The sequence below is a fragment of the Gouania willdenowi genome, chromosome 13, assembly GCF_900634775.1.
Source record: "Gouania willdenowi chromosome 13, fGouWil2.1, whole genome shotgun sequence".
Classification (NCBI taxonomy): domain Eukaryota; kingdom Metazoa; phylum Chordata; class Actinopteri; order Blenniiformes; family Gobiesocidae; genus Gouania; species Gouania willdenowi.
Window position 1 is genome coordinate 32,974,161 of NC_041056.1, and position 288,358 is coordinate 33,262,518.

Below are 288,358 nucleotides of genomic sequence, written 5' to 3' on the forward strand. Positions count from 1 at the left end.
CGGTCTCATCCGGGACGGGGACGAGTCTGCCTTCAGATGGGAGGTGGAACAGCTGGCTCTTTGGTGCAGTCAGAACCATCTGGAACTGAACCCGTTCAAGACCGTGGAGATGACAGTGGACTTCAGAAGAAATCCCCCCCCACTCCCCCCCCTTACCATTTTAAATAGGGAATTGGCTACCGTGGACTCCTTCAGGTTCTTGGGATCCACAATCTCACAGGACCTGAAGTGGACCTCCCACATAGACTCAACCAGGAAAAAGGCACAGCAGAGGATGTACTTCCTGCGTCAGCTGAGGAAGTTCAACCTGCCCCAGGAGCTGCTGATCATATTCTACACCTCCATCATTCAGTCTGTTCTGTGCACCTCCATCACTGTCTGGTTTGGATCTTCAACCAAACTAGACAGACACAGACTACAAAGGATAGTCAGGACTGCAGAAAAGATCATTGGTGTCGATCTGCCCTCCATCCAAGACTTATACCTGTCCAGGGTCAGAAAACGGGCAGGTAATATCACTGCAGACCCCTCTCACCCTGCACACAATCTGTTTAAACTCCTCCCCTCTGGCAGACGCTACAGATCACTGTACGCCAAAACAACCCGCCATAAAAACAGTTTCTTCCCCCAGGCTGTCACTCTGATCAACTCTAAACAGTCAAAGAGTGTCAGTCCTGTTTCTGTGAAAAAACCCTGGAACCAAACATAACGACCCTGGATCAATCTGACACTGAGAATGTTCATGTACATACCTTTAATTTAAATGTTCTCCTGCACTACTTATCAATGCTCTACTGCACTATTTTCCTTTTATTATTAATATATTTTATTATTATCTTTCTTTTCTATTATTTTCCTTCTTTTTATCTTATTTTTTTATTTTTATTTTTTATTTATTTATTTATTTATTTATTTTTTATATATTATTATTATTATTATTATTATTATTATTATTATTATTATTATTATTATTATTATTATCTTTTTATTTTATCGAGTTTGCACATTCTAGTCTAACTACTGTTTATATTTATACTTATGTTAATACTTATTATCATCTTTTCTAGTTGATTGTTTATTATTGAATGTTTTCACTATTGGAGAGAGCACAGTTGAGTCAAATTCCTCGTCTGTACAACATACACTTGGCGAATAAAGATGATTCTGATTCTGATTCTGATTCTGATCCTCTAGGATAATGTTAAAAGATATTAAAAAGTGATCTGATAGCAGAGGATTTTCAGGGTAGACTTTGATAGCTCTTTTATTTGATTTTATGTTAAAATCATTGTGAAATTTGGGTCGGTGGACAGACACCGTCTCCATAAAATAATATTCATCACCATCACAACAGTTGTCATGGCGATGAACGCAGCTATCATAATAGCAGTGGGAGGGAGACTGTCCTAAGGCAAGCGCAGAGGGGCGTGGAGGACTCCACCTCTGTAACATGGTCTCATTCATGAGATGTCATAACAGTGACTGTGCCATGTTTTCTGATAGTAGAGATGCTCCCGCCAAAGTAGGATGGGTTCCATCTCTTCCTGTCAGGTTCGGTTTTCCCCAGAAGGATCTCCAATTATCATTGAAGCCCACCTCGTTTTCTGGACACCACCTCGATAGCCAGCAGTTAATTGATGACATGCGGCTGTACATGTCATCACTGGTCAGATTTGGTAAGGGACCAGAGAAAATTTGTTCATTCCGACATTGTTTTAGCATAAGCACAAATTGATTCAATGTTCACTTTAGTTGCTTCCGACTGACGACATGAACATGTTGGTGTCCTGAGTGGCTTTTTGACCTTTGACTATGCTTACCACGGACAGTAACCCAGTCATTGCTGGCCGGGGGGGGAAGCTACGCTAGAGCTAGCACGGTCCGCACCGGCTAGGTTCTGCTTGGTAGCTTCGGGTTTGGTATCAGGGGTGCGGAACCGCTTCTCCAGATTGTTGATCCTCGCCTCCATATCTAACAGTACGCTACACTTTATGCAACTACCATTGTCCCTAAAGGAGGACGAGGAGTAACTAAACATCTGACACACCGGGCAGGAGAGCGGAGGAGAGGAGAGAGAAGCCATAGGTGCTAAATTCAAGCTATGCTAAGCTAAGCTAAAGACAAAAAGGAAGTTTAAAGGAGATTACACTGCCTCTAAGAGGCGAGGTTGCTTTTTACTTAACCTTCGTACGTTTAACTGTACGGTAAAAAATTAAAACAAGTGTTTTCAAGGCTAGAATATCAATGACAACAAGTTTGATTAGCGTTAGCAGAACACAGTAGTAGAACGCTGCAAGCAGCGTAGAGCGTAAACAGGAAATGATCAATACGTCACCACGTCACGTCCTGACATTATGAATATGATTTTTGCATGTAATAGTGTATTTATATGGACTTTGAGACTGCTGCTAAGACATTCATTCAATCAAAATCACTTGATGTTTTAATGTTGTTTACATGATTTGCTTATTAATGACCTCCTTTCTGTTGCAGACAAGGAGAGCTGAGGTAAAGGTAGCACTGCCTTAGGCCACAGTGTTTTAAGTGGGAGCCCCCTGCCTCTGTCATCAAGGCATCAACATCTGAGACAAACACTTACAACAAAAGACATGTCCCCAGCTAAATGATGGCGAGTTGGTTGAAATGAAATATTGACAAATAAATGTATTCTGTATAATTTCTAGTTAATTAACACTAGCATTAGGAGGCCACAGTGCAGGGAGAGCCGCTGGCATGGAGGTTAGGACATCAGTCTTAAGGTAGAAATCAATGTTAAAACAGGCCAAAACCATGTTAAAAAAGGACCCTTTGTTTTACGCCGGAATGCATCATGTCACTCAAGTCTCACTCTTGTCATTTTCTGAAACTTAGCAGCTCTGGTCAAGAGGGATAAACTCATCCTTGGCTGACAACGAGTCTGACAAAGGTTTCGATTATTTTCACTGTTAAAGCATTGATATGGTATTGGTCTCCAAGGCAGAAAAGCTGACTTAGCTGCTAAAGCTAATGCTGCATGTACATGAGCTGAAAATTCAGGTTTTTCCTGGCTTTTCAAACAGTGATCAATGAGCTGATCAGTGCGGTTTAGTGCTGTTTAGTGCCCATCTTGTGCACTTCCTTAAAATTTGTGAATTTAAATAAAAATAATAGCTTAATTGATAAATAGAAAATAATCATGGGCCTGGTTAGTGAATGGTTTACCTTGTAAATTTACTTTTTCAAAGTGAAAACAACATCGTTTTCACACGCTGAAATCTCGCTTGTCCCATCAATAATGATAGATTTTGTTTTTAAGAGCTTTTCAACAATTCAAAGACACTTTACAGTTGCTAAAACAATTACACAAATCAAAAAAGAAACTAACAATAATAAAGGTAAATACAGAAAAGAAAATACATTACAATCACAAGTTAAAAGCTTGGGAGAAGGAATGTGAAAACAGAGGAGGTCAGTCACTTTGATACTGCTTCTCTCATAGGTTTTACAAAAGTGCTCAGATATGTGCATCATTCCCGGATAGAGTCCGAATTCCGCCCGCTGGAGACCCAGGTAGTCGGTGTAGGGGTATTCCAGAAAGCGGGTTATGTTCAAACTCTGAGTATGTTTGTGCTGAAATGAGGGAAACTCTGAGTATCCCATTCCTGAAGGCCTCCTGTATTAGCCTCTCTGCATTGGCTTCCCATAAAATATAGAATAGAATTCAAGATTCTTCTTCTCACTTATAAAGCCCTAAATGGACAGGCACCAGTCTATCTCAAGGAGCTTGTAGTGCCATACAATCCCTCCAGAACACTACGCTCTCAAAATGCTGGACTACTCGTTGTTCCATTTGTCTCTAAAAGTAGTATAGGAGGAAGAGCTTTCAGTTATCAGGCCCCACTTTTCTGGAACCATCTACCAACCACGGTTCGGGGGGCAGACACCCTCTCTACCTTTAAGGTTAGGCTCAAAACATTCCTCTTTGGTAAAGCTTTTAGTTAGGAATCAGCTTATAGCTCATAGTTAAGATGCAATAGGCATAGACTGCCGGGGGGGTCTGGCATGCTCGGTTGGAGAGAAGTTGGAGAGGGCGTTAAGAGAGAGGTCATTTAGGATAGAGAGGGACTGGAGAGGGTCCCATTCCTCTCTCGAACACTCCCTCTATGTCTGCTTCTTCCCTTGTGTGTTTGCTCCTGTACTCCTTCTGGCTTTTGTCTTGCAGGTCCGTGGGATCCTCAGTGTGGAGTTACAGAGTCTCAACAACTCTGTCTCCACCCTTTCCTCTGCACAAACCCAACACAGCATAACGTGGATGGCTGTTCATCATAGGAAAGGGATCCACACAAGGTTCCTGCTGCTTAACAGAAGGTTTTCCTTGCCGCCATGATGAATTCATGTTGGGTGTGGGATACATATGTATGTGTATATACGTATATATGCATATGTGTGTATCCATAAAATGAAGAGTCCGTCCTTAAGACTGCTCTACTGTAAAGTGTCTTGAGATACCATTGGTTATGATTTGGCGTTATACAAATAAAAGATTGATTGATTGATTGAAGGTATGTTCTTCTCTTCTCATCTTTATAACATTGTGGATACAGAGCATTTAGGGAAAGAAACTGAGAGGTTGATCTGCATTAAAACTTATTTTGCAAAGTTCCTTGGATACAAACCTGTGGCAAATGTAAAGTGGTAAATGTCAATTTAAATTAATAAAATTTTAAGGCCTGACATAGACTTTACATCGTTTTGTACTGTGATACAGGTGGATGTATATTCACCACATATTGAAAGTTACGGTGGAACAGTAGGTAAGGCGATGCATTTGAGAGTGTAGGGATGGGGGTTTGAATCCAAGTTTAGTAATTTTTATATGATTAAAAATCAATATAAATGACCACACGTCAAGTGGCCGTTGCTGCCTTTATAGCCACTACAGCAGGAGGGCTGTACACTTACCCAGCTTACTGGAGCCAAATGAAAGTGGAAATTAGGCACTGGCTACAATCTGGCGTGTTTGCATTCATTTTTTTTTTATTATTCATGTATGTCAATTAACATGCACTGTCCCAATCAAATAAATAAATAAATTACTCATTAAATACACCTTTTAAATTATAATTCAATTTTGAGTGAACTCATCCTTTAGAAACTCCGTAAGTTGCGCATTTAAACCGTAAGAATAAGTAGAGCTGACTATGAAAAGTGCTGTAATCCTATGGTTGTAGAATAAGAGATCAACCCCTTCAATGCAGCAGCTCTCTGCTGCTGCCCCTGCTCCTCAGACACATTTCATTCGTTATGTCACTGGCGCTATGAAGCAACCAAAAAGCGTGACTAATCATTGGCAATTTAAGCCACCATCAGTGGCTGCGTCACTAAATACACCACTGACAAAGCGCCGTGATATGGACTTTGGTGACGTCATGAGTATTAAATATAGCTTTGATGCAGAGAATTTGCCTCAAAGCTTTTTGTAATCGAATAATTTGAATCAGAATCAGAATCAGAATCAACTTTATTGGCCAGGGGTGAATGAATACACACGAGGAATTTCTTTTGGTGACCTGTGCTCTCTCAGGTAGTGTAACATTAAATAATAACAATCAACTAGAATAAAGAAAAGTAAATAAAATAAAGAAAAATAAATGAAAAAAGAAGTATAAACATAAATATAAGAGTAGTGAGACTAATATGTGCAAACTAAATAAAAATAACAAGATAATAATAATAATAATAATAATAATAATAATAATAATAATAATAATAATAATAATAATAATGAAATAAAATAAAAATACAATAATAATAATAATAAGATAATAGTGCAGTAGTGCATTGATGAGTAGTGCAAATAGGTGAACATTTATGAAAAAAATTATGTCCATGAACATTTCGCAGTGACAGGTTGATCCAGGGTTGTTATGTTTAGTTCCATGGTTATTTCACAGAACCAGGTCTGACACTCTTTGACTGTTTAGTGTTGATCAGAGTGACAGCCTGGGGGAAGAAACTGTTTTTATGGCGGGTAGTTTTTGCATACAGTGATCTGTAGCGTCTGCCGGAGGGGAGGAGTTTAAACAGATTGTGTGCAGGGTGTGAGGGGTCTGCAGTGATGCTACCTGCCCGTTTCCTTGACCCTGGACAGGTATAAGTCTTGGATGGAGGGCAGATCAACACCAATGATCTTTTCTGCAGTCCTGATTATCCGTTGTAGTCTGTGTCTGTCTAGTTTGGTTGAAGATCCAAACCAGACAGTGACGGAGGTGCACAGAACAGACTGAATGATGGAGGTGTAGAACATTATCAGCAGCTCCTGGGGCAGGTTTAACTTCCTCAGCTGTTGCAGGAAGTACATCCTCTGCTGTGCCTTTTTCCTGGTTGAGTCTATGTGGGAGGACTACTTCAGGTCCTGAGAGATTGTGGATCCCAGGAACCTGAAGGAGTCCACTGTAGCCACTTTGCTGTTCAGAATGGTAAGGGGGGTGAGTGGGGGGGGATTTCTCCTGAAGTCCACTGTCATCTCCACAGTCTTGAGTGGGTTCAGTTCCAGGTGGTTCTGACTGCACCAGAGAGCCAGCTGTTCCACCTCCCGTCTGAAGGCAGACTCGTCCCCATCCCTGATGAGACCGATGACGGTGGTGTCGTCTGCAAACTTCAGGAGTTTCACAGAGGGGTCCCCTGAGGTGCAGTCATTGGTGTAGAGGGAGAATAGCAGTGGGGAGAGAACACACCCCTGAGGGGCGCCAGTGCTGAGTGACCGGGTGCTGGATGTGATGCCTCCCAGCCTTACTTGCTGCTTCCTGTCAGTCAGGAAGTTGGAAGTTGGAAGTTGGGAGGCCGGCACTGTGAGCTGGGTGAGTTTCTGGTGAAGGATGTCCGGGATGATGGTGTTGAACGCAGAGCTGAAATCCACAAACAGGATCCTAGCGTAGGTCCCTGGGGAGTCGAGGTGATGCAGGATGTAGTTCAGTCCCATGTTGACTGCATCCTCGACAGACCTGTTTGCCCGATAGGCAAACTGCAGGGGGTCCAGCAGGGGACCTGTGATGTCCTTCAGGTGGCTCAGTACCAGCCTCTCAAAGGACTTCATGACTACGGACGTCAGGGCAATGGGTCGATAGTCATTAAGTCCTGTGATGGCAGGTTTCTTTGGGACTGGGATGATGTTGGAGCTTTTGAAGCAGGATGGTACTTCACACAGCTCCAGTGATGTATTGAAGATCCGTGAGAAGATGGGGGCCAGCTGCTCAGCACAGGCTTTCAGGCAGGAGGGAGATACTCCGTCTGGTCCTGGAGCCTTTTTGATCTTTAGTCTCTTGAATAGCTGGCACACATCTCTTTCATTGATCTTCAGGGTAGGTGGGGGGTCAGAGGGTGAGGTAGGGGGGGAAGTGGGGGGAGCAGGAAGGGCAGAGTCCAGGTGATGGGCTGATGCTAATGAGCTGGGGGGTGGGTGAGAAAACCTGCAGTAAAAGCTATTCAGGTCTTCAGCCAGTCTTTTGTTACCTGCAGGGTGGGGGGAGGGTTTCCTGTAGTTGGTAACCTCACGCAGGCCTTTCCACACTTCTGAAGGGACTTTGTTTGAGAAGCTTTGTTTTAGCTTCTCAGTGTAGCACCTCTTGGCTACTTTGATCTCCCTGGATAGTGTGTACTTTGCCTGCCTGAACAGGTCCCTGTCCCCACTCCTGTAGGCTTCCTCCTTAGCCTGACGCAGCATCCTGAGTTGAGGTGTGAACCAGGGTTTGTTGTTGTTGTATGTGCAGAAAGTCTTGGTCTGCACACACATGTCTTCACAGAAGCTGATGTAAGATGTCACAGTGTCAGTCAGTTCATCTAGGTTGTCTGATGCAGCTTCAAAAACACTCCAATCAGTGCATTTGAGTAATTAAATGAATCGTTTCAGCCCTATTTGAAACGATACGGCTTTCACCTTACGTTCTATTGCTTCGATACGGCTGCTGAGCTCTCCCATCGATTTTTAAAAGTGCTTTGATCGGCCGAAAGTGGCTTCAGCGGAAAGCCCTTGACCCTTCGAGTCCGAATATGTGTAATATTAATATATAAACATTAAAAACATTAAAGATCTCTGTAATAAAAATTACAAACACTGTCAGGTAGGAATTATCAACAGAGTGAACAAGCTTGTTTCCGTTTATATCCCTCTCGACCTATGACCCCCCCCCCCAAGGTTGCGCATGCGCAGTTCCTGTAAAAAGGCTTATTCGCTGCATCGTGCTCATCTTTAAGTTTAGTTGAAAGCATGTTATTTTGAGATTAGTCATATTCATGATTGTATTATATTATAAAGTTTTCAATTCTCAGATTTGTTAAAAAAAGTCTTAAGACACAAGTCATATTTGATACAAATCCACAACTATTAGAATTAGATATAATATACAATGACGCACCTGTCAGTCATTAGAAAAGATAAAGCCTTGATTATGCTTTAAATAACAACTGGAAACCTATTAAAATGAGATACTTCATTGGCCTGTCTTCCTTTGTTTCTGTCCACAGCATGATCTTATATTTACCTCTTTAAAAAAAAAAATTGGCTAATTTTACTGATGAATTATTGCTGTTACACATCACCCTGCATTTGCAAAAAGAAAATGATGCACAGAGATAATTTTATATAAATGTGTAGATTGTACCAACAGTTAGAAAAACAATTTTATTAAATACAAGTGGTCTTAGGCGCAGCACTCACCGCTAATTTGGGTTTCGCTAACGTGAGTTCGAATCCCAAGTTTGACAACATTTTTTTTTTTCAAAAATTAATTTTTTATGGTTAGGGATAGAGTTAGGGTTACGGTTAGAGATAGAGTCAGAGTTAGGGTTAGGGTTAGGGTTAGGCATAGAGTTACAGTTAGGGTTAAAGTTATGTTTAGGGTTAGGGCTAAAATATAAGGGATAGCTAAAAACAAATATGAGCTAAAATACAAATGACGAAACTTTAAGTCACATGGTGTACCTATCACGTGACCTAAACTGGCCAATGAGGGGCACTGCGTATCCGTAGAGTGGCAGTCTACGGATACGTTTAACGAACCCGTAGCCACGGCCAAATAAATTGAAGACTGCAAAGGTGCAACGGAGGATTGCCTCTGCAGAGATGTGATGAGCTGCTAGAACATGTGCAGGTAAGCGTCGCATACTTACCATACTTACAATAGCTTCCAAAAGCAGACCATTGAGAATAATCACTGATCAGAATGATCACTGATCCACAGACCCTCAACACTACAAAATGTAGTCTAAAGGTTTTGACAAATATTCTGCTTGATTAGCCAATTACAAGACATTTACCAAATTATCCGTCCATTAAATATATTAATTATATATAATATAATAGGCTCGTCTGTGGTAATAAATGTAGGCTATGTGAACTAGTCATGTGGTGCCATCTAGTGACATAAATCAAAATAGAATTTCAAAAGTCATCATTACAGCGCGTGTCTGTGAGTGCGTGTGTGTGCCTGCTAGTAGTGGCAACTGTTTATATATTATGTATTTGATAAATTCACAGTAATAATAAACAAATAATTGATAGTTAACTGTAATAATTACAGCACTTTGGTCAGCTGAAGTTGTTTTGTAAAATGTGCACAAATGCACATAATTTGTTTTATACATTTTGATATAGTTAATAAAGTTGTTATTTTAAGGGTTTGCCTCTCAAAAAAAGAAACTAACAGGTACGCTATGCTATAATAGTTAGGGGAAACCCCAATTACATCACAGAGAAAACATTAATATATATTGAGTACTGTATTGCCATTCTGCCCATCAAGCCCAATATTTCTGTTCAGGAACAGACAGAGCTCATACTGTCAACATGGCTTCAGCTTGGTTCAAAGATGTGCAACGTCGGATTTGTTTCGACTGCAATAGTACCGTTGATGAATTATTTCATAAAATTGTCCACCGCAGCTAGGCATGTGTGCGGCTGGACAGCCCTACCCCAATTCCTGGTTGGAGAGCCCACCCCCACTTCTGTGTGTGTGTGTGTGTGTGTGTGTGTGTCTGCACAGCAGGGTGACAGGGGAGACAACTGGCTGATCACTTGACTTATCATAAACAGTGCCACTTTTACGGTATAAATGGACAACTTACGGAGTTACTAAAGGATGAGTTCACTCAGAATGTAGGCTTATTCAAGAAGGTAACTGCTTGAATTTTGCACCGGTACGTTTAGGAAGCCTCCCGCTGCTCGTCTCACTGTAGCAGAAGGGAGGAGCTACTGCCTCGGGGGGGGTGCGGAGTGTTTACAAAAGTGACATAATCAAAAGGGACCTTTAAGGGGAGCGCTAAGCGCAAGTTACTTAGTTCTGCTTTAACTATGTCACGGGAATGCAGCTTCTTACACTATCTACCATAATTAACAATTAAACTTCACTTCAATGCCCCTTGTTAAGATATTTTTTAAACTCCATTGTTTACTTGTATTATGTCGCTTCACCATTTTTCAATGCGCAATGAAGGAAGAAGGGGGCGTTTACAGCGGGAAGCCCTCCGATGGTGTTTTGTACGTTGTCATGCAGTGACCGAGCCTGACCTGACGATGAGCATCATTTCTAAATATGCTTCTGAACCCAACCCGGCTCGGGTATCCATCCACTAATGAGCATCTCACCAACCTTTGGATAGATGCCAGTTTGTTTCACTTGTTATATAGGATTGTAGCTTGATCAGACTGTGGCTTTACGTTGTACATGGTATTCAATTCAATTCAACTTTATTTATATAGCGCAAAATACAACAAAGTCATCTCAAAGCACTGAACAAAATATAAAGTCCATAGTAAAAAAAGAAAGAACCCAACAAGATCTACATGAAGAAGCATTTAGCGACAGCGGGAAGAAAAAACTCCCTCTTTTGTATAGGAAGAAATGTCCATCAGAACCAGGTTCAGAGGTGGCAACCATCCGCTTCGACTGGTTGGGGTTAGTGAACAGAGGAGAAAAAATAGGATAGGATAGAAGGATAGTCCTATCGAGTGTCCCAGACTAGTTGAGCCATGAACCAATGATCAGTCCATTCGAGTGTTCCAGACTAGTTGAGCCATGAACCAATGATCAGTCCATCCGAGTGTTCCAGAGTAGTTGAGCCGCAAACCATTGATCAGTCCATCCGAGTGCTCCAGACTAGTTGAGCCATGAATCATTGATCAGTCCATCCGAGTGTTCCGGACTATTTGAGCCGCGAACCATTGATTGGTTCCAAAGGCGAGGAGCCTGGTGGCTGAATGATCTGCCTCCTGTTCTACATCTAGACACTTTAGGAACTTCCGGGAGACCAGCAGACTGAGAGCGGAGTGATCTGCCCGGATGATAGGGCACTAACAGGTCTCTAAGATATACAGGAGCTTGATCATGTAAAGCTTTGTATGCTAACAGGAGGATTGTAAACTCTATTCTAGATTTTACAGGAAGCCAATGAAGGGAAGCCAATACTGGAGAAATATGCTCTCTCCTGTTTGTACCTGTTAGTATTCTAGCTGCAGAATTCTGAATTAACTGGATACTTTTTAGTGAGTTACGAGGACATCCTGACAGTAGGGTGTTACAATAATCTAATGTAACAATTGCATGGATTAATTTTTCAGCATCAGTCTGGGCCAAGATATTCCTGATTTTAGAGATATTACGGAGGTGGAAGAAGGCTGTCCTTGTGATCTGTTTAATATGAGCGTTAAAAGATAAGTCAGTATCAAAGATAAAGCCTAAGTTTTTTTACTGTGGTGCTGGGTGATAGAGTAATGCCATCCAGAGACACTATTTATTCTGATAATTTCTCTCTGAGGTGTTTTGGACAAAATAAAATCACTTCGGTTTTACCCTGGTTAAGAAGGAGAAAGTTAGGACTCATTCAGGATGTGATGTCTTTAAGACAGGTCTTTTAAGAACTGATGAGTTTCATTAGATTTAATCGAGAGATAAAGCTGTGTATCATCTGCACAGCAATGGAAATTTATATTATGTTGTCTGATAATGTTACCTAGTGGAAGCATATATAATGTAAAGCGTATTGGTCCCAAACACTGACCAAACAAAGACGAACTAAACAAACAGTGACCAGACAAACACTGACTAAAACACTGACCCAACAAAACCTAAGCCTGAGGTTAAGGTTGTTTCTTTGAAAATCGCAGAGGAGGGCAGCAGCAGCACATGGCACTGTCTACAGGGGGGCCATCTTGAAAAAATAGACTTTGTATATAAAATTGTTTGACTACAGTTTGACCAATGTGGAAAGAAGTCAAAGAAAAAATAAAATAAAAATAAAAAAAACATTGTAACAAGGCAGTTTGAAAAAATTTGATTGCTTTCTGGAAGTCCCTTTTGAAATTTAATTTCTAACATTATAGGACATTCTTTTTTTTATATGCATGGATATTTTCCTCATTCATCAATAATAAATTGTGGCAAACTCTATGTACGTAGTACTTACGTGATGCGTACCAAAAAGGTTGGGAAACATTGCCGTAGATTGTAACTGCATCATTTTCCCTGGGCACTGGGTTATTCCAGCCTCAGTAGTGCATAGGAAGAAAAGCGCTTAAGTCCATGGGAGAATAGGCGTAGTGGCGCGTAAGGCCAGATTTTACGGAGGGCTTATCTGGGATGGGCCAGAATCTGTCACTGCGCAGCTTTTCCAACTTTTGTGCATGGGAGAATAGGGCCCATAAATAGGGTCTGATGAATTTTATATACCACCTAAAAAAGTAATCTTTTACTATTTACTCATGGGACAACTTCAGGAATTTTCTGTTGATAGAAAATCCATATTGTTATACAAGCTGTACACTGACAACATACTCATGGAATGCTATTTAAATTATATAATATTGTCAATTGAGAAGACATAATAAAACAATTCTTAAATACATGTCATATCTGTGTGTGCAAGTATGCGTTTTTTTTGGCTGCAATTATTATAAAGTGAATCATCACAATATAGTCTTTGTACATTAATAGAAATTTTTATCTCTCTTAGGAAGCCTGGGGAATAAACTCAAAACAGTTAAGGGCCTTTTTTCAGCACCATTGTATAGTACATTCTGTATATTGTACCAGGATATAAAAATGTACAGATATAGCTTTTCATAAAAAAAAAAAAAAACAACATCTGTTCTTGTTGTTCAATGGCATGATGCATGAAGAATAAAATAGCCTATCAAACTATAATGATTGTTACTGCGTTCTCTAATCTATTTACAGCACTTCTATACCTTATTTGTGCAGCTGCAAGTTGAAAAAAGTTTAAATAAAACACAAGTTGGATGATTTTACTTTCAAATTAACATAAACTGGGCTACTAGCCCAGCTGACCATTTTCAAAAATAGGAGAAGCATGCAAACCAATAAAAGGGGAGGGCTTGCATTGAAGTAGTAAGTATAAGCAAGAAAAGACCAAACACACCAGTCAGCAACCAGCTCCTTATAATGACAACTGATTTCTTGACATCCACCATGCATCATACAGGCTATAGTGTAACCACGCTTTGAACAATCCTTATGCCATCCAAAAAATCCCAATGCTCTCTAGACAGATTAAAGAGGCCAAAAAGTCAGTTTGAGAATGGGTGAAGAGAAGAAGATGCAGCAAAGGCAGTGAAGGGATGAGGTGATGACATAGTGCACATAGAAGAACTTCTGGGATGGACACAGATCCACCCTGTTTGTCAGAAGATTATTGCCAAGTGACACACACACACACACACACACACACACACACACACACACACACACACACACACACACACACACACACACACACAGTTACATAACTAACGCATGAAGGAGTGAGACACAGAAACCTGATTAAACATGCTCTCAATGGTGTCAATCCAATGGTTTCAGGTGCTTTTCCCTCCTGCTTTTAGATGCGGCTGGGAGTGTGTTTGTGTGTTTATAGTCGGATGTAAGTCCAAGCCTATAATAAACCATACTTTAGCGGTACACTCATGTTTCATTAGCCCATCCATCCTACACCACATCCTAAATCCAATCCTTTCATTCGCTCTTTGTTGGGATGCTTCACATCCATGATGAGGAACTTAGCTCGTAGAACAAAATGTAGGCGTCACTACTGTGCACTTGGCCGGATGACATTGGTGTTACTCTAAAAGGAGAAACAGTGGAGTGTTAGATATTTACAGATACATACCTGCACAGATTCACCTAAACCAGTGTTGGTCTATTCATCTTGTTATTGGAGCCCACAAGAACAAACAATTGATTGCCATACTCATTGATTGCAATCAATTTTGTATATTTCAAACAAATAAATGTGTGATTGCAGTAAGAAAATCAGATGTGAATCAGATGTGTGTGAACACACCGGAACAAAAGAATAACTGCATACTTTAGAGAACAACTAAAAACACACTGAACTGCAACTGAGCTCAGCCACAGCTGATTACAATTGCATTAAGTTTTTATTCCTTAAAAAGTACAGACCTGCTGTTTAAAACACAATTTTTTACAATGTACGTAGATTTGGGCTACATTGAAACAGACAGAGCATTTCTGCTTCACAGCTAGAAGATCCAGGGTTAAAGACCTAGGGTGGATATCTAGGTCCTTTTTTCTGTGAAGTTTGCATGTTCTTCCCGTGTATGTGTGGGTTTTTCCTGGGTACTCCAGTTTCCTACCACCACCTCAAAATATGTACGTTAGGGTAATTGCAGTCGCTAGATTGCCCGTAGTAGAGAAGAGGAATGTGAGTGGTTGTCTATGTGTGATAGACTGGTACTCTGTTCAGGGTGTAGCAGCTAGTGCCCGCTGAAAGCTAGCGATAGGCACCAACAGACTGCCACAACCCTGAAAAATGTAACAAGTGGCTCTGAAAATGGATGGATGGATGGAGGTCTTGAGAGAGCTATTTGCTTTTACCCATCATGAGATGTTTCTTGTGTGACACTTTGGTAATGATTCATGTTCCTATATGCCATCAGTTGGGACTGAACCAGCTGATGTAAATGTGCACTGATAAGGCGCAGGATCGCTTTCTATAACAGGTTAATTTCAGTTGGTGTCTTGGCTTTTTGTGTTCCCTCCCTTTCTTCATGTGTTCAATACTTTTTCCCTGTGTCATTTCACATCATTACATACAACTTCGTTAATGGATATCTATTTATAGCACCCTCCACCTGTGCTGCCGGCCGTACGGAGCAGGGTTCGGGGGGTGCCGCAGGGGTCTCCGGTTGTGCTGCTCGGCGTGTCCCTGGGGCCCGCAGTGCTGCGTGCCCGTCTGCGCCATCTACCCTCTCCGGTGGCCTGCCATGCCGATGGGCCGGGCTCCTACCAGACAGGGCCCCTACATGGGCATTTCACATCACTCACTCCCAGCTGGTCTGGCTCACCCACTTGTTGCACCACACTCACATACCCAACCCGGTCCCTGCTGGCTCTGAGCCTGCCGGCGGGTGCCCGCTGGCTGCCCGTTTGGCGTGGCTCTGGCCGTCTGCTGGGCGTGGGCCTTGGTTCCGCTGCTGGGGTCTCGGGTGGGGGGCTCTCTGGGCCCTCCCCTCGGGGGTTGAGTGCTTGGGTGTGGGTGGGTGTTTGGGCGGGATGCTGGCGGGGGTCCTTGGGGTTGAGGGTTGGGGTCGGTGGCGGGATGCGCTGGGTGCTCGGCTGCTTGGGGCTTCCTTGGAGGTGTGTGTGGGGGCGGTGGCTGCCTCTCAGCCTGGGATCTTGGGGGGGTCTGGGGCTGGCCTGGGGCTCCCTGGCCCCCACTTTTTCTGCTGGCATGGCTGCATCTGCGGGCCCGGGGCAGTTCCTGGGTTTGCGGTAGCGGTTTTTTGCACATATACTGGTATACGATGCACTGGCACGCCTTGGGATGTGGGATAAAACTCATGGCTTATGGCTTAACTTTAGACACGTTAATCCCAAATACCTGCTTTAAGTACTACCACTCATTCCCCCTGTTCACAGCCATCACCATTATAGCTAAGCTTCACACTTGTCACTATACTGGCTCGATTACACAACATAATAAGCACAATATATTCTTCAACTTCACATCTCACCCTCACTGTAAAACAATTTATTCTTCCCCACCCTTTCTATTTCCTACCTTGAGTCTCTCCTCCCTGCTCCCTTTCCCCTCCCCCTCCCCCTCCCTCTCCACTTAGGTGTAACACTGCTCTCCCTTTTTATATCCTCCCTATAATAAAAGATTTCTTACCCATCCTTAGGGAGGGCTGGTGATGATCACAAAAAAAAAAAAATGGATATCTATAGCTTGATTTCTTTGCACGTGTGCAATACATCGGTTGTGACTAGTGTTGTTCCGATACCTTTTTTTTTTTTTTTTTTTTTCCTATACCGATACCCAGTCGGTCGATACCGATACATGCCCATATCGCAATGTATATATATATTTGTGCATTTAGTTTTCTACATTATTAAATGTTTGTGCAGCAGACAGAGAAGTCTATCTGCCTTAAATTTAACTTCCTCAAATGTCAGTGCTTGTGCGCACTGATGTCTACATTTAACAAGCAAAACGCTCATTTAAATGGGGTGGGCTGCACCATTTCTGCTCGTGCACTAATCATTGCTGCAATCTTAGTGACGCAGCAGGTGAGGAAACTGCGTCACTAAAGGATTTACGAAAGCAACTGAATTACCACCCTTTATTTCAGATCTTTGTGAATTCAGCCCTCAGGCAGGCCACGCTCAGAAAGATCTCATCGGGACACATGAAAGTCATCAGAAAATGCTTTGATGCTTTCCTTACGAGAGAACTCATAGGGACACATCAAAGCAAATCATCTCCGAGGAAGACTGGCAGTTGACAGTCGAAACATGTCAGGAGATGAAAAACCTTGTCTGAATAAACAAAACCTTAACATATATTTGAAAAAAGAAAACAAAATGAACTTACTGGAATTATTAATTTTGCATGTATGAATTACATGGGCTGATACCAACATCTGGTGAAATTTTAATGTCAGTAGCACCTTTAGAAATATATTTACTGAGAAAAATGGTGACTTTTTGTTTAAAAAGTACCATAGTAAAAATAATAATAATTTTATATATAGTGAATGTCAAATTCCTAACAATTAAACAACAGTAATAATAAGCAATACATCGTGGAACAATTATAAAAGTTAAAAAGTGAGCCAGACATTATTCGGAAAAACCCTCAACAAAACTGGTATATAGTTTGGTCTGTAGACCTAAAAAAAATGGTTAAAGGCTAAATCACAACACACTATTTTGTTACATGAAAGACATTAACAACCAATATTATTAGGACCATACGATGTGGACAAAGCAAAGTACAGCAAACGTTTGTAGTTCAGATATTTGTTAGTATGTAAACTACCTAAAAAGACTGTTGATGGTCAGACCTACCTGGAGTCATTAAATGAGTACCATTCACCCGAGTTGGGATTGCGACAGAAGGCTGTGTAGTGACCACCCATTGTGGTGCCTGAGTGGTTGGACACTGCATACAGGTGATACACTGCATTTACTAGAACAGGAAAAGCACATATTTGAGTGGGGAATGACACAAAAAAAACATAGACTTTAGAAGACAGCTTTGTGTTCCATTAAGCAACCCTTATTTTTTTGTCCGGCTGTAGAAGAAAACCTGGAAGAGACGGTTTAAGAGGCGATTGCAAATCCAGAAGTTGTTTAATAGCTTCTTAGTTGTTTAATTATTTCTTTAATTATTATTGATAATTCTTCCTAATAGAAACATTCTTAAGACTTATAATGGGGTCATGCTGGGCTTTCTTCTTATACACAACAACCAGTGGAAGACAGCAAATATTCCAGGAACAATGAGGTTTGAAGGTTAACTTCAACCCTCTTTAGGCAGAAGTGACATTTTTTTTTTTTTACTTACTGCTGTTTTCAGATGCAAACTCCCGCAAGTCGAGGTCCTTCATGGGGAAATTAACTAAAGTGGAGAGTTTGCTGGTTCTTCGAGCTTCAGAGAAGCGTTTTAGGTCTGAAGAAGGTGAAAAGTCAAGGTACATGGTTTATATAATACACTAGCAGTTCCCTACCTGATGCCGATCACTATCAGAGCAAATGGCACTCTCATGGTACCACAAGAGATCACTACAGGCTAACTGGTGTGTCCTTTTAAACTTCATTTAAAATAAATATATATATATATATATATACATATATATATATATATATTTACCCACATTGCCTCGTATGAGTGAGTATGAATTGTGCATGAATGGTAGTGGTGGTCAGAGGGGCCGTAGGCGCGAAATGGCACCACACTTCTGTCAGTCTGCCCTAGGGCAGCTGTAGCTTACCACCACCAGTATGAGTGTGTAAGTCAATGCTGTGAATGAATAATGGTTTCTGTAACACGCTTTGAGTCTCCTTGAAGAAAGCGCTATAAATCCAAGCCATTATTATTATTAATTATTATCATTATTATTATTGATAACAATTGTAAAATATAGTGTTAGCAACAGGTAAACAAATAATTAGCAACATATACAGTATATATAAAGCTGTGTAAATAATAACTAAATTGAAAATAAATAAATAAAATGTATTTAAAAATGGAAGAGCTGCGTAGGGTTGTCACTGAAGAAGCAGTTTCATCACAGGGCTCCATCTTTTAAATTAACCTATCACAGATGATATGTAGGTGGTTTGACCTTCAGTCAATACATTGTCATAAATTTTAGTGCTGCTGTTGAAAAGATTTGTAGCCTTTGACTCTATGCTTGCTGGTTTTACTCTGAGTAAGAACTGGTTCCCTTCAAGTCACAAAAATTCTTCAACACTTATTGGTGTGTTAAACACAATTTTGCAGTTATCTGTGGACTTTAATTTTATTGCCTTAGGAATATGTAGTTAGGTACAGCCTGCAAACATTATGGTACATTTCATTGTTCAGCCCAGTTTGTTCCAGATGTATGTATTGTTTGCCAACTTTGCAAATGATGCACGCATCATGCAACATGCATGGCAACGTCATTCTGGCACAGTCGAACAGATGTGATCACCAGCTCAACTCGGTTCCCACAGACAAACACGTCATCACGTTCATTTACGACACACATGGCATTACGTCATCGTTAAGCGACTCTGGGTTTGTTATTGACAGAACATGCTGTTAATTTAAAATCTTCTGTTGCGTAGGGTAACTATACATCCAGATTTACCCATACACGTCCTCTTTTCACAGCTGGATTATATGAATGGACTGGGTTTCACAGGGCCCCTGAACGCAACAGGTAATTCTTTTTTTTTTGTCTGCACATGCTGTCAAATGTCAACACTACAAGAAGTGCAATCTATTTTTAGACAGCAATGCATTTTATTTGATTTTTTTTTGTTATTGCAATTAAATAAATTGCATTATTTTATTGCATAATTGTGACCATCACCAGCCCTCCCTAAGGAAGGGTAAGGAACACTTTTTTAAAGGGAGAATATAAAAAGAGAGGGCAGTGTTACACCTAGGTGAGGGGGTGGGGGGGAGGTGAAGGGGGAGGGGGAAGAGAGCAGGGAGGAGCGATTCAAGGAAGAGAAATGGAAGGGTGGGGAAGAGTTGATTACTGTAAAGTGAGATGTGAAGTTGTAGGTGTGAGGCTTAACTATAATGGTGGTGGCTGTGGGCAGAGGGAAGGAGTGAATGGTAATACCCATCCATCCATCCACTTTCATACCCACTTATTCCCGTTTAACAGGGTCGCGGGGGTCTGCCGGTGCCAATATCCGGCTTTCATAGGGCGCTGGGCGGGGGTACACCCTGGACAGGGCGCCAGTCCATCACAGAGTGGTAATACCTGAAACAGGTATTTGGGATCAACGTGTCTAAAGCTAAGACCACTACAAGTTTTATCCCTCAGGCCCACTACAAGTTTTATTCCACAGGCCAAGGCATGCTTGTGCATCGTAGACCGATGTATGTGCAAAAAACTGCCACTGTAAACCCAAGCGCTGCCCCGGACTCGAGGACGCAGCCAGAATAGCAGAAAGAGCGTGGGCCGCTCGCAACAGGTAATTCAAATTTGCTCTATCGGAGAAATACCATCAGTTAATGAAAGAAAAGAAGTTACTCTTCACAGCCAGTGTCGGTAAATTTATTTTTACTCACACGTGATAGAAAAAGTAAAGATGCCGCTTTGTTTTGTCGAAATCGACACGAGGAAAAGAGAGAGAACCAAGTGAGTGAGAAAAAAAGAGAAATTAAAAGAGTCCAAATAATGGTGAATTTAATTGAAAATGAAGACTCTTGGATGACAAAAACCACCATGAATGAAGGTCCAAAAGGATTTGAAAACAAAGAAGGAAACTCAGCCTATAACGGTAAGATCAGTTCAATTTCTGGATCAATATATGCTTTTGTACAGCTAGTCTTTGTGTACATTAATATAAGATTAAATGGATGCTTTTAATGTGTGAGATACTTTAGGACAGAGTATTTGTGTGTTTGTTTAAATTTTGTGTGTGTGTGAGAGAGTCCATCTGAGTATATTCAGTTTTTCTTTTGATGAAGATCCAATGTAATGAGAATGTAACGGCCCTTTGGTTGAAAGAACAAGATGCTGGAGTCTCGACTGATGCTTCTCAATGCCCTTTTATTCGATGTTGAGCATAGCAGAGCATCGTGAAAACTACAAGACAATACACAATATAAGTTAGTTAATTTTATAGTTTTGTACAGTGCAAACAATAAACAAACATACTTCATTTAATCATTTTAATCCTGTAAAACCAGACACAAGTAATTGTCAATCCTCATTATTGTGACCTTTAATTAAACATTCATATTTAAAAAATTAACAAAGTGAGACAACTCAAACCCACTTCACCTGCAGAAAGGGCCAAATAAACGATGTGTAACATACCTCATTCCGCTCACCAAGGGCGTTAAAAGGAATCATTCATTACGTAGGGACGTCTGCAGACGCACCGCTTTCACAGATCACGCCGTGTCTGAGCACACTCCTTGCGTTGACAGCTCAATCTGACAGCTCACGCTGACAGCCCGATCTCCCAATGCACCGCTCCTGTGGAGGACTGATCCCACTCTCTAAGTGCACTGCTGGTGCTCACAGTTCAGTGTCTCTATAGGCAATGCTGTGGCTGATCAATTACCCTCTCCTGCTGACGGCTGCATCTCCCACTGCTATCCATACACCGAAAAACGCCGCTCACCTGGGTAAACACCCCTTTTAATCCCCCCTGCATAAGTAAGCCTGCTGCTGGGTCAGAAATCCCATGCTGTTTAGGAGCACCGACAAGGGATCCTGATGCCCAGTGGAGACAACAGGTAACTGCAGTGATGAGTTGTCTCAAACACATGAAATTGACAGTCTGAACATAGGAGAAACAAGTCCAATCTACATCACAGCACAGCAGTGTTTAAGATTCCTAATAAGTGAGCCAGGGGTCATTTACAGACAATATCTAACTCCTCTTTCATTTCTTCTTCTTTAAGTCCATGCAGAGTGGACACGCCCCTCCCTGGACATTAAAACCATGAGCTGATCACAGTTTCCATTATCTGGTCTAGACCCATCACTTCCACAGACAACAGATAGAAAAAAGTTCAGAGTCAATATGGGACCATGGGATGCACTTATTTATTGAAATGCATATTAAATTATTATTTCATGTGTTGTAATTTTATTTTCTAGATGTTTTTCATTAATTCACTCATTAGAGACTTAAGGAAGAATTATTTGATGTTTCAAGGACAGAGTGTTATAATGCATAATAAAGGTGATTTACTTGAGTCACCTAATTTCAGATTGTTTTTAAGTCTTTGTATGAAGAGCCTTTAACAGGTGTTATGGCAATTATTATACTCGTCATCATATCATCAAATGTGTGTTCATGTGTACAATTTGTCATGTTTTAATACATGACTGCATTACTCTTTGCACTTTTGAACAGCTGAGTCATGCTAACACACAGATAAGAACCCCGGCCTGAAACTTCAAGGCCGAACTCACTCACATTCACATTACACACACACACACACCAACTGACGCACGCACACTATCAAGGACAGATACCAGTGGCACCAGCCTGTCCTCCACTTCCACTGTTGGGAGCATCTGACTCCCTCCTTTTCTTTTTCTCAGGATGCAGCTTTTTTCCCTATCTGTATAAAGCTTAAGCTGTGAAACTGATGGTCAGTCCTGTATATCCTGAGCCGGGGACAAGACCTTTTGGACCATCCTGCTTAGTACCTAGCCGCGTTTCCTTCCCACAGGATGGGACTCTCCTTTTTTTCTACTCCTTTTCATTTAGTTTTATAATAAATCCTTTTTTTAAAATCATCAAGCTTTGACTGGACATCATCATTCAACACAGAGGACAATTCATGTCACCAAATGAGGTCAACCGCAAATTTGCCGTGACACTGTCTAAAAAAGATTGCACTTCTTGTAGTGTTGACCTTTGACAGCATGTGTAGACAAAAAAAAATAAAATAAAATAAATTAGCGGTGAGTGTCTGCTATAATGTTTGTCTCACGTGCTGTTGTGACTGTGTGTTTGTATGATGCAACATCAGTTTTCTGCTTAAGTTCACACTGTGTTTTAAGCATTTTCCCTTTATATTTTTTGGCGGTTTATGTTTTAAATCGTTTATTTAGGTTAATAAGCACTTTACTAAATGTTTAGCATGTATATTGTGTTAGTCTGCTGTCCGATTGGACATGCTCAAAATACATGTTTGTTAGCACTGCCATTTATTGTGTTGATTGACAGGTGCATTACAACCTGCCTTAGATCTCTACCTAAGCTAAATTGACGCCATTTAAGGCTGTAGAGACCTTTATTTAGTTATGGTTTACTGCTTACATTATTTGTAATGCTACAGTAAATGTGTGTCAAAGTTATCGTCTTATTTGAGATTGTTTATTTAGATTATGCTCTGTGATAACCTGTGTATTAGAATTATACAGTATTGTTGTTACCATTGTTTCATCCATCCTCATGCCTGTTATTCACCTGTGCCTGCAACTATTAACTCAACATTTAAACTTCATCCCTTGAAGCTCTGGTTATTGTGTCCTGATGCCTCGGGGGCGAATGAAGCTTAAACACACAACAAACCAACCTATTATACAGTCCTTCAGTCAAATCAAACCAACATTTGGTCCTTTGAGCCGGATAGCTCACATTTCCCCCTGGACAACATGGAGTCTGACTACCAGTACTACGGAGCACGGCCTAAGCGTCAGACATGCCCACCAGCCCACTTCGATAACTACAAAGTCAACTACATCAGTCACAGGCAGTGAGACAGACATGAGCAAGAGGAAGAGTGGACATCTCACGAAGAGGAAGCGGCCAAGATGACCCCCTCCAAATCTCCTTATGCTCTCTCCATGGACCACCGCACAAGGGATGCTGCTCCAGATGAGGCGGACCTGTACTACCGAGAGTGGCAAAGTTACAGTCCAGAAACACAGCTAGCCCACCTACGGTATCCAGAAAGAGACCACCGGGAGAACCGAGAACCACCTTTACTTGGCAACACCACGTCTGTCCACATTGGTGATGAAGAGGACTGGCCTGACCCCCCACCTCCCAGCCTCCATGACAACATCACTCCGGTATACATTGAGGAAGAAGATGATTGGCCGGACCCCCCTGCCATGGGCAGACGACCTGGACTACGAGGAGAGTTTAGAGAAACCAATGATTGGGAGATTGGATCAGTTGATGGTGGAGCTACAGCTGATAAAGAACCTAGACATCACAAACCAGCACAGCTTCCTCTACCCAGAGCTTCAACCTACACTGCAGGCTACAGACTTCACCCTCCTCCACGCCACCTCCAGCCAGCTGCAGAGCCTACACATTTGAAGAGAACTCTCACCTCAGCAGCTTCTGCACCAATACCAGACTGTGGCCCAGCCTCCACCCCCCAGAGCTACTTTCCACACCACAGCTTACACCCCTCGACAGTCTCCAAGCTACTACCAGTATGCATACGCACAGCCTGCGTCACCCTATGATGCAGCTGCATTGTTTCAGCCCGTGAACCTTCCATTCTCCACTCCTCAAGCTGCATGGCCACAGAGACAGAGACAGTTCCAGTCTCTGTTCAACCATACCACGACCCAGCACCTGCAGCTGAACAAACATGTAGGGGCCCACGCCCAACTATCCCCAACTTCAGTCACCGTGATCCATGTGAATGGGCACGCTTGAAGATAGCCCTGGAGAACCTCCTACCGAAGAGGCAAAGTTGATAGCAGACTCCTAACTCAACTCCCCCACCCCATATAGGGACACTATGTTATCCCTCAATGAAAAATTTGGTCAGCCACATCAAATAGCCCTAAAGAAAATAACCAGTGTTCTAGATTCACCTGATGTTCGCCGTGGCGACACTGCAGCCTTCGAGCGGTTCGCCCTCCAAGTACAGTCACTGGTTGGCCTCCTGAAGACTTTGGGCACTGAAGGGGACATGGAACTTCGCTGTGGGTCTCATGTAGTGAGACTGCTAAGTACGCTACCCCCCGAGCAAAGAGCAGACTTCCGTCGATGCACTTTCAAGGAATGAGATGCTGTTCCAACCCTAATCGATCTCACCCAGTGGTTACAGTATAAATCCTGGTGTCAGGACTTTGACATGCAGACACCATCCAGAGGGCCGAAAGAGAAGCAAGCATACAGATCAGAGAACCATCAGAGACGAATGTCTGTGACTGTCCTACACAGTATGACAACATCAACTACTGCCAGCTGCTGCCAAAACGCAAAGATACCAGAGATGTGAAAATTACTGTTATGGCAATTTTTATATTCATCATAATATCGTCAAATGTGTGTTCATGTTTACAATTTGTCATGTTTTAATACATGATGACTCCATTACTCTTTGCACTTTTGAACAGCTGAATCATGTTTGATTAAACAGTACAGATCGTATTGTACTCAGTGCAACACAGAGTCTCTGCTGAAGGCCAAACTCAAACTCACATGCAGATACACACGAACACACACACTATCAAGGATAGATAAGAGTGATGCCCAATCTTCCTCATAATATACACGTCTTCATCATCCTCTAACGTTTCCACTGTTGGGCATCTGACTCCCTCCTTCTCCTCACCTCAGGGTGGAACTTTTTCTGTTATCTGTATAAAAGCTTAAACTGTGAAACTGTTAGTTAGAGTGCTAAGCCCTGAAGAAGTCAACCAAAAGGGAGAAGAGTGGTACATTCCACACCACATGGTGAGTCACAACAACAAGAACCGCATTGTATTCAACTGTTCTTATCAACAAAGAGGCCAAAACCTGAATGAATCGCTGCAGCCTGGACCAACACTCGGAGCTTCACTTCTGGGAGTGCTACTGCAATTCCCAGAATACACAGTCGCCCTAAGCGCAGACATAAAGGCGATGTTTCATCAAGTTCGCCTCCTCCCTGAAGACAGACCGCTCCCCCGGTTCGTGTGGCGTGATCTGACCAGAGACGATCCTCCAGCAGTGTTTGAGTGGCAGGTTTTACCATTCGGTACAACCTGCAGTCCATGCTGTGCCACATTTGCCTTGCAGCGCCATGTAGCCGACCATAGCCAGCCAGGAGACAACTCAATCTTCTCCATCGAGAGGTGCTTTTATGTAGACAACCTCCTGCAGAGTCTGCCTACGCCTGAAGATGCCAGACAAAGACAAAGTTGGTCGACAGACTTCGCAAGCTCCTAGCATCCGGTGAGTTCAACCTACGCCAGTGGGCCAGCAACGTGCCAAGAGTCATTGAACATCTACCCAAGGAGGCCAGGTCTGACAGCTTTGAGCTTTGGCTCACCCAAGACAAAGTGGACTCCCCCGAATCGACCCTAGGACTCAGCTGGCACTGTCAATCAGACACCATAGGCTACAAACATCGGCCCATAGAGTACGGCGTTCCCACAATGCAGAATATCTGCGTCTGAGCCAGTCAGTACGACCCTTTGGGGTTCATCCTACCCTACACCACCCGAGCCAAAATGCTGGTCAGACGCCTTTGGGAGAAGCAACGAAACTGGGATGATCCACTTCTTCCCCAAGACCTCCTACAAGTCTGGAATGACTGTGTAGAAGAACTACAGTTTCTGCCACAAGTTACTCTGTCACGACCATATGAGCCTGCTAACGTAGATCAATCCAGTTTCACCCATGATGTTCACATATTTACCGACACGTCGGAGCAAGCTTATAGCTCGGTGGTGTACTTGAGAACAGTGCACAGTCGAGGTCAAGTTCACCTGTCTTTCCTCCTGGCCAGGTCCAGAGTTGCGCCCAAGAGACTCCTCTCCATGCCCCGACTAGAACTGTGTGGAGCGGTCACAGGAGCCCAACTGGCTAAGCTCCTTGAGAGAGAGAAGTCTACCTTCTGTGGAGTCACTTCCACCACCTCTAGCGCGGTGGTGAAGCAGTATGTCACCTGGAAGGAGCTGCTAGTAGCTACAGCACAGGAGTACCATGGGGCGGCAGAGCAGACTACCATTTGTTCCGCTGAAGATTATCGCCGAGCAGAGGTCCTCATAGTTCAACAAACCCAGCATGAGAGCTTCCCCGATAAGTTGCGGCTCCTGAAAGTAGGCAAACCTGTCTCATCCAGTAGCAGGTTGCTCACTTTGTCACCAGAGATGGACGAGAAAGAGGGTCTCATCCGCGTCGGCGGCAGACTCCGTCGTGCTGTAGAGCTCAAGCAGACAGCAGTGCATCCAATTGTGCTAGATCCTGCCCACCCATTTACCAAGCTCCTAATTCAAAACTTTGACAGTCGATTGCACCATCCTGGACCGGAAAGGGTGTTCACGGAAATCCGGCGCTTGTACTGGAATTTGAGGGTCCGCGAAGCAGTACATCGTTTCCAACACAACTGCGCTGAATGTCAGGGATGGAATGCCAGACCTTCGTTCCCCAAAATGGCAGACCTGCCACCTGCCCACCTTCATCTCTTCAAGCCAGCCTTCTACTCGACAGGGATGGACTGTTTTGGGCCATTCCTCGTCAAAGTGGGGAGACGCACAGAGAAGAGATAGGGAATTATATTTAAGTGTCTCACCACTAGAGGTGTCCACTTAGACATTCTAAACACCATTGATGCCGACTCATTCTTAATGGCCTTCAGATGATTCATTGCCCGCCGAGGGACCCCAGCCGAGCTATATTCTGACAAGGGAACAAATTTTTGTGGTGGAGAAAGGGAGCTGCGGGAGACATTTGCTGCAATGTCCCAAGAACTGCCGCCAAACAAGCAATCAGTTTCCACTTCAACCCTCCAGCAGCACCTCAATTTGGAGGAGTCTGGGAACAGCCCTGTACACTACGGAGGGATCCCAGCCAGTCCCACAGGAGGTACTACTAAATGTGCTACTTGAAGCTTCCTCAATTCCAAGCCTTTGGGGTACGTCTCGTCTGTTGATGGGGGGGCCGGATGGATCCCTACCCCAGATTGTGTATCCAGAGACCAAGCTTTTGAGCCGCCATCGTTGGAGACACTCAAGTTTTGGCATATCGCTTCTGACCCGGGGTTTCCACTGGATACGTCTCCGCTGCGCCACAGCACCGATCCGGTTATTCACCGCTGTCCGCCGTCCAGTAATTCACACCGGTTGCGTTTTGAGTGCGCCGCGGTGCGCTCCGGTTGAACGACTGTGACTTCACGAGACAGAGCAGTTAACACGATATTTATATAATTGCGCGAGAAGGCGGTTAAATGTATGTGTTATAAACACAACAATAAACAGGTCTGTGTTCCTAGCGAAGGAGAACAAGAAGGTTGAACTCTCTGGATTTGTCATAGCCACATTTTTTTTATCAACAGCCAACAGAGAAGAGATAAAACTGCACCAGTAAAACATGAACTAAATCAAAGTTGCTGCAGTTTCCAGTACAGTTACAGTATGAGAGGAATCAATATAGTGGATGTGAATTTGTTTTTGCACATTATGACGTTTTTGGTGATGTAGGTACTTGAAATATAATCTGAAGTGTTTTATTTTGAAAAGTAACCCGATATTTTATTGCGGAGTACGTGCTTAATTTCCTGTTTAGCTTCATTTGCTCTGTGCTGATTGATGCGTTGTGCTCCGGTGTCCGCCAGAAATAGAAGCCCTGCGTATATCTGGCGGAGGGCACCGGACTACCGCATCTGAGAAGGAGCAGACACGCACCGCAGCGGACCCGGTGGAAATTAACACATAGACTAAAATGGAAACCTATCAGCTCCGGTGACGCGGCGGAGACGTAACGCAGCTGAGCCGCATCCAGTGGAAACTGGGGGTAAGAGTTGACGTTAACTCGCCCGTTCCACCATAACAGCATGAGCACTGATCATTTGCAGCTTCAGTGGAGAATAAACTCCGGTTAAGTTTAGTTTCTTCCTCTTTAAAGTCTATTGTGCAGTGTTCAAGTGTTGGTGTGCGTCATTGTTGGATGTAAGTACACTATTTGGTTGATTATTGAGTGAGTGTCTGCTATAACGTTTGTCTCACGTGCTGTTGTGACTGTGTGTTTGTATGATGCAACATCAGTTTTCTGCTTAAGTTCACACTGTGCTTTAAGCATTTTCCCTTTATATTTCTCAGCGGTTTATTATTTAAATCGTTTATGTAGGTTAATAAGCACTTTACCAAATGTATAGCATGTATATTGTGCTAGTCTGCTGTCTGTTTGGACATGCTCAACATACATGTTTGTTAGCACTGCCATTTATTGTGTTAATTGACAGGTGCATTACAGCCTGCCTTAGATCTCTACTTAAGCTAAATTGATGCCATTTAAGGCTGTAGAGACCTTTATTTAGTTATGGTTTACTGCTTACATTATTTGTAATGCTACAGTAAATCTGTGTCAAAGTTATCGTCTTATTTGAGATTGTTTATTTAGATTATGAGCTGTGATAACCTGTGTATTAGAATTATACAGTATTGTTGTTATGTGATATTGTGTATATTTATTGTGGTATTATTCTCATTATTATTTATTGTCTGTATTCTACAGAACGACACACATACACCTGTTCAGAGCTGTACCCATTGTTTCATCCATCCTCATGCCTGTTATTCACCTGTGCCTGCAACTATTAACGAAACATTTAAACTTCATCCCTTCAAGCTCTGGTTATTGTGTCCTGACTGACGCCCTGGGGGCGAATGAAGCTTAAACACACAACAAACCAACCTATTATACAGTCCTTCAGTTAAATCTAACCAACATTACTGGTATAGTAACCCATGTAAACCAAAAAATATGGAAATGGGACATTTTACTGCTGCAAATGTGTAACATATTACTGGTATTTTGAGAACACATTTATATGGGTAAATATATCAGTAATATGTATTTATACCCTCAGAAATACCCGGACCTGATGATGAGCTGCTACACTCTGTTACTGTCCCGCTGTCGGCTGAGCAAAGAGAAGTCCTGACGGTCACTTCTGACACCGCTATCATTACGGAATGCGGATGTTTATGTGCCGTAAAGCGTTGCGCAATACCAACGTCATTACGTTTTGCGCACCGGTTCAGTCGAGTTGTTTGTGCGTATACGCGGTCCACCGTGCCAATCTGGCACGCTGTTTGGCCCACCTCTTCCAGCGGGACCATCGGGCCATTACCCCCCCGCGGTGCAGTTCATACCTATGCAGGCCAGACAGTGGTCCTCCATGGTTTCACACATGCACAGGAACGGCCCTGGTTGCCAGTGTGAGTACACCCTGACTAGCTCAAAGGCTTGCACAGGTCCAGTTCTACAGCTCCATCATCCAGTCCATCCTCTGCTTCTCCATCCAGTGTCAATTTTGTTGACGAAATATTTTCATCATTATTTTTGTCACAAATATATTTTTGTCACAAATATATTTTTGTCACAAATATATTTTTGCGGCCGAAAACAAAACGAAAAGTAAAGAAATAACTGATTGAGACTAAAACTATGGCTAAATTGATTGACATTATCATCAACAAATAAAGGATGAGACAAAAATAGACTGTGACGAAAATCCAATCAGAAAACGGCAGAGATGTAGCCTAGAATCCATCTTAATCTCCTTGTATTATTCATACAGGCGAATAGTCTGGAAGCATTTGTTTGAGTTCTAGCGTGACAAGCGTTGTTCTTTTTCCCTAAACAGAGCCATAAGATATAAACGGCGTGTAGTACAGTAAAGACTTATGGTTTTGTTGGGGTGTCACCAATATATCCAGGTCTTTTAAAACAGAGAAGAGTGCAGTTACGAAGGTCAGATGCCATGTTTGTTTTGATACTGCTTTAGGGGATATGATGTTTTTTCTTGTTTGGCTCTCATTGGCTTGACCTGGTACTGCCTAAGTTTCTTCTTCTTCTTCTTCTTTTGGGGGTTTCATGGCAGTTGGCAAACTTCAAAAGTGCATAACCGCCACCCACTAGATTCTAGTTGGACCAGAATTTAAGAGAACCAAAACTTGCAGAAAATAAATAATTAAAAAAATAAAGTAAATAACCCTCCCCCCTCCCATTAGACCCACAGAAATTCACCACAGACATGTAGTGAATCTCCAGGAGACCAACAGAGCCCTACCCCTTCCCTTCACTAGCTTTGCTTTCACTCATGTTTTTAACTTCCTCCCATGCCAACTCCTTCATCTATGTCTGCTTCTTCCCTTGTGTGTTTGCTCCTGTACTCCTTCTGGCTTTTGTCTTGCAGGCCCGTGGGATCCTCAGTGTGGAGTTACAGAGTCTCAACAACTCTGTCTCCACCCTTTCAATCAATCAATCAATCAATCTTTATTTGTATAGCGCCAAATCATAACCAATGGTATCTCAAGGCACTTTACAGTAGAGCAGTCTTAGGGACGGACTCTTCATTTTGTGGATACACACATATGCATATATACGTATATACACATACATATGTATCCCACACCCAACATGAATTCATCATGGCGGCAAGGAAAACCTTCTGTTAAGCAGCAGGAACCTTGTGTGGATCCCATTCCTATGATGAACAGCCATCCACGTTATGCTGTGTTGGGTGTGTGCAGAGGAAAGGGTGGAGACAGAGCCGCTGAGTCTCTGTAACTCCACACTGAGGATCCCACGGACCTGCAAGACAAAAGCCAGAAGGAGTACAGGAGCAAACACACAAGGGAAGAAGCAGACATAGAGGGAGTGTTTGAAAGAGTAATGGGACCCTCTCTGGTCCCTCTCTAACCTAAATGACCTCTCTCTTAACGCCCTCTCCAACCTCTCTCCAACTGAGCATGCCAGACCCCCCCCCCCCCCCCCCCGGCAGTCTATGCCTATTGCATCTTAATTATGAGCTATGAGCTGGTTCCTAACTAAAAGCTTTACCAAAGAGGAATGTTTTGAGCCTAACCTTAAAGGTAGAGAGGGTGTCTGCCCCCCGAACCGTGGTTGGTAGATGGTTCCAGAGAAGTGGGGCCTGATAACTGAAAGCTCTTCCTCCTATACTACTTTTAGAGACGAATGGAACAACGAGTAGTCCAGCATTTTGAGAGCGTAGTGTTCTGGGGGGATTGTATGGCACTACAAGCTCCTTGAGATAGACTGGTGCCTGTCCATTTAGGGCTTTATAAGTGAGAAGAAGAATCTTGAATTCTATTCTATATCTTATGGGAAGCCAATGCAGAGAGGCTAATACAGGAGTAATGTGATCTCTTCTCCTAGTTTTAGTCAGTACACGTGCTGCAGCATTTTGAACCAGCTGAAGTGTCTTAAGCGACTTGCTCGGGCAGCCTGCTAAAAGAGAGTTACAATAATCCAGTCTAGAGGTAACAAAAGCATGGACTAGTTTTTCGGCGTCGCCCTGAGACAGGATAGATCTGATTTTAGCAATGTTACGGAGATGAAAGAAGGCAGTTCTTGAAGTTTGTTTTATGTGAGAGTTGAAGGATAAGTCCTGATCAAATAGAACCCCAAGGTTTCTAACAGTTGTGCTTTGTGCCAGAGTAATGCCATCTAGGGTAGTTAGGCTAGCATAGGTTTCTCTAAGGTGTCGCGGGCCCAGTACAATGACCTCAGTCTTGTCTGAGTTGAGAAGAAGAAAATTTTGGTCCATCCAGGCCCTAATGTCCTTTAGACAGGCCTCAAGTTTAGATAGCTGATTTGTCTCACCTGGCTTCATTGATACATACAGTTGGGTATCATCAGCATAGCAGTGGAAGTTAACAGAGTATTTTCTCATAACATTACCAAGGGGGATTGTTATGGTCAATTATTATATTCATCATCATATCGTCAAATGTATGTTCATGTGTACAATTTGTCATGTTTTAATACATGAAGACTCCATTACTCTTTACACTTTCGAACAGCTGAATCATGATTAAACAGTACAGATCGTATTATTCTCAGTGCAGCACAGTCTCTGCCAAGGCCAGAATCTCTGCTCGCATGCAGCACACACTATCATGGAGATAAGGGTGGCGCCACATCTTCCTCATAACATACACATCTTCATCATCCTCAAATCTTTCCACTATTGGGCATCTGACTCCCTCCCTTTTGTCTCTCACTGTTGGGACCTTTTCTTATCTGTATAAAACCTTAAGCTGAAACTGTTGGGGAGGGCACGGCACTTCCTTCGGACGTCCGCCTGGACGGACGCTAATTTTGTTTCACTTTGTTCCATCTTCTACCTTTTTTACTTAGCAGTAGAATAAACTTTTTTATATAAAATCATCAATGCTTCTCCTGGACTCCATCATTCAACCAGAGCAATGAATCATGTCTCTAAATGAGGTCAACTGTAAATTCAGCCGTAACAGGATCATATAGATACAGAAGAGGATTGGACCTAGCACAGAGCCCTGAGGAACCCCGTAGCTTACTTTAGTGTACACAGAAGACTTATTATTCACGTGTACAAACTGGTACCTATCAGATAGGTAGGACTTAAACCAGTTTAGAGCAGTCCCTGTGATTCCAAGTAATTTCTCTAATCTCTCTAGTAGAATATAGTGATCTATAGTGTCAAAAGCTGCACTAAGATCTAATAAAACCAGCACTGAGAGTCGTCCTTCATCTGAAGCCCAGAGTAGATCATTAGTTACTTTAACTAAAGCAGTCTCTGTGCTGAAGTCCTCGAACAGGCTGTTGTTTTGAAGAAATTCACAGAGCTGAGCTGCCACAACTTTCTCAAGAATCTTTGAAATAAAAGGAAGATTAGATATAGGCCTGTAGTTTGCTAAAGTGCTGGAATCAAGAGTAGGTTTTTTGAGAAGGGGTTTGATTACAGCTACTTTAAAGGACTGGCACGTAGCCTATTGATAGGGATATATTTATTGTCTCCAACAAAGATGGGCAGACTAGGGGAATAACTTCTTTAAACAGCTTAGTTGGGATCGGATCTGAAAGGCAGGTCGATGGTTTGGAGGATGAAATAATAGAGTTAAGTTCCTGAAGTCCTATATGTGTGAAACAGTTTAGGTTAGGCCTATTTACATTTAATGGTACAGCAGGCCCAGGTGAAGGCAGGGAGTGGCTAATTTTATCTCTAATCTTGTGAATTTTATCGTTAAAAAATGTCATAAAGTCCTCACAGCTGAGGGCTAGAGGAATCATGGGCTCAATAGAGCTCTGACTTTGTGTTAGCCTGGCTACAGTGCTGAAAAGGTACCTCAGATTATTTTTATTTTTTTCAATTAGTGAGGAATAGTATGCAGATCGACTATGTCGTAAGGCTGTCATGTATTTACTATGGCTTTCTTGCCAAAGTATTCGTTACTCCTCTGTTTTATTGGAGCGCCACATTCTCTCTAATTTACGGATTGTTTGTTTGAGTGTGTGAGTTTCAGAGCTAAACCACGGAGCTTTCCTCTGACGTTTAATAGTTTTTTCCCTCAATGGGGCAATTGAGTCCAAGGTGGATTTTAGTAGACTAGCAGAGCTATCGACAAGCAGATCCAGTTGAGAGGGGTTATAATTAATGTCATAGTTATTTATTGGATGGTGCACTGAGTGTAAGGCAGCAGGAATGGCCTCTTTAAATGTAGCCACAGCACTGTTGGACAGATTTCTACTCGTAACTATTTTATTGCACAGTGCGAGATCCTCTAGGATAATGTTAAAAGATATTAAAAAGTGATCTGATAGCAGAGGATTTTCAGGGTAGACTTTTAGTTCATTAATATCAAGGCCATATGTTAGAACAAGATCAAGAGTATGATTTAAATGATGAGTAGCTTCATTAATAGTTTGAAAAAAGCCAACTGTGTCTATTAGGGACATAAAGGCTGAGCTCAGGCTATCACTATCTTTGTCCACATGGATATTAAAATCTCCTACTATCAGTATTTTATCAGAACTGAGGACTAAGTTTGATATAAACTCAGAGAATTCTGATATAAATTCAGAATAAGGGCCTGGAGGACGGTAAATTATCGCAAATAAGACTGGCTGGCAGGTTTTTGATTCGATATGAGATAAATTTAGAACCAGGCTTTCAAAGGAAGTGTAATTGGCCTTTGGTTTAGGATAGATTAGGAGAGAGGAATGATAAATAGCTGCTACACCACCTCCACGGCCTATGTCTCGTGGCATATGAGTATTTAAATGACTGGGAGGAGTGGCTTCATTTAAACTAACATATTCATCTTGATACAGCCATGTTTCAGTTAAACAGAATAAATCAAAGTTATTTTCTGAGATAAGGTCATTTACTAGTAGAGATTTGGATCTCAGTGATCTAATATTTAATAGAGCACATCTAATGGTTTTATGTTTTGGTGTTTCTAGATTTGAGATTTTAATTTTTTTCAGATTTTTATAATTGATAGCTCTTTTATTTGATTTTATGTTAAAATCATTGTGAAATATGGGTCGGGGGACTGACACCGTCTCCATAAAATAATATTCATCACCATCACAACAGTTGTCATGGCGATGAACACAGCTATCATGATAGCAATGGGAGGGAAACTGTCCTAAGGCAAGCGCAGAGGGGCGTGGAGGACTCCCCCTCTGTAACATGGTCTCATTCATGAGATGTCATAAATGTGCCATGTTTTCTGATAGTAGAGATGCTCCCTCCAAAGTAGGATGGATTCCATCTCTTCCTATCAGGTTCGGTTTTCCCCAGAAGGATCTCCAATTATCAATGAAGCCCACCTCGTTTTCTGGACACCACCTCGATAGCCAGCGGTTAAATGATGACATGCGGCTATACATGTCATCACTGGTCAGATTTGGTAAGGGACCAGAGAAAATTACGGAGTCCGACATTGTTTTAGCATAAGCACAAACTGATTCAATGTTCACTTTGGTTGCTTCCGACTGGCGACGTCGGGAGTCATTAGTGCCGACATGGAGGACTATCCTATCAAACTTACGATTACTCTTTGCCAGCAACTTTAGATTTGATTCTATGTCGCCCGCTCTGGCCCCTGGGATGCACCTCACGATGCCCGCTGACTTCGCTAGCTTCACGTTTCTCACTATGGAGTCGCCAATTATCAGAGTTTGTTCCCCGGTGAGTGTGTTGTCCTCACGGAGGGGGGAGAACCTGTTTGAGACGTGAACATGGTGGTGTCCCGAGCGGCTTTTTGACCTTCGACTATGCTTACCACGGACAGTAACCCACTCATTGCTGGCCGGGGGGGAGGCTAAGCTAGAGCTAGCACGGTCCACACCGGCTAGGTCCTGCTTGCTAGCTTCGGTTTTGGTATCAGGGGTGCGGAACCGCTTCTCCAGATTGTTGATCCTCGCCTCCATATCTAACAGTACGCTACACTTTATGCAACTACCATTGTCCCTAAAGGAGGACGAGGAGTAACTAAACATCTGACACACCGGGCAGGAGAGCGGAGGGGAGGAGAGAGAAGCCATAGGTGCTAAATTTAAGCTAAGCTAAGCTAAGGACAAAAGGAGGTTTAAAGGAGATTGCACTGCCTATAAGAGGCGAGATTGCTTTTTGCTTAACCTTTGTACGTTTAACTGTACGGTAAAAAATTAAAACAAGTGTTTTCAAGGCTAAAATATCAATGACAACAAGTTTGATTAGAGTTAGCAGAACACAGTAGTAGAGCGCTGCAAGCAGCGGTAGAGTGTACACACCCAACACAGCATAACGTGGATTGCTGTTCATCATAGGAATGGGATCCACACAAGGTTCCTGCTGCTTAACAGAAGGTTTTCCTTGCCGCCATGATGAATTCATGTTGGGTGTGGGATACATATGTATGTGTATATACGTATATATGCAAATGAAGAGTCCGTCCTTAAGACTGCTCTACTGTAAAGTGTCTTGAGATACCATTGGTTATGATTTGGCGCTATACAAATAAAAGATTGATTAATTGATTGATTTGAATCTTTTTCGTCTTCTGTTTAGCCTGGTCAGAGCAGTTGATAATGTCCTATAAATAGTACTAGCCTATCCAATGAAATGTTCCACTGATGTCCTTTCTCTGATTGATTCCCATTAGCGGTTTTTTCCCTCTCCTCTCTCTGCTCTGCACTGCTTGCTTTGCTTCTGCTACCATCTTTTCCATTTTCTCTCTTTCTTCCTTTTTTTCATTTACTATTTTACAGCCTCAGCACAACTGATGTCAATAAATCTTTTTACTTTCTCCAATACCTCTGCTTTCTTTCTCACCTCACATTTCCTGTCCATTACACGGTGTTCACCCTAACAGTTACTACATTTCAGCTGCACGTCTTCACTACACTCCTCCAACCTGTGTTCTTCACTACACTTTGAACACCTCTGTTTTTCTATGCATACAGCCGCCACGTGTCCAAATCTCTGGCATTTGTAACACCTAAGTGGAGGGGGTACATACGCACTCACTAGATAGCCCAAACTCAATCATCATCGACTGACTGTTTTACCATTATTCCTTTTCTAGTTGCGCATAGCCTTTTTAACTACCTAATCTTTTCACGAAGCGGATCCTTTCAAATCCTTTCAACGCATGCGCAAAACGCGTCTACAGCCTATTTTGCGGGAGTTTGTGTACTTAAAAGGTTGAAACCCTGCGATTTAAAAAGAGTTAGAAATGTATGCTTTGAGTGAATTCCAATTCATTTTGGTTTTTATCTTTTCTGTTTGGTTTTTGAGTTTGTGATCTTTAACATTTTCACTATTTGTTTTGTACAAATTGCGTTGCAAATGAATTCTTATTGCACATTTTTGTTTACATTATTATGAGAGAAAGATGACAGTCTTTTTGTGTTATTTAGTACTGCTTTTGTATTGAAATAAAGACAGTTGTGTTGAAATTACATTTGTGTTTTATATATTACATATACACACAAAGTACAGTAGGTTTAGTTTCCCATGCCAGCCGTAAAAAATTGTCTAGTAAATCTGTTATTGATTTAGTCCACTAAAATAGTTTGGTATTATAGACTAAAATAAAGCTAAAATTATAACAAGTCAGATGACTATATCTTGACTAAAACTAAAAAGAATTTTAGTCAAAAGACTAAAACTAAATAAAAAAATTCTTGTCAAAATTAACTCATTCAGTGCCAGCCATTTTCCAACTGGCCACCCCCCTCAGTGCCAGCTGATTTTGAGCATTTTGACTGATCTTTAAAGACCTACAGAATATTTTGTACTTGACAATCTGAAATTTGACGCAAGATCTGAAGATTGAAGCCTCTACTTTCATCAGAAAAATAAAGTTTGTTCCTTTCTGGCTGGTTTTGTTCCTCCGTAATCAGCCGTTGAATAGAGCAAGTTTCACACAAATCTTCAGTTTCAGAGGAAAAAATCTTTCAGTGACTTTGAAGCTCTTTTTTTTTTTTGCTTTCGGGACATCCATAACACCTCAACATTTGTTTCCTTCTAAAAAAAAAAAAAATACTGAAACCAGGCTTTTGAATGCAAATTTATTATGCTATCTGGCTCACAGTTGTATGGTTTGTTTACTGTTTGTGGGCCGTCCTCCAAGTTCCTCCTTATTCTGCATACATGTAACTTGCTCTTCCTCCTTTACACACAGAATCAATCCCTTTGGATCGGTTTGATGATGGTTTCCCCTTACAATCCCGACAATATCAATAATCTACTCAGGTCCAGATGTTCTGTTTTAGTTTGAGCTGCTGTGAGCTGTTTGATACGTCACAATATCGCTCCGTAGCACCATTTTCTCACTCCCCTGCTCATGGTAGCATCAGTGGCTAATCTCTCATCTAAAGGTGCCCTGCTGCCACCTTAGGGGCACAAGTAGGTCACTACATCAACAGACGAGCTTTATATTTACAGGAGATCTACGGCACAGTGTCTCTAAGCGATCCCAGTGATGAAACGTAATTGATTGAAGTTTTCTCGTCAATGGCACTGAGCGTACAGATTTGAAATGACGAATTATCTCGTCGATGGCACTGAATGAGTTAACACCGCCTCCATCACCATCTGGTACACAGCAGCTACGGCCAAGGACAAGGCCAGACAGCAGTGCATCATCCACTCTGCAAAGAAGGTCATTGGTTGCAATCTTCCCTCCCTCCAGGACCTGTATGCCTTCAGGACTCTGAGGTGTGCAGGAAAGATTGTGATCAACCCCTCCCACCCCAGATATAAACTGTTTCAATCTCTCCCCTCTGGAAGGGTAGTACTGTATATATGCATATATATTTATCCTTTATTTATCCCCCATGCTTTATGGAAGAGCTTCGTCTCGGGCCCCTAACTATAGGGGCCCGAGGCGAAGCTCTTCCATTCGTCTATGAGCTAAAGTTAAAAATAAGACCAATGAAGTATTTCCTGACAGTCAAAACAGTGGAGAAGTGAGTTGTCACAGTTTTGAAACACGTTTTTCACAGTTTCGTTTTATTGTACCTATTTGTGTTTTTTCACAATGACATCCAAAAGGAAGAAGTTTACATTTCAAACAAGAGGAGCTAGCACATCAAGATACTACTGTTGCGTTCCTAGGTGTACAGCTTCCGGTAGATGTAGTTCTGCTTTGAGTTTTTTTACGTTCCCACAAGAGGGTGAGCTGCAAAATAAGTGGATCCTCAACATCTGGAGAGATAAACCCTAACCCCTAACCCTGACATGAAGGAGCGATCAAATGCACAAGGGCATCAGCGGAGCTGTCCCCGTTCTTTTTTAATGGAATAATGACTCCCTTCCTGCCCCTCGTCCTGGTGTTTGGGGGTGAAGAGAGCGACCAGACTCTCCCTCTAAGGACCCAGAGGAGGAAATGAATGTACCATGTCCTGACCACGAATACTGCTCGTCTGCTGCGCTGGGTGCATTGGACTTAGCCCTCAGTGTTATAGAAGAGGTCTGGGCAGAGAACGCTGTGCTCCAGTGACAGTTGGAGGAGATGGCCATCAGCAACAAGTTTGGCCTGGAACAGTTTGCTGCTTCAGATGAGCACATTAGGTTTTATACAATGTAAGAAATGCTGTCAAAACATACCTGTAGCTTTTAAAGTAGCATTAGCACCTAGCTAAACATAAAACAAGAGGAGCAACTCTGAATAAATGAGAAAAACTGTTTGTCAGTGAAAGGCCAATAGCTTATGCAAATGTACAAGATGTTCGCTGCTATTTACTGATGTTTTTGAGTTGCATGAGATTTAAAACTATAGTCATAATAGGGTTAGGAACCGTAAGTTCTTTCACAGTCTTCACTCAAACGCGGAAGTATTCCAAGGGTTTTGAGAAAACCCACGCAAATTTTACATCAAAATGTGCACGTTGGTCGTGCTATCATTTTTCTAAGCGATTCGTGAATTTTTCGCAGAATGAAAAATGCGATTTTAAGTCCTATTGAAATGAATGGGGAAATCAAATATTCAGAAAAACTGATTCCCCATTGAAATGAATGGGGTTACCATAGTAACTAGGTCACTGACAGCCCTAAAAGGTTCTCTCTGTGTAGTTTACAAGTTCTCTGAGTGGTTTACATGTTCTCTGAGTAGTTTAGCATACCTCGTGTGAAGGATTTCAGTCCACAAGTGCCTGACCATCATAAACCAGCAACGCAGTGACATTCTTGTACAAAAATCCAAAGAAAACAGCAATAAGGAACAGCTCCAGCAGAGCAGGCAGACGGTAGCCAAAACACGCTGGCGCCATCTTCCTACAGTTCACACTATCTTAAACAAACGTAAAATGCTACCCATGCTGCCAGCAACTTTACCTAAAATAGTGTTACATGTAGGGACAAACCATACCACCTGACGTTAATCGATACGGACCATGAATGAGTTTAGTTAGTTAGTTTCTCCACCATGTTTGATTCAAAACTATTCTTGGAATGTCATGATGTGGAGAGCTTCATCCATAGCTTTAATAGCCACTGTGAGGTCATTTTGGATCAGGTTGCACCTGTCAAATCTAATCTGGTGACTCATAAAGCAGCGTGTCCCTGGATTAATGATGGTATCCATGATATGAAGAGACTATCGAGGTGGTGTCCAGAAAACGAGGTGGGCTTCATTGATAATTGGAGATCCTTCTGGGGAAAACCGAACCTGACAGGAAGAGATGGAATCCATCCTACTTTGGAGGGAGCATCTCTACTATCAGAAAACATGGCACAGTCACTGTTATGACATCTCATGAATGAGACCATGTTACACAGGGGGAGTCCTCCACGCCCCTCTGCGCTTGCCTTAGGACAGTTTCCCTCCCATTGCTATTATGATAGCTGTGTTCATCGCCATGACAACTGTTGTGATGGTGATGAATATTATTTTATGGAGACGATGTCAGTCCCCCGACCCATATTTTACAATGATTTTAACATAAAATCAAATAAAAGAGCTATCAATTATAAAAATCTGAAAAAAATTAAAATCTCAAATCTAGAAACACCAAAACATAAAACCATTAGATGTGCTCTATTAAATATTAGATCACTGAGATCCAAATCTCTACTAGTAAATGACCTTATCTCAGAAAACAATTTTGATTTATTCTGTTTAACTGAAACATGGCTGTATCAAGATGAATATGTTAGTTTAAATGAAGCCACTCCTCCCAGTCATTTAAATACTCATATGCCACAAGACATAGGCCGTGGAGGTGGTGTAGCAGCTATTTATCATTCCTCTCTGCTAATCTATCCTAAACCAAAGGCCAATTACACTTCCTTTGAAAGCCTGGTTCTAAATTTATCTCATACCAAATCAAAAACCTGCCAGCCAGTCTTATTTGCGATAATTTACCATCCTCCAGGCCCTTATTCTGAATTTCTATCAGAATTCTCTGAGTTTATATCATATACTGATAGTAGGAGATTTTAATATCCATGTGGACAAAGATAGTGATAGCCTGAGCTCAGCCTTTATGTCCCTAATAGACTCAGTTGGCTTTTTTCAAACTATTAATGAAGCTAGTCATCGTTTAAATCATACTCTTGATCTTGTTCTAACATATGGCCTTGATATTAATGAACTAAAAGTCTACCCTGAAAATCCTCTGCTATCAGATCACTTTTTAATATCTTTTAACATTATCCTAGAGGATCTCGCACTGTGCAATAAAATAGTTACGAGTAGAAATCTGTCCAACAGTGCTGTGGCTAAATTTAAAGAGGCCATTCCTGCTGCCTTAAACTCAGTGCACCATCCAATAAATAACTATGATATTAATTATAACCCCTCTCAACTGGATCTGCTTGTCGATAGCTCTGCTAGTCTACTAAAATCCACCTTGGACTCAATTCCCCCATTGAGGGAAAAAACTATTAAACGTCAGAGGAAAGCTCCGTGGTTTAGCTCTGAAACTCACACACTCAAACAAACAACCCGTAAATTAGAGAGAATGTGGCGCTCCAATAAAACAGAGGAGTCACGAATACTCTGGCAAGAAAGCCATAGTAAATACATGACAGCCTTACGACATAGTCGATCTACATACTACTCCTCACTAATTGAAGAAAATAAAAATAATCCGAGGTACCTTTTCAGCACTGTAGCCAGGCTAACACAAAGTCAGAGCTCTATTGAGCCCATGATTCCTCTAGCCCTCAGCTGTGAGGACTTTATGACATTTTTTAACGATAAAATTCATAAGATTAGAGATAAAATTAGCCACTCCCTGCCTTCACCTGGGCCTGCTGTACCATTAAATGTAAATAGGCCTAACCTAAACTGTTTCACACTTATAGGACTTCAGGAACTTAACTCTATTATTTCATCCTCCAAACCATCGACCTGCCTTTCAGATCCGATCCCAACTAAGCTGTTTAAAGAAGTTATTCCCCTAGTCTGCCCATCTTTGTTGGAGACAATAAACATATCCCTATCAATAGGCTACGTGCCACAGTCCTTTAAAGTAGCTGTAATCAAACCCCTTCTCAAAAAACCTACTCTTGATTCCAGCACTTTAGCAAACTACAGGCCTATATCTAATCTTCCTTTTATTTCAAAGATTCTTGAGAAAGTTGTGGCGGCTCAGCTCTGTGAATTTCTTCAAAACAACAGCCTTTTCGAGGACTTCCAGTCAGGTTTTAGAGCTCAACACAGCACAGAGACTGCTTTAGTTCAAGTAACTAATGATCTACTCTGGGCTTCAGATGAAGGACGACTCTCAGTACTGGTTTTATTAGATCTTAGTGCAGCTTTTGACACTATCGATCACTATATTCTACTAGAGAGATTAGAGAAATTACTTGGAATCACAGGGACTGCCCTAAACTGGTTTAAGTCCTACCTATCTGATAGGTACCAGTTTGTACACGTGAATAATAGGTCTTCTGTGTACACTAAAGTTAGCTACGGGGTTCCTCAGGGCTCTGTGCTAGGTCCAATCCTCTTCTGTAGCAGTGTTAATTTTGGCAGAAAATTCTGATTTAGTCTTAGTCTTAGTCTTTTGAATAACACACCATTTAGTCTTAGTCTAGTTTTAGTCTTCTGAAATCTTTTAGTCTTAGTCTAGTTTTAGTAGACTAAACATTATAGATATTAGTCGACGACATCTACAGTGGACTTAGTCGACTAAATGTTTCTTTTTTCATGGAATGGTTAGGTATAAGGGTTTGCAATACAAAATATGCAATACAGACACAGATAACGGTTGTAATACAACATGTATTTTATTCTTAATGTCTCAACAGAACTCTCCTCCTTCAATATTGCATCAATCTCCAGTTTGATCTTCTGTGGACTATGTGCATCATTGATGCATGAGATCTAAAATGTGTTGAATTCAGGGGCTTATTTTGAACAAAATCCAAGTTAAATAACTGGTTGGGCTACAATGACACCCACACACACAATCTACTTATAGTAGGCCTAGATATTTCATTCAATTTGAGAATATTGAATATTTATAATCCTATTAATTCAGCGAGATAATCGCCTCAGACTCAGTTTTATCAATACAGTTCAAATGTGGATTCCTTTAGCTTCTATCGTACTCCAAGTTTAGCAGACACACAGGTGTTGATATGATAAAATAACCGTAGCTTACCTTCGCATGTATTTCTTGATGAGTCGTCTGTAAATGTCGCTTCAAGTTGGTGGTGTTTTTCCCGGAAATGTTTGCTCCACACGCTGTACAGGCGGTCTTGTTGTCCTTGTTGTCATATGTGAAGTGCGACCAAATGTCAATTCTTCGTTTTCGCCCTAGTCCTGACATGTCTATTGCGCACGAGACATGCAGTTTCCCTCGGACATGGTAGGCTAAACCGTTGTGTTACGTATTTCTCCTCTTAGCTGCTGCGTTTGTTTCGGGTTTGTTTACCTGTTGTTGCTGGCGTGCATTTGCCGCGGTATTTTAAAAATGGCTGCCTCCCTCCGCACAGATCAACCAATGAGATCAACGTATCCTCAAAAGATTCGCTCTGATTGGATTTCTTCCCAACTTGTCCCGCAAAAAGAGCAGTTCTGATTGGATCTCTTCTCCATTCGTCACGCCTTCGAGTTTCGTCTCGTTTTTATTCGTGGACTACAGTGTCAGTTATCCTTCGTCTCAGTCTTCGTCTTCATATCTGACTTTTATTTAGTTTTTATTTAGTTATCGTCCGTGAAAAAGGTTCGTTGACGAACATTTTTCGTCATAGTCTTAGTCTACGAAATTAACACTGTTCTGTAGCTATATGATCCCCCTTGGTAATGTTATGAGAAAATACTCTGTTAACTTTCACTGCTATGCTGATGATACCCAACTGTATGTATCAATGAAGCCAGGTGAGACAAATCAGCTATCTAAACTTGAGGCCTGTCTAAAGGACATTAGGGCCTGGATGGACCAAAATTTTCTCCTTCTCAACTCAGACAAGACTGAGGTCATTGTACTGGGCCCACGACACCTTAGAGAAACCTATGCTAGCCTAACTGCCCTCGATGGCATTACTCTGGCACGAAGCACAACTGTTAGAAACCTTGGGGTTCTATTTGATCAGGACTTATCCTTCAACTCTCACATAAAACAAACTTCAAGAACTGCCTTCTTTCATCTCCGTAACATTGCTAAAATCAGATCTATCCTGTCTCAGGGCGACGCCGAAAAACTAGTCCATGCTTTTGTTACCTCTAGACTGGATTATTGTAATTCTCTTTTAGCAGGCTGCCCGAGCAAGTCGCTTAAGACACTTCAGCTGGTTCAAAATGCTGCAGCACGTGTACTGACTAAAACTAGGAGAAGAGATCACATTACTCCTGTATTAGCCTCTCTGCATTGGCTTCCCATAAAATATAGAATAGAATTCAAGATTCTTCTTCTCACTTATAAAGCCCTAAATGGACAGGCACCAGTCTATCTCAAGGAGCTTGTAGTGCCATACAATCCCCCCAGAACACTACGCTCTCAAAATGCTGGACTACTCGTTGTTCCATTTGTCTCTAAAAGTAGTATAGGAGGAAGAGCTTTCAGTTATCAGGCCCCACTTCTCTGGAACCATCTACCAACCACGGTTCGGGGGGCAGACACCCTCTCTACCTTTAAGGTTAGGCTCAAAACATTCCTCTTTGGTAAAGCTTTTAGTTAGGAACCAGCTCATAGCTCATAATTAAGATGCAATAGGCATAGACTGCCGGGGGGGGGGTCTGGCATGCTCGGTTGGAGAGAGGTTGGAGAGGGCGTTAAGAGAGAGGTCATTTAGGTTAGAGAGGGACCGGAGAGGGTCCCATTCCTCTCTCGTTTGCTCCTGTTCTCCTTCTGGCTTTTGTCTTGCAGATCCGTGGGATCCTCAGTGTGGAGTTACAGAGTTTCAGCGGCTCTGTCTCCACCCTTTCCTCTGCACACACCCAACACAGCATAACGTGGATGGCTGTTCATCATAGAAATGGGATCCACACAAGGTTCCTGCTGCTTAACAGAAGGTTTTCCTTGCCGCCATGATGAATTCATGTTGGGTGTGGGATACATATGTATGTGTATATACGTATATATGCATATGTGTGTATCCATAAAATGAAGAGTCCGTCCTTAAGACTGCTCTACAGTAAAGTGTCTTGAGATACCATTGGTTATGATTTGGCGCTATACAAATAAAGATTGATTGATTGATTGATTGATTGACTATGTCGGAAAACTGAGTGTCTATGGAAGTCCACCAAACTCGAGGTCCACAGGTTGCACCTTCTTTCAATGAAATGATAAAAAATGCCAGATCTGACTACTTCCGTATACTGATCACCTTGAATAAGAAAAAAACCACAAGTGCTGTTTGACACCATCAACACTATTGTTTGCCCTGCTGCTCCTCTCACATCTGTGTTTTGTAAAGCTGACAGCAATGATTTTCAAAAGATTTTTATAGATAAAATCCAGGGTATTAAAGATCAGCTCCAAATGCTCTTGCCTTGCACATCTGTTGCTTTGGGCCTGTTCCGTACGAGTGGTCCTCTTTTAGTCCTGTAACACAGGCCGATGTCTCAGCTCTGGTAACCAGAATGAAGCCTTTTTTTTGTGCATCCGATGTTCTGCCCTGTAGACTTTTTGTAAAATTATTTGATGTAATTGGCCCCTGGGTTACCAATCTGATCAACCTATCACTTTCATCTGGTGTTTTTCCCTGTTCTTTTAAACATGCAAATGTGGAACCTCTTCTCAAAAAAACCTAATCTGGACCAGTCTTTGCGTGGTTCACCTCGTACTTTTTGGGGGAGCTTCAGTGTCTCTGCAAATCAGATCCTGTCTGACTTTGCCGATTTGCTGTGCAGGGTTCCCCAGGTTTCTGTTTTGGGCCCAATTTAGTTTTTAACTTTTTGTCCTTCCATTAGGAAAAAATATTCAGAGCTTTGATGATGTTTCATATCATTTGTTTGCTGATGATATTCAGCTTTACTGCTCTTTTAAGACCTCTGAAATCCAGAAATTAAGCTCACTGCTGAAATGTCTCGCACAAGTTAAAAAATGGCTCCGCGCAAATTCCCTCCAACTAAACTCAGACAAAATGGAGATGCTGGTGATTGCCTCTGATTCACGCTTTTGTGTCTTCTTGTTTAGACTACTGTAACCTTCCCACACCGGCAGACCACAAACCGATGCCAAACCGTAAACACTGCTTACTCTGACCCTCTCCGCCGCTGTGATTCTTCCTGCCTCCTTCCAACCTGGAACCACCATCATCTCTGGAATCCCTCAGCTTACTCCACCCTTCAGCCGGTTCTTCCCCACTCCTGTGCCAGGCTCCTTTGTTCGTCAGTAGTTTCCTGAACTTCCTGAACTTTTTTTATTTAATCTTAGTATTAGGTCTCCCTCAGTTTGCTCAGCACTTCCTTAGTTTCTCCACCACCCCACTTAGGGCGCTGGTAGGTTTTCTGTTTTGTGGAATAAATCAGTTAATTGTATTTGTGCCTCCTGTTGTGCTGTGTGCGCTTGAGCCTCAGTTCCGTCTTGTGACAGTACGGTTTGGCCCGAATGAGCTCAGCAGACCGCACAACAGATGAGGGCTCAGCTGCTCATCAGGCTGTATATAGCCATGACGCAATTCTAGGCCGGCATGAGGAGCTACTCAAGACTCTTGTGTCTAGCGTTAATGCTCTAATCAGCCAAATGTCTCACCTTACTGGTCAGCAGTCCGTGTTAGCATCTTCCCTAGCTGCGTCAGGTTGCCAGCCTACCCCCACTAATGCCCCCGAGACGACGGTTGTAGGCTCTCCCTCGGCTCTGGCCACAGTAGCCCGTGAACCCACGGTTCCGGTTCCTGAGCGCTATGCTGGGGATCTCGGCTCTTGCCAGGCTTTTCTGACTCAGGTTTCACTCGTCTTTGAGTTACAACCGACATCCTACGCGTCCGATAGGGCTAAAATCGCATATCTAATTGGCCTTCTACGGGGGCCTGCACGGGACTGGGGAACAGCTGTGTGGGAGAAACAGGGAGGGGTCTGCACCTCCTACTCCTGCTTCTCTGCGGAGATGAGGCACGTCTTCGATCACCCAGTTCAGGGGCGAGACGCTGGAGATTGCCTCATGGCCATGAGGCAGGGGGCCCGCAGTGTTGCAGAGTACTCCGAGGAATTCCAGGCCCTTGCAGCTACCTGTGGGTTCAATGATCCGGCTCTGAAAGATGAACTCGCCACCAAGGAGGAGGTGGGCAGCCTGGAGGCCCTAATCTCCCTCGCCATCCGGCTTGACAATCGCTTGAGGGAGAGGCGCAGAGAGCGCTCACACTGGAGGGACTCAGCACCCCCCCGCCGACTGAGTCCCACTCTCCAGTCTGCTACGCCCGCACCGTTCTCTGAGGCTGCCCCTGAGGCCATGGAGGTTGGTAGGATCAGTGGGGCATCGCTTACTCAGCAAGAGAGGGAGCAGAGGCGGGCTACTAACACCTGTTTCTACTGTGGGGGTTCCGGCCACTTCATTGCTTCCTGCCCCAAGAGACCAGCAAAAGAGAGGGCTCACTCGTGACGGGGAGTCTACGAGTGAGCCGGACTGCTTCCACCTCCCCTCATCTGCTACAGCTACCCACTACACTCAGCTACCAGAACCACTCACTTTCTGTGACCGTGCTGGTGGATTCTGGGGCCGAGGAGAACTTCCTTGACTCGGACCTCGCCAGGCAGCTCCACATCCCGTCGGTGCCACTGGATGCTCCCGTGGAGGCCCTTTCTCTCAACGGCCTCCCCCTGGCCACGATCCGCCAGAGAACAGTTCCTGTCACCCTCCGGTTAGCAGGTAATCACCATGAAACACTAACCTTTCATTTGATGGAACATTCTCGCCCTCAGTTGGTGCTAGGGCACCCCTGGTTGATTAAACATAACCCCTCTATTGATTGGTGCGGCAGCCAGGTTAAGTCCTGGAGTACTGGGTGTCATGCTAACTGTCTTCGTTCAGCCCCATCCCCTGCTCCTGTTCTCCAAACTAGACCTGAGAAATGCTTATCATTTAGTGAGAATAAGAGAGGGAGATGAGTGGAAGACGGGTTTTAAAACCCCCCTGGGACACTTTGAGTACTTAGTAATGCCCTTTGCCCTCACGAATGCCCCCGCCGTCTTCCAGAACTTAGTTAACAATGTGCTCCGGGATTTGATCAACCGCTTTGTGTTTGTCTACCTAGACGATATCCTGATTTATTCCAGGGACCAGGAGGAACACGTCCGCCATGTTCGCTTGGTTTTGGAGCGCCTGTGGAAGAACCGCCTTTTTGCTAAAGCGGAGAAGTGTGAGTTTCACATTACTACTGTATCATTCTTAGGTTTTGTCATCTCCCCAGGACGTGTTATGATGGACCTGGCCAAGCTATCAGCTGTCTCTGAGTGGCCCCAACCAAAGACCCGGAAACAGTTACAGCGTTTTTTGGGCTTCGCTAACTTTTACCGCCGCTTCATCCGTGATTACAGTAGGGTGGCAGCCCCTCTCACAGCCCTGACCTCCACCTCAATTCCCTTCCAGTGGACCCCCAAGGCCGAGCAAGCATTCCAGTCCCTCAAGGTACGCTTTACCTCTGCTCCTATCCTTGTTCAGCCAGATCCGAACCTTCAGTTTGTGGTCGAGGTGGATGCCTCTGACTCCGGGGTTGGGGCCGTACTCTCCCAGAGGACCCCATCGGACCAAAAGCTGCATCACTGTGCCTTCTTCTCTCGCCGTCTGACCCGAGCAGAACGGAACTACGATGTGGGGAACCGGGAACTGCTGGCGGTCAAGCTTGCTCTAGAGGAGTGGCGACACTGGCTGGAGGGGGCAGAGCACCCATTCATTGTCTGGACCGACCATAAGAACTTGGAGTACATTCGTTCAGCCAGGAGATTGAACTCTCGGCAGGCCCGCTGGGCGCTGTTTTTTGGTCGCTTCCAGTTTTCCCTCACGTATCGCCCGGGGTCCCGTAACATCAAGCCGGATGCCCTGTCTCGTCAATTCTCCTGCGATGAACCCTCTGGTGACCCTGAATCTATCCTTCCCCCTGCTTGTCTTGTCACCTCTCTAACCTGGCAAGTGGAGGATCAAGTCCGTCAAGCGCAGTCCCAACAGCCAATCCCAGGTAACTGCCCACCTAATGTTCTCTATGTTCCTGAGTCTGTGCGTACCCAGGTGCTCCAGTGGGCTCATACCTCTCGCTTCGCCTGCCACCCTGGGGGCTTCCGGACCACAGCCATCTTTCGGCAGAGGTTTTGGTGGCCCTCTCTCGAGAGGGACACTCGGGACTTTGTCGCCGCTTGCCCCACCTGCTCCCGGGGCAAGACCCCTTACAGACCCAGCTCGGGTCTCCTACAACCACTCCCGGTGCCCACTCGGCCTTGGTCACACATCGCAGTGGATTTCGTCACGGGGCTACCCCCCTCTGGAGGTAACACGGCCATCCTCACCATTGTTGATCGTTTTTCCAAAGCACCACACTTCGTCGCCCTTCCCAAACTCCCCTCAGCCAGGGAGACGGCATCCCTCCTAGTTGACCACGTCTTCCGGTTGCACGGGATACCAGCAGACATTGTCTCGGACCGGGGTCCACAGTTCATCTCCGGAGTCTGGAAGGCCTTCTGCACTGCCCTAGGGGCCACCCTCAGTCTCACCTCTGGCTTTCACCCTCAGTCTAATGGCCAAGCGGAGCAGGCCAATCAGTCCCTGGAGACGTACCTCCGGTGTCTGGTCTCCTCCAACCCCACTGCCTGCAGTGAGCATCTGGCCTGGGTGGAGTATGCACACAATTCACAGATAAACTCTTCTCTGGGGATGTCTCCTTTTCAGTGCACCCTCGGCTATCAACCTCCGTTGTTCCCCTCCCAGGAACAAGAACTCTCCGTTCCCTCTGTACAAACCTTCGTCAGCCAGATCAAATGGGTCTGGGACAGGGCCAGGGCCAGACTGATACAATCGACTGAGAGGATGGAGCGGCAGGCCAACCGCCGTCGCTGCCCGGCACCAACCAACTCTGTGGGCCAACGGGTCTGGCTGAGGGCCAAGGACCTCCCTCTGAAGGTTGAATCCAGAAAGCTAGCACCCCGGTTCATCGGTCCCTTCCCCGTGGAGAGGATCATCAGTCCGACAGCGGTACGTCTCACCCTTCCCCGAACTTTGAAAATTCACCCCACTTTCCATGTCTCGCAGGTCAGGTCCGCCAGGGACTCCCCCCTGGCTCCTCCTGTTCCCCCAGTTTCTCGTGGACTGGGAGGGTTACGGGCCTGAGGAGAGGAGCTGGGTCCCCCGCAGTCGGATCCTTTGCCCTGACCTGATCAGGGACCTCAAGCGGCGGCATCCTGAACGTTTTGGTCGTGCGCCTGGAGAAGCACGTAGGAGGGGGGGGTACTGTCATGCCCTCTACCTCTGGCATCTCCTGAATTGGTCCATTGGCACCATCTGGTGGTCTCCATGCCTCACTGTCCGGACTACTCACCTCTAATCTTCAGGATTGCCTCCAGCTGCGGCGGGGAGTGGCCTCCCCACCTGCAAGTATTCACACCACTACTTAAGACACCGGCAGACCACAAACCGACGCCAAACCGTAAACACTGCTTACTCTGACCCTCTCCGCCGCTGTGATTCTTCCTGCCTCCTTCCCACCTGGAACCACCATCACCTCTGGAATCCCTCAGCTTACTCCACCCTTCAGCCGGTTCTTCCCCACTCCTGTGCCAGGCTCCTTCATTCGTCAGTAGTTTCCTGAACTTCCTGAACTTTTTTTATTTAATCTTAGTATTAGGTCTCCCTCAGTTTGCTCAGCACTTCCTTAGTTTCTCCACCACCACACTTAGGGCGCTGGTAGGTTTTCTGTTGAATTCTGTTTTGTGGAATAAATCAGTTAATTGTATTTGTGCCTCCTGTTGTGCTGTCTGCGCTTGAGCCTCAGTTCCGTCTTGTGACAACAGAACAACATGCAACACAAACTAAAGCCCACAATAGAGGAGGTAACCATAAAAATGTCATTAAAATTAAAACTACAAACAGAATGAAAAACATTAAATGTGGACTATTAAATATCAGATCGCTTTCATCTAAATCTTTTTTAGTGAGTGATCTTATAACTTACTATCAACTAGGTTTATTATGTCTCACTGAGACTTGGCTCAAAAATGTACATTTTTGTTTGTTGTTATTCCCCGTGAGAGTGGTAGGGCAGGAGGAGTGGCAGCAGTTTTTCACTCAAGCTTATCAGTTACCCCAAAAACCAAACTTAACCAAAATTCATTTGAAAGCCTCTCCCTTGAAATTTGTAATCCCAAAAACAAGATAGAAAACCCCACTTTATTGGTTATAGTTTAATATCCTCCTGGTCCATATTCAGAGTTTCTCTCTGAATTCTCTGACTTTCTCACTGATCTGGTGCTGAGCACTGATGAAGCTATACTAGTAGGTGACTTTAACATTCATGTTGATGATGAAAACAACAGCCTAAATAAATGATTTACCTCATTATTAGATTTACACAAAATGTAAACAAACCAACTCATTATCTTAATCGTGCCCTGGACCTTGTTCTAACATGGTTTAGATATTGACCACCTGAAATTATATCCTCAAAATCCTATTCTTTCAGATCACTTCCTGTTGTCTTATGAATTCAAAACATCAGCCTGCTTAAATTTTGAGAGAAGAGTACACTATAGTAGATCACTGTCTGAAAAAGCGGTAGCTAGATATAAAGATTTAGTTCCATCACTGCTTACTTCTGATCCACATGATATCACAACAAAAAGTAGCTATCAATGTCTAACGACAGAGAAAATAGATGTTCTTGTCAACAGTGCAATGTTGTCACTCCACACAGCTTTAAATGCTGTTACTCCACTTATAAATCAGACGATATGTCATAAAAAGGTTCCTCCTTGATATAATTCTGAATTGCGTCTGTTAAAACAGGCATTCTGAAATTTGGAAAGGAAGTGGCTCTCTTCAAACATGGTAGAAGTTGCCTGGAGAAAGAGGTTTTTAACTTGTAAAACAGCTCTTCGCGAAGCTAAAACTTCCTATCACTCAACTTTAATTGAGGAAAACAAAAATAATCCTTGGTTTCTACTCAACACTGTAGCCAGGCTCACCAAAATCCACAGCTCTGTTGAACCCTCTATTCCTGTCAACCTGAGCAGTGATGACTTCATCAACTTCTTTACTGACAAGATTCTAACAATTAGAAAGAAAGCAAATGTCCCCCCTGCAGGAGTGCTCAATAATTTCTTCAAGAAAACAGCTCCTGAAATATCCCCAACATGCAGCTTTTCCAATTGGTCTATCTGAACTGACCTCAAAATTTAGTGCTTTTAAACCAACAACCTGTCTTATAGATCAAATCCCAACTCCATTATTTTTCCACTAATTAGCACTAATATGGTGAAATGGATTAACACATCCCTAGTAACAGGTTATGTGCCACAGGCCTTTAAAACCGCTGTAATCAAACCTCTCCCTAAAAAACTTACCCTTGGTCCAAGTGACTTATCCAATCATAGGCCAATATCCAATCACCTTTTTGTTTTCAAAATTCTTGAAAAAAAAATTCCAGGTCAACTATGTGATCATCTATATAGGAACAATTTATAAAAGATCTCTCAGTCTGGCTTTAGAGCCCATCACAGTACAGAGACTGCCTTAGTAAAAGTAAGTTTTAATAATCTCTCCTCAGCGCACGCCAGAGTTAATCATGGAGTTCCACAAGGTTAAATTTTGGGACCAATACTCTTTACATTATATCTGCTTCCACTAGGTAATATTATCAGAGAACATAATGTAAATTTCCATTGCAATGCGGATGACACACAGCTCTATCTGTCAATGACTTCAGATGAAACTCATCAGTGATTAAAACTCCAGACTTGTCTTAAAGACATCACATCCTGAATGAGCTGTAACTTTTTCCTTCTTAACCAGGATAAAACTGTGTTTTTATTTGGTCCAAAAAACCTCAGAGAGAAATTACCACAGCAAATAGTGTCTCTGGATGGCATTACTCTGTCACCCAGCACCACTGTAAAAAAACTTGGGCGTTGTCATTGATACTGACTTATTCATTAACTGTCATATTAAATCAATCTCAAGAACAGCCTTCTTCCACCTCTGTAATATCTCTAAAATCAGCTTTTCTCTCTCTCTCTCTCTCTCTCACACACACACACAACTGGAACCTTTTTTTCCATCTCCACTGTGTTTTCTGTCAACTGCATGTGTTGGCATCTGCTTGTCAGTCGTAGTATTTTCCATACTAAAACAATCGGCGCAAACAGTTCCAGATTTCATGAATTGCATTGCGACCCCTGCATTAATTTATTTGCATTTCCTCCTCCGATATTTTTGCTCCCCCTGGGGGATCCGCCTACTATGCATATTCATTAGAGGGAAACACTCTAAATGGAATGAGGGCGCATTCTGACGCACTGAAGACGAGCAGTCCTGATTCCCTGGGCTGTGTACTCCTTATTAGTGCGTGGAATGATGTTTGCACGCACTAATACGCACCTTTTGTGAATTCAGCCATGAATGTTCTGTTATCCAACAGAATGACAATATAATCATCAACTCCCTTCTGACCGTCTTCCTCTGTTTAAAAATCAATTGAAGATGAGGATGTACAATGCCTATTTCTTCCTCTCTCGTTCAGCCTGTGATTAACTGTTTACATTGCTTGCACTATTTTCTGGTGCTCTCCGCTATCAAAAGATGGATAGCTGAAGCTTGTAGTACCTGTTTCGGTTTGGAGGTGGAAACAGTAAAATAATGCTTAAAACTGCAGTATGTAAAATTGTGAGACTGAAATGGAAACAACTACGCTGTGTCCTCCCCTCCCTGTTTCAAATCCACTGGCATCCTCGTGAACATGCATAACTTTGGAGCTGTGCAGGTGCTTTCACGCTAAATTCAGAGACTATTTCTTACGTTATGGAGAAGGATTTTTTCTATGTTTTAGAGACTCTGACATGAAAAATTCCAAAATTTTTTACAATCTCTGTATTTCCACAGTGAGCTGGTTTAGGGCCAAGAGTTTAACAACTGATTAACATTTGACGCAAATCAAAGTTTGTATGTGCAAATTGGAGCATTTTCAAAAAATTTAATTTTCAAAAAGGTTTTGGCCAAAATGCAAGTTATGAAAAATCTATAGACAACTTTTGATGTCCCACTTCTCTAGATGATCTCCAGTGATTTTGAACCCGTCAGTGAAATGCACTAGGAGGAGTGCGTTAAAATACCATATTTGCCCCATATTAAATTATCTTCACTCTGTAGGGGGCACCAATGTCCATTTTTTCACATTGAGCTGGTTTAGGGCCGGGAGTTTAACAACTGAGTCACATTTGATGCAAATCAGACTTCAATGTGCAAATGGCAGCAATTTCCAAAAAATTTATATTTTGTCATTTTTGCCCAAAATTCAAGGCCCCGCCCTGCAAACACCGTAAAAGTTATCAAAAATCCTTGAATCACTTTCGGTGTCCCACTTCTCTAGATGATCTCCAGCGATTTTGAGCCCCGTCAGTGAAACGCCCTAGGAGAAATGTGTTAAATTACAACGTGAGCGAAAATAGCAATTTTGCAATTTTCAATTCAAGATTCAAGATTCTGGACTTCCTGTGTGTTTTTTGGTGTGGTCTTAATAATATATTTTTTTATTTGTCTTGTCATGGTCTACTTCTGTGTCAATTTTCATGATTCTACGATTAATTAATTTTTTTTGGCAATTCTTAGCTCGTAATGCATTTTTGTCGCACTTGGGGGCGCTGGCGCGTCAAATTTTTGCATTTTTAAAATGGGAAATAATTATAAATTAGAGAAGCGCGCGATTGAATTTTGTTTGAATTTTTGAAACTCTACATGTTCAGTGGGTGAAAAGTAGGTGAGTTGGTTCCAACACCAGGAAACAAAGAAGAAAGAAAGAAAGAAAGAAAGGAAGTCGCAAGCAGCGAAAAACGGCCCTCGCCTTTGCTGGCTTCGCGCACCGCTTTCCCGTGCTGCCTTTGCCGCGTGCCTTGCTGCACTGCTTTTACCAAATTGCACTGTCTTCAGTAATCAGCGCCGCCTTCGCTGTGCCGCCTTATAATGTGGAGGCATAGCTCATAGCTCATAGTTAAGATGCATTAGGCATAGACTGCCGGGGGGATCTGGCATGCTCGGTTGGAGAGGGCGTTAAGAGAGAGGTCATTTAGGATAGAGAGGGAGCGGAGAGGGTCCCATTCCTCTCTCTAACACTCCCTCTATGTCTGCTTCTTCCCTTGTGTGTTTGCTCCTGTACTCCTTCTGGCTTTTGTCTTGCAGGTCCGTGGGATCCTCAGTGTGGAATTACAGAGTCTCAACAACTCTGTTTCCACCCTTTCCTCTGCACATGATGAATTCATGTTGGGTGTGGGATACATACTGTATGTATGTGTATATACGTATATATGCATATGCGTGTATCCATAAAATGAAGAGTCCGTCCTTAAGACTGCTCTACTGTAAAGTTTCTTGAGATACCATTGGTTATGATTTGGCGCTATACAAATAAAAGATTGATTGATTGATTGATTGATTGATACTTACAACATGACAAGGGTCCCTGGTCACTGACGGGCAGGTGGCTTTTGCATAGGCTCCGCCCCTTCCCTCACTACAAAAGCAAGAGGCCCTTCACCAGCTTGTGGCGCTCTGGCCTAAAAATAATTCAACCCAATAACAATGTTTCCCCCTTTTTGAGTACCATAAACTATACTATATTTTCAGAAAGCGCGGTGGCATGCCTACAACATGACAAGAGTCCCAGGTCACTGACGGGCACATGGCGTTCGCATAGGCTCCGTCCTTTCCCTCGTAGTGTGGCCACTACGAGAGCAAGAGGCCCTTCACCAGCTCGTGGCGCTCGGGCCTAATAACACATAGAGAACTTTGTATGAATAACATCTCTGATTGGCTGTAAAAGTATGAAGTTCGTGGATTCCTTAAGCTTGAATACAGAGCCAAGAGAAGGTGTAGAGGTCCAATGTCCTCTCAGAACACTGAATTACAATATGCTGAAATGTTATTATGGATTTTTGACCAAATGATTCCAAAAAAACAGAGCAACAGAGCTCCTTTGTTATAGAGAAACAGGTGCTTACCTTGCTTGAATTCAGTGGAATGAACGTATAACTGGATGAACTAAATCTATTTTAAATGTAAAATACTTTTTTGCAGGCAGTGTGTTCTTCATGTGATAACTGAGAAAAATACCTTAACCTTTAAGGTTAAGGTGTTTTTAAAAGGTTTTTTTAAAGGTTAAAGCAGGGGTTCACAAAATTTTTAGCCTGCGACTACCAAAATAATGGTGAGAGCGACTGCTGACCCCAACCATAACAGGTGGTAATTGAAAACATGAACACAGGACTTGTGCATCCATTACCTCATACAAACACGGGCTTAAGCAGCAAAAATGATGAAGAGCAGCATGACAACCATAAATTGATCTACATGTTATCAGAATAATTAGTCAAGGTAGGTTTAATAGCCACAAACCGTTGCAGTGCATCAACATTTAAACACAATTGCACTGCAAAATTATATTATGATAATCACACCTAACGAGATGGGTGAGCAATATGCATGGAGCACAGCCAGTCAATTCTGAGTTTAATTTTAAAGACGACCAATCGGAGATCATCATCCACGTTAAGACATGATCCGTATTTATTTTTAATATATGTCAGTGCTGAAAACCCCACTCTACCCCAGCGTAGAGTGGGGTTTCGGTTTCAAGTGATGGACGGCAAACCGCAGCCTGGGCGGGGTTCATGCATCCCCACGAACGCCGGTGCATCCCTCACGAGCATGCCTGTCATGGCCCTCGCTTGACGGGAGAGGCAGAGTGCCTGAGGCGCGCGGCTAAAGCCGTCTGCTGGAGGGAAAGGGTGAGATTTAGAGCCCCCCTAAGTCCCCTCGGTGAGAAGTTTGCTGACCGCCAAGCCACGGGGTTGTGTGTGTTTGCAGCGGTATTTCTCCGCTCTCCTTTGTTGCCCTCTTTACTGGCCTTTCTGTTTTGTCTTTGGTTGGTATAAGCCAACACTTCATTCTAAAAATGTTGAGCCAAGCTTAATGCAGTGTGTTAATGTGAGCCAACTACTGCCTCACACACTCGTGCGTGTCTGTGGTGCAGTAAGGTGACATGCAAATTTTAGTGCCATAAATCTGGCGTTATCGCCTCGAGGAGGATTCTTGAATTCATCCTGCGAACCCCACTCGGTGGCTCGCGGCCCCTGAAATGGGAACCACTATGATAAAGCATGTCCACAAAAATGAGACCAACTGCTGATGCCCTCCATCACATCCTTCTAATGGATTGCACAGCAAAGGATACGAAGTACTAAAATCTTGGGGAACTTCTGTATTGTGAACTTTTTTATGCATCGTCTCCTGGCTTTACATCTGTAGCATGTCTGTGGAGAAGAAACGAGATAACAATTTAACCAAAAAATGTGCTGCATTTCCAAAACTACACCCTGGCCTCTATTTTGAGCAACACACGGCGCACCTAGAGGTCGAGTTCAGGTGCAGTCAGAAAAAGTGTTTTCTTCTTGGAAAGGGACCCGTAGGTATTGACACAGTTAAAACTCATTCAACCATCTCACGATGCACACAGCCGATGCACCCCGTGTGTATCGTGCGCCTGAGCACACTTGGGGGCGGATTCACTAAGATCTGAAATAAAGGGTAGTAAACCACATGCGTGCCTAAATCCTTTGGTGGCGCTGTCTACTCACCTGCTGTGGGGAATTCACTAAGATTGCGGCGCAAATTGGTGCATGTGCTGATGTGGATGAAACTTCCCTATTTAAATGAACATTTTGCTCGTTCAATGTGGAAAGGTGAGTGCACAGAAGCACAAAATTATATTTAAAGAAGTAAAATTGGAGGCAGGTGGACTTCACAAATGAAAGTGCCGTTTAATAAACTTTAAAACCTAATGCTATTTTTCCCCCTAATTTATTTCAGGTCCTGTAACTTTGCTCTTATCAGTCCATGGAAAACAGGAGCAGCTTTGGACAGAAGCGTCCTATTTATCTGTAGATGCAGTTCAATGCAATTGTAATTGGAGCAATAGAGAAATCAGTCCGCAGCACTTGAGGATGATCTATTGACAATCACCCAGCAGGTCTGAACTCCTGAGTAGCGCGTTGTCACGCAAACGCTTTGGGAACCTTGTGCCATCGCTGCATAAATTACGCAGCTGGTCAGCTGATTCTGGCTTGACGCTCTTTGCCATCAACGAGACACAAGAGTTTGATGGTCAAAACATGGAGAGGAAGACACAGCTCAGGTGCGTCCGGAGGGACATCCATGGAGCTGGAGCCTTTTTTTTTTCATCTCTACTGTGTACTGTGTCAACATTCACGGTAGAGATAATCTCTGTGCGTAAAGCTGCAGTATGTACCTGCCTGTCAGTCATACAGGCAGCGAGGAAACAGTCACCGCAAACAGTTCCAAATTTGATTAAATACATTGCGCACTGTTTTGTGCAATTTGTTTGCATTTCCTCCCATATTTTTTCTCCCTTTATGTGATCCGCCTACATTAGATATTCATCAGAAAGAAACACACTAAATAAAATGTGGGCGCAGTGTGACGCCCTGAACACGCGCTGTCCTGATTCCCTGGGGTTTGTACCCATGGAGTGATGTTTGCACACGTTTTAATACCCCAAAACCTTTAGTGAATCCGCCCCTTGGTGCTGAACTCCGTGCTCTCTGTGCTGTGTAACACAGTGTGTGTACTGTGGAGCTGGTTAGGGAGGGCAGCTCTGTGCTGTGTTTTCTGTATGTTGCACTAAGTGCAGTGTGGGGTGTTGGTGTTGGCGTGTGGGGTCTGTGGGCATTTTTGTGACTTGGTGTGGCTCGGGGACACTCAAGCAATAATCACTCCTTTACCTTGTGATTTTATTTACTCTCATTCACCTCTGCAGCCAGGCTGCACTGTGAGCTCTTTCACAAAGGCTGCTGCAGCCATTGTGGGGAAAAATTCCCTATCTTAGTGCATGGTGCGCCGTGCTGTCCTCCAACTGAACTACGCTGCAATTTCCATACCTGTCAAGTTTTGGATTTGAAAATATGGAAAATTTTCTGGCGCCCACTACCAGCCGTCTCACACATATATATATATATATATATATATATAGTTTTCTTAATCGCCAAAATAGATTACTCGATACATCTTGAATCTCGATATATCGCCCAGCCCTAATTCCTAAATTATAAAACAGCCTAAATTAAAACAAAAATAGGTATATAAATAAAGGCACATGTCTTTATTTATTATACTTACAGTTTATGTACAAGTCAACACATTATATATTTACTGTTAATTTCATTTTCAGTTTTTAAGTTAGTCATTAACATTTTATTTTCATTATATATTTTCTTTTAATTTCTCATGCTCAGTAATATGGTTCTCTGATATTCACGAATGACTTTTTAGACACATTTGTTGCAGACTTTACATTCTTTAATAGGGATGTAACGATTAATCATGAGGCAGTTAAAAATCGATTCATAGGTATCAAGGTTCACATCAATACTGTGAAAATTGAATCACAGTACTTTTTTTAAACAGCAGAGAGCGCTATATATATTTATCCTTCTCTTGTCCAGAAGTGTTGGCGGTGGGCGGAATCTGCTACTACTTTCTTTCTGGCCGCCTTATACTCTTATACATGTTCATAAATGATTCCTTACCCCTTTAGCACCGAAAGAATATCTGTAATATGACGTGAATATCTGTAAAAGTCAAGTTTTTCTATTAGCTCTGTCTGCTAGCGCATAGCATCTCTTCTTCAATGCTAGAATTTCTGACCACTGGGTTACCAGCGCCCTCTGCTGGTCCAAAACAAATATTTGACGTAAATACAGTGCAATGACTCTTTTTTTTTTTTTTTTTTAAGTCCAATTGTTAAGGCACAAAATACATTTTCAGTTGCACTTTTAAAAAGAAAAATAACTATTATGTAGTTTTGCATTGTTTACTATGGAACCAGAATTTAAATTAATAGGCTTCTTCTTCATTTGTATTATTTCTTTATTTATTTAATTCAAGATTTATTTTCAGTTAAATTGCATTGTTGTGAATAGTTTATCAAGGGATTCTTTTGACAATGAAAAATAAAAGGAAAATAGTACAGTATTTTCTATTTTTTCCCAAAAAAAATAATGGAATATTTTTCAGTCATCATTTGTCTACAGTCCCATTTTGTAAAATAAATCGTGAGAGAATCGTATCGTGAACCCAGTATTGTGAATCGAATTGTATCGGGAGATGAGTGAGTCGTTCCATCCCTATTCTTTAACACTTTTTGAAAGCAGTGTATATTTGTAGCACTTTCATCATTTCATCATTTTTCATGATGACTTACGTGGTTCCTTTTGCTGTGGTAGAAGCTAAAATCTCAGTTAGTCTAACAGAACGTGTAACTGTGTCACATCCTGCTGCTCTTTCGGAAGATAAGCTCTCTGTCTCATTTCACAACGTATTTACACCAGTTCTTTGTTTTTTTTTACCAGAATGTCTTCATTCATCCATCTCTCTGAGTTGTTTCCGGGTTTGTTGCCGCTGTCAGCACTAATCTCGCGAGATCTGCCACTCAGGCCATTTCAGGTGGCAGTTATCGCGAGGCTAGTGACGGCGTTCAGTTTAGTAAGGCATATTTTAATTATTACTACATTAAATTACGGGATATTTACGGGAAAATACTAATACGGGAAGATGGCAGGAAAGAGGGGTAAAATACGGGAGTTTCTCGGCCAAAACAGGATACTTGACAGGTATGGCAATATCTCTACACCACGCCTTATTTTTAGGGATATGGGACATACCTAAAACAGCGTGGGGAGCTAAGCGTGACTTTAGGTCTCCAAAATAGGGGCCCCTGTGTCAAAAACCCATGAACTTCATTGTTAAAAAGCACATATATGCTTTGCACCTACAGGTTTCTCATCCCCGTCCAGCATGTCTTCTTTGGTGAAGAGCCGCACACAGTCCATCAGACTCACCTCACCGCAGCCCATCTGAGTACAAACGGTAGCATTCACATTAGCATATTTGCGCATACACAACACAATATTCAAGTAATTGATTATTCAAATCAGTCAAGTTAGGCGCTGAAGGTGGACTAATTTGGTAACACTTTATTTGAAGGGGTATACATAAGGCTGACATTACGTAATCATAATCCAGGATAAAATTATCTCGATTCGTAGCACAGTCTTTGCCATCACAACTTGTCATTAAAAGCAAACAAAATGACCAACAATTGTTTTTGTCATGAATAAAATAAAATTAAAAAAAAAGATTAAAAAAGTTAAGAGAATTACAAATGATTTCTTAATGTTTAAAAACAGGGCGCGCAGTGGCTTAGTGGTTAGCACGTTTGCCACAGAGCTACAAAGTCCTAGGTTGAAGCCCTGGGGTGGACACTTAGGTCATTTCTGTGTGGAGTTTGCATGTTCTTCAGGTGCTCCCGTTTCTTCCCACAATCTAAAAACATGACCGTTTGCTGGATTGAAATTTTGAGATTGCTCCATAGGAGTGAATGGGAGTGTGAGTGATTGTCAGTGTGTGTCGTCCTGCGATAACTGGTTTCCTGTCCAGGGTGTACCACCACCTATATGTGTCAGAGGATGAATGGATGGATATTTGATAGTCAGGTCTGTTTAATGTCAGGTGGTTATAATGTAGAAATTGGTGATCAATGTCAAGTTGTCATGACAAAGATGCTAGGTCGCTATATTGCCCTGGTTAATTATAATTTGTCATGACAAAGACAATTGTTGGTCATTTTGTACGCTCCTAATGACAGGATGTCCTGACACTGCTTTGCCAAGAAATGCCAACATAGCTCCAAAGATGTCATTTAGTGAACGACACTTATTGACAGCCTTCATGCCACCTAATCAAGGCTAATGACAGGTGTCATGTCATAATAATGACAGCCTTAGGTATACCCCTTTAAATACTGTTACCACTAATTTTAAGTTTTTCCACGCCATGTTTAGAATAACTGAGAAGAAAACATCCAACTTACCAAGGTGTGAACAAGTGACCTCTGCGTCACTGTGCTGTGTGTGCTAAACATGTGTTTTCTAACCTTGGGAATAGGCAGAGAAAGATCCCAGAAAGGGTCGAAGACAGTGGAGCAGAAGCCACACTGGCTGCACGTCAGGGAGCTCTTCAGCTGTCCCACAAAAAGATCTAGTATACCAGCAAGCATGAAATCAAACAAAATAAAGCAGTGTAAGAAACAGCACAGATTGATTAGCCAATGAACAAACAAAACAACATTTCCATTTTCTACATACCTACTATCTTACTGTCTTCTCTCTCCAGATATTTGCTCCACATCTTCTTCCCTTTCTCCGCGACCCTGAGCATGAGGTAAAAGTGAGACATTTGAAAACTGGGGTGCAAGCCTTTTTGCATTACATAAGCATATACCGTAATTTCCGGACTATAAGCCGCAACTTTTTTTTAACCCTGTGGCTTAAACAATGATGCGGATTGTGGATTTTTCATGGTTTTATAAGCTTCATGCCGCCACAAAATTGAGCTTTGTCATCAGGTGATTCTTTTCTTTCAGCCTCCTTATCAAACCTCAAAGCCTTAAACAGGAAACCTAAAAACAACAAAAATCATGACGAATGGTTTGATACTGAATTCAAAAATCTTAGAAAGCAGTTAAGAAACTCCATGCTATTGAAGAGTCCATAAAAACCAATTCATTCTGGGTCAACTGGAGCACACTAAACAAACAAAAACATGAAAATCTACCAATACAAAATGGAGACGTGTGGATAAATTACTTATTTATTCAAACCAATAGAAAAAAACGAAGAGCAAAAACACATCCAAGATAAACTGCACAGCTTAGAATCCTCCATAAAAGACTACCAGAACCCATTAGACTACCTAATCACAACCAAAGAACTAGAAGATAAAATTAAATCTCTAGAAACCAAGGTTTGTAGCCTGTGGCACTGATGGCATCCTAAACGAAAAGATTAAAATATACGGACCCCAAATTCCAGTTAAAACTCCTTAACATCGTCTTCAACACCGGCATCTTTCCTGATGTTTGGAACCAAGGACTGATAACGCCGCTACATAAAAGCGGGGACAAACTTGACCAAACAATTAACGTGTGTCAACAGTAACCTGGGTAAAATCCTCTGCATGATCTTTAACCACCAGCTTCTTCACTTTATCACCGAAAAAACAGCAACACCTGCACATTCTGCCCAAATCCTCCCAAACCTGGGCCTTACAAGTGAACCAATCCAAAACTAAAATAATTATATTCCAAAAAGGACAGCCCCCAGTTCTCCAAATACAAATTACTCCTAAATACAGCCCTAGAACACAACAAAAATTACACCTATGGGACAAGACCAGAAGAGCGTTCTACGCTATCAAAAAAAAATCAAATTAGACATCCCAGTTTGGCTTAAAATATTAAACTCAGTTACTCATTTCTCTCTATGGTTGTGAAGTCTGGGGTCCACCCACGAGCCAAGACTTTAATAAATGGGATAAACACCAAATTGAGACTCTGCATGCAGAATTTTGCAAATCCATCCTCCGTGTCCAGCAAAAAACACCAAACAATGCATGCAGAGCAAAATTAGGACAATACTCTGTAATTATTCACATCTAGAAAAGAGCAATCAAATTTTACAAGCACCTCAAGGAAAGTGAGCCCATCACCCTCCACCTAAAAGCCCTCATCTACACAGAGACCATAGACGGATGCCCTCTCAGTCAGTTGGTTCTAGGACTCCGTACTCAAACACAAGAACCTCCATACAAAACCCCAACCAGACTGAACCACATCATAAGAAAGCAAAAGGAAAACTACCTGAACCACTGAAAAGAATCAACCGAAACCCAGAGCAAACTTGGTATGACCCTAAACAGGAAGTACACAATCGCAGAATACCGGAACACTGTGACCAACCCCACAGCTCAGGAAAATCATGACCTGGTACAGACTCAGCGAGCACAGCCTGGCCATAAAGAAATGCTGACAGACAGACAGACCTGGCTCCCACGAGAGGACATACTGTGCACCCACTGCACCCAGGGCCAGGTGGAGACCGAGCTGCACTTCCTCACCTCCTGCCCCAGCTACCAGGACCTCAGAGACACTTAATTCTCCCTGATCACTCCCACCCACAAAGACTTTCAGGAAATCTAATGACCTCCAGCCCCCATAGACCCTACAGTCCCATTACATTTATGGATATATAGATAGTCTGCCCATACATGCATGCATATATACACATGTACGTGTATATATTCACCTACATATGTATGGAGATCAGAACAGCCTGGATACAGGCTGTATCCAGGCTGTTCTGGATACAGCATGAAATATTCAAATCACCATGTTGGATTTGTTCAGAAGCGATCACGTCCGTATCCTGACTCAAGAGTCTGACTCGCTGTGATTGCTCTGCAGTAGTTCATGGCAAGAAGAGTGGACAAAGCGGTGTATCAGTCTGGTTCCAGTAAAAAAATGACCATAAAAAGCTGTAAATGTACTGATATGTAGATGTGGAGCAGTGAGGAGGTGACTTCATGTAGTAAAGGAAACTTCAGTTGAAACACGAACATTTCTGTGAAACCTAACTTGAGTACAGCAGCCCGCCTACCTGCCCGTTCTGATTGGCAGAGTCGTCTGAAGGGCACCCTCATCAGCCAATAGAGTGTGGCCTAAGTTAGGCTGCGGCATTTGTTTTGAAAAAAATATATTGGAATAACACACAACAAACATTGACGGTTATAACACAGAAACATGAGAATTGTCTTCACCTTTATTTTGATTGTAGTTTGTAATGGTGATTTGTCTGAATTATTCTGTTTCTGTTTGATCCACGAAGCGTTAAGGAGATAGGAGCTAATAACAGGTAAATATAGCCAGTAGAACTCCATAAACAATAATCAGGAATAAATAGTTGCTCCCTGGTAAACATAGTAGCTTTAACTACAGAACCTATGGTAAACTTGGTGATATTACAGCCTGCACAGGCAGTACGGGTACACATTTGCTCTGTCTCCGGGGTTTGATGGCGACCGTTTGGTGACATCTGTTCCGTTTGTAATAGCCATTTAAGCATTGAAATGGTAAATGATGAACAATGTGATGGTGTTAACAATAATGCAGAAAAATGTGGATTAATATTGAGACCGATCGGAAGTGACACGCAAGCATTAGTGTTAGCTCTGGTGATAAACATCTATCAAACAGATGATTTGTGCTCTACCCGTGAGGTTTATTACAGACAAACAACTAGTTAAACATGTTCACAGTGAGCCAAGCTCACTTCTTCTTCAACGCATCACCTATTTAACCTTACATCGGCCACCGAACATTGCAGGGTGTAGTAGAATTTACCCATTTGGTTCACCGTCAAGACCCTTTAGCTGCCTGCAGGAGTGCCCAAACACAAATTGTGTAAAACAATAGCTGCCCAGGAACAGAATTATCGGGACACAGATGGAACATAGGAAATAATGACAACATACACTATTTATGGTAAAAACTCACTTAGGTCATAGGGTGCTATTACATAACGGCTGTATATGTGTTTGCTGTGTCTTATATTTTTGACCATACACATCCAGTCTTTTCAAAGCTTGACTTAGGGAAATCTTAGATTAAAACAAATCATGGTTTAGTGAAAATGTAAACATTTCTGCCAGAGGGCTGCAGGATGCAGTATTTGGCCTACATTTAATTTAAGTTAGAGTTATTTTGGACCTGATAAATAAATAAATAAATAATGAAATTAACTATCTTTAAATGTTTATTTTCACTGAAACATTGCTGAGACAGACGTGTCCAATGCTTTGGAGATTGTGTTCCAAGTAAGAAATAAAAGCCTTCTATAGCTATTATTTCACTTTTTATACAAAGAAAAGGAAAATATAATTCAATTTATATTTTTTAACAAAGTAAATTTAGAAAAAATGTTAAGGGAAGATGTGAGGATCACTTTAAGTTAATGAATTCACGGTCTATGTTTAAAATTAAAAAAAAAAAAAAATGTTTTGCACCTATTGAGTTACAAGTTTATAAGTTAATGAATACCGCTGTTACTGAGTTGTTTCTATTGTTTTTTTTATATAATGCTGTTGGGGGATGTGCTTTGTTAAGCAGTTACTGCTTCAGCCGTATTGTATTGTCTATGTTTGAAGACAGTTAAGAGCAAATATCAATCAATCAATCAATACTTGGAGGAAATTATTGATTCAATTTTTGACAGGTAATTTGTAATTGTGCTAGATTATTAAAGAAAAAGTTACCCTCCAAACACTACTGTTGAAATCATTTTGCTATAGTTATTTTTAGGATTCCCATTTAATCTAGATACATGTTCCATTTATTCATTTGTATTGGAATAACTACTTAACATCAGAAAGATAAATAAGTGAATTGTGAAAATAAAATAGCCATGGACAGATGCTATGAAAATGTGGGCAAATTATGGATTGTTTTGATACATAATGAGAAGAATGATGGCCAGAGAGGTATTCCATAAAGCGGGTTATGTTCAAACTCTGAGTATGTTCAGGCTCAAATGAGGGAAACTCTGAGTATCCCGTTCCTAAGCGTGAGGTATGTTCTTCTCTATGTTACCATGGCAACATTGTCCGTGAACTAAACCTGGTCGCTGGCAGGTTTTATCAAAGAAACCCTGGGTTTCTACCTGACTCCGCCCACCTGAACACTTTAATAAACCTAAACACTTTTCTCTGAAACACATTAGTAACATCACACACCACATACCTGCTCACATCATTACTAATGTTGTCAATCAATCAATCAATCAATCAATCTTTTATTTGTATAGCGCCAAATCATAACCAATGGTATCTCAAGGCACTTTACAGTAGAGCAGTCTTAAGGACGGACTCTTCATTTTATGGATACACACATATGCATATATACGTATATACACATACAAATGTATCCCACACCCAACATGAATTCATCATGGCGGCAAGGAAAACCTTCTGTTAAGCAGCAGGAACCTTGTGTGGATCCCATTCCTATGATGAACAGCCATCCACGTTATGCTGTGTTGGGTGTGTGCAGAGGAAAGGGTGGAGACAGAGTTGTTGAGACTCTGTAACTCCACACTGAGGATCCCACGGACCTGCAAGACAAAAGCCAGAAGGAGTACAGGAGCAAACACACAAGGGAAGAAGCAGACATAGAGGGAGTGTTTGAGAGAGGAATGTTGTGTTGCTTTATGTTTTTATTTATTTTATTTTTTTTTGTGTGCAAACGGTAGTTTTCTTTCTAACACTGTGGATACATCTTTGAAGGTATGATGACGCAGTGAATTGTGACGCTGCGATGGGTCGCGGGTTCGCGTCCCGCTTCAGTATTTTTTATGACATTTTTTAGGACGTTGAGATGTATCTGGCGACAATATTACATTAAAAATCAATATAAATGATATATCATGCCGCATTTACTGTGTTTATATCCAGTGTAACAGGAGGGCTCTCTATGCAGGCATCCTATGCTGCTGCCACGTCTCCTTAAACACATTTTATTCATATTATTCACCACTGAAGAAAGAAAGTGATGAAGTGACCAAAAAGTGTGACTAATTACGGGTGATTTAAGCCACTATAGTCACTGAAGACTGAACGGACCTTTAGAACAGGCTCATATTCCTCAAACAACGGCTTATTTCACCCATCAGGGTGCATATATCACTATCTTCCGTTTGGTTGTCATGGCAGTTTGAGTATTCTTTGATCCATTGATGATGGCTTTTTATCGCGTGCGTGCACGTAAGTAACCCAAGGTTTACATACTCAGGGTTGATTAACCCACTTCAAAACAGCTTTAATGGAATCCGATACTCAGAGTTTCCCATCGCGGGGTATGTTGACCTAGAGTTTATGGATAGACTCAGAGTTTGTTAACCCTCCTTTATGGAATACCCCTATGATGGTTTGGGATAACCTTGTATTCTGGGTGAGTATGTGACTGCTGCAGGGGGTAATGGAAAGAGATAAGCTGAGGAGATTTACACAACAGAGATGTGGATAGGCTAACTGGTGATGAAAACAACCTTCCATGAAGAAGTTTGAAATACTCTAAAATGGTATATATTCACAAAACACATTTTGTAAAAATAAATAAATGACCAAATAAATAAATATATCACAAAAAGCTTAAGATTGCAGAAAAAAAAGGAAATGTTGTTAAAACCCACAGATCAGTATTTGAGAAGATTGTTCACTGATTGAGTGTCAAAACAAATAAAATTCTGTCCTCTGACCGGATATTTAATACATTTTAAAAGAATTTGAATACAGCCTGTCTTGTTTCATCAAAATTGGTATTGTTTCAGTCACACGAGTTGAGCCTTACTAATTGGTTTATGATTCATTAAACTGATGACTATTTTCAATTCTTTCCTCCTCATCTAACATATTAACCTCTTCCCTGATACTGTTGAAAAGAACAAAAATGTTTTGTTTGGTTTAAATGTTTCAAATGTTAAATGGTACACATTTTTGGAGATTTGATACCTCAAACAAAAAGGTCCACCAGAAAGGAGAATGTGGTGAGTAGGTAACATTATCATCAGGTGGAGGTGCAGACGAAGATGGAGCTGCTCGACGGAACAGCTCGGTTGTGGAGTAGTGTTTGTGTTTCTCGTCTGTGGCATTTTTGTTTTGAATTTTTGGAGGCAGACCCAGGAATACAGGAACAGATCAGAAAAGCGGAGTCAAGAGTACCAAACTCGTGAAAAAGGGAAGTAACAGTTTGGCAACGCAGGTGAAATGGTATACGTTATGTGAAAGACACAACTAAAATTTTGATTTTTGTGATGTGATAAGCTGTCCTTAAAAATCAGATGAGTATACAAAAATAAAAAGGTTAAAATCCAGGTCAGGAGAAGAACCAGCGAACAGGGAGAAGTAAACAGTAAACCCATTTCTTTACTGAATTTTGACACATGAAAGTCATTTTGAGACCAAAACTGTATCACTTTAAGGTATAATGGTTAAAAACATAAACGGATGATTGTGTGAAAACATTTAACACTGGTAAAGTTACTTAAACACTAAGGCTGACATAAAAACAGGTTACAGATAATATAGGGGGCTGCAAAGGCAGCCCCAAATTCATCATGTGCGTCCCTCCCTAGTTGTTACACCATTAGAGATACGTGTAATCAAAACACCTGATAAAACCTAGACTGACTGTGGCCAGATAGGACATATGGTAGCCAATCGGGGGTAAAACACTGCATGTTTAGTTGCCCTCAAATCGGAGGGCATCTGTGTCTTTGTCTCTTTAATTCTCCTCATACAGGTCTATGCAGCGGGTCCTAGATGGAGAAGCTGTGGAGTGAAGAAGTGGTAGACGGACCCAACCTTTGTGGAGGAGCTTACACACAGATCTAATCAATAATGACAAAAGGCATCTCCAGGGGGGTGCTCGATGAGTAAAAATTAGCAGATCTAATCATTGAAGGTTTGGACAATAATAAGGTAAATTGGGCAAGTTATGTTTAGAAATGGAAAATTTAATAGTGGTGGGTTTATATCCCACCACTAAGGGGGATTAGGAGTCTTACGACAGCCTTAGAAGGCTAGTAAATCTAAGGAACTATGGGGCATATCATGCCCTAGAAGTTAATTTCAGAATAAAAGACATGAGATCATCAAAGGATAAAGACATACATGCAAGAAGGAGTTTATAATTTTGTATCTAGCAGTGTTGTTTAATTAGAAGAAGGTTCATATTTTAGAAAATGATCAATTATTGCAGTTAATTAAAGATAATGTTTATTGCTAGTTTACTGCAAGACAAAATTATGTACAATATTATTATTATTATGTATTATTGTTTGATATCTGGGAGTCTACTCTGTCTGCACGATTGATTTGTTGGATGAGTGTATAAGGGTTGTTTAATGTGTGTAAAGTCTCTTAAAGTCCCCTGTTGATGGTCATTGTCTTTTGTTTGTTAGTTTTTGTGATGTTAAAGAGATTCGAAAAAATAAATAATTGAAAATGAGGCTGATGGGAAAATGAATAAATAGGAGATATGATGATGTCAGCATAAAAATAGATTAATAGATTACACTGAAAGAGATCAAAACAAGACTTAGTTAACTACAAATTGCTAGAGGGTCTAAATAGCAAGGATTCTATTTAGACCTAAAACTGTGAACTGAAACCAACTGTGAACTCTCTGTGGTTGAATTCCATGAAAAACCACACATCATTGTGCTGAAGAGAAATAAAAAGGGGGAGCAAAGCAAAACCAACTGAGAGAAAAATTACTGGGTTTCGACCTGACATATGACCTGTGCTGAGGAAAACACTTTGTGATTCTGGAAAGTCCTTCTCCAAGAACACATTTGATGCAACAGCAATTATACTGTATAGCTGTACTTACGGTTCTTCAACGGGGACAAGGTGAGATGTCCTGCTACTGTGCTCTGCTGGTGCTTTTTCATTCAAATTTGATGATAGCTGTGCTATTCTTATTGATGAATTCATGCTAGTTCAGTTGCCGTATTTTATCAAATCTGTTTACAAATAGATCACGAACACACCACTTTCGGCTGAGTTGGTAAAATATGATTATGGCTTCCATCCTAGTGATTTTTGCGTTACATCCTAAAATACTTTAGAAGGAAGTTACACAGTTGGATTTCTGTGTAAATTTGAATATTAGACATTTTTCCCAGGAAAACATAATTTCTGCAAGTATGGGTCACAAAATGACTTCTTATATGAAACCCTGATTGGTTTTGGGGTTTATTAGGTTAATGGATATTTGAATTTAAATTATGAACTTTAGTCACAATGAATTTTGACTGTAAACAGTGACCAAGTCAAAGATTAAATAAGAAATGATTAGACGCTCAAGGACAATGTTTAGAATACAGAGATTGATTCACTTGATATTGACTAAAATAAAAAAAAAGAAGAGCCTTTGATACTGTCAGATGGAATGACAAATTAAAAGGTTATCAAACTTTAAGTCAAATCTCCTGGTTGCAGTGGAGAGTGTATGTGCTTACATGAGATACATTTATATAGGAATAAAGTTTTTGATTTTTTTAGATTTTGTTCCCAGATTGGATAAACTTATCTGATCTTAAGCGGCCAGCTGTGAGGCTTGAGCATTGCTCTAAAATATAATGGTAGTACTACTTATAGCTATTACTCTTTATGTATGACCAGTTGGCCGTATCATTATCAGTAGAGAGGTAATGGGTTTAAAAAAAATCTTAGGAACAACACTTTGTTTAAACTTGTGTTTGTCTGCTCCATATCCCATAGTCTTATGCTGCGTTCATACCGAATGCATCACGAAATGTTCGTGTGACCAGATTACATACAAAATCAATGGATAGATGCGTCCCAGATGCGAAATATTTCCTGTGCGTCGGTGCGGTCTGGTCTGCACGTCAAGAACTTTGGCCGTGCGAGTGTGCTGCTGATTTTTCATCATATTCGCACATTCGCAGGAGGTAAAAACATTGAACTCCTGTGACTGTTTCGCATGACAAAACCCAATCAGAGTCTTTGTTGATGATGACGTCAGGACATCAACATGGACACCGGTCTGTTCACCCATTCAACCATGGAGTAGAAGCTGTGTGTGACCACCTGGAGCTGTATGACACGGCCTTAATAACCGGGACCGGACTAGGAAGGATTTAGCGTGGAGGAGAATCAGTGAGGAGGTGGTAGTAGCAGGTAAAAGTTCTCTCTGTAGTTTTCATCTTTGAAAGTCGGCACTGAGCTAAGATAGCATTAGCCGCTAATCACACCGGCTTTTTTCACTGGTGGTTTATGTTTATGAGAGACGAAAAAAGAGCGCAGCTCCTCACTTCAGCAGGCAGTGAAACTCACTGAGTTGGATGTGTTGCTGGTGGGCGGTGCTTCGCTTCAAATGTGCATAGGAAGCGAATGGAGACATTTTTTGATCCTGCGGAACGTTTCGTGCTGCAGACACGTCCGGTGCCGCAGAAGACGCATTCGGTGTGAACGCAGCATTATAACACCTCAGGCTATTTATTTTGTTTTGGTCTGCAAACCTTGGTTTGACACCAGTGAAGATAAAATAAGATAAATTAAAAAATTAAAAATTAAATAGTTAGAAGGGAGAAAACAAAATAAAGAACAAGTATACGTAAGTTTCAGGAGATAGGAGGAAACTATAGGAGTGACAGTTCTGGAAATTTGAGATAGGTCTGTTTACATCAAACTGAATAACATTATTGGGTAAAATACAGATATGATTAGAAAACAATAAAATAAAAAAAAACACCATTTATATTGAAATATTGATGAAACTACAGGAATGTTGGGATTTGTTTAAGACTTTAGTTCTGGACGGTTTCGTGTGTATGTATGGATATTCTCTTATGGATGATTGTTTTCAATCAAAGAGGGGAGATGTAAATATAAATAGTAATTGGCAATCAAGAAATAAGAACAATATCGATGAATATTCTCCATTTTACACTAGAGATTTGACAAGATGTATTACTGTGATCTAATATTATTGTCTTTGCATTTTCCTTGATAAAGTGTATTATGCAGTTTGGTAACCCTCCTTTAAGTAATAACCTGTATATATAGTTAAGTGATATCATAGACACGGAATTAAAACTGATAAATACAAGACAAAACAAGAAATTTATAAAATAATAATAGCTTTCCCATTTTATTTGGTTAATAAATGTATTCACTAAAATTGGCAAAGCATTTACTAAGTTAGTCTGATATTTGGTGGGATTTTTGTTGAACATTTTTTACAGTATGGATAAGTTTGAACATTGTCAGAAGGGTGCCATCATTTTTAAGACAGTTAATAACATACTTTGTTTTAGGTTTTTTTTCGAGACTTTGCAGCCTCGAAAGGGGTAAATATGTAGTGTATTAAAATACTTAACATTTTTATATTAAAAGGTTTATAAGCTTCTGAAGGTTAACACTTTCAACACATGTATGTCCTCAGCAGACCTGAGAGGCCTTCATTTTTGAGTAAGTGTATCATGGGAGTCCAGAGAATGAGGCCCAGTGTGTTATATCATTAATGGCTGTAGTATTTCTTACGTCTCCAGGTCATATGTCTTTTGTACCATCTGTTTTACATTTAAGCCTGAGGTGCACCAGGCACAGAGGGCCATGTAATTGAATGATTGATAGGTTGTCATTCTCTAATCTATTGCAAAGACAGCAGAACCATTCTTGAGCTAATGTTAAAGACAGAAACCAGATGTTGACATATCACGGAAGTATAAAGATACTTGCCCTTCTCGGAGGAGCACAGAGCTGCTTTCGACCCCGCACTCTCCGGACAAGCCATGGTGTCTGTATCTGACATTTTCATCATGTAATAATAAATGTTATATTTACAGTGTATCATAGAGATGTCAGCTGAGAATTATTCAACCTCTTCACATTCAACATTTGGATTTTATTAATGAGGAAAATATTCCTAATAAACCATCTGCCTTCTCTATTTCATTGCTCAAATATTGTCTTTTTTGTGTTATTTTTGTCTTTATGAAAACTATGACAATAAAAAATATTAAAACCAAAAGTCAATGAACAAATTAAATGACTATTTATAATATTTGGGTTAAGAAACGTATAAAAACTATGGACATTCTGTAAAACACTCGATTCTCACAGCACTGACAGCAGAGCCACAGCAGGGATAACTTTATCCTGGTTAGCTGTAGAGGCTAAAACACCATGGTTACTTGTCCTGGATAAACTTGGCTGGCTTTCGTTCAACTTGACTTGGGGATAAGTTTATCAAGGATAACCAATTTTTCCAGGATTTATCACCAATCCTGGTTTTGTGCAATACCCCCCAGATTGCTAGTCTTGTGAGCTTTTACTGAGATTAGAAAACAAAAATAAAGCTGCGAAATTAAAATAGAGGTGTCAAAATTTACAAGTTTTTGTCCTCCAATTTGATTAAAACAAAAAAGAAAGGATTCTAGGAAGAGTAGCCACAGTTAAACAGTGCAGTGTCTAATAGTAATCTAAATTCAACTTAATACGTTATCTACTTCATGTGTCCTAAATTAATGCACAGCTTGAATTATGGCTTTGTGGATATAAGCCGTATCTTCACCCCTCCTTTATTATACCAGTTATATTGCAAGGTATGTTTCTGTACTGTGTTTCAAATTTGTGCTCCATGTGCCCCCTTTTAACTTTGAGCACCTGCCCCTCCAAAGGTCTCTGCACGGCTCTGCTGTTGTTACTGTCCCGATCAGCTGGTGCTGCCGTCAGCTCCTCCCTGCCACAAGCACACACAGATTAGCTGTGATCCCTGCTGACTGCCGCTCTGAGCGAACTATCACTCCGCTTCCAGACTATATAATTAATTCACTTTGAATAAGCTTATCTTGGTTTACACGTCTGTTATCACTCTCTCTCTGACACCTGTGTGTGTGTATGGGGTGGACCCTGCACAGTCACGGGGATACATGAGGACAGAAAGTGATCCGTTCCTCCTCAGTATGTTTTTGGCTATAAACTGTTGCTTCTCCACCTCAGTCTGCCTTTTCCTCTTCATTTGCTGTGTAACTGTTGTGTCTAACTCTCTCATAAAGACTTGCTGGGACGTACGTCATTACACTTTTACTACCGAGGGTACCTGAACGACCCTTGACTTCAGTCAAGCAGCCAATAGTAACGCCAAAAACAGCTCATGGAGCACACGTGTTTGTAGAAAGATCTCTGATTGGCTGAAGTCTATATAAATGTCATTTTACAGAGCCAGGAGAAGGAGAATAGCTTCACTGTCATCTCAAAACACTTTGATTACAATATGCTCAAAGATTTAAAGCTTTAAACATGTTCATAAATGTAACGGACCCTGGTCGATGTCCAACGGCGGTAAAAACACTGTCGCACATTTGGATTTTATCACACTTATGACTCAAAACAAACCAAGGACCAAGGAAAATTTCTTCAAATCCTAGGCATTCTTCATCTTCACCTGCAGACCCCCTGATGACACTCTCATCATCCTCCCCAAATAACAGACACATTCTACAGAGACAACAGCAGCAGTGTTGGGAACGTTACTTTAAAAAAGTAATTAGTTATAGTTACTCACTACCTGTTCCAAAAAGTAACTGAGTTAGTAATTGAATTACTCTATAATAAAAGTAACTCAGTACCAAGGAAAGTAACTATTTGCGTTACTGTTTAAAAAAAAAAGTTGCTATTTGTCAAAGAATTCAGATTTTATAGATGCATGTGTCATGAGGTGCTTCATTAAATTTGAGTTGCTTACAACGGATGTCGACAAAGTCTTCACTCCTGGATATAATGAACACTTTACATACACGTTCTTGCCTTTGACCAGTAGTGTTTGTATCGCCTCCTTAAAAATTACGACTTTTCATCGGACTGCTCAACGCTCGCCATCTCTGCAGCTTCATCAAATTTGTAGTGTGTGTGTGTGTCGAGTGTGCAGGCACATGTGTAAAAACACTGGCTCTGATTGGCTAACATGACACATGATGCCGCCTTAGCCAATCATAATCGCTCATCTTGTTTTTAACCCACCTCCTCACTACAGCTGTGTATGTAGCCAGGGATGCTTTCGGATAAGAATTTATTCAATCAGTACATGTAATGCACCGCATTTAACGTTCAGTAATGTTAACGGCGTTGTAACGGCGTAAAAAATTATTAGTTAAATTACCCCGTTACTGAAAAAAAAAACGGAAGTACCAAACGCCATTATTTTAAACACCGTTATTCCAAACACAGTTCAGCAGTAAGTAAACAATAAACTTTACTTCTACATATGTTAAAAAACGTGAACAAAAACTCTGTTTTAACTCTGTCAGTGGTGACGCGCTTTCAGAGTGAGCTTGTGCATGCGAGGGATCGAGAACGAGCAGGGAGACAGGGAGACGTGTTTGGTAAAAAAAAAAAGTTTGTTTTTTTCCATTGGTCGAAGTTATTACAGGTTTACAGCTGCTACAGTTGACAGATTTTATTTGTTCCTTTTTCAGAGCACATAAGATCTTAATTTCTGCCAGGACATAAAGGAAATTTCAACCAAAAACTTAAAAAGCTCACCTACCCTAGCTTTAAAACTAGAAATAATTCAAATCAGTCATTTAACAGAATCAACTGAAAACCATCTTTCAAGGGATATGTTTATAACTATTCATACGACATAATTATTGATCAAGTGTTTCTGCTTTTGTCTTTTGAGTAAAGTTTATAAGTTTATATATCAATTTAGACAGATTAAGAGTAAACGTTGGGATAATTACTTTGAAGGGTGACTTAGCACAATGTGACTCATGTAATAATGTTTTCATAATGTTTACAGAAGCATAAGCACATGTGGACATAGCCCCACCATCTTGTCTTTTAACAGGAAAGTTACGACTCCCGCTTCCTTCTCCTAACCAATCAGTACTACACCTCAAATGTGTGTTTAACCAATCGGATAACCTCTTGACATGTTTATAAAAGGCCTCGCTCCCTTATCACAGGCTCTCTCTGGTGCTTTTGTCCTCTCTCATCCAGTCCTCTACTGTGCTTCTTGTCCCTGCTCCTCTTGCCTCTGTCTTCAGAACAATCAGAAGTTTTTCAGTTGAGTTATGCAGAATTTTTGAGAAATTATTTTCAAGGACTAACCTTAGTTTTATCTCCATTTTTTAATTAGCCAAGCAGTTTTTCCCTTTTTGGAGTCATTCCTTTTTATAGCTTTCAATGAGGAACCTTGAAACAAACTCTCGCATCTTTGATTTGAGAATTTGGTTGGTTAAATCTTCCCATCAAAGCTCAGGAGTTAGTGCCGTGCAAGGAGGTCCAGAACCGAAACCCACCCAGGCAGACGGTATCCAAACGAGCCCGTACAGTGAATGAGCAGAAAACATACTCGGAAAAGCGCCAGGAAAAGTTTTTTTCCCCACTCACTGCTGGTTACACAACGGAGCTGTCGTGAAAGCGCCTATTCGAGGAAGGGTAAAAACCGCACGCACACACAATTCTGGTAAAAAGGTGGTTTATAACATAACAAATTCTCACAATCAAATATTCTAGATTCATAGTCCATAATTTTAATTTTGTTAAAGTTTTATTATTTCATTACTTGGATTTCATACAATGGATCATGTGCTCCTGCTTTTTGGTCCCGTATTGGCTTTCTTTGTCTGCCTAAGACAGTTAAGTTTTTGGAGCTCTTTGGTCCTTAGTGCCCCACTGCCTTCAGACTCTTTCCAGTCTCGGGGCGGTTCTTTCTGGGATTTAGACATCCACTGATTCTTTTATACCGGTGACAACACTGCCTGTCGACATCAGCTCCCTCCTTCTTCTTCGGATTAGCAATCAACATTACCAACTGTCAACCTTTTTGGCCTCCCCGCCACTCCGCGCTGGGACATCGTGCCCAACACCCACAGAGGCTATAGCGGAAACTTGTAAGGTAAAACTAATGCACACAGCTTCAAATTAAAGCTTGATGATCAGGCCTTTATCCGGGGCTTTTTCAAAACTGTACACAGAAGAGCTCTATAACTACGAACAAAGATTTATTGAATAGAGTAGAAACAAAACAGAATTGTGTCTTTAAATCAGATTCAACAAAGCTGCATTTGCCATTCGTAAGGGTTCTATTATTAGGCTCATGAAGAAGAAGCAACTTTACTGTCTAAAGAAACTGTTGCTTTACTGATGGTGGGCCTGGGAGCAGAAATCCTTCACACATTATCCTGCAAACCTCTTCACTTACGTTAGGTAATCAAAGTCATCCACGGTGCCTCTGGGCCTGACTGTGACCCTATTGACCTCGTTGTGCAGGCCGTCCAATAGGAAGCGCAGGAACTCCTGAGCGTCCTGTTGGCTGCAGGAAACAAAACTATTGGAAAATAGTGTTTCTGGTATAGATTATTTCATCCTACTATCTGTATTAAAATAGTAGAAATAGTAGGAAAGCAAAGATCAGTTCAATAGTGTACAGCAAAGACAAAGATAAATGAAACTCACTTGTATCCAACAAATCTGGGGGCATATCTTTGAATCTGGGTTTTAAATTCAGACGGGCTGACTGCATCACTGCTGGATGACGTCCACATAGTTTGCATCAGCTGAGCAAATTCTGTTGACACACACATACTCGTTTTCTTTACATGCACAAACCAATATATAATTTACAACAGGAACTGTGATGATAGGGCTACAAATGGAAGATGTGGATTCATAATGAACCTTTGATATCTAAAGATAGTGTCATCATCACTGGCAGGGTAAGCAGAGATTGTTCTGCAACTGCATGAAAATACAAGCCACAGAAGGTGGGGGCATGACAAATATTGAGGAGGAGTATTTTTGGGATTTTTTGCACGCAAGTCTCAACTATAATCCATCTCCAATATCAGCGTTGGAGGTGAGCTTCTTACTGTTGCTTGAAACCTAAGTACACTTAGGTCACAGATAGTACAAGAAATATGATGCAGCAGAGAGACTGCAAACTTTTGCACCTGTTCCCTGCACTGCGCACCGTCAGTTCTGTCCATGGGGAATCAGCATAACAACGTGTTTGACAATGTCTTAGCTAAGTGCATGCTCTGTTAGCTGGTTAAAAACACAAAGATGATTTTTCATCATGCTGCTATGACTTTGTAGTTTGTCTCAGATCTAGGAGTCATCTAGTTTAGCACTGACTTAGCAGTGGCTACAAATGGCTTTAATTCAAGTTAAGATTTCCAATGATAAAAAAAAACCAAAATAAACAATAAATATCTGCTTCCTTGTAAAGGAAATACTTTGAACAAACACTAAATCTTTGTTGTTGTTTAGCACAATACATTTCCTGGAATAAAGTGTTTATACAGTACATTCCATTATATTCCTGTGACATAACACACAGATTCAGAAAAAAAATACAATCCATCCTGATTAACTCAGAAAAATCATGTCGTTAATAATGACATTTTTTAAAAATTATTTGACAACACAAGAAAACACATTTTCTTACTCAGATTTAACACAATTATTGAAATGTAATTTCTTCAGGAAGCAAAACATGCTCTGTGAGATACTGACCTTTCATCAAGATCAATAGGGAATGCGGTTGTGACTTGCTGCAACTGTAAGGAGTGTTTGTTTTGGACTATGGCAAGCCAGTGTGTAGTGTCACTCACCTTCCATAAGGGCTGTGTTTGTGCGGCTGTTGTTGTTAAGGTCTCTGCGGTGAGAGTTGTGCAAACAGTAGTCACGCAGGTTGTGTGTGTTGCTGAGACACTGCAGGATACTGTTCATAAAACACTATCAGAAAAACAAAGACGTTTGAATCACCCCAAAAATATGTAAACTTCCAAACTTCCTGTAAAGCCATTTCTATCAAATTTCTTTCAATTAATATTTGTTGTATAAAGTGAAATGCAACTCAGAATAATATTAATAAGCATGACACAAATGTGAGCATTATGTAGCAACTCACCGCTCATAATGTAATAACAGCTCGTAATGTAATACCTTAAATATAATAAAAGCTCATAATGTAATGATCAGCTCATAATGTAATAAAATAATTAGCGCATAATGTTATAACGTCTTTGCGCATAATGTAACAATGTAACAATCTTTTACTTCATGAATAACAATGCCTTTTGCTTTATTTGTATCTTTATTTTCTAGGTAAATAATGATTTTTTTTTTCACAATATGAAAAATGATATGTGAGCTGCAGTGACGTGTAGTCAGGGTAGGCCAGGTAGGCAGTGCCTACCCAAGGGTGAATTGATTATTTGTTTTCATTAAAATATATTTATAAATGATTTATTTTTCAATTTCTGATAGCCTACAGTACCTATAAGTTTGAGTGTCAGCATTTTGTGCGTTTCATAGACCAAATGACTAAACAGCGCTATTTCCTGGTACAGCTGCACAGTCTCACTCCACTGTAAGGCAGGAGGAGGCCACACCCTGTTCCAAAAGCACAATGCTGCTCTGCCTCTGGCCCCATAGTGTGTTTTTTTTGTGTTTGTGCATGCACAGTCAGTTCCCCAAGATGAAAACCATTTACGTAAAATGGCAGCTCTCTACGCTGCCTTTGGACGTAACCGTGCAATGCTAAATGCTATACGTAATTTCACAGTGCATTAGTGAATTGATCCAGCTGCCGCTGCTACGTTCTCTAGCTAGTGGGCGGGATAAAACTACAGGCAGGATGACAGCGCTTGAGACTGTCATCCTGCCTGTAGGATATTTTGAGGAAAAACGACAGCTTTTAAAAGATGGGAGACAAACACCTGAGCTACCAGACCTTCAGCAAAAGGAAGGTCAGAACATTGTTGGTGCTTTCCACAGTGAATGGTACAAAAGGAAGGATTGGCTTTGTGGATGCTCCTCACTCTCTTTTTAGGAGAGTATGGAGGCTATATTTAATAATAGTTTATGTTTCTTATTGGTGTTTTACGATGTTGATTTTGTTTGATTAACGCTTGCCAACAGAAACATATGAAATTGCCATTGGTGGTCTCAATTTTCAACGTGCCTACCCAACCCTAGTGGTCACGGCACATCACTGGTAATGGCTAATAATGTTATAAGCTCTTACATTATGTGCACATCTTTTTGCATTATGTGTCATTATGAGCCAATTAATACAATTTAAACTTTCATTACTTTTACATGTACATTGTGAGCCATTATTACATCATGGGGCAGATTCACTAAGATCTGAAATAAAGGGTAATAAACCACGTGCGTCCCTAAATCCTTTGGTGGCGCTGTTTCCTCACCTGCTGTGGGGAATCCACTAAGATTGCAGCGCAAATTGGTGAGCATGTAGACGTGGTGCATATTGCCCTATTTAAATGAACATTTTGCTCATTTAATGTGAAGAGGTAAGTGCACAAAAGCACAAAATGACAACTGAAGAAGTTAAATTGCAGGCAGGTGGGCTTCTCTATCTGTTGCACAAACACTCTGTAATGTAGAAAACCCTAATCCTAATGTTTTTGTTTTGTTTTGAGTTACAGCAGCAACAGAGAAATCAGTCAGCAGCACTTGAAGATGCTCTACTGAGCTGTGGGCATGTGGTCATTATAATTAAAAAAAAATTTTTTTCATATGTTATATTGTTTGTCAATTTTATTTGTTTGCCGTGATTTATTGCAGTTCCATTGCATGTTTTGCTTGCTGTGTTGTTGTTGAAACCTTTTTTTTTTTTAGTTAATTAGTGCAGGCCAACCCACTACCACTACCTTTTGGACAATTGGCTAAGCATGTCTACTGACAATTGAAGCAGCTGTGCAGGACCGGAAGCGGCTCACACGAGGGATTAAAAGGAAAATGGGCAGTGTGTGAGAGACGGCAGAGGCAAGACGATACCAGCGTGTGGTGGGCAGCGTCCATTGTTAGATGTGCTGTATTCAGTCTGTCTACGCAGTGGCGGAAAGAGGTTGAGCGGTGCCAGGACCGGAACCAAGTCGGAGCGTGGAGCACGGGGATGCGGGGAATGGTGTGACACTCAACCCCTGTTTACTGTATACTGGGGGGTCAGGATTCGAGCGCCGTGAGTCTCAGACCTGAAGAGGGACACGCAGAGCCAGAGCCATTTCTCCCCCACTGGCAGATGTGCTGTGTCCGCTAGGGCCGGATCTACGCGGCAGCAGAACAAGGACGGAACAGCGGAACCAGGACTCGAGGCTTGGAGCCCGGAGTAGCACGGTGGCGGCAGTGGTTGAGCGGCAGCGTCTCCCTGGCCGATCGATGGACACTGCAGAGCCTCTTCCTCCCTCCTGCCCAGGCTCAGTTCTCATCCTCCTTTTTATCCTTTGCACTGTAGACAGTTTTTCTTAGAATTAGGTTTATTTTCAGACAACCCATGTTGTATTTTAAACAATTTGTTATAATAAATCAATCAAACTATTAATCTTGGATTCACTGCTCACTCCTTTGGTATCGAACCTGTTTTGTATAATCGGGTCCTAGTCCCTGCACTAGGTGGCGTTGTTGGCATTCAACAGTTATAATTCATTAAACATCAACAAACTTTAATACACCACCCGGCCACAGAGCATTACCCAGCAGGTCTGAGCTACTGAGTAGCGCTCAGAGGGGAACCTTGAAAGTTATTCAGCTGGTCAGCTGATTCTGGCCTGACGCTCCTTGCCATCAATGCACCACGAGAGTTTGACGGTCAAAACAGGGAGAGTAAGACACAGGTGTGTCCGGTGCAGAGCATCCTCTCTGTACTGCAGCATGCCACACCGGACTCCACACGATCTGCCTCGGGTGTTCAGCTGTTTCTCTCCCTCACACACACTTTACGCTGCATTTTCATTCAGTAGCTGTTAATATTGACTATTGCTTTATTTAATTTATTTTCTTATACTAGAAAGGTTAACTGGAGAGCAGTCCTCACTCCCTGGTGTTTGTACACATTTTAATAACTTTTAGTGAATTCGTCCTTATGAGTTGCTACATATGCTAGAGCTGTTTGTTTCCCACAATGTTCACTGATGTGTCAACATGCCAGGAACACTTTGTTATGATGAAACTAGCTAGAGTTCTCTTATTCCACAGTTCACACTTTCATGTTTTAGCATACACACCTACAATCATGCACACACATGGGAGCCGTCTTGGTGCTTGTTGCTTGGCAGATACAAGGTCTGACCACTGCTCCTGTGTACTCAGATTTAACTGCCTTCAGTGCAATGCGGACATGATTTAATCAACCTTAATCAAGAAACTGTTGAGACCCCAGAGGTGCATGTGCAGGCACACAGGCTACTGTACTCACAGTGTTTCCTAAGTTCTTCAGTCCCACCAGGCCCCAGGCACTCTTTGAATTCTGTCGAGAAAAGACAACATTTTTTGATTTAACCCTCCTGTTGTCCTCATTTTCTGTATACATCCTGTGTCCTCCGGGTCAAAATGACCCGTCTTCACTAAACCCCCAATATAAGCAGCTTAATTGAATTTAAACACCAAATTTCATCTTGCTTGAAGAAAGAACTTGTCATTCACCACACAATGTGTGAGTTTTCCCTCATCGCTTGTATTTCTATAGCTTAAGAAAAGAAAAAAAAATGTGCAAAAAGGAGTTTTGAATGCATTTTTATTCATCCCAATGACTCATTTTCTTTCTCCAGTGAACAATTTAAGACAATGTACAATACAAAAACATGAAAAATAACATAACCCATTCGACTAATTAGCACGTGTAGGGCAGTATGCAAGTGCACAGCCTTTGCAGATATATTTCTTACACCTGCAGCACACAGTATGTGTTTTACAGTCCTTCTTTTGAGGGCAGAACTGACATCTCTTCCTCTTACTTGCCCTAGCTGGGGAAGTGGCTGTGGTAGCTGGATCCTCAGGTTGATCAGGAGCTCCTGCACTCTGAATAGCTTTCACAACTGCTGCTGAGGCTTCTGTGCGGTGGACATGCTTCCTTCTTTCAATGAGTGGAATTACAAGTGCCTTTCCTAGTTGCTCCAGGAACACCCTCCTCTTGTTCTGCTAACGAGACATCCAGGTCGGGTTGATCTCTCTCCAAATCACAAAGGCATTGTAGGAGGAAACATCAATGATGTTGTGGAAGATGACCAGGGGCCAGCGGGCAGTCATACTTCTGCAGCTGTATGTTCCAATCACCTTATCTAGGTTGTCCACACCTCCTTTGTTGCGGTTGTAGTCTAGGATGATGACTGGCTTCCTATCCTCACGATCGCTAATGTCAACCTCTGCGTGCAGTGTGCTCAGAAGAACTACATTCTTGTTTTTCTTTGGGAGGTAAGAAACCAGGGTGGTGGTGGGCGTGAAGGCAAACTTTGTTGAGAAGACCTCTGTCTCCTTTGACGCAAGCAGTGCAGGTGGGAGCTCAGGCTTGTTCTTTCGAACTGTACCAACCATCGTGATCTTCCTCTTCAGGAGCTGCTGTCCGAGTTCAGAAGAGGTGAAGAAATTGTCACATGTCACATTGTGACCCCTCAGTCCCTCTGTCACATCAAGCACAACTTGCATCCCCTGGTTCTTCTCTGGGCATCCACTGGTCGGCTTCCCGGTATAGACTTGCATTTTCCAAGCATAGCTTGATTTGGCATCGCAAGCCACCCATGACTTGATCCCATATTTTGCTGGCTTGCTGGGCATATACTGCCGGAAAGGACAACAACCTTTGGACAGAACACATTAGCATCAGTGATTAGTATCAGTGTCACAGAAAACAGTCAAACAAATCAATAGTGAAAATCACTTTTATTATAAATATGAAAATAGATTACCTCTAAATGTAACCAGTTGCTGATCCACTGTTACGTCAGGCCCTGGATTGTAGCGGTAGGGCAGCCGCTCCACCCACTTGTCCCAGACCTCTCTTATAGCTGCAAGTTTGTCTGTCACACGTCTTGCTGGTCTTGACTCACGGTCATCAAATCGTAGCAGTCTTGAGTAGGTGTGAAAGAGTTTGAGTGGCATTGTGGCTCGGAAAATTGGCCTTCCACTCTCTGCATCCCATAGACTAGCTGCAGCCTCACCTCGGGACCTGTATACACCGGCTAAGATTAGCAGCCCTAAGTAGGCCTGCAGGTCAGTCTCATCCATCTTTTTCCAGCTGTCTCCATATTTGTGAAAACCCTCCAGATTTGTCATCTCCAGGATTATTTTTTCTATTGCAGGTGTGATAAACAGGTAGAATGTAGAGACAATGTCATGGGCATGAGAAACGGCATACCTTGTGGGTCCTGGAGTCATCTTTATGACGTTTTGTTCTGCATGCCTGCCGTGTTGGTCATATGCTGCTGAGGACCATGTTATTTTGCCATTTTTTGAAAGGAAAGTCTCTCTTTCAGCTTCAGGGTTTTCTTCCTCTGAAGATGATTCATCATGCTCTGGGTTATATTCCTCCCCATCTTCTTCTTCTGATACATCCTCCACTTCCTCTTCTGAATCAGAGTTGTCTTGCTGGACATCTGAAAAAATCAGCTCTAGAGCCTCTCCAACGTTATAACGCACACTCATGGCTTCAGCACAGACAGAATTCGGGGTCGTGTCATCTGCAGCACCTTTATAACTTTCTGGAAATCCACAGAAAAAGAGCGCTGCAGTCTGCGAGAACGCCTTTGTGTTGTTGACGTCTGCTACTATCTTGTTCACGTTTACTACTAATTGATCTGAGACTGATCAAAGGCACAGCGGTCCGCGAGAAGCCCACCTGATTTGTCTTCTTTACTTCTGCTACTGATTGGAGACACAACTAAAACATTGTAACATTCTGTGGTGTGTAAATAACTCTGAGACCTTGATTTCAACTCTTTTTGCCTCATGGGTCATTTTGACCCGAAGACCACCTTTGTACCTTTTTTTGTACAGCTTACATGGAAATGTGAATAAAAGCTACATTTCACTTTCTCTACTGTTGGTGCCAATCTAGGAAAAGTCATAAAATTTCAAGTTAAAAAAACATCGTTTAGGGGATTTTTTTTTTTGGTTTTTAACACAGTGGCGGGTCATTTTGACCATAGGACAACAGGAGGGTTAAGAAGAAGAGTGGCATTGGATATTTTTTGAAGTTTTTACTTCAAGAGATCAATAAAAATATTTTTTTATCTAAATAATGTATTGACTTTAGCATTATTATGTATAGCAAAGATGTTTTTTTTAAAACATGTTCTTAAAAAACAAATAAACAAACAAACAGGGTGATATTGTTACATATCAACTGAGTAACCTTTGCCTTTTAATCTAGCTTTTAGATTTTCCAAAGTTTCTAAAATTAATCTACTGTATAAACAATACAGAATTCACAAAATCAATGTTATGAGGAGCACTTCTAGTCAAAAATGTCAAAAACGTTATGTTAAACTGCAATTTTTAAAAAAACAAAACATTTATGATTATAGTTTTACAAACCAAGTGGACCATGAGCTGGTTTTGGCATTACTATTGGCTGCTCGACAAAAGTCTAAGCGCATTCACAACCTGTAGGTTGAAGGTGCAATGGCAGACTGTCCAACAGAAAAAGTCTCGGTTGTGTCTTATACCCTTTCTCAGTTTCTCTCTTTGGCTTGCTTTTTCATGTAAGTCGTTCTGTCTTATACCATATCTTGGTATAAGACACAACAGCTTACATGGCAAAGCGAGCCAAAAACAGATGTGTGCGTTTACAATGATGTGGGTGAACGATAGGGAAACAGGAAGTAAGTCATGTTCAAAACAGGGAACGGAGGAGCGTGGTTGTTTCCATACCGGTCTCACAGATTCTACACTTTAAATGGTTAAAAAGAAAAAACAATCAAGGCCAGCGTCATCCTTTACATAACATTTTTACTTGTCATTTGATGATGAAGAGAGATTTTTTTAGCAAACTTATCGGTCTCCATTCGCTCACTGCGCATGAACATGTCATCAAGGCGTAGGTGTCACACGATGTCTTGGAAGCGATCACATCCTACAACCCTGGTCGACACATCACTATTCATGAACAGCTTTTCCACTCAAAGACTCGCTGCTGTTTCCTGCAGTACATTGCAACAAAACCTGACAAGTTTCTGGATCAAATTTTGGGCGGCTTGCGACTTGAAATCCAAGTACATCTGCAATATCCTCCCATATCTTGGCAAGGACCCCAGTCGTCCTAGTGGGGAGAGACTATCAGAGAGTGTAGTGATGAGGCTGATGGAACCATTCGTGAACAAGGGCCGAACTGTCACCACCGAAAATTTCTTTACATCGCTGTCACTTGCACAATGACTGCTTAGCCAGAAAACCACCAACCTTAGCACAGTTAAAAAGATTCGCAGAGAAATTCTTCTGTCAACTAGACAGACGGGCTGCATTCAATTCACCACTCAGGTATGTTGCAGGTCTTTTTTCATCAACGCCTGTGTGTCATTGTGTGTGCTGTGAAAATAACAATTTAACTTATTTATTAGGTATTTTCAACCACAGGTGCCACGCTGACAGTGTATGCGTCCAAACGGAAGAAGACCGTCTACGTTCTCAGCAGCATGCACAGCATGGTTGAGACTGAGGATACCACCAAAAGGAACCCAAACACCATCACCCAATACAACACCACAAAGTGCGGCGTAGATGTGATGGACCAGATGGTGCGGGAGTACAGTGTGTGTGCACAAGAACACGGCGATGGGCAGTCGCAGTGTTCTACAACATGATTGACATGGCAGCACTGAATGCATATGTGCTTTATCAAACATGCACCGGGAGGCAGGAGAGACAGATAGACTTCCTGTTGGAGCTTGCAACAGAGTTGGCTAACTATCATGTGGGTGCGAAGAAGGCATGCAAGGAGCAACTGCTTCAGCAACAACCTCCCACACCTGGTCCTGGGAAAAGGGCTAAGTGTCAGGTCAACCATCGATGCAAGAAAAAATGTGCCACTGTACGATGTGTTGACTGCTACAAATACACATGTGGCAAATGTAGAAAGAACATACCATGGCAGTGCCAGGTATGTTGCGACCAATGCTGAGTGAGGGAGTGAGTGCTGAAATGACACACACACACTCCTAATAATGCATACTTTTTTAAAATTGTAAATATTTGTTTTATTACTTGTATTTTGTAGTATTTTCCTGCTTTCCTAAACTATGATAAAAACAAACAAAAAACTAATCTCAGTTGTTCTTTTGTATATTTCTCATGTCACACAGTCCTCATCAATAAACCTCAGCAAGAACTCAAAAAAAAAGTGGCTCCCCCTCCTGTGGTGCCTTGTTTACATAAAAAAAGTGTCTGTTTGCAGCTTAGGAGAAGGTGTTAGGTAAAAACCATTCTGTGGGCTCCATCTACCTATAAAAGCAAGGAAAGGATGGTCTGTGTGTGTGTGTGTGCGTGCGTGTGGAGCAAATATCTCCCCAACGCGGTGCGAGTTCAACCTGAAACTTGGTTAACAAGTTCCAAATACCCTGAGTGTGTGTATCTATCTGTCATTTTGGAGAAATTTGGTCATTTCAAAATGTTTTTTTTAATTTTATTTCACTTCTGGACGACTCCGAAATGAAACTTATTGAACTTTTGACCTCAGGGTGTGAGGGGGCGATAGCGCACAACCTATATCTATTTCACTGCATAGCTCACTTCCGGTGCGTGCATGAGCTCCCGACTTCTCTTTTCTCTTTTGAGGAAAAATACTTTTTTACTGTTCTTTATTTGGTGATGACATTTCGAAACGTTTATTTTAATGTTAGTTTGACCGTACGCTATTCAGACCGGACAGACCTCACCCGGAAGTTATTGACGGCAATGGCTGCTGTGTTGAAAGCTGCACATTTCTCAGCAGCGTGTGTGTGAGAGAGAACCAACGGAGATTTGTGTCCAAGGTGGAGAGTCACACACACACACACACACACAGATCAGGTGCGCTTCACTATCGATCACCGTCCACGTGTGTGTGTGTGTAACGAACCACCATTTAGTCCGGTTACAGTCTGTGTCACGACACCCGTCCATTGTGTGGTAGTGATCGTAGTTATTGCGTCTCTTTTAACAACCTGCGACAGATTATGTAATAGATAACGCACGGAGATGGCTGGCTGGCGCGCGCACACACACACACACACACACACACACACACACACACACACACACACACACACACACACACACACACACACACACACAGTATTTCTAATAAAAATGTACTAAATGAGTAAAATAAAACTAAAAACTGAACAATATTTATACAAAAAATACACAAAACGACAACAGAAATGCATTAAAATATACAAAAAGGCTCCAGAAAAAAAAAAAAACATATGAAAATGACTCAAAATACAAAAAACTAAATATGTATACAAAAATACACAAAATAACAACAGAAATGCACAAAACCACACTAAAAAAGATACAAAAATACACAAAAAGATTCCAGAATCAAACTGCAATGGCAACAAAAAACAATAATTATACAAAAAATGCACAAAAAGACAACAAAGATACAAAAAGACAACAAAGATACAAAAATACACATAATGACTCCAAAAACATACATTACAGAAAAATACATCAAACAAAAAAAAATATAAAAATGAGTAACAAAAACACTAATTGTACAAAAAATGGACAAAAACACAACAGATAGATACAAAAATACGCAATTATACCCCTTATGCTCCCACATGAATGCATACTTCCGACGGGCACTGTACTAGTAGGTATAAATATAAAATGACCCATCAATGGGACTTCTAGTGTTAGGGGTTTGAGATGCTGTTCTGAATCTATTAACACATCATATATTATGTGCTGAATGAATTTGAACATTTTTGTGTTGGACAATCCCATTTTTGTGGCCCCCACAAAAATGGTCAAAGTTGCCCATCCCTGGTAGAAAAGTATGTCCCTGGAATTACTGAAGAAAAAGAGGCAGAAACTTTTTACAGGTAAAATCTTTGAGAACGATCGATATTTATTGCGTGAAAAATGTTTCCAGATGTTAAAAAATGTGGCAACATATGTATTTCAGAAATCCAGAATAATTCATTTGAGAAGTTATGCCCCCATTTTTTGCAGCAGTAAATTACATTATATAAGTGGTTACACAATTTGGTTGGAGGAAAATACATTCAAAGAATATCTGGTGGATAAAAAACTTATTATTCTCTCTGAAGAGAAGGATAATACATAATGACTACAAAACAGGAAGAAATAAATGAATGCTAACAATGCTCTTAATTTGTTGAGTTTCATTGATAATATTTTAAGTTGTGGTGCTTTCTCTTATTAAATAAATTGTCTCAGCTGGAGTCTGGGCGGCCAGCTTGGACTTCGTGAGAGGTCGAGCATGTGCAGATCAACTGGGATTAACTTAAAGCAGAATTCAGTGTTTACAAGATCAAAGAATTATTCAATTCTGATTTAAAATCAGAATAAACCAGCCACCTAATTCGGAATTTATTTTGCATTCAGAATTAGGTGTTTACAAGCTCAGTTTAAAAAGGAATTAACTTTTATTCTGAATTAATGGGGAATTAAAGCTCACATGTAAACGAGGTCTTAATGACAATAAAAGATGTAAGGCACAAAGGATACAGTTTAAAGAAACCACTTTCCATCTAACCAAAACAACTAGTTTATCTAAGTTATCCTACTTTTTGAAGCAGTGCTTGGATAGTAAGAATATAACACTAGCCCCTGATCGTATAGCTGACAACAATCCAAGACCATGCTCCAATTGTTTAAAAAATACAATTTGTCAGATGTTATCTTAACCTCAGAATAGTAGAATATGTATTGACTTGAAGTCCTCATTGTTTCTATTGAAAAGCAAATATAGGCTTTTGGTGTTTTGGAGCTTTGTTTAATCATGTCACTTATTGAAAGTGTAAAGAATTTCTTGATTTCTTATAACTAATTTATGTGTGAAAATGTTCAGAGGTCAGGTTGATCATGATTGATTCACTTGTGATACACAGAGAAGAGTGAAATTGCATTGTTCCATTGTGTGTTTCTCTGAGGGTTGCTGTATCGACACCCTGCTTTACATGAATAGCTAAATGGCAGCCAATGTGCCTGCTCCTTGCTGGGGTCACGGGTAAAAAACCCGTATGTGTGTATTTCATGTGAAGTTGGTATTGAGTCTTCCTACAGCCTGTGAGCTGATCGTGCTTTCCTCAACCTTTCCTCTAAGCTGTTCATCAAAGAACTGGGAAGGTGGAGGTTAGAATGAAAATCTTACAATTTATGGTGCTGTGAACCAATTCTGCTTACAGAATGACATGGTATCAGACCTGGTTGACAAGTTATTGCACAATGTGGAGGAAAATTGCCCAGATGTGAAAAATGTTGTGATTAATTTTGGAATAAATTGTCAGGAAGGAGCAGTCAGAAATCTTGAAGCAGGATTTCATGTGTTTATTGAAAATTGTGAGCGGTTCGTATTTGACCAATCCAAGCGCACTAATGATTGGGTTTTGATAAATGTGGCGGCTAAATTTGATAGTCATTCTCATGTTACGCCCACTGAGGTCAAACAAACATTTGCAAGGAAATAATTGTTTTTGAGATGAAAATCAGTGTCCTCACAGCTGAGATGTAGAAAAACAAACATGTCCTTTTTGGTAATGTGAAAACTTGAATTTAAGGAGCTTTTTTCAACTCTCTGTAGAAGAGAAAAATAGCATATGCTAGTTTTTTTCTGACATGGCATTGGAAATCTAGAATATCTGGCCAAAATCTGGATATCTGCCCACCCTACTTAAGAATTGCTATTTTTATTGTAAATACAATTGTTGTAATAATGGAAAAACAATCTTAGATAACGTGGCACTGCCCCTCAAGAAGTCACGTTAGAGTATTTCAAGCATTTCCATGAGCTTTTTCTCAAAAAATGAATAAATAAATTGTAAATTATATTATAATATACATAGCCCAGGGTCAGTCACCTCCAGCCCTGATTGTAGTTATTTTCAATATTTAATCCTGTATCTGTTATCTCCATCACCCCTCCTTATCCAAAGAATAACACTTCATTGGCTTCATCAGATACAGGCAAGACATTCTCAGTCAAAATCATTAGGTCATAACTTATGGTCATTCTTAAATAAAGAAGGCAATAGATAAAACATACACAAAATCTGACCCAGGAACTACTTTAGTAGGTTATACATTCACAAAATTAGTTGAGCAATCATCACACAATTAATTTGAAGGTGGCAATATCTACTGAATAAAGAAATACAATTTAGATTTATTACATGATTAACTTTTCTGGTATATCAGTTATTTATTTACGAGGGTTTAAGGTGTGTGCTATTTATTATTTTATTTTAGGTTGTAAGTATGTAATTAGAAAAGGGCAGAAAAGGTTTTTGTTCATATTTATTGTTTTTTCATTTTTTTTATTTTTAAATTTAATTGTTAGTGGTTGTAGATTTTGCCATATCTGATGAGTGGCTGACAAACATTCCAACATGTCGACCTTTTTAGATAGTAGGTCCAGAAAACAAACAACATTTTTAATCATTTTAAAAATATTCTTGTCGTACGCTCAGATCTGAACGTACTGTTGATGTGAATTATTATTCATGGTTTCTTTTTTAACATACTATAAAATGATATGTCCTTATATCCAATAGCTCTTATTTACTCATAACAACATATATTCAGGTTAACATTTTTTCTAAGTCTATTTGGGACAAGGACAAACAGTTTCAGAACATCTGATTTCAACTTAATCTAAATCTAACAACAACACAAGCATGTATGTAAACGATGAGACAAATCAGATGTAAACAACCTCAGTCAGATTATCACTAAAAGACAGTTTGAGAGCAAAATGCACAAAATTAACAAAAAATAATGACTAACCTTAATATACATTAAACAACTCATATACACATACCCAATAAATCAAATAAGCAGACACAATAGACCCTTGAATGATAAATATTAAATCAATAAATAATCTTGTACATAATCTGTATTGCTTTATATCAGCAGGAAATGTCATCTTCAACTAACGACAATAACTGATTGTTTGATTTCTCCCTGCATGTATGTCTTTATCTCTTGATGAGCTCATGTTTGCACCCTGAAGGCTCAAACATACTCGGGCGGACTCCGCGCACATTGGACTCAGAGCTTACATGAAATTTTCATTTCATTGAGTTACAATATGAAATTCTAAAAGGACAAGGATAAACACATTTCTTTTTTTAGGCATTATTAACAAGGTCTTAAGTGTTTGCGGGCATTAATTTTAAAATATTTACTGACAATTTAGCACCTTTCAGAACATATTTTCCAAAAGAAGTCCAAAAAAATCTCATTACCGCAATGGTCTCAAAACATCAAGATAATTAGAAAAAAGAATACATTTTCAATTTTTTTAAATTTGATTATTGACACAGTTATTGAAACTCTGACATGACATATTTAAATTAAGACTTTTATGTGATTTAGACTGATTTATCTCATTACCGCAACACCTTCCACAATCTGCAACCTAAAAGTTTTGTTATTTCAATGAAACTTATAGATATTTTCAAAATTATTTGACAAACCTAAAGCTCCTACTAGACTTCTATTCATTAAATTGACATTAAATCAACACCTGTTGCGGTAATGATACGTGGGTTTCGGTAATGAGGTTCAAAACGTGGATGGCTGTTCATCATAGCGGTTCATCATTCCTGCCGAACAAAAGGACAGGAGAATCCAAGAGCAGTTGTCCCCCTGTTATCACCTCTGCTACCTTACGATCAGAAGGGAAACAGTCAGTCAATGTTTACATGCTAAGTTTTCACACTCTGGGCTCCGACCCCCTGCAGATGCTGCCACATCCCGAACCCAAACCAATGGTTACACAGGACGTTGGAATAACCCCAGATCTCCCGCTCAAATGAGAACAAAGGACATGTGCTTGACTGAAAAGTTACAAATGAAAACATTATTGGAATGATTTCTACTGAAATTGAAATTGCAAATGTTGTCTGCACTCGTTTCATGTAATTCAATAACCAACAGAATGCTATTTTAAGTGTTTCATCATTTAAAAGTGCTTAAAAATACCAGAAAACATCACAAAAGTTAGTTTGAGGTATCTACTGCAACCCTATAGTTAAGAAGAGGTATAACATGATTTTTGACATTTATGTTTATGAGTAATTACAAGAAAAATTCATTAACCGGTTCTTAAAGTGTTCCTAGGATGGTTTCCAGTCGTGTTTGGTATCAAACTCTTTCGTAATACATGATATTTCAAGATATGATGTTGAAAAGATGTTTTCAAATATGTGGAATTAATTGTTAGGCATTCTTTTATGTTTAGAATCATCCCTTTGTCGTCTGTCTTTTGTCCCACATGCACACACCCAAAGGCAGCCAGCTGAGACGCTGGCAACTTTAAACCAAACAACGAAGTTCCCTCCTTAGGAGGGAACTCCCAAAGATAAGCTTTTAAAAGGAAGAACGCCGTTCCTAACTTCAGTTTTGGACGCGGGCGTTCATGCTCACACGTGTTCCCTCCTGTTTCCAGTCTTTCATTTCATTTTTCTTTTATTTGTAGTTGCATCAGTTAGACTTTTTAAGAACCTTGCTCGCAGTGAAAGCCTAAGACGCAAAGGAGCGTGCCTGAAAGCCGACCTTCCAACATCTGAATCGTGGACCAAACCGTGGTCCCTCTTAGTCTGAAACCGGCTGCGATCATCCCAGGAGGGGTTGTGGATCGGCCAATAGAATCACTGCTGTTTAACGAAACAGAACCCAACGGCGGCACGCCAGCGCAGCTATACTGCTACACAGACGTTGTTCCTGCAAACCCAGAACGTCTCCAGGTCCAACCAGACTGCATCTCAAGGTATGGACCAGTGAACAATGGACCAGCAGAACTGACTCACTTAAACTACAATACAACCTCATTCAATACATCCTCATACTTACACTTCACTCACAATCCACCACATGTTTGTTCGTCTCCCTCTCTTTGTTATGAGCTCTCTTTATTTTATTCTTTGATTTTATGATCTTATTATTCGAATATGTATCCTGCATTTTTATTCAATATTTAGTAGACTAGCTTTCTCCTAGCATAGTGATTTCACTTTATTACATATAATCCTCACTTTTATTAGCCTAGAAATGCATTTCATCATGATTTAATTATCCCATCTCAATTGATATTTTGACTGTGTTAATTGTTGACTTTTGAATAAAAGGTTAAACATAATCTTTGATTCCTCTGATTCATTAAAGCTGTGACTATGGTGTAGATTTGCTGTAGAATTCACTTTTCCCTGGTTTCACATTGATGAGTTTAGTCTAAAAACTTAGACATATTTCTCCTGTTAAAAGGAGTGGCACCCCGCAGAATTTGAAGTAATATTAATAATCATAATTAATATTCCTAGTTATATAACCCATTAATAATAACTCATCTTCCTACAATCTCCATCATTTGAGTGGTATATATGTTCACCAATCAGAATTGCAGAGGACCGCCTTCCTGGGCTGCTGGCCAATAACAGATGGTTACAGGACACACGCTTGTATGTGCTGCAGCAGTGTGCTAACAACTACATTAGAGCCCTAAAAAATCCACGTCAATGGAATCACGAAATCTAACAATGAAAACGGACTCTACTGTTAAAACTGGACAGAATCAGGTTAAAACGCCGTCACCGTGAGGAAAAGGATGCTTTTTTTATGCGAAAATGTTCTTCCCACTCTCATCCTGGCTGCTTCAAACACCACCTAAACACCGTCTAACCTGGCAAAAAACTATGCAAATCACCCCTCTCTCCTAAACCAGAGCATACCAGTGCCCGCTTCACTTTAAAAGTGTCTGTGAAGCTCCGTTCGTTTCTCATGCAGCGCTGCTATGCGCGGTGAGAACAGCAGCAAATTTAATCAGCTTCACCTGCTCAGTGCGTTTAAACATCTCATCAAAGCTACAGAAGATCTGTGGATAAAGTTGTTCTATTGTGGACTAGACCACCGATACCAGGGATTGTTGAGTCAAACATCGTAGATAAATGATTACTTCTGATACTTTAACATATTCTAGCCCTGGTGGTGAAAAAACACTTCTTACACGTGATGTGTCTTGCACATTTATTTTTGTTTAATTATTACGGTCTGAAATGATGTCATCAGGATGATTTAAATTAAGTTGATCAAAACTTACTCAATAAACCTGATCAGATCACTTTATTTTTGTATACATTTTTGTTTAATTATGAGTTTTTTATTTATTAGTGTTTTGTTTACTCACAGAAGTTAAAAACCAATATTTTCTGAAAAAATTGATTAACATTTCTAAAAAAAAACAAACTGTAATTTAAAGAATGTATGTGGAAAACATAATTTGGAAAAAAAACAATATGCATTTCAATGTATAAAATGTTTTTAAAAATCATAAATCAAATCAAAATTGCAATACCTGTCAAAAATATCGCAATTAGGTTTTTTGTCAAATTGTGCAGCCTACCTCTGACTACGTATGTCTCTCTGAATGCAATCTCAGGTATTGAACACAAGAGTATCTTCATCTACTCTAACGAGTGGTGACCCCGACGTGCCTGAGACCCTCAAAGATAACAAAGAGGTGCTGGGATAAGGTGCCAGTAAAAGAGGTGAGCAGTACCTGTTAATAGTTAATGTCCACGGAAGAAAAGCTCCAACCTACAGAATAAGCTAACACCTGCCAAATGTATACCTGATAACTGTAAAGATAATTAATATTATTTGTATATTTGTATTATTTTTGGAAATTTTGAATTTATGCGCACTAGTCCATCCACGTGTGCCTGCCTAACTTTCACTAAACTTATCTATTTTCAGTAGTTAGATGTAGTGGCAGGTGTGACATGAGTGAAGCTGCAGTAATCAGGTGACCTTCACTATGTAGCACCGTCTACGTAACATGTAAACACTTAGATCTGACTCAGAGCGTAACACTACAGTCACTACCATCCTATGGACGGGTGTCGTGACAGTGTTTGGAAATAACGGCGTTTAAAATAACGGCGTGATGTAACGGCGTTTGTTTTTCAGTAACGGGGTAATCTAACTAATTACTTTTTACACCATTACAACGCCATTACAACACCGTTACAATGCCGTTATCAGTGCGTTACATGCATTGATTGAATAAAATGTTATCAGAAAGCATCCCCGGCTTCTGACTCAGCTGTTGTGAGGAGGTGGGTTAAAAACAAGGTGAGCGATTGTGATTGGCTAAGGCGACGTGCCAGCACACACACACACAGAGCAGATTGGATGAAGCAGCAGAGATGGTGAGCGTGGAGCAGTCTGATGTAAACGTTGACATTTTTAAGGTGACGATACAAACACTACTTTAAATTAATTGTAGTCAAAGGCAAGAACGTGCATGCGAAGTGTTCATTATATCCAGGAGTGAAGACTTTGTCCACATCCGTTGTAAGCAACTCAAAATTAATGAAGCACCTCACGACACACGCATCTAAAAAATGTGAATTATTTGACTTAGAGGAACTTTTTTTTTTTTTTTTAATAGTAACGCAAATAGTTACTTTCCTTGGTAATGAGTTACTTTTATTATAGAGTAATTTAGTTACTAACGCAGTTACTTTTTTGAACAAATAGTGAGTAACTATAACTAATTACTTTTTTAAAGTAACGTTCCCAACACTGGTCGTGACACAGACTGTAACCGTACTAAATGGTGGTTCGTTATACACTCAACACTCACACGCCTGCACACGTCACGTAGACGGTGATTGATAGTGAAGCGCACCTGATTGACGTGTGGAGACAAAATGGAGACACGAGTGAGAGAGAGGCTCCAAGGATTTAGAAGATCACCTCAACATTAAAAGAACAGACTATGCAGAACAGACTGTGGGAAAAGTAAGGTAATTTTGACTTGTCCTCATTTGTTTATAAATATCATAAACTGCTGACTGAATAGGAGAATATCAGAACTTATGTTGGACTTATCTAGAGGACATGGAATGTACATGCAAGTCAGTCATTCCACCACTAGGGAGGGCTCCACCCCATCTGCCGGGGTATTCCCCTCCATAACAACAGGGACTAAAGAGGGACGAGCATCGCTGTTCATATGTTTTTTAATGTGTATTACTGTTTTGAGTTGCCCACCGACACGCCTTCCAATCAGGAAGCAGGGCCCAGGGACCCGAGAGTGGGCTCTCCTATCTCTGGGGCTGAGGTTGCCGAGGTGGTTAAAAAGCTCCTCGGTGGCAGGGCTCCGGGGGTGGATGAGATCCGCCCGGAGTTCCTCAAGGCCTTGGATGTTGTGGGGCTGTCATGGCTGACACGACTCTGCAACATCGCGTGGACATCGGGGGCAGTGCCTCTGGATTGGCAGACCAGGGTGGTGGTCCCCCTTTTTAAGAAGGGGGACCGGAGGGTGTGTTCCAATTATAGAGGGATCACACTCCTCAGCCTCCCCGGTAAGGTCTATTCAGGGGTTCTGGAGAGGAGGGTCCGCCGGATAGTTGAACCTCGGATTCAGGAGGAGCAATGTGGTTTTCGTCCTGGCCGTGGAACTGTGGACCAGCTCTACACCCTCAGCAGGGTCCTTGAGGGGTCATGGGAATTTGTCCAACCAGTCCACATGTGTTTTGTGGACCTGGAAAAGGCATTTGACTGTGTCCCTCAGGGATTCCTGTGGGGGGTCCTTCGGGAGTATGGGGTATCGAACCTCCTGATAGGAGCTGTTCGTTCCCTGTATGACCGGAGTCAGAGTCTGGTCCGCATTGCCGGCAGTAAGTCGAAATCGTTTCCGGTGAGGGTTGGACTCCGCCAGGGCTGCCCTTTGTCACCGATTCTGTTCATAACTTTTATGGACAGAATTTCTAGGCGCAGTCAGGGCGTTGAGGGGGTCCGGTTTGGGGGCCTCAGTATTGCATCACTGCTTTTTGCAGATGATGTGGTCCTGTTGGCTCCAACATACCGTGACCTTCAACTCTCACTGGATCGGTTCGCAGCCGAGTGTGAAGCGGCCGGAATGAGAATCAGCACCTCCAAATCCGAGTCCATGGTTCTCGACCGGAAAAAGGTGGAGTGCCTTCTCCGGGTTGGAGATGAGGTTCTGCCCCAGGTGGAGGAGTTCAAGTACCTCGGGGTCGTGTTCACGAGTGAGGGAAGGATGGAGCGAGAGATCGACAGGCGGATTCGTGCGGCATCTGCAGTGATGCGGAGTCTGCACCAGTCCGTCATTGTAAAAAGGGAGCTGAGCCAAAAAGCGAAGACTACCGACTGGTATTTCTTAACTCATGTGACACCCCTCATGAACTAATTGACACTTTTACGTCCGATTTATTGTTTAATGAAAGTAAAATCACTCTAACTAAAACTGTTAGAATATTTCCTAAGGAATGCATTCGTGAGAAAAAACACGCTTTTAGAAATGGTAATACTGAGTTACTTAAGGAAAAAAGATGTGAACTGTTGGGGCAGAATAATTAGTTATGCTTAATAATATAATTACTTATATATTTTAATCCTTAAGCCTTGGGGTGTAACTTTTCATTGTGTGATTTCTCATGTCTTCAACTTTAACTTGTCTTCACTCTGGGTCAGAACAGCCTGTCCAAAGTTCCAAAACAACCACAAGGACAGACACACACACTCACATAGCGCACCCCATACACATTCATTCATTCACACAAACACATAGTTCGCACATACCTCCGTTTCCATAGCAATCAGATAACGGGGAGCGAACTGTTTTGACTCGAGGAGTAAACTGTCTCTCTTTCCATCTCCTGCCCTCCCTCCTTCTCCCTGTCTCTATCCCTATCTCTCGGGGGGGGGAGGAGGGGGGGGGGGGAACTAAGGGGAGATATACGTGGCTTTAATATTGTGTCTCGTCACTCTGTCTTTGGATCGCCTGGCCAGGGGTTCACCATTTTTGTTTCCACTTTGTATTCTTTTATTTAGTTTAGAATAAAATCATTTTTTATTAATTCACCAACTCTTCAGTCTGGTTGTCATCACTTCCCAACGCAGAGGGTGTCATACAGCCAAAACGAGGTAACCTTCCTTTTTTTTCCACCGTAACAATTGGCGTCAGCGAACGGGATCCCTGTCCGGACCGTGTGCGCGGCCCGCGACCCGTTATGGGGGTGACGGACGCGTCAATAATCCTAAGCCAGCATTTAATGTGCAGGATACCTCTGTGAAGGCTCGCATCGGGTCGTCGCACGGTTGGCACGGGACAAAAACGGACCACGGTGGACCTCAAACAATTCGGCTAAAAAAGGTGAGAAGCTGGTTTTTTTGTTCACAAAGCCTTCATGCTTCTTTTTGTTTCTGTTTTATTTTGACACCTCTGCTGTGATACGTGATAAGGTGGCTCCGGTCCAGTTAAAGTTGAATAATATTAGACGTGCCCAAAAAGCCCTGACAGTCGAGTTTACCCCGGTTTGGCACCGGAGGTTGTGTTTTCCTTCAGTTTGGTACTGTTGTGTTTTCCCTCTGGTTTGGTACCGGAGGTTGTGTTTTCCTTCAGTTTGGTACTGTTGTGAATTATCTCCCAAACTCTTATTTTCAAGAGCGGTGGTTGAGCTCCGCTGATTCAGAGATTCTTTTTTATATCTTTGGAGACGGACGGCGGGTGAGTTTTCCTTCGGTTTGGCACCGAAGTTGAGTTTGTGACTAAGCGCACGGCCGTGCCATTTCTGCCTGATCAGCAGCTAGTAGACTGTCGGGGGACATAATGGGCAATAATCTAAGTGTGAACCCCGCTAAGCCGGAGGTGGACTGGACCGCACCACTGGTAGACCAGATGAAGAAAAAGTATGGTGAAGGTTGTTGTGACAAGCTACAGGTTTGGGTGGAATGCTTTGGCTTTCCAAACAGAGGCAGCTTGAGCGAACGCCAGCTCACACAGCTGAAAGACGCGCTATCGGAACATAAACAGCAACTTTTGAGCAAAACAAAGGTTAAAAGCAATTATGTGAAAGAAATGATGGCACATGAACGCTGTTTACACATTTGGCAGAAAGAAAGTGCACACAGGGCTGCTAGGGATAAAAAAGAAGCTGTTATAATGTCAAAACAGGAGAAAATTAACACTGACACATTTACACACACAAACAAGAACCCGTTCCTCACACACACCCAAACCACACCCCCTGCTTCATTGTATCCGGACGTCACGGCTCCACCCTCCACCACGTCACCACCTGCCTCTAACGTTTCTACCACGGCTCTCTGCCGCCCTCTGGTGGCAGAATTGGGTAACACAAGTAAAAATTTGAAAATTCCAAATTCACAGTGTAATGCTATTGGTCATCCGGCAGAGGGAGCCAAAGCTCCACCATACATTTACCCACAGGCCACAGCTGAAATCTCCAGCCAAACCATGACACACAATGGAGCCATAGAGACTTCATCTACTGCTTTTCCTCCAATTTCATACACTTTGCCAGCAATTCAAGTTCAACCACCATCATACAAACCCACGTTACATGACGATGATGCTGGCGTAGCACATTTGGCTCATTGGGCCCCACAGGCATGCCCACATGCTGTTCAACCTGTGCAAGAGCCGCAATCTACAACCAGTTCTTCAACGCAAAGTACACCCACCATCAACCACGGTTGCCACTGTGGACCGCTGACACGATCACGGGCGCAGGTGGACTCCACCTCTGATTTGGACTCTCCAATCCAGAACTTCCGCCTCCCAATGATCGAATACCCAGGCGCAACAGACAATGTTTTGGTTTACAGACACATGCTGCCTGAAATGCTTACAGCAGCAAAGGATGAGTTTCCACCCATCTCAAATGGAGGAGGGCCATTTGGGGATGCTCTCATCGCATTCTGTAAAGTTTGGCGACCAACTGGGTCAGAAATAAACAGACTTCTCAAGACTCTGCTGACTTCAACTGAATATGCCCGCATTCAAATCTTCATCGAAGCACCCCAAAATGCTGGGCTACGTCAGACGGTTTTGGGCTGGAACCCCAATGGAGAGTGGGAAAAGCACGTCCAAGCCACCGCCGCACTCCTCGCTCAGACTTTCAGCGTCCGCGTGGACATGAGCCAAATTCAGGCCTGCACGCAGTTACCTACTGAGCGGGTTGACGACTACAGCCGTAGGCTGACAGCCTGTGTCGACACCTTCAGCGGCCACGTCAAGCCGCCACAAGGCTACAACACACCTGATGAATCATCCTACGAGGCCCTAGCTAAAAGCTTCCTCGTATCGGGGCTCCGCCCCTCTCTCCGCTCCACAGTCGAAACAACATTGATTGGCGGATGGCAAAAGAATCGTTGGACTGACATTTTCAAATACGCCTTACATGCTGAGGACCTTGAAAACAAAGCAAAACAAGGCAATGATGGACTTATGCTGGCAAATGCCTTTCCTGCCCTCACGTTGTTCCGACAACACCAAGACCACACTTCTCAACGACGTGATGACCGTGGCAGGATAAAAGAAAACAGAGACAAGTGCTTCATCTGCGGCGCACCGGACCACTGGTCAGACACATGTCCCCACAGGAAAAAGCCCAAACACAACAACAAAAAACGCTACCCTGCCAAACGGAGAAGTGAAGGTCGCCCTCCAAGGGAGAACGACCAACAGGTAGATTGACTGGCGGACGCGGGTTTGGGAGAAGCCGTGAGCGTCCAACCGAAGGATACAACGCTTACTCCTCCGACTAACAATGCACCGGACACGTCATCCATTTTAGCCCCAGACACACATTCTATAGAACTGATTAACACAAAGAGACACGCGTTGCAACACCCGGATTTTCACACTGATGATGAGTTATTTAGGCTTTTTCCAGACCTAGCTGAAGAGGTGCAAGCTCAAAAAGCCCTCCAAAGAGATTTGTTGCATGAAAGGTTGTTTTTTGACTCGGAGGCCTCCCTTGATGGGCCGACATCGTGTCTGTTCATGAAGGCCGACGCCTACGAAAGGTTACCGGTAACCAAAATCATTATTAACGGTACTCCGCTTCAGTTTTTGATCGACACTGGCGAGACAAACTCGGTGATTAAACTTTCCGAACGCTGCCGTCTACAGCTCATCCCATCTTTCGTTTATTCGATTTGTGCTAATGGTGCTACTTCTCGCGAACCCGTGTCCACACCTGCTTATTGTATTTGGCCAGCAGGGAACACACACTTCTCCCATCAATTTGTGGTTTCAAACGACTGCCCAGTGAACCTACTGGGCAGAGACCTGCTTCTTAAACTTAAAGCAGTTCTCACCTGCACCGATGCCGGAATCGAGATCTCACGACCTTTAACCCCAGCACAAATGTTCCTCAGACTGTCAGACTCTGTAGAAGAGTCCGCTGGCACACTTTTTGTTTACAACTGGTGGGTTAGTTTTGATGATGCATGCACGCTTAAATTTTGGGCCGCACAACATGTGCCCAAGCACCTCACATTTAAGAAACCTGAGTACAGCCACTGCACAGTACACGTCTCACAACACCCAGACCATCCCTTTGCTGAGACCTTTTACGGGGACACCTGTATAAATGACACCTTAACCGCCGACTTTCTCTACTTTGACTCTCGACACGCTGCTGTTGCTGTACAGCTAACGGAAGACCAACTACCTTTGTTTGACGTACCCAACTCTTTTCCTCACATCACGGTGGCAAAAATTCCTAACCTTCAGTGGAAGGACTTGGGCCCTTTTGTTCTGCGCTGTCATCTAACCAATGACTGGCAACAAACTGAAGACCTTTTGACGTGGTATTCACCGGCCGCGAGTGCCTATCGGGTTAAGGTTCCCCCACTGATCATTGACTGCCTCCGTTCGGTTTTTGCCATCAGCCTGTCCACAGGCTATCGACTCACCTCGCTGACAGCACCGCAAACAGGGGACATCTCACCCCTGCTGTCTTCAGTGCCATCTGGCCTATGGGCCAAACACAAGTATGACATTGGCCTCATCAGAGACTGTGCTCCTGTGGTGATTACACCTAAGTCCTCCTACAGGCCCCACAGGAAACAGTACCCCCTTCGACGTGATGCCTTAGATGGTATCCAACCGGTCTTCGACTCTCTTTTAAAAGAAAAGGTGATTGTGCCATGTCCGACTCCCCAGTTCTGACCCCCATTTTTCCAGTGATGAAGATTCGCCCAGAAGGCCAACCGACCGAGTGGAGGTTTGTGCAGGACCTACAGGCTGTTAACTCAGCCATCATCCCTCCTGCTCCCCTTGTTCCAAACCCCCACACCATTCTTTCGCTGATTCCATCATCAGCGAAGTACTTTTCGGTTGTGGACCTGGCCAACGCATTCTTCAGTATCCCAGTACACCCGGACTCACAGTTCTGGTTTGCCTTCATGTTTAAGGGACACCAGTACACGTGGACCAGACTGCCACAAGGTCTCACGTGCAGCCCTCACATTTACTGTTCTGCCCTTGAGCAGAGCCTCTGTTCCCTTGTCCTCTCGCAGGGATCTTCCCTGCTTCAGTATGTTGATGACATACTCCTTGCAGCTCCCTCCAAGGAACAGTGTGAACATGACACTATATCTCTGCTGCTTCACCTTCATGAACATGGCCACAAGGCTACACTTTCCAAACTTCAGTTTGTCAAGGAGGCCGTCCAATTCATTGGTCACTCCATTTCACGTGACGGGAAAACATTGTCCAGCAAAAGAGTGGCTTCCATTGTCGCTCTCCCAAAACCTGCGACCAAGAAGCAAATGTTGTCCTTTTTGGGCATGTGCTCATTCTGCAGAAACTTCATTCCTGACTTTTCAAGCTACGAATGTCATTTGAGGGCAGTGGTGAAAAACTCACCCCCTAAGGCCCTTGTCTGGACCCCTGAAGCCCTCCGTGCCTTTGAGGGCTTAAAAACGGTTCTCCAGACATCCCCTACGCTGGGCATCCCTGATCTCCAACGCCCTTTCACACTGTTTGTGGATGAAAAGGGTGGTTGCATGACCTCCGTCCTGTGCCAGCTGCACGGGGACAAGCTGAAACCTTGTGGCTACTTCTCAAAGAAACTTGACCCAGTTGCAAGAGCCTTTCCGCCCTGTCTGCGCTCAGTCGCGGCTTGTGAGGCTGCTGTGTCCTCAGTTCGTGAAATCACTGGCTATGCTCCCCTGCATCTCCATGTGCCTCACTGTGTCACCTCCATTCTGAGAGACATGCAGACCTCACACGTCTCAGCGGCCCACTGGCTCAAGTACCACACTACCCTGTTGGGTCTTCCTGATGTGCATGTCCGCCGTTGTTCTACTTTGAACCCTGCTACTCTCCTACCTCTCCCGGAGGATGGAGAGCCTCACTCTTGCATTGCTGCTCTCTCTCAGGTCCTGGTTCCTCGCCCTGACCTCTCCTCTGTCCCTCTCGCTAACTCTGACTACATTTTCTACGTGGATGGCTCTGCATCCCGGGACCCTGACACCGGGACTAACAAAGTGGGCTTTGCTGTTGTTTCTGATTCAGCCACTGTTTCCTCTTCCTCGCTCCCTTCTCACTACTCCGCCCAAGCTGCCGAACTCTGTGCTCTCACCGAGGCGTGCCGCCGGGCCTCAGGTAAGTCCGCTACAATCTACACTGACTCTCGCTATGCCTTTGGGGTAGTGCATGACTTTGGGGCGCTCTGGAAACAGCGTGGGTTTCTCAAATCTGATGGCTCTCCTATCCTTCACTCTACCCTTGTGTCTGCTCTTCTCGATGCTATTCAGCTACCTTCCTCTGTTGCTGTTTGCAAATGTGCAGCTCACTCCTCTGCTACTGACAACGTCTCTCGTGGTAATGCACGCGCTGACGCGGCGGCCAAGTCTGCGGCCCGCACATGTGTTCCTCCCTCTTCTTCCTTTCTCTCCACTCCTCAACCGGTCGCCTCTCTGTCTGAACTCTCCGCCTTTGTCACACCAGCCGACCGCCACAAATGGCAGGCCTCAGACTGTCACCAGGTGAGTGGGGTTTGGTACGGCCCCGATTCAAAACCTTGCCTACCGACTGCTCTTTTCCCTGCTTATGCTAAATTGACACACGGTCAAGCCCATGTGTCAAAGGGTGGTATGATATCAGCTGTTCAGACAGTGTGGTACACAAAGGGATTTTCTTCCTTTGCAGCTGAGTTTTGTCAGAAATGTATGATCTGTGCTAAAAATAACCCAGGCAGAAAGAAACCTTTGACTAGCCAGACAGCCCATCCTCAGCCATCCATGCCCTTTCACCACTTGCAGATGGATTTTGTTGAGCTAACACCATGTGAAGGAAAGAAGCACTGTCTGGTCATCATAGACATGTTCTCTAAATGGGTAGAGGCCTTTCCAACCAAACACCAGACAGCCACAGCAGTAGCCAAAGCACTACTAACTGACATCATTCCTAGGTGGGGCATTCCATACAAAATCTCTTCTGATAACGGCACACATTTTGCCAGCCAAGTGATAACAGAGTTGGGACTAAGATTAGACATGGATCTTAGAAAACACTGCAGCTATCACCCTGAGTCCGCTGGGGCCGTAGAAAGAGCTAACGGTACTCTGAAAAACAAGTTGAACAAGTGCATGGACCAGACAGGGCTGAACTGGATCAAAGCTTTACCGCTTGTCCTCCTTCAAATGAGACAACAGGTTCATCCAAAGTCTAAACTTTCACCCTTTGAAATCCTTTTTGGACGCCCACCCAATGTGGGTTTATCCCCCTCGGTTTCGTCCTGGGCTGAGACAGCGCTCCAGGACGACAGTTTGATAAAATACTGTGCACAACTCTCTACGATTCTTACTCTCAACAGGTCCAGAGTACGAGCGGCCCTCCCACTGACTACCACCGAGAACCTCCATGATATCCTTCCAGGTGACTTTGTGATCGTGCACAACGCGAGACGAAAAAGGTGGACCGACCGAAGGTGGATCGGCCCTTTTCAGGTTCAACTGACGACACACACGGCTGTGAAGGTCGCAGAGCGAGCCACGTGGATTCACGCATCACACTGCAGGAAGGTGCCAACACCAGTCGACCCTGATCTTGAGGCGACTGGTCCAATGGAGGAAGTACCAACATCACCACTGATCGTGGAACAGCAGTAAGGAGCGTTTCCTCTTTTCTGGATTAGGAGCAGTGTTTTGAGGAGCCTTTGTTTGCCCTGAAAGTTGCAACGAAGGGCAGAAGAAAAGTCCCCGGGGTTACAAGCTAATCTTTCTAACGGGGCATATGGTCTGTTGAAACCTTTGAAATCCAACCTTGAGGACATCGTGGGAGATCACAAGCATTTTCCCGCTGTGATGAAGAGGTCACGAGCCCCTCTGTTTATGCCCCAGGAGCAGGCTGGAATTATGCCACTATTCTGTCGTTTCATGTCACTCTTGTTCTGGTCATCGATTGGCGCGATGGTCCTGTCCGCGGTTCCAGTACTCCTCTGGCTCCTGGCCTCCAGGGGGACAATCGAGGACACTGGACTTGAACCAATGAATGCAAGTGTTGTTCCTAATGTGAATGATTCTTTTTACAGGGTGACTAATGCAAGCAAAAATAGACGCTGGATAAACGATATCGTCCTGCACGACACTTTAGCCGCGACCAATGTTACTCATCCGTTTTTCACAAACACCTGGTACCGATACGCGCACTATCAAGCTAAAAGTAGGGGCCTATCCAACTGTTATGTTTGTTCTTACATGCCTGTGTCATCAACACATCCCCGCTTAACCGCGATACCAATGGATGCTTCCGACTCCTTTTGTTATTTGTCTTACTCTAACTTCGGCATGGGGGACCCCAACCGTTATTCTAAACAGCCAGTAAAAAAACTGACTATACTGCGCGATGATACATCTTCCGCTATGTATGTAGATTACACGCGAACCACACTTTTTCCCTTCTGTTTCGCCAGAAACGGAACTCGCAAACTAGGCCAGATTCCCGGTCACAATTGCAATTACACTATGGGCCCTGAATGCGACACCGCACATAATTCGCACACCTGTGCCCACGTTCATACACCCGGGACTAATGGCACGTTCAATTTAACAAAAGGGTTTTGGCTATGCGGTTACAGACTGTATACACACCTTTCCCCCAACTGGGATGGGGTGTGTGCACCCGTGCATGTGACTGATCACACATACGTAGTCTAAACTATTCCCCTTTCGTCACGACGTAAACGCGAATCACACACTCCTTTGGGTTTTGATCCACACGACGCAATCTGGGGCACGGACGTTCCCCCCGAACATAAACTGTGGACGACAGGCCAGAAGGTTACTCTTTCGCTGTTCCCCTGGGCGGGTGTGGGCAAAACACTGCTGCGCGTCGAAACCTAAGACTACAGGTTTAAGTCTTTCGTTAACGCATCATTTTTGGCCCTTACTGGCCTCTCGGGGGAGGTCACGAATATACGTTTAATGGTCCTGCAAAATAGAATGGTTCTAGACCTACAGACCGCGGCCAAAGGAGGCGTTTGCGCAATGGTAGGTGCATCTTGTTGCAGCTTTATCCCAGATAACACGGCAGACGGTCAGATCATAGCAGAGGCAGTCAAAAACATTTCCAGGCTACGCGATGCCATGAATAAGGATAGCTTGGCCGGACCGGATTGGTTTTCCACTCTACTTGCAGGCTGGCGCCCTCTCTTGGTTAAGATCGCTATTACACTGGTGTCAGTTCTTCTTCTTCTCTGTTGCGGTATACCGATCTTGCGTCGTATGGTAGAGGGTTTAGTGCAGAGCGCTTTCCCAAGCCGGCACGTCCGCATAACCGTTCCAGAGATGGAGATCCAGCCTGAGGTGTTTATGATGCATGTTTTTGATTCTGATGATGACTCTGCTCAGTGATGCCACCTACACATGTTGTTTTATTTGTTGTGCTATGCTATGCTGACTGACATTGTTTTTGCCATGTGTATTTTCGCTATTAGTGATATATATAGTCCATATTCATTGCCGTGATCGCCAATGATTTTAGTTGCTAAGGGTATTTGATTTTATTGTGATGGCCTCGTCTCACGTAATATTCATTATGTGTTTATGGGGTTCTTTGACTTTTCCTCCTTTTTCTTGCTCCAACTTTGGGGATGCCTGTGTCCCCTGAAAAAAAATAATGCTTATATCCATAGTGTTATAACGGTGTCAATGTCATTTGTCCTACGGACCATGAGGTTGCTAAAATTACACTAATTTTGATTAATGTTTTATGTGTTTTGGGCTGTGCTTTGCTAAAGATAAACAACTCACTAATTAATTTCGCTTTTTTTGTGTTGGACTTTGTCCAAAAAGAGTGGATTGTTGGGGCAGAATAATTAGTTATGCTTAATAATATAATTACTTATATATTTTAATCCTTAAGCCTTGGGGTGTAACTTTTCATTGTGTGATTTCTCATGTCTTCAACTTTAACTTGTCTTCACTCTGGGTCAGAACAGCCTGTCCAAAGTTCCAAAACAACCACAAGGACAGACACACACACTCACATAGCGCACCCCATACACATTCATTCATTCACACAAACACATAGTTCGCACACACCTCCGTTTCCATAGCAATCAGATAACGGGGAGCGAACTGTTTTGACTCGAGGAGTAAACTGTCTCTCTTTCCATCTCCTGCCCTCCCTCCTTCTCCCTGTCTCTATCCCTATCTCTCGGGGGGGGAGGAGGGAGGGGGGAACTAAGGGGAGATATACGTGGCTTTAATATTGTGTCTCGTCACTCTGTCTTTGGATCGCCTGGCCAGGGGTTCACCATTTTTGTTTCCACTTTGTATTCTTTTATTTAGTTTAGAATAAAATCATTTTTTATTAATTCACCAACTCTTCAGTCTGGTTGTCATCACTTCCCAACGCAGAGGGTGTCATACAGCCAAAACGAGGTAACCTTCCTTTTTTTTCCACCGTAACAGAACTAAGATCTAAACTGAGTAAAGCAAAAATAGAATACAAGGATAAAGTTGAATGTCATTATTTCTCAGGAAATGCTAAGAAAGCATGGGAAGGTCTAAATGTGATGATGGGTAGGGAAACTAACACCCCTCTCCATCTTTTGCAAATGATCTAAATGTCTTTTTCAGTCGTTTTGACAAGAATGATTTTAGTGTTGAACGTGATGGATGTAGATCCATTTCTGGATATGTCCCTATTACACTGAATGAACATGAGATTGTAGCCAGCCTGTCTAGTATTAAGCCCAACTCGGCCCCGGGGCCAGATGGCCTGAGAGGGAGAGTTCTAAAAGAAAATGTTCATGAACTTAAAGGTATTGTGTTGGAGTTATTCCAGTGCTTGCTTAATTCTTTAACAATGCCCAAATTATGGAAAATGTCTTATATTGTGCCCATCCTTAAAAAACCTGGAGCTACTGAATTAAAAGACTACAGGCCCATTGCACTTACTTCAATCTTAGGAAAATGTTTTGAGAGAGTTATAAGCAGACAAATCACAGCATCGGTTTCATACAGCTTAGATCATCTCCAGTTTGCTTACAAAAGTCAGAGGGGAACCGATGACGCAACTGTCAGTATGTTCCACACTCTGTCAAAGCACCTTCAAGCCCCCTCCCACTTTGCGAGGGTCTTGTTTATCAATTTTACTTCCGCCTTTAACAGCATGCAGATTCACATCCTGCTGCAGAGAGTTATCGATATAGGAGTAAACGGTGGTATTATCCACCTTGTTAGGGACTTCCCCTCTGACCGTCCTCAACAGGTTCTGGTTAATAATACTCGGTCCGACATCATTGTACCTAATACTGGTGCCCCGCAAGTGACTATTTTATCCCCATTACTTTTTTCCATATATACAAACGAATTCCAATTAGATCTGGGAAAGTTTCGTTTGTTTAAGTATGCAGATGATATGGCCCTGGTTGCCTTATTAAAGAAGGGGGACATAGTCGGAGAGGGAGCTTATAGAGCATATGTGTCATCTCTCCAGAAGTGGTGCGATGAAAGTTCCTTAGAGATCAATGTAACAAAAACACAGGAACTTGTTTTTCATGAAAATGACCCTGTGCAGCCCCTTATAATTAGGGGACAAATTGTAGAGGTAGTAGACAAGTTCAAATATTTAGGTACATATATTGATTGTAATCTAAATTTCAGTGAAAACACAGACTATATTTTTAAAACTTGTAACCAACGTCTCCATCTACTGCGCAAGCTCAACTCCTTTAGAGTGAGCAAGCACATTATGGAAACAGTTTATAAGAACCTGATAGAGGGCATTTTAACTTTTAATATGGCAATGGGGTATGGTAACCTAAACATAAAAGGAAGAAGCAAGCTGCAGAGAATAGTAAACCTTGTCTCAAAAATCATAGGGACAAAACAGAAACAAGTAAGTTGTATGTACGAGGAAGTGCTGAGGAAAAAAGCTGTCAAAATAGCAAACGACCCGTCCCATCCACTCAATAGGGAGTTTGAACTTCTCCCCTTGGGTAGACGTTACAAAGTGCCAAGGGCAAATCGTAATATTTTTAAAAATTCCTTTATCCCAAAAGCAATTGGGGTACTGAACACCATGTCCCGTTGATGTGTTGTATACTGCCACTGCTGTCCTGCTTCTTGCCCTGAAGATGTCTGTGTGTAAGTGTTGTTGTTGTTGCTGTTGTTGTTGTTGTTGTTATGCTGTTCTGCTTGTTGTTTTTATATGAGACCAAAGATAAATCTCCACACTGTGGACAATAAATAAATTAACTAACTAACTAACTAACTTAACTAACTAACTAACTAACTAACATCCTTTCTTAAGAAAAAGTGAATAGGAAAACTAAAAACCCTGCAAATGGATTTAAAAAAAACTAGAAATAGAGCACAAACAACTCTTTATGCTTGAAAGTTAAGGTAGAAGAGAAACTAGATAGAAGAAATAAGAAATCAAGAAATACAAAACAAATTGATATATACCAAACAAAAATATTATGAAGGTGACAGTAAATACTCAAAATTATTGGCTTATAAACTAAGAAAACAACAAGCAGATAACACAATTTGTAAGACTAATACAGTGCCCGTCGGGATTATGCATTCATGTGGGAGAAAAAGGGGTATATTTGCGGATGCAATTTTCCTGGTTTAATTCTATGGGACGTGCATAATTTCATCATCACTTTTATATTTTTTTGTTTGGTGTATATTTCTGTAACGTATGTTTCTTGGAGTCATTATGTGTATTTGTGTATCTTTCTGTTGTGTTTCTGTGCATTTTTTGTATAATTATAGTTATTTGTTGCCATTTTAGTGTGATTCTGTTGTCATTTTGTGTATTTTTTGTATAAATATTTAGTTTTGTGTATTTTAAGTCATTTTCATATTTTTGTTGTATTTTTCTGTAATGTATTTTTTTGGAGTCATGCATTTTTTATTCTTTCAGTTGTCTTTTTGTGCATTTTTTGTGTTTTATTTTACTCATTTAGTATATTTAAATAAATAAATACCATGTGTGTTCCGTGAAATGTTTGAGACGCTGATAACCAAACTCCATAGTGATTGTAGCGCCAATCAGATAAGACAAAACTGTGCAAAACAAAATGTAAAGCTCCAAACTACAGTAAATTAAAGTATTAACCACAATTCGGCTGCCTTTTTTTAAAAAACAAAAATAATTTTTTACCTTCGAACCAAGTGGTCAGAGCTTAGCTTCCATGCACGGCACCACAGAGAATCTGCAGTTTTCCAGATGGAATAGATATTGATGGTGTGCTATTACTCCAAAATAACAGATACACACACTTGGGGTATTTGGAAGGTCGAATTCGCACCGCGTCGGGGAGATATTTGCTCCACACACACATACACGCACACACACAGACGTTCCTTACTTTTTAGATAGATAGGGAACGCTAAACTAAGCATATCCATTACCAAACGAAAGTAGTGAAAGACTGCTTCAAAGAATTCTACGAAAAATTATACTCACAACCTCAAGTCAACAATGATCATAAAATGAAGACATTGTTCAAATCACTGAAATTACCAACTGTAACCAGGGCTCTACACTAACTTCTCCAGTGGTGGCACTAGTGCAACTAACTTTCTCAGTTGGTCGCACCAGCACAGAATTTGGTCGCACCCTTTTTTTCTTTTCTTTTTTTGAGCAGGGTTGGGGAGAGTGTACAGCATAGCCATGCAAACTAATGAATAATTGACTTAACTGAAAACTATAGTACTATAGTTTTGTATGAAATAAAGATTGACAATGATTCGAGATATAGTTGCTAAATGTTTTCAGGTTTTGATGTTAATATTAAGTTTTTCTGCAACAAGCAGTGGCTGAACTAACAGGTCGTTTATTTTATATAATTTTGAAAGAAGACGTAACAATTTTTTGCAAAGCATAACAACAGGTTACATGTATTCTGTTTTTTTATTTTGCAGAAAGGCTGTACTTGAATTAACTTAACAGTCGCATAACTTAGCATCTGCATTGTTTCACCCCATGGAATTCAATTCAGAGGGTCCAGCTTTTATAGTGGGGTCTCCTAACCCTCTTCCCCTGGGACAGGGATCTGCCACCTTTACTCTACAAGGAACCATTTTTCCTCATTTTGTCCTCCTGGAGGCGAAAAAAATACATTCTCAATGAAGACAATACATTGTATTAAATTCTATACAGTTGAAATTATATAGAATAATGTTTGATTTAATTTAATTTGATTCATATTGATCATGTAAATGGCAACTTAAAAACAATTTAAAATAAAATAAAATGACATCAAGAAATAAAACAGTATCTTGCATCTTCAAATTCTTATGTTAGTTATTTTTTAGTTATTGTATTTGAAAGTCCACAAAAAGTATCTTGAATTTGATAACACATGATCATGTGATCAACACATGATAATTGCTCATTTCTTGCCACACATAAAACATGCATATTTAACTGGCACATTGGTGGTTAAATTAATCTGTTCCCACACAATTAAAATCTCTATTTTGTTCCAGAATAGTGTTTTTGTTGGTTTAGTTATCTTACCAGGGATTTAAAACTTAAGGTTAGCCACAGGTGCAAGAAAAGTTGATGGTCTGTAGATGTTGCAGGAGGTGAAGTAGGAAGGTGGCGAGTCATTGCACAACTTGATTTATTTAAGCTTAACACATTGTTATATCTTGATTTTATTTGTCATTAATCATCAATAGCTTCTGTAAAAAAACAACTATTTATTTCAATAGTTTTTTTTTAAAGCTATAGGGAGCCATTGCAAAAGAGTCAAAGGGCCACATTAGGCCCCAGAGCCGCAGGTTGCATACCCCTGCCCTGAGAGAACCACAGCTGAACATCTGGCCTGGCATCATAGTTCATCAGTTCTGGTCCCTCCATGATGATTCTGATGAGCGTGTACGTTCTATCGCTGCACTCGGCACGTTCTTCCTTTTTACCGCTGCCCTCAATGTGAGCACGCACTCAGTGAAAGGCTTGCTATGCCTAGCTCCGTTCACGGACCGCACACACTCTGAAGGAGCACATTGGTGTTTATACTCAGCACATTTACCATTGCATTACCCGTAGCCAAGTTGTGTGAGTGTGCACCGTCTCCTCACCTGCAGTGTGGAGCGAGAGAGAAAGAGAGGTGCACTCTGTGAGACATGACGAAGCGCTCAGCCGCTCCGTCCAAAATAAGGTCACCCATTCGCACTTGCACGGATGCGACCAGATAACATTTTCACTCACACACACTGAAAAAAATACTCGCATATCCAACCATTTTGGTCGCAGTCTTGAGCCCTGGTAACACAAGATAAAAATAAGTGTAACTCCTTTCGATACACGGCAACACAGGAAAGTTCTTTTTTTGGAAAACGGGCGTTTATTGATGCCTCCTTCTTGCTTATACACACCATCCACACCGTGAGAACTTAGAAAAATACAGTACAATACAGTACGTCAGACATTGTTTTGCATCAATAAACACTTAGAAAGAAATCAAATTACAAAAATACAATACCTCGTTGGCTGCTTGTAACAAAAGGAGGTTCTAACAGGGATTTGCTTGAAGTTTCACACAACTCAATGAACTAATTTAAATCTTTAGAGGAGCTGAAGACAACGTGCTCATACCTCCTTCTTTCATGCATGTTCTCCCCTGTTATCAGTCCGTGGGGGCGTAACATTACATCACTCGTTCCGCCGGAGCTCCGCAAAACAGAACCGAGCTCCGCGAAGACAGAACTAAGCTCAGTGTTTGAGACCATGCGTAATACACAATCGGTAAACAACAAATAAACAAACAGAGAGCAGCTGATGCAGCGCGGAGACACTAGCTGCGTTCAGGAACGGCTCGGACCATGCAGCACCGTCTGGAGCTGCGTTCAGGAACGGCCCGGACAACGCGGCACCGTCAGAGGAGGAATTTACACTCACACATTTTGTAATAATATTTTATAACTTTGCTCATCATGAACTTATTTATTGATATTTATTTATTCCACGTATTTAAAGCATTTATATGACATGTACCCTATTTAAAGTACTCTCCTTTTCAGCAGCAGTTACAATAAGGCACTGACGTCACAAATAACGAAAGAAGAAATTTACACCGCTATAGCTTGATTGAAAGCTGGCAAGTCCCCAGGCCCAGACAGATTCACTTCAGAGTGGTATAAGAGCCTGAAGGAGGTTCTGATACTTATTCTAGTATGAACATTCAATTGGGTTTTATTAAAAGAGGAAATTCCAGCTTTATGGAACGAAGCCATCATTTCAGTTATTCCTAAAGGAGATAAAGATAAATTAGATTGTGCCAATTACAGACCAAGTAGTGTGCTAAATCTAGACTATAATTGTTTACTTCAATGATAGCAAAAAGACTAAAAAAATCTACCGGATATAATTAACATACACCAAACTGGTTTTGTTCTGTCACGTCAAACCCATGATAATATAAAAAGATCTCTACAAATAATTAGACATACAAATCAAAATAAAATCTAGGCTTTGTTAAAAAGTATAGATGCGGAAAAGGCTTTTGATTTAGTGCAATGGAATTTCTTATTTGAGGCTATGGAAAATTTTGGCATCGACAAAGTAATCATTGAGACACTAAAAGCCCTATATAATAGGCCATCAGCAAGACTTAAAATTAAAGGTAAACTGACTGACTAATTATCCCTACAGAGATCCACTAGACAGGGATGTCCACTAAGCCCACTTTTATTTGCAATTTTTATTGAGCCACTGGCACAAAGGATTAGAATGAACAACATGATTAAAGGTATACAAATGGCTTGCATACCTTTCATGCCAAACAGATTCTTTACCTGAGCTGCTGTCAGTATTACATGAATATGGTTCATATTCAGGTTATAAACTAAACAAACAAAAAACTCAGGTTCTCACCTTTCACTTCAATCCCCCTCAGTATCTTTGATCCAAATACCGGTTAAGCTGGGACAGGACATGTATAAAATGCAAGAATTTCTTTACCTATTGACTTATCCAAATTATATGAACTCAATTATGGACCTCTCACTAAAGACATTATAAAAGATATTAAGAGATGGAATATAATTCCTTACCTAAACATGAGTTCACATATTGGCTCAATAACAATGAATGTTTTACCAAGACTTCTATATTTACGCCCATTGAAAGTCCAGAACAGTTCTTTTTCGCAATGAGATAAAGTTATCTCCAGATTTATATGGTCAGGGAAAAACCAAGAGTAAAATTCACAACTTTACAACTACCTAAGGAAAAAGGAAGACAAGCTCTTCCATGTCTTAAAGACATAGAGCAGCCAAGATTAGATTAACTGGTGTAAACCAAGCTATAGATCCAGATTGAAGGAGATAGATAGCTCAATGGGAAATGGAATACCAGTTAGCACATTAATTGGAGACCCTTCATTACCAGTCATCTTGCGGACCCCAATAATCCTTGGATAAGTTGTTCCTTAAGGATGTGGAACGAAGTAATTAAAAGATAGCAACTAAGAACAAGAGCAGACATTTTTAGAAGGTTAGCCTATAGAGACAGTAATTTATCAAAAGTAACCCTAACCCTATCTAAATTATGTTTGGCTATTCAAAATGTAAAAACACATCATACTCTGAACATTAAAACAATGTGGGAAGCAGAGGGCAATATCACAATAACACTAGAGGAGTGGGACAGAATCTGTAGACAGCAATGGTCAATGACGAGTTCTCCCACCTGGAGAGAATTCAGTTGAAAGAACTTGACTCGTTTTTTTCGCACTCCAGCACAGACAATTAAATATTCAAATCAAACTGCCTGCTGGAGATTGTGTGGAGAGACTGTGGCAAATCACTTTCATATTTTCTTGAGCTGTCCCTCTGTGGCTCCATTTAGGCAAAGTGTTCACGTGGTCCTGGAGGCAATTTTTAAGAGAACTTTTCTTTTTGATTTTAAAATGATGTATCTATGTAATTTAGAACATATTGTGATGCCGGTGAATCCAGCCTTAACGTTGTTCTATGTTGCCATGTCTGGGTTGCCACGTTGGGTATTTCCGTGTGTGTTTGCCGCCCTGAATTAATGTATGTGATTGTGACGTTTCCTTTTGTTGTGTCCTCACTCTCGCGTTAGTTCGTGGTTGGCGGGAGTAGAAGGAGGATTAATAAGTGTGGGCGGGAGGAAAAGGAGTGTGTTAGTTCACGTGCTGACAGTGTGGATGGTGTTTAAGAGCACTGTGTGCGATTGTCCTGCTTCCCTTGTTCGGCAATAAAAGGCGAATTCTGACAAGACTTCAGTAACCCTTATTTCACGGCTCATCCACACTACATTGGTGTCAGAAGTGGGATGATGGAACGTGACGGAAGTCCAACAGAACTGCGGGAAGATGCCCGCCGCCGCCGAGAGAGAGCAGCCTGGGTCGCGGAGAAGTGGAGAACCCCATGTCTCCCCGACGGCTCCAGCGACAAGCGGCCACACCACCCTGAGTCACTAAGGCCCACTGTGGTTCGAGACCAGAAACCTGCAGAACGACAGAGCTACAGCCCCGAACCGCAACAGCCCGCCGCCACTACAGTCACACCCAAGGCTGCGGTCAAGTTGCCGAAATATGACGGCACAAACCAGCTGGAGTTATACCTCAAACAGGTTCGAATCGCTGCAGCACACAACGGATGGAGCGAAGGAGACACCACTACACATCTGGCCCTCGCACTGGAAGGCCAGGCACAGCAGCTGCTTCTGGACTTGGCCCCAGCAGAGGAGCGGAACTTGCTCGCACTGTATACGGCGTTAGAACGGCGGTTCGGACAGCGCTCATCAGAGACAGTAGAAAGAGAAAAGTTAAACAACCGCCGCCGCCGGGAAGGAGAAAGCCTGGGCGCCTTTGCGGCGGACATTCAGCTACACGTTCGCAGGGGTTACCCTTGTTTCCCCCACATGGCGCAGGAAGAGTTAGCTCTCCATGCGTTTCTGCAAGGACTCACCCCCGAACGGCTCCGCCATCATGTTCGCCTAGCGACGCCTCAGACACTGGAGGAGGCGCTCCGGGAGGCAGAGCGTGTTGAAGACGTCATCTCCACAGCACGGGCGGCACCAAGCATTCAACCCTGCGTCAGGATGGCTGACTATGACATTGAGGAGGTACGCCAAGCCCAGTCACCCACCCCGCAATTTCAGCAGCGACGTTCATCGACCAGACAGCGCCCACGCCGCTCATCTGACCGCTGCTATCGGTGTGATGAGCCTGGGCACGTCGCACGCGACTGCCCCGCCCCCGCACCGAGAGTCAGAACAGCCCCGCTGGAGGGAAACGACAGCGGGATGGCCCGATGAGGGGGTCGCCATCCCAGCCCACTATACCCCTCCAAGGCCGTTGCACGCTGGTGGGACGTTTTGGTCATACCAAGGGACTGTATTTGACCTGCCAGCTTGATGATCAGAGCTGTCAGGCGCTCATAGACACGGGGTCTACCATCTCCCTGGTGCGACCGGGCGTTTTAATGGGCACCAGCGGACCACTGACGAATGCATGGACCCCCACCCAGACCCAGCTGATGACAGTGACGGGAGAAAAGACGGGGCTCACGGCGAGGAAGCTGCTTCGGGTCCGGGTTGGTGGTCAGGAGGTGGTGCACGAGTTTTGGCTGGCTGACATTAAGGAGCATCATCGGAGCATCATCGGCCTGGACTTACTGTCACACTGGGGAGCCTGCATCAACGCCACCAAAGCATGCGTCACACTGAGGGGCGTGACCATCGGGCTGCAACGTGGAAGGAAGGCGGGCATAACCAAGAGAATTAACGCAGTCAGCAGTTCCACGCAAAACACCTGTAAAGCACCAGTGAGGATCCCCTCCGCGGAATCAACGAGAGCGGTGCAGGAGCTTTTACAACGCAGCTGCAATGGATTAAATCCCCGACAAAAGCAAGATTTGGAGGGCCTCCTAAAAGATTTTGTGGACATTTTCGCTGCCAAGGATGAGGACTGTACACAGACGGGGTTGGTCCACCACCACATTGACACAGGTTCAGCCCCGCCTGTTCGCTTACATCATCACAGATTGGCGTTCGCCAAGCGACAGGCAGCAGCGGACATGATCCGTCAGATGGCAGATGATGGAGTGATTGAGCCGTCTGACAGCCCGTGGGCAGCACCAGCCGTGCTGGTTAAAAAGAAAAATGGGAACTGGTGATTTTGTGTGGATTATCGACGTCTAAATAGTGTCACTAAGAAAGACTCTTATCCCCTCCCCTGGATCGATGACGCACTGGATTGGATTGCTGGTTCCAGTTGGTTCAGCTCCCTCGACCTGCGGAGTGGTTACTGGCAGGTGGAGTTGGCCCCTGACGCTAAACCGAAAACGGCTTTCACCATCGGTCAGGGACTGTGGCAGTTTCGGGTGATGCCGTTTGGGCTCTGCAACGCACCAGCAACGTTCGAGCGGCTGATGGAGCGGGTGCTGGCTGACGTACCCCGAGACCGGTGCGTCATTTACCTGGATGACCTGCTGGTGCACGCTGGAAGCTACGAGGGTGCTCTGGCTAACCTACGGGAGGTGTTCACTGCCATTCGCCGAGCCGGACTGAAGTTGAATCCAGCCAAGTGCAGCCTTTTGGCTAAAGAGACTGAGTTCCTGGGTCATGCGGTGAGCGCTGACGGGGTAGCCACTGACCCCGCTAAGGCCGCCACTGTCAGAGACTGGCCTGTTCCCACAAATGTCAGCGAGGTGCGGAGCTTCCTGGGACTGGCGTCCTATTATCGGCGTTTCATTCAAGGTTTTGCCACCATAGCCAGCCCTCTTCACCGCCTGACAAATAAAGGTCAGGCCTACCGGTGGGATGACGCGTGTGCTGCCGCATTTAACCAACTCAGAGCAGCTCTAACGGAGGCTCCGGTCCTGGCTTTTCCAGATCCCCGCCGACCTTTCATCCTCGACACGGACGCCAGCAACACGGGGGTTGGAGCGGTCCTGGCACAGCAAGGAGATGATGGAGAACGCGCAGTTGCTTACTTCAGCCGTGCTCTGAACCGAGGTGAAAGGAATTATTGTGTAACACGGAGCTGTTGGCGGTGGTCTCAGCGGTGCAACACTTCCGATCATACCTGCAGGGCAGCCGTTTCACTCTCCGGACTGACCACGCCTCCCTCACCTGGCTATTGAGCTTTAAACAGCTGGAGGGGCAGGTAGCACGGTGGCTCGAGACTCTGCAAGGTTCTGATTTTGACATTCAGCATCGGGCTGGCCATAACCACGGTAACGCTGATGCACTTTCCCAGCGGCCCTGTGTGACAGTAGAGTGCAGCTACTGTGACCGCCAGGAGGAGCGGGACCAAGTACCGACAGTGGCTGCCGCCGAGGCTACTGAGGAGTTTGCTACGCTGTCCCCGGCAGAGCTGAGACAGCAGCAGGAGAATGACACTACGCTGGCTGCGGTGAGGAGCTGGCTGGAGGCTGGACAGCGACCGGAGTGGGCTGCCATGTCTGCACAAAATCCGGAGCTGAAGTCCTACTATTCCCAATGGAACAGCATTGAACGTCACGATGAGATGCTGTATCGGCGGTGGCAGGCTCCGGAGCGAGGAGGCGACATCCTCCAGTTGCTGGTTCCCCGAGCGCTCCGTCGGCAAGTCCTTCGGCTGACCCACGGCTCAACGGCGGCGGGTCATTATGGGAACGCTAAAACTCTTCGTCGTCTCCGAGGACGGTTCTACTGGCCCGGCTGTCGCAGAGATGTTGAGCTGCACGTCCACTGCTGTGACAAGTGCACTGCTCGGAAGGGCCCTTCCCAGCGCTCCCGAGCACCGCTGCAGCAGTACCTGGTGGGAGCCCCGATGGAGCAAGTGGGAGTGGATATCCTCGGCCCGTTTCCCGTGACTGACGCCGGGCACCGCTATGTTCTCGTGGCCATGGATTATTTCACTAAGTGGCCGGAGGCATATGCGGTGCCGGATCAGAGTGCCATCACCACCGCAGAGAAGCTGGTTGAGGAGATGTTCACTCATTTCGGAGTCCCGGCGGAGCTCCACAGCGATCAGGGCCGAAACTTCAAATCCCAGGTCTTTAACGAGGTCTGTCGGCGGCTCGGGGTACACAAGACCAGAACCACACCTCTTCACCCCCAAAGTGACGGGTTGGTGGAGCGGTTTAACCGTACTCTTGCAACCCAGCTCGCTATTCTGACCAGTCATCATCAGCGGGACTGGGACCGGTATTTGCCGCTGGTCCTCTGGTCGTACCGCACTGCAGTCCAGGAGTCCAGTCAGTGCACACCGGCAGCCCTTATGTTCGGGCGGGAGCTACGGACACCGGTGGATTTAGTGTTCGGAGTCCCACCTGAACCGGAGATCGCTGGTGGAAAAGAAATGGATTATTATCGGCGGCTGAGGGATCGCCTTCACGAGATCCATGATTTCACCCGCCAGGCTCAGACCAGCGCTGGAGTGCGTCAAAAGAGGGCGTATGACACACGGTGCAGGGGACAGGTGTTTGCTGCGGGAGACAAGGTGTGGGTATACTGTCCCGCGCGGAAGAAGGGAGTTTGCCCTAAACTGAGCAGCCAGTGGCAGGGGCCCGGTGAGGTGATGGACAAACTGAATGATGTGGTGTACCGAGTGCGCATGCCGATCAGGGGACGAGTCGTGGTGTTGCATCGGGACAGACTTGCACCATACCACCCACAGGCTCCACAGACTGCCCAGGGAGAAGATGGACCGATTTCCGCTCTCTCGGGTGAGCCCCACTCAGTGGTGACACCCGAGGAGCGCGAGCGCCCTGTGCGGACCCGCAGGCGCCCTGGTTACCTAACGGATTATGTGGATTAATGGGGTCGCCGGGACGGCTGACCCTTTAGAAGGGGGCTATGTGATGCCGGTGAATCCAGCCTTAACGTTGTTCTATGTTGCCATGTCTGGGTTGCCACGTTGGGTGTTTCCGTGTGTGTTTGCCGCCCTGAATTAATGTATGTGATTGTGACGTTTCCTTTTGTTGTGTCCTCACTCTCGCGTTAGTTCGTGGTTGGCGGGAGTAGAAGGAGGATTAATAAGTGTGGGCGGGAGGAAAAGGAGTGTGTTAGTTCACGTGCTGACAGTGTGGATGGTGATTAAGAGCACTGTGTGCGATTGTCCTGCTTCCCTTGTTCGGCAATAAAAGGCGAATTCTGACAAGACTTCAGTAACCCTTATTTCAAGGCTCATCCATACTACAATATCAATTGTGCCAAGAGTGATAAATACCTGTTAAGGGTGTTGTTAGTGGCATGTAAGAAGACCTTGACTAGAAAATGGCTTAAGAAAGATGCACCAACCATAAATTGGTGGACTGATTTGGTCTACAATATATACACAATGGAAAGAATCACATTTAAACTAAGAAATCAATTTGACATATTTGAAGAGAGTTGGTCAAGATGGTTTATCCACGTGTCAACTTTCAGACCTGACTTTATATAAGATTAGTAATGTTTAAAAGTATAGTTTCAGACCTGATCAAAAATTGGTGCATAAAAACAGAGGTTATTAGCACATATTTTAAATCCTTTAAGTTGGTATTATTCAATACTGTGAAGCACACAGCAGAATCTTTGCCCTTTGTGTTCTGCTTTTCTCCAAAAATTAACAATGAAACATCCTAAAAGTGGACACAAATTTTTGATAAAAGTTTGAAATGTATTTTTCTATACTGCCACTAACTCTTTATTCACAGGAAATAAAGGACATTCTTAGAATAAGATAATATAATAGTTTTTACAGTAAAAGTGTTCCTAAAGAATATCTCTCAATAACTTTGTATAAAGTTTATCATGTTTGGTACCAGAATAACCAGGAAAATATGATCTCTGCTTTCATCTCGTTTTGAAAGTTATAATCGAACTGGTTTCTAAGTTATATTCAAATTTCTTGTTCCAAAAGGTTTCTCATTCATTAATTCCTTATCACACGTACAAGATAGCCACAACCCACAAAACATCCAAAGCAATCTAATTGGCTCTAATTGACTTTTATTTCCTTTGTAACCTCCAAGTGTTTCTTTTTTTTTATTAGACTTTATAAATAAGCTTACGTGCCCCAGAGAAGAAAAACCTCCTGTTCCAACTGCAAGAGTTGAAACCTTGAACCAACACAAGAACAAAGGTCTGCATGATCTGAGCTGAGTCTGAAGGCCAATAGAGCAAAGCACACTGCACTGAAGAAGTTCACGCAAGGTCATTTTTTCGACCGATGGTGAAGAACACAAGTCAGAACCAGTAGAAAACTGCTGACTGGGGGCGCTGTCGAGTGAACAATGGGGTAGGTCGTGTTTTGTCGAGCGGAGCAGAACAATATTTTAAAAAGTGTATTATAGGGCACAGTGTAACTAAGAAAGTTCCAGTCCGGGCTTGTTTGAAGTTGCTAACTCGATATAAAAAGCAGAAATGGCTGGAAAACCATCCCGAGGAAAGCAAACAACTCTTTTGCAAACAAGGTCTACTACTCCGGGTCTCGACTAACAAAGACTGCCCAGGTGAGGCAGACTCAGCGGCGACTACTTGATCGACACAGAGGCTGTCAAACACAAGCTTCTGTCCTCTCTGCGGAAAGATTTGATAGACACTCTTAAAAAAGAGGTCTGGAGTGTTTTGGAAAGCGAGATGGCAATTGTGAGGGCCGATATTAATGCAGCCAGGACCAAGCTAAGGGAATACAAGGAGAGTATTACAATCGAGTTGTCGTCGCTGAGCGTTACGGTGAAAGCAGTGGAGGAAAGCCTGTCTACGTGCACGGATGATATTACGCAGCTGCAGCAAGAGGTGCATCGCCTCACCGCAGTGGCTGATACCTTGGAAAGTAAATGTGAGGATTTGAAGGCGAGGTCAAGGAGAAATAATATCAGACTGCTGGGGGTTCCTAAAGACCGGGTGTGTTCTACATCCGTGTTTCTGCACTGCTCAAACAAGCCTTTGAATTGGAGGAGGCACCGCTGCTGGATAGGGCGCACCGCTTCCTTCCAGTGCCTGGACGGGGGAGCCCTCCGCCGTCATCGTGGCCCGCTTCCACTATTTCCAAGACTGTGCAAACATTCTTCGTCTTGAACGGGAAAAGCAACGGATTAAGATGAATGGTATGACGGTCTCAGCATTTCCTGACTACACAGCCAAAGCTCGTGCAGCATTCAATGACGTCAGACGGCATCTCCGGGGGATCGCGGGGGTGCGCTTCGGCATCCTCTATCCAGCCCATCATAGGATCGCCAGTAACAACGAGGAAAAAACGTCCTCCACTCCAGATGAAGCCCAGAGATACATAACTCAGAACATTAAATGACCCTGAACAGGTGACAAAAAACTGAATGACGGTGAATAACAAACATAAGGCTTAGATATAACAATATCACAGATTTCAACATATTCTGAGTTTATTCAAATCTTTAAAAAGAAAGATGCAATGCTCCTAAAAAAGTTTTACTCTGCAGTGTTTGACTAATCTTATTTTACATAGAGCATGTTTCAAATCAGTATTGCCCATTCTGGCTTTCAGAATCACTAAATAAGTGCCTTTCTTTTCTGAAATTTGTTCTGTTTTGTTGGCCAAGTTTCGTGTGTTCTTTCACCCTATGCACTTTAGTGCAGTTTTTTATTGCTGATGGTAGAAGTGTCGATGCGATCTCCATTGGTTCCTGGGAGATCAGCACATTTGGGGACTCATGTCACTGTGTGTTTTTATTGCTATTTTTTCATGTATTTATTCATTTCTTCTGCTCCTTTTCCATTTTAAAGACTCTGGGTTTGTTGGTTTGCATGAGTAGAGTAGCTTTTCAGGCTCCACTCGTTTTATTAGCTGGAATGTGGAAGGATTGCACCATCCTATAAAACGCAGCAGAGTTTTTGCACACCTGAAAACTTTGGGGCCTGACGTTATGTTTTTGCAGGAGACCCATCTCCATTCCAATGAACATTTAAAACTAAAATGGGGCTGGATTGACCAAATTTATCACTCTAACTACGGCAGTAGATCTCGAGGTGCGGCCATTTTAATCAGAAAGGGTGTCCCATTCGTACCAACTAAACCAATAGCTGATACTAAAGTTAGATATGTTATGGTTATGGGGAAGTTGTTTGGCACTGCGGTAATCTTAGTCAATATCTACGGCCCAAACTGGGACGATCCACAGATCTTCTCTAATTTTTTTACAAATATCCCCGATCCTTCCACTCATCATTTAATCTTAGGGGGCGACTTTAAATTGGTTTTGGAGCCAAATTTGGCCAGATCCAACCCAAAGTTTCCGATCACACTATCCAAATCTGCAAGTAAAGTTCTGTCATTCATGGACTCATAAATTATTAGACCCATGGAGACGTATTAACAACACAATTAAGCAGTACTCTTTTTTTTCCCCTGTCCATCGGTCATATTCAAGAACAGATTTTTTTCTTATTCATGAAAACATATTTTCCTTAGTAACTAAATGCCAGTACCATAGTATAGTGATCTCCGACCACTCCCCTGTCCAATTAGACTTGATTTTCCCAGACAATATTGCAACCCAACGTACATGGCGATTGGATCCATTGTTATTATCCTGTAAACCCTTCCAAAAATATATTTCAGATCAAATAGAGTTCTTTATTGATATCAATAGCACACCTGGCATGTCATACACTACTATCTGGGAATCGCTTAAGGCCTACCTTAGGGGACAAATAATTTCCTTTGCAGCACATAAAAAAAAAGAACACGATCTCCGCCTAGCAGATTTGTCTCAACAAATAAAAGTGATTGATAAAAAATATGCTATATCTCTAAGTCCAGACCTGTATAAAGATCGATTACTACTACATTCTGAATTCAACAACCTTTCCATTAAAAAAATAGAAAGACTATTACTTAAAACAAAGCAGACCTACTATGAACATAGTGATGGGGTTGGCCAATTGTTATCTCATCAAATTAGACAGTCCTCTGCTAACCGTACTATAATAGAGAGCCGCACTGAACAGGGAGCGATCTCCAATCATCCCACAACTATAAATGACCAATTTAGGAAATTATATTCTAATCTTTACACATCTCAGGTTTCGGCTGGCCCATCGGCGTTCCAGGCATTTTTTTATCCTCTCACAATTTCTAAAATAAGTACCGAAGATCAGTCTAAAATGGATTCCAAAATATCAAGCGAAGAAATTACACAAGCCATAAATTCCATGCAAAATGGTAAAGCTCCTGGGCCAGATGGGCTGCCTGTAGAATTCTACAAGACCTTTACTTCCAAATTGTCCCCTCTTCTATGTAAACTTTTTGAAGAGACATTCTCCAGTAAAAAAATTACCATACACCATGACCCAAGCAATTATCACAGTTTTGCCCAAAAAAGGAAAAGATCCTTCTGAGTGTGGCTCTTACCGGCCAATAAGCCTACTTTGCTGTGATAATAAAATTCTTACTAAAGTATTGGCTCACCATTTTGAAACAGTGATCCCTAAGATAATTAATCCAGACTAGGGATGTAACGATTCCCTCAACTCCCGATACGATTCGATTCACGATACTGGGTTCACGATATGATTCTCTCACGATTCATTTTACAAAATGGGACTGTAGACGAATGATGACTGAAAAATATTCCTTTATTTTTTTGGGGGGAAAAATACTGTACTATTTTCCTTTTATTTTTCATTGTCAAAAGAATCCCTTGATGAACTATTCAAAACAATGCAATTTAACTAAAAATAAATCTTGAATGAAATAAATAAAAGAATAATAAAAATGAAGAAGCCTATTCATTTAAATTCTGGTTCCATAGTAAACAATGCAAAACTGCATAATAGATATTTTTCTTTTTAAAAGTGCAACTGAAAATGTATTTTGTGACTTAACAATTGGACCTTAAAAAAAAAAAAACAGTCTGCACTGTATTTGCGTCAGATATTTGTTTGAACCAGCAGAGGGCGATGGTAACCCAGTGGTCGGTTGGCATGCAGCTCAGTGCAGTGAAGAAGAGATGCTATGCTAGCAGACAGAGTTAATAGAAAAACGTGACTTTTACAGATATTCACATAATATTACAGATATTATTTTGGTGCTAAAGGGGTAAGGAATCATACATGAATATGTTTAAGAGTAGAAGGCGGCCAGAAATAAAGTATTTCCAGATTTCGCCCGCCGCCAAGACTTTTGGATAGCGCCCTCTGCTGGTTTTTATACCCGGAAGACAATCGTTCTACAACATGCGCCGTCTGTTTAATATACTGTACTCCTCCCACTCCGTGTCAAGACAAGATGCAATACATAATACAATACATATGCAGATGACCTTTTAATATATTTATCAAACCCTATTCAGTTGCTTCCAATACTCATTGATATACTAGAATCATATAGTAAAATATCAGGATACAAATTAAATTTTTCTAAAAGCTTCCTTTTTCCTATTAATTGTTTGGCAGTGGCGATGGACTTCACCTCTTTTCCTTTCAAACGAGCCGAAGAATTTACTTATTTGGGAATCGAAATTTCACGTACATATAAAGATCTCTATCAACGCAACTTTAAGACCTTATTAGAACGCACCAAACTAGATCTAATAGGATGGTCAACATTGCCCATTTCACTAGCTGGGAGAGTGAACTCAGTTAAGATGACAGTCCTTCCCCGCTTTTTGTATGTTTTTCAAATAATTCCTTTTGTTTTTTGCCCAAGTCGGTGTTTAGTGAGATTGATACCTGATTTGTTTGTTTGTGTGGGGCAAAACAGTTCCCAGAATGAGAAGAAGGTTTCTGGAGATACCAGAACAGGCAGGGGGCCTGGGCCTGCCCAGTTCCAGTCACTATTATTGGGCCTCAAGATATCATATTGGATTTCCACGTGGCGTGAAATCCAATCTGAAATGGAATTAAATGGCGACTCAGCAATTTCCCCTATTTCATTATTAAGCTCTTCGCTTCCTGTGGTTTTGCGTCCTCCGGTCCTCAACCCTGTTCTAAAACATTCCCTTAAAATTTGGTTTCAATTTAGGAAACATTTTCACATTACCCATCTTTCATCATTCTCTCCTTTGTCGAATAATCACCTCTTTCTACCGTCTCAAATTGATTGTGCATTTCAAACATGGCATAAATCTGGTCTGGTTTTTTTAGGAGACCTTTTCTTCAAAGAAACTTTAATGTCATTCGAAACACTACAGAAAAAATATAATATCCCCAAATCCCATTTTTTTTTTAGATGTCTTCAAATTAGAAGTTTTGTTAAACACTTTAAACCCCCACAATCATGTAATAAAAGTACATTGGATGAAATACTAGCACTACATCCTTACACAAAGGGCAACATTTCAAAAATGTACATCGAAATTTAGAATATTAACCCACCATCTTGGGCTAAAACTAAATTATCCTGGGAGGGGGACCTGGGTACTGAAATTACAGAGAGGTCTTGGAAACTTAGCTTGGGACAGATTCACAGCTCCTCTATTTGTATTAGACATAGCCTAATTCAATTTAAAGTGTTGCACCGACTACACTATTCAAATGAAAAACTTTCCAAGTTCTATCCCAACGTTAGCTCTGCATGTTTAAGATGTAAATTAGGTCCGGCTACTTTGGGACATATGTTCTGCAATTGTGAGTCATTGGGCGACCGTGGCTCAGGTGGTAGTGGGTCGTCTTCTGATTGAGAGGTTGGGGGTACGATCCCAGTACCTGACTATGTGTTGAAGTGTCCTTGGGCAAGACACTGAACCCTAAGTTGCTCCCAGTGGTCGACTAGCGCCTTGCATGGCAGTCCTGTCCCACTGTTGTGTGAATGTGAGAGTGATTGGGTGAATGAGCTGATATGTAAAGCACTTTGAGACTGCTTCATTGTGGTGATAAAGCGCAATATAAAAAAAAAGAAAAATTGAAAAGTTTCTGGTCAAACATTTTTTAGGTTATTTCTCGTGTGCAGGAAAAAAATTCCACCTTCCCTGTTTGTGTCTATTTTTGGGATTCCTCCTCCTGAAATCACTGTTTCTAAATTACAGAAGGCACTTGCTTTTGCGACCTTAATAGCTAGGAGAGCCATTCTTCTTCACTGGAAATCGGATAAACCCCCATCGTTCAACAGCTGGATAAAGGAAATGCTCTCTGCTGCAGCTGGAGAAGCTGAGATATAGCAGAGAAAACTGCCCTGAAAAATTTTGGGTCATCTGGTCTCCTTTTTTTGACTGTGTTAAAAATCGGAGTCTATACTGAAGCTGTTATTGTCTACAAGATTAAAGGAGTTGCATTTATTTATTGATTTCCTTTAATTATTTTTTTTTATTTTTATTTTTTAGTCGTTTTTTATGTATATCCACTGTTTTGCATTTTACTTTTATCTGTGCTGTTGTGTATGTGTGACATGGGAGGGTGGGTGGGTGATTGGGAATATTTGTGTGTGTTCATACTTGTAAAATGAAAAATCTATAAATAAAGTCTTGAAAAAAAAAAAAAAACCTGCTGACTGAACAAGCTGTGAAACACGCTGAACAAGGAACAGGGCCATTGGTCCTACAACAAGCCAGACCAAGCTGTGCTCCTCAGACTTTTCTTCAACAACCATCTACCACAAGAGATGGACCACCGACCTCGGACCCATCAGAACCGAGGTATTCTGGATCTCAAATTCTAATCGGGCCTAAAGTAATCGCAGCCACATGGATCCACACTGATCTCTAACTTTAAAGTGTATATACATTTATCCTTAGCTTAGTGTGCGTAGCGCTCTTTTAGCTTTATTGTGTTTATGAAAATATTTCAATTTGTTATATGGAGAGTCTTGACAAGAGTTCACAACCCTGTATGACAAGGTATTAATAACTAAGTGATATGAAACACTTTAACTCGATTTCAGATGGCACCTCTTGGCAAATTACTGTAATATTTTTTAATAATTAATATTGTAATTCTTATCACTCCTTGTCTGAGCTCCTCCCCCTACACATACATATATATATATATTATTATTATTATTTTATTTATTTATTTTTTACTTTCTCTACATAAATACGGGTTGAACATGCAAAATTTTGTATATGTATGTGGTTGTGACGTGGGATGGGTTCTGCCCTTGCTGTGTTGTTCTTGTTGTCCTAAATGTTTTTTGTTTCTAAAATGAAACCCAACTAGTACAGTGCCCGTTGGAAGTATGTATTCATATAGTGGGAGCATAAGTAGAGTTGTCAATTATGGCCAAATAAGTATGTGTTTGAAGGTTGGATGTACATACTGTCAGTGACGTGCCGTGACCACTAGGGTTGGGTAGGCACGTTGCAAATCGAGACCACCAATGACAATTTCATATGTTTCTGCTGTCAAGTGTTAATTCAATTCAAATCAATTTTATTTGTATAAAGCAATTTCCAACAAAGTCATCTCAATGCGCTTATCAAAATATAAAATTCATAATAAGAAAGAAAAAACCCAATAAGATCCACATGAACAAGTGTTTAGCCATCTAACAAAATCAACATCATAAACACCATTAAAGAAACATAAACAATTATTTAATATAGCCTCCATACTCTCCCAACAAGATATATCTCATGACACAGCAGAACATCTGTTGTTTGTGTTGGAAACACAGAAACACCGAGAAAATGATAACTTAGAACATCCTCAGTGAGTAGCATCCACAAAGTCAATCCTTCCTTTTGAACCATTCACTGTGAAAAGTATGAAACATGTTCTGACCTTACCTTTGCTGAAGCTCTGGTAGCTCAGGTGTTGGTCTCCCATCTTTTAAAAGCTGTCGTTTTTCCTCAAAACAAAGTTTCTCTATCATCTCTGGCGCTGTCATCCACACTGTAGTGTTATCCCGCCCACTAGCTAGAGAAAGTAGCAGCAGCAGTCACGTGTCATCTATTCACTAATGTGCTGTGAACTTACGTATAGCATTTAGCATAGCGCAGTTACGTGCAAAGGCAGCTCTCTACGCTGCCTTTATGCGCAAACACGTAAAATCATCAAAAAAAGACTGTGAAGCCGTTCCAGGAAACGGCACTGTTTAGTAATTTGGGCTATGAAACGCACAAAATGCAGACACTTTCAAACTTATAGGTAGTGTAGGCAATTGGAAATGGAAAAATAAATAATTCATAATTCAAAAAATAAATAAATAAATAAATAAATTAATTAAATAATCAAAATATCAATTCACCCTCGGGTAGGCACTGCCTACCTTGCCTACCCTAATGGCACGTCACTGCTACCACGCTATGGGCTATGGCGGTTGTCGTGACACAGACTGTAACCGGACTAAATGGTGGTCCTTTATACACTCAACACTCACATACCTGCACGCATGTCACGTAAATAGTAATCAATAGTGAAGCGCACCTGATCGACGTGTGTGTGTGAGACTCTACCTGGGACTCTAATCTCCTCCCTTGGTTCTCTCACACACACGCTGCGGAAAAAATGTGCAGCTTTCAACAAAGCAGCATTGCTCATCAATAACTTCCGGGTCCCGTCATAACTTCCTGGTCTAAATAGCGAACGGGTAAACTAACATGAAAATAAACATTTTGAAACGTCATCACCAAAGAAGGAACAGTTAAAAAGTATGTTTCCTCAAAAGAGAAGTCCACAGGAGCTCTGGCACGCACCGGATGTGAGCTGTGCAGTGAAGTACCTATAGATGTGCGCTAGCGCCCCCTCACACTCTGAGGTCAAAAGCTGAATAGGTTTCACTTTTAGGTGAAGATGAATGTGCCGTCAAGCTGAAATAAAATTAAAATAAACATTTGGAAATGACCAAAATACTTAAAAATAACAGATGCACACACTCGGGGTATTAGGAAGCCGTTGACTAAGTTTCAGGTCGAATTCATACTGTGTCGGGGGATATTTGCTCCATCAACACACACACACACAGACCTTTTCTGCTTTATAGATAGAGAAAATACTAATAAAAATTTGAAAACTTTTTTGCTATGATTGAAAATATTTATTTTTGATTGAAGTAAACTTTTTTTTTTGATTGAAAATAAAGACACAAATCTACCTCCATACGCACGGAGGATATCCGTACGGAGGAGCATATCACCTCTGTGCACTGAAGGTGCAGCGCTCCTCCCCTGTTCCACGGGAAAGGAGCAGAGCACAGACCTGCAGCTCCTCCTGTGCTCCGCATTTTTCTTTATTTGACCAACTTTAAACACTGGTGAAAGTATTTATGGCGAGTGTCAGAACTGTGAAAAAGAGCAAGCGGTTTGGAAAATGAATGGATGCCCTACCTGCATTCAAGCTCCAACCACATGATTCCTCTCAGCTACATTGGTCATTATTCATGTTACAAGCAAATGATCAAATATTCAAATTAATCACTGATGTTTTCTCTAGATAAATTTGACAAAAATGCCACTAGTCCTAGACATGCTTCAACAAATGCTGCAAACCCATAGCAAGCAACTTTACCACTGTGTACTCCTGAAGGCATCTAAATCGATGCACTGCATATGTACTTAGGGCTCTATACTCCCATGCCCCTAGTCTTTCGCTGCGCACTATTCTCCCCCTGAAATGTGGGCATTTCCATTCAGATCTGGCTTTCCGCGCATTCTCTGGTGTGTGTAAGTCCTTTTCCTCTTGCACGCTTTTAACCCTGGAGTAAGTGCAGCGCCCCGATAAGGTGAAACATTATAATTGCTGCGTGATGAATTAAAACTCAGAGATGCAGACTTCTGTCCATGTTGGTCACAGTGATTCAACTATTTTCATATTATGTCCATCGTAAAGTCACAGTTTGATCCACTACAGAGTGAAACAAGCTGTCATATGAGGACGAGGATGAACGAGAACACTTATTTTAATGAGGCTCAGCTCATTTCCCTTTAAACAATTTATATTTAAAACTGCGTATTATGGAAGCCAATAGTTCTGTTTCACTGCAAACATTCCTCTGTATTAAAGCAGGAGTCTTTGCGGCCGGGTTATTTCCTCATATTGCATATTGCAAACTGAGCCAATTTAATGTGATCAAATTATCAGCTGTTCTTTGCCTATTCGGTATGAGTCCGGGACTATCCGTATGTGAAAGCATAGTGTTTTTTTTCTTTTGGGACCCCAAACAGATTGGAAATGTATGTCAGTTTTGAGTGTACATAACAGTTTTGAGTGGTTCATAGAATAATGGAAACAGAAATCAGCCACTTGGCACATTTAGCATTGGGGCTTCGACAGCTCCTACACCAAAAGGGCTAAAGAACGGATGCTAAGCATGCTTAAAAAAAACCCTATGTGGACATGTGCTTACAACTTTGACTTTGGTGATATTGTTTTTTTAAAGCCTCAGTTTAGGATCCCAGCTCTCTGGAGCAGTTTGTACCCACTGAAAATGTAAGGAGAATGTGGTGACAGTTTTTTTTACCATTGAATTCCGGGCGGAGGAATCTGACACCCCATTACTGCTCGGATCCCACGTAGATGAGCTAAACACTCTCCTGCTGCTGCTGCTGCTGCTGCTGCTGCTGCTGCTGCTAAAGGCTTCTGGCATGGAGCTCCGTGAAAGGGCCTCCTGAGTAGAACTCCTTGAGAGGCCTGAATAGCGAAAACTGCTGCCATTAGCGTCTGCCACTTCACTTCTCTGAGCACAGTATTTCCTTAGAGCACTTGTGGATGAGGATGGGGTAGATAAAGATGATGAGGTATCATTAAGGCCTAGGGAGGCCAGGTCACGGCTCAAGTCACTCTGGGACACAGATTTTCGTCGGCTGAGTGAAAAGCTCGAGGTGACTGGTGAAGACGAGAGGTAGCTGGAGTGGGCCGAGGAAGAGGAATAGGAATTGTAGCCAGAATACACTGAGCCCCCACTAAGCCCTGACCTACCATAGCTTTTGACAGGGGTTCTGCTGAGGCTTTCACTTCGACGATTGCTACTACTACTTCCTAGAATGTCACTGCGTGGGATGGTTCGGCCACGCTCAGGATCTGACGAGGTGATGTAGTTACGGGTACGAAGGGAAGAGCTGCTCAAATAGCTGGAGGAATAACTGGAGGAAGGAACGGAGGAGGTCTGAGATCTATAGGAGGACAGCCTGTCTCTCTCAATATAAGGGCTCAGGCCCGGGGTCAGTGATGAGTTGTAGGAGCTGTAATGGGAGGCATAGGAGGGACCAGCGTAGCGTTTGGCGGTGGAGGAGACACGAGACATTCTGCTGCTGGTGAGTTCTCAGCCAAAAGATTAAGACTCTGGAAGACTGCATCAACTGCACACACAGCAAAGAGAGGGGTGTTATATTAGTTCATCAGCAACAATTTAAAAAGTACTTACACCACAGCAACATGCCAATGTAACAGTTACAACTTTATAATCTCAGCTCGATGAATGCCAATATGCCTCTGAAGAAGGAAAATTAATGACAGTTAAGTGGTACTAATTTGTACTAAAAATGAAAATGTAGGATGTTAGTACCTTCTTACTGAATACAAGTCTGATGCACAATGGAAATCCCTGCTCCACACTATATCATCATCATCATCATCTAGAAACCCCAGCTATCTTGGGCACTATTACAAGACTGTCTTAAGATGGTCTTTCAACTTTCTTTGCATACTAATTCTGTCAGTCTGAGGACCATTATCTCTAAAGGCTACAATGATTTTATTGTGTGTGTCATTTTCTGAGGCTCAGTTAAATGAGACCTTAGATTATAGCTTTACCTATGTGTCAAACATTTCAAGGGGTACAGGTGGTTATGCAAGCCTGGGATTTAATGAGCAGCATGTAAATGTCAGCAAATGTTTCCATTAAAGCCTACTACTGCCTCTTGTACAATTGTTAGATTATAAACTCTTGAGGGCCAAGCTTTTGTTCAAGAAAGAAATAGTTAGCAATTACCGTAAATTCCGGGCTACAAAGCGCACTTTTATTTGGCCGCATCACAATAATTTAGCACATTTCTAAGAATAATCTACACAAATGCAGCAGCCTAACATAGGCCGCAGTCTATTGGCTGATGAGGGTACCCTTCAGACAACTCGGCCAATCAAAATGAGTTAGGTTTCACGGAAATGTCCGTGTTTCAACTGATACGTCTCCTTTATTACATGAAATCATCTCCTCACTGCCCCACGTCTACATATAAGTCCATTTACAGCTTTTTATGGTCGCTTTTTACTGGAACCAGACTGATACACCGCTTTGTCCACTCTTATTGTGAACTACCATGGAGCGATCACAGCGAGTCTGACTCTGAGTCAGAATACGAATGTGATCGCTTCTGAACAAATCCAACGTGGTGATTTGGCAACTTCATGCTGTTATGCTACTATTACAAACTGGCTGACTTTTACTGTAGATGGAGCGGAGATCAGAACAGCCTGGATACAGCCTATATCCAGGCTGTTCTAATCTTCGCTCTGTCTGTCTGTCCTACTCACGGAAGCGTCTCCATCAGCCTCAGAGTCCAGAGCATAGATCAATCCTGAACAAGCCTAATGCTGTGATTTAAAAACTTTATGCTGTGTATCCTTCTATTACAAACTAGCTGACTTTTACTTCATCCACACTGTTGCTGCAGCGGGCGCTCTCTCTCTCTTTCTCTCTCACAACATTTCTTTGAGTCGTTGGTATGATGAGGCAGTCTGCATCATGACAAAATGAGTGATCGGAATGATTCAGTGCAAGCAAGAACGATTTAATGTTAACAATTTCATTGCTCCACCTGGTCTAACGTGACGGAGGTTTCTACATGGATGAGAGCAGTGGGCGGAAGCGCAAAGTTACATTTGAAGAAGTTGAATTGGTTGAACGTTGAAAGAGTAGCAGGTGGACTTTCCTTTCTGCTGCACAAACCAATCATTTATGTAGCCAGCATAAATCCTTCTCTCGAATTGACTTCTTTCTTTCAAACAATTCCATCGCACATAAGATTTCCTCGAAAATAAATCCTATAATAATTAGCGACCATGCCCGATATCCCTCACCCTCCAGTGTGACTCTAATCAGAAATAATCCACTCTATGGCACTTAAACAATTCATTATAAATGACAGTGAATTTGGAAAATTTCTAGATTCAAGATTATATCAAACTCTTTTCATAAAAAAAAAAAAAAAAAAAAACAGGAATAGATAGCAGAAAAAGCAATTGAAGAAAAAATTAGGAAACTTACGGTAGAATACGGAGCTAACCCTTCAGAACTTTTATGGAAAAATACAAAACTTAATCTGGATATTATCTTATCTAAAAACACTGATTTTATTTTGCAACAATTACGATACAAAAACTTCGACTACAATAATAAATCAGGTAATTACTTAGAAAATCAGGTTAAACACAACAAAGAAAATTCCTTTATCGCGACAAGTTCTGGATTACTCAGGTCAAACTTTAAATTTACCTCAGGACATTAATAAGATTTTTCATGATTATTATCAAAACCTATACTCATCAAACTTAAACCCTGATCCTGAAGATATTAAAACCTTAATCAATAACTTAAACCTACCACAGCTCACCATAGATCAGAAAACCATCTTAGACTCACCATTAACCTTACAAGAACTACAAAATGCTTTGGATAGCATGTCAACAGACAAAACACTCGGTCCAGATGGGTTCTCTGCTGAATTCCTAAAAAATTCTGGTCAATGCTGGCTCTGCTTTATTTCAGAGTAGTAAAAATAAAGGTTATGTAGGTCACATGAATTCAGCGAACAACCTTAAACCAGACAAAGACCCCATGTTACCCTCAAGCTACCCTATCTCACTTAATAAAACAGACATAAAAAATATTTCCTAAGCACTCACTTCCTGGTTAGAAAAAGCAGTACAGTCAATTATACATCAAGAATAGACAGGATTTATTAAAAACAGACACTCCACAGTTTAATTTCATCAACTTGGCACAGAACTTGACTTGTCACTCGAAGCAGAAAAAGCATTTGATAGAGTCAACTGGTCATTCCTCCTTGCTGTCCTTGGCAAATTTGGCTTTGGAGAATCATTCATGCAACGAATCTCCACCCTGTACTCTAAACCTAAAGCCTCAGTAAACACAAACAAAATAACATCCCAAAGCTTCACACTGCAGAGGGGAACCAGAAAAGGCTGCCCACTCACACCTTTGCTTTTTGCAATATTTGTTGAACCTCTCGCAGCAGCTGTACGTCAGAACTCTGTTATTAAAGGAATCCACTGAATCATCATCTCAGAACACAAAATTAATCTTTATGCGGATGATATTTTACTTTATTTGGAAGAACTTCAATCCTCATTAGAAGAATTATTTAATCTAATAAACAGCTTCTGTAAATTATCAGACTATTCCAATAACTGGTGAAAATAATCAATTCTCCCTTTAACAAAAAAAATCATGGAATCCTGCTGGCGAAAACCCACAATACCTCAACCCCCCCAAAAAACAATTAAACATCTAAGCTTTAGTATATCACCGAACTTAAATTAATTTATTAAACTAAATTTGGATGCACTGTTGGATAAAGTCACAGAAAATCTGCAGAGATGGAACAATCTCCTCATCTCACTCCTTGGCAGAATAGCCTAAGTTAAAATGAAAATCTGTTCTCGATGATCCCACTGAAACCACCTGTTCCGGTGGTTGGGGTCGCTTTCTGCCCTGCTACCTGCAGACCAGTGGGTGGGTCCGGGGCACCCTTGGCTGGGGGCTGCTGTTCCAAAACGGATGGGGGGTGCTCTTGGGGTCTGGCGTGCTGGCTGGGCTGGTCCTGGCAGGGGTCTTCCGAGGCGGGTGGCGCCGGCCGCGCCCTTGCATGCCTGCAGTTGCGGCGCGGGGTGGCCCCTGCTTTGGCAGTGCCCTGCAAGGCCAGGATCTGCGGCCTTGGGGTTGGGGGTTGGTGGCGCGGTGCGCTGGGTCCTCGGCTCCTTGGAGCTTTCTTGGGTGTGTATGTGATTGGCGGTAGCTGCCTCTCCGCCTGGGATCTTGGGGGGCGTCTGGGGGGCTGCTCGGCCATGGGGGAAGGGGGTGGCCTGGCGCTCCTTGGACCCTGCTCTTTTCTGCTGGCTTGGCTGCATCTTCGGGCCCGGGGCAGCGGTTCTTGCATATACATTGGTCTACGATGCATTGGCATGCCTTGGGCTGTGGGATAAAACTCATACTGGGCTTAACCTTAGACACGTTAATTCCAAATAGTTTTAGGTACTACCCCCCCACCCACCTAGGTGTAACACTGCACTTTCTTTTTATATCCTTCCTTTAATAAAGTATTTCTTACCCTTCCTTAGAGAGGGCTGGTGATGGTCACAATTATGCAATCATTTATTTAATTGCAATAACAAAACATGCATGGCTGTCTTAAAAAGATTGCACTTCTTGTAGTGTTGACCTTTGACAGCATGTGCAACTAACGGAAAAAAATTTTTTAATAAAAAATTAAAATCCATGGATAACTTCGAACTACGTCAGTGAAACTCCCTAGGAGAAGTGCGTTAAAATACGTGAGCGAAAATATAAATTTTTCAACAAACGCACCGACTGAGCCCCCCAGATCACCTTTTATCGATGCTTCCCACGCAATGAGCCTTACTGGGGGTTTCCACTGGATAAATCTCAGCTGCGCCATGGCACCAATCTGGTTTTGCCTTGCTGTCCGCCGTCCGGTAATCCCTACCAGTTGCGTTTTGAGTGCGCTCCGGTTGGACGAGCAGTGACGTCACAAGGCAGAGGAGTTCTCACGATATTTATATAATTGCGCAAGAACGCAGTTAAAGATATGTGTTTTAAATGCAACAATACACAGATAAATAGGTCAGTGCTCCTAAAGAAGGAGTACAAGAAGGTTGGACATTTTTTAGCAACAGCCAACAGAGATATACCTGCACCAGTTAAACATGAACTAAATCAAGGTTGCTGCAGTTTACAGTGCAGTTACAGTATGAGAGGAAACAAAATAGTGAATGTGATTTTGTTTTTACACATTATGACGTTTTGGTGATGTAGTTACTTGAAATATAATCTAAAGTGTTTTATTTTGAAAAGTAACCCAATATTTTATTGCGGAATACGTGATTAATTTCCTGTTTAGCTTCATTTTATCTGTGCTGATTGATGCGTCACGCTCCGGTGTCCGCCAGAAATTGAAGCCCTACGTATATCTGGCGGAGGGCACCGGACTGCCACAGCTAGGAAGGAGCAGACGCACCGCAGCTGACCTGGTGGAAATTAACACCTAGACTGAAGACGGAAACGTAACGCAGCAAGGCCGTATCCAGTAGAAATTTGGGGTTAGTTCTTGCTTAAGTCAACCCTAGCTGATTTGCTAAGTATTTGCCTGATTTATTATTGTAGTCAAAGTTTTTGTATCATAATTGTTGCAAAAAAAAAATCATTTTTTTTTTTTTAGATAAAATGATATCCAGATTAAGTTTTGTATTTTGGAGTTTTTTCCATTAAAGTTCAGATGGGTGAGCTGCGTATTCTTCCGTAAGTTTCTTTATTTTTTCTTCAAGTTTCCAATTCTTAAAAGCGAGGTAATTTATACTCTGAGTATGTCACCACGTTAACAGCTCGCTGGCAGGTTTTATTCTAAGAAACCATGAGTTTCTACCAGGCTTCGCGCACCTGAAAACCGCTTCTCATGGAACACTTTAATTCACCTTGACACTCTTCTCGGACCACACATTTGTAACATCACATACCGCAGACCCATACCTGTCAAGTATTCCATTTTGGCCATGAAAATCACGTATTTTACTTCTCTTTCCCGCCATCATCCCGTATTAGTATTTTCCCATAAATATCCCGTATTTTAATGTAATAATAATTAAAAGATGCCTTACTAAACTGAACGCCGTCACTAGCCTCGCGAGAACTGTCACCTGAAATGGCCTGAGTGGCAGTTGCCGCGAGATTAGTGCCGACAGCGGCAACAAACCGAAAAGAGATGGATGAATGAAGACATTCCAGCAAAAAAAAACAAAGAACCTGTGTAAATTTGTTGTAAAAAATTTGTTGACAGAGTTTACCTTCCTAAAGAGCAGCAGATGGGACACAGTTACACATTCTGTAAGAGTAACTGAGATAAGTAACTGTCTACCGTCTACCGCAGCGGAAGGAACGACGTAAGTCAGCATGAAAAATCAGCCAATCACAAGCGCCACAAATACACTCCTTTCAATAAAGTGCTAAAGGATGTAAAGTCTGAAATGTCACAGAAGGACACTTTCCAGGCCCCTTCTCTGAGATGTGTCCCAGTGAAGAAGGGAGAACAATTAAATTGTATTATGTTTGAAAAGTCACAAATGAAAACATTATTGGAATGGTTTCTGCAGAAATTGAAAGTGCAAATATTGCCTGTCCTATTCCACTCTTTTCAGATAATTTTATACCCACAGAATGCTATTTTAAATGTTTCATCATTTAAAAAGTGCTTAAAATACCAGAAAACATCACAAAAGTTAGTTTAAAGAAGAGGCATAACATGATTTTTGACATTTATGTTTATGAGTAATTACAAGTAAAATTCATTAACCGGTTCCTAAAGTAATACGAGGCTATTTTCCAGTCGTGTTTGTTATCAAACTCTTTCGTAATACATGATATTTCAAGATATGATGTTGAAAACGTCATTTGAATATGCTGAACTCATTATTATGGTTTATGTGTAAATCTAGGAATCATCCCTCCTGTATGTCTTTGTCTCACATAAACACACACCCCAGACACACCCAAAAGCAGCCAGCTGAGATGCTGACAACTTTAAACCAATCAACGAAGCTTTCCTCTTGGGAGGTGAGTCTCAAAGATAATCTTTTAATTGTTGACAGAGTTTACATATTTTATATATATATACACTAGTACAGTTCCCCTCGGAAGTATGTATTCATGTGGGAGCTTGAATAGAGTTAATTATGTCCAAATGAGTATGTGTTTGAAGGTTGGATGTACAAAGAGGTGTACATACTCTGTACTCTGTAGTGTTATAAAGGGGTTCATTTGGGGTGCAAAATAAAACAGCGAGTGCGATTTCCCTGGTTTAATTCTATGGGACATGAACATGATAAATGTGTTTGTTGTTGTTGTATCTTTCTGTAATGATTGTTTTTGGAGTCATTATGTGTATTTGTGTATCTTTCTGTTGTGTTTTTGTGCATTTTTTGCATAATTATAGTTCTTTGTTGCCATTGTGTGATTCTGGAGTCATATTGTTTATTTCTGTTATTTTGTGTATTTTTTGTATAAATATTTAGTTTTGTGTATTTTGAGTCATTTTCATATTTTTGTTGTATTTGTCTGTAGTGTATGTTTTTTGGAGTAATGTGTATTTTTTTTTATCTTTCAGTTGTCATTTTGTGCATTTTTTGTATAACTGTTTTTGGTTGCCATTATAGAGTGATTCTGGAATCATTTTCTGTACTTTTTGTATAAATATTGTTTAGTTTTTTGTTTTATTTTACTCATTTGGTATATTTTTATTTGAGTAATATTCATATTTTTGTTGTATTTTTCTATAATGTATATTTTTTGGAGTCGTGCATTTTTTTTTATCTTTCAGTTGTCTTTTTGTGTTTTATTTTACTTATTGTAATGTATATTTTTTGGAGTCGTGTATTTTTTTTTATCTTTCAGTTGTCTTTTTGTGCATTTTTTGTGTTTTATTTTACTCATTTAGTATATTTTGATTATAAATAAATAAATACCTTGTGTGTGTGTTCCCGTGAAATGTTTGAGACGGTGATATCAAAACTCCATAGACATTGTAGCGCCAATCAGAAAAACAACAAATGTGCGCAAAACTTTGCGGGTGCAAAGTAAAATAGCATGTGCGATTTCTTTGGTTTAATTTTATGGGACATGCGCATGATAAATGTGTTTGTTGTTTTTTTATACTCATTTTTAAATTTTTTTGTTTGATGTATTTTTCTGTAATGTATGTTTTTGGAGTCATTATGTGTATTTTTGTATCTTTCTATTGTCTTTTTGTGCATTTTTTGAATAATTATTGTTTTTTGTTGCCATTATAGTGATTCTGGAATCAATTTGTATATTTTAGTTTGTTTTTTTTTTGGTGTATTTTCATGCATTTCTGTCATTTTAGTGTATTTTTTGTATAAGTATTTAGTTTAGTGTATTTTGAGTCATTTTCATGTTTTTGTTGTCATTTGGGGTGTTAAATATGTTTTTTGGAATCATTTTGTGTGTTTTTGGAGCCTTTTTGTATATTTTTGTGCATTTCTGTTGTCGTTTTGTGTACTTCCTGTATAAATATTGTTTAGTTTTTTATTGCCTTATGTAGTGTGATTCTGGAATCATTTTGTATCTTTTTTAGTGTAGTTTTTTGTTGTCTTTTGTGTATTTTTTTTGTATAAATATTTAGTTGTGTGTATTTGAGTCATTTTCATATTTTTGTTGTATTTTTCTGTAACTAGTACAGTGCCCGTCGGAAGTATGCATTCATGTGGGAGCTTAAGTAAAGTTAATTATGGCCACATGAGTATGTGTTTGAAGGTTGGATGTACAAAGAGGTGTACATACTCTGTATTCTGTAGTGTTATAAAGGGGTTTATTTTCGGGTGCAAAATAAAACAGCGTGTGCGATTTCCCTGGTTTAATTCCATGGGACATGAACATGATTAATGTGTTTGTTGTTTTTTTAACTCACTTTTATATTATTTTTGTTGTATGTATATTTAAATAAATAAATACTGTGTGTGTGTGTCTGTTCCGTAAAATGTTTGATAACCAAACTCCATAGTGATTGTAGCACCAAACCAGGGAAATCGCACATGCTGTTTTATTTTGCACCTGAAAATAAACCCCTTTTCTTATTTGGAGATGATGTCGTTTCAAAACGTTAGTTTGACCGTACGCTATTTAGACCGGACGGACCTCACCCGGAAGTGATTGACGGCAATGGCTGCTGTGTTAAAAGCTACACATATATTACAGAAAAATACACCAAACGACAACAAAAATATGAAAATGACTTCCAAATACACTAAACTAAATACTTATACAAAAAATACACTAAAATGACAACAGAAATGCACAAAACTACACAAAAAAAAACCAAACAAAAATACCCAAAGTTACTCCAGAATCACACTACAATGGCAACAAAAAAAACAATAAATATACAAAAAATGCACAAAAAGACAACAGAAAGATAACAAAAAAAATACATGTAATGATGACTTCAAAAAACATACATTACGGAAAAATACAACACAAATATGAAAATGGCTCAAAAACACAAAACTAAATATTTATACTAAAAATACATAAAACTAAATGTCTCCAGAATCACACTACAATGGCAACAAAACAATAATTATACAAAAAATGCACAAAAACGCAACAGAAAGATACACAAATACACATGACTCCAAAAAACATACGTTACAGAAAAATACACTAAACAAAAAAATACAAAAGTGATGATGAAGTCATGCACATGTCCCATAGAATTAAACCAGGAAAATTGCACCCGCAAATATACCCCTTATGCTCCCACATGAATGCATACTTCCGTCACTGTACTAGTCATTTCAATGTTAATAAAGGTCGACCTACCAGATTCTAATCACATAATTGTATTTAGTAAGTGGTTGACAAGTGGATAATTTAGTTTTTTGTAGACCTCTTTTAAGATATAAGGGATACTGGAGCTTGGTTGGGCGGGTGGGATGGCTCGTAGTGGGCGCCAGAAAATTTCCCTTATTTTCAATTCCAAAACTTGACAGGTATGCGCAGATGGTGCGCTCACATCATTACAAATGTTGTGTGCTGCTTTGCGTTGTTTTGCCATTATTGTAACAAAACCATTTGTGTGTGTCTGTAACTTGATCTTAGTGTGCATGTTTCAAACCGTGTGTGTAGAAGTGCGATGTGTAAAACCATTTGTTTGTACGTAATACAATCCGTGTGTCTGCATTTTGATCCGTGTGTGTGTTTCAATCTGTATGTGTAGAATTAGGATTTGTAAACAGAGTTGTCTGTATGTAATCCATTCTGTGTGTCTGTATTAACTTCCGTATGAGTGTGTCATTAAACTCTATTTGGTGAATGCGATCTGTAACTTTTAAACTTGTAACTCCTGCAATACTGCTAAAAGCCAGCATTTGTCGCTGGTACCAAGTGACAGACCCTACAATAAGCCTTATCATATTCTCGATAATCTCGCTCTTGTTCAGTTATTGCGCATAAGCTCAAAGCTGAAAATTCAGGTTTTCCTTGACTTTTCAAATAGTGACCAATCAGCTGATTAGTGCTATTTCACTTATCGGCCTGTCCATCTTGTACACTTCCTTCAAATTTGTAAATTTTATTAAAATAATAGCTTCACAAAAATAATCATGGACCTAGTTAGTGAATGGTGTACCTTGTAAATGTACCTTTTCAACGTGAGAACTCATACTGACCTTTTCACACTCGGTAATCTCGCTTGTCCCATCAATAATAATAAAACATTTTACTTATAAGCGCTTTTCAAAAACTCAGACACTTTGCAGTTGTTAAAACAACTACACAAGTCAAAAAATGAACTAACAATAAAGGTAATACAGAAAATACATAACAATCATGAGTTAAAAGCTTGGTAGAAGGAGTATAGAAGCTGCTTTGATACTGTTTCTCAAAACTGTTTTCAAAAGTGCTCGGATATGTGCATCATTCCCAAGTGGAGTGCAAATTCCGCCCGCTGGACACCCAGGTAGTCTGTCTTTTCATCTGAATATGTGTAATTTGAATAATATAAACTAGGAATGGGCGATATAGACAATTATCCCAATAATTTCTGGTATTTATCAATGTAACGATAAACATCACGATAAATAAAAACTAAATAAATAGATAAAACAATTCCCAACTTAAAGTATAAACAGATTCCTTACAAACACATTTGAATACATCAACACTTGACACATTTAAAAAGGCTGCAATAACTGCTTCAGGTAGACTGTGACGAGCACAAGAGTTTAGATTCTTGGCCCAAGCCCGGCCTGAACTCGGTCATTTTTAACTTTTTTTTTTTTTTTTTTTTTTTTTCACCTTTTTTTTTTTTTTAAATCTCTATTACATTAATAATATTTTTTAATAAACACAAAACACTTCTATATTATTGTGGTATCATTTCTAAAGTGATTTCTGCTAGTAGTGTTTAGTTGTTCAGCATTCACATTCACAATATTATGATGAGTGAGTGTGTGCGCACCCCTCCTCTCTCCCCGAGGCACCGTGATACTAATCTACCGGTTGCAATATGTTCAATAAAATAATAATTTACGTTGGATTTGCTTCGGGCTCAGGCCTACAATTTAAGTTAATGGGTCGGGCTCGGGTCGGGTTGGGCTTTATGCCCACGGGCTTGGGTCGGGTCGGGCTGGATTTTTTGGGGGCGATCCAAACTCTAGCACTTGAGCACCGCCGTCTGTGTGTGTGTGAGGGCTGAGGGGCGGGAGGGCGGTGGCGCAAGCCACGAAAGCTCTGTAGCGGAACTGCTGTGAACAGCACTCTGCTCCAGAGAATAATAAATTGTTGACAACAAACTTGTGAGCAATTTATAAGGCATATAAGGCATTTTATTTTATTTCCCCCCAAATGGCAGGTCAGCAGAAAGCAGGGGTTTAGTTTCTCTTTATCTACACGGAATGAAGCACTATCAAATAATGATGCCACAAGAATGTCAAAATTCAATTCTTCAAGTATAAAAACATACAAAAAGTGTTAAAACATAAAACATGTGAATTAAACATTTTGATCAAAACTTGAATCAAATAGTACATTATTCAACAAGTTATTTGCATTTTTTTTTACCTCCATCTATAAGCTTCTAACTGTGCTGAGCAATAACAGGCATCTATACAATCTCTTTATTGTCACCGACCACTTGGAACAAAGTTATTCTCTTTACTGATGACTGTAAGCTGAATCACTGGAGGATCAGTTCGCCTCCATTTTTTAAAAAAAGGAAATCTAAGTAAAATTTCATGATGTATGTCATAAGAACAGAATCATGATTCACTGACATCATCATGTAAAGGCATCCAAATAAAAGTTCACAGCACTTGTTTTAGACATTGGTATCAAGACTTTTGCCTACAGCACCATGTACAACCTCCAACAACTGCACAATAAATACTTGTCTTTCCATCTCATCATACATCTAGAACTTTCTGAAATATCCTAGCATAATTATCAAGACAATTCCTACAGATGAGCAAATTACTCTGAGTCTATCAATGACAAGACAGGTGGAGATAATAAAAAAGCAGAAAAGTTAAAAGGTTAAACTGCTTCTTTTTTTTTTTTTTTACAATATTTTTAGAAGACTCACCCTTGTTGTTCTGAGCCACCCAGGCCAAAAGACTGATAGAGGAGAGTACTGAACACTGTGGCCTCAGAGAGCAGAGGATAGTATGAGCACAGCCATAGAGAATGCCACAGATCAAGTTACAGAATCCGTAAATATAGCAGATGTAAATGACCTCCACATGTCACTCAACACTCTCTGGCATTCCAGTTCGCTCTTGAAGGGCTTGCATTGGAGACTTATACAAGGCAGGCTGGCTAAAGAAGAGGGCTTACTCTCAATTTCCACTGGACGCATATAACCGTTGCGTATCTGCTGTGTAAAAGCAATGGAGCTGATACGTTTCCATTAACTCATTAACTGCCATCCATTTCCACAACGGCTACCCACCTCACTGCCAACCATTTTAGAGTATTTTGACTGATTTTTAAGGACCCAGAGAATATTTTGTACACTGACAATCTGAAATCTGAAACCTGATTCTGAAAGATTAGTCTCTCCTTTTTTACGAAAAAAAAATATTGTTTTTAGCTTCTTTCGTTCTTCCGTAATAAGCAGTTGAATAGAAGCAAGTTTCACACAAATTTCAGAGCAAAAAGCTGAGAAAAAAGGCTTTTTTCTGAAAAATCCTGTCAGTGACTTTGAAGCTAATCTTTTTTTAGAGAGTCTATAGATACGTTTAACGTAGCCATAGCCCACTGGACTATGGGAACGTTGCCGGACCTTTTCTTCATAAGCGTAATGTGCCTGTGTTTTCACTGCCTCAGGATGGCCGAGTGGTCAAAGGTGCCTGACTCAAGGATTCGTCCTTCTCCTGTGTGTTTTCGAATCCCACTTTTGACATAAATATTTTTTCATTTTAACATCTTTAACAAAGCCAAATCCACCTTTAAAAATACATATATGAAAAAATATATATTTTAGGGTCACAACCATTTTTCTTTTTTTTTTTTTGCTTGTACACCTCAGCATTGTACGGAGCCCGCCAGGGGACATCATGAGGAAAATAATTATTGCGTTATTTCGCAATAATTTGCAATAAAACGCAATAACTATTGCAAAATAACGCAATAGTTTTGCTATAAAACGCAATAGTTTTGCGATAAAACGCAATAATAATTGCGAAAAAACGCAATAATAATTGCAAAATAATTCATATCTGGCTTAGAGGACGAGAGCACTTCCGGGTCAACAGCGTCGCTATCATCTTCCGCACACAAAATGGAATATGAATGGGGGCGTTTAATTGACTTTTATTTCGATTTGGGTTTAAAGTACAGATATTTAAGAGTAGTGCTGGCCAACAGACATGATATTAATATTAGTGAAAAACATCTGAAGAGAGTTTTGCGGAAAAGGGGGCACTCAAGACGCAAGGAATGCTCCGACCTGGCGGTTCTGGTTGACTTCATAAGCACACAACTAAACGGTTCTGGACAGCTTCACGGATATCGGTGGATGTACGCCAAGTGCCGAGAAAATGGTCTACGCGTGAGAAAGGAAGACGTGCGCATTATACTCAGGGAATTGGATCCAAACGGTGTCTCCAGAAGGAAAGCCAGGAGACTTCGGAGAAGAAACTACTTTTCCAGAGGACCCAACTTTATCTGGCATATTGACTCTTACGACAAGTTGAAGCCGTATGGATTTTGTATCAATGGTTGCATTGATGGATTTTCGAGAAAAATGATTTGGCTTAATGTATATACAACTAACAGTGACCCAAAACTGATTGGGGGGTATTACGTGGAAGCTGTACAAGGTCTTGGAGGGTGTCCTAGAGTCATGAGAGGCGATCTTGGGACAGAGAATTGTTATGTTAGAGGATTTCAGCGGTTCTTGGTCCCGACTCCAGCAGGAAGCACACTTGACAGCTACTTGGCAGGAGCCAGTACTGCCAACCAAAGAATAGAGTACTGGTGGGGATTTTTTAGAAAGCAGTGTGTGGAATTTTGGATGTCATTGTTCGGTGATCTTCGAGATAACGGATCTTTCGATGGTGGTTTTCTGGACAAAAACCTTCTGCAGTTTTGCTTTATGGGTTTAATACAGGTGAGTGAATTAACTATTGTTAGAAATGTAACCCTGTTTTTATGTTGGCAGTGGCTATCCGTACGTAGCCGTATCAATATACTGACATTCTAGCCGTACGTAGCGCCTCTTATTGGCTAGTTTACGTCACGTGACTAAGACGCTACATACTTCTGCTTGTTACGAATATGCAACATATTTATGAATTGTTGAGATATAGGGTTATAACCTGACCCAGTGGTTCCCAAATAGTCCCGTACCCCTTCAGACATTTAACCTGAAGTCATGTACCCCCTACTGCTGCACACTTAAAAATATAAGAATGTAATGCAGAGCTTTTCCACGTTGGGGTCGTGACCTCCTTTGGGGTCCCCTAAAATGTCTAATTTATAATAAAAAATAATGTTGAATAAAAATGTATTTTTTAAAATGTTTTAATTATTATTCTTTTCCAAATTATAACACCACACACAAAACAATCTTAAATAACTGTATTCTATACTTTCACTTTCTCAAATATAAATCTAGTTCAAATAAAATGCAGAAAATTCTAGTCAGAAAATAATAATTTGTGATATTAAAATGGGATCACAACCCAAAAACGTTTGGATTCCTGCAGTGAAATTTGTCTCTGAATTTTACCTATCCTGTTGAGGAATAATATATAATAATAATGAAAACAAAATGAATTTAAAAAAAAATCTGTAACCATGGGTAGTCTTACATCGTTTAATGTGTAATTTGTGGCAATGTATATATGTTATACAGATTGAAGGTCTTCAGTCACCATTCATATTGCGTAAATTAAAATAAACGAAACTACGTTTCTGATTTAAGAATTGTGCATTTCCATAATTCTTTTAAAACTGAAGTAAAGGTTAACATTTTAATTTGATGTAGTTCTGAACTTGTTAAGTAAAAAGAAAAAATACATGTATAAAATGCAGCACTGGTGCCCCAGGAGACTAAATTGATAACACTGTGAGCAAAAGTACAATGTGCAGTAAACCCCTGTTGTAAAGATTAACCCGCTAATCATTTATTATTGTATAATGGGTGTAGAAATTTGATTCTGTGATTAACAATTGCTTTTTTTTTCAGGACGAGTTGGATGACACTGCCCATGTTTGGAATGCACACAACATCAGACCGTCCGCAAATCTGAATGTTCCCAGTGGTCAGCCCAATGTGATGTATTCACTGCCGGAACTGTATGGGACACAAGTCTATCTCACTCCAGTTGACAATGATGATCTGCAACTGTGCAAAAGCAGATGTGTGTTTCGTCAGTCAGTACCTTGTGATGCTGATATATTTGAATTGGCCAACATCCTGATGGCAGAGCTCAACTTATCCATACCATCTGAGATTTATCAGGCTCTGGATTTGTATATGTGTCTGAGAGAGAAACTCAATGAATTGCTATAAAGCAGGGGTCACCAACACGGTGCCTGCAGGCACCAAGGAGCCTGCATGGACCATGTGAGGTACCCTCAGGACTGTACCGGAAGTCTTGTCACCAATGAGCTCCATCTAGAAACTGATTTACTTGCCAGGCTTCAATCTCAAAAATAACTGCAAATGACAGATGTTGTCAGTGCCATAGTAGAGTTACATACTGCTGCACTTCATAAGTTAGGTTTTTTTTGTTGAAACATTGTGACAAATGTTTTATGTGTCACAGATTTGAGATATGGGTTGTGATATGTTTTTGAAAAATATTACATTAAAGGTTAAATTGTACAAACATGTTTCACATTTTATCATTTAAAGTAATTAGTGGTTAGTAAAATAGGAACATGATGAGTTTCTGTTGGAAACAACTGCATGAATTAAATTAAAACTTAAAGTGAAAATGTGCTGCTTTTTAAACTGGTAACCCTTTGGAATAATCACCAGCTTTGAAGTAGCTCACAGCTTTAGAAAGGTTGGTGACACCTGCTATAAACATTAGTTTTATTCTGTGTTCAATGATTTTGGACATTTTTTATATAAAGTGTTTTTGTTTTTCAACAATCATTTATAGAAAGAGCACACAATAGCTATAAAACATTGTTTAATATTTTCATAAAATACTTTTTTTTTTAACAGGGATGAGAACACTGATTCCCTTTAAAAAAAAATAATGCATTAGATGTGCAGTACACTTAAAATGCACAATATTAAATATTGGAAGGAAATGACACCTGTAACAATGGCATCAAATGTGACCATCTCAATTTCAAGTGCAACAAAATATATCAAAGTAATAAATTAACAAAACACAAATGGAGTTTTACAAAAACATAACTAATGGTAACAAAGGATTGTGTCTCACATTGTTTAAAACAACATACTGTGTATCAAAATACTTCAGTGGAGAATAAGTGCTTAAAACAACCTAACTCTTATGTACAGTACATGGCTTTAAGTACCAATGATTTAGGTGGATTTGAGTGCCCTTTAAAGTGATACACTTCTCAAACTTTTCAAATCAATTGCTACCTGAAAATGTATAACCTTCTAAGTACCACTTGGCCTAAGTTAAGATAAAACCAGGCCTAAACAAGTCTAAAATGGAAAAAAAATGTTTTTCTAGTAAGGGTTTGTTCAGGCTGTCAGCTAGGAAGATAAATTAAAAGTAGTGGACAAGCAAAACACCCTCCCTTCAATTAACCCAGTCCAGTAGACGATTCGAGCAACACTGTAAAATAGAACAACTACCTAACTTAAACAGTAAAAACTAATTGTGCAGATGAATAGAGTACCAATTTGCGAACTACTGTACTAAATGCAATCTACAAAATCTGCATAAACTTGGGTATGGTAGCACAGTCTTATATTCATAATTTACACAATATCCATTTCCCAACAGTTGCTTGCCAAGACATTGTCAAATTCTGTACGGAAATCTGGGTAAGAGCTATAGGTACAAGGCAGTTCAAGCATCGCTCCACAAGTGTGACTTATAGGCCTTCTGTTAAGCCCTGTTTGCTTATTAAAAGACACTATGATTTTCTCAACAGCCATAACTGAAGATCCTGTACAGAAGCGTAGTAGTTTCTCTGCCTTAGCTTGGTCAGTATTTTTTGTGTATCGCTGTAGATAAGTATATGTAACTTGCTCCATCTGAGAGAGAGCAGCGTTTAAGGGCTGAAACAGCTGTGCCACTTTCCTTCCTGACGCCTTTTTTGATGTGTACAAAGCCACAACACTTTGTTTATCAGGCAACAGAACTTTAACATGAGACATGTGTGTAGAGAAGCAATCAATGACATATTTGGCCTCCTGGAGAATAGCTTTATGAGCCATAGTTTTAATTGCTCGCTGCATGCCTTCTTTGGATGGTAATGGGCACACACCCAACACAGCATAACGTGGATGGCTGTTCATCATAGGAATGGGATCCACACAAGGTTCCTGCTGCTTAACAGAAGGTTTTCCTTGCCGCCATGATGAATTCATGTTGGGTGTGGGATACATATGTATGTGTATATACGTATATATGCATATGTGTGTATCCATAAAATGAAGAGTCCGTCCTTAAGACTGCTCTACTGTAAAGTGCCTTGAGATACCATTGGTTATGATTTGGCGCTATACAAATAAAGATTGATTGATTGATTGATAATGTTTGCGAGCCCATTCTTGTGAAAGTCCTCTTCATCAGATTGGTCCGAACTGCCCTGCAGGGCTCTCTCAATAACGGACTTCTCAATGGGAGAGATGAAGTTGAGAAATGATGCAATGAGGTTATCATCATCAACTGAGTCAAGACCATGAATACAAGCCAATATAAAGGACTGCCAGCATCACTGGCACAATGCCATGATCCATTAACTCTTTCACCCAAATCCGGGCTACTGCTCTCCATTCTTCCGCACCAAAATCAGGAGTCAATCTAGGCACTCGCTCACTTTCCCCTTCACACAGTTCCAAAAACTGCTCCCAGAAGGCAGTTTAAACATCACGTGACACTCCTGCATCATCAACTGCAATTTCATTGATAAACTTCATCTTAACTGTTAAATACATTATGCTGTCATCTTTAAATGCTTGCACAAGGTCTCTGACCACTACCACTCTTCGAACAGATACATATATTTTTCTTTCTTCATCGCCTGAAGCCTCTGATGAATCTCATGGGAAGAGTTGGGATCTTGAATTCACAGGCAGAGCATCTTCAGGTGAGGCATTGAGCATACTCTCCTGAAGGATCTAAAAAATAAGTAGTAAACAAAATTAATAACATGAACGCCATTCAAGGTTTTTTAGGATCATACTGTAGTTCTACAGATGTACCAAATCATTCTGTTGCCAAGATTATATGTAATGATTACTTTGCAGGTCCTCTACAGATATCTGGGACTCATGAAATGGGACCTCAGTTGCTGAGTCATTCTCAACAGTTGCCTGAAATATAAAATAGTTTATTTTTCAATCATTATGACACTGATAATGTAATAACCCCAAACCAGAGCCCACAAACTCAGAGAATAGGTCATCTCTCAACTAAATCAAGGAATCAAGACATGGCTATATCATACCTGTAAATCTTCAACAACATCCTCGAACGTAGACTGTCCATTTATGGCATTGGCTGATGTTGCATGATGACCAGTTGTAATATGAATCTCAATGATGTGGGAAAGATTCTAATGACATTTTGATTTGATACAAGTTTTAAAATTCAATTGATTCATTAAATAAATGTCTACAATTTAAAAAGGTCCACCAATCTGACTTACAGTTATTTCAGCTTCGTTGTTATGGCAGTTTACAACTACAGCTGAATCATCAGTACAGATCTCAGAAAGATTTGGATCCCATTCAATTGTGTCGTCTCCATCTGCACCAAAAACATTAATACAGGTTAATTTCATTACTTTAAGAGCCAACCTACTACTACGAATAAAAAAGGTGTTTCAACCATAATGGCTGTCGCTATCACTGGCGTCCTGGCCATCTCCCTTTGATGCTGGAGATTCTGTTACATTCTTGGTCTTTCTTTTTCTTTTTAAGATTTTGGATCTATTCACCACTGGTAAATCCTCATTCTGCAAAAAATAATATACACTAAATTATATATGTCAAGTATATAAGAAGAATATTTGTTATACACAACTTTATTCATATTCTATAACCAACTCATATAGGGGTCTATTCTCCCGTCAGTGCTTTTTTGCATGCCTGCAGTTATGCACCTCTCTCCTATGCATATTCTCCCGTCCAGGTTCCTGACACGCCCATCATAAGTAAGGAGCCTAAAAGCGCGTAGTCTGTGAATGAAGGAGGGCTGAAGGAAAGGAGGCGGCGATGTCATTTCTTTTTGGGCTGTCTTGAAATCCCGGAACATGGAGTTTTCCCATCGTTAGTAAATGTAATTGAAATCCGTGAAAATTATAAAGTTCACTTTTAATTTGAAACTCCTTCATTGATAAACAATGTAACAGGTATTTGATCAGATTATTGCACTATAATGATCGGCCGCATTCTGTCCTACTCACAGTTCAAATCTCTCTCCTTGATGACCGCTTCGTCTTCATCAGTTAAATGCAATGCGGGGATATGAGGAAATAAGCTCACATATCGTCCTGCTTTGATACAGTGGGACGTTTGCAGTGAAACAGAACTATTGGCTTCCATAAAACGCAGTTTTATATATAAAGTGACCTGAGCTGAGCTTCAAAAAAATATGTGTGGGAACAGTTTCTGGTCCATCCTCATACGTATTTCACCAACTCATATGACAGCTTGTTTCACTCTGTAGTGGATCAAACTGTGACTCTACGTTGGACGTAGTATGAAAATAGTTGGACATCACTGTGGCAACGTTGACAGAAGTCTGCGTCTGTCAGAGTTTTAATTAATCAAGCAGCATCAGCTGATGCACAACTCGATCACAGCTGCAGCTCCACGGCGCACAAGTCTGTGTGGCTTAAAATGTAACTAAGTTTCTCCATATTTTTTGTGCAATATAATGCTTCACCTTATCGGGGCGATGCACTTATTCCAGGGTTAGAAGCGCATACGGGGAAAAGAACTTAAGCAGACGGGGGAATGAATGGGAACACCCACATTTCAGAGCCGCTCCGCCCAGAGTGCGTAACTGTGATGAAGGCGTGCAGCGACTGACTTAAGTACAGGGGGAGAATAGCGCGCAGCCAAAAACAGTGCCACTGCCTGGCTTTTTGGACTTACGTGCATGGGAGAATAGAGCCATTACTGAGCAATGATATAACTATACCCATATATTCAGCTACAAACCTGGTCACTGTCTGATGAAAGCCGATCAACTTGAAGATATCCAGGGGGGATGCTGGGAGATGGATGTTGAGCCACAGTTGAGGTAGTTGGAGCTGGATGTTGAGTCGCCATTGAGGTACTTTGAACTGGATTCTGAACCAGTGCTGAGATGCTAGGAGTTGGATTTGAAGCACTCTGTGATGTGGCTGAAGTTGGATGTTCAAACTGAAGATGTTCAGATGCTTCTTTGGTGCAGATATAAAAGCGAAGTATTTCCAGTTTTGTCTGGTTGTACAGTGCTCCTACTGTATCATTAGGAGATAGTTTTTTTCTGTTAAAGTCACAAATGTCAAATGTATATTCTTCGACTTTCCCCTTTGCTGATGTATTTTGTGGAAAAAATAAATCCTTTCCTATTTTTAATATTTGTTGAACTGTAGTTGATTCATCAACACTAACATGCCTTGTTCCTTGTGCTTTTTTAGTTCCCTTCCTTTTTATGTGTTGTTTCTTTGTTGAGAATGCTCATGTGTGTTTCATGGATATTTTGTTCAATGTAAGCAATACTGGATTTTTTTTTAATTCTATCATATTGTAAATAGTATTTCTAATGTACCTCCTGTAGTAAACAGTAAATGAACAAAAAAAAATGATTTGCTTTTTACTGGAATGCTTTTGAATGTGAACATTACATGTGAACATACAGTTCCCAACCAAGAAATTTAGTGTAAAAACGGTGCAATTTGTGTAATGTCAACAATAGCCAGGATTTTGAAACCTGGTTTCAAAATACTGGCTATTGATTGACTGCATGTACCTTTGTGAAGTGAAAACAAGTGTTATTCTTTGACAGGATCATTTCATTTTGAGTAAGATTTCCACTGTTTTGGTTAAGCAGAGAAAGATGTGTTCTATTTTGAAATGAAGAGTTAGGATATATTTAACAAAATGTGTTTTTGAGAAGAAAATGATCCATTTGGCCAATTGTGTTTTGTAGGCGTAAGTCTGTGTTAAGAGTTTAGAAAATGTTTTTTGCAGTCACATTGTGTATCTGTGCTGCCATTTAGCATTTTTTTAAAGTAATTTTTGTGTATTTTTGTTGTCGTTTTGCCTGTTTGTTAGTGCTGTGGTTTTGCAGAGTAATTTTTTGTGTTTTTCTAGTATTTTTGTGTACTTTTGTTGTCATTTTCTGTAATGCTTTATATTTTTCTGGGTAATTTTGTGTATTACTGTTGTCGTTTTGTTAATTTAGTAGATTTGTGTGTTTTTGGACTATTTTCTGTGCTTTTCTCTTGTCTTTTACTGTATTTTCCACCAGTTGCCTATGTCTGCTTTAGACCCACATTAAATACATAGGTTTTGTCCTGTATTGTTTAATATTAGAATATCAAATTTATTTAAAGCCCATGTTTTGACTGTTGACATCGTATGAATACCATACCTGTCAAGTATCCCGTTTTGGCCGGGAAACTTCCATATTTTACCCCTCTTTCCTGCCATCTTCCCGTATTAATATTTTCCCGTAAATATCCCGTATTTTAATGTAATAATAATTCAAAGATGCCTTACTGAACTGAACTGCGTCACTAGCCTCGCGAGAACTGCACCTGAAATGGCCTGGCTTGGTGGCAGCTCTCGCGAGATTAGTGCTGACAGCGGCACCAAACCCGGAAACAACTCAGAAAAGAGATAATGAATGAAGACGTTCCGGTGAAAAAAACAAAGAACTCGTGTAAATACGTAGTAAAATGTGACAGAGAGTTTATCTTCCTAAAGAGCAGCAGGATGTGACACAGTTACACGTTCTGTAAAATTAGTAACTGAGATTTTAACGTCTACCACGGGGGAAGGAACCACGTAAGTCACCATGAAAAATCAGCCAATCACAAGCTCCACAAATATACACTGCTGTAAAAAAGTGTTAAAGAATGTAAAGTCTGTAATAAATGTGTCTAATAAGTCATTAGTGAATACCAGAGAGAGCATGAAAAATTATAATAAAATATATAATGAAAATAAAATGTAAATGTCTAACTTAAAGACAAGCAACGTGAAATTAACAGTAAATATTAAATGTGTTGACTCGTATATAAACTGTAAGTATATTAAATAAACACATGTGCTTCATATACACATTTATGTTTTTATTTAGGCTGTTTTATAATTTAGGAATTTGGGCTGGGCGATATATCGAGATTCAAGATGTATCGAGTTTTCTATTTTGGTGATATAGAAAACTATAATATTTCATGCATCTATATATATATATATATATATATATATATATATATATATATATATATATATATATATATATATATATAATAGCTTATTAAGTATCAAAATACTAGTTTTAGGAGTTGCTGCTTTTACTTCTCAGAACAACATGTAAAGCTCAGTTAGATTAATTTCTGAGTGCTCATATTGTGCAGCTGTTTGTTAATAAATGTCCCTGTGTGGCGTTTTGTGGCAAATTTAACCCAGAATTGTCTTTCTGGTCAGACTTCATTTGATAAAATTATCTAGATTTATATCGTATATCACCATTTTGAGAAAATATATTGAGATATGAGTTTTGGTCCATATCACCCAGCCCTAGTAGGAATGTTCACAGCATTTTAATGTTAATAAAGGTCGACCTACCAGAAACAATCAAGAAAAACACTTCTGTAGATCCAATTACCTTACAACTTCCAGAACTGGCTGTATACTGTATATGAAGAAAATCTCAAAAAAATAAAAAAAACTCTCAAAAATATACAGAGCAATCTCGAACACTAACTCTAATAACTTACCAATCGCTAAATAGGCTGAACTTTCAATCACCACGAACACCGATTTCTGGAGAGAAATTTGTTGTAATACTTTTAAGATGACAAAAAACACAAACCTACAGCTAATTCAATACAAAGTCCTCCACAGATCTCACATTACCCAACAGAAAATATATAAAATGGGCTTCTCCCCAACAGACATCTGCTCTCAGTGCACCCAGGGAACTATTGATTCTTATTTACATGCCTTATGGCTCTGTTCCCCTTTTCAACAGTTTTGGTCTCGATTACTAAAAAACTGTCCTCCATTTTGGACTGCAGGATTCCTCTATCTCCAGATCTATGTCTGATGGGAGACCTGACGAAGCTTGATCTTCAGCAAACCAATCACAATCCATCCTCGCGACACTCACCATAGCAAAAAAAAAAAACAATATTAGTGAATTGGAAAGATAAAAAAATCCTTAAACATAAACCAATGGCAGAATCTCCTCATAGAATATATTTCCATGGAAAAGATGTAAGCTCTCAGAAAAAAAAAAAAAACCTGCTTTGAGAAGCGTTGGACTCCTTTCTTAACTGCATTTAATCTCGATTTCTTAGCCTAATGATCTGGCCTGCAAGCAAACTGCCAGCACCACTCTTTTCTAACACACTAATCAAACTGTAGACCTGGATCTCCCTGGGCTTGTGGGGTGGCTTGGGTGGGTTGCCTGGGTGTCTGGGTGCCTCTTCGCGGGCGTGCGTTGCTACTGGATGTCCTCCGGACGCTGGGCTGTTTGATTTTGCTCTCCTGCCCCCTCCGTACATGCCTGGGAGGCCCGTGGGGCTGGGGGCCTGCGTGTTTTTCTGCCGCTCTTTCCCCTTGCTCTCTGTCCCCCTGTCCTGTTCTCCCCTCCTCCTTTTCCTTTGCTCTGGCGCCTGCTCTCCTGTTGGGTTGGGCGTTGGGGGGCTCCTGTCGGCCCGGGGTACTGGTGGGGGGGGCTGTGGCTTTCGCCTGGGGGGGCGGGCGGGGCTGCGTCGGGTGGGTCAGCTTGGGGGTGGGCCCGTCGGGGGGGCTTGTGGCTCCTGGCCTGGGGTGGGGTCGATGCGCCTGGGGGCTGGCGGTGCGGCGTGCAGCGCACCCTCGTTGCCCAGGGCAGCCGGGGGTGTGGTCGTTGTCCTTGGGTGTGCTGCTCCTGGTGCTGCTTCTATTCCGGATCCTTCTGGCCTGGGGTACGATCCCTGCTGGCTCTGGGCCCACTGGCGGTTGCCCGCCGGCTGCCCGTTTGTCGGGGCTCTGGCCGTATGCTGGGCGTGGGCCTTGGCCCCTCTGCTGGGATCTCGGGCGGGGGGCTGTCTGGGCCCTCCCCTTGGGGTATTGGGTGCGAGGGTGGGGGTGGTGGGGTCTATGTCGGTGAGGGGCCTTGGGGTTGGGGGTTGGGGGCGGTGGCGGAGTGCGCTGGCTCCTCGGCTTCTGGGTGCTTTCTTGGGTGTGTATGTGGTTAGGGTTAGGGTTAATTGTATTTAATAAGTGGTTGACAAGTGAGTATTTTAGATTTTTTGTACACATATCTTAAAATATAAGGGATACTGGAGCTTGGTTGGGTGGGTGGGACGGCTGGTAGTGAGCGCCAGAAAATTTCCCTTATTTTCAAATCCAAAACTTGACAGGTATGATGAACACTATCCTATCCAATATAAAGATTCTGCTGAACAACTCTACCCGTCTTCATCGGAGTCACAGGAATCTGTAACATTTGTGAACACAGGTAATTTTGACATGTTTGTTTATCATTATAGATGCTCTTAATGCTGACTGTGCCGCTGCTGCGACTCAATATGACCAGAATCAGCGCAAGTTTGTGTCAAACTAACGTGTCCTGATGTCCTTCAATTCATCTGTGTTTGGACCGAGAACCTACTGTGTGTGTGACTGAAGGAATGCTGTTTTTAAATATGTTTGTGTGTCCTCATCATGTTGTTCAACTTGTGTTAGTAATGATCAAAGACACCTTATTGACTCCCACATTCGTTTTATACGTATTGCTGCTGTTTGATTTGTTTCAATACATTTTGATTTAAGAAAAACTCAATTGCATTCTATTTAAATGTGCTACTCCTAAGATGAACTTTTCAATTCTATAAATGTATCAAAATAAAAAAAAAAATACAAACCTAATAGTGTGTGCTACAGCAGTGCAGGTTTCTATCTTACAAAAAGTGGATGTAAAGAGCAATTAAATTATCTGAATAAAAATAAAATACGTGTGTGCTTACAAGTAGGCAACAAACATTGAACAAAGTCTTTGTAGAATACAAAATAAGTAACTTTATTTACACAAAGTAAAAATAGATTTACAAACCAACTCAATATATATTAACATTTACTTAAAAAATGATTGTGGGTTTTGTATTAGAAAGGACCAAAGCCTGCCTCTATCTGCTCCAGAATCAACACCAGTCCAACCAGTGCTGTGGAGTTCATCATGAGCATGGTCCTGGTCCTGCTGGTTCTGGTCCATGAACCGTATCCCTGACTGCTCCATGGAAGAAAATCTGCATTAACACCTTCCTCCTTTTTTCTTGCATAGAAGCATCACAAATAATATTTGAATTTATTATTTATTTCTGCAGTCTCCACAATAAGAAAATACAAAAACAAACACTCATTTGTAATCCTTAAGCCAAAAGTGTGTAGGTTGAAGCAAAGCTTATACTTATCTACCCTATCACAACAAAAATAAATAAGGCACTCTAGATAATAACACACAAAAAATATTTAGCTTATATTGCTATTTTCACAATATATATTTCACACAAGTTTTACGTACACATTATACATTCACATCAAACATATACATACATACACATGAATGTATATATGACATGTATTTGGTAAATGTGTTACTCTTCTTTCTTATACTTACTAACAATATATGATTTAAAAAGCTTTTTAAACTGGTTTATGTTGTTTTATTTCATCCCTTAGGCAGTTCCATAATTTAATTGCTGATATTGTTATACTCATCTTTTTGGCTGTTGTTTTAGCATATTTAATCTTAAAATGTAGGTCTCCTCTTAAATTATATTCCCCTTCTCTCTCGAAAAATCTTTTCTGCAACCCTTTTGGAAGTGCACCTTTACTTGCTCTATAAATCATTTGGACAGTTTTGAGTTACATGAGATCTGGAGTTTTAAATCTGGTGTTATTAACAATAATCCACGTGTGTGTTCTCTTTATCCTGCGTTATGTATCAGTCTGATGGATCTTTTTTTTGCATTATGAATAACGGTTGGATGTTCGTCATGTATGTATTTCCCCAAACTTCTAGGGTAAATCAAATATGGTAAAACAAGTGTACAATAACTTCTGTGGAATGCTTTATGATTAAGAATGAGCCTTGTTTTTTCCAGGAATAGAAAATAATATTAGTTCTTAATAATACTTTCATTTATTCATAAACAAATATAAAAACATATTGATTAGGAGCTGGCTCCCGTTGTTCACGTCTCACGTCATTTCGTTAGCAACCGACACATCACTTTTATCCGAGTAATTTCTCTGTGTGAGATATACATGGTGTAGCGTGTGAACAGGTTGAAATGCGTGTGTCTCACACCCAATGCGTGAGACTTGAGAGCTTTGGATATGACCACGGATGACTTTCATCTTCGACTAAAGGAGATGATGTTGATGTGGTGAGCTCTTAATCCTCATCCTCGGTAGGGTGACTATATTTTGACTTTTAAAAAAGAGGACACTTGGGCCAACCGCGACATACTCAAAAACTACTGGGCGTTTTCTTGAATCTACCTTGTAACAGCAAAATACAATATAGTAGGTACATCAGTTGTTATTGTCCATAAACCCTGAGTATGTAAACCATGGGTTAATTACGTGCATGCGCGCAATAAAAAGCCATCATCAATGGAGCAAAGATTAAACAAGCTGCCATGGCAACCACCCGGACGAGAGCAATTTATTTCATCCTGATGGGTGAAATAAGCCTGTGTTTGTGGAATATGAGCCTGTTCTAAAGGTGCGTTCACATAGAACGCCACTTCAGCAACTCTTGTCTTTAAAATCGCCCTTGATTAGTCATGCTTTTTGGTCGCTTTATCACTTCAGTGACGACAGGGGAATAATATGAATAAAATGTATCTGAGGAGCCGTGGCAGCAGCAGGGGGCTGCTGCATAGAGCACTATAAGTTTACAGCTCTTATCATAGACAGCTCCACTTGTACTTATGGTTTAAAATGCTCAAGATATGGAGTTTCTACCTGATGAGTTCACTCAAAATATAATTAGAATGTAAGAGGTGTATTTAAGGAGTATTCCACTTTCTTTGGCCCCAGTTAGTTGGGAAAGTGTACAGCCCTCTTGCTACAGTGGCTATAAAAAAAAAAGATGGCCGCTTGACGTCACATTTATATTGATTTTTAATGTAATGTAGTCATCTCGACATCCAAAAAAAATCATAAACTTCTAAGAGCGCTGGCTGAACTCGCTGCACCACAGTAGCTTTCAAACTTACTCGTTCATACTTCGAGCTGTATTACAGTATTAAACAATGCAAAGTCAATGTCAAGCCTTAAATGTGTATTCATTTAAATTGCCATCTCCCACTTTACATTTGCCAAAGGTTTGTATCCAGCAGGGGTGGAAAGTAACGAATTACATTTACTCTCGTTACTGTAATTGAGTAGCTTTTTTGTGTTAGTTCTACTTTTTTGAGTAGTTTTTCAAATCTGTAATTTTACTTTTACTTAATTTTGTTTCAAGTAACAGTACTTCGCTACATTTGAAATAGATTCCGTTACAAAGTAAAATAAACCCTGCACGCGGACAGGAGTCTGCTACATTTGTGCTATTGAACATACCCAGAGCTGTTGTTAGGATCAGCCAATAGAATGTGTATATGTCTATGGTCTGCCCTGTTGATTCACGTGACGAAGCGAGAGTGCAAAATTCAGATGGAGAGCAGGAAACTTGAGAATCTGCCATCTGAAATAATCAAAATGCCCATGTTTTGTGTAGTTTACGGCTGCTCCAATCGTTCCAACCGAGAAAAGGAAAACGGATATATATTATAGTGTATCGAAGATTGTCGTTTACAAAAGTGAGAAATGTAAAAACCTCACAGAAAAACTCCGTAAAAAAGTGGATTTTAAACCTACGCCTGCGGTCGGGAGGAGCAGAGTCTGCTGATGTCCATGTCTGCAGCGACTACTTCGTCAGAGGTATGTTAGCAAGCTAACTTTGGTTTTGTGGCTGTTTATATAGCATATAGGTTGTGTGCGACTCAGAGCAGAGCGTTTTTGTGCCCCCCGAAGTTTTCTTAATGGCCGCCCATTTAATACTGCCGGCGCCAACTCTGGTCTGCCTTGCGCATCGTCCTCCAGCAGTGCCAGATAAGCCACTGTTCGTCTTTACGCATTGTGTGCGCATATCTTTTTATAACAGCTACAGGTGTTGTAGCCAATTGATCAGCAGTTTTGCGCAATGATCATGTGATTTTAATTACAATTATTATTATTATTATTATTATTAATATAAAACTGTATTTGTAGGCGCGCACGTCACCCTGGGGCGTCAGTATCATTTTTTCCTTCTTTGGCTCATTCCACCTAGAATGTTTTATAGACTTTATATAACATACTGTACACATTTCAGAGGTGATGTATTGGATGCTTTGACACATTGGATGTATTGACACAAGCACTTACCTCATGGAATTGACATTTATTTTATTTATCCAGGTTAGCCACACCATGTTTTGTTCTCATGCACGTTATTTTGAAATGATGTTCTCTAATAAATTGAACTGTATACACGCCTTTTTATTTTTTTGTTGCATGGGAGAGATGCCCCCCCTCCCCCGCCAAAACAAAAGTAACTAAGTAAAGTTTACTCTGAGTACATTTTAAGCGAGCTACATTTTTACTTTTACTCGAATACATTGTTACATCAGTAACTTTACTTTTACAAAAAGTTAAATTTAATCACAGTAACAGTACTTTTACTTACTTTTTGTACTCTTCCACCGCTGGTATACAGGGAACTTTACTACAAACTTTACTACACCTCGCCTTCTGGAATGGGATACTCAGAGTTTGAACATAACCCACTTTATGGAATACAGTATTAACAGTAGACATAAGTTCTGACAACTTCAGTGACAATTTAGAGTACAATACTTAAAGGCACATTGTGTAACTTTTGGTCACTAGGGGCAATAGACCGGAAACTTTCACGCAAGCGCCCCTAGTGGTAGAAACCCAGAGACCAGAGAGGAGAGGTTTTAAACTAATCAATCAATCAATCAATCTTTATTTGTATAGCGCCAAATAATAACCAATGGTATCTCAAGGCACTTTACAGTAGAGCAGTCTTTAAGGACGGACTCTTCATTTTGTGGATACACACATATGCATATATACGTATATACACATACATATGTATCCCACACCCAACATGAATTCATCATGGCGGCAAGGAAAACCTTCTGTTAAGCAGCAGGAACCTTGTGTGGATCCCATTCCTATGATGAACAGCCATCCACGTTATGCTGTGTTGGGTGTGTGCAGAGAAAAGGGTGGAGACAGAGCCGCTGAGTCTCTGTAACTCCACACTGAGGATCCCACGGACCTGCAAGACAAAAGCCAGAAGGAGTACAGGAGCAAACACACAAGGGAAGAAGCAGACATAGAGGGAGTGTTTGAAAGAGGAATGGGACCCTCTCCGGTCCCTCTCTAACCTAAATGACCTCTCTCTTAACGCCCTCTCCAACTTCTCTCCAACCGAGCATGCCAGACCCCCCCCCCCGGCAGTCTATGCCTATTGCATCTTAATTATGAGCTATGAGCTGGTTCCTAACTAAAAGCTTTATCAAAGAGGAATGTTTTGAGCCTAACCTTAAAGGTAGAGAGGGTGTCTGCCCCCCGAACCGTGGTTGGTAGATGGTTCCAGAGAAGTGGGGCCTGATAACTGAAAGCTCTTCCTCCTATACTACTTTTAGAGATGAATGGAACAACGAGTAGTCCAGCATTTTGAGAGCGTAGTGTTCTGGGGGGATTGTATGGCACTACAAGCTCCTTGAGATAGACTGGTGCCTGTCCATTTAGGGCTTTATAAGTGAGAAGAAGAATCTTGAATTCTATTCTATATTTTATGGGAAGCCAATGCAGAGAGGCTAATACAGGAGTAATGTGATCTCTTCTCCTAGTTTTAGTCAGTACACGTGCTGCAGCATTTTGAACCAGCTGAAGTGTCTTAAGCGACTTGCTCGGGCAGCCTGCTAAAAGAGAATTACAATAATCCAGTCTAGAGGTAACAAAAGCATGGACTAGTTTTTCGGCGTCGCCCTGAGACAGGATAGATCTGATTTTAGCAATGTTACGGAGATGAAAGAAGGCAGTTCTTGAAGTTTGTTTTATGTGAGAGTTGAAGGATAAGTCCTGATCAAATAGAACCCCAAGGTTTCTAACAGTTGTGCTTTGTGCCAGAGTAATGCCATCTAGGGCAGTTAGGCTAGCATAGGTTTCTCTAAGGTGTCGCGGGCCCAGTACAATGACCTCAGTCTTGTCTGAGTTGAGAAGAAGAAAATTTTGGTCCATCCAGGCCCTAATGTCCTTTAGACAGGCCTCAAGTTTAGATAGCTGATTTGTCTCACCTGGCTTCATTGATACATACAGTTGGGTATCATCAGCATAGCAGTGGAAGTTAACAGAGTATTTTCTCATAACATTACCAAGGGGGATCATATAGATACAGAAGAGGATTGGACCTAGCACAGAGCCCTGAGGAACCCCGTAGCTTACTTTAGTGTACACAGAAGACTTATTATTCACGTGTACAAACTGGTACCTATCAGATAGGTAGGACTTAAACCAGTTTAGGGCAGTCCCTGTGATTCCAAGTAATTTCTCTAATCTCTCTAGTAGAATATAGTGATCTATAGTGTCAAAAGCTGCACTAAGATCTAATAAAACCAGCACTGAGAGTCGTCCTTCATCTGAAGCCCAGAGTAGATCATTAGTTACTTTAACTAAAGCAGTCTCTGTGCTGTGTTGAGCTCTAAAACCTGACTGGAAGTCCTCGAACAGGCTGTTGTTTTGAAGAAATTCACAGAGCTGAGCTGCCACAACTTTCTCAAGAATCTTTGAAATAAAAGGAAGATTAGATATAGGCCTGTAGTTTGCTAAAGTGCTGGAATCAAGAGTAGGTTTTTTGAGAAGGGGTTTGATTACAGCTACTTTAAAGGACTGTGGCACGTAGCCTATTGATAGGGATATATTTATTGTCTCCAACAAAGATGGGCAGACTAGGGGAATAACTTCTTTAAACAGCTTAGTTGGGATCGGATCTGAAAGGCAGGTCGATGGTTTGGAGGATGAAATAATAGAGTTAAGTTCCTGAAGTCCTATATGTGTGAAACAGTTTAGGTTAGGCCTATTTACATTTAATGGTACAGCAGGCCCAGGTGAAGGCAGGGAGTGGCTAAAGGAAATTCCGATAAGGGAGTGGCTTTTCTGAAGAGGAGCAGTAAAACTCTTTATGGCTGATATAGTCGCCTCCACCTACTCAGGAGACTGAGGTCGTTTGGGGTCAGCTGACCCCTCCTTCGGACATTCTATGACTCTGTGGTAGCCTCTACTATCATGGTCTGCTGGGGACAGGAAGAGACTAAACAAGATGGTCAGGAGGACCAGCGATGCCTTGGGCTGCTCAATGGACCACTGGAGGAGGTGGGTGAGAGGAGGATGGTAACAAATAGAGGTGTCTCGATCCAATATTGATATCAGATATTGGTCCGATATCAGCCAGAAAATGAATATCAGATTTTATTTCATTACAAAATAAGTAATAAAAGTACTGTATGTATGAATTGGGTAAAATCAATATCAGTATCGGCCGATACACAAGGCTGCAATATATACTGTATCTCCTTTTCCTGCCTGTTAATATGTATAGTTCTCTATCCTTTATTCTTTTTCGATTTTTTTTTCTATTTATGTTTCTATATATGTATAGCTTCTATTTTATTTTTTATTTAATTTTATCTTCATTGCACTATTTTTTGGGTTTTTCTGTGTGCGGCCTTCTGTTGTCTTTTTTATTGCACCTTCTATAGTGAGCTGTCATGTAGGTTGTTCATCCCGCATTTTCCCACTGCGGGATGAATAAAGAATCTCCATCTCGATCTAAAAGTATGTGCTTGTAAAAATGCGCACAAATGTCACTACGCACACTGATAGACGTTGCAGGGCATCTACAAACCTCACACAATCAGAAATGCATCTGACAAGCGTTCAACATGGGTGGATAAAGTGTGGTGTGCTAAATATTGAGTTGAGAAAATAATACAGGTATGTAGCATGTTAGATCAAATTTTTCAAAGATGGAAGTGATTGCAGTACTGGTTTATGCATAAAAAATTAGCAAGTTCCACAGGCAGGTGATAACTCAGCTTTACACACAGTGAGGGCTGCAGTGAATGTTGCAAGAAGATCAAGGAGACACAAAGTGAAAGGGAATAACAATAGATGTTCAATGCTGCAGTTAACATTGGGGTATCAAAACTAATTGACCAAAAAAAACTAAAGTGAAACAATATTACCGTAATGCTGTGTAAATTGTGTGTGATATATAACTAAAAATTAATAAATAAATATTAATTAGTGCCTGTGTGGGCACAACTTCTCTTAGTCACTTGATACGAGTGCTTTCATTTCTGTTAGGCTCCGTTGCACTGTGGACCTGCAGCCTTGCAGTCTTCTCCTGCTGCACTCCCTCTCCTTGTCCCGGCTGCACAGACGAGGTTCTGGGGTTTTGACTATTGTCAATCATTTCGATGGTGTCAGCCCAGAAACAGTACTGACTATCTGTGTAATGTGTGGAGCAATGGCCCGAGTGTCTATTTGAGTGCATGACACAGTGGACACAGCTCTGACCGCTTGGGTGGTGACCAGTAGCCCATCTTCGAGTGCTGCAGACTGCCTTCTTTGCCAAGGTGCTTGTTTAGGGCGGATTTTATGAAAAAAAATGAGGATGAACTAACTTTTTTTTACAATATTAAAATGCATATAGGCAACAATATATTTGGATAAAATTTTGCGTACATTCAAATAACAGCACTTTCATTTATATTTATTTTGTAGCCTACATAACTGAATTAATTCAATGTATTCACTTATTATAACTAGAATGCATTATGAAACACATGATTAAAATCACAGCAAATTTTCATTATTTTGCAGCATTCCTTTCACATGCCATTCCATATATATATATATATATATATATATATATATATATATATATATATATATATATATAGTCATAGTATAGTGAATGGCATTTTGACATTTAGAAATGTAGTTAAATTAAAACATTTTTTTACAGATATGAGAAATAAAGCACAGATGTTTGATCAGTAACTTCTCAATGGAGTTGTTTATTTCTTTTAAAGGGATGAAGAAGGAAAAGGTTCAATAGTCCTATAGTGGTCTATCTGCTGTCACCAGTGTGAATATGACTGGTTTTGTAAAGAGCTTTGGGACTCCATAGGTGGTAATTAAAATGCTTTAAAAAAATATCAAGTCTATTTACCTTCTGGTTGGTTTTTCTTCCAAATGTCCAGTCGTGGTTTCTGACTGAGCATGTTTTTAGTCAAATTATCTGCTTTTGAGACTCACCAGCTCTTTCTACTTAATTTTGAAACTTTACCTCACAAAATACATAACAAATCCCACATTTGGACATAATGTTTGATGATTTATCATCTTTTTAGAAAGGGTAAGGTACAGGAGCCATTAAACATCTTACAATTCTCAATTTGTTTTTAATATTTAATTCTGAGCAAAGGGGCTGAACATTGTGCTACTATCAATGTTTTATGAACCCAATCTATATGTCCATTTATTTAAGTGTTAATATAACAATTTTTTGTTGATTGTAAAAGTTAAAATCAAGCTGCACTGCTTCTTCACTTAACTCTTAGGGCTTGTGCAACTATCTGTGCAGGTCCAATCTATACGTACATGTACACGACAGGGCATGAATCCCATTATTTTTTCTGTTTGTCACCTGGATCCTGACAATCCTTACCCTCAAGCTTGTTGTCCAGTCTGACATTTGTCTAAGGATAGTAATTGTTCCCCATAAAAAAAAAAAAAAAATGAAATAAATATACACATTAGTATTCTCACAATTGGTAACTGGTGAATCACTGCTGCTCTGTACAGGTTTCCTAAATAATTTGCAAATTCCATAGACCAACCAAAAACTAAGACATTGGGTTCCAACTCGTGGGCCAAAGCTGGCACAACATGTTCACTTGGTCTTGGGCACCACAAGTATTTCATCCTCGTCCTGGATGCTGTAGGAGTGGAGGGCTCGGTTGTTGAACTTCATTTCCTCTGGGCCGAAGGCACTGCCCTTGCCAATGTAGTAGAGCCTCATATTGTGGGTGGACTGCTGGATGACTGCCGCTAGCTGCTTCTTTAGCTCAGCTACTGTTTGGTCTAAACGAATGCTCAGCTGACACAAAATAAAAAAGCAAGATTCCCACAGTTAAATCAATGCAATCAACATTTAAATAAAAAATAGATTATCATACTTTAATTCGGCTGTCATGAAAACTCAGGATTTACCTTTCCAAATCACTGAGATACACATCAAAAATAGAGTTTACATTATTACGGCCAGTTGTAGTAAAGCCACACCATGTCTATGGGGTACCAAGCGTAAAAATTTTGTATGAAAGTTGGAGCTAACACATTTTCATTATTTATTTCACTTTTCTCATATTTAGCACATTTTCCTACATTTAACACAACATTTAACCACATATATAGAGGTAAAAAATAGCATCAAATCTATTTAAATCTAAATGGTATATGTTATATATAAATGTTAAATCTAAGTCTAAATGTTAAATCTAAATCTAAATGTTAAATCTAAATGTTTAAATCTAAATCTAAATGTTATATATCATATCTAAATGCTTAATCTTATATCTAAATGTTAAATCTAAATTGAAATGTTAAATTGAAATCTAAATGTGGAACTTAAAATGTTTTGCACATATGCTAATTGACCCCGCCCCTTGTAACCTCAACCAATACACAAGCAGAGACACACACAGCCGATCCCACCCACCTCTTCACCCTTCACCGATGCCTGCCTGGGTGATTATGGCTGGTTCTCTCCGTGCGGTGGAGATCGAGCGCGCTGTCATGGCAGGTGGACGAGCTGCCCTTCACAGTACACTCAAGCAACACAACAGTGCAACACAGTCATTAAAATGTATTTTAATGCTGTAGTTTGTCGATGTGTGTTAATTTGATGTGACATGCTGAGATCTTGCGGTTCACATGTGGTTACGGTAGCTGAATTGATAAGGAGGTTCACGTGAAAGCATAAAATCTTGAGATCCAGCCCACCATGGGTCAACTTTCTAGCTTTGTCTTTTTGGGGATGTCTAGAAAGTTGCAAAAATTTTCAATCTGCACCCGCCAGAGACGTCGTCTCAACTTTAGGTCATCACGTCATTTCAACGTTGGTCTGCTCAGCAGACGTATTCCAGACATCCAAAAAAAGACGAAATAAAAAAGGTGACCCATATTGGGTTCAAACCAAGGACCTTATGCTTTCAAGCGCAGCGCTTTACCCATTTAGCTACCATAACTGCACACAATGCAGTGAATCTCAGCATGTCATTAACTGTGTTGCACTGTTGTGTTGCGGGAGTGTACTGTGAAGGGCAGCTCGTCCACCTGCCATGACAGCGCGCTCGATCGCCACCGCACGGAGAGAACCAGCCATAATCACCCAGGCAGGCAACGGTGAAGAGTGAAGAGGTGGGTGGGATCGGCTGTGTGTGTCTCTGCTTGTGTATTGGTTGAGGTTACAAGGGGCGGGGTCAATTCGCATATGTGCGAAACATTTAAGTTCGACATTTAGATTTAGATTTAACATTTAACATTTAGATTTAACATTTACATATGATATATAACATTTAGATTTCGATTTAAACATTTAGATTTAACATTTAGATTTAGATTTAACATTTAGACTTAGATACCAATGCTAATCCGAAAGAAGTATTTCCTATAGAAAGGTACTCTCTGGGAATATCAAGATGTGTAATTTCAGTTGAGTTTGGAATCAGTTTTGCTTTAAGGATAACATTTGCAGGGATGGGGAGGATGGTATATGGTTCTGGGGGCCTAGACAAAAATAAATAAATAAATTCTAATTTTTCTCTGTGTTTTAGTTTAAAATTATTCATACAGCTTTCAATTTTTCCTTGTTTGTAAATTGTTAAAAAAGCTCTTTGCTTTAGGCAACACAAAATTAATTAGAAAATGTCAATCTAACCAAAAACTATATTGAAGTCAAACACAAACATCCCTTGTCCAGTAGTTCTTTTCAATTACCTCCATAATTAATTTTATTTAATTTAATTAATTAAATTGGGCTTTTTGCCTTTATTGGTCATATATATGGTAATATATTGCTAAATCCCTCGTTAAAATAAGTATTTGGTCACCTACAAACAAGCAACATTTCAGGCTCTCACAGACCTATAACAACTTCTTTAAGAGGCTCCACTCGTTACCTGTATTAATGGCACCTGTTTGAACTTGTTATCAGTATAAAAGCACAAAATCAAACAGTCAGACTCCAAACTCCACTATGGCCAAGACCAAAGAGCTGTCAAAGGACACCAGAAACAAAATTGTAGACCTGCACCAGGCTTGGAAGACTGAGGGAACCAGGGCCGTTCCTAACCAGCTCTGTGCATTTGTGAAACCATGGGGGGCCATTGTCTGGCCTGCGTAGGTGTGAACTGCACCGCGCGGGGGGTGGGGCCTGATGGTCCTGCTAGAAGAGGTGCTCCAAACAGCATACCAGACTGGCATGCGCACACAATTCGACTTCGACTGAACCCCCACACAAAATGTGATGACGTTGGTACCGCACGATGCTTTACGGCAAATAAACATCCGCATTCCGTAATGATAGCGGTGTCAGAAGTGCTCGTTAGCCGATGAAAAGGTCAGAGATGGTGTTACCTGAGGATTTATAAACGGCACCCTTGAGCAGTGGTTCCCAACCAGGGGTACGTGTACCCCTAGGGGTACTTGAGCAAATTGCAGGGGGTACTTGGAAACATTGATTAATCCATTTCCAACATGCTGAGTCATTTTTAAGCCTATTTCAGACACTGTACATGCCAATCCAACATCTTTTCCACCCATTGACAATAAACGGCATTAATGGAATAAACAATATTGTGGCCTTAATATCCTACTAAATTGTTACTAACATGTTATGCACATTACTAAAAATTGAGGTAAATATATTCTCTGATCTCTGATATACAATAATTGTAATACACAAAATTGATATTTAGTGTGTGTTAAATGTACAGGTTGACATTTTCAAGCTGTAGTAGATTTCAGAGGCCAACATGTTAACATGTAAATAAAACAAAAAAGGGGGGTTCTCCTAATCTGAAGAGAGGCCTCAGGGGTACATGAGACAGAAAAGGTTGGGAAACACTGCCCTAGAGAACTCATGGAGGCAGAGGTCAACGTGACTGTCAGGACTTCTCTTCGCTCAGCCGACAGCGGGACAGTAACGGAGTGTAGCAGCTCATCATCGGGTCCGGGTATTTCCGAGGATATAAATACATATTACTGGTATATTAACCCATATAAACCAAAAAACGTGTCTTGTTCTCAAAATACCAGTAATATGTTACACATTTGCAGCAGTAAAATGTACCATTTATATGGGTTAATATAACAGTAATATGCATTTATATGCATATTTGTACCCTCGGAAATACCTCAGAATTCCAGGTTTTACACGAACACATCATCATCAGGTCTCTGCAGAAGAAGACCCTCCACTGCACCTCAGCACTTTTGTCATGTTCATCAAAAGGAAAACTGAAAGTGATGGAGATAAATACGCTCAGATGGACTCTCTCTCTCACACACACACACACACACACACACACACACACACACACACACACACACACACACACACACACACAAACACACAAATACTCTGTCCTAAACTGTCTCACACAATAAAAGCATCTATTTACACTTACATTAATGTACACAAAGACTAGCTCCACAAAAGCAGAATGACATTTATTGATCCAGAAATTAAACTGATCTTACCTTTATAGGCTCAGTTTCCTCATTTGTTTTCAAATCCATTTGAACCTCCAGGTTTTTATCAAGAGTCTTCATTTTCAATAAATCCACTGCTATTTGTTCTGTTTTAATCTCTCTCTTTCTTTCTCACTCACTTGGTTCTCTCTCTGTTCCTCGTATCGATTGCGTTAAAACAAAGCGGTATCTTTAATGTTTTCGTTACATTACCGCAATCTACCGACACTGGCTGTAAAGAACAATTTCTTATCTCATAAACTGGTGTAATTTCTCCGATAGAGCAGCGTTACGGTCATTTAAATTAACGTGTTGCGTTCACAGGCCCTGGGAACCCCAGTCCGTTCGTATTATCCAGCCGTGAAAAGAGCACGTGTCTGGGTAAATCTTGATGTATAGTTACCCTACGCAACAGAAGATATGAAATTAACAGCAATGAGCATGTTCTGTCAACAACAAACCCAGAGTCTCTTAATGGTGACGTAATGCCACGTGTGTCATAAATTAACGTGATGACGTGTCTGTCTGTGGGAACTGAGTTGAGCTGGTGATCACGTTCATTCTACCGTGCCAGAAAAGGAACAGGGAGGGGGGATTCCTGCTGTGAGCTTGGAATGGCCAGAGCTGGCAGTATGAGTACACCCTGAATCATGATTTGGGGCTGTTTCTCTGCAAAGGGACCAGGACGACTGATCCGTGTAAAGGAAAGAATTACTGGGGCCATGTATTATGAGTTTTTGAGTGAAAACCTCTTTCCATCAGCAAGGGCATTGGAGATCAAACATGGCTGGGTCTTTCAGCATGACAGTGATCCCAAACACACCGCCCGGGCAACAAAGGAGTGACTTCGTAAGAAGCATTTCAAGATCCTGGAGTGGCCTAGCCAGTCTCCAGATCTCAACCCTATAGAAAATCTTTGGAGGCAGTTTAAAGTCTGTATTGCCCAGCGACAGCCCCAAAACATCACTGCTCTAGAGGAGATCTGCATGAAGGAATGGGCCAAAATACCAGCAACAGTGTGTAAAAACCATGTGAAGACTTATAGAAAAACGTTTGACCTCTGTCATTGCCAACGAAGGGTACATTACAAAGTATTGAGATGAACTTTTGTTATTGACCAAATACATATTTTCCACCATCATTTGCAAATAAATTCATTAAAAATCCTACAATGTGATTTTCTGGATTTTTTTCCCCCTCATTTTGTCTCTCATAGTTGAGGTATAACTATGATGAAAATTACAGGCCTCTCTCATATTTTTAAGTGGGAGAACTTGTACATTTGGTGGCTTCTGATTCTCAACAAAGGTAGTCACACTCTCTGTTTCTCCCTCCCTTCCGCCCTTATCTCTCCCTGCTGCTGCTTTGTCTGGTCCTGTGAGCCTAACAAGAGCCTCTCTCTGCGACTCATCCAAAACTGGAATAATTAAATTAATTAGTTGGTCTCTCAGTGCTATCGACCAGATGTTTTTGACAAAAAGAACGGTGTCTCTCAATGCTTTCCTTGGAAGACGTGGAGGACATCTTCATGATTGGAATGATAGTAAGCTGATCGGAGCTGGTGGCTTCCGAATCTATTGAAAAGTCCGTACTACGCTGGCAACTGTTTTGGAAAAGCTGCCAGCAATTTCTGAAGGATGTAGCAGTGCTCTGAACACTCAGACTCATGTGTTGAACGATATCAAAAGCAAACAAGAGCTGCTTATGGATCGTCTATGCGTTACTGATAAAAACTTGCAGAAGATGGACACCCGGCTTGGAAGTAGTTAGGCCACTCATTGGAAGACAGCCAAATTGTAGATTATACTTTAATTTACTTACTCACTCATGTAGTTTGGAGCTTTACGTTTTGTTTTGCGCAGTTTTGTTACTTTCCTGATTGGCGCTACAATGTCTATGGAGTTTGGTTATCAGCGTCTCAAACATTTCCCGGGAATCCACACACAAGGTATTTATTTATTTATAATAAAAATCAAAATATACTCAATGAGTAAAATAAAACAAAAAAACTAGACAATATTAATACAAAAAGTACACAAGTTAAATGGACTTGATTTATATAGTGCTTTATCACCACATTGAAGCAGTCTTAAAGCACTTTACATATCAGCTCATTCACCCAATCACTCTCACATTCACACACCAGTGGGACAGGACTGCCATGCAAGGCGCTAGTCGACCACTGGGAGCAACTTAGGGTTCAGTGTCTTGCCCAAGGACACTTCGACACATAGTCAGGTACAGGGATCGAAACCCCAACCTCTCGATCAGAAAACGACCCACTACCACCTGAGCCACGGTCGCCCAAGTTGACTTCAGAATCACTCTATAATAACACTTACACAAAAAATGCACAAAAAGACAACTTAAAGATAAAAAACACACAAAATGACTCTAAAAAACATACATTACAGAAAAATACACCAAACAACAAAAACATAAAAATGACTCAATACACAAAACTAAATATTTATACAAAAAATGACAACAGAATCACACTCCAATGGCAACAAAAAACAATTTTTATACAAAAATACAACAGAAAGATACAATACAAAATGACTCCAAAAAACATACATTACAGAAAAATACACCAAACAAAAAAATATAAAAGTGAGTAAAAAAACATCAACAAACACATTTATCATGTTAATGTCCCATAGAATTAAACCAGGGAAATCGCACATGCTGTAATTAATAATAAACCCCTTTATAACACTACAGAGTACAGAGTATGTACACCTCTTTGTACATCCAACTTTCAAACACATACTCATTTGGCCATAATTAACTCTACTTAAGCTCCCCCATGAATGCATACTTCCAACGGGCACTGTACTAGTATTATTAAAGGGCAATAAGAAATACTTTGACAGTTTCACAATTAATTTACATTTATGTGAGACTCAAATGGCTATATATTCTACAAGTTTAAATTATTATTATTTTTTTTTAAAGAATTATTACAGTTTTAAGATGTGAAATGTACAAGTTACTCTGTTAAGTTTACATTTGTACTGTATATTTTAGATATTTATTCTGGTAACCACAGCAGCCAGTTTTTTGTTTTTTTTTTTTTAAATGAAAACAACAGAACTTTTTTTTTACCATGTAGCTTGCACTCAGCATCACAGAGGTTTGCTCATGCCCATCTACAGCTCGCTTTGGGTGTAAAGGGGGTATACCCTCTACACTTGAATGCCAGTTTGTCACAAGGCCAAAACATATGACAGACCACAATTCATGTACGCATTCACTCTTACGGGCAGATTCAGTTACTCAAAACAACATAGCATACATGCATGTCTTTTATGGAAGGAAGGTAGAGTGAGCAAGCACAGGGCAGGGATAACATAAAAACTTAACAGAGAAAGGTCCCAGGAAGGCCTTTTGTTCAAACTCCAGAGCAGAACTTTATTCATTGAGATTGGTATTTGTCTGAAAATAAAGATCTTTAAATGTTGAACTAACCTGTTCCACTTTCTCCTCATAGTGGACTTCAACCTGAGCATGGCAGCGAGGTCGGAGGTCAATTTCCGCAAGTGGCTCGAGCTTCCCATACTTTGTTACTAAGGAGTGATATCTGTAAAGGGAGTAAAGCATGGCTATATATTTAATACAGTTTCACAGGCTTAGTGTGATCCATATATCCAGAGTGCAAACAGTGCACCTGTAGGGCAGCTCCTCCTCGGGGTAATCTACATAGTACCGGATGAAGAACCGCTCTGCATCCTCTCTTTCACTATCCATCACAACACTGCCATTCAGCAGTGATATTGAAGGAAGCCTGGTTGGAAGAAGACACACACTTGTGATTTCTAACCATCACAGGACTAATGAGTTCTGGTTCTATATTCACTCACTGTGCTATCATAAGGTTGCGTCGTTCGGCGTTGGTGTAAGTCTTCAATAAAGGAATGCCCTGTAACCGCACCTCCTCCAACTTAGGAAAAAAGTTCAACTTCTCAATGTCCTCCCAGCAGGTGAGACCTGACATTAGACAGCTAATGTTTCAACCACTATCCATCATCCATACTTACCAACATTATTTTCTAATTCTGAAAATGTATGAAATATTTAATGATGTACAGTACTTTATTAGAATCATTTTGCAAAGATGCAGAAATAATAACTTTAATAAATAATAATAATAATAATAATAATAATAATAATAATAATAATAATAATAATAATAATAATAATACAATTTTATTTGTAATGCACTTGAGACGACATTTGATGCCAAACCTCAAAGTGCTACAGGATTAAAACAATACAACACAATATTTATTACAAGACAGGACTAAAAGAGGCATTAATTGTTAAAATAAGTTTCTGTAAAAAGGTGATATTTAAGTTTTTTCTTAAAAATGTCCGCCGTTTGCCCTGAGGTGGTCTGGGAGGGCGTTCCACATGCGGGGGGCAACGGCTTCAAAGGCCCTGTCGCCCATTGTTTTGAGCCGTGTCCTGGGCGCGACCAGACGGTGCTGTTGGCCTGACCGGGTCCTGGTTGACATGTGTGGTGTGAGCAGTTCTGTGAGGCAAGTGGGGGCTGCACCGTGCAGAAAGTGATGGGTGTGCAGGAGGATCTTATATTCTATGCAGGACTGAATGGGGAGCCAGTGCAGTGTACGGAAGATGGGGGTGATGTGCTCGTGTTTCCGCACCCTCATCACTCTTTTGGAGGCTCCTGCCAGGGATCCTGATGAGGAGTGCATTACAGTAGTCCAGCCTGGAGGAGACAAAGGCGTGGACGAGCTTCTCTGCAGCAGGAAGGGAGAGGGAGGGGCGCAGTTTGGTAATATTACGGAGGTGAAAAAATTAAGTTTTGCAAATGTAGGTGACATGATTGTCAAAGGCAAGCTGGGGGTCAAATTTTACCCCCAGCTTTGTGACAGAGGGAGAGAGGGGAATGGTGTGTCCAGAAAATAAAACAGAGGTGATTCCAGTTTGAATGGCTTCGGTTTTTGAGCCATTTAGCTGCAGGAAGTTTTGACTCATTCACACCCCTATCTCCTCCAGGCAGGAGCTGAGGCGGGCAGCCGCGGCAGGGGGTAGTGATTTTAAGATATAGTTGCGTGACGTCAGCATAGCAATGGAAATTAATTCCATGACACAACCCATGTAAACGCATGTAAATGGTGAAGAGGGTTGGGCCGAGTACGGAGCCCTGGAGGACCCCGCAGGTGACAGTGTGGTGTCTAGATTTTGCATCCCCCATTGCTACGCACTCTGCTCTGTCAGTGAGGTAAGAGTGAAACCATTGAAGGGCGGTGCCAGAGAGACCTGTGTAGTGCTGGAGTCGGTGTAGGAAGGTCTATAGTGTCAAACGCAGCAGAGAGGTTGAGAAGAATGAGGAGGGATGTGGAACCGGAATCAGAAGCCATCAGCAGGTCGCTGGTGACTCTGATGACAGCTGTTTCTGTGCTGTCGGAGGGATGAAAACCGGATTGGAATTTTTCATAGAGTCTGTTAGATTTTAGATGATTATGAAGCTGGGTGGAAACAACTTTTTCGAGGAGTTTGGAAATGAATGGGAGATTTGAGATTGGTCTGTAATTTGAAAGTGGTTTAGGGTCTAAGGTGGGTTTTTTGAGGAGGGGTTTAATGAGAGCAGTCTTGAGGGAGGTTGGAACATGGCCGGTTTTCAAGGATAGGTTTATTATTTTGGTTATGAGGGGAGTGATGGATTTGTTGTGAGTTTTAAGCAGAAGAGATGGGAGGGTATCGAGGTGGCAAGTGGATGGGTTAGATTTACGGATTATGTTCTCGACTTCCTGCTGCCTTGTGAGAGAAAATTGTGGTAGGTTTTGTGCAATGGGTGTTGTGGGCAGGTCAAGTGATGTGCTATTGAGACATGGGAATGAGGAATGGATATTATCAATTTTTGATGTAAAGAAATCAAGAAACCGGTTGCAATTTGTGTCTGTGTGGGTGTAGAATGATGTAAAATCTCCGTCAATTCAATATTTGGGGTTAATATTTGTCTTTGTAGTGGTAGTTGTTTTGTGCTGCAGGCTTCTATACCTGGTTGTCTTTTAGGGAAAAAAAGACATTGCATTTTTCATGAAAAGACAAGACAGCAACTTGACTTCAGGACTTTGTACTCTTACAGAACATTGTGTCTTAAAATAAGTCACTAAGCTGCCCTGTCAGAAAAAGCGTCTTTTTATTCAGTGATTTTAAAACATTGTGCTGTTAAACAATATTGTTCAAAAAGAAATCAACAGGTGGGCCAAAATATGAAATGTCATATTTTCCTCCATTAGTTAAAAGACAAATACTATGCTTTAGAATACTATTGTGTAGGATAGGTAGTTGTCATAACCTGCCTGTCACTGCCCAATCTTGTCAGATCTCAGAAGCTAAGCAAGGCCAGGCCTGGTTAGTAGTTGGATGGAAGACCACTGAGAATTCCAGGTGCTACAGTGGCATGGCAGTTGCTCTAGTAGTATCTGTCATTGTGTACCGAGGCAAGACACTTCACCTACATTGCCTGGTATGAATGTGGTGTGTGTGAGTGAGTGTAGGTGGTGGTCGGAGGGGCCGATGGCGCACTCGCTTCCGTCAGTCTGCCCCAGAGCAGATGTAGCTACAATAGTAATAATAATAATAATATATCCTTTATTAATCACTGTAGTGAAACCAAATTCTTTCTCTGCATTTAACCCATTTTCCCTGAGGGGTAGCGGTGGGCTGCCACAGTGTAGCGCTTGGGAATCAGTTAGAGTTAAGGGACTTGCTCAGCATCCCACAGTGATGTGCCGAGGTCAAATTTGAACCTGTGACACTCCGATTACAAGCCCGCTTATTTAATCATTAGGCCACCACTGCCCTAGTAGCTTACCACCACTAAAGTGTGGAGTGAAAGAATAATGCAATGCAATGTGAAGCGCTTTAAATGTAAGGATGGGAATTGATAAGAATTTAGCGATTCTGATTCCATTCTCAATAGTGCTTATCGATTCGATTCCTTACCTATTCTCTTATTGATTCTCATTGGGTGAGGGAATGAAATAATACAAATGGATTTATTATATTATCTTTGTCTCTTTAATTTCCTGCAGGGATATCAGCTCTCTTTTAATCCACCAGGTATAGATTGTTTTCACTGGATAATAATATATACAAAGCGCTACATAAAATTAATTATTATTAGATAAGATTGATTATTACAACATATGACACGTTTTGGCTACAAACATTTGAGAATATTTGTAATGCTCCTTTTGAACTTGATCCAAAACTAATTCAGAGATAAAACAAATAATTCTTCTGTAAAAAAAAAAAGAAGATATTAACCAAAAGTACAGCTGCACTTACAGTCGGGCAAAAAAGTATTTAGTCAGCCACCAATTGTACAAGTACTCCCACTTAAAAAGATGAGAGAGGCCTGTAATTTTCATCATAGGTATACCTCAACTATGAGAAACAAAATGAGAAAAAAATCCAGAAAATCACATTGTAATATTTTTATTGAATTTATTGGTAAGTCCCTCGGTAAAATAAGTACTTGTTCACCTACAAACAAGCAAGATTTCTGGCTCTCACAGACCTGTAATTTCTTTAAGAGGCTCCTCTGTCCTCCACTCGTTACCTATTTTAATGGCACCTGTTTGATCTCGTTATCAGTATAAAAGACACCTGTCCACAACCAACAGTCACACTCCAAACTTCACAATGGCCAAGGCTAGGGGCTGTCAAAGGACACCAGAAACAAAATTGTAGACCTGCATCAGGCTGGGAAGATTGAATCCGCAATAGGTAAGCAGCTTGGTGTGAAGAAATCAACTGTGGGAGCAATTACTAAAAAATGGAAGACATACAAGACACTGATAATCTCCCTCGATCTGGTGCTCCAACGCAAGATATCACCCCGTGGGGTCAAAATGATCATAAGAACGGTAAGTAAAAATCCCAGAATCACACAGGGGACCCAAAGTAACAAAGGCTACCATCAGTAAGTAACACATTACGCCGCCAGGGACTCAAATCCTGCAGTGCCAGACTTGTCCCCCTGCTTAAGCCAGTACATGTTCGGGTCCGTCTGAAGTTTGCTAGAGAGCATTTTGATGATCCAGAAGAGGATTGGGTGAATGTCATATGGTCAGATGAAACCAAAATAGAACTTTTTGGTAAAAACTCAACTTGTCGTGTTTGGAGGAGAAAGAACAACAACCTACTGTAAAACATGGGGGTGGTAACATCATGCTTTGGGGTTGTTTCTCTGCAAAGGGACCAGGAAAGAATGACTGGGGCCATGTATTGTGAGATTTTGAGTGAAACCCTCCTTCCATCAGCAAGGGCATTGAAGATGAAAAATGGCTGGGTCTTTCAGCACGACAATGATCCCAAACACACCGCCCGGTCAACAAAGGAGTGGCTTCGTAAGAAGCATTTCAGGGTCCTGGAGTGGCCTAGCAAGTCTCCAGATCTCAACCCCAAAGAAAGCTTTGGAGGGAGTTGAAAGTCCGTGTTGGCCAGCGACAGCCCCAAAACATCACTGCTCTAGAGGAGATCTGCATGTAGGAATGGGCCAAAATACCAGCAACAGTGTGTGAAAACCTTGTGAAGACTTACAGAAAACGTTTGACCTCTGTCATTGCCAACGAAGGGTACATTACAAAGTATTGAGATGATTTTTTGTCATTGACCAAATACTTATTTTCCACCATAATATGCAAATAAATTCATTAAAAATCCTACAATGTGATTTTCTGGATTTTTTTTCTCACTTTGTGTCTCATAGTTGAGGTAGACCTATGATGCTAATTAAAGGCCTCTCATCTTTTTAAGTGGGAGAACTTGCACAATTATTGGCTGACTCAATACTTTTTTGCCCGACTGTATTGCTATGTATTTAAACGGTAAAGTTTAGCCTTTGTTGAGATGCCGTCCCCGTTTTTACATGTGACGTCATCAGCCGTGTGTGTGTGTGTGTGTGTGTGTGTGTGTGTGTGTGTGTGTGTGTGTGTGTGTGTGTGTGTGTGTGTGTGTGTGTGTGTGTGTGTGTGTGTGTGTGTGTGTGTGTGTGTGTGTGTGTGTGTGTGTGTGTGTGTGTGTGTGTGAAAAAGCAAACTAAAGACAACGATCAGTACCAGTCCATCTCCCATGTCTGATTACTTGTTATAAGGACATAAACTGGTGACGAGGTGTGTGTTCTTACTGAAGTTTGTTGTTTTTCGAAGAAAAGTCTGTGCAAGAAGCAACTTTAGCACGAGTGTACAGAACCCGGAAGTGAGTAGCGTAGCAACAGAGACGCTACAAACACAGCACGGAGGACAGCACAGCTGTGGGTCGAGAAGGTGGATTCTCCGCGGTGGACAGCAAACAACTATATGGTGGAAGGTGCTTCACTTGATGCTAGCTTAAACACAATATACACGACCTGTGGAGGTTTATCGTTATGTATTTGCGACGAAAGAGGAACCGATAAGCGGAATTGAAATACAAGCAAACAAACGAATCCTAGAAATTGGATTACTGGGAACCGGTTCTCAGAAAGAAACGGTTTTCGATTCCCATCCCTATTTAAATGTCTATGAAAAAGCACTCTGAAATTTAATGCATTATTATTTTAATTGGTGCTTTGGTAACTGTTTAAATCAAATACTACTGATCAAATCAAATACTAATTAATCTTGTGTTTAGCAGGTACCACTATGAAGCACACAATAGTTGCAATTAGGTGTAAATTAATATTGTGTTACATGGACTTCCTTATACACTCTCTTGTATTGGGCTTTAAAATGGTAACACAACTGTAGGCAAATACCTTATAATAGGTATTCACCCTGGCCAATTAATCAATGCTTTCAGTATCCAATGACATGTTTGCATATGGTAATTTTCGTGCCACTCATCAAGTTAATCCAAACCAAATTACAGTATAAGAAACTAACTCAAGAGAACAATTTTATTCACTGACCAGTGTTGTTTAGGTTGATGCTGCGTAAGTTGGAGAAGAGCAGCTGCAGGATTTCCTTGTTGTCCTGAATAGAAGCCAAGTTGTTGTTGGCCATAACTAGTGTGTCCAGACTGGGAAACAAGGAGCCAAACTTGCGGACTTCGGCCCAGTCTTCCAGGCTGTTGTCAGTAATGTGGAGCAGGCGAAGGGTGGGACAGACCACATTGGAGGCACTTACACAACTGTACTCATTAAGGCACAGAAACAACTCCTCGAGCCTGCAGGACAGCAGGAAAACACGGTAAAGACTAGAAAAGCAATGCCAAACAGTTCAGGGGCCAAATATTGATCAGTCGGATTACAGGTTGGCTGGACCAAAGAAATACTGGTATTATTTTACAATATTGTGGCATATTCCAAATGGAGGACATAATTTCCTCATTTGTAAAGTATTTAATTAAAAATGAGTTATTAATAATAATAATAATAATAATAATAATAATAATAATAATAAGTCAGTTTTCTATAGTGCTTTTCAAGAAAACAAAAAAAAAACAACTCAAACACTTTACAGAAAACAGCAAGAGCGGTGAGAAAGGCAGATTCGTCTCATAGAGACAAGGTGCGCAGCACGCACAGTGCACCTAGAAGCCGAGTTGGTTATTTATTAAAGGTGTAGAGAGGTACCTCTAAAGGAGGCAAGGCTTTATTGCACTCACTCCTTTCAACAGCAAACCAACTCATTATTCAGGGTCATGGTCGGGGCGCAGCCAGTGGGGTGGCCGGGGTAGCACTGGCCACCTTTGGAACCGAACTAGACACCTCAGGTGACCACATTCTTGGCTCCCATTTTGCTGACACATTGAGCCAGCACATGAATCGTCTGCTGATCCTCCATTACCTTACATCCGAGATACTCATTGTGTGGCTTTACGAGCCATATGCCACTTGCGAAGCTTTAAATGGTGGTTCGCATTGGATCGTATAACAATATGGCAACTTAAAATAATGTCGGCTTGGTGTCTCATAAAGGTTGTTTTATGCTTGATGCGTCCTCGAGGTCAGTAATGTACTTTTTGCAGCCAGGCCCCGCGTGGTAATTTTAAGCGGACAACGTTATGTTTTTCAAACAAAGCGGACCAGCCACACGGGAAATCATGGTAGACGAACAGGAGCCACCTGTTGCTGAAATTAGAAAATATAAACATTTGTATAATTTTTCAAGCAAGGATCATCACGACAGCCAGGCAGTAAATTATCATTGGTGTGAGATTGCGGCCACACTTGACAAAGAAGAAGAATGGGAGAGAAAATCCTGGAAAAATCTACGGGACAGATACGTGAAAGCAAAAAAAGCCTTCAAAAGACACAGTGGAGACCCCGGTAGAAGCAAACATGTCCCCAAGATCTTAACAAAGTTCAGCTGGCTCTTTCATAAAAATGTGTGGGTTTGATGGTGTGCCATTGTGTGGGTTTCTGACCGCGCTATTCAGCACTGCTCTGGGCCAGTGGTGCTGCTTGCCCATTGGCACTATCTATTCACAACTAAATTACTCCAATTTTAAACACACTGCAACATCCACCGAAAGGGATGGCTCAGAGCAGAGTGCCCTTGGCTCCGAAGGATTGCTAGGGTGTGCTGGGGCACGGCTTGATGCTTCTGTCTGGTCGTGGGTGGTTCAGCACCTGAGGAGGTGGCTTGAGCCCCCTTGGTTCTCCTCAGGGTCCACCTGCCTGTTGGTCTTACTGGTCTAGGGCGCTGCGATGATTCACAATAGCGGCTACTACAAATATTGATCTTGAAAGAAATTGCATTTCAAGATGCTTAAAAAACATATGCTTATAAAACATTGTTTTCTGTGACCGGAAGATAAACAAGGACTTTCTAATGCCCCTCTGAGACCACACAGCCACAACCCTCAAGCGGCATGGTAGTAAAGTTGCGGAGTGACACATTGCCTTGACGCAGAACTCTTGTTGGTCAACCTCTGCGTCATGTTGACGCTGTACCTACGGCGTTGGTGCTGACGCAGTAGCATATATAATAAAGTTTAGCTTACCCTTCGTTAGTGAGGGCTGTCGATGGTCATAACTAAGCAATATCATAAATGTATTGTAAAAATGTTTGTAAGAATAAAAAATGCATAGTTGATTATTGTCTTAGGAGATCACAAGGTGTGTTGTGCATTTTTGTTACAAGTGATTCAAAGTTGTGTATGTAAAGTTACTTAAGCAAATTTTTAGCATATACATAACATAACACACATAACATGTAAGGACAGTAATTAAATAGTCCATGTCAATTGGTAGTAGTAAGTCACAAGAAAATCATAAACAAGTCGGGTGCGTCACATTTGTTTAAAACTGTTTTGTGTGCAGAAAGAATTTCCTCATTTCATAAGGTTTACTGTGGCTCACAAACTTACTCTGGTATCTCCTGGGTGAGCAGCAGCACATTGTCCCAGGACACCTGTGTGTTATTAAGGACGAGGCGTCGGACCCGTGAAAAGACTTCAGCACACTGCAGCTCTAGGGCCATCCCTGCCAGGGGATTGGAGCTCAGATTGAGGAACTCCAGATTTGGAATGTTGGAAACAATTTTTCTGATCTGTAAAACCAAAACAGGGATATTTTGGTCACAAAGGTGTTTTCCTCTCTGCAGATCATTTCTGTCCCAAAAACAACAAAAGTAAAACATATTGCCACTGCATCAGATCTGCTCAGTTTAGGAAAGTATTTTAAATAACAACTTGAACAATGCAAGACATCTTATTTGGTTGATGTAAAAGGTAAAGACTTGAACGGCTTGGCTATTGCTTTTAACAAACATATAGTCGAAGCTTACAAATTACAATATTTTATAATATGGGTGTTAAACTGCACAAGATGGCATGATGGTTAGCATATCTACCTAGTGCCCAATGACAGCTAGAGATAAGCATCAGTAAACCCCTGTCACCCTGATGAAGAAGCAAGTGGGTGAGAAAATGGATGGATGGGGTATTAAACTAATTGTCGTTCAGGGGCCAAATACAGAAAAAAAAAAAAAAAAAAAGAGAAACACCAATTTAAACAGTATTGTGTTTGAGTTTGGTCACTACAGGGTGTACAAAAAATTATCAGAACACTTGCAATAACCTAAGGTGCAGATTCACTAAAAATCTGAAATAAAGGGTAGTAAACCGAGTACATCCCTAAATCCTTTGGTAGCGCTGTTTCCTCACCTAATGTGGGGAATTGACTAACATTGCGGCGCAAATAGGTGCGCAGCAAATAAAAATACTGTTTGATAAACTTTAAAACATTCCTGTAACTTTGCTCCTATCAAGACGTCTGTAAAATTCATTAAAATTCCCCAACACGCCCACTCCCAACACCGGCGTGCCGGGCTGCACCGGGCCAACACATTGCAGACCACCGGGAGACGAGGCCAGCACCCAGCCACGCCAGAAGAGGATAAGCACCCCGACACCCCGCAAGGCCGTCATGGCCTGGGAAGACCCCGCAAAGCGAGTACCGCCACGCCACGTCTGACCACACCATCCTGCTAGGACTGAATTTCCATCAGTCAAAATCCTCCGTAGCCCGTCAAAAACTTCTCAGAGCAGCAGTACAAAGGCACTCTGGTTTTATGTACAGCCCTACAGCCATCGACAAACACAGCTCTACTCCACCTGCTGCAGAGCTGCTTCCATGTCAGCCAACCCTGACGACAGAGGCTCCCCCGCAGCCAACAGCATCCTGCTCGCCATCAGACACTCCCACAGACCTGCCGACCGACCCGCACAGCTGCTTCCACTCTGGCCAACCCCAATGATGAACGGTCCCCAGCAGCCAGCCGCTCACCTACAGATGCTCGTGGTCAGTGTAAAAGGTCCACACACATTCCTAGTCCTCTCTTTCCTCCAACTTCACTCATTATTGGTGATTCAATCACTAGGAACATCAGATTATTTAATGCCATCACACATGTATTCCAGGTAGGATGTCTCAATATCTCTATACGGCAACATATCGCGATATTTTTCCGCACAATCGATTATCGATATGCTCCCGCTAAGTGTCAATTTTTTTTTTTTTTTTTTTTACCTTTTCTGTTTTTTCACTGAAATGTGCAGGTACGTCTTCACAGAAATTTTATAACTGTTTGTTGAAGGAACCAATATATTGTTTACTGGAATATTGCACTATAATGGTGTCACTGGTAAGAAAGACCCTATTTTTTGTTTACATAAAGCACTATTGGAGACACTTATTTGTTTACATTGCACTAAAATAGTGTCACTGTTCATAGGACACTTTTTCAATTTATTGTCTTTCAGAGATATAAAATAAAAATTGTATACTCTTTTTTTTCCTTGTTATGTCATAGATTATCGTAGAGTGATTTCTGTCCAATATATTGATAATCGCAGTATTGTCATATCGTGAGATAATCGTTATCTTGAGCTTTGTATCGCGTATCGTAGCGTGAGGTTGCCAGAGGTTCCCACCACTAATTCCAGGTGCTACAGTTCACACTATCTGAGACAAACTTAATCAAATGCTACCCACACTGCCAGCAACTGTTACTAAAATATCGTAACATGTAGGAACTAACTATGCCATGCAACGGGAATTGATGGGGACCATGAGCGTGTTTAACCTTCTCTTTAAACTTTTAAAGATGTGGAAAATCAGTGTTCATTTCTGGTCTTCTTCCTACACTAAATCCAGGTATAGAACGCTTTAGCTGTCTCCTACAGCAGCACTACTACACCACAATCCTGCTGCAAAATCCATAGTTTCACATTCATTGATAACTTCAACGTCTTTTGGAAACATGCTGATCTATTCAAAAAGGATGGTGTCCATCCTAATTTACATGGAGCCAAAATGCTAAAATCAAACTTACAGTCTATGATTCACAGCTCTATAGGTGTATGCCAAGCTGAGAATAAGCAGGCAGCTACAGACAACTCCATAGATGAGCCTCTTATCCAAAGATAAGAGAGACACTTTGTTTAATGATGATGATGGGCTTGACAGAGGTCGGCCTGCTCTGACAATCTAGAGACGATGAAGACGCTGCTCCTAAATTGCTGTCAGAGAAAGACTTTTTACTATGACACGCCAACAAAGAAATGACCAAAGTACTGGAATAAATTTGTCGCCTTTCTAACGAGCTAACAAAGAAAGATGAGCTACTCACCAAATACATGGACACGGATGCACAACAGTCAGTAGCGCTATCATCCGTCCTCCATAGTCCTTAATGTGATGACAGTCACGACACAGTTCCCTGGGAGAATTCGGATCCAGGACTGTCCTGTTCTACACCACACCTGCCATCGTGGGCTGAGGTTGCCGTCCGTGGACAACAGAACAACACAGAAAATAGCATCCCTCCTCCACTTACTCTCCACAATAGTTTTGAAACGAAATACGAAAACAGGGACAAATGCAGTCCAATTAAGCCGACTGAAACAACCGCCAGGAAAACTCCTATACCACCGCATAGATTAAATTCCCACCGGCCAAAAGCCTCCTCTGTAGCCCCTCAAAATTTCCTCAAAGCTGCAGTCCAGAAACATCCTACTGCTGCACCGCTTCAATGCCAGCTGATGATAGACGATCACGCGCAAGACATCAGCGACCCCTACGCCATTAGAAGCAGAGTCGCTTCAATGCCAACCGGAGCGGATAACAGAGATTTTCCCGCAGCTTTCTGCAACCCGAGCACCACCAGACATTCCCACACAGACGCCCCAACACCAGTCAATTCTGAAGATGGAAACTCCATCCAGATTCTTTAATGCCATCACACACTGTATTCCAGGTGCTACAGTTTACACTATCTAAAACAAACTTAATCAAATGCTACCCATGCTGCCAGCAACTGTCACTAAAATAGTGTTACATGTAGGGATGAACAATACCACCCGACGTGAATCACTACGGACCACGAACAAGTTTAACCTTCTCTTTAACGTTCTAAAGGCATGTGGGAAATCAATATTAATTTCTGGTCCTCTTCCTGCATTAAATAGGGGGTATAAAATTATTTAGCCGTCTACTACAGTAGCACAACTGCTCACCATCCTGCTGCAAACGCCATCATTTTACGTTTATTGATAACTTCGACCTCTTTTGGAAACATGATCTATTAAAAAAAGACTGTGTCCACCCTAATTTAGATGGAGCACAAATGCTAAAATGAAATCTACAGACTATGATTCACAACTCCACACGTGCATGACTAACTGAGAATAAACCAGCAGGTATAACAAACACTTCTATAGATAAGACCTTTAAAAAATTATTAAAAATGGACTATTAAATATCAGATCGCTTTCGTCTAAATCTCTGACCATCAACTAGGTTTATTATGCCTCACTGAGACTTGGTTCAAAAAGATTTTGTTGCTCTTAATGAACCCAACCCTCCCAATTATGGTAATTACCATATTTCCCGTGAGATGATGAAAACAACAGCCTAAATAAATGATTTACCTCACTATTCGATTCAATTGGCTTTACACAAAATGTAAATAAACCAACTCATTATCTTAATCATGCCCCGGACCTTGCTCTAACATTTTAGATATTGACCACCTGACAAAATGTCCTCAAAATCCTATTCTTTCAGATCACTTCTTGTTATCCTTTGAATTTAGAATATCAGCCAGCTTAAACTCTGAGAGAAGAGTACACTACAGTAGATCACTGTCTAAAAAAGCTGTAGCTAGATTTAAAGATTTAGCTCCATCATTGCTTACCTCTGATCCATATGATACAGTATCTCAACAGAGAGTAGCTATCAATGTCTAACGACAGAGAAAATAGATGCTCTTGTCAACAGTGCAATGTTGTCACTGCACACAGTTTTGAATGCTGTTGCCCCGCTTAAAAAGAAGACGATATTTCATAGAAAGGTCGCTCCCTGGTATAAATCTGAATTGTGTGTTCTACAACGGGCATTGCAAAAATTAGAAAGGAAGTGGCTCTCCTCAGAAAAAAAAAATGTTGGCTTATAAAAAACCTCTCTGCAAAGCTAGAACCTCCTATTATTCAATTTTAATAGAAGAAAACAAGAACAATCCTTGGGTTCTATTCAACACTGTAGCCAGGCTCACCAAAAGCCACAGTTCTGTCGAACCCTCTATTCCTGTCAACCTGAGCAGTGATGACTTCAACTTCTTTCCTGATAAAATTCTAACAAATAGAAACAAAGCTAATGTCCCCCTGCAGGAGTGCTCAATAATTTCCTGAACAAAACAGCTCCTGAAATATCCCCAACATGCAGCTTTTATTTACATAGTTTCACTCGACTTGGCCTATCTGAACTGACCTCAATAGTTAGTGCTTCTAAATCAACAACCTGTCTTTTAGATCCAATCCCAACTCCACTACTTAAAGATGTTCTTTCACTAATTAGCACTAATATTGTTTCCAAAATTCTTGAAAAAAATCATTGCAGATCAACAATGTGATTACTTGAATAGGAACGATTTATACGAGCGCTTTCAATCTGGCTTTAGAGGTCAGCGCAGCACAGAAACTGCCTTAGTAAAAGTAACCAATGTTCTTTTAGCCTCAGAGAGAAGGTTGGTCTCAGTACTGGTGCTCTTAGATCTCAGTGCAGCCTTTGATACAGTGGATCATCATTTATTGCTGCAGAAAGTGGAGAGCGTTGTTGGGAATAAAGAAACAGCGCTATGTTGGTTTAAATCCTACCTATCAGACAGAACCCACTTTGTTCATGTTAATATTTTCTCCTCAGCGCACACCAGAGTTATTCATGAAGTTCCACAGGGCTCAGTTTTGGGACCAATACTCTTTACATTATATATGTATATATATTATTCCACTAGGTAACATTATCATAGAACATAATATACATTTTCATTGCTATGCGGATGATACACAGCTTTATCTGTCAATGAAATTAGACAATACTCATCTGTTATTAAAACTCCAGGCCTGTCTTAAAGACATCACATCCTGGATGAGCCGTAATTTTCTACTCCTTACCCAGGATAAAACGTAAGTGATTTTATTTGGTCCAAAACACCTTAGAGAGAAATTATCAGAGCAAATAGTGTCTCTGAATGGCATTACTCTGTCAACCAGCACCACAGTAAAAAACTTAGCCATTATCTGTGATACTGACTTCACTTTTAACTCTCATATTATACAAAACACACTTCCGTAATATCTCTAAACTCTCTAGACTAGATTATTGTAACTCTCTACTGTCAGGATGTCCTAGTAACTCACTAAAAAGTATCCAGTTAATTCAGAATGCTGCCGCTAGAATAATAACAGGTACCAACAGGAGCGAGCATATTTCTCCAGTATTGGCTTCCCTTCATTGGCTTCCTGTAAAATCTAAAATAGAGTTTAAAATCCTCCTGTTAACCTACAAAGCTCTACATGATCAAGCTCCTGTATATCTTAAAGACCTGATTGTGCTCTATTGTCCAAGCAGAATACTCCGCTCTCAGTTTGCTGGTCTTGTGGAGGTTCCTAAAGTGTCTAGAAGTAGAACAGGAGGCAGTGCATTCCGCTACCAGGCTCCTCGCCTTTGGAACCAGCTTCCCAGTCTTAGTACGGGAGGCTGCTACCCTCTCCACCTTTAAAGCTAAACTCAAAACCTACTTATGTGCTAAAGCATATACCGTATAATAGCGTAAACCTATCCACTAGGAACAAAGCCCCAAACCTAAAAATAGAAACTAAAAACTAAGATTATATAGTAGAAAACCAACATTATATTCAAACACAATCCACCATCTACACATAGCTCTCATGGGCTGCAATGGGATGTGTCAGACACAGTTGTGCCTGTTTGCAGCCAACCCCCCCACTTCTGCACCTTGTTGCATAATCTTACTGCTCACACAGCATACACACCATTTACATTGACATTCTCCCCATATTCATTCTCATTCCACTGTATTCCTGTATCATGTTTTTTTCTGATGGTTCATTTTATATTTATACCTATGGAGCCCACAGAATGGTCACTTGAGCTTCTCCTAAGCTGCAAACAGACACTTTCGTTATGTAAACAAGGCACCACAGGAGGGGGAGCCACTTTTTTCTTTCAATTTTTGCTGATGATACTCATATCCGATGTGAGAAGCAGTATTATAGCTAGAGCTCCTCTGCTTCCTACTCCTGTATTTACCTTTATTGTTGGTAGTTTTTTTAAATTTTGTTTACTTTTTTAGTTTTAACAACTGTAAAGTGTTTTTGAGTTTTTGAAATTTGCTTATAGATAAAATGTATTGTTATTATTGATAGTAAAACGATATTTCCGAGTGTGAAAAACACAGTATGAGTTCTTACTTTGAAAAGGTAAATTTATGAGGTACACCATTCTCTAACCAGGTCCATGATTATTTTTCTTAAGATATTATTTTACAAATTTGAAGGAAGTGCACAAGTATATATATAAAAAAAAAATGGACAGGCCGATAAGTGAAACAGCACTGTTTAGCTGATTGATCACTGTTGAAAAGACAGAAAAAAACAGATTTTTTTTTAGCTTGTGTGCAGCCTTAGCTTTAGCAGCTAACTCAGCATTTATACCTTGGAGACCGATACCACGTTTCCGTAAAATTTTTTTCAAAAGAATCAACGCTACAATGGGGAAAATTATCTAAATCTCTGTTAGATCACTGTTTACAGTCAGCTATGGTGACTTTATCCCTCTTGACCTTTGACCTAATGTGGAAGTACTGAACCATAGCAGGAGAGTGAAAAGGCTTGAAAGGTGTGAAAAATTCCTTTCCATCCCCATGTTTGGAACTCTGTGCGAGTCAGCCTCTCATCTCCCCCTGTCCTGCTGATTCCTCCAGCAATGGTCACATTTACAAATAAAAGAATGCTGATTGTCGGTGTCAGTTTGAGTTGAGGGTCTTTTGAGCCATTGCCAGGACTTGAGAGGGTGTGTGGAAAATCCCGGGACTTCTAGTGTTAACCATAAAAATCAATGAAAAAACTATTAAATGTAGACTATTAAATATCAGATCCCTTTCATCTAAATCTCTCTTAACGAATGATCTTATAACTGACCATCAATTAGGTTTATTACAGTATGACTCACTGAGACCTGGCTCAAAAATGAAGATTATGTTTCTCCTAAGGAAGCCAGTCATCCGAATTATGATAATCACCACGTTTTTCACTCTAGCTTGTCAGTCACCCCTAAAACCAAACGTAACCACAATTCATTTGAAAGCCACTCTCTTGGAATTTGTAATCCTAAAAATAAAAGACAAAACTCCATCTTACTGGTTATACTGTAGTTTACCATCCTCCTGGTCCATATTCAGAGTTTCTTTCTGAATTCTCTGATCTGGTGCTGAGCACCGAGAAAGCTATTGTAGTGGGTGAATTTAATATTCATGTGGATGATGAAAACAACAGCCTAAAAAAATCATTTACCTCACTATTAGATTAAATCGGCTTCACACAAAATACAAACAAACCAACTAATTATCTTAATCATGCCCTGGACCTTGTTCTAACATATGAAGAATCAGAATCAGAATCATCTTTATTGGCCAAGTGTATGTTGTACACACGAGGAATTTGACTCGGTCAACTGTGCTCTCTCCAATAGTGAAACATTCAATAATAAACAATCAACTAGAAGAGATGATAATAAGTATAAACATAAGTATAAATATAAACAGTAGTTAGACTAGAATGTGCAAACTCGATAAAATAACAAGATAATAATAATAATAATAATAATAATAATAATAATAATAATAATAATATAAAAAAAATAAAAAAATACAAAATAAAAATTAAAAAAAAAATAAGATAAAAAGAAGGAAAAAAATAATAGAAAAGAAAGATAATAATAAAATATAATAATAATAAAAGGAAAATAGTGCAGTAGAGCATTGATAAGTAGTGCAGGAGAACATTTAAATTAAAGGTATGTACATGAACATTCTCAGTGTCAGATTGATCCAGGGTTGTTATGTTTGGTTCCAGGGTTTTTCCACAGAAACAGGACTGACACTCTTTGACTGTTTAGTGTTGATCAGAGTGACAGCCTGGGGGAAGAAACTGTTTTTATGGCGGGTTGTTTTGGCGTACAGTGATCTGTAGCGTCTGCCAGAGGGGAGGAGTTTAAACAGATTGTGTGCAGGGTGAGAGGGGTCTGCAGTGATGTTACCTGCCCGTTTTCTGACCCTGGACAGGTATAAGACTTGGATGGAGGGCAGATCAACACCAATGATCTTTTCTGCAGTCCTGACTATCCTTTGTAGTCTGTGTCTGTCTAGTTTGGTTGAAGATCCAAACCAGACAGTGATGGAGGTGCACAGAACAGATTGAATGATGGAGGTGTAGAACATGATCAGCAGCTCCTGGGGCAGGTTGAACTTCCTCAGCTGACGCAGGAAGTACATCCTCTGCTGTGCCTTTTTCCTGGTTGAGTCTATGTGGGAGGTCCACTTCAGGTCCTGTGAGATTGTGGATCCCAAGAACCTGAAGGAGTCCACGGTAGCCAATTCCCTATTTAAAATGGTAAGGGGGGGGAGTGGGGGGGGATTCCTTCTGAAGTCCACTGTCATCTCCACAGTCTTGAGTGGGTTCAGTTCCAGATGGTTCTGACTGCACCAAAGAGCCAGCTGTTCCACCTCCCGTCTGAAGGCAGACTCGTCCCCGTCCCGGATGAGACCGATGACGGTGGTGTCGTCTGCAAACTTCAGGAGTTTCACAGAGGGGTCCCCTGAGGTGCAGTCATTGGTGTAGAGGGAGAATAGCAGTGGGGAGAGAACACACCCCTGAGGGGCGCCAGTGCTGAGTGACCGGGTGCTGGATGTGATGCCTCCCAGCCTTACTTGCTGCTTCCTGTCAGTCAGGAAGTTGGTGATCCACTGACAGGTGGAGGCCGGCACTGTGAGCTGGGTGAGTTTCTGGTGAAGGATGTCCGGGATGATGGTGTTGAATGCAGAGCTGAAATCCACAAACAGGATCCTAGCGTAGGTCCCTGGGGAGTCGAGGTGGTGCAGGATGTAGTTCAGACCAATGTTGACTGCATCCTCGACAGACCTGTTTGCCCGATAGGCAAACTGCAGGGGGTCCAGCAGGGGTCCTGTGATCTTTTTCAGGTGGCTCAGAACCAGCCTCTCAAAGGACTTCATGACTACAGACGTCAGAGCAATGGGTCGATAGTCATTAAGTCCTGTGATGGCAGGTTTCTTGGGGACTGGGATGATGCTGGAACTTTTGAAGCAGGAAGGTACTTCACACAGCTCCAGTGATGTGTTGAAGATCCGTGTGAAGATGGGAGCCAGCTGCTCAGCACAGGCTTTCAGGCAGGAGGGAGATACTCCGTCTGGTCCTGGAGCCTTTTTGATCTTTTGTTTTTTGAAAAGCTGGCACACATCTCTTTCATTGATCTTCAGGGCAGGTGGGGGGTCAGAGGGAGAGGTAGGGGGGGAAGTAGGGGGAGCAGGAAGGGCAGAGTCCAGGTGATGGGCTGATGCTAATGAGCTGGGGGGTGGGTGTGAAAACCTGCAGTAGAAGCTGTTCAGGTCTCTAGCTAGTCTTTTGTTACCAGTAGGGTGGGGGGAGGGTTTCCTATAGTTGGTAACTTCATGCAGGCTTTTCCACACTGCAGAGGGATCTTTGTTTGAGAAGCTTTGTTTTAGCTTCTCAGTGTAGCACCTCTTGGCTACTTTGATCTCCCTGGATAGTGTGTACTTGGCTTTCCTGAACAGGTCCCTATCCCCACTCCTGTAGGCTTCCTCCTTAGCCTGACGTAGCATCCTAAGTTGAGGTGTGAACCAGGGTTTGTTGTTGTTGTATGTGCAGAAAGTCTTGGTCTGCACACACATGTCCTCACAGAAGCTGATGTAAGATGTCACAGTATCAGTCAGTTCATCTAGGTTGTCTGATGCAGCTTCAAAAACACTCCAATCAGTGCAGTCAAAGCAGTCCTGTAACTCCTGCTTTGACTCCTCTGTCCATTTCTTTACAGTCCTTACTACAGGTTTAGCAGATTTAAACTTCTGCCTGTAGGTGGGGATGAGGTGAATCAGACAGTGATCAGAGAGCCCCAAAGCTGCACGGGGAACAGAGTGATATGAATCCTTTATTACAGTGTAGCAGTGGTCCAGTGTGTTAGCACCCCTGGTGGGACACTTTATATGCTGTCTGTATTTAGGGAGTTCGTGGGTTAGATTTGCTCTGTTAAAATCCCCGAGAATGATTAGCAAAGAGTCGGGATGTTGTTTCTCCATGTCTGCTATCTGGTCAGCCAGGTGCTGTAACGCCTCTGTTACGCAAGCCTGAGGTGGGATGTAAACACCGACCATAACAAACGAGGAGAACTCCCGTGGAGAATAAAACGGTTTACAGTTTATAAAAAAACTCTCCAGATTAGGGCTACACGTCTGTTCCAACACTGTGACATCTGTACACCAACCTTGGTTAATGTAAAAGCATATTCCACCGCCCCTCGTCTTCCCACAGAGCTCTTTTACACGGTCCGCTCTGAGGAGCTGAAAGTCCGGTAGATGTAAAGAGCTGTCCGGGATGAGTTCACTGAGCCAGGTTTCAGTAAAACACAGGGCGGCGGATCTGCAAAAGTCCGAGTTTCTGGTGTTTAGGAGCAGCAGTTCATCCATTTTATTTGCCAGTGAGCGGACATTCGCCAGGTGAATGGATGGAAGCGCAGTGCGTAATCCCCGCTGTCTCAGTTTGACGAGCGCGCCTGCTCGTTTACCCCGTCTGCGGCGTCTCCTCCGGTGAGAATCTCTGCATAACTTTCTGGTTCAATGAGAACCGGTGAAAAAAGATCAGCAGAGGACTGTCCAACTTGTAATAGTTCTTCTCTGGTGAAAGAGACCAGAGAAGGGGAGCAATAAACTACAAAAATAAAGAAAAACACAACAACTACGAGAGAGTGCAGTACCGAGGCGACCATCCGCGGCGCCATCTTTTAGGTTTAGATAATGATCACCTGACAATATATCCTCATAATCCTATTCTTTCAGATCACTTTTTGTTATTCTTTGAATTCAGAATATCAGCCTGCTTAAACTCTGAGAGAAAAGTACATTATAATTGATCACTCTCTGAAAAAGCTCTAGCTAGATTTAAAGATTTAGCTCCATCACTGCTTACCTCTGATCCATATGATATCTCAATAGAGTAGCTATCAATGTCCTACGACAGAGAAAATAGATAATCTTGTCAACAGTGCAATGTTGTCACTGCACACAGTTTTGAATGCTGTTGCCCCGCTTAAAAAGAAGACATTATGTCAAAAAAAGGGTTGCTCATTCGTATAATTCCGAAATGCGTCTTTTAAAACAGGCATTGCGAAAACTGGACAGGAAGTGACTCATCAAACCTGGTAGAAGTTCATGTAGCCTGGAGAAAGAATTTGTTATCTTTTTAAAAAAGCTTTTCGCAAAGCTAGAACTTCCTATTATTCAACTTTAATAGAGGAAAACAAGGATAGTCCTCGGTTTCTCCTCAACACTGTCGCCAGTCACACCAAAAGCCACAGATCTGTTGAACCTTCTATTCCTGTCAACCTGAGCAGTGATGACTTCATGAATTCCTTCACTGAAAAATTCTAACAATTAGAAACAAAGCTAATGTCCCCCCTGCAGGGGTGCTCAATAATTTCTTAAACAAAGCAGCTCCTGAAATATCTTAAATAGCTTTTATTTACACAGTTTCACTCTTATTGGTCTATCTGAACTGACCTCAATAGTTAGTGCTTCTAAACTAACAACCTGTCTGCTGGATCCGAACTCAATTCCACTATTTAAATATGTTTTTCCACAAAATACCACTAATATGGTGAACTGGATTAACACATCTCTAGTAACAGGTTATGTGCCACAGGCTTTTAAAACAGCTGTCACCAAACCTCTCCTTAAAGGTGCAGTCCGTAACTCTTAGAAGAGTAACTTTTTGTCATATTTGCTAAAGCTGTCACTATGTAAGGACAGCCTTACATGAAACTATTAGTTTGTGTGAAAAAAACAGGCTCATTGAGTCTAGGGTTGCCTCCTTTCAGAAAAGATAATAAGGGACACCCACAGGACCGTCAACAAAAATAAAAACATTTTGACACAGAACAGTGTTTACCATTGTGTCTGCAGGCTCATCTAAACTCTTTCCTGTCTCGTCCAACATTAACCTTGAATTTAGGCCTTTTTATTCATTTATTTCTGGAGAGTTGTGCAACAACTTATGATTGATGGATGAAAAAAAAAGAAGTCTGTGTGCATGTAAAAAAAATCTATAATGTTGAAAAATAAACTGAAATGTGTGTGTAGCTCCTGAAAGGTGTTCAAGTATACCTAGGGCAGCAGCCTACAACCGTTATTCTCAAAGAAGCCATTTTGCTTCCTCTCACCTGGATTAAAATCTTTTCAGAGCTGAAAAAAAACCTTCTCCATGAAGACAATATATTGTATGAAATTCTAGTTACAATTATATCGAACTAGTACAGTGCCCGTCGGAAGTATGCATTTATGTGGGAGCATAAGTTGTCAATTATGGCCAAATGAGTACGTGTTTGAAGGATGGATGTAAAAGAGGTGTACATACTCTGTACTCTGTCGTGTTATAAAGGGGTATATTTGCCGGTGCAAAATGTGGGTGCAATTCTCCTGGTTTAATTCTATGGAACATGTGCATAATAAATGTGTTTTTTGTTGTTGTTTTTTTTTTTTTAACTCACTTTTATATTTTTTTGTTTGGTGTATTTTTCTGTCATTTATGTTTTTTGGAGTCATCATGTCTATTTGTGTATCTTTCTGTTGTGTTTTTGTGCATTTTTTTTTTTTAAATAAATGTGTTTTTTTTTTTTTTTTCATTCTTAATTTAGTTTTTTTTTTTTGAGTCATGTGTGTTTTTGTGCATTTTTTTTTTTTTCATTCTTAATTTTGTTTTTTTTTTGAGTCATGTGTGTTTTTGTATCTATCTGTTGTGTTTTTGTGCATTTCTTTTTGAATAAATGTGTTGTTTTTTAATTTTTAAATTTAAAAACATTTTTTTTTAGTTGTGTATTTTTGTATCTTTCTGTTGTGTTTTCGTGTATATTTTTGTATAATTATTGTTTTTGTTGCCATTGTAGTGTGATTCTGGAGTCATTTTTTGTATTTTTGTGTAAATATTTAGTTGAGTGTATTTTGAGCCATTTTCATATTTTGTTTTATTTTTCTGTAATGTATGTTTTTTGGAGTCATCATTATGTGTATTTTTTTTTTCTTTCAGTTGTCTTTTTGTGCATTTTTTGTATAATTGTTTTTGGTTGCCATTGTAGTGTCATTCTGGTGTCATTTTGTGTATTTTTTGTATAAATATTGTTTAGTTTTTTGTTTTATTTTACTCATTTAGTATATTTTTATTATAAATAAATACCGTGTGTGTGTGTTCCCGTGAAATGTTTGAGATGCTGAAAACAAAACTCCATAGGCATTGTAGCGCCAATCAGAAAAACAACAAAACTGCACAAAACAAAACGTAAAGCTCCAAACTACATGAGTGAGTAAGTAAATTAAAGTATTATGTACAATTCGGCTGTCTTTTTTGAAAAAACAAAATCATGTTTTACCTTTGAACCGAGTGGTCAGAGCTTAGCTTCCATGCCTATAAAAGCAAGAGAGGTCTGTGTGTGTGTGTGGAGCAAATATCTCCCCGACGCGGTGCGAGTTCGACCTGAAACTTGGTCAACGGGTTTCAAATACCCCGAGTGTGTGTATCTGTTATTTTGGAGTAATTTGGTCATTTCAAAATGTTTACTTTAATTTTATTTCACTTCTGGACGGCCCCGAAATGAAACCTATTCAAATTTTGACCTCAGGGTGTGAGGGGGCGCTAGCGCACCATCTATATCTATTTCACTACACAGCTCCTCACGCGAGCAAGAGTCACGTCCTCCACTTCCTCCTGTGCCATGCTATTGTTAGCTTCTCAAACACGGGAGCTCTCTGAATAGATCATTTGAAACCGTCAGCCACTGGTGAGTCTTTTGCAGACAAGTTTCTCATTGTTTAAACCACTAGTACAGTACCCGTCGGAAGTATGAATTCATGTGGGAGCATAAGGGGTATATTTACAGGTGCAAAATGTGAGTGCAATTTTCCTAGTTTAATTCTATGGGACATATGCATTACTTCATCATCACTTTTATATTTTTTGTATGGTGTATTTTTCTGTAACATATGTTTTCTGTTGTCTTTGTGTGCATAAATGTTTGCTGTTTTTTTATTAAATTTTTTTTGTAATGTATATTTTTTTGGAGTCATGTGTATTTTTGTATAATTATTGTTTTTGTTGCTATTGTAGTGTGATTCAGGAGAAACTTTGTGTATTTTTTTGTTGACCGAGTTTCAGGTCGAACTCGCACCGCGTCGGGGAGATATTTGCTCTACACACAAACACACACACATCCACACAGACATTTCTGTCATTATAGTATAGATATAACTGTTGCTCAATAACGCGCTGTTTCACTGGAGTCAGTATTGACCTCAACCCGTTCAATACTCCATCTGGAAAACTGCAGATTCTCTGTGGTGCCGTGCATGGAAGCTAAGCTCTGACCACTCTGTTCGAAGGTAAAAAATGATTTTTGTTTTTTAAAAAAAGACAGCCGAATTGTAGATAATACTTTAATTTACTTACTCACTCATGTAGTTTGGAGTTTTACGTTCTGTTTTGCGCAGTTTTGTTGTTTTTCTGATTGGCGCTACAATGTCTATGGAGTTTGGTTATCAGCGTCTCAAACATTTCACGGAGCACAAACACACGGCATTTATTTATTTATACTAAAAATATACTAAATGAGTAAAGGAAAACACACAAAAATGCACAAAAAGACAACTGAAAGAATAAAAAATACACATGACGCCAAAACATGTACATTACAGAAAAATACAATGCGGGTGCACGAAGGAGATGGATGTAGACACACACACACACAATATTATAATAAAAATATACTAAATGTGTAAAATAAAACAAAAAATTAAACAATATTTATACAAAAAGTACACACAATTACAACAGAAATGCATAAAAATACACAAAATTAAATATTTCTACAAAAAAATACACAAAATGACAACAGAATCACACTACAATGGCAACAAAAAACTATAATTATATAAAAACACAACAGAAAGATACACAAATACACATAATGACTCCAAAAAACATACATTACAGAAAAATACACCAAACAAAAAAATATAAAAGTGAGTTAAAAAAAGCAAACACATTTATCATGTTCATGTCCCATAGAAGGGAAATCGCACACAATGTTTTATTTTGCACCCGCAAATAAACCCTTTATAACACTAGAGTACAGAGTATGTACACCTCTTTGTACATACAATCTTCAAACATATACTCATTTGGCCATAACTAACTCTACTGAAGCTCCCACATGAATGCATACTTCCGACGGGCACTGCACTAGTTATCTACAATTCCGCTATCTTTTTTTAAAAACAAAAAATCATTGTTTACCTTCGAACCGAGGTGTCAGACCTTAACTTCCATGCGCGGCACCACCAAGAAACTGCAGTTTTTCAGATGGAGTATTGAACGGGTTGAGTTCAATACCGACTATAGTGAAACAGCACGTTAATGCAATAGTATGTGTCTGCAGAGCCGGAGGCACCAGCTACAGGGCTGCTTTCTTCTTCTACGGCCACACGTTTACAGCACTTATCATACACAGCGCCACCTATTGCAACAGGTAATCACAAAAGTTTACATAGTAGCACATGCTCATTAGCCACGATTTTTGCCACCAATGACGGATGTCAACGACGGTCAGCACTTGAGTACTGACCATGAATCATTTTATTAAGTTATAAAAAAAGGTGTATTTGTTTTATAATGTAAAACTAAAAAAATTATAGTGGGACATCACGTATCTGTTTATTTTATAACGTTTTATTGTTTGCTATAAACTGTTCCGTTGTTTTTATTGCACAGCAATTTATAAAGTGACAACAGCTGCTATAAACAAAGGTAGCATTTGTGTTCGTGTGGTGGTCATGTCCTCTATCTTTCCCACAGGGATTAAAGGTTTATTTTTCCGTGAATTACTATTTTTTGAGTAGCATGACACAAAATTGATCGTCCTATTATCAAATATTGTCATTGATAAGTGTGAATTCAGATATTGTTGAAAAGGATATGAATAATGTTGGGTATGTGTACTCATTAAAATAAATTACATTGAGAAAACCCTTACTTGCACTGAATTAAAAAACATTTTTGAAAAATACACTGAGTTTGAATTACAGTAACTTAATCAAACAGCAACACAACAATGTATTGCATAGTACTGTTAAGTAAAATAGTCTTGGTAGAGCTGCCACAGGGGAAGATGTATTTTGGATCACCATATTGTACTAACAATGTAGTATTTTGTACCAAAATGATCTGAAAATGTCAATTTTTTCTTTTTATTTGAAGATGCACATAACAATTCAACTAGGGAGATCCATCCCTGCATTGAACAAGTGCACCACATACTGTGAAGATTATCATTGCCCATTCCACTTTAATGCAGTGGTTCTCCATGAAGGTAAAGTTTGCAATTTCCCAAGAAACATAAATGTCTTGTCCTGATACTTGATTCAGGCTTTTTTTATTTATAATTTACAGTTTAAATTTATATTGGCCATAAAATTCTGATATAAATGTTCTCTGTTCCAACATTTTAGGATATACGATTCACAGGTGTGGATTAAATTGTCGGCGGACATACTATTATCACTGCATCTATTGCCAGTCAACCTTAATACGAAAACGAGAATTGGTTAAGCACTTGGCTTTTTGTAAAAAGAAGTACCCTGCACCAGTTTCTTCTATCACAGCATCAGCCACCACCGCCACCCCAGGATCAGCCACCACCGCAGCATCGGCCACCACCGCCACCCCAGCATCAGCCACCACCGCCAACCCAGCATCAGCCACCACCGCCACCCCAGCATCAGCCACCACCGCCACCCCAGCATCAGCCACCACCACAGCATCGGCCACCACCGCCACCCCAGCATCAGCCACCACCGCAGCATCGGCCACCACCGCCACCCCAGCATCAGCCACCACCGCCAACCCAGCATCAGCCACCACCGCCACCCCAGCATCAGCCACCCCAGTCTATGCTGTCCACAAATCTTTTCTGGGCACCAGTATTCTTTTGCATGTTCAGTGTAAGGTATGGGGTGAAAATCAGCATGTTTCTTGAGAGTCAGCTGAGTGCCAGGTAAACACAGATCTGGCTTGGCAGAGTGGATTGAAAGCATATCAATGCATACACCTCAAATCAATACCATACTGTACATTGTATGCATCTTCTCTTGTACTGTTAGAAGAAACACTCTCTAAGATGGTAAGCTGCAAGTGGTTTGGCTTTGTTTGTCTCAATCTGCAAAATCATGCCAAACAAAACCATGTGCCTCTCTCCATTCATTCAAAAATTGGAATCCCCAAAACAAAGAAATATATATCCATTTTTGAGCCTACAGTCGGTATTACCACTGACCCACTTCCTTACAAAAAGTAAGGGAGTGAGTGTGGCTTATCGCCAAGCAAGGGGAATATTGCATTGGACAACTTTAACCAAAAAAAACAAGAAAATGCTCTCTATTAAATTAACAGCAATCAAAAAAGCCATTACAAAGAGATGGCTTAAACCTGAAACACCAACAATTAAAGACTGGATTAACACTGTTCAGGAGATCTACATCATGGAAAAACGTTCTACTTTAATCAGATAACAAAAGGATACATTTTAGAGAACATAGTCAAGATGGTCGGAATATATCAAGCCTATGAGATTTGATTTTTTTCTAAACACTGCTTTTTGACTCAATACTGGTATACCATCTTTTCATATTCAAAAAACATTCGAGAAATGAGTGGCAATGCCCCACACCCAAGTTGTTGTTTTTTTTCTTCTTCTTATTCCTGTTTGATACTGTTAAAAGCAGAAAAAGCTAAAATGTTGTCAAATTGCAAGGTATATTTTCAATTTGTTAATGAAAGAAAAAAAAAAAAACAGGAGCACTAATGTGAGAACATTACCTCATGCCAGTCCTGCAGCTTGTTGTGAGACAGGTCCAGCTCCATGACATGAGCACAGAAGGCTGCAATTTCGGCCTGGTCTCCTGCTCTGCTGATCCCACAGCCATTTAATACTAGCACGCAGGGCAAGTTCAGGCGATCTGACAAGATGGAGAGACAAAGCAAGAAATGGCAAGAAAAAAACAAGTGTGTTCAAACATCCATAATCATCTTTGCAGAGATGGCACCTACAAAAAATAAAAGTATAAAGAAAGGTTAGTTCTTTATACAGAGTTTTGTTCTTGATCAAATTACAATTTCATTTAGAGGACGCTTTTATCCAAATTGATGTACAACACCAGCAGTTAAGGTAAAGGGACATGCTGAAGATCCCATCACTGCGGGATCACTGTGGGATGTTCAGCAAGTAAAGGTTAAGGAACCATTGTCCCAATCAAAAACCAAGATTGAAGCGTGAACACGGGTACAATCAATACTTCAATTAGGAGTTCACCTCATCATAATAGTGTTACATTCTTTCATTTGTAGGGGGTCAAAGGGTTTTGAATGATAATACACAATATATTTGCATTACCATGACAATGTAAGTGGGAATGGAAAAAAGAATTCCCAACTCCGTTGGCTGTATGTGCTTATTGTTAATGAACACAAGTTTTTACACATTACCAAAAGCAGAGCTGCCAAGCCTCACGCTTTGAGTGTGACAGTCACGCAATTTGACGCATTCTCACACCACACGGCATTTCTCACGCTTATATTTCCCCATTCATTACACTTTTTATTTTTTTCATGATAATGAACTTTGGTTCTCACGGCATTCCGTAGCTCGAGTAACTCTGATTGACTGACCGAGATAACCATTCCCAGACCAATCCATGTCTCCTTGTGCCTAAATCTAACCAACCACGGCAGGCATCACACAATAAACCAATCAGAAGCAACGTAAGGCGGGTCTTGACGAGCTGGTCTCTAAATGACACCTCACGCACGAGTCGTTGACATGCCTTCAGAAAGTGTTTCTAGAGAACTGACGCCGTCTGAGATGGTATGTAACTACCCAATTTTGTTCACTGTATATATTGTGTGTGTGTGTTTGTTATACTGTTAGTTTACTTGTGTAAAAAGCTAACACTGCATGTGCTGCTGAGGGAATTCTTAAAGAGACAGTGTCCTGAATGTGATTTACTTTAAAAACTACTTAATCAACTCAGAGCTGCCCTGAATTTAATCACATTTCAGCCTTAATGAAGGAAAAAGTCAAAAGTGACACAAAATATTGTTATTTTGCTGCTAGTGATTAAAAAAAAGGGTCTTTGTGGCTCCACTGACTTTGACCCATTATTGTATTGTAAAACCCCCGTAAGGCTTGTGGACCGGGGGCTTCCGGTTTAGCTAAGCATGGTGTAGGACGCGTGTTGGGGAGCTCCTGCTGAGTGAAATTATTTAGTTGTAAATGGGCACTATTCCTGGTGTTTTTTAAACCCTAACTGGACTTATCCTCTTCTTCAACCGATACGCCTGAATTCTCACCGTGAAAATGCCACCAAAAAGCGGTAAAGCAGGAGGCAGCGCTCAGCCTAATCAGCGGCCTGTTGCTAACGTCACCGCCTCGCCTCTGAGTGATTTACCACCCCCGGAGTTTCCCAGCTGCACGCCGCCTCTCAATGCTATAGATACCACAGCACTCAAGGCGGAGCTTCTGGTTGCTCTTCGAAATGAAGTTGTGACTGTATTTCGGGCAGAGCTTCAAGCGGCTTTAAGTGAGAATCTCTCTTCCATTAAGACCGAGCTGCTCGCCTTAAAAACGGAATTATCAGGCAGTATCACTTCTACACAAGCGGGACTAAAAGTCACGGTCACTGAGATGGAGCAGTCCCTTTCTACCTGCACGGACGACATAGTTGTCCTTAAAAATAAGGTCGATCAGCTCTCCAAGGAATGCTTGAAGCTTGAAAACAAGTGTGAGGACCTGGAATCTAGAGCCCGCCGTCAGAACATAAGGATTATTGGCGTCCCAGAAGACGACTCTGCTCCCGTATCTCCGATCGGCGTGGCTAAACTACTAATGCAGGCTTTCGACCTGGAAAAGGAGCCGCTGGTGGACAGAGCCCACCGGTCCCTTATGCCTAAACCCAAACCTGGCGACCGTCCCCGCGCGATTGTGGCCAGGCTTCATTATTTCACGGACTGCTCAGACATTCTGAAAAAAGCGAGAGAGAGGCAGCGCATAAACATTCGGGATATGTCCATCTCCGTCTTCCCGGATCACACCACCAAGACGGCACGGGCCCGTGCTGCTTTCAACGACGTCCGTCGCCAGTTACGTGAGATTGAGGGAGTTCGGTTCGGACTGTTACACCCTGCTCGGCTGCGCATAATCCACAGAGGCGTGCAGCGAGACTTCACATCACCAGAAGAGGATAAGTTGTTAATTCAGACGATGACCAAATAAAGCACGGTTGTTTTTCCAGAGGACATTGTTCACACTGTTTTCTAGCATGGCTGTAGGTTCCTGGGTGAGTTAATACTTTCATGCACACTGGCTTCCCACAGGAACCGAGCTGAAGAGACATGGTTTAGTTTGTATAACTACAGGCTGCAATAGTTTGTTTATTATATTTACTATGTTATTACCGCTGTGCTGTTGGCAACTTTTACTATATTGTCTATTTGTGATATCAAGAAATTGGGATATTTTAGTTTTGTTTTTTAATTCATTTATTATTATTATTTGTTTATTCTATCTTCTTATTGCCCTACATTTTGCGTTCTGTTAACATTTCACTCATTGCAGGGGTTTCCCCGTTATATCTAGGCTTAAGTTAACTAGCTGTAAGTAGCTCAGTAGGAGAATGGCTCCCATTGGAGTCAGCACGGCTGCTCCTATCGTTTGGGCATGGGAACAACTAATGTGCGGGGGTGGGCGGGTGTGTTGGTGTTGTGTCTCTGAATACCTGTGTGTGTGTGTGTTTTTTTTTTTTTTTTTTTCTCCCCCTCTTCCTCCTCCTCCCCACGGTGCGGTGGGTTGGTCAATTTTTTTTTGATCATCATGTAAATGACCGGTACTAACTTGTATAATTCGGGATCCTGTACTAGATTTCTTAGTTGGAATGTTAAAGGTGTAAATAACCCAGTTAAGCGCTCGAGGATATTTTCCCATTTAAAGCGTTTTGACGTGGATATAGGGTTCCTCCAGGAAACCCACTTGCGTGATAGGGACCAAATAAAACTGAGATGTCCATGGGTTGGAGATATTTTTCACTCAAATTTTAATTCCAGGGCAAGAGGAGTGGCGATTTTGGTCCGCAAAAACATTCAATTAACTGTTTCTAAAATTATAAGTGATAAAAATGGTCGGTACGTGATTGTTGCTGGCACTCTATACCACAACCCAGTTTTATTGGTAAATATTTATGCTCCGAATTTCGACCACCCAAATTTTATGAATAAATTGTTTAGCAACTTACCTTTCTTGGACACACACCTTTTGATAATGGGAGGTGACTTAAATTGTGTTATTGATCCCTCCCTGGATCGCTCGAATTTGCGCACCCTAACACAATCCCGTATGGCCAAGTCAGTTTCCGACCTTGTGCTCGGGAATGGTTTGGTCGACCCTTGGAGGGTTCGCAACCCTCAAGCCAAAGATTTTTCTTTCTTTTCTAATGCACACCAATCCTATTCTCGTATTGATTACTTTTTTATTGACAACTCTCTTCTTCCTAAAGTTACTTCTTCTGCTTATCATTCGATTGTTATTTCAGACCACGCCCCTCTAACTTTAGACATAAAATTCCTTGACCGGCCGCGCTTTTTTTCGCCCTGGAGGCTTAATCCTCTGCTTTTGTCTGAGGAGGCATTTAATGTATTTATTTCATCTTCATTAGATGATTTTATTACATTGAATAAAAACGACTCCGTCAGTTTTTCAATTTTATGGGAGTCTTTGAAGGCTTATATTCGTGGACAAATGATTTCATATTCAGCATATTCAGTAAAAATTCGCAAGGCAAAAGTACAAGAGTTTACGGCAAAAATTTTGGACACAGACAGACTAAATTCTGTGAACCCAACCCCTGATTTGTTGAAACAGAGACTTGACTTACAGGCAGAGCTTGATTTCTTAACAACAGTGGATGCAGAACGCCTTATACAACGTTCTCGAAGTACCTATTATGAATATGGCGATAAATCGAGCAGATTACTAGCCCATCAGTTAAAAACACAATCTACTTCTCGATTGTTTCCTCAAGTTAGAGACTCAACAGGTTCACTCACATCTGACCCAGCTGTTATTAATACCATTTTTAAATCCTATTACTCCTCTCTTTATCAATCAGAATTTCCATCCGATGCATCAGCAATGAACTCTTTTTTTGATGAGCTTAATTTCCCTACTGTGGGTTTAGATGTAGCAAATGTGTTGGATGCGCCTCTTACTTCGCAAGAAATTACAGCTGCCATTAGATCGATGCAAAGTAACAAAGCCCCAGGTCCCGACGGATTTTGTATTGAGTTTTATAAAAGATTTGTGGATAAGTTAACGCCTCTTCTCATTTCAATGTATAATGAGTCTCTTGAACTTGGTTTACTGCCTCCGACTCTGACCCAGGCCTCCATAACCCTACTTTTAAAGAAGGACAAGGACCCTGCTTCGTGTGCCTCTTATAGGCCCCTGTCTTTGTTAAATGTTGATGTCAAAATTTTAGCCAAAGTCCTGGCCATGCGCCTCGAGAAGATTCTTCCTACTATTATTTCAGAAGAACAAAATGGTTTTATCAAAAGGCGTCAGCTGTTTTATAATATCCGCACTCTTTTCGATGTAATTTTTTCTGTAAACTCTTCCTTAGTCCCTGAAGTGGTCATCTCAACTGATGCAGAGAAAGCATTCGACCGTGTAGAGTGGAATTATATGTTGGCGGTACTTAATAAATTCGGAATAGGTAATAGATTTATAGCTTGGATTCGCCTTCTCTACACTTCACCCCAGGCTAATATTCACACAAACAATACTTATTCTGACTATTTTACACTTTCACGTGGTACCAGACAGGGATGTCCTTTATCCCCACTACTTTTCGCGCTGGCCATTGAACCTCTGTCAATTGCCTTATAATCCCTCCCCATTTACCGCGGGGTTTCTCGGTCTGATATTGAACTTAAGGTATCACTTTATGCAGATGACCTGCTCCTTTATGTCTCAGACCCACTGTCTAGTATAGCATCTATTTTGGACTTACTTCAAAGGTTTGGCTCCTTCTCCGGCTATAAAGTTAATTTTCTTAAAAGTGAATGTTATCCCATAAACCAATCTGCATTATCACTTAAACAATCTGACATTCCTTTTAAGTTGAGTGTGACGGGATTCAGGTATCTGGGGATTAATGTCACCCGCACTCTACCTTCACTTTTTGCCTCTAATTTCTCCCCCTTGTTGGCCCAGGTCAAGGCTGATTTACAGAGGTGGAACTCCTTGCCTTTGTCTTTGATAGGTAGAATTAATGTAATTAAAATGTCTGTGCTGCCCAAATTTCTTTTTATATATGCACCTGTATTTCTAACCAAAAAAAATTTCAAATCACTTGACCAATGTATTTCTACCTTTTTGTGGTGTGGGAAGACACCCAGAGTAAGATATTCATTGCTGCAACAACTTCGTCTTGGTGGAGGATTGGCATTACCAAATTTTTTGTTTTATTATTGGTCAGCACATATTCAAAAGGTGATTTGTTGGCTTAAATCTTCAGATTTGCTGTGGTGCAAGTTGGAGGCGCAATCGCTATACTCATCCTCTTTACTGGCTCTGCTTTCCTCCTCCCTGCCACTAAATCCTTCAAGCTTTACAACTAGTCCTGTGGTGCTGTCCACCCTCAAAGTCTGGTTTCAGTTTAGACAGCATTTTAAATTTGTATCTCCATCCACTCTCACACCTGTTGTCAAAAATCATATGTTTCCTCCATCACTTACTGACAATGTGTTTAAGAGCTGGCAGAGCCAAGGCATTACGTGTTTCAGGGATCTTTATAAAGATGGTGTTTTTTCGAAATTTTCGGACTTGTGCATAGATTTTAATTTACCAGCCTCCCATCTGTTTCGCTATTTCCAGATCAGACAGTGTACCTCTAGCCTATTCCCATGCTATCCCTCTCTCCCTGTTGACCAACCATGGGAGGATCTCTTATCACTAAAGCCCAGCCAGAAAGCTTTAATATCTAAAATATACTCCCAGTTATTGTCATTTGATGGCAACTCGGTTTCCAAACCTCGCGTTGCTTGGGAACAGGAGTTGGGTCTTCAGTTTACAGATCGGTTGTGGGATAAGGCCATCAATAATATACGTTCGAGCACACCCTGTGCTAGGCTGGGATTAATACAATTTAAAGTTCTGCACAGAGTTCATCTATCAAAATCTCGGTTATCCCGAATATACCCTAATGTTTCAGATCAATGTGATAAATGTCAGGCTCCATCCTGTACTCTAAGCCATATGTTCTTTTCATGTCCGAGCTTACAGAAATTCTGGAACGACTACTCCACAATTATGTCACAAGTTATGGGGAAATGCATTAAAATGGGTCCCTTCCTTGCTATATTTGGCCTTTCTGTTGATTCTTCTAATTTAAACCGCCTACAGTCAGATATATTGTCCTTTACATCTCTGTTAGCAAGACGATGTATTCTATTCCTTTGGAAATCCCCAAAACCACCTTCGATTGCCCGCTGGCTTAGAGATGTTATATATTTTGTTAAATCTGAAAAGATAATGTTCTCTGTGATGGGTGACACTGCTAAGTTTGTTCGTAAATGGAAACCTTTCACGGACTACTTTAACTCTTTGAAAACCTTACCCCCTGACTGACTCCCCCTCCATGCTGCCAATACCTGCCGCCCCCCCCCCTTTTTCTTTTTTTTTTTTTAATTATTATTGTTTTATTAGCAGTATTTGTGAAGGTTATCATTACAAATGCCACGTTTTTCTGCACTCTTGTAACCCAATCAACCATTCATCACAGTTAATCACTTGTACGTGAGACTTCATTTGGGTTAATTTATGTCAAATTTGTATTTTCATTTTTTTTTTTTTTTGCTGTACTATTGTATTAATATATATATATATATATATACATTACTATTATAATTCCTGTCAGAGACACTGTTTATGTTGTTTGGCTCTTTTTTTTTAGGGCCTTGAGTTTTATGTTCATTGTAAATAAAAAAATGATGGGAAATGTGTATTATGTATAATTTTTTGTTTACCTTTGTATTCCCAAATGAAAAAGATAAAAAAAAAAAAAAAAAAAAAAAGGCTTGTGGACCGGACTCTGTCTCTCCTTCCACCTTAAAGCACTGTGCTGATCAGCTGTCTCCAGTGTTCACAGACATGTTTAACACCTCACTGGAGACATGCACCGTACCAGCCTGTTTTAAGGCCTCCACCATCGTTCCTGTCCCTAAAAAGCTGAGGACCACAGTACTTAATGACTACAGACCCGTCGCTCTGACATCTGTGGTCATGAAGTCCTTTGAACGCCTCATGCTCTCCCACATCAAGGACATCACTGACCCCCACCTGGACCCCCTGCAGTTTGCCTATAGATCCAACAGGTCTGTAGACAATGCTGTAAACCTGGCTCTCCACTTCATCCTCCAGCACCTGGACTCCCCAGGCTCCTACGCCAGGATCCTGTTTGTGGACTTCAGCTCTGCTTTCAACACTACAATCCCAGCTCTCCTTCAGGACAAGCTTTCCCAGCTGAACGTGCCAGACTCCACCTGCAAGTGGATCACAGACTTCCTGTCTGACAGGAAGCAGCCAGTGAAGCTGGGAAAAACCATCTCTGCTCCCCGGACCATCAGCACTGGATCTCCTCAGGGCTGTGTTCTTTCTCCTCTGCTCTTCTCCCTGTACACCAACAGCTGGACCTCCTCTCACCAGTCGGTCAAACTCCTGAAGTTTGCAGACGACACGACCATCATCGGTCTCATCTCTGATGGAGACGAGTCGGACTACAGGTGGGAGACAGACCGGCTGGTGTCCTGGTGCAGCCAGAACAACCTGGAGCTCAACGCTTTAAAGACAGTGGAGATGATAGCAGACTTCATGAAGAACCGAGCCAACCTCACCCTGGGAGACTCTACAGTGAGCTCTGTGGTGTACTTCTGCTTCCTGGGGACCATCATCACTCAGGACCTCAAGTGGGAGCTGAACATCAGCTCCCTTATCAAAAAAGCTCAGCAGAGGATGTACTTCCTGCGGCAGCTGAAGAAGTTCAGTCTGCCAACAAAGAAGATGGTGAACTTCTACAGCTCCATCATCCAGTCCATCCTCTGCTCCTCCATCACCATCTGGTACGCTGCAGCTACGGCCAAGGACAAGGCCAGACTGCAGCGTATCATCCACTCTGCAGAGAAGGTCATCAGCTGCAATCTGCCCTCCCTCCAGGACCTGTACGCCTCCAGGATTTTGAGGCGTGCAGGAAAGATTGTGGTTTCAATCTCTCCCTTCTGGAAGGAGGTTTCGGTCCATCAGGACCAGAACCTCCAGACACAAAAACAGCTTCTTTCTCTCTGCCACCATCCACATGAACACACCCCAAGTCACCCACTGAACCACCCGATCACCACCTCCATGATGACATTATCTGCTGCACTGTATATATATATATATATATATATATATATATACATACATATATATATATATATCTCTATCTCTATCTCTATCTATCCTTTATGTAGCCCTCATCCTTTATATTTATCATTATTATTATTATTGTTGCTGGGTTGTTCTTTGTTTTGTTTTTTGTTTTTTTGTTGTTTGTTTTTTGCACCAACTACCAAGACAAATTCCTTGTACTGTCCTTAAAACTGTACATGGCCATTAAAAACGATTCTGATTCTGATTCTTGTAAAACTATTGAAAAAAATAAATGGTTTATATCGCCTATTGCCATTTTGAAGAAAAATATAGAAATAGGAATATTTGTCCATATCACCCAGGCCTAATGTAACTCAAAGCAGAAACGTTTTATCTTGTAAAGGTTAAGGTAAGCTAAATGTTATATCAGAATAAATACATAGTAAATGAAACAAATACCTTGTCTAATCTAATGTTCATTTGAACTGTTCTTATTTGATTATTTTTGTATGTAATAGTGTATTTCTTCTTGACATTCATTCAATAAAAAAATCACTTGATTTTTTTTTACATGATTTGCTTTTTAATGACCTCCTTTCTGTTGCAGACAAGGAGAGCTGAGGTAAAGGTAGCACTGCCTTGGGCCACAGTGTTTTAAGTGGGAGCCCCCTGCCTCTGTCATCAAGGCATCAACATCTGTGACAAACCTAAAATATGAGCAGTGTTTGGAATAACGGCGTTTTAAATAACCGCGTTATGTAACGGCGTTTGTTTTTCAGTAACGGGGTAATCTAACTAATTACTTTTTACGCCGTTAAAACGCCGGGTGAAAAATAAGGTGAGCGATTATGATTGGCTAAGGCGACGTGCCAGCACATGCGAGACACACACACACACACACACACGTATTTTGTCAAAATTCTTGTTAGTTTTCATTTCTAATTTCTGGTGAATTAACACTAGCATTAGGAGGCCACAGTGCAGGGAGAGCCGCTGGCATGGAGGTTAGGACATCAGTCTTAAGGTAGAAATCAACGTTAAAACAGGACAAAGCCATGTTAAAAAAGGACACATTTTTTTCGTCGGAACGAATCAGGTCACTAAAGTCTCACTCTTGTCATTTTCTGAAACTTGGCAGCCCTGCCAAAAGCTTAGATATTTGTAGGCAATACTAGCAGTGAACTAACAGCATTATGCTAAGTCATTGAGGATTTAACAAGCAGTTATTTAGAGTCAAAGTTACAGAGATTGTGCAGGGCAATAATCAAACCAGGGTCACCTTGGTGATTGCTTGAAGGAAGGTAGAAGCAGGCTCTGGTCACACTGAGCTAAAGTATAATTACAAGAAAATTCTAAGCTATAAAGTGTGGTTGTAGCTGCACGATTAAAGCTTTAACAGGAGTTTTGTGTGTGTGTGTGTAACCTGACACCGAAGACCAGTTTGGGGAGGCATAACCGCTTGGAATATTTTGACCAAACTTTGCTATATTAGGGTCAAGTACCTAATTAACAACGTTTTAAAACCTAATATCAATTGAACAAACCAATGAGGAGATTAAAAGCCCCCTTCGTCGAGGGTCGGTGCGGCGGCTGGGGTCGGGACGGTCCCCTCTTAGCTCTGGCAAAGGGGGCCGACAACGGCAGCGAGGCCAGGGAGAAGGGATGCGCCACCAACGAGCCGAGCCGAGCACCGAGTCTCTGACGGCGGGGAGAAGAGTGCTCCTCCAGCCCATAGACTGTAGCCCCGGCGCAAGCCCAGCCCCGCTTCGCATCCCAGCCCTGAGAGCCAATCCTTATCCCTAAGTGACAAATCTGACTTGCCAACTTCCCTTACTAAAGAATCCACATTGTATTGTATTGGTTTATTTGAAAGGGGACAGTGCAATTTCATATAACCCATGAACAAACATGGTTAAAAAAAAGCCAGAATTAGCCAGGAGGCTATTTTTCATCTGTAGTCCCCTGGCCAAGATGTAAAAAGGCATTAAAATACAAGCATGACAATACATGTACAAGTCAATAACAACAATAACAGTACCTGTTACAAAATTAAAACACACAAAAAGCACATGTTCAAAAGGCTACGTTATCTAGTACAATACAATGCAGTGCAACATGCTCGACTTTTAATGTTGGCAGACGTACATGTTAATAAGACAAATTTTCAATTTTTTTGTAAAGGCCTTGTAAGTGGTTAGCTGTTTAACCTCCTCAGGTATTGAGTTCCACTCAGCAGCACCCCTAACTGACCAGGCCGAGCGACTGAAAGCACTCCTACGCAGAGGGATGACACAATTGCCTTTTACAGAGCCTCGAGTGACGCGCTCAGAGCTGTTTCTTTGGCTGACGAACTCTGCCAGAGGAGCTGGGGCCAAATCATGTGTTATTTTGTATATGAGACTCAGATCCGCAAATCTATGGAGACTGTCCCAATTTAAAAGGTGGTACTTTTTTAGGATTGCACAGTGATGATATTGCCTTGGTTTTCTATCCAAGAGTTTAATGGCTTGTTTGTATAATGTTTCCAAAGGTCTTTTCTGCACTCTGACTTGCCTGAGACCAACTTGTTAGGCAGTAGTTAAAGTGGCTGAAAATCATGGAATGTAGAAAAATTATTGCAGCTTCGGTTGACATTTCATTTCGGATTGAGCGGAAATTTGCTAGAATAAACTTGATATTTTTACATAATTTGTCAATATGGGCTTTAAAGGAGAGGTGAGAATCTATTACTAACCCAAGGTATTTGTATTGATTTACAATTTGTAATTTTTCTCCAGCAACTAGTATGTCAGGATTAGATGAGGTTCTATTGGTTTTACTAAAAAACATACCTACAGTTTTTGAAGTATTTAGCTGCAGGCAGTTCTCCTGCAGCCAGGATGTGACAAGAGTCATTGCTTTGGTAAGTTTATCTGCAACAATGTCCTTGGAGCGACCGTGAACAAATACAACGGTGTCATCTGCATACATCAAACATTCAACTTCAGAGCAGACAGTCGGCAAATCATTAATATAAAGGCTAAATAAGAGGGGCCCTAATATTGAGCCCTGAGGAACCCCAGTGGTTAGCCTAAGAGACTCAGACTTGCTGTTGTTAATTAATACAGAATGAGTACGATCATACAGGTATGATTCAAACCAGCTCACAGTGTCACGAGAGAAGCTAAATTGTGAGAGCTTAGAAAGTAGAACAGAGTGGTTTACTGTGTCGAAAGCTTTCCTGAGATCTAAGAATGCCGCCCCTACTACTCCACCCTTGTCAAGAGAAAATTTTATTTTCTCAATAAAAAGGCATGTAGCCGTTTCAGTGGAGTGTTTGGATCTGAAGCCAAACTGCATGGTGTGGAAAGAGGGGGAGCTACTGTTTAAGTACTGGACAATCTGCTCAGCCACCCATTTTTCTGCAACTTTGGAAATGGCAGGAAGAATGCTTATGGGTCGGTAGTTATTTAGAGAAGTTGAAACACCAGATTTAAAAACTGGTGTAACAATAGCAGATTTCCAGGCCTTTGGAAAGTGGCCACTGGAAATTGAAAGATTAATGATAGAAGCAACGGGAGAAGCCAGAGCGGATCCCAAATCTTTGAGCATGTTCGTGTCCATTCCAAATACATCCCTGGCCTTAGATGGTTTGAGAGTTTTAATTATGTTAATGACTTTGGTCTCAGTGATGTTTGATATGAAAAAAGACTGTGTTGCACACAATGAGTATTCTTTTTTTTTTGTTTTACTGTAAAGTTTCCAGAGATTTCTGCTACAGAATCAATAAAGAAGTTGTTAAAGGCATCAGCTATTACATTGGGTTCTGTTGAAATGTCTCCATTTAGTTCAATTTGCATTTGTTTTGTCTTATTTCTGAGGGAGTCACCTGTCAGTTTTTTTATATAATGCCAGGTTGTTTTAGAATTTCCACGTGCACTATTCAAAGCAGTGATGAAAAAGTCAGCTTTAGATTTTCTTATTTCTTTCACTACTCTATTTCTTAAAGAGATAAATTGATGTCAGTTATATCCTGATTTTACAGCCAACTTCAAGGAATTATCTCGTTCTTTCATCAGTTTCAGAATAGATCGATTTACCCAGGGAAGACCATTTTTTTTAGCCCTTAATTTAATTTTCCGTGTCAATTGTGTAATAATTTGCTGTATTTTGTTGGAGAATTGAGAACAATCCTTGTCCAAGTCTATGCCAGAGAGTAATTCATCCCAATTTACATCATTGATTGAGTCCATGAAGTTTTGTTGTTCCTGCTTTGGTATCCTAAAGGATTCTGTGGCTGGCAAAGATTTAAAACGCTTTTTATTTAATTTTCTGGTGACCATGATGAGATTGTGGTCAGACATATTGTAAGATTTCAAAATCCTTTCTGGCCTGTTTGTAAAAGCTAAGTCAATTTGAGTGCTCGTAGAGTTTGTAATTCTCGTGGGGCCTTTAATCACCTGAGCCATATCCATTTTATCCATGACCTTTTTCAAGTTTTTCCTGATTTGTTTGACTTCCCAATTAACATTTAGGTCACCCAATATTATAAGTTCTTTTGCAAGGTTGAGTTGTTTTAATAAAATGTCTAGCTTTTCATAAAAATCTGCATTGGAAGAAGGAGGTCTATACATAACCACAAGAGTGAAGGACATTTGCTGTGACAAAGTTACATTTAAACCAAGAAATTCCAAATCATTCTCATCTGCAACATGAATTTCATTACATTACGTTCAACTGAACTATCGCGGCAATTAGTGCACCATTAACCCAACACAAAACTAATATATTGTGCTCTTTTGGCTGTAAACAGAGGCTAACTCGTTTCAGCTGCCTGGGAAGTGCCCGTATGTTGTGACATCACGTGGGAACTATATATACTGTATCCAAGCCTGTGGTCACGTGACTGCTGTAAAGTGAAACGTTCTCCAGGCATTCACCGGGTCACGTGACCTGGTGAAAGACGGTCTCTTCCAAACTTACGTAGTCTGTATTTTAAGAGGGAAGCCCCGCTTGGAGCATTCATACTGTCAAGCGCTGTATATTGGCGTGAGGAATCATTTAAAATAACTCATACGGGTCAACTCTTTAGGTCAAAAAGTCCACGGTGTGTCTTTAAGAATACAGGAGGTGATCACAGATGACTTATATTTCATAAAATATTCATAGAAATTTAAAATTTGAACGTCAAAAATTGTTGGTAAGCGACTAATTAGGGCTATTAGCATGTAAAATAATGTGTTTCCTGCCTGAAGCAGTGAAATATGAATGAATTAAATATTACTTTAGCTCAGTGTGATCAGAACCTTCTTCTACCTTCCATTGAGCAATCATCATGAGGAACCTGGATCGAATCTTGCCCTGCACAGTCTATAATTTAGACTCTAAATAACTGTTTGTTAAATCCTCAAAAACATAATAAGGTTTTAGAAATGTGTACAAAGTTGAGTTTGTTGACAAAATTGATGATTGATGATACTGAAGTGTTTGTACAGCACTTTGTGGTTTTTACCTGTGAAAAGTGCTCTATAAATAAAGATCACTTACTTACTTACCACTTACTTACAATAAACACATACAGTGAAAGGAGTTGGCAATTTGTTTAGTTATTAATATTAATATTAACAAAAAGAGTGTCATGGAAATGCCATCTAAGTTTGAGTTGAAGAGCCTTAGATTCCTTTGTCTTTAATTAATAAACATTTTCCCTCAGGTGAGTTCTTGACAATTAAAAGAGGCCTTATAAGTTATAATATTAATAGCTGGTGTAGATCTCCTTTATGAAGGGCAGGCTGCAGCGGGTGATCTTTTCACCACCCTCTGCAGAGCCTTCCTGTTCACAGCATCTTATTGAAAGCCTATTAAAAACTAAAATTTTCTGGCATTTTGTAAATATTGTATGAGCTATACATGCAAAAAGGCAGGTTAGTATAAAAAAAACAAACAGCTGTGACAGTTTTACAACCCATTAAGATATACAGCAGTAAGATAAAATTGCACAGTAAATACTGAATGTGATCATGTCCCTTTGTCACACATAGATCAGTTGTAGTTTAATATCCAGGGGGACCAAATCTACTTTCTGGGGGTTTGTGGATCAGCTCAGAGATTTAAAATTAAAGATTAAGATTAAATCGGGGCTTTCGCGTTTAATTGGCCATGTAATGTTGTTACATACATGGAATTTGTCCTCTGCATTTAACCCATCCCTGAGGAGCAGTGGGCTCCTCTGTGTGATCATGGTTCGGTGCAGTGGGTCAGGGCCGGTTCTACGGGGGTAGCAACGAGAGCAATTGCACAGGGCCCAGGCCTGCGGGGCCTGGCCCCTCCCCAATCCTCCCAAAAAATTAAATTCTGATTATTAATATAATTTTTTCTTTTTTTGTCACTTGGTACAAGAGGCCCTTTATGTTGCTCTTACGGGTTTTTTTCCCCCCATAACATGTTATTTTCAAAAATGTGCCAAAATGTGTGTGTCGTCAAGCCCCTCCCTCTACCTTTTGTTGGTTTTGCCCATTCCGCATGCGCAAGAGAGACTTTAAAATTAAAATTGGGCTGCCAGAAATGGAGAGAGGTAAAACGAAAAATAAAAAGTACAAAAAAAATATACTAAAAAGGTTCACGGTTCATGGTTTAACGTTCGGGCAGCCGCAACAGAAGAACAAGAAGACACTGTGGATGTCCCTCTGAGTGAAACTGAGTGAAACACACACGCTTTACCAAACCCCCTCCTCCGCTCACTCACCTCAGCAACCACAGCAAAAATATTAAGACAGAATCGAATGAAGAGTTAGTAAAAAAAAAAAAATAAGGGTTTAATTTGGAAATGGTTTGGTTTCAGAATGTCACTGTGCATGAGTGAGTCTGTGCTCACTGGATCTATCCAGAGGTCTCCGCGGGTCGATAACGTAATAAACAGAACTCAAAACAACTGGTTACCGTTACACTGCACGTTTATTGTAAGCAGGGGAAGATCAAACACTGCTTCTATGTCGTTTCAGATGGGACGGTAACAGAAAAGCTCCGTCCATGCGCTCAGTACAAATAAGGAAGTAAGCAGGTATGACTCAACTCTGGCATTCCGTTACCATGGCTCCCTTAAAGGGACAGTCCTCAGAAGGTCATTGTTACAGCGCGTGTGTTAGTAGTGGTGTTAAATCATAATACTTCTTTTGATAATAGTATCTGATAAATTCACAATTGTCAGTTATAATAAATTCATAGTGAATTGTAGTTAAACAAAAAACTGTACAGCACTTTGGTCAGCTGAAGTTGTTTTTAAAATGTGCACAAATGCACATAATTTGTTTTATAAATTATGATATTGTTCTCTACACATGTTAATAAAGGTCTCCGTATGACATTTGGCATGTGGCTTTAACTGACCTATCTTATTTTAAGGGTTTGCCTCTGAAAAAAAAAACTAATAGGTACATTGTGCTATAATAGTTAGGGGAAACCTCAATTACATCACAGAGAAAGCATCAATATTGTCTGATAAGCAATAAATGGATATACACAGGATACAGGAAAAAACATCTTAGCAATATTAATGAGTCATTTCTAGCTTTTGAAAAGGTTCATCTGCAACCGCTGGGTATTTGCAAAGAAGTCAAAAATTGATGCTGAAACAAACATTAAAAAGCACATTTAGAGATAAAAACTGCATTACATTGTTTATAGGGGCAGTACTATGAAAAAAAATCACTTTATAATGGTTTTTCTACAATGATATACATTCCTTTAGCCTCATTCAGAAGGCCAAAGTTGGAAAAAGTTCTGTTTCCTCCCTCCCTTTTTATTCCACATTTTGTAAAAAGGGAGCTCCAAATGGGCGAGTTGGATTTTTCTCACCGAATGACAGATAAGGCGGAAACTCCTCCTGACAATCCTGGCTCCTCCTACTCTACATGAGAATATGAGCTCCTCCGTCTCAACATCTTAAATCACCACAAACACCCTCTCCATCCATCCATCCATCCATCTTCTCCCGCTTAGCCGTTTCCGGGTCGCGGGGGCAGCATCCTCAGTAGGGAGGCCCAGACTTCCCTCTCCCCGGCCACTTCCTCCAGCTCTTCCGGGGGGACCCCGAGACGTTCCCAGGCCAGCCGAGAGACATAGTCTCTCCAGCGTGTCCTGGGTCTTCCCCAGGGCCTCCTTCCGGAGGGACGTGCCCTGAACGCCTCACTAGGGAGGTGTTCAGGGGGCATCCTAATTAGGTGCCCGAGCCACCTCATCTGGCTCTTCTCGATGCGGAGGAGCAGCGACTCTACTTTGAGCCCCTCCCGAATGACTGAGCTTCTCACCCTATCTCTAAGGGAGAGCCCAGCCACCCTACGGAGGAAACTCATTTCGGCCGCTTGTACCCGTGATCTTGTTCTTTCGGTCATGACCCAAAGTTCATGACCATAGGTGAGGGTTGGAACGTAGACCGACCTGTAAATAGAGAGCTTCGCTTTTTGGCTCAGCTCCCTCTTTACAATGACGGACTGGTGCAGACTCCGCATCACTGCAGACGCCGCACCAATCCGCCTGTCGATCTCTCGCTCCATCCTTCCCTCACTCGTGAACAAGACCCCGAGGTACTTGAACTCCTCCACCTGGGGAAGAACCTCATCTCCAACCCGGAGAAGGCACTCCACCTTTTTCCGGTCGAGAACCATGGACTCGGATTTGGAGGTGCTGATTCTCATTCCGGCCGCTTCACACTCGGCTGCGAACCGATCCAGTGAGAGTTGAAGGTCACGGTATGTTGGAGCCAACAGGACCACATCATCTGCAAAAAGCAGTGATGCAATACTGAGGCCCCCGAACCGGACCCCCTCAACGCCCTGACTGCGCCTAGAAATTCTGTCCATAAAAGTTATGAACAGAATCGGTGACAAAGGGCAGCCCTGGCGGAGTCCAACCCTCACCGGAAACGATTTCGACTTACTGCCGGCAATGCGGACCAGACTCTGGCTCCGGTCATACAGGGAACGAACAGCTCCTATCAGGAGGTTCGATACCCCATACTCCCGGAGGACCCCCCACAGGAATCCCCGAGGGACACGTTCAAATGCCTTTTCCAGATCCACAAAACACATGTGGACTGGTTGGGCAAATTCCCATGACCCCTCAAGGACCCTGCTGAGGGTGTAGAGCTGGTCCACAGTTCCACGGCCAGGACGAAAACCACATTGCTCCTCCTGAATCCGAGGTTCAACTATCCGGCGGACCCTCCTCTCCAGTACCCCTGAATAGACCTTACCGCGGAGGCTGAGAAGTGTGATCCCTCTATAATTGGAACACACCCTCCGGTCCCCCTTCTTAAAAAGGGGGACCACCACCCCTGTCTTCCAATCCAGAGGCACTGCCCCCGATGTCCACGCGATGTTGCAGAGTCGTGTCAGCCATGACAGCCCCACAACATCCAGGGCCTTGAGGAACTCCGGGCGGATCTCATCCACCCCCGGAGCCCCGCCACCGAGGAGCTTTTTAACCACCTCGGCAACCTCAGCCCCAGAGATAGGAGAGCCCACTCTCAGGTCCCTGGGCCCTGCTTCCTGATTGGAAGGCGTGTCGGTGGGATTGAGGAGGTCTTCGAAGTATTCCCCCCACCGATCCACAACGTCTCGAGTCGAAGTCAGCAGCGCACCATCCGCACCATACATAGTGTTGATGGTGCACTGCTTCCCCCTCCTGAGACGCTGGATAGTGGTCCAGAATCTCTTCGAAGCCGTCCGGAAGTCGTTCTCCATGGCCTCACCAAACTCCTCCCATGTCCGGGCTTTTGCCTCGGCGACCGCCTAGGCTGCACTTCGCTTCGCTTGACACGACTATGAAGTCGATCATCGAACTGCGGCCTAGGGTGTCCTGGTGCCAAGTGCACAGATGGACACCCTTATGCTTGAACATGGTGTTTGTTATGGACAATCTGTGACGAGCACAGAAGTCCAACAACAAAACACCGCTCGGGTTCCGATCAGGGGGGCCGTTCCTCCCAATCACGCCCCTCCAGGTCTCACTGTCGCTGCCAACGTGAGCGTTGAAGTCCCCCAGCAGAACGAGGGAATCCCCAGAAGGAGCACTCTCCGGTACTCCCTCTAAGGAATCCAAATAGGGTGGATACTCCGAACTGCTGTTTGGCCCATAGGCACAAACAACAGTCAAGATCCGTCCCCCCACCCGAAGGCGGAGGGAGGCTACCCTCTCGTCTACCGGGGTAAACTCCAACGTACAAGCACTAAGTCGGGGGGAAAGAAGTATAGCCACCCCGGCCCGGCGCCTCTCACCATTGGCGACTCCAGAGTAGAAGAGAGTCCAACCCCTATCGAGAAGGCTGGTTCCAGAGCCCTTGTTATGTGTCGAGGTGAGACCGACTATATCTAGTCCGAACTTCTCCACCTCGCACACAAGCTCAGGCTCCTTCCCCGCCAGAGAGGTGACATTCCACGTCCCTAACGCTAGTTTCTGTAGCCGGGGATCAGCTCGCCATGGCCCCCGCCCTGGACGGCTGCCCGATCCACACTGCACCGGCCTCATATGATCCCTCCTGCGGGTGGTGGGCCTACGGGAGGGCGGGCCCACGTCGTCCTTTCGGGCTCTGCCCGGCCGAGGCCCGTGGGCAAAGCCCCGGCCACCAGGCGCTCGCACTCGAGCCCCAACCCCGGGCCTGGCTCCAAGGTGGGGCCCCGGTAGCGCCAATCCGGGCAACGTGAACTGCCTTTGTTTTTTATTATACATATATGGCTATTGAACCGCTCTTAGTCGGACCCGTCACCTGGGACCTGTTTGCCTTGGGAGACCCTACCAGGGACATTAAGCCCCCGGCAACATAGCTCCCAGGATCATTCGAGTACTCAAACCCCTCCACCACGTTAAGGTGGCAGTTCAAACAACGCAAATCATCACTGACTCCTAACTACAGAACCTCTAGTACCAGTTTAACTTTGCTGTGCCTGTGAAGCGCCGTCCGTGTTTCGTGTAGCGCAGCAGTGCTCCGTGAGAACGTGATCAGCTTTAATCATCTTCACCTGCTCAGTGTTCGAACTGTTATGCCTGGTTATCTAAGGACAACTCAGTCCGTGTTGTTTTTTAGTTCTTTTTATTCCAGTTTTTTGTCCGTGTCTCGTAGTTACACATTCACAGTCAGCAAGCTACCTCAAGTGCAACCGTTTCAGTTGGAACTTCCGGTTTACAAAATAAAAGTCCGTTGGCGCAACGGTCTTTGGACTGGTGACGTGCTGACGTGGTGACGTATCGATCATTTCCTGTTTACGCTCTACCGCTGCTTGCAGCGCTCTACTACTGTGTTCTGCTAACTCTAATCAAACTTGTTGTCATTGATATTTTAGCCTTGAAAACACTTGTTTTAATTTTTACCGTAGAGTTAAACGTACGAAGGTTAAGTAAAAAGCAATCTCGCCTCTTTTAGGCAGTGTAATCTCCTTTAAACTTCCTTTTGTCCTTAGCTTAGCTTAGCTTAAATTTAGCACCTATGGCTTCTCTCTCCTCCCCTCCGCTCTCATGCCCGGTGTGTCAGATGTTTAGTTACTCCTCGTCCTCCTTTAGGGACAATGGTAGTTGCATAAAGTGTAGCGTACTGTTAGATATGGAGGCGAGGATCAACAATCTGGAGAAGCGGTTCCGCACCCCTGATACCAAAACCGAAGCTAGAAAGCAGGACCTAGCCGGTGCGGACCGTGCTAGCTCTAGCTTAGCCTCCCCCCCAGCCAGCAATGACTGGGTTACTGTCCGTGGTAAGCATAGTCGAAGGTCAAAAAGCCGCTCGGGACACCACCATGTTCACGTCTCAAACAGGTTCTCCCCTCTCCGTGAGTACAACACACTCACCGTGGAACAAACTGATAATTGGCGACTCCATAGTGAGAAACGTGAAGCTAGCGAAGTCAGCGGGCATCGTGAGGTGCATCCCAGGGGCCAGAGCGGGCGACATAGAATCAAATCTAAAGTTGCTGGCAAAGAGTAACCGTAAGTTTGATAGGATAGTCCTCCATGTCGGCACTAATGACTCCTGACGTCGTCAGTCGGAAGCAACCAAAGTGAACATTGAATCAGTTTGTGCTTATGCTAAAACAATGTCGGACTCCGTAATTTTCTCTGGTCCCTTACCAAATCTGACCAGTGATGACATGTATAGCCACATGTCATCATTTAACCGCTGGCTATCGAGGTGGTGTCCAGAAAACGAGGTGGGCTTCATTGATAATTGGAGATCCTTCTGGGGAAAACCGAACCTGATAGGAAGAGATGGAATCCACCCTACTTTGGAGGGAGCATCTCTACTATCAGAAAACATGGCAGTCACTGTTATGACATCTCATGAATGAGACCATGTTACAGAGGGGGAGTCCTCCACGCCCCTCTGCGCTTGCCTTAGGACAGTTTCCCTCCCATTGCTATTATGATAGCTGTGTTCATCGCCATGACAACTGTTGTGATGGTGATGAATATTATTTTATGGAGACGGTGTCTGTCCCCCGACCCAAATTTCACAATGATTTTAACATAAAATCAAATAAAAGAGCTATCATTTATAAAAATCTGAAAAAAATTAAAATCTCAAATCTAGAAACACCAAAACATAAAACCATTAGATGTGCTCTATTAAATATTAGATCACTGAGATCCAAATCTCTACTAGTAAATGACCTTATCTCAGAAAATAACTTTGATTTATTCTGTTTAACTGAAACATGGCTGTAGCAAGATGAATATGTTAGTTTAAATGAAGCCACTCCTCCCAGTCATTTAAATACTCATATGCCACGAGACATAGGCCGTGGAGGTGGTGTAGCAGCTATTTATCATTCCTCTCTCCTAATCTATCCTAAACCAAAGGCCAGTTACACTTCCTTTGAAAGCCTAGTTCTAAATTTATCTCATACCGAATCAAAAACCTGCCAGCCAGTCTTATTTGCAATAATTTACCGTCCTCCAGGCCCTTATTCTGAATTTCTATCAGAATTTAGTTTATATCAAACTTAGTCCTCAGTTCTGATAAAATACTGATAGTAGGAGATTTTAATATCTATGTTGACAAAGATAGTGATAGCCTGAGCTCAGCCTTTATGACCCTAATAGACTCAGTTGGCTTTTTTCAAACTATTAATGAAGCTACTCATCGTTTAAATCATACTCTTGATCTTGTTCTAACATATGGCCTTGATATTAATGAACTAAAAGTCTACCCTGAAAATCCTCTGCTATCAGATCACTTTTTAATATCTTTTAACATTATCCTAGAGGATCTCGCACTGTGCAATAAAATAGTTACGAGTAGAAATCTGTCCAATAGTGCTGTGGCTAAATTTAAAGAGGCCATTCCTGCTGCCTTAAACTCAGTGCACCATCCAATAAATAACTATGACATTAATTATAACCCCTCTCAACCCGGATCTGCTTGTCGATAGCTCTGCTAGTCTACTAAAATCCACCTTGGACTCAATTGCCCCATTGAGGGAAAAAACTATTAAACGTCAGAGGAAAGCTCCGTGGTTTAGCTCTGAAACTCACACACTCAAACAAACAACCCGTAAATTAGAGAGAATGTGGCGCTCCAATAAAACAGAGGAGTCACGAATACTCTGGCAAGAAAGCCATAGTAAATACATGACAGCCTTATGACATAGTCGATCTACATACTATTCCTTACTAATTGAAGAAAATAAAAAGAATCCGAGGTACCTTTTCAGCACTGTAGCCAGGCTAACACAAAGTCAGAGCTCTATTGAGCCCATGATTCCTCTAGCCCTCAGCTGTGAGGACTTTATGACATTTTTTAACGATAAAATTCATAAGATTAGAGATAAAATTAGCCACTCCCTGCCTTCACCTGGGCCTGCTGTACCATTAAATGTAAATAGGCCTAACCTAAACTGTTTCACACACATAGGAATTCAGGAACTTAACTCTATTATTTCATCCTCCAAACCATCGACCTGCCTTTCAGATCCGATCCCAACTAAGCTGTTTAAAGAAGTTGTTCCCCTAGTCTGCCCATCTTTGTTGGAGACAATAAATATATCCCTATCAATAGGCTACGTGCCACAGTCCTTTAAAGTAGCTGTAATCAAACCCCTTCTCAAAAAACCTACTCTTGATTCCAGCACTTTAGCAAACTACAGGCCTATATCTAATCTTCCTTTTATTTCAAAGATTCTTGAGAAAGTTGTGGCGGCTCAGCTCTGTGAATTTCTTCAAAACAACAGCCTGTTCGAGGACTTCCAGTCAGGTTTTAGAGCTCAACACAGCACAGAGACTGCTTTAGTTAAAGTAACTAATCATCTACTCTGGGCTTCAGATGAAGGACGACTCTCAGTGCTGGTTTTATTAGATCTTAGTGCAGCTTTTGACACTATAGATCACTATATTCTACTAGAGAGATTAGAGAAATTACTTGGAATCACAGGGACTGCCCTAAACTGGTTTAAGTCCTACCTATCTGATAGGTACCAGTTTGTACACGTGAATAATAGGTCTTCTGTGTACACTAAAGTAAGCTACGGGGTTCCTCAGGGCTCTGTGCTAGGTCCAATCCTCTTCTGTATCTATATGATCCCCCTTGGTAATGTTATGAGAAAATACTCTGTTAACTTTCACTGCTATGCTGATGATACCCAACTGTATGTATCAATGAAGCCAGGTGAGACAAATCAGCTATCTAAACTTGAGGCCTGTCTAAAGGACATTAGGGCCTGGATGGACCAAAATTTTCTTCTTCTCAACTCAGACAAGACTGAGGTCATTTTACTGGGCCCACGACACCTTAGAGAAACCTATGCTAGCCTAACTGCCCTAGATGGCATTACTCTGGCACGAAGCACAACTGTTAGAAACCTTGGGGTTCTATTTGATCAGGACTTATCCTTCAATTCTCACATAAAACAAACTTCAAGAACTGCCTTCTTTCATCTCCGTAACATTGCTAAAATCAGATCTATCCTGTCTCAGGGCGACGCCGAAAAGCTAGTCCATGCTTTTGTTACCTCTAGACTGGATTATTGTAATTCTCTTTTAGCAGGCTGCCCGAGCAAGTCGCTTAAGATACTTCAGCTGGTTCAAAATGCTGCAGCACGTGTACTGACTAAAACTAGGAGAAGAGATCACATTACTCCTGTATTAGCCTCTCTGCATTGGCTTCCCATAAAATATAGAATAGAATTCAAGATTCTTCTTCTCACTTATAAAGCCCTAAATGGACAGGCACCAGTCTATCTCAAGGAGCTTGTAGTGCCATACAATCCCCCCAGAACACTACGCTCTCAAAATGCTGGACTACTCGTTGTTCCATTTGTCTCTAAAAGTAGTATAGGAGGAAGAGCTTTCAGTTATCAGGCCCCACTTCTCTGGAACCATCTACCAACCACGGTTCGGGGGGCAGACACCCTCTCTACCTTTAAGGTTAGGCTCAAAACATTCCTCTTTGGTAAAGCTTTTAGTTAGGAACCAGCTCATAGCTCATAGTTAAGATGCAATAGGCATAGACTGCCGGGGGGGGGGGTCTGGCATGCTCGGTTGGAGAGAGGTTGGAGAGGGCGTTAAGAGAGAGGTCATTTAGGTTAGAGAGGGACCGGAGAGGGTCCCATTCCTCTCTCAAACACTCCCTCTATGTCTGCTTCTTCCCTTGTGTGTTTGCTCCTGTACTCCTTCTGGCTTTTGTCTTGCAGGTCCGTGGGATCCTTAGTGTGGAGTTACAGAGTCTCAGCAACTCTGTCTCCACCCTTTCCTCTGCACACACCCAACACAGCATAACGTGGATGGCTGTTCATCATAGGAATGGGATCCACACAAGGTTCCTGCTGCTTAACAGAAGGTTTTCCTTGCCGCCATGATGAATTCATGTTGGGTGTGGGATACATATGTATGTGTATATACGTATATATGCATGTGTGTATCCATAAAATGAAGAGTCCGTCCTTAAGACTGCTCTACTGTAAAGTGTCTTGAGATACCATTGGTTATGATTTGGCGCTATACAAATAAAGATTGATTGATTGAACGTATTAGAATGTTACATTCCAACATCTCATCCGAGCTACAGTAAAATGCATGTTGAAATAATGAATTAATAAAAAATTAACTAATGAAACACAATTAATTGTTGTTTTCTTTTGTTTTTTTTAACTTCAGTGTATTGCATGGTGTTACTTTTGTCCTGACGATGGGGGACAAAAGTAACAAAGTGCAACATCTAGTCAACGTCAAATTCCACATTACACAGAAGATAATTTAAATTAGGTTAACTAGTACAGTGCGCGTCGGAAGTATGCATACATGTGGGAGCATAAGGGGTATAATTGCGTATTTTTGTATCTTTCTGTTGTGTTTTTGTGCATTTTTTGTATAATTATAGTTTTTTGTTACCATTGCAGTGTGATTCTTATTCGGAAGTGCCACGGAATTCCCACGAAAAATAAGCGTTTTGCAACTCTTTCTAAACGGCTCTGTGTGAGTTCAGCCATGTGTGTGTGTGTGTGTGCTCGTGCTTACATTGTAGCTGCTAGCATCTTTCTTAGCAGATAGAATAATATAAGAAGAAACACTCACCGTTGCGCAGAACAAACAATAATCATAGTGGAGCCGTGTTGTGGACCCATCCGCTCACAAAAACATTACATTCCTCTGTCTGAAGAATCAGAATGTTTGTGATATAATCGGCTAACGACCGCCAACACAGCCGCTGCCCACAGTCATGGAGACAAAGGAGGAAGTGAAGTCCGTGACCCGAGGTTTAAAGGTAGTTTGGAATCATGGGAATAATATTAAAAAACCATGAAATATAAACTTAATACCACGGTGACATCATGAACCCGAAACCGGAAATAGCGCGCTCAATACCGCGCTCTTACCGAGGGAGCCGTAATCTTAAAATTAACGCTTTGACTGTTTTGCTACACCAAATTACTCCAGAATAACAGAAGCACACACTTGGGGCATTTGGAACCCGTTGACAAAGTTTCAGGTCAAACAGACACCGCGTCGGGGAGATATTCGCTCCACACACACACACGCACGCACACAGATCTTTCTGTCTTTTAGAGATAGACTAGTACAGTGCTCGTCGGAAGTATGCATTCATGTGGGAGCTTAAGTAGAGTTAATTATGGCCAAATGAGTATGTGTTTGAAGGTTGGATGTACAAAGAGGTGTACATACTCTGTATTCTGTAGTGTTATAAAGGGGTTTATTTGCGGGTGCAAAATAAAACAGCGTGTGCGATTTCCCTGGTTTAATTCTATGGGACATGAACATTATAAATGTGTTTGTTGTTTTATTTTTTACTTTTTGTTTGGTGTATTTTTCTGTAATGTATGTTTTTTGGAGTCATTAGGTGTATTTTTGTATCTTTCTGTTGTGTTTTGTGCATATTTGTATAAATGTGTTTGTTGTTTTTTTTTTGTTTTTTTTACTCATTTTTATATTTTTTGGAATCATTATGTGTATTTTTGTATCTTTCTATTGTGTTTTGTAGTGTGATTCTGTTGTCATTTTTTGTATAAATATTTAGTTTTGTGTATTGAGTAATTTTTTTCTGTAATGTATGTTTTTTGCAGTCATTTTATGTGTTTTTTTTAATCTATAAGTTGTCTTTTTGTACATTTTTTGTGTAAGTGTTTTTGGTTGCCATTATAGAGTGATTCTGGAGTAAATTTGTGTACTTTTTGTATAAATATTGTTGAGTTTACTCATTTAGTATATTTTTATTTTTATTATAAATAAATTGTGCTGCCCCCTGTCAGTGTTGTGTGAATTTTACTGACTGTGCTTTTTGTCCTTGTCGACCTGCCGTAATTGCATTTTCCAAACAACCAGGCCCTGAAGCAAGCTGTTGGTTTTACTCCTCATTCTTTCTTTTTCTCATCTCATTCTTTTTTACCTGGACACATCTCATGGCATCACTCCAATTGTCCAAAAGCTGCCTTACTCCCTGCATGACAAGTGGGTCTCTCTAGCATCTCGTTACAAGGAAAATCACCGGATATCTTACCCACCTTTCTCCTTCTTCTCAAAGTTTGTTTGTGATCAAGCCGGAACACCCAATCATCCAAGCTTTGTCTCACTCACAGGTGGTTTGAGTATGGTAAAAGCAGAGTATTCCTACAAACACAATGTGAAGACACCCATCTCTGTCAAAAAGACAGAAGTCTCGATAGACTCGAACAGCAGCCCTGACAGTCCCTCAGAGAAAAGGATGGCTGACACAGACAAACAGTGTCCACTACACAACAAACCACACCCCCTCGGTAAGTGTCGTGGTTTTAGGAGCAAATCCTTGGATGAGCGGAAAGCATATCTCAAACAGCTGAATATTTGCTATACGTTTCATTTTCCAAAGAAGCAGGCCTTGAGGCAAGCTGTTGTTTTTACTCCTGATTCTTTCATTTTTTTCTTCACTGAACCCTAAAAAACATATGTCTCTACGTAATGCTTAGACTTTAAGTTAATTGTTACCTGAGATGGTCTGCTGCAAACGTTCATAGTTGTGTGGAAAACTTTAAAAAAACGGGAGTGATGCTAATGCGTTAGCCAGTCAATGGCATTTTCCATGTTAAGTTAGCATTGAGCTAATTGCTAGATTTCTCTAGTGGTTAATCCATGATAATTTCAGCACATATTAATGTTTACTTGTGTTGTGCATAATAAGTAATGACTCAGTGTTTGTTTATGTGGAAGAAAGAGTCAAAATACATTACAAATATGTAACATTGTATTTTGTTTGTGTGTTGTAGTTTCATAGTGCTTCTAACAGTAAACATCTTAAACGTACCTGCTGACTCCTGGATGTTTATTAAGGAACCTGTTTAGCTATCTTTCAAGCTAGAAATCAGCTCTTCATCCTAATAAGAGCAGAATATAAATAAATACCTTCTGTGTGTGTTCCCGGGAAATGTTTGAGATGCTGATAACCAAACTCCAAAGACATTGTAGCGCCAATCAGAAAAGTAACAAAACTGCGCAAAACAAAACGTAAAGCTCCAAACTACATGAGTGTGTAAGTAAATTAAAGTATTATGAACAATTCGGCTGTCTTTTTTTTGAAACAAAAATAATTTTTTACCTTTGAACCGAGTGGTCAGAGCTTAGCTTCCATGCACGGCACCACAGAGAATCCGCAGTTTTCCAGATGGGGTATTGAACGGGTTGGGAAAGTTGTCTGCAAAAGACTCACCAGTGGCTGAGGGTTTCAAATTATCTGTTCAGAGAGCTCCCGTATCTTGGTCTAAAGATACTCACTCGTGTTTACAGTCCGTGTCTGCTTGGCTGTGTGCGCAGCGATTGGCTCTGGCCGCACACAGGGTGAGGAGCTGTGCAGTGAAATACATATTGATGGTGCGCTAGCGCCCCCTCACACCCTGAGGTCAAAAGCTGAATAGGTTTCATTTTGAGGCCGTCCAGTAGTGAAATAAAATTAAAATAAACATTTTGAAATGACCAAATTACTCCAAAATAACAGATGCACACACTTGGGGTATTTGGAACCCGTTGACCAAGTTTCAGGTCGAACTCGCACCGCGTCGGGGAGATATTTGCTCCACACACACACACACACAGGCACGCACACACACACACACAGACGTTCCTTGCTTTTTAGATAGATAAATGACCTGTTATTTCAGCCACTGCTTGATGCAGAAAAACTTAATATTGACACTAAAATGTTAAAACATTTAGCAAATACATCTTGTAAGGTAGTGTGGCTTTCAGTGGCTATTTAAAGTGAATGAAGAGACATTTCAGACAGGAAGTTGCAAAATCTGTGTCCATTTTATTTACAGTGCCTCCCAAACATTTACAGAGTGCTGGTACCATGATGTGTCTTCCTCCAAAGACCAAGCACAAATGGACCAACACTGAACACAGCACACACCTGCCTTTTATTCTCAGGCCCACCCATTGGCCCAGCCCCTTACTGGGCATAGCTCCTGGTGAGGTCACCAATGACCTCACCAGTCTGGAGTATAAAACCAGGAAATGTTGACAGCACTCCCCTTTTAGGTGCCACATGGAGCAGGTAAGGATGAATGTAGTTTTGTAAATGTGTATGTGGAACAGAGTGTGTGCTGTTCAACTACAGGGACAAGTGGAGTTTAAGACTCACTTCGTCACACATCTCGAGTCTTTATTTCATACAAAACTATGGTACACCAGTTAAGGCAATTATTCATCAGCAAGCATGGATATGCTCTACAGTCTCTGCTAAAAAAAAAAAGGAAAAAAGGGTGCGACCAAATTCTGTGCTGGTGCGACCAACTGAGAAAGTTAGGGTGTACTCACACTGGCAACTGGGGCCGTTCCAAGCTCACAGCAGGAATCCCCCCCTCCCTTTTCTGACACGGTAGAACGGACGTGATCACCAGCTCAACTCGGTTCCCACAGAGAAACACGTCATCACGTTAATTTATGACACATATGGTGTTACGTCACCATTAAGCGACTCTGGGTTTGTTGTTGACAGTACATTCTGTTAATTTCATATTTTCTGTTGCGTTGGGTTACTATAAACCAAGATTTACCCAGACACGTGCTCTTTTCACGGACTGGGTTTCCCAGGGCCCCTGAACGCATCACGTTAATTTAAATGACCGTAACTCTGCTCATATTTGCTCTATCGGAGAAATTCCACCAGTTTATGAAAGATAAGAAGTTGCTCTTTACAGCCAGTGTCGGTACATTGCGGTAATTTTACTCACACGTAACGGAAACATTAAAGATGCCGCTTTGTTTTGACGAAATCGACACAAGGAACATAGAGAGAACCAAGTGAGTGAGAAAGAAAGAAAGATTAAAACAGACCAAATATCGGTGGATTTATTAAAAATGAAAGACTCTCTCTGACGATAAAAACCACCATGAATGGAGGTTCAAATGGATTTGAAACCAAAGGAAGAAACTGAGCCTATAAAGGTAAGATCAGTTTAATTTCTGGATCAATAAATGTCGCTCTGATTTTGTGGAGCTAGTCTTTGTGTACATTAATATAAGTGTAAATAGATGCTTTTAATGTGTGAGACAATTTAGGACAGAGTATTTGTGTGTTTGTTTAAACTTTGTGTGTGTGTCTGTGTCCATCTGAGCATATTTATCTCCATCACTTTCAGTTTTCCTTTTGATGAACATGACATTATCTAACTCTTCTTTTATTTCTTCTTCTTTAAGTCCATGCAGAGTGGACACGCCCCTCCCTGGACATTAAAACCATGAGCTGATCCTAGTTTCCATCATCTGGTCTAGACCCATCACTTCTACAGACAACAGACAGAATAAAGCTCAGAGTCAACATGGGAACATGGGATGCACTTATTTATTGAAATGTATATTAAATGATTATTTAATTTTCTGTAATTTTATTTTTTAGATGTTTTTAATTGTTTCAATAATTTAGAGACTTAAGGAACAGATTGTTATAATGCATGATAAAGGTGATTTACTTGAGTCATCACTAATTTCAGATTGTTTTTAAGTCTTTGTATAAAAATACTTTAACAGGACAACAATGATGTGCAGAGTTGCAGTAATGTTGGCTTCATACAATAATAATAATAACAACAACCACTGATAGTGACATTGAGATCTCAATGTCACCATCAGTGAACTTTTTTTAATTTTTTTTGTAAATTATTCACTGGAAGCTTAGATATTGTGTGACAAAGATATCAAAGTTTGTTGTTTTGAGAAGAGTCATATTTATGATTAAAAGTTATGATTGTATTATATTCTAAAGTTTAGAATTATCTGGCTCGTCTTCCTTTCTTTCTGTTCACAGCATAATCTTATATTTACTTCTACAAAATGTGTTTACAGTTAATTTTACTGATTATTGTTACACATCATCCTGTATGTGCATTATATACAGTATAAATGTGTAGATTTAACCAACTGTTGGAGAAACCATTTTATTAAATACAAAGCAAACGACATGCAAACAGAAAAACAAAAGGTAGAAATAGTGTATTTAAATTATGAAATTAGTGAGTTGTTAAAGTGCTGAGGTGCAGCGGAGGGTCTTCTTCTGCAGAGACGTGATGATGAGGGGTCCGAGCAAAACCCAGAATTCCATGGTAATTTTGAGGGTATAAACATGCATATAAACACATTACTGGTATATTAACCCATATAAACCAAAAAATATAGAAATGGGACATTTTACGGCTGTGTAATGTGTAACATATTATTGGTATTTTGAGAACAGGACACATGTAGATTTCTGAGCAATTCATTATAGTTGTGCAGGACTAACAGGAACTCCACATACTGAAAATTGGTATTACCACATGTGCACTAACACGACCTAAGAAGAGAACTAAAATAAGATTAAAAATAAATAAATAGTTGCAACACTTTGCAGTCTTGTTCCAGGTTCTGCTGTCATAATATTCCCATCCTTGTACTTCCAATGTTTAAATGTTTTGTTTTTAAGGTTCATGTTCCATTTTGCAAAAGGTTGCACTTTATTTCTGGCTTATTGATTTTTGTTTGGAAAATTATTACCCTTTCTTTCAGACATTTCATTTATTTGGGCTTGTATTTGTGATGTTCTGTTTTTGGTTACATTTAGATGAATAAATTAATTCACTACACTTTGCTCCCCAAGACACTGTGTTTTCATTCTACAGAGTTTGTGAGTGTAGGAAACAAACCACATCAAGCATAAAGCCTCCCCCTTTGCTAGCAAGAATTAACCAAGGAGCCTGTTTTTGTGTTATCACGAACTGTGTAAACACAACTGCCCCCGTAACTCTGAGATGCAGGACTAACCCCACTATGTGGTCTTTGAACTTCTTACCGGAGCCGCTAAGACTGAACCAGCTATGTGAAGTACTCAGTATGAACCCGTCTTTTACGACTCCCCTTCCGGCCAAACAAAAGGACCAGAGAATCCAAGGACAGTTTTCCCTTATATCACCTCCCTGCTACATTATGATCAAAAGGAGAACATCCCTCTCCTTCCCCCTGTTCAAACAGATACCTCTGGGATGCTGTAAGATCAAAGAACTGTCCCAATGCCCTCTGACCCCCTGTGGTGAGAGGTCACAGAAGAACACTGTCCAGGCACCTATCTGAGGTGTTTCCCAGTAAGGAAGGGAGAACAAAGAAATTGTACTATGTTTAAAAAGTTACAAATGAAAACATTTTTGGAATGATTTCTACAGAAATTGAAATTGCAAATATTGTCTGTTCGATCACACTCGTTTCATGTAATGAAATAACCAACAGAATGCTATTTTAAAGTGTTTATCATTTAAAAGTGCTTAAAAATACCAGAAAACATCACAAACGTTAGTTTGAGGTATCTACGGAAACCATATAGTTAAGAGGAGGCATAACATGATTTTTGACATTTATGTTATGAGTAATTACAGGTAAAATGCATTAATTAGTTCCTAAAGTGATTCGAGGCTATTTCCTAGTCGTGTTTGGTATCAAACTCTTTCGTAATACATGATATTTCAGGATATGATGTTGAAAAGATGTTTTGAAATATGTGGAATTAATTATTAGGCATTCTTTTATGTTTAGAATCATCCCTTGTTGTCTGTCTCTGTCTTACACTTACACACACCCAAGACACACCCACAAGCTGAAAGCAGAGACATTGACCAATCACCGACATGATCACAGAAGGATCCACCCAGACGCCTCCTCCAAAAGGCGTCGCCAAACGCCCTTTAAAAAAGGACGCGCGACCAGAAACAACAGTTTTGGACGCGGGCGTTCATGCTCACCCGTCTTCCCTCATGTTTCCAGTCTTTCATTTCATTTTTATTTTTAGTTGAAACAGTTAGATTTTGTAATCAACAGCTGCTTGGTTCGGACGAATTCCGCACCCAGTGACGTGCGTAACAGCCGTAAGGAAGCCCGGCCCGCGACCCTTGGGGTTAGCCAAGAGCCATTATCGAAGCCAGCTGCGAAGGCCTAACCGCCCGGATCGGCTGAAGGGGCTAAATTCTGTGGAACCGAAACAGAACCAACGGTGGCACGTCCTGCTGCATTGCTCAAACAGCACCTCCAGGTCCAACCCTGACATCTTCAAGGTACAAGAATGAACTCTCATCAGCAACTTTCATCTACAATAGATCACATACATATTTCCATAACTACAAACTTACACGCATTAACAACATGCTACACACACAGTACATCTCATTCATGTTTGTTCGTCTCCCCCTTGTCCGTCCTCCTCTCTTTGTTATGAGCTCTCTTTATTTTATTCTTTGATTTTATGATTTTATTATTGAATATGTATCCTGCATTTTTATTCAATATTTAGTAGATTAGCATCCTTCTAGATTAGTGATTTCACTTTATTACGTATAATCCTCACTTTTATTAGCCTAGAAATGCATTTTATCATGATTTAATTATCCCATTTCAATTGATATTTTGACTGTGTTAATTGTTGACTTTTGAATAAAAGGTTAAACATAATATTTGATTCCTCTGATTCATTAAAGCTGTGACTATGGTGTAGATGTCTGGTAGAATTCACTTTTCCCTGGTTTCACATTGATGAGTTTAGTCTAAAAACTTAGACATATTTCTCCTGTTAAAAGGAGTGGCACCCCGCAAAATTTGAAGTAATATTAATAATCATAATTAATATTCTTAGTTATATAACCCATTAATAATAACTCATCTCATCTTCCTACATGAGTATGTGTCCCAGAACACTGAAACACCATATATATATATATATATATATATATATATATATATATATTTATACATTAGCAACAGTACAATGTCCAATTTCCATTTTTTTCTGGGTTATATAATAGCCAACCACATGTGTCCTGTCCACAAAATACCAGTAATATGTTACACATTTGCAGCAGTAAAATGTCCCATTTCCATATTTTCTGGTTTATATGGGTTAATATACCAGTAATATGTGTTTATATGTATATTTAAACCCTCGGAAATACCCGGACCTGATGATGAGCTGCTACACTCCGTTACTGTCCCGCTGTCGGCTGAACAAAGAGAAGTCCTGACGGTCATGTTGTCCTCTTCCTCCATGAGTTCTCTGTGGTGTTGTTATATATATATATATATATATATATATATATATATATCAGGTAACGCCAACTCTGAACTTTTCATCGGCTAACGAGCACTTCTGACACCGCCATCATTGCGGAATGCGGATGTTTATGTGCCGTAAAGCGTCGCGCGGTACCAACGTCATCACATTTTGCGCGCGGGTCGAGTCGAGTTGTGCGTGCGCATGCACGGCCAGCCGTGCCAGTCTGGCACGGTGTTTGGACCACCTCTTCCAGCAGGACCATCGGGCCGTTACCCCCCCTGCGGTGCAGTTCACACCTACGCAGGCCAGACAATGGCCCCCCAGGGTTTCACACATGCACAGAGCTGGTTAGGAACGGCCCTGGTTGCCAGTGTGAGTACACCCTTAGTCGCACCAGTGCCACCACTGGAGAAATGAGTGTAGAGCCCTGCTATAAGTAAAAGATTACTACAGGAAGGAAATCAAAAGAGACCCCACCAAGGAAGTGAATATTGTGATACCTTTAATAACACGATGTGATAAAGAAATTAAGATTAAAATATCTACATTATATCAAACACTGGTTATAAACAGGCATTTAACTCAGTATATAAAGGAAAAATGGGAGTCAGAATTTAATGCAACACTGTCAGATGATGATTGGCAAGATGTGGAAAATGCATCAAACATCCACCAACTCACAAACATGGAGGGAATTCTCTTGGAAGAATTCAAGAAAGGTCAAGAGTAAATATCTCAAGAAGAGTCTATCATGCTGGAAAGAATGTGAGGTATCATTCACATATTTTCTGGAAATTTAGATTTTATGAGCTCCTTTAATTCCAGTTTTCACACTGCCAGAAAGCATATCTTTGTTTTGCTCCACCTCAGATGCGAGGATGCCAATTTTCCTCTCGGAAAAGTTTATTTTCTTGCGTATATTTGCTTGCCCTCAGTGGGCAAGGCCTCCGAACCAGGAATAATTAAGGGCGTAACATGTAAATCACAATCAAATACAGCTCCCGTATTTATTAACACCCGATCATACGTACCATGGGATTGGTCAGATATGGATATTTCATAAATAACACGTGTCCTGTCATACAACCAAGTGTGCCCTCAAATCTGCACTTGTTTTCACGAAAGATTGATGAATGAGAGCCAAAAGTGGATTTTACTACGGTATTAAATGTCTATGGTTGCGGTTGTCCTGATATTCACAAATTCAGTTGTCTGAACACAGTTTTAGCAATTAAAATAAATTTTCTCCTAAACTTTGGTCAATACTGAAGAAACCAGTGCCAGATGGAAAGGCCTGCAAGGTCTTAAGGAAACCACTGAATGTGTGTCCGTATATCCAAGACATGCAGGGCAGTGGAAATTCACATTCAGAAAAGACATGTCCAATAAATGGCCAACACTAATTATGTATGGATTTGAAAAAACGAAAACAGATACCAACTCTCTATTCATTCCACAAAGACACAAGTAAGATAGCTTAAAAGAACAATATCCAAAGCATTGTTGGTTGAACACTCACCTTTCATTGGTGAACCCTGAGGAACAACAGTGGGCACCACCATCATACCAGGACCTCTGCGGTATGGAAAGTTTTCAGGGCTATACTTCTCATTGATCACCTCCACAAAAGAGCGGCTGCCATGGTCCTCGAGAGGCTCCATGCCTCCTCTGCCGAAGCAGTTTCCCAATCGCCTAGACAGCATCATGTTGAAAAAACACACGTAACAATTAGATGACAGCAAAGCTGTCTCTCGCTTTGTGTGGGTTGTATGCAAAAGGTTGCTTTGAGGGCTCCAAGTTTGCCAAACTACGTCAAGAGATTCTTAATTACAAATTAAGAATTTACCACTTTACCATGTCATGACAACCTCTCATAGAAATGTAACATCTTAACTTGTAGTAGATATTAACTTAGATCTAACGTACAGTATATCTCTATCAACAGCTCTGCTAAGAGGACCTTTGCATTTAGAAAGTCTGCAGATAGTAGATCAAAATGGTTCTTAATGTCAGTGTGTACATATACTCTGAATGCCCCCGTAACAATCTTTCAAAGACAAAGTACAGTTCATATGACAACTGATTATCAGTTGTGCTTCGCAAAAATGTAATTTTTTTCCAAACTAATATTCGCCTGCTTCATAATGCATTTGAAATTACTGGAACACGAGGGAAGAGACAGTTGCAGTCTTACATCCCACCTATCATTTCTCAGTCAAAGATGTCAACATGGACACAGACATTTCTGAAATGTATGAGTGACTCCAAAGCATACATATGACTGCTCCAAGTAAAAGATTCTCACCATTTTGTCAGCAAAACAGAGACAGAGTCCTGTAAAAAAGAATCCGGCAATGATTGAAGAATCAAACCCACACGGAAGACAGACATTACATAACTGACCCAGTAACAAGGGCCTGCCCCCAACATCTGCAGTAAGAAGAGCCAGAATGAAGGGCGACATAAATTTAAAAAGTGGTTTAAAATAAATCAAGAATGTAAAACAGGATCCTGTTACTCCCACTCAGTAGGGTAGTATTTATTGTTAATACATTACTGGTAAAAAAATTAAAAAAAAAAGGTTGTGAGTTGGAATCATTGCCTTTGGATGCAGTTCACATGTTCTCCCTGAGGGTGTTTTTTAAAGTGCATACATGAATGAGTAAAGAATAGAATAGAATACGCCATATTATTGATCGCCAGAGAGGAAATACACTTTTGCACCAACACAGTACGTAGACAGTAAGAAACAAAAATATATGCTAACATAAGATAAGATACATGTGATTAAAATAAAATTACCTGAAGAGAGATCTTGCTTGATTTGATTACTTTCACTGCCAAGTGACAACCCTCTGTTGCTAAAGACAGCCTGCCAAGAAAAAAAGTTTGAGGGTTTCAATTGATCCATTATACATTATATTTTTCTGAAATTCTGTGAGTTTTACAGAAGATAAGAAAGACAAAACACAGCTTCTACTTACTCCACAATGTTTGGAAGGTTCTGACTGAAGTCTGCAGAGCAGGTATCATGGGTCAGCTAGCAGGATTTACACCAAACAAGCCAAAAACAAGCAGATGCTGGAGAGAAAAAGGACAAGTATTAGTTTTTGCTTTAATTAACTTTTCCTCCTCTCACACACTGAACTTTTCTTTACCGAGTTTATCACAGTAAATAGTACCATTTTAATTTAGTGTAATAATACATTTTGTTGCAGATTTAAAACATGAAGGAGTCTTGTGTTATTTTTTTAACTAAAGGGTTTATTTTTAATCAAAACCTGCAGAATACGGAGCGCGGACCAAACTGGACTAAACGGTGACACAGCCCATCATGAAAACCCTTGTTATTGATCCTGGTAAGTTTTATTTCACCCTCTTGTTAGCCTACTATAAATATGCTTGGTACAATATTCCCATATCAATATTATGAAGGTGACGCCAGTTACGTGGTGCTGGCTGTTGTTTGATAGCCAGTTAGCCACTGGCAAACTAAGAAACAAAAACAATGCTTCAAATTCAGAAAAAATAGCAGTAATATTTCATTGCAAAACCTGTTTAGAACTTCGCTTGCTATTACACAATTGCCGGTCCATTCCTGCAGCACCCCTGTTTCATCCTGTATCCTATCTGTCTTGTCTTCATCTCAAACCAAACAGAGTAAGAATCTCTCCCATGCAATAAAAAATACAAAAAACTAGGTTTTTTTAAAAAATTATTATTAAAGAACACCATTTCAAAATAACGTGCATGAGAACAAGACATGGTGTGGCTTACCTGGATAAATAAAATAAAATAAATGTCAAGGATGTCAATTCGATGAGGTAAGAGCTTGTGTCAATACATCTAATGTGTCAAAGAATCCAATAAAACATTTTCTCTGAAAGAAAGAAATGTGTACATTATGTTATATAAAGTCTATAAAACATTCTAGGTGGAATGTCAAAAACTTTGTATGCATCTATGCATTTAAAACAAACTGTCTAATGAACAGATTACATTGATTATGCATAAACTGTGCATAAACATCAAAGAAAACATTCAAAAAATGCTTAGTGAAATTATGAGAGGTAATAGTGCTTGTGTTAGTACAGACATTTTCAAGTAACAGAATCATTCTTCAGCATAAAAAAGAAAGCGTACGCCACTTATAAGCAACGTTTGGGACTTTCACTAACGCACAAAATCATGAGAAATGTGAAACTCCGCCTCAACAGGAGAAGGATGAAATTAATAACAGCTCTGTGAAATAGATACATTTGTGTGAAATAATCGAACATTGCACATTTCACAACGCATCATATAAGGAGGATATATTTGCCAAAAACGAAGGAGGAAAAAATTATACTGATGCCCCAGAGTGATGTGCGCGTGCCTACAAATACAGTTTTATATTAATAATAATAATTGTAACTAAAATCAGATGATCTTTGCACAAAACTGCACGTGAGACTCTGGAGAGAAAGGATGTTCAGAGACCAATGAGACCTAAAGACAGGACCCCGCCATGAGGACGAGGTGCTTTGTATTATCTCTCAGTAAACAAAAGAGTGACTGATTTTTAGAGCAACCAAAAGCAGCACAAGTTGTCATTTTGACTGAAAAAGCTGCTAAAAGATTCTAGAAGATGCTTCAACTCCTATAGAACTCAGTGTACTTCAGGGACTAATCACGTCAACGATGACATCATTTCAACATGTCAGCGCCCGGGGTAAAGTAGTCCCAGTTTTAAAAGTTGGTAAAATGATTTTTTTTGCAAAATAATGCATTTTGTTAGGCATAGATCTTCTAATAATCACATTTCAAATGTTTTAGGCCACATTTGTAAAAACAGTGAAGGATCCCTTTAAGGCTCTTATTAAATAAATAGTCTCAGCTCGAGTACGGCCGGCCATCTTGGACTATGTCATCACCAGCACGTCATCGCGGCAAATCGCATATGCGCAGAACAACCGGAATTATCTTAAAGCGGAATTATGTGTTTACAAGAAAGAGGAATTATTTCATTCGGAATTTAATTCAGAATAAACCAGCCACCGAATTCAAATTTAAGTTTAATTTGTATCAAATTTGCATTAGGAATTAAGTGTTTTCAAGGTCAGTTTAAAGAATTAACTTTTATTCTACTTTAAAGAGGCATTAATGCTTCCATGTAAATGTGACCATTGGCTAGTATGAATGTGATCTGTGCGTGAGTGTTGGCGGTAACCGGAGGAGCTGATCGCGCACTATGGCAGCCTCGCTTCCGTCGGTCTGCCACAGGGTAGCTGTGGCTACAATAGTAGCTTAATAATAATAATACATTTTATTTGTAATGTACTTTACATTGGATACCAAACTTCAAAGTGCTACAGGATTAAAAGAATACAACACAACATATATTAAAAGACAAGACTAAAAAGAGGCATTAACTGTTAAAATAAGTTTCTGTAAAAAGGTAACATTAAAGTCTTTTCTTAAAAGTATCCATCGTTTGCGTGGCCCTGAGGTGGTCTAGGAGCGCGTTCCACAGGCGGGGGCAGCAGCTTCAAAGGCCCTGTCGCCCATTGTTTTGAGCCGTGTCCTGGGCATGACCAGATGGTGCTGTTGGCCTGACCAGGTCCTGGTTGAGGTGTGTGGTATGAGCAGTTCAGTGAGGTATATGGGGGCTGCAGTGTGCAGACAGTGATGGGTGTGCAGGAGGATCTTATATTCTATGCGGGACTGAATGGGGAGTCAGTGCAGTATACGGAGGATGGGTGTGATGTGCTCGTCTTTCCGCACCCTCATCAGGACCCTGGCAGCACTGTTCTGAACATATGGAGCTTTTGGAGGCTACTGCCAGGGATCCCAATGAGGAATGCCTTACAGTAGTCCAGCCTGGAAGAGACAAAGGCGTGGACAAGCTTCTCTGCAGCAGGAAGGGAAAGGGAGGGGCACAGTTTGGAAATATTACAGAGGTGAAAGAATTAAGTTTTACAAATTGAGGTCACATGACTGTCGAGGGAAAGGTGGGGGTCAAATTTAACCCCCAGGTTTGTGACAGAGGGAGAGAAGGGAATGGTGTGTCCAGAAAATAAAACAGAGGTGATTGGGGAGGAGCAGAGTTGATGAGGGGTTCCAGTTTGAATGGCTTCGGTATTTGAGCCATTTAGCTGCAGGAAGTTTTGACTCATCCACACCCCTATCTCCTCCAGGCTGGAGCTGAGGCGGGCAGCCACGGCAGAGGGGGAGCAGGGGGGAGTGACTTTAAGATATAGTTGTGTGTCGTCAGCATAGCAATGGAAATTAATTCCATGCCTGCTGACGACATGACCCAGGGAGAGCATGTAAATGGTGAAGAGGGTTGTGTCTTAGCTTACTACCACTAAGTGGAGTGAAAGAATAATGTCATGTAAAGCACTTTGAGTGACCAAAAAATATATATATATATATATATATAAATCTAATGCATTATTGACTCTGCAGATTATGCTGGCATACGACACGAGTGTCGTACTCGTGTACATTACAAATAAAATGTATTATTATTATTAAGCTACTATTGTAGCCACAGCTACCCTGTGGCAGACATGTGTGAACAAACATTTGAAGCAAAAACACCTGGGAGCTTTATGTCAGGAGAAGACCTCAAGTTAAAAAAAAACAACTTAAGTTCTGTTTAGTTCAACGATTCACCGGAGATCACAAGGGCAACTCTGTGGGAAGCATTGAAAGCTTATATTTGAGGACAGATCATGTCATGAACAGTCTTATTAAAAAGAAAGAAAGAGAAAGGGAAACTCAAATAATGGATGAAATAGCAGAAATAGACAACATTCAATTTCATCCTCGCTAGATTTACACAAAAAGAAACTTTCTCTGCAAACAGAACTTAATCTAATTCATGCAACTAAAACTACAAAACTTTTAGCTCAAGTTAAACACAGACACTATGAACAAGGAGAAAGAGCTGGAAAGATGTTGGCTCACCAAATCAGAGAGCAGAGTTCATCTATATTGATAACAGAAATACGTACAGACTCAGGACAAACCACAATTCACCCGAAAAAGATAAATAATATTTTCAAGACCTTTTACCAAAATTATATTCAACAGAGTCAAGGAATGACCCAAGTTTATTTGACAGTTCCTTAAAAAAAAATTGATGTTCCAACAATTGATAATGAGCATAAAGAACAATTAGAAAAACTCATAACCAGGGAAGAGATAGAAATAGCCATTCAAAAAATGCAAAGCTCAAAAGCACCTGGCCCAGATGGCTACACATCAGAATTTTAAAAAACATTTAAAACTCAGATATCCCACATTCTGTTACAAGTATTCATTGAAGCACTGATCGAAGACCATTGCCACCAACGTTTTACCAAGCAACCATTTCTTTAATTCATAAAAAAGATAAAAACCCACTGGATCCTGGCTCCTACAGACCAGTATCTGATGTAGATAATAAAATACTTACCAACACTGGTGTCTCAAAACCAAACAGGGTTTATAAAAGCCAGACAAATGTTCTTCAATATACAAAGGTTAATAATTATTATTCATACAAAAGACCGGACATGGAGAAAGCCTTCGACAGGGTCAAATGGGACTATTTATTTTTGACTCTGTCTAAATTAGGATTTGGCCCTAAATTTGTCTCCTTGGTTAAATTTTTATCTGCCAACCGCCAAGCTTCCGTTCAAACAAATAATATAAGTCTTTAAGTTGCTCTACAAGGCAGGGATGCCCATTATCACCAATGCTCTTTGCAGTAGTTGTTGAACGTGTGATCCCAACAGATGAATATGTTGGGATCACACGGGGAGGAATTAAACACAAAGTATCATTATATGCAGATGACCTGTTATTATATATTTAAAACCCATCTAAATCTGTTCCAGCAATAATTAAAATATTGGAGGAATTTGGCAAAGTATCTGGTTATAAATTAAATTTAGCAAAAAGCAAATTTTTCCAATAAACACAAAGGCTGAAAAAGGTACTGATTATTTCAATTTATTATTAGCTTAAATATCTTGGAATAAATATTGCAAAGGAATATTTGGGACTTTTTAAGCAAAACTTTTCAAAATTATTTGATCAAACAATAAAGAATCTTGACAAATGGACTAACTTGCCAATTTCATTAGCAGGATGAATAAACATAATTAGAATTAATGTCCTACCCAAGTTTTTATTTCTATTTCAGTGCACACACATCCTAATTAACATTTTTTTTAAGAGAATAGAATCCAAAATCTCCAACTTCATTTGTAATAAAATTTAAAAAAAAAAAATCAGAGAATTAAGAAAACCTTTCTACAAAGAACAAAACCACAAGGTGGCATGGGGTTGCCTTGTTTTCGGCTTTATTACTGGTCTTGTAATATCCGTGCTATATCACTGTGGAATGACACAGGGACCCCTGTTTGGGCCAGGATGGAAAATCAATGCTGTCTTCCTTCCTCGTTAAAGGCAACATTATACTCGGCTTTGCCAATAACAATGAAAACTGGTAATTCAGTGGTCTCCCATTCCGTAAAAATTTGGGCACAAATCAGGAAACACTTTGGATGGAAGGAAGCTTCCACACACTCATCCCAATTACTAATAATCACACATTCATCCCATCTTTGTCAGGATCATCATTTCATCAATGGCATCTTAAAAGAGTACATTCTGTTAATAGGATATTGTGAATATCTTATTCACAATATCTTTGTGAATAAGATATTTCCCTCATTTAACAAATTAAAAGAAAAAATTAATTTACACAAACAAGATTTTTTTAAATACTTGCAGATTCAAAATTTTATCCAGACCACATTCCCGCCCTTTCCCAACCAGCCCCCTGACAACGTCTTAGAAGAACTCCTATCATCTGAGCCTTTGAGAAAAGGCTCCATATCGAGGCTTTATAGTAAACTGTCAGAGTTGGAAAATATCACCACTCTCCCGTAAGTTTGTTTGATCAGTCCATGAAAAATAGGCAGATTTGGACAGGAACTGACCTATCAATCTACCATTGATCTGAGATAATACAGCAACACAGTCTGTAAATCAGTCTGCATTCTTTGACAATTAACCATAATCCATCGTAAGGTCTGAGCAGCGCTGTGTCACGCAGTCTCATATGTAACCATCAGTGATCATGCGTAAATTACGCATCTGATCTGCTGATTCTGGCCTGACATCAACACAACACAAGACTTTGATGGTCAAAACATGGACAGAAAGGAGATCAGTGGAGCAGTGAGTCGATCCATGGTCATATCCAAACATCCACCTCTTTTTCTCTCACACACACATACACATATGGATCCTTTTTTTTCCATTCCCACTGTGTTTTCTGTCCACATTTGCTGCAGCAATGATCTCTGCGTTTGTTTGCACCTCCTTTTCAGTTGTACTATTTTTCCATACAAAAACATCACCGCAAACTGTTCCAGATTTCATGAATCGCATTGTGTGCCCTGCATTAATTTCTTTGCATTCACTCCTCCCATAATTTTGCTCCCCCTGGGAGATCCGCCTAATATGCATATTCATCAGACGGAAACGCACTAAATAGAATAAGGGCGCATTTTCAGCGGTGACACACATTGTGCAAGTTCACCCACTTATATGACCCTATAAAATCCGTGTTAACGGAATCGCAGACGGAATCACAGAATCGACCAATGAAAACACTTAAATGCGGAAATCGGCATGAAACGCCGTCACTGTGGGGCAAAGAACGTTTTTTATGAGGAAACGTTTACGTGGACCGCTTATTCTGTGCACTGCCCTTCCTCCTCTAGGGCCCTATAAAATCAGTGCTAACGGAATCGTGGGCGGAATCACAAAATCGACCAATAAAAACATTTAAACATGGTAATGGACAAAATCGGCATGAAACGCCGTTACCGTGGTGCAAAGAACGTTTTTTATAGGGAAATGTTACCGGGGACCATTTATTAGGTGCACCACCCTCCCTTCTCCTGTCCTACTCATCTTAAACCACCACCCTCTAAAACAACGCAACTCATCACTGAATCCTAACTACTGAACCTCTAGTGCCAGTTTAACTTTCCTGTGCCTGTGAAGCTCCGTCTGTGTGCCCATTTTTCATGTAGCGCAGCGGTGCTCCGTGAGAACGTGATCAGCTTTAATCATCTTCACCTGCTCAGTGTTAGAACTGTTATGTCTGGCTAACTAAGAATAACTCAGTCCGTGTTGTCTTTTAGTTCTTTTTATTCCAGCTTTTTGTCCGTGTCACGTAAGTTCACATTCACAGTCAGCAAGCTACCACAAGTGCAACATCTCATCAGAGCTACAGTAAAATGCATGTTGAAATAATGAATTAATAAAAAATTAACTAATGAAACACAATAATGAAAACAATCAAAGTTTATACTTAATTGATTATTTTTTAATTACGCAATGAAAAATGTAATATTTTTTTCAACTTAGAGAGTGTATGGCTTATTAGCCAGAACATTGTTTTGTTTTGTTGTTTTCCTTAAAAAGATGTTTTGTTTTCTTTTGTTTTTTAACTTCAGTGTATTACATGGTGTTACTTTCGTGCTGACGATGGGGGACAAAAGTAACAAAGTGCAACATCTAGTCAACGTCAAATTCCACATTACACAGAAGATAGGATCATTTGAATTAGGTTAATTTAAACTAAGTTGATCAGAACTTGAATAATAAACCTGATCAGATTCAGTAAACCATTGATTCCCCTAGTCTGCCCATCTTTGTTGGAGACAATAAATATATCCCTATCAATAGGCTACGTGCCACAGTCCTTTAAAGTAGCTGTAATCAAACCCCTTCTCAAAAAACCTACTCTTGATTCCAGCACTTTAGCAAACTACAGGCCTATATCTAATCTTCCTTTTATTTCAAAGATTCTTGAGAAAGTTGTGGCGGCTCAGCTCTGTGAATTTCTTCAAAACAACAGCCTGTTCGAGGACTTCCAGTCAGGTTTTAGAGCTCAACACAGCACAGAGACTGCTTTAGTTAAAGTAAATAATGATCTACTCTGGGCTTCAGATGAAGGACGACTCTCAGTGCTGGTTTTATTAGATCTTAGTGCAGCTTTTGACACTATAGATCACTATATTCTACTAGAGAGATTAGAGAAATTACTTGGAATCACAGGGACTGCCCTAAACTGGTTTAAGTCCTACCTATCTGATAGGTACCAGTTTGTACACGTGAATAATAAGTCTTCTGTGTACACTAAAGTAAGCTACGGGGTTCCTCAGGGCTCTGTGCTAGGTCCAATCCTCTTCTGTATCTATATGATCCCCCTTGGTAATGTTATGAGAAAATACTCTGTTAACTTCCACTGCTATGCTGATGATACCCAACTGTATGTATCAATGAAGCCAGGTGAGACAAATCAGCTATCTAAACTTGAGGCCTGTCTAAAGGACATTAGGGCCTGGATGGACCAAAATTTTCTTCTTCTTAACTCAGACAAGACTGAGGTCATTGTACTGGGCCCGCGACACCTTAGAGAAACCTATGCTAGCCTAACTGCCCTAGATGGCATTACTCTGGCACAAAGCACAACTGTTAGAAACCTTGGGGTTCTATTTGATCAGGACTTATCCTTCAACTCTCACATAAAACAAACTTCAAGAACTGCCTTCTTTCATCTCCGTAACATTGCTAAAATCAGATCTATCCTGTCTCAGGGCGACGCCGAAAAACTAGTCCATGCTTTTGTTACCTCTAGACTGGATTATTGTAATTCTCTTTTAGCAGGCTGCCCGAGCAAGTCGCTTAAGACACTTCAGCTGGTTCAAAATGCTGCAGCACGTGTAGTGACTAAAACTAGGAGAAGAGATCACATTACTCCTGTATTAGCCTCTCTGCATTGGCTTCCCATAAAATATAGAATAGAATTCAAGATTCTTCTTCTCACTTATAAAGCCCTAAATGGACAGGCACCAGTCTATCTCAAGGAGCTTGTAGTGCCATACAATCCCCCCAGAACACTACGCTCTCAAAATGCTGGACTACTCGTTGTTCCATTCATCTCTAAAAGTAGTATAGGAGGAAGAGCTTTCAGTTATCAGGCCCCACTTCTCTGGAACCATCTACCAACCACGGTTCGGGGGGCAGACACCCTCTCTACCTTTAAGGTTAGGCTCAAAACATTCCTCTTTGATAAAGCTTTTAGTTAGGAACCAGCTCATAGCTCATAATTAAGATGCAATAGGCATAGACTGCCGGGGGGGTCTGGCATGCTCGGTTGGAGAGAGGTTGGAGAGGGCGTTAAGAGAGAGGTCATTTAGGTTAGAGAGGGACCGGAGAGGGTCACATTCCTCTTTCAAACACTCCCTCTATGTCTGCTTCTTCCCTTGTGTGTTTGCTCCTGTACTCCTTCTGGCTTTTGTCTTGCAGGTCCGTGGGATCCTCAGTGTGGAGTTACAGAGACTCAGCGGCTCTGTCTCCACCCTTTTCTCCGCACACACCCAACACAGCATAACGTGGATGGCTGTTCATCATAGGAATGGGATCCACACAAGGTTCCTGCTGCTTAACAGAAGGTTTTCCTTGCCGCCATGATGAATTCATGTTGGGTGTGGGATACATATGTATGTGTATATACGTATATATGCATATGTGTGTATCCATAAAATGAAGAGTCCGTCCTTAAGACTGCTCTACTGTAAAGTGCCTTGAGATACCATTGGTTATGATTTGGCGCTATACAAATAAAGATTGATTGATTGATTGATTGATCCCTGCGAGGAAATCAGGTGACATTAATGCTGTTCTCATACATCTTTATGTGACATATAAATAATTAAAAAGGAGAAGTCAGAATAATGTCACGACAACTTACTGTATATCTACCTTTTAATTGTGTGTACTTTGGTTTTGACATACTGTACATTTCTGAGTTTTTTTTATGTATTGTTATTTATTTTGTTTCTTCACAGCAGTTAAAAACTAATGTTTACTTTAAAAAAATAATGAATATTTCTAAATAAACTGGAATTAAAAAAATTAAAGTGGAAAAATCGGAATTTGGAAAAAAATAAAACTGGATTTTATAGGGCCCTACTCCTCCTGTCCTGGCTTCAATAAACTCATCTTAAACCATCACAAACACCCTCTAAAACAACAAATTCGTTACTGACTCCTCACTACAGAGCCTCCAGTGCCCATTTAACTTTTCTGTGCCTGTAAAGCTCTGCCCATTTTTCATGTAGCACAGCGGTGCTCCGTGAGAACGTGATCAGCTTTAATCATCTTCCCCTGTTCAGTGGTCGAACTGTTGTGCCTGGCTAAGAATAACTCAGTCCGTGTTGTCTTTTAGTAATTTTCATTCCAGCCTTTTGTAGGTACACATTCACAGTAGGCAAGCAACTGTTTCAGTGGGAACTTCCGGTTTACAAAATAAAAGTCAGTTGAAGTATTAGATGTTATATTCTAACAATATCTAATCAGAGCTCCAGAAGATAGCTAATTTAAATTAGGTTAATTTAAACAAACTTAATCATTAAACCTGCTCAGATTCAGTAAATCATTGATCCCTGAGAGGAAATTGGTTGACATCATTGCAGTTCTCATACATCTTTATATGACATATAAATAATTAAAAAGGAGCGGTCAGAATAATCCATGACACTACAATTTATATCTACCTTTTAATTGTATCTTACTTTATTTTTGACAAACATTTTGTTTAATTATGAGTTGTTTTTTTTGTTTTTGTTTTTTTTAATTAGTATTTATTTTGTTAAAAACTAATATTTCCTTTAAGAAATTATTAACATTTCTAAAAAAAAAAAAAACGAAATTTGGGAAAAAATAAAAAGGATTTTATAGGGCCCTACACTTAAAAAGATAAGATGCCTGTAATATTCATCATAGGTATACCTCAGCTATGAAAGACAAAATGAGAAAAAAAAACAAAAATCCAGAAAATCATCAGAGGTCAAACATTTTCTCAAAGTCTTCACAAGATTTTCACACACTGTTGCTGGTATTTTGGCCCATTCCTCCATGCAGATCTCCTCTAGAGCAGTGATGATTTGGGGCTGTCGCTGGGCAACACAGACTTTCAACTCTCTCCAAAGATTTTCTATGGGCTTGAGATCTGGAGACTGGCTAGGCCACTCCACGACCTTGAAACGCTTCTTACAAGCCACTCCTTTGTTGCCCGGGCGGTGTGTTTGGGATCACTGTCGTGCTGAAAGACCCAGCCATGTTTCATCTCCAATGCCCTTGCTGATGGAAAGAACTCATAATACATGGCCCCAGTAATTCTTTCCTTTACACGGATCAGTCGTCCTGGTCCCTTTGCAGAGAAACAGCCCAAAATCATGATGTTACCACCCCCATGCTTTACAGTAGGTATGGTGTTCTTTGGATGCAACTCAGCATTCTTTCTCCTCCAAACACAACGAGTTGAGTTTGTACCAAAAAGCTCTATTTTGGTTTCATCTGACCATATATATATATATATTTGACAATAATGCTTCTTCTAAAACATAAAAAACCATAGAAGATACTATACTCGTAACTGACTGTGTCCCTTCACTGAGGGCGGACGGTAGTCCACCCCATAGATATAATACACTGTGATAAAATTGTTAACCATTTGTGCTATTGAACGTACCCTAGAGCTGTTGTTAGGATCAGCCAATAGAATGTGTATATGTCTATGGCCTGCTCTGTTGATTCACGTGACGTCATTCACATTGCTGCATCACGACAAAGCGAGAGCACAAAATTCAGACGGAGGGCAGGAAGATTGAGAATCTGCCGTCTGAAATAATCAAAATGCCCATGTATTGAGGAGTTTTCGGCTGCTCCAATCATTCTAACCGAGAAAAGGAAAAGAGATTTTATAGAGTACCAAAGATTGTCGTTCACAAAGGGGAGAAATGTAAAAAAGCTCACAGAACAACGCTGTAAAAAGTGGATTTTAAACCTACTACTGCTGTCGGGAGGAGCAGAGTCTGCTGATGCCATGTCTGTAGCGACCACTTCGTCAGAGGTGTGTTAGCGAGCTAACTTTGCTTTTGTGGCTGTGTTTATATAGCATTAGGGATCTGTGTACCCTTCGTTCTTTGGTTGTTCCGTTTTAAAACCAAATCAAAATAACAAATAAACAAGTGTGGTTATTTGGTTTTTCTGATTTAAACAGAAAAAACAGAAATACAGAAAAACCAAAAACCAGATAAGCAGTGTTTTTCTGTTTATATATATATACATATATATATATATGTGTGTGTGTCAATCAAACTGGTTTGCTGTTAAGATGTTTAGCATGTTTGTTTACATTGTAGCCGTTACTGCTGAGGAGGTTGTGGATCCACCTGCTCACAAAAAAGTTCTATGCCTCCGTACTTTTATACGCTGTTTGGTGTAGTAGGGTCATGTTTAAATGTTGAATGGTCTTTTATTTATTTATATTCACGCTTAAAGTGCGCAGATTTTTGTGTGCGGTGGGGGGGTGGATAATGCTACTTGGAATGGAGTGTTTTTGTGCCCACCGCAGTTTTCCAAATGCCCCCCCCCCCCCCTCATTTAATACTGACTGGTGCTGACTCTGCCCCCGCCTCTCCTCCAGGAGGAAACATACTTTGTGTCCACACCTCAGTCTCTGGGTGCTTCATGCAGGCTGTGCTGCTTTAAATAAGGACCAGTGTGATTGAAAGCAGAAACAGACTCACGGCTGAGGCAGGAATGATCCTTTCCACCTAGAAGAACCTGCCTTTCACTTAAAAAAAATAAACTTAGTTCACAGACATACCATTGCATGCTAACTGAAGTTTAATATTTTGTTTGACTTGAATAACTGGACAATCGGTTCATGTGTTTTCAGTCTGAAATTCGGAGCTAAAGTGTTGGATTTGGATTTGTCAGTTTGAAAGTCATTTAAAAAGAAAAAAATGGTATTGTGCCATCCCTAGTTAAAACTCTTGAGACAACAAAATGTAACTCATCCGTTTGTGTACATTACATATAGGCCGACATATTAAATACTGTGCATCCAATACATTAGATTATCTCCCAATTACTACAGTCTTAAGCCTGTTTTTCTCAGACATAGGGCAGTTTATTGCTAAAATAAGCAAGCAATTAAACCAAAATTGTGTCTGAAATTATATATTTCACTTACTTTTACAAAAGTCAAGCGCGCAGTTTTACACACTCACGCGCAAATAGAAACTACTTATGCGCACTAGAACGATTAGGAGCACCGTAAACACAGGAAGTATCAGAGATGACGTACAGCGTATGGCATTGTGGGAGAGCAAAACAGGGCTTTAAAACCACCAAAAGCACAGTAACTTATTGCTGCTCCATTGGTAAATGTTGTGAAACAACAAACGGAGAAGGAAGAAGTTTCTGAGCACTCTTAAGAGCTCGCTTTGACCCATAGATGAGAGCCTCTTCTTCAGGCTTCTGTTTTTCTGCCTGGAGAAATCTCTACTCCGGCACCCTCAACTGGTTAGCTCATGTAACTGCACCGGAGGCTGTTTGCACACTAAATGCAATCCAAGGTGATACAATTATCACCTGCCCTCCGCCCATTCGGACCGAGTCCATGACTAAACCGGTGTGAACGTACCCTAAAGCAAAATAAGTCAGTTTATACCAAAATACAAGACCACAGCCATAGTACTGATGATGAGTTTGATAGCCGATTTCAAACCCTTTTCCATTGAGGAGGACAAAGGTTTTACAAAATTAGGCAATTATAATGAGGCTTCTCCTAAAAAAACACAATACAAAATCATTAACTTTTGCAAAGTTAAAGTAAAATAATAGGCTGCAAAAGTTTCTAAATTAAAAACGTTCAGGAGTGGAAAGAGTCTGGTACTCATCTGTTAACTTGATGTTCCCTCAGCCAACACTTGGTTTTAGTTTGATTGATTGAAGTGTGTAAATTGAATTTGAAAAGAAACAAGTTTGCACAAGTTTAGAATGTGTAGAAGTCTGTCCACATCTTTGAAATATTGTAGCAGCTCTTTAGTTGATATAATACAAATGTAGTACTGTTATGGCTCTGTTTTTATGAGATTACAGATATAGTACAGTTGCACCGTAGTCTCAGTTTTGTCCTGTCGTCACAGTGCAATATGTTTAAAATGTGTTTCTGAACGCAGTGTTTTGAGTTAATATTAAGAGAAAAATATATTTGAAATATGATTAGCTGTGCTTCATATCAAATTCCTGGTATGTTGGAAATGTTTTTTCTATTTTGTGTCATAATTTCATTTTGTGGTATTATTGATAATGGCACACTCGTTAAGAAGAAAATTTCAAACTGACACTCCATGTCACAAAGGTTGCCCTGGTCAAAGTTGTTGTACTATGCTTTACATCAGAGGTGGGTAACTTCCATCACTGCAAGGGCCACAAAAATGTGTTTATTTGATCTAAGGGCCACATTATCAACACTGATGTCAGCATTTAGAATAATGACTAATCTGAGCGTTAACACAGGAAATAACAGTTTTTTGGGGGTTTTTTTATAGTAATTACGTGTGTTTTGCTGTCATTCTGTGTATGTTTGTTTTTGTCCTGCTTGTTATGATTGCATTTTCTGTTGCCCTTTTGTGTATTTTTTCCTGTAAATGTATGTTTTTTTAATTCATATTGTGCATTTATGTTGTCATTTTGCAATTTTTGTTTATCTTGTATTTATGTGTACTTTTGTCATTTTCTGTAATTTTGTATAGTTTTTGAGTCATTTTGTGTATTTTTGTTGTCGTTTTGTGTTATTTGGAGTCTTTTTTTTATTACTGTTGTCAGTTTGTTCATTTTTATAGTAGTTTTATGTGTTTTTGGAGTGTTTTCTGTATTTTTCCGCAATTTTGTAATTTTTCATATTTTTTAATGTGTTCTTGCTTTTGTTTTGTGTATTTTTCCCTCATTTTGTACATTTACTTTGGGGGCCGCATAAAATTTGGTCAAGGGCCGCATGTGGCCCCCAGCCCACCAGTTTCCCACGTCTGCTTTACATGCTAATCTGACGAGTGAATGGCCATGCTTTGTAATTTGTACTTGTGTTTCTTTTTGTTTCATTTTTGTGTTGTATATAATTGTTTATTTATTTATTTATTTTTTTTTAATAAACAGGGACTGAACAGCAAATCTTAAATTTAGTTCAGCTGAGAACAAAACATCTTTATTTACTGATTTAGTGGACACAGAAATAACTCAGCTCAAGGTTTTGAGTGAGTATTCAACCTTCATATTTGACTTGTGAGTTGCATAACACGACTCATCCCTGTTTTCCCAGATTAATTGTGCTGTCTGCCAGAACGATGATGAGGATTACTTGTTCCCCGTATGCAAATTATGGTTTTATTTTGTTTTCACATTATATATATATTTTATTTTTTTTTTTATTTTTTTTTTTATTTACTCATTATTTAGTTTTCTAAATGAAAGTGAAAAAATAAATAGTTTTCCCTTTTATTCTGTCGTGACGTATACGCGCTCTTGCGAAGTGGGGGGTCCACCTCACTGCAGGGGTGCATTCTACGGTGCATTCAACACATTAGTTCACAATGACAGTGCGCTAAGAAAACGATGAATAATGGTAAAAATGGAAAGAGATGGTCGTTGTCGTTGCACATACCTTTCACGTTGTATCATCTCTTAAATAGATGAAAAGGAAGCAGCTGCATTTTTTGCTCATCCTGCATCTAGGAAGTGACGTAATTCCAAACCGACGATCACTTCTTCCGCCTGTCTTTTTTTTTTTTTTTTTGAGTTTTTATTGAAAATAACAATCAATATCATAGGCTGCAAAAAACGAGCCGATTTAGATCACATATAGAACACGAAGGCCAATATGCTGCATATGTAGAAGAGTAAAACAAATAGCATTTTATTTTATTTTTTAATTGACAAAGTACAGACACCAAAGTACAGAAATGTTCAGGATAAACATTTCCTGAGCAAAACAGAATAAAGTAAAACAAAATAAAGAGGGATCAAGGATAATTAACGCTCAGATAATATATTTTTCACACAGATTTTTTAGTCTTGGTCGCTTTGGGGCTTAAGCTTTTTTCAATATATTTTAATAAAGATAAAAATAAGGCTTTAATAACAATAATAATTTGGTACAGTGAATAATAACCTTTTTTTTTTTGTCTGAGTTTAATATCTCACTTATCGACAAACCAAACAGTGCATGTTAAATATTCAAGACTCAATGTCATAATACCCTCATAAAGCAAACTTGCCTTTATTAATATACACAATTACAAAGAGTTTCTCAGAGACACCATCTCACGCAGAAACAGGTGGTTTAACTTTACTAAATTTACATTTATTTGGCCATCAATATTTATTTTATTGTAACAAGCCCAGGCAAAAAAACTATCCCAAAATTCCAGCTGAAACTGAAAGTAACGGATTACAAGTACTCAAGTTACTGTTATTGAGTAGCTTTTATAGGTACTTTTTTGAGTATATTTCTAAATCAGTAATTTTACTTGTACTTTAGTACATTTTAAAAGAAGTAATTTATTACAATTATATACTCAACCATCACTGAGTAAATTATTTGTATCCTTTTTGTGGGGATTAAACTGGACTCTCTGACAGTGGTGACAGAGAGGAGGACCCTGTCCAAGGTGAAGGCCATCTTGGTCAATGAGTCCCACCCACTCCATGATGTGCTGGTCAGTCACAGAAGCACCTTCAGCACCAGGCTGATCCAACCGTGGTGCTTCACAGAACTCCACAGGAAATCATTCCTGCCTGTGGCAATCAAACTGTATAATGCATCACTGTAACCTAATAGTTTGATTGTTGTAAATATCTAAGTCATTTTTGTATATTTGTATTATTTTTGTAAATATCTGAATCATATTTGTATATTATTTGTATATAATTTGTATATTTGTGTTATTATTATTGTTATTAGTAGTAGTAGTAGTAGTAGTAGTATCTATCCTACTTTATTTTCTACAACTGTAATGTGTGTGTATCTGATCCATTTTTTTTTTTTTTTTTTTTTTTTTTGTCTTTTACCTAATTATACACTTATTCAACGTTTATTCTTTCTTTCGTCTTTGTTAAACGTTTTATTATTTTATTTGTGATTTTTTTTCTGTGGCTGTAACATAAACAATTTCCCCCTGGGATTAATAAAGGAATTCTGATACTGATTCTTCTGTTGTTACCCTTTTTTTCATTTAAATATGGGGTGCCGTTTTTGTGGCAACCCACAGTTCTCCTGCTCCTGTCTCCCCACGTAATAAGTGTTAAATATGTGATTGTCTTTTCATGGTTTTCTTGGACGGGATGAAATTGAAATGAAATATTATTGCTCTGTTAGGTCCTCCACTAATAAATACTCAGAGACACTGTATAGACAATAAATAACATTTTATTCAAAAGACTGATTAATAATATTGGGAATGTTATGAGAAAATGTAGAACAATGTGGGACACTTTTGGGCAATGAGTGACACTTTGAGACAATGTGGGACTATTTATGACAATGTAGGATACTGTTGGACAATCTAAGACAATGTAGGACAATTTTGGACAATATGGAATAGAATTCAGGACTCTGTTGGATACTCAAGGACAATGTACTGCATTCTACAAAAAAGGGGCACTTGTCACAATAAAGAGTTGCTGCTCATCTTCTCAGTCTGCTCTAACAAGAGTACATGTTGGCCAAAGTCTTGTGCATCTATTTACTCCTGCTCTTTTGCGCAAAAACACAATTTAAAGGCATTTCATTGTTTCACTTGTGTGTCCAGTTAAAGCAAACCGACAAGGTGCAAACATAAAAGGCACAGATCAAAACTGGGACAAGACCAACAGCATAAGAATGACTGTTCTGCCCTGCAGGTTAATAAATAGTTTAATTTGTTTCTTAAAAAGAGTTGATTATAATTGTTGTCTCCCAGTGTTAGTTTGTAATGTTAAAAGCATAAATGCACAATAATGTTACCCAAAGGTGTATTTTATTTTGAAGAGACTTGTAAAAGTGGCAATGTATCATGGGTAACAAACCTGCCAGCCAGCGTCATTGCGCAGTGTAATAGTGGATAGATGAGAGCATGCTGCTACATATTCTTGGTTTAACACTTCAGAAAGCAGTGGCTGTGAGTATATACTTTGTTTAAGAGACAAAGTAACCTGACTGTATAACTTTTAGAGACTTTATGTGTGTTTAGAGAGTTTGTTTTTGTGGCTTAAAAAATACTGCTGTTGGATTGTATACAGACCCTTGCGACTGTTTTCATGGCACATTGACCCAGCGCCATCTCGGAAGATGACGGCCCTATATGGATGCACCTGCGTGGGTGTATTTACTTGAATAAAAGTGTTATTTTTTGACTTATGGAAATGTGCCAAACGATTGTCAAAGGTCATCTCCGTTTGACCTCACTTTGTCTGAGGCCACGGATTATGTTGAAACTCTACCAGAAGCTGAAAGACAATAGTACAAGGAGAAACTGGGTCTGATCGGCGGGAATGACCCCTACAATGTTCCTGGTGACAAATGGAATGAAGATGTCTCTTATTTCCCGGGAGTAACTTATCCAAAGCATCTCAAGCTAATTCCAAGCACTCAGTCTCTACAAAGTCTTCAATCATCGAAGCCACTGCTTTAGCTAAAGCATCAGCTGAAGCTACAAAAGCCAAGGTCACGTACGCTAAAAAACAACTAGAAATAAAAGAAGAAAGAGCATGACTGGATGCACGGCTAGAAGCTCTAGAAATCAAAAAAGAAGCAGCAGCCGTTGCTAGAGCTGAAGCTTTAGAAGCTGCTGTGGCCCCAGAACAGGATGGAATTAGTGTATAAAGTTCAGTATCACCTCAACTAGTAAATAAAAGAACAGAATAATATATATAGAGTCAAACTGCTCACAGAGTTCATGATCAGCACCCAGAAAATAGATCAGCACAGTATTTGAGTCACAATATAAGTACACCATCCGTGCCCCCAGCAATTGAAACCACACCAAATGACCAGACAAGATTCAATCGCCCTCATTCCCCTCAACATGCTAACCCTCCTCCTATGGTAGACTTTACTAAATTTCTAGCATGCAGAGAATTAGTAGCCACAGGCCTCTTCAAATTTGATGACACACCGGAAAGCTTCAGAGCATCATTTCAAAATGCTACAGAGAACCTGGACCTTAGATACAGTGAGGAGTTAGATCTCCTAATAAAATGGCTTCAAGCCTCAATGAATAGACTCAGAGAGTGCTATGCTACACCAGAAGTTGTAGAAAATATCCTACTTAGAAGATTGGACAGCTTATCACATCTTTCAGTTAGAGACAGTGCAAAGCTGAGATAGCTTAGTGACCTACTCATGGAGCTACTGGCTGCTAAAAATGAAGGCTACCTACCAGGGCTCGCTACTTAGACACTCCTCGTGCTGTTAAACCTATAGTTCAGGGGTCTTCAACGTTTTCCAGGCCAAGGACCCCCAAACTGATGGAGAGATGGAGCGGGGACCCCCTACTTATATATATTGTATAAAATTATGTTTTATATTAAACTGGTCCTATAGTGCCATGTATAAATGTACTATTGTGCATTCAATACTAAGATATTCAAATAACACACAGGTTTATATATTCTTGTTTTTAGTTTAAACATGTGCAAGGTACAGTGAGTAGGGTGGCCATGCCACTGCCATTCATACACATAACATAACATAACATAACATAATAAACTGATACCTGCCAAGATCAACAATGTCTGTCAAATTGCATGTAACAACATTTTGCATAAAAGCTGTTCAAATGGACATTTTTGTTCAACATAAATGTGGAAACGAAAATTATTGATGCTTGTTAGTGCCACTGGCATGCATAAACATACCTGTTATCTTGCATACAATACTGAACTATTAACATAATTGACAGATTCATGTTTTCATTTTAAACATACATGTAGTATGGGCAGTGAATCCTCAAACCAGCTATGGATGGCATACATTAGTGAGATGTCTGACCCTGATGAGTAGCACACAACTTGTCTAACCTTGGACTTATGGAGGTTGTCAGGTAGAGAGTCATATCAGCCTCAGGCTAATCATCCAAAACTTTCGCGACCCCCCTGCAGTACCTCCGCGGACCCCCTAGGGGTCGCAGACCCCCTGTTGAAGACCTCTGCTATAGTTGAAAAGTTGCCTTCAGGTTTACAAGAGAAGTGGATTTTCATCGGTTCCAGATTCAAGGTTTGACTATGGTGTGACATTCCCACCTTTCTCCTTTTTTGTGGACTTCACCTGGGAGCAAGCTACAGCTAGAAATGATCCAAGTTTTGTTCTACCATCCAGCAGCCAACCATGGAATAAAGGTGAGAGAAGTCCATTCAAACACAGCACACAAGAGACATCTGTATCAAACTGATGTTGCCCCAGCTGCTGACCCAAACTCAAAGGACGATGATCAAACATCTTATTGCCCCATTCACAAGAAGACACATCCCCTCACTAGACGCTGTTTCCCGTGTTGCTCTCCAGCCAACACAGCCAGACATTGTCAAGCATCTCTTAAGTGTGATGAGTGCAAAAGCGACAGGCACTGTTCCGCAATGCATCTTAGTTCGCACCGGTCTATACGTGAGATTCCAAGTTGAGGCAGTGAATGGTGGTTTATCTCTGAACCTCCCACCTCTAATCGAATGCGGTGCAATAGGTGTTAGCAGGAGCAAAATACCAACACCAGAAGTAGTGCTTGCACATAGCCACTTAATGCACATCGCCCCTCTCATTCCAAAGATGAATCCCGATGATCGAATGTCAATCCTGTTGGGTAGCGACTAGTGGTGTAACAATACATCGATCCACATCGATACAAAGATTAATGATTTAACGATCCAATCGTTATCTTTAAGATACACCTTTATTTTGAAATTCACATAGCACGTCTGTATGTCCGTGCCACCATTTCCTGTGCAGGGATGATGGCATAATGTAGCAAATGTCACGCGACAACAAAGCCTTGCAACCTCGGCTGTCACCCCAATTTGTACACACAGCCGCCGACCAGTAATGCCCCGCTGTGGAGTCAACCTGTATAAAACACCAACAAAGAAGACGCAGAAGTAACCCGAGAGCGGCACGGAACCGGCGTTGTTTACATTGTTGCTCGGCAAAGCAAGGAGACAAGGAGAAAAAGCCACGGAATAAACAAGTAAAAATGATTAACTATATATCATGAAAAGAAATAATGATGACAGCGCAGGATGCTTTGCTAGGGGCATAGCACGCACGTGAGTGCACAGACACGCAAACTGAGATCTGATACTTTCAGTATTCGGTCCGTGCTCGTAAATGGGTTAATAATTTATACTAACTCCCCACAACAAACAGTGTCAATCCTCCACCAAGAGAGTTTGCTGGAAAAGACTTCTTCAAAAGTCAATGGAAAAAGGTACAGGCTCCCGCCAAATAAGTTTTGAAGCCGCTGGAGGTACAAATACATCTGCACCCTTCACTCAAGATGAAAGTGGCACAGGACCTGCCGCAACCTGGAGATATTGTGCTATTGAAGCAATCACAAGCCGCCCGACACAAATGGCAAATGGCTATGGCCACCTCAACATTCCCCAGCAGTGAGGGTAAGGTGCGCAAGATTGAGGTGAGGATAACATCCCAGGGAACCTCAAAGACTTTTCTGCGGCCCATCTCTGAAGTCATTCTTCTCCTTGAGAATGAACAGAACTAAGTTTAGTATTCAAGTAGTGGCATTATCATGCAAGACAGGGGATGTTCTGCCCTGCAGGTTAATAAAAGTTGAATTTGTTTCTTAAAAAGAGTTTATTATAATTGTTGTCTCCCAGTCTTCATGTTAAAAGCATAAATGCACATTAATATTACCCAAGGTGTATTTTGTTTTAGGTCTGCCACTCCACAGCAAATTCCACTCAAAAATATAGAGAAACACAAACGGGAATTTTTTTTATTTTTATTGAGACATCAGTAAGATGGATACAGTAAGCTAGATAATAACTAAACTGATGAAGCTGATCACCTTTATCTGCAAATAAGAAAATCTAAATTTAGTTGTGGGATTATTTTAAACAAATATTTTAATCATATATGTCACTCCAGTTTTTTTTACCTGTGGTTTATGTGTAGATGTATTCTGTCTCAGCCTGGTCATCTGGAGAAAAAAGGTGGGAGAACGTCATTCATTGTCAAATGTCCATGTAGGTAGCACATATAAACTAATGTTCAGTTTGCTGTGCTGTAAGGTAGAGAATGATATGGTGTGGTTATGCTGTACTATATGGAAAAAGTTGTCTTTACCTGGCTGATAGTAATCGTAAATCTTGACCACAGCTGGCTTCATGTTCTGCACAGGCACCTCTTGTATGAGCTCTAAGGTGTGGTTGATGGCTATATCTTTGTGTAGCTAAATGGAAACAACAAACAGTAAAGAAGTTATTTTAAAATCTTCTCGTAAATTGCCGTGGATACTCTCACCTCTCGCAAGTACACCAGAACATGATCTTCCTTGTGGTCAACACGATCAACCAGCAGAGCACCTTTGAGCTGTAGCGATAGATACTGTGTTCAGTTGTTGCCAACTAGTTATTTTTCTTTACAGATTAATTTTACTGCAAGAACCCACCCTTTTCATAGACTCAGGGCTTGGGACAAACCCAGAGAGGACTTTGATATCCAGGATCACCATGTTTGTTGTGTTCTCCATTCCACTGTATCTGAAATAAAACCAGGAAAACTTTATAGCGTTATACTATTTGCATTCCTACAGAGCAGCCCATTATCTAACGTCTTGTGCTCATAAACAAAAAAATTATGATGAAAAACATCCCAACCAGAGGCCTATACTACGGAGCTGGGTTTACTTACCAAGGATGTCTCTCTGCTAGCTGGAGTGACTAACCAAACATTCACAATCCAGATCAGATGTACGACAAAGCGGGTTATCAACAAGATACCTTAAACCAATGGTTTAAAATCTGGATCACATAAAAGGGGTGGGGTTTGCAGCATCTGACCAATCTCAAACATGACCAAAAATATATGAAGAGTTAAAATCCAAACTCCAGGCCAAAGGCAGCAAAAACTAGGAAGGAATGCTGGCAGACAATTGCAAATGGTAAGATTTTACAATAACAATTGTTCAGGCAATAAACGGACACACTTATCCTTCAGTTTTACTTTATTACAGCACAGAAGTTTTAAAGGAAGGGACATGCTGTAATCAGTACACAGTGTGATTTTTTCAATCATTTTACTCAGCTCCAGCTCTAATTGTGCAACTCAATTGCAGTCCGAATGTTCACAGCTCCCGATTCATGTTCTCACACTATACAGTCTGGCGTGACCTGACTGCTCACACTGTACGTCCATACATGACACATAGGGGTCTTGTTTCCAGAAATGCAATGTAAAAATGAGAAGAAGTAGTGTGAACTGGATGGACACTAGACATTCACAATGCTATGAAAAAAGAGCTTCAAAAAAGAAAAGTCAGCAATGTGTGTAGATCAAGAATTGGCTTGGCAGACGTGGGCAGTTTGGTCTATCAGTTCTACAGTGCTCCATGGCACTGCTTTAACAATGCCATACGTTCACGAGGGGTGACCAGGATTTCAAACAGGTTTGGTTTTCTTGCAACTATATGATTGCTGATCGGGAGCTGGTCGTGAGGTGTTAATCTCTTCTCTTGACCACATGTATACAACACAATGCACAACGCACGATTTAGCCGAGATTCGGCCCGATCTCAAAAATAGATGTACGAGTGAAAGATTGGCTCAAATTGGGCCAAAAATCACAGTGCATGCCTGCCTTAAACCAAAATCTCAAATCTCAGTGCAATGCACATAGTCTGTGGTATGTGAGCACCCGACTGCAATTTGTTGCATTTGAAATATATGACTCCATCAGCTGACAATGTAGGTCAGTCCATCAGATGAAAAGCTATACCTTCCATATGGGATGTCATCAGGAATATTGGAAAGGATTGCAGCTGTCTCTAAAAATTCTATCCTTATTTATTCTTGTAAATATTGCTGCTTGGACCTCTGTGCAGGATAAGGATAGAAACGTATACAGATAATAATCTGCCCATTCTCTTCTAAGAATGGGCAGGCCATTTATCAATGCATAAGTTACAGTGGTGATTTACTCCAGTAAGAAGTAAAGAACATCCTGTCTTGATCCTGAAGTGACCTTGATAAAAGAAAATCCAGCTCCATAGTACAGGCCATAGGCCTGGACTTAGTTCGTAGTACAATCTTATTCACACAACACTTACAAGGACTTGAGCTGTAGGGTAACTTTGGTTCGTTGAGGTTTACTGGCATCGACCTCTGTCTTAACCTCTACACTGAGAGTAGTGGTCTTAGTAGGTGTGGGGATATTGTAGAGCAGAGAAAGCTGTAAACAGGAAAAACCAAAGTGTTCCTTTTCAGTTATCTTGGAAGGGAGATAACTGGGGTTACAACCTTTTTTTATATAGTTGATGCTGTCTCTGACCTGCACTGAAGCGCATGCAGAGCCTTTCACCTCCGCAGTGTACTTCCCAACCATGCCCTGCAGCATTTTCTCCTGGTACAGTAGCTTGTTGTCCTGATTGATGTCAAATAGCAGCTGCTCACTAGGAGATTGAACCATCACTGCGCTTGAGCCACCAGGATTGAACACCAGAGTGGAGTAAAGAGCCAGAGCCTGAAGTGCCACAACTGTGTCCTACACACACACACACACACACACACACACACACACACACACACACACACACACACACACACACACACACACACACACACACACACACACACACACACACACACACACACACACACACACACACACACACACAGTGGGTGGATTGAAATTCAGCAGGTGCAAAAGCACACCAACTTTGGTAGAAAAACATTATACTGGATAACTTAAAATTCTACACGATGTTGCTGCACTGTCTTTCCTTTTAAAGAACATGGTCATTGGATAATATATAAATAATTGAATGGTTATAAGTTGGATTAAAAACCTCAGACAGCATTAAAGGTTTGAATAAGATTGTATTTTTTTTAAATGTAAAGATGGTATGACTTCAGTTCTACCTGTGTAGAAGAGAACCCTCCGTAAGAGTTCTGCTGGTCGGTCAGCCATCTGACAATACCTGCAGAGTAGCCCAGATCCTCAGCTGTCGGGGTGGCACTGAGTTTGGCCATTAGCACATAAGAGCTAATTTCCACAGATAGAGAGGCAGACCTTTCTGTTGCTTTCTGAGACCAGTAAGTGAAACCTCCTAATCAACAGATCAATAGACACAATGTTATATGGGCACTGTGATAAAACATAAGCAGTATGATTAAGAATGGGAGACTGACTCTGTTTTATTGCAACATTGTCAAGATACTGAAGTAGTTGGTCACGGGTCTCCATGTCTCCAGCCAGAGTGAAGACATACGCCAGCAGAGCTGTGGTATAGGTGTTGCTCAGGTCACTCAGAGACTCTTTGAGGCATGATAGACTCCTCTTCACTGCTGTGTTCTAAAGCAAAAAAGGATCATTTTGGATCTTGTAAGGAATTTGTACATTTTATCACTTCTACCCCACTTACATAAAAAAATTGTTTTAAAGACAGACTAAGCAAGAGATCTAGGAATCTTTTTAATCATACACATCATATGTAACTAAATTCAGTCCATTTTTTTTTTACATGAAATGCAAACACAAATTTGATTGCCGAGCCCCCAGCTAATCTAATCCCTTAGTTGGCTCCGTGTAAAATGTAGAATAAAATTGAAAATCCTACTGTTGGCATAATTTTTTATGGCTAAACATTATTTGCAATGTTTTAATGCATGTGATGTTATAGAGAGGTTTCTTTTTTGTGATTATATACGATACATTAGGCCCCAATACTGTTCCTTGAAGTACAATACATGTCCATTTTATTAATTGAGATTTTGAATAATTAATGTGAACAATCTGTTCTCTATTGTGCAGCTAAGTCACAATATGATAATCTGATAATGTCAAGTTTGTGTATTTTTAAATTTTTAATATACAGTGATCGATTGTATCAAATTAGTTGAAAATACCTAAATATGTTTTCATCTGTACAGTTTTGGATTTACTCTACAGTTTTTTTTTTTTTATTTCTAGAGCTTTGAGTGTCTATGAAATGCGCTCTATTATAGAAACGAGTCCAACTTACTGTTGACAATGCGGACCAAGCTCTGACTACAGTCGTACAGGGAATGGATGGCCCGTATTGGGGATTCTGATACCCCATACTACCAGAGAATCCCTCACAGGAATCCCTGAGGTACATGGATGAATGCCTTTTCCAATTCCTCAAAGACTATGTGAACTGGTTGGGCAAGCTCCCTTCTGATGGGAGACTCTGCCAGGCATCGCAAGCAGACCCTCACAATACATTTGTGTATGCCAGGTTGGACCGGAATCCTCCCCCGCCACCGGTTCCAACTCACCTCCAAATGGTGATCGGTCAACAGCAATTCAGGTGACACAACTACAAAGTTGATTATCAAACTGCGGCCTAGGGTGTCCTTGTGCCAAGTGCATGTATGGACACCCTTATGCTTGAACATGGTGTTTGTTATGGACAATCCAATGGGGGGCATTCCTCCCAATCATGCTCCTCCAGATCTCACTGTTGTTGCCAACCTGAGTGTTGACGTCCCCCAGCAGAATGAAGGAATTCCCAGAAAGAGTACTCTGGGGAATGGACTCCCTCTATGGAATGCTAGAATGGTGGATACTCTGAGCTGCTGTTTGGCCCATTGGCAAAAACAACAGTCAGGATCCTTCCCCCCACACGAGGGAGGCTACCCTCTCGTCTACCAGAGTAAACTCCATCGTACAGGCACTGAGTCGGGGGGCAAGAAGTATTGCCACCCGGCACTTATCATTGGCAACTCCAGAGTGGAAAAGGAGTCCAACCCCTCTCGAGAAGACTGGTTCCAGAGCCCTTGTTGTATGTTGAGGTGAGACCGACTATTCTTCTCAACCTCACACACAAGCTCAGGCTCCTTCCCCGCCAGAGAAGTGACTTTCCACGTCCCTAAAGCCAGCTTCTGTAGCTGGGGGTCAGATCACCAAGGCTCCCGCCTTGGACTGGTGCCCGATCCACACTGCATCGGCCCCTAATGCACATTCAATGATTTATATTCATTTGGCTTGGAAAATCAACTGTTTTGTTGTTATTAAATGTATCTACTAATCCAATTAATTTATTTTAAGTTGTTAGTAAGTGAAACAAGGATTAATGCTGTAGGATAGGAGCATCAATGCTAGGTGTGCTAAAACAGTGTGTTTTGTCTGAGAATATGCTGTTTGTACCTGTTGGACTCTGTTATGCTAGGTACTGAGAGATACATTGCTGTAGTGGTGTACGAGTGTCGTGAAGTATAAGGAATGCAGGAGTTCAGGTAGAAACTAAAGCAAGTGATTTAATTAATTTTATTTTATTTTTTTTAATTTTAATTTTAATTACTTTATTAATCCCTGAAGGGAAATTATGTTACACTCTGCTATTTTTAGGGACATGCTTCTCACACACACAGGCCCGAATCACACATGCACAAACAGGACCTGTGAACATGCATCAATGGAGAGGTGTCAGAGTGGGGCTGCTTCCACAATGAAGGGAGCGCACCATAGCAGTGTTGGGGTTTGATGCCTTGCTCAAGGGCACCTCGACAGTGCTCGAGAAGTGCCCTGGCACCTCTCCAGCTACCAGAACAACTTCTGTATTTTGGTCCGCATTGGGACTTGACAACCCATGTCTCTACGGACTGAGCTACTGCCGCCCAATGCCTCAATGTGGCATTGAGTCCTACGCAAACACATCACAGTGGGTGTGTACAATAAAAACCGATTGCTTTAGATCTAGAATATTCTTTTCTTTGAGGATACCACAGAGAAGTTTAAAATGTACCAACCTCTGTAGTCCTGTTCATCTCCAAGAAGGCTGCCGTGATGTAAGCGCTAAGAGTCACTTCATTTGACACTCCCCCCTGGAAACATCATATGGCCTTGTTATTGTACTCTCAGCAATCCTGAATTTTTGTCCTAGGCCATCAGACAGTGACTTGCTTTACAAATGAAACATTTTATTGTAAAAGGCTGGGGATTTTTGTGGATCTCTGAAGGCATGGACCAGGTTTGTTGGACTTTATCAAGACAACACCATACTTTATCTAGGCTAAAATGATACTTGTTGAAGCCTATAAGTGCCAACTGTAAAAATCCCTGCAAAAAGCTTTCCTCTTACCTTCATCCTATTGTTAAAGAGCTTTCCCAACTGTTCAAAGCAGCCATTTTCTCGCTGCTTCTGTTCCAGCCATCTTTGAGATTCTTCGATATTAGCTGGATCAATATAGATGAAAGACTGGGCCTTTGCAAAAGATCTGAGTACAAAAGCAGTCAGCCTAGGGGAATAAAAACAAAGTTGCAATTGCCTGATTGATAGACTACATAAAACTGTAGTAAATCTGTGTAAGACTTGTCAGATTCAATGCTGTAAAATATTTATAGCTACTTAGAAGTGATTTTGTGTAGGTCTAAAACTGGTTTATTTCTCAGCAAAGCATTAAAGTAATCTTCAGCAAGTACTTGTGTGTATTCTAGATTCAACAAAGCTAGACTGACAGGGATCTTGTGTCTGCAAAGCCCAAGTGGTTTAGAATTGTCTATAAAGCTAACCTCGCAGGTGGTGGGTTTAATTTAAATACTGTACTGTGGTTTCCAACACAGATCCAATCAGTTCATGGTGAAGGCCAACTCTTTGGCTATCCATGCTGGGTAGAGTTATTGTGATTCTGAAATGTTTCTATCAGTAAAGTGTTCAGTCACCTCTTCTCAATGCTAGAACAAGCTTTGGTTTAAAAATAAAATAAATTGATCTATGCAACCAGTGTGATAACATAATGTAGGTTAATAAAAGTAAATGATAATAGGTTTTAATGTACTCACCAGGTGTTTCCGGCTCCTGATCCAAATGTACTGTATGCTCCATCTCCATGTTTGTAGTTCAGCTGTCTTTGGTATCCTGCACCACACCACAAACAACACATTTTGAATAAAACATTTTATTTTTCTTCTTCAGGATCATGACAGACTCCAATAGTGCAACCAAATCAAAACATGTATTTATACCAGATTAACATGTGACACAGAACAATCTGCTATGTTGGAAAATTACACTGTACCAAACTGTTGAGACAACAGTGAGATAAAACATTTCCCGATTTCTCAATTTCCCTGATTTAATTCTATGGGACATGCACATGATAAAATAATAAATAAAGTTTGCACCAATGTTTGCTGGACTTAAGCAAATGGATAATAAATATTCCGGAGCACCATATATGTATAGCCTTTTACATACACGGTTAAACTCTGGAGCACACAGTCACACCCTCTTTTCTGATCCGGAGGTTATCCTTCAAGGGCCCTAGTGTCCTCGCTAGGATCCGCATGGCCGCCTGTTTGTACAGAGCAGCAGATTCTTCTCATATGCTGCCTGTGGCGCCAATGGAGCACGTAATGTAACAGCCTCACATGCTTCTTCATGTGCTTTTGTTTTGCTTTCCCTTTTTTACATAAGGTGCGCATTAGGTTATAAACACGTGGTGAAAGTATCAGCGTTTACAATGCTCTGTTTGAGGAGAAATGAACATGTTTCACTGTTCACTTTGAGCACAGCCGCTGCCTGCTGCCTCGTCACCAGCCTACTGCTGCGTTCAAACACTAAGTACTGAAGTTACACAGACTTTGCGGGCATGTGTGTGCAGTACAGAGCCAGATAATATCCGGACACAGCACACAGAGATTCTCTGTGTACACTGTTTTTAAAGGGCTTGACTGTGCCACGGCTTTTGCCAGATCTAGCTAGCAAAAGAGAACAAAACAAAATTGAGCTTACAACTTACGTAGTAATAGTATTATCGGTGTGCGTGTGGCTTGGATGCCCCTGCCCCGCTCTCATGTCCTATCCGGTCGAACCCATGTTGATTTAAAAATAAAATAAGAATAAATGTTTGTGTACGACATTTCAGGTCAATGAGACACTGCGACAGGGAGATATGCGCTCCACGCGCAGACACGCACACACACAGACCTTCCTTGTATTTTTAGATAGATTATAGAAATTAAAATTAAAAGCATTTTGAACAAAACAAAAAATCCACGTCTCTGTGTCAGAATACATTTTATACTTGTGTTTTGAAGAAATCTGTATTTTTCCAATTATGAAGGGTTCGGTGAATGCACTGAGCTTGCAAGGTTCAGTACCTCAAATAAGGAAGAACCTCTGTACTGGTGGGAGCTGTACTAAGTTGATTAGTTTTAACTATATTTCTATATTACAAATTATCAATAAATTATCATTTCTATTGTATTGATGTAAATTTTTAAACTCACCACTGGTCAGGAAGTTGGTGGCCTTTTCCCTGATATTTGGGGTGAGCTGCTGAGTCCCTTCCAGGTACTGCAGGATATAGATATTAGGAGCAAGAAGGGCCATGTTTTGCTCCCCACATCCATACGGCATCTGCAGCAGTCCATTGAGGTTGTTCATGGCTCGGCCGAGGATGTCACCTTAATATAAAAACAATGTCAGTGGGAGAATGAAACTGAATACACTCTCCTCCATTGGCGTCACTCACACCCTCCACTGGTTCCAATCCTACCATTCAGTCTGCATTCAGTTCATCCAACTCAAAACTTTCACCTCCCGGCCAACCTCGTCTTTTCTGGTGTTCCCCAGGGCTCTGCCCTGGGCCCACTTCTCTTTATCATCTACCTCCTTCCACTCAACAATATCTTCAGAAATTTGGGCATTCATTTTCACTGCATCGCGAATGACTCCCAGCTCTATCTATCCAGTAAACCCTACTCCACTCATTGATTGAATTAAATCCTTTCTTGATCACATTGCTAAATTCATTGTGTGATGGTGTTTTTATTTTGATATGGGTGCAATCTTTCTCTTCAATTATGGTGGGGAATCCAGCAATAGTATGAAATCCTCTATGGGAAGCAGTTCTCAGTTGGTCTCACCCTGGGACCCACATTTTGCCATAGTCATTACATCGCGACCCAATTATTATTTTTTTTTTTTAATTCAATCAACCAAATGTAGTTTTTCAAAAATAGCTGTTGAAAACACACACACACACACACACACACACACACACACATAGACTTGTATTATTTTTTTAAAACATAAATCTATATATTTTCCTGCACAACATACAGTTCACAGCATGCCTGTAAAAAGGTGTCTTTCAAAATAAAAGACAAGTCCAATATGAGAGATATTAAGTATCTATTTATTTTTTGACCAGCTGTCCGCGACCCACGCAGCAAAGGTCCGCAACCCACTTTTGGGTCCCGACCCACCAGTTGAGAATCGCTGCTTTATGGGAACTGGATGAAAGTTGTGTCTTGACCACATGCTTCCTTCTGGGCTTTTACTCTGAAGGCCATTTTTCCTCCCACAGTAATCTGTGCTAGCTTCACTCCTGCTACCTGTGCAGGAGACAGCATGAATTTAAGGGCTACATTTATTCCTAGCTTTGCTGGATCATAGACTTTTTTTGTACTTGTCTGCACATGCTGTCATGCAGACACACCTACTCATGAATATGCATAAGTAGGCCGTGAATCAGCTCGTTTTTAGAATTGCTCTGAAAGTGGCTTTTCAGAAAACAGGCGAGTTTGGGAAAATAAACCTCAAATACTATGTTGTTGGGGTTCTTAGAACAAATAGAGATGGGTGAAAAAAAGCATAATACTAGATCTTTAATAAATAAGTCTACTCACCAAGAACGGATACTGAAGCATGAGTAGAGCCCTCAATTACATTGTCAGGCAGTTGAATCTCTATTTCCTCTTTTAAGGCATCTCCTGTAATGGACAAAAAAATAATTAAAACACAGGTATAAATCAAGGTAAAACGCTCACTGTCAAAATATTTTGTAAGTATACAACCATCTTATATGCTTTCCTTTTGCAGTTACATTTTGGGTCCAGCAAGTTCATTTTGTCTTCTTAATCTGAATAATATACCTACTTGGGTTTCATTTTTTCTGAAAAACTATTGTTAAAGCTGTTATTTATCTTGACATGTTCCAACTGTCATCTGCAGTCTCAAAAAATGTTATGCCGATAGTGCTGTATATTTTAATATATTTGTATTAAAGTTTAAGATTTTCCTCGGTTTGCAATATTGGGTCCGTAAACCAGTAAAGCCAGTGATATACAAAAACACACACACACTGCTCTAGCTCGATTCTACCCAAATGTCCCTCAATTATATTTCAGGAGTTAGCAACCCTATAGTATTTAGTAACTGTGGCTACTTAGAGAGTGCGACCCTGAAAAAAGTGGGTCAGAAAATGGATGGATGGGCTACTTAAACAGTAACTAAACCCCCTGCTGAAAACAAACTAAATACATTTAGTGGCACAAAATTTCGCAAAATAAAAAACAGCAATATACAATTTAAAGGGTCATGAAATAAATTCAACTAAAAACATTTTAAAGGACCCCAGTAATGCAATGACATTCGACTCTGATGCTTTCCTTTGCAGTTCAGAGCAACGTTTACATGGCAGACACCATGGGTGCTCCGTAGACTCACATGTCTGGTGTTTGTAATGATGCACCGAGAAAACAAGCCGCCTGGAACTGGAACAGTAAACAAACTCTGTGCTCAGTGCATGCTTGTCTTCAGATTCAAATTCAGAAAACTTTATTTATCCCCAAGGGACAATTCAGTTTCAGTTACATCCCGACCAAGAAACATGAAAGACAATAACATATTACATGGGGGGGGACACGCACGGGAGTACAGGGGAGCAGCCACAGCAGGGCAACGCCCTGTTTCTTAGATGAGAAATATGTTACAATGGGTAAGAAGAAGAGGTAAAAAAAAAGTCAAAAAACAAGCTATGCCCTTGTAGAGAGGGGCGGAATTTGGGATCATGAAAAAACTCTTCAGCAAACATTGCAACAAAATCCAACAAACACAACATTCAATTCAATACAACAGCATGTTTGCACAGGGAATGGGTTTTTAGGGTGGGTAGTTTGCATGTCACCCACAGGATGGCGCTGCCCGTACGGCTCTCTTCCTGCTGCCAGCTGCAGGGAAGGAGGAGGGTTGGGGCCAGAGGAGACATTGAAAAAACTGGTTGTGTATATGAATGTGGGAGTGACTGTCTGTTGAGTACAAGCCTGTTTACTGGGACTCTGCTGCTGTCTCTAACACAGTTTGTCTCCATTGCCAATGATGTGGGACGGCATTGCCGTAGAGATGACCTCAAGAGTTCGTTAGCCGAGCCAGATCCCAGGTGTTCATGGAAAGTGAGGGAAAGGTCAGAGAGTCTAATCAACATCCATCCATGGAGAGAGTGGAGAAAAAAAACAGACCTTGACAGGCTGTTCATCTTGGGGGGCCACAAGATCAGAGAAGTTGTTTTCAGACGAGCCACAACATAATGTAAGCCCTATGGGCTACATACACAGTGATTTCCGGTTAAAAATAAGACCGATGAAGTATTTCCTGTTACCGCTTTCGGACAGTCAAAACAATGGAGAAGTGAGCCGTCACATTTTTGAAACATGTTTTTCACAGTTTTGTTTTATTGAGCCTGTTTGTGTAGTTGTGTGTCTACTCAATGACATCCAAAAGGAGGAAATTTACCTTCCAATCAAGAGGAGATAGCATATCAAGATACCACTGTTGCATTCCTAGGTGTACAGCTTCAGCTAGATGTAGTACTGCTTTGAGGTTTTTTTCATGTTCAAACAAGCTGCAAAAAAGTGGATCATCAACATCCGGAGAGATAAACCCTAACCCCTAACCCTGACATGAAGGATCGATCAAATGCACAACGGCGTTGGCGGAGCTGTCGCCGTTCTTTTTTAATGGAATAATTACTCCCTTCCTGCCCCTCGTCCTGGTATTTGGGGGCAAAGAAAGCGACCAGACTCTCCCTCTGAGGACCCCGAGCCCGAGGAGGAAATGGATGTACCATGTCCTGGCCATGAATACTGCTCGCCTGCTGCGCCGGGTGCATTGGACTTAGTCCTCAGTGTTATAGAGGAGAACGCGGTGCTCCGGGGGCAGATGGAGAAGATGGCCATCAGCAACAAGTTAGGCTTGGAAAGGTTTACTGCTTCACATGAGGACAGAGAATTCTATGATTTAGATTTAGGATCGAGATGTTAGATTATAACAAGACAAAGAGCAGCAAGCAGGAAAAAATGAGGGAACAAAGGAAAAAGCGTCCTTCTCCTTTGATGGCAAGCAGGAATTAATGGATACAAAGTGGTGGATTGAGCGGTGTTGTGCCAATCTATCTTTAGAAATATATCTATTCAGGAGGCACTAAATTAGTGTTTTTCATTCATGGGGTAGGGACCCCATGTGGGGTCGCCTGAAATTTCTGAAAAATTAAAATAGATTTTTTTTAAATGTTTCAATTATTATTCTTTTTTTTAAAAAATACTATACTATACTATACTTTCACTTTTGTGAAATATAAATCTAGTTAAACCAAAATGCAGTAAAGAAAAAAAACAGACATCATTATGCTCTAGTTCTTTTTGAATAGTTTTCTACACAAAATGTTGTTGTTAGACAAAGGGGGTACTTGGAGTCAGAAATAAGAGAAAGGGGGACTTGAGCCAAAAAAGTTTCAGAAACACTGATGTACAACATCATAAATAATGACACTGTTTCATTTGTTTCAATTTATTTTTCATTTTTTTCTAATATCGTATTGTGAGTATTTCGTATCATGAGCCCTTTATCGAATTCCATATTGTATTGTGAGTGAACTATTTTGTTACATTCCTAATAGTGTGTTGTGTGACTTACAATGAACTTTATTTGACTGAACCGCTACTATTACAAACCATTTTTTCATTCAGCTTTGACATAAGGTTTACTACAGGTAACTTTTAATGATTTTGTTTGAGTTCTTGGCACATACACATTTCTATAGCTTAAAGGGACATATCATGGTTTTAAATCTTTCCTTTTTACATATAAATCATACAGTTGTGGTCTATATAAAGCGGAACTGCAATGCTTGGGTCTGAATTCCTCATTATTATAGCTCCACAGGCCCCTTTTCTACCCTTTTCTGATGTGCTTCTGAGAGCAACTCGTTTTGGTGCGACCTCTTTAAATGCAAATGAGACACTCCATACCCCGCCCCCTCTTCAGGTGACACTCGGTTCAACTCCACCCTGCTCGGCCACTTTTGTAGTTTGATAGAAGAGATACGGCTATGTAGCGGCGCGTAAACTTTTTATTCAGAGGTTATTTACAAAATGTCAACAACAGAAGACTTGTCCATCCAGCTTTACATGTTCCAGCCAGAGTCGGACCCGGCGGAGCGAGATGAAAATGAAGATGATGAACCTGCAGAACCCTAACAAGTGAGCTAACACAAGCACCGAGCTAACGCTAGCGCCAAGCTAACGTCACAAAATGTATTTTAATACAGTCTTTTCAAAGACAAAAACGGCAAAATGAAATGACTAATGAAAACTTTAGACTTAAATTAAATCACGTAGGCCATATCATCAAGGATCTAAAGCAAGCACACAGCGCTAACATATGAAGATGATGCAACTGCTAATGGTAACAAAACAATGACAGGGATGTCTTATCATCACACTTTTTAGCGTTATTTACAGCTTACCGAAGTGCTCTGTTCGTCGTCTCCAAAGATAGAAGGAATTGAACCCTCAATCAGACAAAGTCTTTCGGCAAATCCTTCTTTATACTGGTGGAGGTTGCTGAAGCAGTCATCCTTGAAGTGCTTTGCGCACACAAAAATGACCTTACCCACAGATGTGGGTACATTTAACGTGAAAAATAAAACTCAACCAGGCACTTCGAAAAAGTTCTGATGCTGGGAGACGGTGTAATGAAGCGTGTGGGTTACTACATCCAGCAACTGAACATTTTGACTTAACTTCTCGTAACTTCGGCATCCTTGAGCTAGGACTACAAAATAAAAGTGAGAAATAAAAATGGCGGGTTGCTCGAAGTGTTGGACCTGGAGTTGATGTACTCATTTGGCAGTTCCGCTGTAAATACTGTGATGTAATAGTTCAAAAAACGTAATAGAGAATAGAAAAATTGAAACAGATTGAAAAATATGAGCAAAACAGAATACAAAGATATCTACGGAGCATGTGAAGAGACTAATTTGATTTTTTCTGTACTTCTAAGCACTCTAAATATACAACAAAATGCATTTAAGGGCTAAAAAAGTGGATTTAGCATGATATGTCCCCTTTAAGACCTGAAAGAGGCAGTTTTATGAAAAACAGTGATAAACATTCATTTAGCCTCATTCAGAGGGCCAAAGTTGAAAAAGTTCAGTTTCCTCCCTCCCTTACTATTCCACATTTTGTAAAAAGTAATCTCCAAACGGGCGAGTTGAATTTTTCTCGAGTTACTAAATAATAACGCGGAAACTCTTCCTCCTGACAATCCTCGCTCCTCCTACCCTATAAGAATGTGAGCTCCTCCCCCTCAAACTACCTTACAGGTAAAACAAACACTGCGGTTTAATATAGAATATGCATTATACTCAGTGACGTGCCGTGAGCACTCGGGTTGGGTAGGCAGGGTGTTGCATATCAAGACCACCAATGTCAACACCAATGACAATTTCATATGTTTTGAAAGGCAAGTGTTAATCTAACAAAATCAAGATAGTAAAACTCCATTAAAGAAACCTAAACAATTATTCAATAGCAGCCTGCATACTCTCCCAACAAGATATACTGTATCTCATGACACAGCAGCGCATTTGTTGTTTGTGTTGGAAACACTGAGGAAGTGACAACAACAACTCAGAACAGCCGGTTCAGTGAGGTGCCTCCACAAAGCCAATGCTTCCATTTGTACCATTCGCTGTGGAAAATACAAACAATTTTCTGACCTTTCCATTGCTGAAGGTCTGGTACCTCAGGTGTTAGTCTCATATCTTTTAAAAGCACCAATGCACTATGAACGTATGTATAGCATTTAGCATAGCAGGGTTACGTCCAAAGGCAGCGTAGCAATCCACCTTTTTACGTAAATGGTTTTCATATTAGGGAATTGACCTATCCTGTTGTCAGAATAGGTGAGGATGACAAGAAAGCAACGTAGCAGCTCTGGTGAGTGTTTCAAACAGCTGACAGACTCCACTGCTGATGTGATAAATACACACAGTAGAGCAGCATTTGTTGGACTCACATCACAATAGCCGCTTAAATAGCCATGTGTTTTACTGTAATGTGCAGTTTTTGGGGTGAAAACAATAACAAGTGTGTGGTTAGCAAAAGACAATAGCTATGGTGATTACCCTCTCCAAGAGCGAGGCATGAAGTTGGCGTCTACAGACACGCCTACTCGTGTATATGCATGAAGACCCAAAAACAGCCTGTTTTTAGAAGTGTCGTGAAAGTGACTTTTCAGAGGGCTAAAACTCTGGAAAACAGGCAAGTTTGGGAAAATAAACCTCAAATACTATGTTGTCGAGGTTCTTAGAACAAATGAAGATGTGAAAAATAGCATAATACAGGACCTAGAAGTAAACTAGTCTGCTAAGTACACCTACGCTGGAAAGCTTACTCTGACAGTGAGGTGCAGTTATGACCAAGCTTATGAGACTTAGAATAGATATGCAAGCAAGTCTTTGATGCAGGGGCAAAGCCATAGTGAACAACCTTTAGGTTTTGGATTATGGATTATTTTTAAATATATGGTTACTGACCTTTTGGACAAAGCAGCCAGTTTTGTACTTTTGCCACTGTGATACCCTCAGCCTGAGAGGTAAAGGACACAAAATTTGTGAGATACAATTACCTTCCTCAGCAGTAAACAATCTAAGACTCACCCATTGTTTTAAAGACACGTACCTTCACGATGAGTGACTTTGTGACAACGTCGACACGACCTCGCTCTGGCACACTGACAATCTCATTGTCACAAGAAGCGTGGGAAGCCACCGCCTCAGCAGACACAGACACATTCACAACCCCTGAATGAATTATCCCAATCAGTATAGTACTCTTCAGGGTCAGTCACAACAATTCACTACTGAGCGAGTTGTTAGGTTTAAACTTTAACACAGAGATGAGATCTGCTGTTCATTGTGTTATAGGCTCTCACCAAGGGTGGAGGGGATCATCATCCAGCTGACGGTCCTGCGATCGTTGCCACACAAACAGGAGGTATACTTGTCACCTGACAGCGGGGTGAGGGTATAATCAGTAGCAGGTGCTGGTGTCACTGTCATCTGTCAGTAGAGACATTGCAATTATATTGTTGATATGTTGTTCATAATTCATTGTGTTATATAATAATATTAAGATACATACTTCATTATTGAAGAGGATAAGATATCAGCAGAGGGCTTAATCAGAAATATGTTATTCTTATGTACTCATTATAGATTGTCAATTACTTTGAGGCCCTCTGAGCGTGTCGCAGAATGTGCCTCCAATAATCCTTAAATGAATTAATTTTAGTCTTTGTAGTTAATTCGCAATTAAAAACAGGGATGCCATGGTACCAAGGGGGGGGGGGGGGGGGGGGGGGATGTAACTAGATGAAATTGAGGTAAACATTATTACACAAAAGAGAAGAAGAAAGGGGGAAAGTGTGTGTGACAGCCTCTCCCCAGATATTTATTCTCTTTTACCTCAGCTGAGTTGGTTAAGGTCTAGTGCTCTGTCTCCGTGTCTCCCTGTCTCTCTTATCGCTCTGTGTGTCTCCTTTAATCTTTATGTCCCAGGGGGGTATTTCAGAAAGTAGGTTATGTTCAACGTCTGAGTATATTTGGGCTCCAATAAGGGAAACTCTGAGTTTCCAGTTATAGAAAGCGAGGTAAATTGTACTCTGAGTATGTCACCAAGGTAGCATTCTCCGTGAACTGAACCTGCTTGTTGGCAGGTTCTCTTTCATAACAATTGTTTCAAAGTCTCACTATGGGATATACGCCTCAGCGTCATATCACAGAAGCCCTTTCTCATAAAGCCAACCTGACTGGCTGGTGAAATGTATTCATTCGCAACAGGTAATCCCACCTACTATAAGTAGAGTAGGCAAAGAATACATTGGCATTCAAAACCTCGTCTCATCAGGAAACTTCTCACTGCTGCAGCTGAACTGTCCACAGGTGGACCTTACTCGGATTCCGTCTTTGGACGCTGCTGCTGGCATCCTTTCTTACGACCACCAGGTCGTGTTTTCTGTGCCCCCACGCTCGGGACTACACTGCTTCGGTGCCCTCCACGGCCGTTGAAAAGAACCGACAGCTGACATCCTTGTCACAAGTGGGAGGCACGATCCTCCATCCTCACCCAGAGCTCTTAGCAATATGGGCTTGGCTCCTGAGTGGTGCAATCTGTCGGCCGTGGGTCTCTCACAGCGTGTGATCTCAATGATACAGAGTGCTCGGGCTTCCTCTACCAGGTCTCCGTACGACTGAAAGTGGAGGGTGTTTGAGGATTGATTACCTTTTCAGTGCTCCGAGGAAGTTATCTTGTCATTTCTGCAGGAGCTGATTGACAAACGGAGGGCTTTCTCAACGATGAACGTCTATCTGGAGGCTATCGCTGCCTGCCATATGGGCTTTGGGGATAAAACGGCAGGTCAGCATTTGCTGGTTGTTTGTTTTATGAAAGGGGCACGCAGGCTCCTCCCTGTGTCTAGGCTACTAGTGCCACCGTGGGATTTGGCTGTGGTCCTGGAGGGACTTAAACATCCTCCTTTTGAACCAATGGGGCACGCAAACTTGAAGTTTATGTTCCTAAAGGTGGTGCTGCTGCACACCAGTGCACTCATCGTGAGCTCAGGTCTCCCCGGTAGATGCTAGGATGGTGCTGAAGCCCAGCCCCTTTGTTTGTGCCAAAGGTGTTGGGCTTGTGTCCTCCAATTGACCTCACGGCCTTTCCTGCCTCACAGGGTGAGCAGGGGCCTCATCTGTTGTGTACTGTATGTGCTGTGCATGTGGATATGACAGGGAGCTTCAGGGTGTGCGATCAGCTCTTCGTCTCTTGGGCTCCGCTCCGTAAGGGGAGGTCTGTTACTAGGGTGATTACTTTGGCCTATTTGAGTCAGGGTCTGCAGCCGCCTGTGGGCTTGCGTGCACATTTGACTTGGGGTTTATCCACTTCCTGGGCCTTGTTCAGGGGAGTATCTGTTCAGAATATTTATGCAGCGGCAAATTGGTCCTCGCCCCTCATTTTAGTCCGGTTTTACCATTTAGATGTCTCTGCTCCGTGTGTGGCACGGGCGGTTCTCCTCTCCTGATTGGTGTGGTGCTGCCCTGCGGGCTGGTGTAACATGCAAAAAACTTGTCTGCAATACGGGAGCTATGATATCCCATAGTGAGTCGACAAAACTATTGTTATGAAAAAGAACTTTAGGTTATTTACATAACCCCAGTTCTCTGAGTAATACGAGTGAGATGTCGCACAAAGACAACCTTTCTTGCCGCCTGAGTGGGAAGAGGTCTTCTTATTGAATGCCAATGTATTCTCCGCCCACTCTACTTACAGTCGGTGGGACTACCTGTTGCAGATGAATACATTTCACCAGCCAATCAGGTTGGCTTTATGAAAAAGGGCTTCTGTGATATGACGCTGAGGCGTATATCCTATAGTGAGACATCTTTATGACATGTTTATAAACCATGGTTGTCTTCAGCTGTAAGCCAAGGCCCAGTCTCAGATGGTTCCAATCCTTGGACCATTGAAGACTGAAGACATTAATAGTCACTGAAGACTGATTAATAGGGATGTAACGATTCACTCAACTCCCGATACGATTCGATTCACGATACTGGGTTCACGATACGATTTTCTCACGATTTATTTTACAAAATGGGAATGTTGACAAATGACTGAAAAATATTCCTTTATTTTTTGGGGGAAAATACTATACTATTTTCCTTTTATTTTTCATTGTCAAAAGAATCCCTTGATAAACTATTCAAAATGATGCAATTTAACTAAAAATAAATCTTGAATGAAATAAATAAAGGAATAATACAAATGAAGAATAAATAAACAATTCAAAACTGCATAATAGTTCTTTTTCTTTTTAAATGTGCAACTGAAAATGTATTTTGTGCCTTAACAATTGGACTTTTAAAAAAAAAACAGTCATTTTACTGTATTTACGTCAGATATTTGTTTAGACCAGCAGAGGGCGCTGGTAACCCAGTGGTCGGTTGGCATGCAGTTATTCCACCAGTGAAGAAGAGAAGCTATGCTAGCAGACAGAGTTAATAGAAAAACCTGACTTTTACAGATATTCACGTAATATTACAGATATTCTTTCGGTGCTAAAGGAGTAAAGAATCATTTATGAGCATGTTTAACAGTAAATGGCAGCCAGAAAGAAAATAGTAGCAGATTCCGCCCGTCACGTCCGCTTCTGGAAGGATTACTATATAGCGCCCTCTACTGGTTAAAAAAAGTACTGTGATTCAATTTTCAGAGCATCGATGTGAACCGTGGTACCTATGAATCGATTTTTAACTGCCTTACGATTATCCCTACTGATTAACTTCTGATTGAAGCTAATAGCCCACCCATAATGCTGTAAAATCATCTGTTAATCTGCTAGCCAATGAATAACAAGTGAAGGCAAAATAGAGGACTACAAGAGCCCACAGACAGAAGAAACTTTCACATTCGATCGACGCCAGAAAAATAACAGGATGGCTACAGCAGAGGAGGAGCTGGAGATGTTAAGGCAGAAGCATACAGCAGCCCTGACTACATTCACTAAAAGGGGCAAACGCCTTGCCTCCAGAGCTAAAGCATTGGACAAACGTAAACTGAGAGACGAGTGGGGAAAATTTGAAGTTGAGCATTACAAAGTCACAGACACTGGGTTTGAGTATGCCACGGCCTTAGTAGAAGGAAAAGACACAGAAAGAATGGCAGACAACATTGATCAGATAACAGCACGGTGCAACAAAGTGTTTGATAAGATCAAACAGATTGTCATAGAAAGCTTCTGGATCAGGTTCGCTGAACATGAGCTGACTACCCTCACTAGAGAGGCTGAGTCAACCGTGGGCCGAGTCGAAACAGCCAACCATGAGCTGTTCCAAGAGCATCACAGGCTAATGGATCGGAAAATAGAATGGGATGTTTCAATGCTTGAGAAACGATTGGATAAGTGGATGGACTTACTTCCTAGGGACAAGGCAATCGAGCTTGGAGACCGTGTTAGAGAGCTAAAGAGCTGCTGAGCTGAGCTGCAGGATCAGAGGGCATGGCAAAACCGGGACAACAATACATCAGACCAAGGAAAAAGAAAGCCCTCACCAAGGCCACCTTGGGTGACACTCATGACACTCAGCTCATGAGTCGTGTGTAGAGACAACTGGCATGCAGGCAGGCTATTTGCCTGTAAAACCTTTAGGAAGCTCAGCTTGGCGAGAAAGAAAGCTCAGCTAAAGAAAGCAGGAGCATGTTTCCAGTGCTTGCTCCTCCATGGCGATGATGGAAGCTGAACCAAAAAATACCTTTGCTCAAGAGACGACTGTTGGAGAGAAGGATCCTCAGATCACAACTACTTGCTCTGTTCAAGACCCCAGAACAAGAAGAAGCCAAAGGATAATGAAGACCGGAGCAAGACGAAAGTGAAAACAGGAGGTTTGGAACTGACTAACAAGCAAGAAAATGTCCTTGCTGAACTGTCTCCAGAGCTGAAAAGAAAGTACAAAGAAGCCTTCTCAAACAATGTCTCAACAACTGTATGCACTCGCACTTGTTGCGAACCAAAGGAATACCCGGTCGTAATGATGCTGCTAAAAGCAATGACAAACTCTGGTAGTCTAATTGGTACATTAATTGATCTCGCCTCAGATACCAATTATATCTCCAATAATGCTGCAAAGCATCTCGGACTCAGTGGCGAGAAAGTTAAGTTGATCGTCCAAGGAATCGGAGAGATGGAGAAGACTGTTGCCACCAAATGGTATACCCTGAGGCTACGGGTACGGAATCCCAAGGGTTTGGTGGTGGAGCATAAGATCATCCGCTACGGTCTGGAAAGCATCGCAAAGGTGACCCGGGCTGTCACGCCACAGCGACTGAAGAAATTATTCCCAGAGGTCGCACTTCAAGACCTGATCCGCCCCAAGGAAATTGATTTGTTGATCAGCCACCGGGAAGGTTGCCTGGTTCCACAGCCAATAAAAAAGGTAGAAACCTAGTCCTCTGGGGTGGTCCCCTGGGAAAGACCATCGGTGGAACTCATCCTGGCCTCTTCGATGTGATAGACCTGAAGGTAAACAGGTCTAAAACCCACTTCGCGCCCTCGTTGAGAACGGCTTCAAGGGCGTGCAGGGAGATTCTCGTAGATCCGACAGAACCTAGCAAAGTCCAGGTGGAAGGAAGAGAAAACCTTTGGAAGGCGGACCCTGCAGCGCTGCTGGACAACGGACGTGCAATGGAAGCAACTTTTCGAAACACGGAAATACGCCTCACGCAAGAGCCGAAACGGAAGGGACCTCTGGAGCTTAAAACGGCAAACCTTCCCCAGGTTTCAGCCCCGGTGGGAGCGCACCGGGTCCTGATGGAAGACAGCTGCATGAATGACCCCTTGACATCCAACAAGGACCTCAGGGAACCTCAGGAATTCACCAGAGAAGTGGGAAACCCCTCGAAAGCGGGAGGCTTCTCCCTTAAACTGCAGGCCCTGTCAGGCCAAGGTGGAAGGCCTGGAGCTAAGGCTGTGGCTATGACCAATTCGCCCCCCAGAGAAGAGGAATGACTCTTACAAGTGGGATGTCTCTCCCTTAAACTGTGGGTCCTATTAGACCAAAGTGGGAGGAATGGGGCTACGGCTGTAGCCACCTCCATTCTAAAAGGTGACTGGCCTGTGGAGATGGCCAAGGGGTCCAACATGAGCTTGGGACCCCACGGTGCACCGAGAGTGGGGGCCGGTGCGCGCAGGCTGACATGGACCCTGGGGAGAGAGGCATGCTTGGGACCGACATCAAGGGCCACCCTTGGCGTGGGTTAAGAACTGTCCAGGCTGAAGTCGACAAGCCATGGACAGGGCGAAGGATGCACAGGATGAATAGGCCCAAGGAGTTAATAATTAATAATATTAACAGACAAACACGAGTTGTGAAATTTGTGTTAACCTGGCTTAGCCTTTTTGGAGGGCTGAAACCAAAGATCCAAACAAATATGATATGGCAAATCAAAAGGTCAAATTAAATTCTAAATGTGATGAGATGATGATGTAAATATGCATTAACGTTCTGAATTATATTTTTATATTTCATTTTATTAGCTGCTTTTCTCCTGTCGGATTGACCCTAAATTAATTATTTGTACATGTTTGATAAGATCTTAAGTATGGTTAACTGTTGTGTTTGAGTTACTGCATTCTAACTTGTGCATTCACTCAAGCTCCTGTGAGTGCTGTGCGCGTGTATGTGGTTATGACAGGGAACTTCAGAGTGATATATGGTCTCTAAAGTCTGAAAGCCAAGACTCAAACAAGAAGGAGTCACATGCTTGGGGGTTCACAAAATTGCAGCTCTGGGTCTGGATCCAAACTTGGGGTCGCCAATTGAGTACCCCTGCACTACAGACCAGAACAATAACAACAAACAGCATGTACCTGGTGCTAAAATAAGAAATTTTGAAGAAACAAATGGTGGGGAAGCAGCAGAAAGTCTAACAACAGCCAACGTGGTATATCCACACAACACCAGATGCACATACATGCATCATTAATATTCATTCATAACAGGGCCACCTACAATCCTGCATTGGGCAACTAAAGGGTTTGGCAAGCACTAATCTTTACCTTTATCGTGTTAAATGTCAATGTCGAAGAACTTGAAGTTTTGTTTTTAATTTCCCCTGTTAAATTAGTGAAAACACTTTCTCTATATACAAGTAAAACCTGCATTGGACACTGTCAACAAAACCAAACTATTTGTGTAAATGCATTTTGACACCACATGAACATTTGACCAAACTAATACACTAATGCTCACTTTACACCTATGAACCATTGGCTTTAATATTTCAGTGCGCTGAAAGGATTCTTTACCATGATGCAGCTCGTGAGGTAGTTGAAGGTGGTTGCTTTAAGCTCAAATTGCTCCCCCCTGATGATGGAGTAGGGCAGAGTGAGCTCCAAGAAGAAGGGCTGGAAGACGTTGACCTTTTGACGAGGAGCCAAACCAAATCCCTGAGAAGACAAACAGAAGGTCTCTGTCTCCCAGGTGGTGATAGTGTCAGGGACGATGAGCGGGACATCCCTCTCTCCAGATTCTCTGGATCAGAACACAAAACATCCAGTGAGAAAACATATTGTTAGCTAAGTATTAATAAACAATTGGTAACCAAAGCTTGTTCTGTAAACTTTCTCTGTGTTTTCTTTATGCTCAAATGATCAATGGAGTAGTAGTATCACTGAAAAAGCCTATTAGGCGTGTGTGTTGTTACTCACCCAACTTCAACCAGGTCCCATATCCAAGTCTCTGGGAAAAAAGTGCGAACCGTTTCGATCACTGGAGGGACACCATCATCATCGGCCGCTCCTGCTCCAAAACTAGCCCCTGGAGTTGCCATTGCCACAACCCGAGAATCCATTCTGACCAGTTCAGGAACACTGTACTTTAATCCTGGAAATAACATGATGATAAAACAAGAAGCAAACAAAGCACAAACCTCTATGCCCCTATATATATAATTTATTTATATACTGTGTATATATATATATATACAGTATATAAATAAATTATGTCCCATTGTGTAAAGTCTAACTTTAGTTAAAATGACAAAATCTGTTGAGTACTTTTGATGTAATTGTTTGTCTGCTGAGGATTGAATAAGGAGTACTGAAGGGCAATACATAAAAGCATTCAATATAATGAATATTCAGCAAATAAGGTTTGGCAGAAAACTTGCCATAGCCACCATGGCCCTGACGGTATTCCCTTCCTTTGTACTTGAGACAAGAAGGAACACGAATAAACAAGTTTGTTGCCATCTTCAGTCCAACATTCTGCACAAATGACCAACAGACAAACATCATTATATGCTTCATACAGCATTAATCTATCTACGTTAAATTTAGTTTTGTGAGACATACCTGGAAAATTGAGAAGGCATCATCCTGAGGCTCAGGGTATGGCATGACATATCTTTTTGGTCTTACATGCAAACATTCTGTAGGATCTTCAGCCTGATATGGGATGTATGATGACTTCCTGACTGGCAGCAAATCAAATATCTGAAAAAGAAAAACATTTGCAAAGCAATGAGATACTGTCAAGTGTTTTGTCCAACATCAAACAGATGCTGTAATCAGTTTCCTATTTGAATTCCACACAGATCATCCACATTATTATTATTATATTATTATTAATATTATTATAAAGAGGTGATGTGTATTAAAGCATTTAACATGTGATATTAAAGGTGTATAGTCCTTTTTCAATAAAGAATTGATTCCAGCAAGATGCATATGTGTAAACTATAGGTTAAACAAGAGGCCCTGTTTAAGCAGTAAATTTGGGGGTGTTATGGTAGGATGGGAAAAAACAGGCATTCAGACTCTGTGTCTGCAAAGTCCCTCTTGAGTAATAAATTGTGAGGAGCTATAGGTACCCTATTTTGACATTAAGGGGAGGTGTACATCTTTTGGGGCAATGAGAATGTTAACACAGGTGTTAGTTGTTATTCAGAGGCATGGGAACCTAAAAGCTGTTCCAGATGTAAGACTTGTTTTTCCCAAATTTGTGTATTACTGCGCTGTTGGGGCGACAGACTCAAATTTCCTGCTCTATGTTTCCACATGATAATAGACTTTCTCTTTACATCAACAACCCAGAACTGAACTGATTCCTTATATGATGATGAGCCAATGTTAAAGATTGGAGGACATACCTCTGAAGCATATATGCATTTGCTTTCTCTGACCAGCCTCAGAGTTGCATAGATCTGGCCCTCAACGCTCAGCAGGTTTCATTTTTGTTACTTGTTCAGGACATTGATTGTATTTAATAAACTGCATATTTTATACAAGTCATTGGTCCGAAGACTTTTTCCCACACCACCTTTTTTGTCATCACCATCCACAACACAAGAAACAATGAAGGTCAAATTAATGGTTTGACTGCCAAAATCATAGAAAACAAATTAAAGGTGCAATCCGCAACTGTGGAATGCTTGCAAGTTTTTACGAAGCAAGCCGTCCTCTAAACTCCAACTCCACCTTCACCTCCAGTAGGCTTCCTTCATGGTTTTGTCAAAAGACACGCCTCCACAGGCTTTAAAGGGGACATATCATGGTTTTAAATCCTTTCTTTTTAGATATAAATCATACAGTTGTGGTCTATATAAAGCGGAACTGCAATGCTTGGGTCTGAATTCCTCATTATTATAGCTCCACAGGCCCCTTTTCTACCCCTTTTCTGATGTGCTTCTGAGAGCAACTCGTTTTGGTGCGGTCTCTTTAAATGCAAATGAGACACTCCATACCCCGCCCCCTCCTCAGGTGACACTCGGTTCAACTCCACCCTGCGCGGCCATTTTTGTAGTTTGATAGAAGAGATACGGCTATGTAGCGGCACATAAACTTTTTATTCACACGTTATTTACAAAATGTCAACAACAGAAGACTTGTCCATCCAGCCTTACATGTTCGAACCAGAGTCGGACCCGGCGGAGCGAGATGAAAATAAAGATGATGAACCTGCAGAACCCTAACAAGTGAGCTAACACAACCACCGAGCTAACGCTAGCGCCAAGCTAACGTCACAAAATTCATTTTAATACAGTCTTTTCGGAGACAAAAACGGCAAAATGAAATGACTAATGAAAACTTTAGACTTAAATTAAATCACGTAGGCCATATCATCAAGGATCTAAAACGAGCACACAGCACTAACATATGAAGACTGAAGACGGTGCAACTGCTAAGCAACTGCTAATGCTAACAAAACAATGACAGGGATGTCTTATCATCACACTTTTTAGCGTTATTTACAGCTTACCGAAGTGCTCTGTTCGTCGTCTCCAAAGATAGAAGGAATTGACCCCTCAATCAGACGAAGTCTTTCGGTAAATCCTTCTTTATACTGGTGGAGGTTGCAGAAGCAGTCATCCTTGAAGTGCTTCGCGCACACAAAAATGACCTTACCCACAGATGTGGGTACATTTCCGTAAAAAATAAAACTCAACCAGGCACTTTGAAAAGG

At 41.1% G+C, this 288,358-nt stretch overlaps 4 protein-coding genes across 5 annotated transcripts in view; all 4 read right to left on the bottom strand.

Annotated features, from left to right (window-relative positions):
* Positions 1 to 13,260: 13,260 nt before the first annotated feature.
* usp2a (ubiquitin specific peptidase 2a) lies at positions 13,261 to 146,523 on the bottom strand. Its single transcript, XM_028463776.1, has 13 exons — positions 146,310 to 146,523; positions 133,424 to 134,261; positions 83,038 to 83,088; positions 79,427 to 79,550; positions 78,270 to 78,381; positions 78,016 to 78,126; positions 62,534 to 62,598; positions 62,323 to 62,426; positions 61,163 to 61,243; positions 57,547 to 57,625; positions 17,860 to 17,964; positions 17,361 to 17,481; positions 13,261 to 14,112 (listed from the first exon to the last, which is right to left on the bottom strand). The coding sequence occupies exons 2-13, from the start codon at positions 134,204 to 134,206 to the stop codon at positions 14,028 to 14,030; spliced, it is 1,821 nt and encodes a 606-aa protein (XP_028319577.1). The 5' UTR covers positions 134,207 to 134,261; positions 146,310 to 146,523; the 3' UTR covers positions 13,261 to 14,027.
* Positions 83,602 to 85,930, bottom strand: LOC114473964 (piggyBac transposable element-derived protein 4-like). The gene is made up of 2 exons (XM_028463787.1): positions 84,524 to 85,930; positions 83,602 to 84,415 (listed from the first exon to the last, which is right to left on the bottom strand). The coding sequence occupies exons 1-2, from the start codon at positions 85,257 to 85,259 to the stop codon at positions 83,760 to 83,762; spliced, it is 1,392 nt and encodes a 463-aa protein (XP_028319588.1). The 5' UTR covers positions 85,260 to 85,930; the 3' UTR covers positions 83,602 to 83,759.
* A 21,253-nt stretch (positions 146,524 to 167,776) lies between the features above and the next one.
* tbcela (tubulin folding cofactor E-like a) lies at positions 167,777 to 255,773 on the bottom strand. Of its 2 annotated transcripts, XM_028463782.1 has the most exons (12): positions 255,708 to 255,773; positions 240,121 to 240,217; positions 239,939 to 240,008; positions 239,442 to 239,470; positions 238,656 to 238,828; positions 203,490 to 203,629; positions 184,830 to 185,011; positions 182,425 to 182,681; positions 176,360 to 176,486; positions 176,167 to 176,283; positions 175,968 to 176,079; positions 167,777 to 168,840 (listed from the first exon to the last, which is right to left on the bottom strand). In XM_028463782.1, the coding sequence occupies exons 5-12, from the start codon at positions 238,795 to 238,797 to the stop codon at positions 168,634 to 168,636; spliced, it is 1,284 nt and encodes a 427-aa protein (XP_028319583.1). In that variant the 5' UTR covers positions 238,798 to 238,828; positions 239,442 to 239,470; positions 239,939 to 240,008; positions 240,121 to 240,217; positions 255,708 to 255,773; the 3' UTR covers positions 167,777 to 168,633. The 2 variants fall into 2 exon arrangements, with proteins under 2 accessions (XP_028319583.1, XP_028319584.1); XM_028463783.1 differs by lacking the exon at positions 239,442 to 239,470.
* A 6,422-nt stretch (positions 255,774 to 262,195) lies between these two features.
* LOC114473967 (alpha-2-macroglobulin-like) overlaps positions 262,196 to 288,358 on the bottom strand; it is a 42,355-nt gene continuing 16,192 nt past the window's right edge. The window contains exons 16-35 of the mRNA XM_028463789.1: positions 286,249 to 286,389; positions 286,074 to 286,161; positions 285,604 to 285,778; positions 285,202 to 285,427; positions 278,275 to 278,401; positions 278,022 to 278,143; positions 277,877 to 277,928; positions 271,908 to 271,991; positions 270,504 to 270,680; positions 269,055 to 269,130; positions 268,354 to 268,510; positions 268,022 to 268,096; positions 265,439 to 265,601; positions 265,169 to 265,356; positions 264,579 to 264,791; positions 264,358 to 264,479; positions 262,702 to 262,792; positions 262,554 to 262,622; positions 262,377 to 262,482; positions 262,196 to 262,230 (exon numbers count right to left, since the gene is read on the bottom strand). Coding sequence (XP_028319590.1) covers positions 262,196 to 262,230; positions 262,377 to 262,482; positions 262,554 to 262,622; positions 262,702 to 262,792; positions 264,358 to 264,479; positions 264,579 to 264,791; positions 265,169 to 265,356; positions 265,439 to 265,601; positions 268,022 to 268,096; positions 268,354 to 268,510; positions 269,055 to 269,130; positions 270,504 to 270,680; positions 271,908 to 271,991; positions 277,877 to 277,928; positions 278,022 to 278,143; positions 278,275 to 278,401; positions 285,202 to 285,427; positions 285,604 to 285,778; positions 286,074 to 286,161; positions 286,249 to 286,389 — 2,487 coding nt within the window. The remainder of the gene's footprint in view (positions 262,231 to 262,376; positions 262,483 to 262,553; positions 262,623 to 262,701; positions 262,793 to 264,357; positions 264,480 to 264,578; positions 264,792 to 265,168; positions 265,357 to 265,438; positions 265,602 to 268,021; positions 268,097 to 268,353; positions 268,511 to 269,054; positions 269,131 to 270,503; positions 270,681 to 271,907; positions 271,992 to 277,876; positions 277,929 to 278,021; positions 278,144 to 278,274; positions 278,402 to 285,201; positions 285,428 to 285,603; positions 285,779 to 286,073; positions 286,162 to 286,248; positions 286,390 to 288,358) is intronic.

Coding starts and splice junctions, on each gene's coding strand:
- LOC114473964 (XM_028463787.1), bottom strand. CDS start 85,259: ATGAGTGTGCGTTATAACGTTGGAGAGGCTCTAGAGCTGATTTTTTCA. Junction 84,416..84,523: donor GCAACTGGTTACATTTAGAG/GTAATCTATTTT, acceptor TTCTGTCCAAAG/GTTGTTGTCCTTTCCGGCAG.
- usp2a (XM_028463776.1), bottom strand. CDS start 134,206: ATGTCTCGTGTCTCCTCCACCGCCAAACGCTACGCTGGTCCCTCCTAT. Junction 79,551..83,037: donor TGAAGAACTTAGGAAACACT/GTGAGTACAGTA, acceptor TTTTTCTGATAG/TGTTTTATGAACAGTATCCT. Junction 62,427..62,533: donor AGAAGACAGTAAGATAGTAG/GTATGTAGAAAA, acceptor CTGGTATACTAG/ATCTTTTTGTGGGACAGCTG.
- tbcela (XM_028463783.1), bottom strand. CDS start 238,797: ATGGAGCCTCTCGAGGACCATGGCAGCCGCTCTTTTGTGGAGGTGATC. Junction 185,012..203,489: donor AGCTGCAGGACTGGCATGAG/GTAATGTTCTCA, acceptor TTGGTTTTACAG/ATCAGAAAAATTGTTTCCAA. Junction 168,841..175,967: donor ATGAGGAGAAAGTGGAACAG/GTTAGTTCAACA, acceptor ATTTTGTGTCAG/CTGAGCATTCGTTTAGACCA.